General features: G+C 44.1%; 4 protein-coding genes and 1 long non-coding RNA gene across 7 annotated transcripts; all 5 read left to right on the forward strand.

Annotated features, from left to right (window-relative positions):
* Nucleotides 1–30,147: 30,147 nt before the first annotated feature.
* Nucleotides 30,148–204,050, forward strand: LOC115196684 (retinoic acid receptor alpha). 2 transcript variants are annotated; one of them, XM_029757519.1, is made up of 10 exons: nt 30,148–30,378; nt 77,672–77,762; nt 103,722–104,558; nt 182,033–182,181; nt 197,903–198,044; nt 199,597–199,757; nt 199,940–200,116; nt 200,486–200,690; nt 201,004–201,162; nt 201,639–204,050. In XM_029757519.1, exons 3-10 carry the CDS (start codon nt 104,372–104,374, stop codon nt 201,842–201,844), a joined length of 1,386 nt encoding a protein of 461 aa, XP_029613379.1. In that variant the 5' UTR covers nt 30,148–30,378; nt 77,672–77,762; nt 103,722–104,371; the 3' UTR covers nt 201,845–204,050. The 2 variants fall into 2 exon arrangements, with proteins under 2 accessions (XP_029613379.1, XP_029613386.1); XM_029757526.1 differs by lacking the exons at nt 30,148–30,378; nt 77,672–77,762; nt 103,722–104,558 and adding an exon at nt 148,736–150,106.
* Nucleotides 204,051–204,645: 595 nt separating this feature from the next.
* On the forward strand, nt 204,646–205,398 carry LOC115196741 (uncharacterized). The gene is made up of 2 exons (XR_003878900.1): nt 204,646–205,157; nt 205,232–205,398. It is a non-coding gene; the product is annotated as an uncharacterized LOC115196741 (long non-coding RNA).
* A 172-nt stretch (nt 205,399–205,570) lies between these two features.
* On the forward strand, nt 205,571–227,835 carry LOC115196705 (deleted in malignant brain tumors 1 protein). Of its 2 annotated transcripts, XM_029757550.1 has the most exons (10): nt 206,766–207,626; nt 207,806–207,841; nt 207,986–208,078; nt 216,536–216,565; nt 216,738–217,058; nt 217,200–217,511; nt 217,744–218,040; nt 225,786–226,106; nt 226,296–226,433; nt 226,565–227,835. In XM_029757550.1, the coding sequence occupies exons 4-10, from the start codon at nt 216,544–216,546 to the stop codon at nt 226,864–226,866; spliced, it is 1,713 nt and encodes a 570-aa protein (XP_029613410.1). In that variant the 5' UTR covers nt 206,766–207,626; nt 207,806–207,841; nt 207,986–208,078; nt 216,536–216,543; the 3' UTR covers nt 226,867–227,835. The 2 variants fall into 2 exon arrangements, with proteins under 2 accessions (XP_029613419.1, XP_029613410.1); XM_029757559.1 differs by lacking the exons at nt 206,766–207,626; nt 207,806–207,841 and adding an exon at nt 205,571–206,719.
* Nucleotides 227,836–252,142: 24,307 nt separating this feature from the next.
* LOC115196696 (deleted in malignant brain tumors 1 protein) lies at nt 252,143–264,615 on the forward strand. The gene is made up of 8 exons (XM_029757539.1): nt 252,143–252,486; nt 258,222–258,251; nt 259,912–260,232; nt 260,377–260,691; nt 262,592–262,888; nt 263,064–263,384; nt 263,589–263,717; nt 263,918–264,615. The coding sequence occupies exons 1-8, from the start codon at nt 252,456–252,458 to the stop codon at nt 264,250–264,252; spliced, it is 1,779 nt and encodes a 592-aa protein (XP_029613399.1). The 5' UTR covers nt 252,143–252,455; the 3' UTR covers nt 264,253–264,615.
* Nucleotides 264,616–279,170: 14,555 nt separating this feature from the next.
* LOC115196715 (leucine-rich repeat-containing protein 3B-like) lies at nt 279,171–286,737 on the forward strand. The gene is made up of 2 exons (XM_029757573.1): nt 279,171–279,641; nt 285,052–286,737. Exon 2 carries the CDS (start codon nt 285,099–285,101, stop codon nt 285,951–285,953), a length of 855 nt encoding a protein of 284 aa, XP_029613433.1. The 5' UTR covers nt 279,171–279,641; nt 285,052–285,098; the 3' UTR covers nt 285,954–286,737.
* Nucleotides 286,738–287,500: the final 763 nt, after the last annotated feature.

Here is a 287,500-nt window from a genome sequence, read left to right on the forward strand (position 1 = left end):
CACACACACACACACACACAGCATGTAGGATCGATGCGTTGTATTGATTGTGCGTGGTGTTGACAGACTCCCTGTCAGGCCTTGCCCACTCGGATCAATCCTGGCCTACTGTAGGCTGGCCCAGGTTAGGCACTGCTATCCAGGCCCACTACACAGCCCAGTGTGTGTTTTTGTATGTGTGTGTGTGTGTGTGTGCGTGTGTGTGTGTGTGTGTGTGTGTGTGTGTGTGTGTGTGTGTGTGTGTGTGCGCGCGTGTGTGTGTGCATGTGTACGTGTGTGCGTGTGAGTGCGCGTGTGTGTGTGTGTGCGCGTAGAATAGTGTGTACTTTCATACGCCTGTGTGCTTATGTGTATGTATGTATGTACTTTGTGTGAGGAAGAGAGACAGAAAGAAAGAAAGAGTAAGAGAGAGAAATCGTAGAGATAGTAAAGACTATGCACAAGTAAACCAGTCTCTGAGAGGTAGACTCTTGATCAAAATATAACATCCTGGCATCATCACGGGTTCCCCAGCAAGCTTGATTAATTCCTCATTGCTAATCAAAAGATCAAGAGGCAACTGATTAAGAAGAACTGTAATTACAACAGTTGTAGACAATAAAAAACAGATGTTTATCAAAGACACATACTAAATGAAAATTCTCAATCTGGTTACTTACACTCAAAAAAATGCGGTTAAAAACAACTTAATGTGGGTTATTTGGTAACCCAGCTGTGGGAAAATATTTTACGTTGTGAGTATAGCCTACAATCAGGGATGGGGAACTGGTGGACCAATTTCACACACAATTTAATTTAATTTTGTTCTCAGTCGGGGTCTATGGATGTGGGTACGCAGAACCACAAGCTACTGCAGCCCCTCATGATGAGTAAAACACTTTGGGGCCCCCAACCCCATCAAAGTTACCCATCCCTGGCCAAATGATGAGATTATTATGGACAAGAGTGAGATTATTTTTATTTGTCAAACGACAGCCAAGCATTGATCAACATGTCACCAGAACACAAAAAATATCCCACCTTGTCTAACGTATTTCGTTTTGTTGACATTTGGAAAGTTGACCCACACATTTGCTGTTCCCATCAGGCCTGTAGCAAAAAAAGGTTAAGTGGAAACCTGGTTAGTGTTCAACCTTTGCATGCGCTTACAATACCACAGAACAGATTAACAGGGATGACATTTACTCTTACTGGTGGCTACACCCTACTAAGCCAAGTCTCCAATCTTCTGATCTGACCTGATGGGTTATAGCTCAACAACCAAAATAAGTGACCAAATGCCTGCAACCCAGCAGTTGGGTTTCCCAAACAACCCACATATTTTTAGAGTGTAATGTCTTTGTTGTGTTTCACTGGAAAAATAGTTTCCTTGTGTTCACTGCTTCTTTGAGATCACTAACCTTTGTGAAGTGCATTAGAACTCAGGAGGTGATGGCGTGACAGTACTACAACATATGATGAGGAAAATATATCTCATAATACATCATGTGTATTATATTGCAACATGTTTCATTACAGTTTATTGCTAAGTTGTATGTTGTAGGAAACTGCTTATCAGTACTTTTTCAAAACATGTCAGGACAGATACTTGATTGTGAATTGCCAGTAATCAACACAAACTAAATTCAGAATTTGGAAGTCAACTGTATTGGTATTAATTGCTGTAATATAGGTACAGTGCCTTCAGAAAGTATTCATACCCGTTGACTTATTCCACATTTGGTTGTGTTACAGCCTGAATTTCAAATGGATTAAATAGATTTTGTTGTGTTAGAGCCTGAATTCAAAATTGCTTAGATAGATGTTTTTCTTACCCATCGACAAACAATACCCCATAATGACAAAGTGAAAACTTGTTTTACATCTTTTTAGCTAATTTATTTAAATTGAAATACAGAAATATCCAATTTACATAAGTATTCACACCCCTGAGTCAATACTTTGTAGAAGCACCTTTGGTGGCGATTAAAGCTTTGAATCGTCTTGGATATGTCTGTATCAGCTTTGCACATCTGGATTTGGGGATTTTCTCCCATTCTTCCTTGCAGACTTTCTCAAGCTCTGTGAAGTTAGATGGGGAGCGGTGGTGGACAACAATCTTCAAGTCTTTCAACATATTTTAATCAGGATTCAAGTCTGGGCTTTGCCTGGGCCACTCTGAAGCCATTCCAGTGTTGCTTTGGCTGTATTCTTAGGGTCATTGTCCTGTTGGAATGTAAATCTTCTCCCCAGTCTAAGGTCGTTTGCACTCTGAAGCAGGTTCTTATCAAGGATTTGCCTGTATTTGGCTCCATTCATTGTTCCGTCTATCCTTACCAGTCTTCCAGTCTCTGCCGCTGAAAAGTATCCTCATATCATGATGCTGACACCACCATGCTTCACGGTAGGGATGGTGTTAGACACATGTTTTCTCCAGTCATGGCACTTTCATTCAGGCCAAAGAGTTACATTTCTGTCTCATCAGACCACATAATATAAAAGTCTTTCACATGCCTTTTTGCAAATTCCAAACAGGCTGGCATGTGCCTATTTCTCAGGAGTGGCTTCCGTCTGGCTACTCTCCCATAAAGCCCAGATTGGTGATGTGCTGTAGAGACTGCTGTCCTTCTGGCTGGTTCTCCCATCTCAGCCAAGAAACTCTGTAGTTCTGTCAGAGGGGTAATTTGGTTCTTAGTCACCTCCCTGACCAAGGTTCTTCTTGCCCGGTTGCTCAGTTTAGTCGGATGGCCAGCTCTAGGCAGAGTCTGGTAATTCCATATTATAAAAATGTTTCAATGATGGAGACCATTGTGCTTTTGAAAACATTCAACGCTCTAGAAATAGTTTTATACCCTTCCCCAGATATAATGTATCTCAATTCCATCTCAGGGATCTACAGAAAGTTTCTTGGACTTCATGGTATAGTTTCTGACATTGGCGACTCCATTAAACTTAAAAATTAGCAGCCTTTTTTCATCTTTGTAACATTGCAAAAATCAGATACTTTTGGTCAAAATTTGAAGCAGAAAAGCTAATCCATGCTTTTGTCACTTCAAGACTTAACTACTGCAATGCTCTACTTTCCGGCTACCTAGATAAAGCACTAAACAATCTCCAGCTAGTGCTAAATACGGCTGCTAGAATCTTGACTAGAACCCAAAAATGTGATCATATTACACCAGTGGCTTCCTGTTAAGGCTAGGGCAGATTTCAATGTTTAACTGCTAACCTACAAAGCATTACATGGACTTGCTTCTACCTATCTTGCCGATTTGGTTCTGCTGTACATACCTACGTTCGTAAGGTCACAAGACCCAGGCCTCCTTATTGTTCCTAGAATTTCTAAGCAAACAGCTGAAGGCAGGGCTTTCTCCTATAGAGCTACATTTTTATGGAATGGTCTGCCGATCCATGTAAGAGACGCAGACTCGGTCTCAACCTTTAAGTCTTTACTGAAGACTCATCTATTCAGTAGGTCTTATGATTGAGTGTAGTCTGGCACTGGAGTGACGAAACACCCTTGCTGTCTCGGACTGGCCTGTTCCCCTATCTCCACTGGGATTCTCTGCCACTGACACTATTACGGGGAGTCACTGGCTTGCTCGCGCTCTTCCATCCTTCCTGTCCTCATGTTTCTGCGGTGGGGAGATCTTTGTGGGCTATACTCGGCCTTGTCTCAGGGTAGTAAGTTAGTGGCCTGTTGATATCCCTGTAGTGGTGTTGGGGCTGCGCTTTGCCAAAGTGAGTATAGTTATATCCTGCTTGGTTGTCCCTGTCCGGGGGTAACTTTGTACCCCCCCCCCCCCCCCCCGTCTCAGTCTCTAGTATCTACAGTATGCTGCAATAGTCTATGTGCCAGAGGGCTAGTGTCAGTCTGTTATACGTAGTGAAATTCTCCTGTCTTATCTGGTGTCCTGGGTGATCTTAGATATACTCCCATCTCTCTCTCTCTCTCTCTCTCTCTCTCTCTCTCTCTCTCTCTCTCTCTCTCTCTTTCTCTCTCCCCCCTCCCGGTGGACCTGAATCCTAGGACCATGCCTCAGGACTACCTGGCCTGATGACTTCTGGCTGTCACTGTCACTAGTCCACCTGGTTGTGCTGCTGACCCAGTTTCTGTGGTTCTGCCTGCGGCCATGGAACCCTGACCTGTTCACCAGATGCCCCCACCACACACATGCTGTCTCAACCTCTAAATGCTCTGCTATGAAAAGCCAACTGACATTAACTCCCGAAGTGCTGACTTCTTGCACCCTCTACAACCACTGTGATTATTATTTGACCCTGCTGGTCTTCTGTGAATGTTTGAACATTCTGGGCTTAATGACCATGTACTTTTTTTTCTTACATATACAGTATATATACAGTACAAATCAAAAGTTTGGACACACCTACTCATTCAAGGGTTTTTCTTTATTTTGACTATTTTCCACATTGTAGACTAATAGCGAATGCATCAAAACTATGAACTAAACAAATATATTTTATATTTTAGAATCTTCAAAACAGTCACCCTTTGCCTTGATGACAGCTTTGCACACTTTTGGCATTCCATTTTCTTGAAGGAGTTTCCACATATGCTGAGCACTTTCTGGCTGCTTTTTCTTCACTCTGCGGTCCAACTCATCCCAAACCATCTCAATTGGGTTGAGGTTGGGTGATTGTGGAGGCCAGATCATCTGATGCAGCACTCCATCACTCTCCTTCTTGGTCAAATAGCCCTTGCACAGCCTGGAGGTGTGTAGGGTCATGTCCTGTTGAAAAACAAATGATAGTCCCACTAAGCGCAAACCAGATGGGATGGTGTATCGCTGCAGAAAGCTGTGATAGCTATGCTGATTCAGTATGGCTTGAATTAAAAATAAATCACTGGCAGTGTCACCAGCAAAGCACCCCCGCACCATCACACCTCCTCCTCCATGCTTCACGGTGGGAATCACACATGCGGAGATCATCCGTTCACCTACTCTGTGTCTCACAAATACATGGCGGTTGGAACCAATCATTTCAAATTTGGACTCATCAGACCAAGGAGATTTCCACCGGTTTAATGTCCATGGGTCGTCTTTCTTGGAAGTCTCTTCTACTTATTGGTGTCCTTTGGTAGCGGTTTCTTTGCTGCAAATCGACCATGAAGGCCTGACTTACGCAGTCTCCTCTGAACAGTTGATGTTGAGATGTGTCTGTTATTTGAACTCCGTGAAGCATTTATTTGGGCTGCAATTTCTGAGGTGCAGTTAACTCTGATGAACTTATCCTCTGCAGCAGAGGTAACTCTAGGTCTTCCTTTCCTGTGGCAGTCCTCATGAAAGCCAGTTTCATCATAGCGCTTGTGTCACACCTGCTCCTGCTCTCCCTCTCTGGCGCTCGATGGCGCCAGGCTGCCCTTCATTACGCAAACCTGTCACCATCATTACGAGCATCAGTGCTCACTGGACTCACCTGGACTTTGTGGATTGCCCCATATATATCTCTCTGTTCCTCCGTTGGTTCCCCATGTCAGCATTGTTGTCATTTACATTTCCCCTGTCCAGACACTGTCCATGTTCTGTCTCATGTCCGTGTTCCATTAAATGTTCACTCACTGTACCTGCTTCTGTTTACAGTGTCTGTCCTTACAGCTTCATGGTTTTTGCAACTGCACTTGAAGAAACTTTCAAAGTTCTTGACATTTTCCGCATTTCAATCTTGTCGCATCGCTGCAATTCCCCAACGGGCTTGGGAGAGGTGAAGTCATGCGTCCTCCGAAACATGACCCACTCCTTAACACCCGCCAACTTAACCCGGAAGCCAGCCGCACCAACGTGTCAGAGGAAGCACTGTTCAACTGGCGACCGGGGCCAGCCTGCAGGCACCTGGCCCGCCATAAGGAGTCACTAGAGCGTGATAAGCCAAGTAAAGCCCCCCCGGCTAAACCCTCAACGCTGGGCTAATTGTGCGCCGTCCTACGGGACTCCTGGATACGGCCGGTTGTGGCCCAGCCCGGGAATGAATCCGGGTCTGTAGTAACAGCTCTAGCACTGCGATGCAGTGCCTTAGACCGCTGCGCCACTCGGGAGGCCTTTGCACATTTACTCTTATAATCTCCACTCGGCATAGCCAGTAGAGGACTGGCCACCCCTCAGAGCCTGGTTCCTCTATAGGTTTCTTCCTAGGTTCCTGCCTTTCTAGGGAGTTTTTCCTAGCCACCGTGCCTCTAGATCTGCATTGCTTGCTCTCTGGGGTTTTAGACTTGGTTTCTGTATAAGTACTTTGTGACAACTGCTGTTGTAAAATGAGGTCTATATATACATTTGATTGAATGATTGATTGATATGCACTGTCAATTGTGGGACCTTATATAGACAGGTGTGTTTCTTTCTAAATCATGTCCAAACAATTGAATTGGCTGCAGGTGATCAAGGATGAGCAAAGGAAATTGAATGGACCTGAGCTCAATTTGGAGTGTCATAGCAAAGGGGTGTGAATACTTAGATATTTCTGTATTTCATTTTCAATACATTTGCAAAAATGTCTAAAAACACATTTTCACTTTGTTATTACGGGTTACTGTGTGCAATTTTTGGGGGGATTTAATACATTTTGAATTCAGGCTGTAAGACAACAAAATTTGAATAAGTCAAGGGGTATAAATACTTTCTGAATGTACTGTAGCTGTGACACCATTTTTCCATTTATTCTAACACTAAACTTGTTACATTGTTAGTACACTACCGTCACACCCCTGTCATACCTCTATCATGTGAGACATCCAATCTTACATCTTTACTAAGTGAGATAATATGGCTTTTTAAGGGTGTAGCCTGTGTGTTTCCTCTGTGTAAGTTTCTAGCAGACAGAAGTTCTACCACTCCTCTTTTCAGTTGTTTTTGTCTAAATGAAAAACCACCCGTCTGTATCACATGATCTGAAGTCTGCACACACAGGCACACACACACACATACACACACGTACACACACCTGTACACTCTGAATACCACTGTCTGCCCCAAACCACCACCAGTCACATCACACACACACATTGGATATGTTGTTTTACGTCTGTTGTCGTTGCCCTGAAGTAACCATGTAGTGTTTCACTTCTATGTGGTGGCTGGTGGCTTCTGGGAAAGGGAGACAGGGAGACGGGGGCGATGAGGGGGTGTAAGAAGAGGGAATAAAGGTTATAGGTTGTAGATGGGTAATGGTAGCAATTAAACGCCATGCAGCGGGAGGAAGAGGAAGCCTTTGGTTTTTGGTTCAGCACACATTGCATACAAGGCAGAGAGAAGTGGACTAGGGATGTGTGTTAGTTTATATAAATGCGCATGTGGTTGTGAAAGGTATACTAGTTTAGTGGTACATTTTTGGAGGGAGGTTATGTAGTCACGCGTTTGATTTCTGTCACGGTTGTCTTCGTCTTCTGACGATAGTGCGAAATCGTCATCGGAAAAGGTAGACCAATACGCAGCAGGTACGTGTATGCTCATTTTGACTTTTATTTAAATTATCAAAAGAGCACTCCAAAACAACAAAACACGAAAACGAACGAACAACTAAACAGTCTGGCAAAGCCTAGGGCTGAACACAGAACAATCACCCACAAATCACAAACACACCCTTATATATGGGACTCTCAATCAAAGGCAGATAGACAACACCTGCCTTCAACTGAGAGTCCCAACCCCAATTAACCAACATAGAAACACACTCACCAGACTAGACATAGAAATACATACACATAGACTATAAACCAAAACCCCGGAAATACTAAATCAAACACCCTTAAACCAAACACTTCACCCTGAACCACATAAAACAAATACCCTCTGTCACGCCCTGACCAAACTACAAAACAATTAACCATATATACTGGCCAGGATGTGACAATTTCAAATCCATATGAATTACAGCCGTCAGAACTGCCATGGAAGACATTGTTCAAAATTGTCAAAAGATTATTCCGTTTTGTTTTGCCCTTGAAGACACTAGTTGCATAAGAAACTACCAAGCAGATGTGTTTGAGAATTCATTCCTTCTCATTTCAATTACAACATTACAGTTTCAGAGGCCTAGTGCTTATTAACTTTTCCGTGTCAATTTTTTCATTAACCCAGTTGTTTTGGCCAGGTCTAGTGTATTGCAACCGGAAATAGTTTCTCTCTTAGGGTATTTTGTTGAAACCATTTTTATGTTCGTAGGTTGAGAACCCTGAAGAGGAGGGCCAACTGGTGAACAATTTTTTTAAACAAATAAAATTAAATTGTATTTTACACATGCGCCGAATACAACAGGTACCTTACAGTGAAATGCTTACTTACAAGCCCTTAACCAACAATGCAGTTTTAAGAAAAATACCTAAAAACAAGAAATAAAAGTAACAAATAATTAAAGAGCAGCAATAAAATAACAATAGCGAGACTTTAAAGAGGGGGAACCGGTACAGAGTCAATGTGTGGGGGCACCAGTTAGTCAAGGTAATTGAGGTAATATGTACATGTAGGTAGAGTTATTAAAGTGACTATGCATAGATAATAACAGAGAGTAACAGCTGTGTAAAAGGGGGGGCAATGCAAATAGTCTGGGTAGCCATTTAATTAGATGTTCAAGAGTCTTATGTCTTGGGGATAGAACTGTTTAGAAGCATCTTGGACATAGACTTAGCACTCCGGTACAGCTTGCCGTGTGGTAGCAGAGAGAACAGTCTATGACTAGGGTTGCTGGAGTCTTAAACAATTATTAGGGCCTTCCTCTGACATCGCATGGTATAGAGGTCCTAGATAGCAGGAAGCTTGGCCCCAGTGATGTACTGGGCAGTACGCACTACCCTCTGTAGTGCCTTGCGGTCAGAGACCCAGCAGTTGCCATACCAGGCAGTGATGCAACCCGTCAGGATGCTCTCGATGGTGCATCTGTAGACCTTTTGAGGATCTGAGGACCCATGCCAAATCTTTTCAGTCTCCTGAGGGGGGATAGGTTTTGTCGTGCCCTCTTCACGAGTGTCTTGGTGTGCTTGGACCATGTTAGCTTGTTGGTGATATGGACAAGTGCATCTGACTTTGTAAACACATGCATATTGCCATCTCTTCTCAGCAGAGGTTGGCTGCAACTCTTTATTCATTTGTGAAGTTTTGAAGACAGTTTTACACTTGGAATTCCTAGTTGTTGTTGCACTCTAATGTCTGAAGTTTATTGTCCTGTGACTCCTTTGTAAGTTTCCAGTCCACCATTAGTTATTAATAACAACAAAGAATGCTTATTTTAGTATTAAGGAACATGGTAGAAGTACTGTATTCTGGCTTTAGATCTGCCTGCTGCTGATTTGCACTAAATTCAATGCCTTGTAGGCCTTGACATTATGTATATACACATTATTTCAACAGTTGCCATCTTGTGTGGTGGTTTGGTATCACCCCAGGGGGATGGAGACATGCAGCTCTACACTCTTTGAAAAAGGTGCTAAGTATAACCATACAGTGTAATTCTGTTTGTCCGTATTGGGGAAATCTTTTTGGTGCTGGGTAGAACACTTTGCAGAGGTTCTACCTAGAACCCTCTATGAAGGTTTCTGCCTAGAACCCTCTATGAAGGGTTCTAACAAGAACCATTTTATAATCTAACGGTTCTTCCTAAAACCGTCTCTGAAGGGTTCTACCGAGAAACCTTTTATCTTTGAAGGGTTCTTTCTAGAACCCTCTATGAACGGTTCCCCCAGCCTTATTAGCCTTTAACATTTTATTATTCATGACAATACATTACATATATCGTAAGGCCTTTCTTTGAGGGCCTAGTTATACCCTAACACAGGCCGTCATTGTAAATAAGAATTTGTTCTTAACTGACTTGCCTAGTTAAATAAAGGTAACATTTTTAAAAACATAACAAATAAAAACACAGTGGTGTTAGGAATCTCCTGGTTTACAGGCCACATCAGACCTGCAAATCACATTATAGCGCCTTGCAAAGTGATGTGTAATTCCCAGAGGTGTGGACTCGAGTCACATGACTTGGAATAGTCGGACTCCAGTCACAAATTTGATGATTTGAGACTCAACTTGAGACATGACTTCAGACTTGGAGCATCGTGACTCGAGACTCAGTTTAGACTTGAGACTGATGGCTTGAAATTATCTGGCCAGGTTTTGTAATATTTTGTCACAAATTTTGTGGCACAAAGTCTCTGTGGATTAGGCTACTCTTCATGCAGCCGGAGACCGTATCGCACTTGAAAAAAGACAGATTGGCTAGCGAAACATACACTCGGCCCTCTGATTGGACCAGCAAACTGTCAATCAACACAGGTCGGTTGAGGTACAGTAGCGTGGTGAGAAGGCTTTGGGGGGTCTTGAGTGTGAAACTGAATTGGGAAAATAAACACAAAACGCATACATATTTTAACAGGCTAGATATAGCCTACCATTTGTATTTTATATTCATACCTTTGCTTATTCGATCTGATCACTAACATAGGCCTACGGCATTGCACCAAATTCTTGTAATCTATGCTTCAGAACCAAAAAGTTGAGCTTCTTAGTGGCCAGAAAGCACTTGTTTAATTTTCTATGCTTTTGCTTGGCAAAAAGCCTTCCTACGTTAATATTATCTATATAAAATTCAGTTTAGCAATGCTATGGACGGATCGTTGCCAGAACAATAGGTTACCTGGTGATTTCATTGATCATTTTCATATTTCAGATAGGCCTAGTTTGGGTGGGTTATAATTATTTAGCCTAGTTTGGGTGGGTTATAATTATTTATCTCAGTGGTGGTACTGGCTATATGTCTAAAGATGTAACATCGCACTACCTTCAATGCTTATGGGATGAAGATGTAACATATTCTGGCAAATTAATTCCGATATTTGTGAGGAAGAAAAAGGCTAGTGGCAGATCCTGATTTCCATCCTATCCCGCAGCCCCCGCTGCATACAGGTCCTGTTTGCTCTGCACTCCAGAAAAGTGAAAACATGAATGACTTTCAGGTCAAAATGCAGGTGTAAAAGGCAGTTTATTTCTGTATCTTGCGTTTGGAAAATGCATTGTGTGCACGGAGTCACAAGCTTTCAACCACTGCTTTTTGGGGGTCGCGGGTCAAAAAGTTTGAGAACAACTGAGCTAGTGAACAGATTGACGATTTGCTGTACAGCTATAGGATCGGATGCAGTGCAACCGTCAAATTGTAGGGAGAGAGGATTGACATAAATAAATATGCAGCTCCAAAATGTGTTTGGTGATCAAGAATGTTAACTGTTAACTTTGCATGCTCACCAGCAATGGGTCATCAAACAACGATTACTAGCATAGGCCTACCAGTCTTTTGGTATGTCAAAATTGCTTGAAATGTAATAATATAATAGTAATTGAGTTATGGAGATTGCAATTCGAATTTGTTGTTAAAATTAATTATTACATAGTCAAAATGTGTTGTAGACAAAATAATGAAAAGAGCTGTGTGGTAGCCTCAATAAATAGAAAATATGTAGTGACCTTGGGACTATAAGGTTATAACCTTACAGTCACAAGGTCACAAAATATATTTTATTGCACAAAGAATAGTTCTGAGATATTTTCACATCCCAGATCTCAGAACTGTTTTGTAGTGAATAATTTTGTCATAACCCATTAAGGTCCTCACCTTAAAGTCACCTTAAACTGGCTGTAAGGGAGTTAGGCGCAGGAGAGCAGAATTTGGGTAGCAAACAGAGCCTTTTATTTAGGCGAACAAAAACACACGGCACTAAGAACACTAAACACAATACGGGTTGACATAACCCAGCGCAACCAGCCTAACGTGCGCATACACGAAACAATAAACAATTTCACACACAGACATGGGGGGAACAGAGGGTTAAATACACGACAAGTAATGAGGGAAATGTAAACCAGGTGTGTGGGAAAACAAGACAAAACAAATGGAAAATGAAAGGTGGATCGGCGATGGCTAGAAGACCGGTGACGCTGACCGTCGACCGTCGCCCGAACAAGGAGAGGAACTGACTTCGGCGGAAGTCGTGACAAAATCAAAACATATTATTTTTGTATTTTATTTAACCCTTATTTTACCAGGTAAATTCACTGAGAACACATTCTAATTTAATGACCTGGGGAATAGTTACACGGGAGAGGAGAAGGGATGAATGAGGCAATTGGGAGCTAGGGATGATTAGGTGGCCATGATGGTATGAGGGCTAGATTGAGAATTTAGCCAAGACCCCCGGGGTTAAAACCCCTATTCTTACGATAAGTGCCAGAATTTTATTGGCCCTCCAACACCACTTCCAGCAGCATCTGGTCTCCCATCCAGAGATCAATCAGGACCAACGCTGCTTAGCTTCAGAGGAAAGCCAGCAGTGGGATGCAGGATGGTATGCTGCTGACCTCGAGTCTTTGTCCTTATCCTTGACACCTGTGGGGGTAGGCATGGCGACACTCCAAACAATGATCCACTTCCATGTAAATGGCTTTACTAATGGTAATGCTCAATGAGAATGATAGAGTCTCAGTATGATAGGGACGTGGAGATGAAAGCTAGAGCCTCAAGGTAATGGTAATCCCCTTAATGGTATCTCCGCCGCCTTATATCATTTGTCCTGGCGCTCCTTAATGGAAGAGTGTCATTTTAATGGCATTGTCTCCTGTTAATGGTAATGTATTAGGTTAATTGAAGAGTCCATCATTAATGTCATTACCTCATGTCGATAACAACTCCTTGTTAATAATGTCAAGGCTTCAGGTTAAACAGCGAATTCATTTATTTTGAAAGGGTGGAGGGGTGGGGTGCGTGACAGAGACGGGGGGGCGTAAGAGAGAGAGAGAGAGACAGAGAGCGTGTGGGAGTGTGTACTTATGCTTGTGCAAATGTGTGTGATTGTGAGTGTGTACTGTATATACAGGTAACTGCCAAAATAAAGGAACCACTTAAGTAAATGAGGGATACAAAGTATATTGAAAGCAGGTGCTTCCACACAGGTGTGGTTCCTGAGTTAATTAAGCAATTAACATCCCATCATGCTTAGGGTCATGTATAAAAATGGCCAGTTGCTTTGTATTATTGCTAACATGGCTAGAAGAGATCTCAGTGACTTTGAAAGAGGGGTCTCAAAGCAGCATTTAAAGTGTGTGTGTGTGTGTGTGTGTGTGTGTGTGTGTGTGTGTGTGTGTGTGTGTGTGTGTGTGTGTGTGTGTGTGTGTGTGTGTGTGTGTGTGTATGTGTGTGTGTGTGTCTCAGTCACCAGATCTCACCCAATTGAACACTTATGGGAGATTCTGGAGTGACGCCTGAGACATCGTTTTCCACCACCATCAACAAAACAGCAAATTATGGAATTTCTCGGGGAGGAATGGTGTTGTATCCCTCCAATAGAGTTCCAGATGCTTGTAGAATCTATGCCAAGGCGCATTGAAGCTGTTCTGGTGGCTCATGGGTGCCCAACCCCCTATTAAAACACTTTATGTTGGTCTTTTCTTTTTTGGGACGTTTATCTGTATTTGTGTGTATGTGTGATGTGTCTGTCTGTGTGTGCGCTAGGGCATAGAGGTCACTCCGACCTTAATCTCCGAGCAGCAGAGAGCACAGCTGGCTACATCTGGAGCAGCAAAATCCTTCCTGTGTTCCTCTCCTCTCATTCAAGCATGGTTGCCCCACCAACCCAACGCTGCCAAAGATGCTCTCTCAATCCACTGCAAGTGGGTGCCTTGCAGGTTTCACTCCATTTTGGGCAGGTCTTTGCTGCAAGAGAAGAAAAGAGACAAAAAGAAAAGAGAGGAGAATACCCTCCACTCTGTCCTTCCCAAACTGGAATAATAATATACCTGTATATGCTACTTGTTTCTTAACCATGTGATGAGACTATATTCCAATATATTTCATTCCCCTACCCTCTTCCTATATCTCTTTCTCCCTTTTTACCCTCCTTTCTCTTCCCTCCTCCCTCTCCCCCTCTGTCCATATTGTTCCGATCACCCTGAACCTCTCTTCCCTCTCCTCTTTCCCTTACTCCCTCCCTCCATACCATTGTAATCAGAAACAAGCTTCACTCTCTCCCGTCTCTCCTTCTTCCCCTCTCTCTCACTCTCCTGCGCTGTCCTCCTTCCTTCCTCCATACAATTCCTCCCTCCCTCTCCTCTCTCCCTCTCCCGTATCTCCCCGTTCCTCCCTCCCCCCTCCCTCCCTCCCTCTCTCCCTCCCTCCCTCCCTCCATACCATTCCTCACCTCTCCCAGGACAGCTGACTGGTGTGTGGAAGTGGGCCAGATGGACAGGGGATTAAGTTCTGCAACCCTTGACCTTAAACCCTAATCCCTAACTCCATCCGAGCATACTACAGGGCCTCGGAGCGACACTAATGTGGTCAAACACCCAACCATGCAGCCGCACCGTGACACACACACACACACACACACACACACACACACACACACACACACACACACACACACACACACACACACACACACACACACACACACACACACACTGTTAGAACAGGCAGCGGTGATCTAAGGCAAATTGTTAATGTAATCATAGAGGTCCCTAGATGTGTTTGTTTATGTGTTGTATAACTATAATGCATACTTCCACTTGTTATGTCATCTAATCAGATTTAGGTTTAGTACAGTTTCTCAGCTTTTATAGGGTATGACATAATTATGTAATACTTTATACACTTTCTATGTCAAATGAAGGCAGCTATGCCGGCACATTGCTATCCTACAAATGATTTTGATACTGAATACAGTAGGAAAGCAAACCAAGTAGCCAAAGTTTATGACTGTGAAAATGACTGTGAGGGGATCAAATCAAATCCAATCAAAGTTTATTTGTCACGTGCGCCGAATACAACAGGTAGACCTTACAGTGAAATTGACACGTCCTGAGCAGTATAGAGGATATTTTGTTATTGTAGTTTGGTCAGGACATGGCAGAGGTTAGTTTATTTATGTATTACAGGTTTTTTTTGGTCACTGGTCTATGTTTGTATTTCTATGTGTATGTTCTAGGGTAGTTGTTCTATGTGTAGGTTGGGTGCTGGACTCTCAATTGGAGGCAGGTGTTTCTAGTTGCCTCTGATTGGGAGTCCTATAAATAGGTGTGTGTTTCGTTTGAGAGCACTGCTTTTGTTGAGCCTGCTTCTCTGTTCCTGTTGTTAGTTTGTTTATTGTTTTTCTGTGGTGTTTGCATTTTTTATAATAAATATGTTGAGCACGCAACCTGCTGCGTTTTGGTCCCATTCTCTTTCCGTGACAGAAATGCTTACTTACAGGCCCTAACCAACAGTGCAATTTGTAAGTAAAAAATAGGTATTAGGTGAACAATAGATAACTAAAGAAATAAAAAACAACAGTAAAAAGACAGTGAAAAATAACAGTAGGGAGGCTATAGACAGTAGCAAGGCTATAACAGTAGCGAGGCTATATACAGGCATAGGTTTGTCGGGCTAATTGAGGTAGGTATGGTTAAAGTGACTATGCATATATATACGTATTTGGCAGAAACATTATGTACAAAATGAGTTACAAATAACGCGAGAAAAAACCTGCATAATAATAATAATAATTGGTTAGGTGCCCGTAAAACTGCTGCCATTTCTTCCGGCGCCATTTTATTATGGGTGGTTGTTTGGGTTGTGTAGTCAATAAGAGGGTAATTTGTGCCCACAGTGAGGCTGTATTTGGAGCATCATTGTTAATACTGTACATACTATAGGTGGTTTAATCCCACACAAAACTGGGTGTATTATAGGCTAAAGGTATGATCAATTTGCCTATAAACTCCCAGCACACACACATAAACATAAGCCACCCCCTCTCCCCAACACACACTGCATCTAACTTTCACTCCTCTTCGTTTTACAAGCTGTAGTTTCCACCTAATTAGTGCCCAGGGTTTTAATTGTGGTTTACTGAGCTGTTGGCTTTTATAGGGCTTGTGAAAGGGATCTCTGAGGCTGCATTCCAAATAGCACCTTATAGGACCCTGGTCAGGCACTATATAGGGGATAGGTTGGCATTTTGGACAAAGCCAGAGTGTACTAACATGCCAAGTAGCTCCCACAGTCTCATGTCAGAATTAGACGTGTTTCTCCACATTTCTCAAACGTCAAATTTCAAAGTGTTTAAGGTTAAGTTTAGTCATTACCTCCGAATTTTTAAGATTAGGGTTAAGTTTAGGCATTAACTCTGAAATCTTAAGGTTAGGTATTAACTCCAAATGGTTAGCGTAAGGGTTAAGGTTTGGGATAGGCTTAAAACAAAAATCTCAAAAACAAATTTCTATCGCTGGATTCAAACTTGCAACCTTGGAATCAAAGGCAGATGCTTACGCCCATCCACAATACCCATCCACAACACCCTAGCAAAACCGAAACCTACTTGAAGGTAACAGCTCTGACAATTGACCCTGGTGGCTGCTTTCCACATCATCTCACATCATCTCCAGTCCTCAGACATGGATGGATGTCGAATACTGACTTGTATTACGGGTGACCTGGGTGGTCATGCAGCACAGCACACTGGCTTGTTGCTCATAGTTTACATACCCTGTGCAACTGTTGTGTTTCCCTTTGAGAATACTTTGGTGGTGCTCATCTGTCTGTGTGTCTGACTCCATATACTTGTTTGTTTTCCAGCTCCGTGTGGACACACACACACACACCACTCCAGTCACATAACCTAATACACACACACACACACACACACACACACACACACACACACACACACACACACACACACACACACACACACACACACACACACACACACACACACACACACACACACACACACACACACAGCTGAGTAAGCTCCCATCCCTGTTAGTAATGCTAAATCCAGCCAGGTACATCTCTTTAATGGTGTCCCATTGATCCACTATGCACTTGACCGTTAGATGCCAATCAGTCCTATTCAATGGCAGCAGAGCCTCCAGTATGTTTCCATGGAGTCTGAGTGATCAGGTTAGTCATTGTTATTGGTTCTTTCCACAATGTGGGTCAGCAGACAGCAAGCAGAGCAAGACAGAGAGATAAACGAAAGAAAGAATAAATGAAAGAGAGACACGAGGAAAACGAGGAAGAGCGGTGCCAGGTGTCCTCAATTATTCATCACTACCCCCTCTCCCCTCTACTTTCCTCTTTCTTCTATCCACCCCCTCGCTCCATCCCTCCATCCATCCACCTCTCCGTATTTCAGCACCCTCATTATCTCTGTCATCACCCTCCTCTCTGCTTCCTCTAATGGATGACGTGGTGCTTCTCTCTGTGACACGGCAATATACTCCATTCTAAGGGCTCCAGTTTCACCAGATTAGGTTCTCATCAGAGCAACTATGCAATGTGGGACAGAATGAAGGACGGAGGGGGAGCAGATAGACACAAGATGACAAAAGGGTTTTGTGTCTCGAATGGAGTTGTTTTCACTTGCTGGGGATGGTGCCAGAGGAGAGGGGTTCTGCTATACTTGACGGAAATATTCTTGCTGTGTAGGATAGTATTTTGTTATAAATACATAATCATTTATGCCATTTGGCAAACGCTTTTCTCCAAAACAACTTTTTATGAATGGGTGGTCCCTGGAATCAAACCCACAATTCTAACATTGCAAGCACCATGCTGTACCACCTGAGCTACAGAGGACCACACAAGATGTCAGTGACATCTCACGTCCTTCCTGTTAGATGGCTATTGTTTGATGTGCTGTCTTCTCATGATCGGGTGACGTGCCAACTGTGAGAATCTCATTTCTAAAGCAATAGTTTACTGCTATTTCAGCATTTCATAATCATTCATTGTGGTTAGTATTCCAAATACTGAAATAGAAGTACTTTATTCATCTTAGAAACCACATTCAGAGCATAAATGCTCTTAGGCGTGGCTCACCCTAGTCCCAGCCCCAGCCTCAGCCACAGCCCCAGCTCCAATCCACCACGTGAGTCCAGTCTGTCTGGATAGATGTCTGCTGTCTGGGCTGAGGTGTCTGGGATCTCAGGAGGCAGCGGGGTGGAGGTGTTACATTACACCACTATACTAAAGTACCGTACTGTACAGTTGGGTGCGTTAAATCTCTTTCTCCTCTCTCTCTCTAATTCAAGGGGCTTTATCGGCATGGGGAAACATACGTTAACATTGCCAAATCAAGTGATGTAGATAATATACAAAAGTGAAATAAGCAATAAAAATGAACAGTAAACATTACACTCACAGAAGTTCCACCCTTTCTCTCTTTGTTTTTATATATCTCTGTTTCTATGCCCCTTACACCAAATAGTGTTTATCTTTCTCCTGCTCCCTCTCACTTTCTCTCCCTCATTCTCCTTTGCTCCCCTCTCTACATCCCTCCCTCACACTCCTCCCCCCCTATCTTACTGCCTGAGCTCCCAAAAAACTCACTCAACCCTCCTACCCAGCAGCTCTCACTCCCTGCCCCTCTCTGATTCAGAGGGGTTGGGTTAAATGCGGAAGACACATTTCAGTTGAAGGCATTCAGTTGTACAACTGACTAGGTGTCCCCCCTTTCCCTTTCTTTTCTCTCTCTCTCTATCGCTCCGTCTCTCCATATCTCTTCCTCCCTCTCTCCATATCTCTCCCTCCCTCCCTCCATATCTCTTTCTCTCCCTGTCTTATTCTGTCATTCCCTCTTCCTCTTCTCCTCCTGCATACTTGTTTCTGTCCATTGTTATTAGGCAGGGTAATGGGCCTCGTTCCAGGGCTTTGTTCTGGCAGGCAGACCAGCGCTGCAGCTTCCAACTAGGACAGAGAGAGAAAGGGAGGGAGGGAGAGGAAGAGGAAGGACGGATAGAGAGGGAGAAGGAGGGGGACACAGAGAACGGGAAAGAGAGAGATTGAGATGAAATGAGTGAGTGAGTGAATGAGTGAGCACAAAAGAGCGAGAGTGCGATAGGAGCAGAGAGCGAGCGAGTGAGAGAGAGAGAGGGCACTTGAGTTCATAGCTCAAGGGGAAATCAATCAGCTCATTGTGTCCGCCCTCTGTGCAGTCGACTCACTCGCAAACTGCTCCCTCTTTCCCTCTCTCCCTCCTCTCCTTCCTCACTCCCTTTGGCGTCTCTTATGACTGTAATAAAACAGCATTGTGTGTGTTATTATGCCCATAAAAGAACAATACGTGTGTTATCATGCCACTAAATCATGCTAATAAAACCACCACAACAAAAAAGCTACAATGCCTACGGCAGTAAAGTTAGGTTAACTCTCAGGGATTTATAAGCTGCATTTATCCCACTTCAAATCCCTGCCAATATCTGCTACAGAGGGAAACCTTCCATTCGCAGGCTGTATTAGGTGACATTTCAGAGCAACCATACAATGTATATGCGCATTGAGCATGGGAAATGCGCTCTACAAATTAAATATTATTAGGGGTTCACTACAAAGCTCTTGCTTTTTTTCTGAATTCTTATATAAAAAAAATCCTTGACATGGTCAAATAACTCAAGCATATATTGGTCACTTTTTCCTGATTTGGCACACAGAAACTAGAGGCCATGAGTAACTTGGTCTAAAATAATGGCACCAGTTGGCCTATAGGGGGCGCTGTTATTTAAGCAGACACTCAAACCCTCATACCGTATCTGTCGCAGCGTTTGACCTAGAGACTTGAAACGTTATATGTATAAGACACACACTTGAAGTCAGTTGTTCACATGTATTCAATATAGATTTCTCGTGTTAACACCACCTTTTCACATGTGAGGAGAATAACATGCTTTCACCTCACGTGTGAAAATCGAACTCTCACATGTGGAATTGCATTTTCACATCTGAAAAACCTTCACGTGTAAAAATCGAATTTGCACGTTCACGTGACAGTTTCATGGTATCACATGTTGAAATTTTGCATCCACATGTTGTTACATTTATTTCACGTGAGATCATGTATTCACATGTGCTCAAATGTTTTCACGTGTAGTTTCATGTTATCACATGCTGCTTTTACATGTTTTCACAGGTAATCACATTAACTTCAAATAAGATCGCGAAATTGTTGCTGCATTCAAATATGGCCCCACTGTACCTATCGATGTACGTTACTACATGCTAATACTTGAAAATGCTTTAAAAATCTTCTTTTCATGAACCATACATTCGATTGACTCTAGATTTGGCATATACATTCAATGAATTAGCCTCTAATTAATTTGAGAATGATTAGTTGCTGCATCTAAAGTCGCCACGCTACACCACTATAGGAACTGGACCAATGGACATGAAATTTGGTATGTAAACCTTGTGTTTATATCATTAGCTGTGTAAACATAAAGTCACTGCAACCTTAGATGGCTGCACCAGGCTAGTTGGTGGCACTATAGATGTCATTGGCACCAGTGTCACAATAAATTGACATCCTATAAGAATTGAACCATAAAGTGTCTTATTTTCACCTTTGTCACACCTGCTCCCGCTCTCCCTCTCCGGCGCTCGAGGGCGCCAGGCTGCCCATCAATACGCACACCTGTCACCATCATTACGCGCATCAGCGCTTCATTGGACTCACCTGGACTCCATCACTGCCTCCTCTTTATCTGTCTATTCCTCAGTTTGATACCCGTGTCAGCATTAATGCTGTTATGTTTCACTTGTCCAGACGCCGTCTGTGTTTTGTTTCATGTCTGTTATTTATGAAATATTCACTCTCTGTACTTGCTTCTCGTCTCCTGGCGTCTGTCCTCACAACCTTGTTGTGTCTGGACATATTGGCTTGAGAAACTCTGGAGAATCCCAGTTGCCTTATTAACTAATGGTGTAGGTCTGTAGAGGCTGCTGAGGGGAGAACGGCTCATAATAATGGCCGGAACGGAGCAAATGGAACGGCATCAAACACCTGGAAACCATCTGTCACGTCCTGACCAGTGAAAAGGGTCATTTGCCATAGTAGAATGGTCAGGGCGTGGGGGGGTTGTTTGTGTGTTTGTTTTTTTTTGGTTCAAGGGGAATTTGTTCTAGTTTTCATTTTCTATGCTTTGTTTTCCATGTTTGGCCGAGTATGGTTTCCAATCAGAGGCAGGTGTCTTTGTTGTCTCTGATTGGAAGCCATACTTAGGCAGCCTGTTTTCCTTTGGGTTTTGTGGGTGGTAGTTTTCTGTTTAGTATGTTAGGATACCTGACAGAACTGTTTGGCTGTCGTTTGTTTTTTCTTTGAAGTGCTTTTTCATTCAAAAATAAAAGATGAGCACTCAACACACTGCACCTTGGTCTGTTCACTACGACGCCTGTGACACCATCTGTTTGATGTATTTGATACCCTTTCACCCATTCAGCTTCAGCCATTACCACGAGCCCGTCCTCCCCAATTAAGCTGCCACCAACCTCCTGTGGTGTACGTACTTAACTGTAGTGTATTTCAATTTGCATATTACAATCAATACAATTCCTAAACCTAACCAAATTCCCACCATAACACAGGTAACTACCCAATGGACACGCTCAAAAGGATTCACAAGGAGTCAAGAACAAAACAGTTAAGAGAACAATTCTAAAACCACAAATCATATTCAAACCATATTTTGTATGTAAACATAACAAATTCATCTCTAATGACGTTAACAAAGTACAGTCCAAGAATTCAAAGATGACCGCAATTCACCAATACACGAACGCTGAAATTATTTCACAAATATTAACATAAACCAAAAGTCAATTTGAGCTCAGAATTGCTATACCATTACGCTAAGTCATGACTTTAAAGATGATTACCGGCTGCGTTCAAAGATAACCAACATACAGCACTAGACAAAACTTCTCTTGTGTCATACTTAGTATTGAGAGATAAATGGTGATGCTTTTACTGATTGGACATAAAGGAAAATGGTTGTATCATGTAGAAACTATCTTTGTTTTGCTTTGTTATCCAACTGATCTTGTGTCTTTTCTGTCTTCTTGTGAACCCCCGTTAATCTCAGCTATATATGTTATTATTATTATTAGAATTTCCTCGCTTTACCAGCTATTTGCAGGTGCTTAATTCCTTACCTACTCCTGAAGAGACTGAGGGCTACAATTAGTCAGTTAATTTAGTTTCAGTAATTTCGCTCATAATGTTGCAGTATTTGCATAATTACCGTAATTGCAACATGTGACAACCAATGGCGACCAACGAGGGAGTATGTGAACCTACATGCTATGGTTAAGCCAAGCAAACAGAAATAATCCACAAGGTCAGTGAGGCTGAATAGAGAATACATGTTCCTGTTCAGGTTGTGGAAAGGTACAGTCTGTATCAAAAAACATTCCCCTTTTTCTCCCCCTCTCTCTCTCTCTCTCGCTCTCACTCTCACTCTTACTCTTTCTCCCCCTCCCTCTATCTCTCTCTCTCTCGCTCTCTCGCTCTCTCGCCTCCCTCCCTCCCTCCCTCCCTCCCTCCCTCCCTCCCTCTCTCTCTCTCTCTCTCTCTCACTCTCCCTCCCTCTCTCTCTCTCTCACTCTCCCTCCCTCTCTATCTCTCTCTTTCTTCAGGTCTGGTTCACTCTGCTGTATGATGCCCACTCAGGTAGAAAGAGACACAATTCCTCCATGGCCCTCCCTCTCTCTGAAGTGCACATGGAACACCACACACACACACGCACGCACGCACGCACGCACGCACACACACACACACACACACACACACACACACACACACACACACACACACACACACACACACATACACACCCACACCTCACCTTTTCTCGTTCAGCTGACAGGGGAGAGCGAGGGAGACAAAGAAATAAGGATAAAAACAATAAACAGAGGAAAAAGACCCACATGCTTCCCTCCAAATCTCCCACTAACTTCCCCTCTTCCCCTAACTGAAGCACCTTCTCTGGGCTGCGTCCCAAATAGCAACCTATTAAGTGCCCTACTTTTGATCAGGGCACATAGGGCTCTGATCAAAAGTACCATGGGTCCTGGTCAAAAGTAATGCACTAAATAGGGCATAGGGTGCCATTGACTTTGGAGCTAAGGGGTTAACTGTGTCAGCGCTAGCTTCCACATCTGGGAGTGATTTGAAACATTCCACATGGCTTACCACATGCTTTCAGATGGGCTCAACCCCACCAAGCGGCTTGCACTGCGCTGCGCTGTCCAGAAATGCTGGAAAAATGATGTATCTTTCCCAACGTGTGTTAAAGAAAATTAAATGGCATAATGGCCTCTGGCTTTTGTGTGTGTGTGTGTGTGTGTGTTAGTCTGTGAATGTTACTGCCAGGGCTAGAGTACCGCAGTAGTGTTAATGTTAAGAGTGTTGTAGTGGCAAAAAGGGGTAATTGGTGTGTTTTTGTGTGCATGCCTGTATATGTGTGTGTGTGTGTGTGTGTGTGTGTGTGTGTGTGTGTGTGTGTGTGTGTGTGTGTGTGTGTGTGTGTGTGTGTGTGTGTGTGTGTGTGTGTGTGTGTGTGTGTGTGTGTGTGTGTAAGAGAGAGAGAAGCAGTGAGAGAGGGGAAGATTTGCGAGCCTGTTTTCTTTTATGTGGATTCTCACTTCAGAGGGTGAGTCTAAGCTATGCCAGTTTTAATCCCCCAAAAGCAGATAGGAAATAACAGGCTGGTCGAGATCCTAAGGCCAAGTGGTGTGACCTTTCACAAACACACATGAATAGAGGCGCAACCGCACACACTCACACTCACACAAACACACACACATTTCTCATACAAACTCCACACAATACAGACAGTTCATGCACATACACTGAGTTTACGAAATGTCTCTTTCTATGACAGACTGACCGGGTGAATCCAGGTGAAAGATATGATCCCTTATTGATGTCACGTATTAAATCCACTTCATTCAATGTAGATGAAGGGGAGGAGACAGGTTAAAGAAAGATTTTTAAGCCTTGAGACAAGTAAGACGCGAATTGTGATATGTGTTCCATTCAGAGGGTGAATGGGTAAGACGAAAAATATTTAAGTGCCTTTGAATGGGGTATGGTAGTAGGTGCCAGGCGCACTGGTTTGAGTGTGTCAAGAACTTCAACACAGCTAGATTTTTTTTCGCTAAACTGTTTCCCGTGTGTATCAAGAATGGTCCACCACCCAAAGGACACCAAGCCAACTTGACACAACTGTGGGAATAATTGGAGTCAACATGGGCCAGCATCCCTGTGGAACGCTTTTGACACCTTGTAGAGTCTATGCCCTGACTTTTTGAGGCTGTTCTGATGGCAAAAGGGGGTGCAACTCAACATTAGGAAGTTGTTCCTAAGAATTTGTACACACAGTGTACACTGTGAAGAAAAAGGGCGCCAGAGGGGACGGCTGCTGTCTTATCGGCTCTTAACCAACCATGCTATTTTGTTTGTTTTTTCGCGTTGGTCGTAACTTGTTTTGTACATAATGTTGCTGCTACCGTCTCTTATGACCGAAAATACGAACTGTGATTACACACCTCAGATTAGACGAAGAGTTTTTCTTCAACGAGTCAGACGGGAGGGAGATACTACAGACGCCCGACCAGGCCCAGATCCCCGGCATTCGCTGGAGAAGGAAACTGAGATTTTGCGGAAAAAGATCAGGGTGCCTTGTGAGGATCAGGCGATGAGTGGCTAATCTGCGTTTGCCTTCCGTCCTGCTAGCTATGGTTCAATCGCTGGCAAATAAATGAGACGAACTGAAAGCACGTATATCCTATCAACGGGACATTAAAAACTGTAATATCTTACGTTTCACCGAGTCATGGCCATATACTCTTTCGGCAGGATAGAACAGCAGTCTCTGGTAAGACACAGGGCAAGGGCCTGTGCATATATGTAAACAACAGCTGGTGCACGATATCTAAGGAAGTCTCAAGGTTTTGCTCGTCTGAGGTAGAGTAGCTCATGATAAGCTTTAGACCGCACTATCTACCTAGAAAGTTTTCATCTGTATTTTTTGTTGCTGTCTACATACCACCACAGACTGATTCTGGCATTAAAATCGCACTCAATGAGCTGTATACCGCCATAAGCAAACCGGAAAATGCTCATGCAGAGGCGGTGCTCCTTGTGGCCGGGGACGTTAATGCAGGGAAACTTAAATCAGTTTAACCTAAATTCTATCAGCATGTTAAATGTGCAACCAGAGGGAAAAAAAATCTAGACCACCTTTACTCCACACACAGAGACGCATACAAAGCTCTCCCTCGCCCTCCATTTGGCAAATCTGACCATAATTATACCCTCCTGATTCCTGCTTTCAAGCTAAAATTAAAGCAGGAAGCACCAGTGACTCGGTCAATCAAAAAAGTGGTACGATGAAGCAGGTGCTACACTACAGGACTGTTTCGCTAGCACAGACTGGAATATGTACCGGGATTCCTCCGATGGCATTGAGGAGTACACCACATCAGTCACTTGCTTTAGCAATAAGTGAATCAAGGACGTGTATCCCACAGTGACAGTACGTACATACCCCAACCAGAAGCCATGGATTACAGGCAACATTCACACTGAGCTAAAGGGTAGAGCTGCCGCATTCAAGCTGCGGGACTCTAACCCGGAAGCTTATAAGAAATCCTGCTATGCCCTCCGACGAACCATCAGACAGGCAAAGCTTCAATACAGGACTAAGATCGAATCGTACTACACTGGCACCGATGCTTGTCGGATGTGGCAGGGCTTTCAAACTATTACAGACTACAAAGGAAGCACAACTGTACATATCAATATATTTCCAAATTATATACTGTCTATCAGAGGTGTGGACTCGAGTCACATGACTTGGACTCGAGTCAGACCCGAGTCACAAATATGATGACTTGCAACTCGACTTTGACTTTAACACCAATGACTCGTGACTTGACTTGGACTTGAGCTTTTTGACTCGACCTGACTTGATACCCTCCCCAAGCCCAAATATTAAAAATGATGCTATTAATCAAGAGTGCAGCTCAAGTCAAGAGTGCTACTCTTCATTTAACTGATTCAAGTTTGAATCGGACAGCAGCCAAATTGTGCCAGCTGAGAAAAAGTTGTGCGTGGCAGTGCAGAGGAACGTCGGCGGGTGAATTCAGATGGAGCCCTTGGAAAGATGATACCCCAAATTATTATTTTTGGATATAAAGACGACGCTGTATCAACAAAAAACAGATTGCAACTTGCAAAACATGCGGGAAGAAAATTACAGACGGAGGCGCAACAATTTACAACTTCGTTCAACATTTGAAGCTGCACAAAGAACGGTAAGTCGTGGCTAATATAGCCGACAGCAAAATATTTTATTACTTTACTAGTGTATCATGTAGGTTAACGCAACGTTAAATCAATGAGCCTCCACACAGTCAGTCAGTGCGGGAACGTGATCATTGCACCCAAGGTTGAGCTACAACTGGCTAGGCAGTTGGTAGCCTAAATCCTGCCTGATGTTACTGCTGTTCCTAAAACCATTGACATACGTTAGCCTACTGTAACCACACAGAGAGAGAGAGAGAGAGAGAGAGAGAGAGAGAGTGAGTGTGTGTGTGTGTGTGTGTGTGTGTGTGTGTGTGTGTGTGTGTGTGTGTGTGTGTGTGTGTGTGTGTGTTAAGGTTGGGCGATTGTGTACAAGCCTACATCGCCCGATTGCGCTTGGGGGGGGGGGTCTTTCTCATGGCTACCCATGTATTTCCATGGAAATATAAGGTTTATTTGGAAAGTAATAAATATATAGATATTTTTAAAAGCATTCATGATTTGAGTAAATGTAATATACTAACTATTACTCTTGTTAAAAATATGAAATGGTATTACATTTGGTGAAGAGCACATTATGACTTGTTAAGAACTCGAAACTCAAAGTTTAGGACTTGAGACTTGACTTGAGACTTGACAGTCTTGACTTGAGACTTGATTCAGACTTGCCTGTCTTGACTTGGGACTTGACTTGGGACTTGAGTGTTAAGACTTGAGACTTGTGACTTGTAAAACAATGACTTGGTCCCACCTCTGCTGTCTATACACACCATGTATTTATATTCTGGATTCTGACACATGCTCACTCTAACATATCTACTCTGGTTTGTTAATTGGACCCGTTCTGTCATTTCTTGATTTCTTGTTTAAGTTTCTTGTTTAGACTTTTAGATTATTTGTGTATTTGCGAGACATTCCACTGCACCGTTGGAGCTAGAAACAAGCATTTTGCTGCGCCTGCTATAACACTTGGATATCTGTGTATATGACCAATATACACTAGTTTGGGGTCACTTAGCAATGTCCTTGTTTTTGAAAGAAAAGCAAATTTTTGGTCTGTTATAATGACATCAAATTGATCAGAAATACAGCGTAGACATTTTTAATGTTGTAAATGACTATTGTAGCTGGAAACGGCTGATTTTGTATGGAATATCTACATAGGCCCATTATCAGCAACCATCACTCCTGTGTTCCAATGGCACGTTGTGTTAGCTAATCCAAGTTTATCATTTTAAAAAGCTAATTGATCACTAGAAAATCCTTTTGCAATTATGTTAGCACAGCTGAAAACTGTTGTGCTGATTAGAGAAGAAATTAAACTGTCCTTCTTTAGACTAGTTGAGTATCTGGAGCATCAGCATTTGTGGGTTCGATTACAGGCTCAAAATGGCCAGAAACAACGTCAACAGTGAAGAGGCAAGTCCTGGATGCCGGCTTACTAGGCAGAGTTGCAAAGAAAAAGCCATATCTCTGTCATGTGTCTATGTTCCTTTGCCCATCTTAATATTTTATTTTTATTGGCCAGTCTGAGATATGTTTTTTTCTTTGCAACTCTGCCTAGAAGGCCTGGATACCGAGGGTCGCCTCTTCACTGTTGACGTTGAGACTGGTGTTTTGCGGGTACTATTTAATGAAGCTGCCAGTTGTGAGGCATCTGTTTCTCAAACTAGACACTCTAATGTACTTGTCCTCTTGCTCAGTTGTGCACCGGGGCCTCCCACTCTTTCTATACTGGTTAGAGCCAGTTTGCGCTGTTCTGTGAAGGGAGTAGTAAACAGCATTGTATGAGATCTTCCGTTTCTTGGCAATTTCTTGCATGGAATAGGCTTAATTTCTCAGAACAAGAATAGACTGACGAGTTTCAGAAGAAAGTACTTTCTTTCTGGCCATTTTGAGCAGGGACTCGAACCCACAAATGCTGATGCTCCAGATACTCAACTAGTCTAAAGAAGGCCAGTTTTATTGCCTCTTTAATCAGTACAACAGTTTTTGATTTGATTTGATTTACTTGACACACACACACACACACACACACACACACACACACACACACACACATATATACACAAATACACATGCACTTGCTTACGGCCACATCTGTGCTCAAGCCTGTGCTTCTGCAGTTCCAGACAGACTAAGGAGAGGAAGGCTTAGACCAGGCAAAGACACCCATCTGCTAGTTCCATCTCCATGGCCCATAAACCTCCTGTCTTTCTGCCCTGGGATGCTCAGTTCCCTGTCCCAGGAGACAAAAACACACACTCTGGATCCACTAGACCTAGGTTGAAATACTATTTGAAAATCATTCCAAATACTAGTTGTGCTCGTTTGAGCTTGCCTGGCGTTTTTGAACCAATAGAAACGTCCCCAATGTGCAAATGACGCCCACCTGACACTCCAGGTTCAAAGTCTTTGACATTTCAAATAGTATTTGTACCCAGGTCTGCGGACACTCTCCCTGGAAACAGCGCCGGCCAGCCAGGCCATAGTGCTATATGGATAAAAGGTCCTGGCAGTCTCCAAGCAGCTGTCTCTCTCCTCATACATCTTGGCAAAGGGAGAAGAGAGGAGAGAAGGGAGAGATGAGAGAGGACACCCAGCCAGGGATGGCCCATGGCCATTTATGGCCCATGGCCCACCCTGTCCAGCAGTAACAAGTGTGGACTGGACGGACTCGTTGCGCTCACTTCCATCTCAGGAATAGTCCTGGATTGTAGCCCACTACAGTCTGCCATAAACAGAGGAGAGGGAGACCAGGCGAGGCCAGGAGAGGAGAGAGGAAGACACTAGCCAGGATGAGCGTCAGAGGAATCATCTTTGAAAGCCTCTGAAAGATTACATTGTGGGCGAAAGAAACAAGGAGAGAGAGACTTCTAGCAGGAATACTGTAGTGTAGTCCCTTAAAAGGGATGGCATCAGGGATTCCTGGGAGCATGTGCTGTATAAGCCCAGCCCTAGATGCATCAGGATCGGATCCCTTCACTAGAGTCTTGTCAGTCAAAGCGTTGGACTGGGAGAGAGAGTGCTGGATGAGAAGATGATAGCAGCATGACGACATGTTACCGACCCACCACGGGACGGTTCCCAGGAACCCCTCCTGCTTGGCAGCCAGGCCCAATAAAATATGCCTGTTTTCCATCCTTGTTAAGAAAAATAGATTTTACAGGCATGTTTGATCCGGGGGAATGTAGGGGGTGTTCCTCAGTGATACACATTAGTAGGCCTATATGCTTGAGGGCATGCTTAGACAAATGGAAGCCGATTACCCTACCGCAAAGTAACCAAATCATTAGCTATCATCACAATATACTTCTACTATCATCACCAAAATGAAGTTAGCGAGCTAGCTTGTTTACAACGGGCAAAAATGTTTTACGCGCCTCACGCTGGTTCGTCACAAAACCTGGTACTGCTGTTCTGCAGGATCTTGGACCAGCTACTCACGCAGATCCACGATTCGTTTCAGCCAGGGTTTGTTTGCGTTTCACCCGTGCATTATAGCGTGGATTAGGGTACAAACGCTCCAGGATCTGGATCATACAGTGACGTGTGAAAGCGCCCTTAGATTGTACACTAAGAATTTGGTTCATTGACAGTTGACACAGATAGGATTAATTCTTGATGCCCACATTACAAACAAAAAATGTAACTAATCTAATATACATAGTGACATTGATTCCACATTTAAATTCAAAACAGCATTACACGTAATGTATTAATTTGATTATGAAAGGAATATTATAAACATGGGATACATGTTGCACTTCCAAAGTCCTAGTTAGAAGAGCAATAGTAGGCTTCTCGGTAGGATGGAGTTTTGATGTACAGTACAGCTGATTCAAATGACCAACTCATCATCAAGCTTTGATTATTTGAATAGCTGCGTGGTGCTAGGGCATAAACCAAAAAATCTGCACCCAGGGGGGCCTCCAGGACCGACTTTGCGAAACCCTGCAGTAGATTACATAATTGACATTGTAGATATGAAAGGTGGGAGTGGACTTCTCTAGGCTGGCCAGTGTTTCGTTTCCGAAAATGCACGTGACCGCAATGGCTGCTGCTCTCTAAACCTTGCATCAATTTGCGCGGCTCCGTGAACACCAGTTTCTTTGCAGAAAACTCGGCAGAGCTCTTGTCAGACTCGCGCTGTCTGACAAAGCAGACCTTCCTATACCGGGCCACTCCTCGTCAAAGGACTTCGGAAAAGAAGGACAGGACAAAACATAATCGGCTCGGTTCGGACTTCCACCAACCAACACGTCGGTAGGAGGAGTCAACAGGTATTGACTGGCTATTTAATTTAGGCTACTGACAATGTGATTGTTCGGACGTGTGACAGGTAGACTAGATTCGGTAGAAGCAGATTATACCGACTAAAATCCGTCTGGTAGGCTATGAGTTCGAGGAGAGAGTTTAACGTGGTGTTTCAATCTGTGTGCTGTCATGACTCCGTTTTCCTTTTCTGTTGTGCAGAAATATCAAGCCACATCCCGCCATTGTGTAAACTGTTAAAATGTCATTTGTTGCGAGCCTTGACAGTTATATAGGTTGCCGCTACAATGTAACAAGCTTTGTCCATAGATGGAATCGTTGCATAGTGTGCTTGTTCAGCCAACACCTGTCTACAAGATTTTGTGCCATTTTGTTTCAAAATTGAACGATTTAAAGCTTGAAAGACATTTTTGAATGTTTTAGATGTCACATTTGATGGCTGTGCTGCCACTCGAAACAGTTCTAACAAACAATTCACTGATAACGGCTGTCTTGGGGTGACGTCCGCGTTTTCTCGGAGTCAGGTAAATTATGTCAGCTAAAAAAAACAAAGACAGCCCCGACGTCCAGTCACAAAGCTCTCACAGGTTGATCAGATTTGAAATATTTCCGTGTTGGTCATGATGTGACACTGGTCCAACCTACTCGACATCCTCCACAGCATAAAGCCCGCAACCCTAATTTGCATACACCCCGTCCAAATTATAATGGTCTGTGAGTTTTGCTGCTTTCGTAACAAAGTGGGAGATGGGAATTTACTACATTGTGAAGTGGTAAATACCAGTTGGATGCATTAATATGCTTTGTACTCATTGATAAGAGCAGATTGGCTCATGGCCAACAAACTGCATATACCATAAACTAAAAGTACAGCTAGTATGCTTGCAAAGTAATTATAGTGTTCAAATACCACATTAATAATTAAGAGAGAGCTTTTTATGAATAATGTTTTGTTGCAATTAACTGCAAAACATGATATCAAAGTCATTTCCTTAGTAGTTGACGTCAGAGCATGTGAGAGGAGTGAGCGCTCTGGATGACGAGTTTCCCACTAGTAATTACCAGTTGGAGGCTTTTCAAGTGGATTTTCCCCAGTCGTATGTGGTACATTTCCACTTCCCACTTGGTTATGAATGCAGCATAAAGAGTTTATCGTAGTCCTAAACTTATATGCATATGCACATCAGTGTTCTAGAATATTGGACCGTTGGCATTCATAATTTTCAGCGCAGCTCAAGCAATTTCTCCAACTGTCAGCACATTCAAATGAATGGAGGAGGTGGGGAGGTGCGCGTTCGTGCTGTGCGTCCACGGTGGATGGAGGTCTCGGAGACGCGTAGCTGTGTAACAATGGGACCCTGGACTATCGCGTCTCAGCGTCTGTGGACTATGATTTATGCTTTAGGCTGCCTGATACAGCCTACTTATGTGTCGGGTAGGTTTTTATCTGCCTTTCAATAAGCATGTCACGATGGGTTGACTTGATAGGTTGACTAGACTATGGGACTTGGCAGTAGTGCACTCCCCTTTTGACAAAAAAATGTTCAGCACCCCCACCTCCAAACATCTTCCTGCTGCTATGGGACTTGGGCCGTTTTACCTTTTTTATATTATGGAATTTAGCCTAATTCTTCTATACTCTCACTGTGAGTCAATCAATTCTGGGAAGTTACACTGCATGACACAACATTAAGTTTGTATGTTAACTACTGAGTGTGTAAAAGAGCTGACTTTTTGTGTTCATTCAACACTCTAAAAAGAAAAGGTTCCTGAAGGTACTTTTCAGGGTTCCTCACATTGCAACACTGGTGGAATCCCTATTTCCCTAAATAACTTTTTAAAAAGGTTCCTCAAATAACGTTCTAGGGATCGAATCCCTGAGATGACAAGGTAAAAATCTGTCGTTCTGTCCCTGAACAAGGCAGTTAACCAACTGTTCCTAGGCCGTCATTGTAAATAAGAATTTGTTCTTAAATGACTTGCCTAGTTAAATAAAGGTTTAATAAAACTCATAGGCATGTAGAGACACATCGAATAACAGCTTTGTATGTGGTTTCTAGTTTGAGTAATGTGGCTGTTACAACTGAACTCACATTGTCTCTTGTCTCCCCTGTCCTTCTCTGCAGCAAATAACTTTGCCATTCAACATTTGTTGGTCATTTACCCCCCTCAGCAATTCCCACAACATATTTCTGAATGCAAGCCATAGTGCTTTTCACTGATGCTGCATACTAAATATTAAAAAGGAAATGGACCCCCATTGCCACTCCCAATCCCAACTCACTAAAGATCCTCAGGCTCTTTAGTGAGTTGCTCCTCTCCGTCCAGGAAGACTTGGATGTGGCTCTCATCCGCAAAGGGATTCCCATCTATTCTTATGGTAGGCGATGGGAGCTTTACACAAAAAAATGTATACGATTTTAAGGTTACTCAAGTCCTATTTCAAACAGTAAGTTAACAACTGAGTACACCTTACACATGATTACTTCTAACTTTGCGTTTACCTTTAAATTGGAGGGTGTTTAATAAGACTGGATTAGAATGAATAGAACTAGAACAGCTGCATACTGTGAAGGGTACATGACAAATGTCATGATGGATTATTGGGACCGAGGTCAGAGGGAGCAGACTTAGTCAATTACATAACTAGCGATTGTCTCGTTATGCTGCTACAAATGTGATGGAATAAACCGCGCGAGAAGAAAATATCCAAGCCAGCACATGGTCTGGATAGGCACAATCTGGTGTAACATGGATGTCAATAACCATTATTTTTTCAGACTAACATGTAGGCTACAAGTACATATATTGATGTTCCCGTGTGCATGCGTGTCTGTGCGTGTGTTGTTGACTAAGCCTGTGTGTACAGAAGCTTTGATCAGTTATTAATTCGGTTTTAGTTGCTTGATTTCCATATAATAAATCTCGTCTAAATAAGGCCAAGCTTTTGTTTTGTTTGTTACAGAGCGCCCACATGCATTGCTGTACTGAATATTATAAACTCAGTGATCCAAATCCAAGCTACATAGCCTCTTGAAAACTGAGTGTGAATCATTTGAGGCTAATTTTAAAAGCAGTGGTGGAAAAAGTACCTAATTGTCATACATGAGTAAAAGTAAAGATACCTTAATAGAAAATGACTCCAGTAAAAGTGAAAGTCAGCAGGTAAAATACTTCTTAAGTAAAAGTCTGTGTTTAGTGAGTCCGTCAGATCAGATGCAGTAGGGATGACCGGGGATTTTCTCTTGATAAGTGAGTGAATTGGACAATTTTCCTGTCATGCTAAGCATTCAAAATGTAACGAGTACTTTTGGGTGTCACGCAAAATGTATGGAGTTAGTAAGTAAATTGTTTTCTTTAGGAATGTGGTGGAGTAAAGTGAAAGTTGTCAAAAATATAAAATCAAATCACAAATACCACAGAAAAGTACTTAAGTACTACTGTTTTAGTATTTTTACTTAAGTACTTTACACCACGGTTTTAAAGGCTTCTCAAAACATGTTGGCTAGGCTAATGAGACCACTAAACAAATTAAAATGGTGAATTGTATCAATCATAATCATAATGATGTAGTACACACAGCATCTTGCAATGATCAAAGAAATCCCTGTATTAGCAAACGAGAGAAAACAACTAAGTTTTGTATTGGTCCTTCTCTGTGAGCATCCCCAGGTCCCCCCCTGTCAATGTAATTTTATTCATTATGATCTAAAGGGGAAAACTGATCCTTGATCAGCACTCCTACTCTGTGACCCTTTGTGAATACTGGCCTGATTGATAGATAAACATGAGGCAAGCTTGTACTTGCACCGTTCTAAATGTGTTCCTGCCTGGCAGCAGAGAGCGTCAGCAAGAAGCTCTTCTCCTACTGTATGTGTGATGCTGACTGATGAGATGAGACCCAGGTGATGACAGGGACCCGTCTGTACTGTATGTGCACGTGGGAAGGCATGTGTACTCACAAGAAGACACTGTTGCGCACACACACCATCAATAGCATATTGTAGGCTACCGATACGTGTGCACGTGTACTGTCTGCAAAGAAACGTGGCGTTGATTCAAGCTGTACATAATTGTTTTCCTCGCTAACTTGCTCAAATCAAACTTTACTTGTCACATGCGTCGAATACAACCAGTGTAGACCTTACCGTGAAATGCTTACTTTACAAGCCCTTAACCAACAATGCAGTTTTAAGAAAATACCTAAAAAAAGTTAAAGATAAGAATAGCAAATAATTAAAGAGCAGCAGTAAAATAACAATAGCGGGGCTATATACAGGGGGTACTGGTACTGATTGAATGTGCGGGACAATGTTGTCGAAGTAATTGAGGTAATATGTACATGTATGTAGCGTTATTAAAGTGACTATGCATAGATAATAACAGAGAGTACCAGGAGTCATGGCTTGGAGGTAGAAGCTATTTAGAAGCCGCTTGGACCTTGACTTGGTGCTCCGGTACCGCTTGCCATGCGGTAGCAGAGAGAACAGTCTATGACTAGGATGGTTGGAGTCTTGGCCTTCCTCTGACACCGCCTGGTATAGAGGTCCTGGATGGCAGGAAACTTGGCCTCAGTGATGTACTGGGCCATACGCACTACCCTCTGTAGCGCCTTGGGGGCGGAGGCCGAACAGTTGCCATACCAGGCAGTGATGCAACCTGTCAGGATGCTCTCGATGGTGCATCTGTAGAACCTTTTGAGGATCTGAGGACCCATGCCAAATCTTTTCAGTCTCCTGAGGGGGAATAGGTTTTGTCGTGCCCTCTTCACAACTGTCTTAGTGTGCTTGGACCATGTTAGTTTGTTGGTGATGTGGACGCCAAGGAACTTGAACCTCTCAACCTGCTCCACTACAGCCCCGTCGATGAGAATGGGGGCGTGCTCGGTCCTCCTTTTCCTGTAGTCACCAGTCATCTCCTTGGTCTTGATCACGTTGAGGTAGAGGTTGTTGACCTTGCACCACACGGTCAGGTCTCTGACCTCCTCCCTATAGGATGTCTCATCGTTGTCGGTGTTCAGGCCTACCACTGTTGTGTCATCAGCAAACTTAATGATGGTGTTGGAGTCTTGCCTGGCCATGCAGTCATTAGTGAACAAGGAGTACAGGAGGGGACTGAGCACGCAACCTTGAGGGGCTCCCGTGTTTAAGATCAGTGTGGCGGATGTGTTGTTACCTACCCTTACCAGTCCAGGATCCAGTTGCAGAGGGAGGTGTTTAGTCCCAGGACATCTGTTTAGTCCCAGATGAAATTTGAGGGCGCTATTGTGTTGAATGCTGAGCTGTAGTCAATGAATAGCATTCTCACATAGGTGATCCTTTTGTCCAGGTCCAGGTGTGAAATGGCAGAATGGATCTGTTGGAGCGGTATGCAAATTTAATGGGTCTAGGGTTTCTGGGATAATGCTATTGATGTGAGCCATGACCAGCCTTTCTAAGCATTTAATGGCTACAGACGTGAGTGCTATGTGTAGTCATTTAGGCAGGTTACCTTAGTGTTCTTGGGCACAGGGACTATGATGGTCTGTTTTAAACATGTTGATATTACAGACTCAGACGGGGAGAGGTTGAAAATGTCAGTGAAGACACTTGCCAGTTGGTCCGCGCACGCTTTGAGTACACGTCCTGGTAATCCGTCTGGCCCCGCAGCTTTGTGAATGTTGACCTGTTTAAAGGTCTTGCTTAAATCGGCCACCGTGAGCGTTATCGCACAGTCATCCGGAACAGCTGGTGCTCTCCTGCATGCTTCAGTGTTGCTTGCCTCGAAGCGAGCATAAAAGGCATTTAGCTCATCTGGTATGCTTGCATCACTGGGTAGCTCGCATTTGGGTTTCCCTTTCTAGTCCGTAATAGTTTTCTAGCCCTGCCACATCCGACGAGCGTCAGAGCCTGTGTAGTAGGATTCAATCTTATTCCTGTATTGAAGCTTTGTCTGTTTGATGGTTCGTTTGAGTGCATAGCGGGATTTCTTATAAGCGCTCGGGTTAGTGTCCCGCTCCTCGAAAAGCGTCAGCTCTAGCCTTTAGCTCGATGCGGATGTTGCCTGTAATACATGGCTTCTGGTTGTATGTACGGTCAATGTGGGGACGTCGTCGTCGATGCACTTATTGATGAAGCCGATGACTAAGATGGTATACTCCTCAATGCCATTGGATGAATCCCGGAACATATTCCAGTCTGTGCTAGCAAAACAGTCCTGTAGTGTAGCATCCGCGTCATCTGACCACTTCCATATCGAGCTGTTACTTCCTGCTTTTAGTTTTTGATTGTAAGCAGGAATCAGGAGGATAGAATTACGGTCAGATTTGCCAAATGGAGGGCGAGGGAGAGCTTTGTATGCATCTCTGTCTGTGGAGTAAAGGTGGTCTAGAGTTTTTTTTTTCCCCCTCTGGTTGCACATGTGATATGCTGTTAAAAATGTGATAAATCTGATTTAAGTTTGCTTTAAATCAAATCAAATTTATTTATATAGCCCTTTGTATATCAGCTGAAATCTCAAAGTGCTGTACAGAAACCCAGCCTAAAACCCCAAACAGCAAGCAATGCATGTGAAAGAAGCACGGTGGCTAGGAAAAACTCCCTAGGAAAAACTCCCTAGAAAGGCCAAAAACCTAGGAAGAAACCTAGAGAGGAACCAGGCTATGAGGGGTGGCCAGTCCTCTTCTGGCTGTGCCGGGTGGATATTATAACAGAACATGGTCAAGATGTTAAAATGTTTATAAATGACCAGCATGGTCAAATAATAATAATCATTGTAGTTGTCGAGGGTGCAACAAGCACGTCCGGTGAACAGGTCAGGGTTCCGTAGCCGCAGGCAGAACAGTTGAAACTGGAGTAGCAGCATGGCCAGGTGGACTGGGGACAGCAAGGAGTCATCATGCCAGGTAGTCCCGAGGCATGGTCCTAGGGCTCAGGTCCTCCGAGAGAAAGAAAGAAAGAGAGAAAGAGAGAATTAGAGAGAGCATGTTTAAATTCACACAGGACACCGGATAAGACAAGAGAAATACTCCAGATGTAACAGACTGACCCTAGCCCCCCGGCACATAAACTACTGCAGCATAAATACTGGAGGCTGAGACAGGAGGGATCAGAAGACACTGTGGCCCCATCCGATGATACCCCTGGACAGGGCCAAACAGGCAGGATATAACCCCACCCACTTTGCCAAAGCACAGCCCCCACACCACTAGAGGGATGTCTACAACCACCAACTTACTGTCCGAAGACAAGGCCGAGTATAGTCCCCGGCCACAAGGAGCGCCGCTTCTGGATGAGCATTTTCTTGTTTCCTTATGGCCTTAGAGTTGGCTGAGTGCAGTCTTAGTGCCACCAAGGTCTGTGGTGGTCAGTAGATGGCTACGAATAATATAGATGTGAACTCTCTTGGTAGATAGTGTGGTCTACAGCTTATCATCTACTCTACCTCAGGCTAGCAAAACCTCGAGACTTCTTTAAAATTAGACATTGCGCACCAGCTATTATTGACAAATAGACACATCACCACCCCTCATATTACCATATGTAGCTTCTCTATGTTAAACAAATCAAAATATATTTTATATTTGAGATTCTTCAAAGTAGCCGCCCTTTGCCTTGATGACAGCTTTGCACACTCTTGGCATTCTCTCAACCAGCTTCATGGGGTGGAATGCATTTCAATTAACAGTTAAAAAATGTGTTTGAGCCAAGTTGTGTTGTGTTGTGACAAGGTAGGGGTGTTATACAGAAGATCGCCCTAGTTGGTAAAAGACCAAGTCCATATTATGGCAAGAACAGCTCAAATAAGTAAAGAGAAACAACAGTCCAACATTACTTTAAGACATGAAGGTCAGTCAATCTGGAACATTTCAAAAACGTTGAAAGTTTCTTGAAGTGCAGTCGCAAAAACCATCAAGCGCTATGATGAGACTCGCTCTCATGAGGAACACCACAGGAAAAGAAGACCCAGAGTTACCTCTGCTGCAGAGGATAAGTTCATTAGAGTTACCAGCCTCAGAAATTGCAGCTCAAATAAATGCTTCAAAGTTCAAGTAATAATCTCAACATCAGCTGTTCAGAGGAGACTGCGTGAATAAGGCCTTCATGGTCAAATTGCTGCAAAAAAAACACTACTAAAGGACGGCTATAAGATGAAGATACTTGCTTGGGCCAAGAAACACGATCAATGGACATTAGACCTGTGGAAATCCTTTTGAGATTTTTGGTTCCAACCGCCGTGTCTGTAAGACAGAGAGTAGGTGAACGGATGATCTCCGCATTTGTAGTTCCCATGATGAAGCATGGAGGAGGTGTGATGGTGTGGGGGTGCTTTGCTGGTGTCACTGATTTGTTTAGAATTCAAGGCACACTTAACCAGCATGGCTACCACAGCATTCTGCAGCGATATACCATCCCATCTGATTTGCGCTTAGTGGGACTATCATTTGTTTTTCAACAGGACAATGACCCAACCCACCTCCAGGCTGCAGAAGAGCTATTTGACCAAGAAGGAGAGTGATGGAGTGCTGCATCAGATAACCTGGCCTCCGCAATCACCCGACTTCAACCCGATTGAGATGGTTTGGGATGAGTTGGACTGCAGAGTGAAGGAAAAGCAGCCAACAAGTGCTCAGCATATGTGGGAACTCCAAGTCTGTTGAAAAATAATTCCAGGTGAAGCTGGTTGAGAGAATGCTAAGAGTGTGCAAAGCTGTCATCCAGGCTACTTTGAAGAATCTAAAATAAAATTTGTTCAACACCTTTTTTGGTTTCTATATGATTCCATATGTGTTATTTCATAGTTTTGATGTCTTCACTATTATTCTACAATATAGAAAATAGTCAAAATAAAGAAAAACCCTTGAATGAGTAGGTGTATCCAAACTTTTGACTGGTTCTGAATGTGTCATTTAACCTCATAGAAACCAAAGTGTCATTCGTTTTCAATTATTACATTATTACCGTTTAACAACTCATTTCTAATTGACTACCTGGTAAATAGCAGGCTGTTACCCCGTTGTTTTGACATTTCGTCTAGATTCTAGCCTTTAGATGTTTTGCTTATGGCTCCAGGTAGACTTGACACTTGGCCATTTCCATTTGTGCGCCACAATAGAGCAGTCACGAATGGAAATGGCCAAGTGGTAGGTAGTTTCGGTAAAATGTTATAAACGCTGACAGATAATTTGTTCGTTTGACATGGTGAGATCATTTTGTGCCGGTGAAGTTAATTATGTGAGAAATGGTGTTGGAAACATCTTTATGCTCAAATGTTGATATAATAACCATCATATCGAAGTAAACTTGGAGTCATGCGATGATATGGTGTGTGGTCCTCCCACTATGACTCGGAAAACCATGCAGTTTATTAGGTTACAGATTAAATACATTATGATTAACTTCACATGGTGGTGAAAGTGCATAGTGATCTTGACTTTCGTTTCCAACACACATTGAGGGTCTTATTCTGATGACAGGATGATTGATGCTTGACTGCCGTTTGATAAATAAAAATATTCTCGCTCTTATCCATAATAATCTCATCAAGTAGACTAGCCTACACTGTAGCCTATCTGCGAGCTGTTGGCTAGAGCGCACTTGCCAAAACCAGATTAGTCACATTTGCTATTTAGCGCAACAGTTTCTGTGTTGCACAACTATCTGTAGAGTTGAAAAGGCGATGGAAACACATTGAACTTTTAGAATTTTATTCTTAAGCAAAGAAGCACATTTCGTGTGCACTACGTCATCACGCACTGAATTTTATCTGTAACAAGTCCATTTGGTGGAAACACAACTGATGGGGAAAATGCACATTTTCTTTATCCAGATTTTTGTATATTTACTTGAAGATCTGTCACCAAATGGATGGAAACCTAGCTAGAGTGAGGGAAAAAGTATTTGATCCCCTGCTGATTTTGTACGTTTGCCCACTGACAAAGAAATGATCAGTCTATAATTTTAATGGTAGATTTATTTGAACAGTGAGAGACAGAATAACACCAAAAAATCCAGAAAAACACATGTCAAAAATGTTATAAATTGATTTGCATTTTAATGAGGGAAATAAGTATTTGACCCCCTCTCAATCAGAAAGATTTCTGGCTCCCAGGTGTCTTTTATACAGGTAACGAGCTGAGATTAGGAGCACACTCTAACAGAGAGTGCTCCTAATCTCAGTTTGTTACCTGTTTAAAAGACACCTGTCCACAGAAGCAATCAATCAATCAGATTCCAAACTCTCCACCATGGCCAAGACCAAAGAGCTCTCCAAGGATATCAGGGACAAGATTGTAGACCTACACAAGGCTGGAATGTGCTATAAGACCATCGCCAAGCAGCTTGGTGAGAAGGTGACAACAGTTGGTGCGATTATTCGCAAATGGAAGAAACACAAAATAACTGTCAATCTCCCTCGGCCTGGGGCTCCATGCAAGATCTCACCTCGTGAGGAATCAGCCCAGAACTACACGGGAGGATCTTGTCAATGATCTCAAGGCAGCTGGGACCATAGTCACCAAGAAAACAATTGGTAACACACTACGCCGTGAAGGACTGAAATCCTGCAGCGCCCGCAAGGTCCCCCTGCTCAATAAAGCACATATACATGCCCGTCTGAAGTTTGGCATCAACTCAACTCGCTGTGTTTGGAGGAGGAGGAATGCTGCCTATGACCCCAAGAACACCCTCCCCACCGTCAAACATGGAGGTGGAAACATTATGCTTTGGGGGTGTTTTTCTGCTAAGGGAACAGGACAACTTCACTGCATCAAAGGGACGATGGACGGGGCCATGTACCGTCAAATCTTGGGTGAGAACCTCCTTCCCTCAGCCAGGGCATTGAAAATGGGTCGTGGATGGGTATTCCAGCATGACAATGACCCAAAACACACGGCCAAGGCAAGAAAGGAGTGGCTCAAGAAGAAGCACATTAAGGTCCTGGAGTGGCCTAGCCAGTCTCCAGACCTTAATCCCATAGAAAATCTGTGGAGGGAGCTGAAGGTTCGAGTTGCCAAACGTCAGCCTCGAAACCTTAATGACTTGGAGAAGATCTGCAAAGAGGAGTGGGACAAAGTCCCTCCTGAGATGTGTGCAAACCTGGTGGCCAACTACAAGAAACGTCTGACCTCTGTGATTGCCACCAAGGGTTTTGCCACCAAGTACTAAGTCATGTTTTGCAGAGGGGTCAAATACTTATTTCCCTCATTAAAATGCAAATCAATTTATAAAGTTTTTGACATGTGTTTCTCTGGATTTTTTTATTGTTATTCTGTCTCTCACTGTTCAAATAAACCTACCATTAAAATTATAGACTGATCGTGTCTTTGTCAGTGGGCAAACGTACAAAATCAGCAGGGGATCAAATACTTTTTTCCCTCACTGTAGTGATCTCTCATCTGCTCTATGTGGTCCAGGTTAACAAATCCACTGCCCTCATCCAGTCGCTTTCGGTCTGCTATTGTCTGAATATCTGCCTTTCCATTTGATAGAATGCGTCCTTTGCTTAGCTGTCTGACTGAATGATTATTTGTCTATTGCCTGCTTCTGTTTATCCTTCTAGCCATTATTCTAGTTTGCTTGCCTATATTTCTACCAGACTTTTTTTCTCTACTTTTTTATTTTCTCATCTGATCCCTTTGTTGATATTCTCTGCGTGTGTTGGTTTCTCTGTCTGTTAGCTTGTCTGTCTATTTACCTCTTTCACCTGTCAGTTGGCACCTTTTGTCTTTAAGCTTCTTTGTCAGTTAGCTTATTTGTCAGTCAGCATCTTTGTCTTTGAGCTTCTTTTGTCAGTCTATTGTGTCCATGTTTTGGGACCAGATGTAGGTGGAGACGTTTCCTGTCACTTGAGACTTCATCACTTGACAACGGTTTCCCAGCCAAACAACTCATGAGCCAATATCAACTTTATCATCAATTGTCTTCATAATTTTTTGTTCCGGCACATGTAAAAACTTGAGAAGTTGGCATCTTACTTGATTTTCTTCAAGTCCATATGGAAAAACAGAGGCATGAAAACGGAGGGAAAAAATCGAATATAAATTGTGATGACTTGCTGCAAATAAAAACAGGAAGTGAACCACAGGAAATATATGTGGGTGTTAGGAACTAATGCCCGTGGTCGATGCCCACTACACACAAGGCACACTTTGTGCCATAGCATTGGCGTGACTGTAGGTGACGAGCTGAACTCATTGGAACGTAGGTATCTTCCTGTTCCTGTTTCAAATAACTAACACATCTCTTAGTGTTTAGGATTTAACAAACCTAGATTTGTAGAAGGGACTTCACAAAAGAACCCCAACTCTATACTGTAGGTCTATTTGCACATTACACAACGGTTGCGTCCTAATCCTGAATGGTGATTGGTTGAAACCGCATTCCAGCCAGTATCTATTCCACAAGTTACCACGGGCTAAATCTATTATGTTAAAATGCCTATTTACTCTGTTCCATCTGACTGCACAATCCACTGTTTCATCAGCCCAGGCTGGCAATTTATAAACTTGATCTCCACTATAAAAAAGCATCTAGACATTATCTCTCATTTCTTTTAGACTAACATTTAGTTTTCAACAGCGGAGATTTGAATAAACCTTGCTATCGGTCTCTCCGACATTTGCAACATTGTTTCAATATTCAAATTTGATCTCCAACTGTCCCATAGTAATGAACGTGTAGGGGTCTGGAGTCGGGACTAGACAGACAGGCAGGCAGTGTTTCTCAGCCAGTCGAAATCATGAATCAGCTGGCATCATTTTTATGGATATATACAAAGAAATGTCAATTGAAAGAAGGTAAAACAAAATGAAGTGCCGCTAGTTTGCAGTCTTTCCAGCTTTAGTTTGAAGTAATCGTGTTAGCTGTGTTGTTGGCTAGCTCCTCTGAACAACAGTGTCCTAACGAGAGAGCACATTTTCTATGCCAGGCGAAATCGCGCCTCATTAGCTCATTGTTATGGATGTATCCAAATAAATATCACTAGAAAACAGCTTAAACAAATGCAGCTACTGTTGTTATTCTGTCTGCACTGTTTGCCGTGACTGTAAATTATCCCTAGTTGGCTAGCTAGCAAGCAAGGGATAAGAACGTTGCCAGCCAGTATGGCAATGGAACATTTAGAACAAACGACTGGGTCGCATCTATGGCAGCCAAACCTATAGAATGAACGACCAGCCGGCTTTGGTAGCATCCCTAGATTTGTTTCGGAACTATATCTTGTGGAAGGATGAAATAGTATTAATGAATTCATCAAAATAACGTTTAAAGAAAATATGTCAATCATTATTTGAATATGTTGGTAACCCGTTGTTTAACCGCTTACATCTAGACGTTCCGCTAGCGGAACACCTGCTCCAATATCCAATGATAGGCGTGGCGCGAATTACAAATTCCTCAAAAATCCAAAAACTTCAATTTTTCAAACATATGACTATTTTACACCATTTTAAAGACAAGACTCTCCTTTATCTAACCACACTGTCCGATTTCAAAAAGGCTTTACAGCGAAAGCAAAACATTAGATTATGTCAGCAGAGTACCCAGCCAGAAATAATCAGACACCCATTTTTCAAGCTAGCATATAATGTCACAAAAAACAAAACCACAGCTAAATGCAGCACTAACCTTTGATGATCTTCATCAGATGACACTCCTAGGACATTATGTTATACAATACATGCATGTTTTGTTCAATCAAGTTCATATTTATATCAAAAAACAGCTTTTTACATTAGCATGTGACGTTCAGAACTAGCATTCCCACCGAACACTTCCGGTGAATTTACTAAATTACTCACGATAAACGTTCACAAAAAACATAACAATTATTTTAAGAATTATAGATACAGAACTCCTTTATGCAATCGCTATGTCCGATTTTAAAATAGCTTTTCGGTGAAAGCACATTTTGCAATATTCTGAGTAGATAGCCTGGCCATCATGGCTAGCTATTTTGACACCCACCAAGTTTGGTACTCACCAAACTCCGATTTACTATAAGAAAAATTGGATTACCTTCCCTGTTCTTCGTCAGAATGCACTCCCAGGACTTCTACTTCAATAACAAATGTTGGTTTGGTTCCAAATAATCCATAGTTATATCCAAATAGCGGCGTTTTGTTCGTGCGTTCAAGACACTATCCGAAGGGTAAAGAAGGGTGACGCGCCCGGTGCGTTTTGTGTCAAAAAAATTCAAAATATTCCATTACCGTATTTCGAAGCATGTCAAACGCTGTTTAAAATACATTTTTATGCGATTTTTCTCGTAAAAAGCGATAATATTCCAACCGGGAAACCCTGTTTTCGTTCAAAGACTAAAAAATAAAAACATGGAGTCTTCTCGTGCACGCGCCCCCAGTCTCATTGTTCTCAGATCGACCACTATCCAAATGCGCTACTGTTTTTCAGCCATGGCCTGCAAAGTCATCATTCAACGTTCTGGCGCCTTCTGAGAGCCTATGGGAGCGTTAGAAAATGTCACGTTACAGCAGAGATCCCCTGTTTTGGATAGAGATGATCAAGAAGGCCAAGAAATAGTCAGAGAGGGCGCTTCCTGTTTGGAATCTTCTCAGGTTTTGGCCTGCCAAATGAGTTCTGTTATACTCACAGACACCATTCAAACAGTTTTAGAAACTTTGGAGTGTTTTCTATCCAAAGCTAATAATTATATGCATATTCTAGTTTCTGGGCAGGAGTAATAATCAGATTAAATCGGGTTTGTTTTTTATCCGGCTGTGAAAATACTGCCCCCTATCCATAACAAGATAAAAGTGATAATGACCTCGTGTTTGGAGGATGTATTGGAACAGTTTGCCCTTTACATCTGTGCCAATACACCGCCATTTTGGGCACGATCACTTAGTTGTGAGAACTATCAAACATCCATTGGACATTCTATCTTATGTGAGACACGAAGTATTCATACCCCTAGACTTATTCCACATTTTGTTGTGTCAAAGCCAAAATTGTAAATTGAATTAAAATAAAAAATATTTTCTCTCCAATTTTGTGGTATCCAATTGGTAGTTGCAGTCTTGTCTCATTGATACAACTCCCGTACGGACTCGGGAGAGGCGAAGGTCGAGAGCCGTGCGTCCTCCGAAGCACGACCCAACCAAGCCGCACTGCTTCTTGACACAATGCCCACTTAACCCAGAAGCCAGCCACACCAATGTGTCTGAGGAAACACCGTACACCTGGCGATCGTATCAGCGCGCATGCGCCCGGCCCGCAACAGGAGTCACTAGAGCGCGATGAGACAAGGACATCCCTGCTGGCCAAACCCTCCCCTAACCCGGACGACGCTGGGCCAATTGTGCGCCGCCCCATGGGTCTCCCGGTCGGCTGCGACAGAGCCTGGACTCGAACCAGGATCTCTAGTGGCACAGCTAGCACTGTAATGCAGTGCTTTAGAGAACTGCGTCACTCGAGAGGCCCTTTTCTCACCCATTTACACACAATACCCTATAATGAAAGTGAAAATAATTTTTGGGACATTTTTGCAAATGTTATTGAAAATGAAATACATATCTAATTCACATAAGTATTCACACCCCTGTGTCAATACTTTGGCAGCAATTACAGCTAAGAGCTTTCCACAGCTGGATTGTGCAACATCTGACAATTATTCTTCAACCTCTGTCAAATTGGTTGATGATCATTGTTTGACCATTTTCAGGTCTTGCCATAGATTTTTAAGTAGATTTAAGTCAAAACTGTGACTCGCCTACTCAGGAACATTCATTGTCTTCTTGGTAAGCAACTCCAGTGTAGATTTGGCATTGTGTTTTAGTTCGTTGTCCTGCTGAAAGGTGAATTCCTCTCCCAGTGTCTGGTGGAAAGCAGACTGAACCAGGTTTTCCTCTATGATTTTGCACGTTCTTAACTCCATTCAGATTTTTTTCTAATCTGAAAAACTCCCCACTCCTTAACGATTACAAGCATACCTATAACACGATGCAGCCACCACTATGCTTGAACATTTGAAGAGTGGTACTCAGTAATGTATTGGATTTGCCCCAAACTTAACACTTTGTATTCAGGACAAAAAGTGAATTGCTTTGCCACATTTTTTGCAGTATTACTTTAGTGCCTTGTTGCAAACATGATGCATGTTTTAGAATATTTATATTCTGTACAGGCTTACTTCTTTTCACTCTGTTACTTCACAAAATGTTAGCCTAATTGGCAATGTTGTTGATCCATCCTCAGTTTTCTCCTGTCACAGCCATTCAACTCTGTAACCATTGGCTTCATGGTGAAATCCCTGAGTGGTTTCCATCCTCTCCGGAAACTGAGTTAGGAAGGACGCCTTTATCTTTGTAGTGACTGGGTGTATTGATACACCATCCAAAGTGTAACGAATAACGCCACCATGCTCAAAGGGATATTCAATGTCTACTTTTTTTTTTACCCATCTACCAATAGGTGCCCTTCGTTGCGAGGCATTGGAAAATTCTCTGGTCTTTGTGGTTGAATCTGTGTTTGAAATTCACTGCTCGACTGAGGGACCTTACAGACAATTGTATGTGTGGGGTACAGAATTGAGGTAGTCATTCAAAAATCATGTTAAACACAATTATTGCACATATTATGTGACTTGTTAAGCACATTTTTACTCCTGAACGTATTTAAGCATGCCATAACAAAGGGGTTGAATACCTATTGACCCCAGACATTTCAGCTCTTCATTTTTTATTAATTTGTAAACATTTCTAAAAACATAATTCCACTTTTTAACATTATGGGGAATTTTAAATTGAGGCTTTTACTACAATGTGTACAATGTCAAGGGGTGTCAATAGTTTCTGAAGGCACTGTAGCTCACACGACACTTTGGAGTACTCCATAGTGTTCAATACCGGCGGAGGTATTTGAAATTGAAGCCATGCAGGCCTGGCTTGCGTTTTAAAACGGCCAAGTAAATTGCATGTGAAATAGAGAAGCGTATCCATTCTACACATTCCATTACTATCGAACTAATGTCTCAGCCTGCTCACGTACATGCATACTAACGGGCAGGCGGAGCGGCGCAGGACAGGCTCCTGGGAGCTGCAGTGCGAGACAGATGGGCCGCAGTAAATTAAACAAGCCATTTCCTCCTCTCGTTCTCTTCGTCCTCCTCTCCGTGACGGAGCGGGAGCGCTGGGCGAGTTCTCGTCGTTATTTAACGGCGCTGTTAGTGGTGTCTTTGTGCCTGCTGGCGGGCGTGTAGTGTTTGTGTGTGTGTGTGTGTGTGTGTGCGTGCGTGTGTGTGTGTGTCTGTGTGCGCGCAGTAGATGTTTGGTGTTAATGCATGTGTCCTTGGTGCTAGTGTGTTTGTACTCCATTGTACTTAGTTAATGGGGCTCGAAGGAGACCAGAAAGAGTGTGTGTGTGTGTGGTGTAAATCTTTCCTCTACATGAGTCACATGTTAATGATGTTTATTTTAATTTTAAAAAAATTTACCCCTTTTTCTCCCCAATTTCGTGGTATCCAATTGGTAGTTAGTCTTGTCTCATTGCGGCAACTCCTGTACAGACTCGGGAGAGGCGAAGGTCGAGAGCCGTGCGTCCTCCGAAGCACAACCCAGCCAAGCCGCACTGCTTCTTGACACAATGCCCACTTGTCAGAGGAAACACCGTACACCTGGCGACCGTGTCAGCGTGCACTGCGCTTGGCCCGCCACAGGAGTCTCTAGTGCGTGATGGGACAAGGACATCCCTGCTGGCCAAACCCTCCCCTAACCCAGACGACGCTGGTCCAATTGTGCTTCGCCCCATGGGTCTCCCCGTCGCGGCCGGCTGCGCCAGAGCCTGGACTCGAACCCAGAATCTCTAGTGGCACAGCTAACACTTAGACCACTGCGACGCTCGGGAGGCCCTGCGTTAATGATGTTGACGTAGATATAGGAAACCTGGAGTGTTATGAAGATTCAAAATAAAAAGCTTGCTCTAATTTAGCGTACCATCACAATCACGTATATACACACACACACACACACACACACACACACACACACACACACACACACACGTTTTACTCATCGCCCCTTCTTCTAGCAGGACCAGTTTATCACGTTAGGTCCATGGTGTACAGCCGTGTGTGCTGAGTTCAACTTTTATGTCATCATTAATCTATGCGATCCCAATGCTGGATAAAGACATAGGGCCGTCCCAGAATAAAGCAGCACGGGGAGCAGAAAGGAGTGGGAGGTTAACAAGTCTATGAGAGGGATGGGAGAAGGAAGAGATTGAAGGTAACACAAATGAAGAAAGACATTGAGAGACCGAAATGAGAGTTGTAGGGCCATTGTCTTTCCCAAAACCTCGAAAGCTTGATGTCTGAGTAGAGACATTTTATTTCTCTCCTTTCTCTCTCTCTCTCTCTCTTTGATTTAGTGGTGTTAAGGCCTGCTGTATCAAAGATCCATTCCCCCTGGACACTTTTCAATGCCTGCTGGAACACAGACAGCTGTGAGAAACCCACTACCATGATCCTATTCAGACAGGGGGGGCAAGCGTTTGTTTATCTTATCTCAAATGATTTCTGATTTAAGATCGGAAGTATTGAGTTGTGTAGTGTGTCAATCAGCCTGACTAACCGGTGTCTGTATATAGCCTCGCTATTGTATATAGCCCCGCTACTGTATATAGCCCCGCTACTGTATATAGCCCCGCTACTGTATATAGCCTCACAACTGTTTATTTATTTACTTACCTATTGTTCACCTAATACAATTTTTGTAACTTTACTGTAGATCTTTTACTGTTTTGAATGAGTTTGTGTTGATGTGGGTGTTTGAGGGTACAGACTACAGTACGTGTGTGTGTGTGTGTGTGTGTGTGTGTGTGTGTGTGTAAGCACACCGGTGTGATTACTTACCTTTTTGAATTCGCTTCTTTGTTTAACAACGTCCTCAAAGGTGTGTATGTACAGTACGACGAGTACATACAATGTGAGTGTTTGCCAATGGAGTAGGGTAGCCATCATATTTAGGCTATGTACAAAGGTTTACATTGTGTGTGTGTGTGTGTGTGTGTGTGTGTGTGTGTGCGCGCGCGCGCCGCATAGGCTACACATCTTTGTGTGTGTTTCTGAGGGTAGACTGCAGCCAGGAACATACCGAGGCCACTTTAAAGGGAAAAATCTTCAGGATGGCTTCTCAGTGCGCCTCCTCCTTCTCATCTCCGCCCTGTGTCTCTGAACATGGACGAGGTGTTGCGTTTTAAAGGCTCCTCCACTTGCTCAACCTGGACATGACAACCTGGTTACTGCGTGTACATTTCCACCCTATAGCGACTCCGGTGGCCTCAAAACCTTCCAACGTGATTTACCTTTCGGAATTGTGGCGTGCAGCGTTTCTAACTTCTAACACACCAGGGACGGTATTTATCCCTTCCTCTTGCACCAAAGGCAATTTTTTTTAAACTTCTTGTCGTTTGAAAGAGATGAAATGCTTTATAGGTGTCATTCCTTTCCTAGGTTCATTCTTCTTGAAGGTCTTGTCATTATTGGAATGTTTATCCATTTTAGTCCCACTGCAGCAGCTTCTGACGAGCTCGTTCTCTCTCACGTCTCGTTCGTTTAGCTCGGAAACCATGGCTACGCTAGACACAATGCCGGGAAATCGATGGCAGACTGTAAAATGATACAGTTAAGAGATTCTTAATTCCATCAACACTTTTCCATTTCAAATCCTAGATAATAAGAAGTTAACTTTGACTCACAACCCTTCACTCTAACCCTGTGTTCCCATCCTCTTAATGAGATGCAATTTCTGCTGTCAATCAACCAGTCTGTAACATTCACCCTTTGCTGAGTCACCCATAGTGATCTTACTTCCCTTCCCCTTTAAACACCCACCTTCAGACAAGTCGCAGCGAGAGGAGAGTCTTAACCACAGTCGTAAAGCGCTGCTTCATTGTTGTGATTGGCAGGTGTTTAAACAGCTTGATGTGATCCAGACCTGAGTACTTAAAGTGAGCGTTGCCTGCGGACACAGTTTTTCCACACAGCCATCGGCTCATCCCTCACTCATTAGCGCCTGGCATACAGTACCACTGTGTGTATGTGCTAGCACCTTTTGTTACGTGCGTGCTTCTGATGGTTAGCGCTTGATATTGCAGCTTTCTGTGATAAAGTTGAAGCTGCACATTGTGGACGTGCATGGGCGCTTATTCACATGGGAAATCTACATTGTAGAAGGGCAATTCTACGGTAACGCTTTGACTCAGTTTTTCACCTTTTGAAATGAATGCCAAACAAAAACTATATTGATTTTAAAAGTCGACCAAAACTTACAAATCTATACACAAGGCCTACTTTGAAGAATTTCAACGGGAAAATGTACAAAAACTAATTTGGTGGAAGAACTGTGCAGGTGCTAACTCTGGTGTACTCAGTATTGTACTCTACTTACTGTACTGTATTCAGTACTACTGTATTGTACTGTACTCTACTTTGCTCTACTCACTGTACAGTGCTGTAGTTTAATGTACTGTACTCTACTGTTCTCTTCTAACTGTGCTATTTAAACTTGTAAAACATACGTCTATGATTGGTTCAGATTTGCTCCAGTCCGGTCCGTCTGTGGACGTTAACATCAAGGCCAAATTTCAACTACTTTTCAACATCTGCGGACGTCCGGTGTCAGTCGGTGCTCAGTGGGTGAGGTTGCTGGTTAAAGTAAATGGAAGGAGAGGGGGCTTATGGGTAGGTATCAGTAAGAGCTGGGAGAGGTGACATTAACTGGAGAGGGTGGGGTTGTCCAGTCTGACTGTTTTAACCATTGGAAGCTGCTGACGGGAGGCTCATAATGATGTCCGGAACGGCTCAAATGGAAGGGCATCAAACACCAGGAAACCATGTACTTTCAAAAACAAGGACATTTCTAAGTGACACCAAATTTTTGAACAGTAGTGTGTGTGTATGTGTATTTATTTAATGTATTTTTATTATCCATGTGACCTCTGCCCTGTTGCATCACTAGCGCTGTGTTTTGGGTCAATTCACAGGAAGTAGGTTTTATGGGAAACTATGAGACCTAGAGAGTAATCTGCTGTCTAAGCGTGGGAGGGGATAGAGAGGAAATGGGTTGGTTATAGGATAGGGCAGTGGAATGGTCTGATAGGTACTTCAAGCTCCAGAACAGATAATATGCTGTTTTTTCAGACTTTTCAAGGCTTAAAGCTGCAATCCGTAATGGTGAAACGGCTACGTCCATTTGCGATATTACAGCAACAAAAAGTGACGGAAAACAACACACTGTTTTCTTCTCCGATATACGTGCGTTAGAGCACAATATGTATTGTCATTTATTTATTTTTTTACCATGCTGCACGAAGCTCCTCTGCTCGGCTAACAGCGGTGGTGGGGTGGCCATGACACTCTTTCCCTCTACTGCGGATCTCTCCTTCTTTTTAAAAGGAATCACAATTCCAAGTATTCAAATCCCTCTTCATATGGTTTTAAACTCCCTATTTAGAGCTGTTCCTGGACCAGCTCTGTGTCTTTAAACTCTTATAGGCCAGCCTAGAACTAAGAAAGGAAATCCTCATCCTAGTACCTCATAAGCTTCGGGTTAAAGTTGGACTTCCCAAGCCTGCATGGGAATAGATTTGCAAAGTCATTGTCGTTGTTGTCATGATCATCATCACCATCACCATCACCTAGCAACGAGGTAGAGAGAGGAATGCCCTTAGTGGGCGAGTTCTCCAACAGGTGGCTGAGGGGGGGGACGGGAGGATGAATGTGTCCCATGATTTATGATTCCCCTCAACAACTAAAGATGAAGGGTACAATAGTTCTCCCCCTTCCTCTCCCATCTCCTCCCAAGCCTCACCAGCCCTGGGGGAACAGAGTCATTAGGGATATTATCATGACAATGGGGAGGACAGGGAGAAGAGCCATAGATAGAGGGAGTTTGACAAACTATCCACCATGATGGCACCAAATATATCTTAATAATAATAATAACAGTGAATTTTGCATTCTAACTTGAAATGTATTTGTTTTGGAAGTTTTTGGTGCCAACATAGTCTTTACATAGTGTCCATGGAGCCATGTCATAGTGCAACCACAAACAGAAGTATTTCAGCATTGTTTATGAGTGTACATGTTTATCTGTGTGTGTGTGTCAGATGCTGTTGAGGAATCTTGCTGGCTCTTGTAGTGTCCTGTTTGTCTTGGCTGCAGCCTGCAGTCTTCTCCTGCCGTATCTGTACTCAGTCACTGTTGTCATTCCAACTGGAGTAGCCTTGACTCACGTGCACCCGTCAACGCGGTGTGCGTGCGATGCTGACTGGCGCCGTCAAGGGCAGCGTGTACCATTTGAGCACTGCAGCGTCCACTGATATGAGAGGGTAACTAAGGACTCCTGAAGTTGCGTGTGTAATGTGTGGGTCACAGAGCTAGAGGGCTGAGGTTTGTGTGCATATTTCTAACTGTGCCACTCTCCTGTCTGATGTGTTATTAATGCATGTCTGAGTGTATGGTTGTATGCATGTCTGAGTGTATGGTATGTGTGTTAGTATGCATGCTTGATTGTGTGTGTGCGTGTCTGAGTGTGTCTACCTTTGTGTGTGTGTGTGTGTGTGTGTGCTCATGTACACTCGACTCGTGACTCGTATCCCACAGGGGATGCCTGATTTCCAGACGCAGGCCAGGGCCCGTATTCGCGCCTGACTACATCGCCCGCAGAACTCCGCCTCATTACCCGTACGTCCAGGCAGAGACGAATACAGCCACATAGCCAACGTGGGCTCCTTCCTTCCCTCTCTAGTCCTCAGTTGACTCACTTGACTCACCTCGTCTCGCTGCTCTTTCATCAAATCCATTTCCTCATGTCCTGTCACATCTCTATGGACTCGTGACTCCTACATACCAAAGAACATCACTGAAGGGAGATTGTGGGGTGGGTGATGATAAGTTTCTCTTCTCCTCACGTGTCCTCATCTCCTCCCTCTCTCCTTGCATTTCTATGTCTAATGGCACCCTCTCTGTACATCCAATCCTGGGCGACGTGCTGCTCGATGCTGTAGGTGGGTGAGAGACTCAGTGAGAGTGGGGGTCGGCTTGGGTCACATGAGCCCAGCCCACCGACCGCACATCCAGTCATTGTCAGCATGCTCGGTGCTCTACCTTTTTAGCTCGAGGTGGAGAAGAGATGAGCGAGAGGGTCCACTGGGATCTCCTTCTCACGGGAGTCCAGCCAAGCAAAACCGATCTATTCCGCCCATCTACCTTCTAATGGCACTTAGTACATACAGTCCACTGTGCTGTACTTGTGGAAGAAGTTGGTTTGTATACACGATGAGTGTGAGGGTCGGCCCCGGGGTTTATTTTCTTCACCTATCCCCAGCCAAGAGGAAGGAGAATGTAGCAGCAGAGGTACTTAAAGGACCGGAGACGCAGGATATCCTCGGAGGCGGAGCTGCCGGAGCGGTGACAGGAAGTCCCATGAGCTGAAGAGGCCTCTGGGAGTGTTCTGTTCTTAGGGACAATATCTTAGGAACTCCGCTGGACCGGGCGATCCCCTCCCCTCTTTGTTTAAACAGGGACTTCCCCAGTCAGACACTCAGGAAAGGAGAGGCTTCCCCCTCCCTCAGCAGGAACATCCCAGCCCTAACATACAGCTAAGATGATTTTAGCTCATTTAGTGCCACTTTTTGTAATATCTTTCATTAATTAGCCACTGTGTCTTACAGTACAAGACTCTTGTAAACGGAAGTTATTATAACGTGTTACCTCTTCTGAGCCTTCGCTCCTCTCTACTCGAGCCAGACACACACACACACACACACACACACACACACACACACACACACACACACAGTCACTGCCACCCCAGAAGGGGTTACACAGCAAAGTGATTCCACAACAACTGGTTCTCAGGGAACAAAAAATACTTCCTGGAGGTCAGAGTGAAGGTGACCCCTGCTGTGACGATTTCCTCTCTGAGCTGAGGAAGGCCTAATTACCAGGCACACGTTTAGAGTTATGGACGTCATTGGGGGCAACTGGGGGCAACTGGGGGCAACTGGGTACACACACACACACACACACACACACCGCGCGCATGAACAAATATTTTGGCTGCTACTTTGTTTTGGCTCTCTGTTCAGCGCCTGTCAGGAAAGGTGGAGCAGAGGAGGTTCTCGACAGTGGAGGATGCCATTTTATAAACACACAAATGTGTGTGTTGGGGGGGCTCACTCTGAGAAAACAGCATTCTTTGATGTGTGTTGTGTTACTGAGACTCTCTCTCACTGACTCACTCACACACACATTCAATTTAAGGGCTTTATTGGCAGCTAGTGAACTGGATAATAAACAATAAAAATGAACACTTAACATTTATACTCACAAAAGTTCCAAAAGAATAAAGACATTACAAATGTCATATGTGCAAATAGTTAAAGTACTCCATCTCTCTGTCTACCCTCTCTTTTCCACCCCCTCTCACATTCTCTCTCTCTTAAACCCCCTTTCTCTGTCTACCGTTTTGGCCACCCTCTTCCATCTCTTCTCCCTCTCTCTTACTTAGCTCTGTCATTTTGGGTAGACATACAGTAGGTCTAACAGTGGCAATACGATCCTATTGGCCGTTTAGAGTATTGTGTCAAGTATACCTTTCAGCATACCCTTTCGTATGCAGCTGTTGTGTTATGTCACAGTGCAGTAGTTAGCAGATACTCCGAGCTCTATAACACATTTATTCAAGTTTTGTAAACCACATTCTTGAATCACAATGTTTTTGTGCACCTAGTCTGCATCTGATCTGGTGTTGGCCTCGAAGGGTTAGATTAAGACGGTAGAAAACATGTCTAGAGGAACATCAAGTGTTGATAGACTCAGCAACGACTGCTGTTTCAGTGGCTCTTTTGTTGTTATGTCTGCCTGTGTGTTTTATCTTGGTGTATTGGAGATGAGTGGGTGTGCATTTGAATTGCAATTGTGTGCCTTTTTGTGTACTTTGTGTCCTTGTGTCCTTGGTTACATTTGCGATGCATTTGGATAAATTGATGAATAGAAGATACTGTCCGTGTGTGACAGTTGATACAGTACCAGGTATTCTGAGTCGTTAGCCTGCTTTAGCAATGATTTCCTAATTTTACATCTAATTACACACACACACACACACACACACACACACACACACACACACACACACACACAGTGGTTGGGAAAATACTAGACTTTCTGGTCAGACAGCCGTTGTCGTAATCCGTTGTGGGAGAGGGGCTCAGAGAGCAGAAAAGCTGGGAAACTCCTCAGACACACATGCGCACACACACCAGGCAGATCACTAAAAGTTGACTTCGATTTCGGACGTTTGAAAAGGTCCTGAAAACGTCCTCGGTGGTCACATAAACCCAAAAAACTATTGCCCAGCACTGGCGCGAACTGATGATGCTCGGAGGCGAAGCGTGCTGCTCAGACCACTGGCCAAAAGCAGTCCACAATGCTCTAGCAAGCCAGGAGAGTACTTGATGGAAACATCACATTTTTTATTACTTAGTTTTAAGTCTTCCCCTAACCTTAACCACTCGGGAATTAATACCTAAACTTAACCCGTTGAGTTGTTTCTGTTTGAGCCCTGTACCCAGGTGCAATTAATCTCTCAAAAATAGACGTTCATCCATAATAGGTCCAATTTTGAAGTGAAACGATGAGATCTTGGTGCAGGCCGCACACGCCCCACTCCACTTTCACCGAAGTGTGGAAAATCCAAGTTGGTGCCCGAGTATGAAAGGGACACAGCTTGGCTAGTTACCTTGGTGGAGAGGTTGTGATTTGAATCAGTGTGGCCACTAAAAGAGGAGGAAGGGGCTGCATGGTGTGTGTGTGTGTGTGTGTGTGTGTGGCCTGTTACAGCCTGGAGAGGACAGAGGACTCTGGTTTGGTTAAATAAACATTCCTCCCCTGCTCTGCTCTGCTCCCCTTGCCCCAGAGATTACACACAATGTTGAATTAGTGACACATCCTTCTGGAGAACACTTCACCACAATTTGGTGGTGTGTGTGCGTGTGCGTTTTTGTGTCTAGCACATCAATGTCCCTCACTACTCCTTGAACGCAATGGGGGTATCTTGTGACCATGAGCACAGCTTGCAGTGCGCGCTCGACATTCTTTGTCATGGTTTCAGGCATGATACAATACAGCTGCTGTAGCAACATCTGCCCGTCAGACTTGGCTTGGATCAGTCCTGCCTGCCAGTCGTGCTGCAGCAGTGAGAAGAGACCCATACAGATAGGTTAGATAACGATCAGTTAGTGAGGCTCTGCCCAGCGCTGAAAATCACTGACACACACACACACACACACACTAATGCCATCCTCTCACACTTCCTTTTTGTCTAGTTTCTGGGGTGACTTGGGGTCAGAGTGGGTGGACTTGGATCCTGGATCTTCCCAGTCCTACACCCTCCTCAGTCCTCGTCTGACTGACAAAATATTCCACATAACAATGGGGAAAGCGGGTGTGGTTATTTCAACGGTCGTTTTGCAGAAGTAAGTAGTCTGCAGTTCCTCTTTCTTCTGAGTCCGTCCCTCTCCCCGCGCGACTGGTTTTTGGCGCAGGGAAATTAAAACAAATTCCCACCCGTCCCTACCATCCTGTCCTCCCTCCTTCAAGTCTTCCCGCCAGTCTCAGCACAGCAACACAGCCCGGCCTGTCGCCAAGTATATGGTAACTGGGTCTCCCGGTAACTGCTTTGCTATGCCGTTGGTCTTAAAGGGCCAGTGTTCCAGGAAGATTAGCTGTTGTTGTGGCATCAGCTAATGGGTATCCTAATATACAACCTTAATTCCCGAGTCTCATAGCAAAGGGTCTGAATACTTATGTAAATAAGGTCAATCTAAAAAAAAAATGTTTAGGCTTTGTCATTATTGGGTGCTGTGTGTAGATTGCTGAATATTTTTATTGATTTAATCCATTTTAGAATAAGGCTGCAACGTAACACAATGTGGAAAAAGTCGAGGGCATCTGAATACTTTCCAAAGGCACTATATATACTGTATTTATATACCCCCCCCCCCCATTTATCCCTAAGGACTTGCCTCACTCTACGTTACACCCCCTCCCATTTCCCAAGACCAACTCATTGGCTCACAAACCAAACCCCTCTGACTCTAAATGTCTTGCAAGATCGCTTCTAGCACATTCTCCATGGTCAAGCAATCCCAGTTGAGCTAGAATGAAGCATTGTTTAACACCGTGTTGAAGAAAGCCATGTTGTGACTGCAACTCGATTAGGTTGGTCCTTGGAGCCAGACAGTTGGGACAGCTGGGTGGATGGCTGCCCTGTCCTGGCTAGGCCTGGCTAGTACTGAAGGTTCCAAATTGATTTGATTCGGCTGGTCTTAGATAGATGTCTTGTCTTCAGCTGCGTTGTTGTCATTTGCCAAAACGCATTCGCAGTCATGCTCCGTTTGCCAGTTGTATAATTGGAAAACACTCATTGCCAGTGGTGTTGAACAAAGGTGAGGTAATTGTCACTTTTGTAGAAATAAGTGGAAACCCAATCCTCTCTTGTTGGGTTGCCCTTTAGGAATACTGCATGCAATGGTGCCTGGGTTTAGAATGATTTCAAACCAATCAGTGTCAAGGAGCAGTAGTATGGAAAAGCTCCAGGAAATGTTTTACACGGACTAGCAATTCAGAGCTGCAACAGAGTGGTAATATTAAGCAGATGTATAGGGAGGTAGTATCTAGTCATTTTCTAATATTGAAACCAGTGTTGTGCAATGATATCTAGCAGAGTAGTTGTACGGAGCGAAAACACTCTGTGTCCTTGGCAATGATATAGTACATCTATGGTTGGCATCGGTACGTAGCACTAGCATCTAGAAAGGTATACAGAGTATTAGTGAAAGACGAGCTCTTACTTAATAAAATAACTGATCAGATACTTCACAACAGGCTGTGGGTGCTGCCTTTTGATCAGGCTGCAGGTTTGGAAGCTAACATGGAACCACCGCTCACCACAACGCCACTTTATTACCACTGCTAAATGCATTGGCCTTTTCCTTTTTAATAGGCCTGGCTTCTCCTGGCCCTAAACCTGGAATCCCCTACTCATCTGTCACTTAATGATGGAGAGAGCAGGTACTCCACTGCCAGGAACCTGAAACTTGATGACTCTGCATGGGCTTGAAGTTGTTCCAGGCCAACCACGCCTAGGCTTGCCTAGCCTGGCCTCTTCTCCTCTCCTCTCCCCCTTTTGGTAAGAAGCCCTGTGGTGTTTGTTCTGATGTGTTCTGGTCGGGATGAGTTGGTTGGATAACTGGTCTGGTTGTGGTTTGCAACGCAGCCAAACTCCTAATTGAGTGCTGTGTGGAAAAGAACTAGACTGGGTCTGTAGTTTGAAACCCGAATGACCCATTTGTAACCCGAATGACCCATTTTTATATAATATGATCATTTAGCAGACTTTTATCCAATGCCAGTTCGCTCATAACTCACAACATTTTCAGTATGTGGCCATTGCCAAAATACAACCATAAACATTGTGTGGCCAGCACAGTGCTCCAATCAGCCATGGAAATTAGTGTATCCGTGATGAACTTCTAAAGTTTTGCCCTTGGCATAAAGCAACTCTTACCTAAAGAATCTGCAGACACAATTTCCAATATTCCCAAGCTAAACTTGTGGAATTTTACAGAACATTTTGTGTCAATTTATCAGAAATCCCCCCCCCCCGCCCCCATAAATTTAACAGACCAAAACTCTGAAGACTATCACTTCCTTCCTGTGACTGTCATAACGTTGGTTGTGGGTAATCTCTTTCTGCTCTCCTATTAGTTGCAGTAATGTGCACAGACAGTCAAATGAGCCAGAAGCTCCATTTGTTCCATTCCATTCAGTTAATGTGACTTTTTGTAATTATTCCGATAATGCCCTACATTTACTGCTATTACTCCATCTCATCCATCAGCTACTCTCTAATGGAAAAGTGGATGTTACGGTCTGACAGGCCATGGTAGCCAGTCGTTTTCTTTTTTTTTGGGGGGGGGGGTGTTAACCTTGTGGGTTGTGTCAGTGTGAGCGAGCACTTGCTGTTCGGTTTCATCATGCGTGATTCTGGCACCCTGTGGAGAGAGACGGAGAGTTAGTTCCTGCTTCCGCTAGGAAGGATCTGCCCTGAATCCACAAAACCCTGGACACGCATGCATGCACACGTTCAGAATACCGAACCCATCTACCCTTCACCAGAGGCCATCACCTCCCCTCACCTTTAACACATTAGACCTGATAGCAGGGTTACATGAGATGTCTACATTGGTTGTGTGAGATCGACATCTCCTCCCTGCCTGTAGTACATAACAATCTGGGAAGGAGAGGAGAGGGATGTAGGGGAAGGGGGTTCTTCTCGATGAAGTCCTCAGTATTCATATTCCTGGGTGCCAGAGGGGGGCTTACATTTTTCATTGCGGTTGATTCAATCGCTGCCCCACTTTTAGGAGTTTAGACAATACAGTTTGAGCTAAAATGAGGAGATTAGTCATGCCTTCAGTTTGCTGCTTTGGTCTGTCTCTCTCTGGGTTCCCACATAATAATGACCTTAAGCAGATGGCAGCCGAACTGAACCAATGCTCAAGTTAATTTAGACGGAACCAAACTGGCTTGAGCTGTCTAAGAAATTATTACAACAACCACTATAATTGTTATTACATGTTGTTTACAATGTTTAACCTCTAGAGGATACAATCCCGCTAAAGGGATTGGTTGGACAACAACCAGTGAGAGAGCACGGCGCGAAATTCCCAAAAATTATAATCTCAAAATTAAAATTCAAGTATTATACGGCATTTTAAATATACTCTACTCGTTAATCCAATCACATTGTCCGATTTCAAAAAGGCTTTACGGTGAAAGCAAAACATTAGATTATTTTAGCATAGCACCTTAGCAACAAAAAAAAAGCAATTTTCCAAGCACGGATAGCCGTCCCAAAACCAGATATACAGCTAAAATTAAGCACTAACCTTTGACAATCTTCATCAGATGACACTCCTAGGACATCATGTTAGACAATACATGCATTTTTTGTTCGATCAAGTTTATATTTATATCCAAAAACCCAATTTTTACATTGGCGCGTGACGTTCAGAAAATGTTTTCTCCCCATATCTCCCGGTGAATAGGCACATACATTTACAGAAGAACTCATAAACGTTGCCAAAATTTATAACAATTATTTAAAGAATTAGAGATAATCTACTCCTTTATGCAACCACTTTGTCAGATTTCAAAATAACTTTACGGAAAAAGCACATTGTTCAATATTCTGAGTACAGAACTTAGCCTTCAATGCTAAGCTATACAGTTAGCCTACAACCACAACGTCGACAAATCTCTAAAAATATGTTCGAAATATTTACTTACCTTTGCTGATCTTCGGCGGAATGCACTCGGATGGGCACCCACTTCCACAAGAAATGTTCATTTGTTCTGCAAAGTCCATCATTTATGTCCAAATACGTCTGTTTTGTTGACCCATCCAGAACACTTTACAATGCCATGTGGCGTGGACGCAAATCCATAGACAATGTTCAAAGTTCCATTACCGTTTGTAGAAACACGTCAAACGATGTTTACAATCAATCCTTTAGGGTATTTTTTTACGTAAAATTGCGATAATTTTACAACCGGGCAATAGGTATTCATCCCAGAAGAAAAATAAAAAACAACAACGTCATGTGCATGCGCGTCATAAGACACCTGTCCTCAGACTGGCCAGTGATTGACTGAGCCACAATTTTCTGCCCAGTAACAGGTGACGGATGAAACCAGTTCCTAAAGATTGTTGACAGCCAATGGAAGAGTTAGGAGGTGCAACGTAAATCCTATGTCACTGTAGTTTTTCAAGGGATTCAAATGGAAAACTACATTTCTAATTTCTCCCACTTCCTGATTCAATTTTTCTCAGGTTTTTTGCCTGCCATATGAGTTCTGTTATACTCACAGACACCATTCAAACGGTTTTAGAAACTTCAGAGTGTTCTCTATCCAAATCTACTAATGATATGCATATTCTATTTTCTGGGCCAGAGTAGTAACCTGTTGAAATTGGGTATGTTTTTCATCCGGCCGTGAAAATACTACCCGCTAGCCCCAACAGGTAAGGGTGTTGTAGGTTATTGTCTACGCCTCCCTGACATATATTTTTTAAATTTATCCTTTAACTATGCAAGTCAGTTAAGAAAAAATTCTTATTTTCAATGACCGCCTAGGAACAGTGGGTTAACTGCCTTGTTGTTCAGATTTTTACCTTGTCAGCTCGGGGATTCGATCTAGCAACCTTTCGGTTACTGGCCCAACACTCTAACCACTAGGCTACCTGCCGCCCCATATCTTGTCAGATACTTATAAGGATTGTTGACACAAAATATAAAGCACACATCTCGCAGGAATAGCAACTTCCTACACACACATTTCGACACAAAATGGCACTTGGCACACCTATTCAAATACCAATAGACACACCAAATGTAAATGACAGTCCGTGTAAGCAGAGACACCTACCCTAACTCAGAAGTTAGCCAGTCTCCGGGGGCTGTTTGAGAGTGGGGGATCGATGAGTCAAGTGCATAGTGGATCAATGGGACACCATTAAAGAGATGTACCTGGCTGGATTTAGCACTACTAACAGGGATGGGAGCTTACTCAGCTGTGTGTGTGTGTGTGTGTGTGTGTGTGTGTGTGTGTGTGTGTGTGTGTGTGTGTGTGTGTGTGTGTGTGTGTGTGTGTGTGTGTGTGTGTGTGTGTTCTCTGTGAGCTACTTACTGCCTACCCACTTTGACTTTCTGTACACAAATGTTTCATATTTTCACAGATATGCATGGTAGAAGGAAAAATAAATGCATTTGGTTGTATTTTCATGTTTTGAGTTGAAGAATTTTAAACAGGAGCCCTGTATCATTTGTAGAGAGGTAGCATGCATTGAATGTACATATAGCAGCATGGTAGTATATTAGCTATAAGGGCTAGCTAGTGTATCAAGTATCCGCTGACAAATGGTGCCATTGCGTTTGGGTCAAGTAGGTGCTGAGGTGAGGGGTACTGTGTATTTGCTGAGTGGTACTGTGTTCGATCACCTTCACACAACAGATGGAGACACCGAGAGGAGAGAAGTAGTCAGACGAGCAAAGCAGACCACGCTTGACTCCACTCAAAATGCTTTGCCTCACAACTTGACACTTTGAAATGTCAACCGCTGTAGCCATTTTAGTTGATTGACTCGTGCAAGATATCTGTAAATGTTTTTCTCCTGGCTGACATGTTCTCCAGTCAACGCGCGCGCACACACACACACACACACACACACACACACACACACACCTCCCTCCACACACACACACAGCTCCTCCCTCCCCCCCACACACCTCCCTCTTTCCAACTGTCTCCCCTGCTTTTGTCTGTTCTCTTTCTCCGCCTGGGTCTGTTGATTAATGAACGGCCCAGACAAAGGCTCCAGTCAGTGCCAGATAAATACAAACACATGTTCCTCAACTACCACCCAGCTCAGCAGAGCGGAGCAGAGGGGGGAAAGGAAAGGAGCGATAGGGACAATGGAAGGTAGTGGGGGTGGGATTCCCCCATTCCATTCCTTAGTAAAGCACCACCCACATTGATGTGCTGTAGGTGATGGAGTGTGTATGGAAAACACACAGGCACAAGCTTGTGCACAGACACGCACACATTTGAAGCCGACACACACATTTGAAACTGGCACGCGCACACACTCACACAGAGACACACACACTTCAAGGTGCATGTGTCTTGTGACCCACCACCACAGAAACAAGAGGCATGTTTCCAGTCAGTAACCCATGACCCAGCAGGATTTGGCTCCGGCCCACCGTTTAGTACAAAACAAGTCTGAACAATGGAAAGCAGAGCTGTTTTTTTTTATTTGAAGGATTAGACTGATTTAGCAAGGTGTTATAATGCCTGGATAGGCCTTGCTTTATACTGGCAGATCATGGGTTCTGTCAATCATAGACCTTTCAACTATATGACCACTTATTCATGGGCTGGCTACTTGCAATGTTCATTTCCTCAGGCATACTGCAGATGCCTTTTTGAATGGCATGTGTACTTACATGAAGAAGGAAAATGATTGTTATACCCATTGCTTACTTCAGTCAGATGTTATACTTCATTTCTGGGCATCAAGTGGGAATCTTCCCAGATTTCACCTGACATTTTCTCACTCTTTAACATCTAGGATTGGTCTAAGTGTTAAATCTACAGCAGAGAAGATTCCATGACACTGACACTACTCAAATAGGTAAGGGAAACCAGATGTCAACTCGCCATGTTGCGCCCACATGTTCCCAAAACGCCACGGTGTTCCCGTACCCCAAGTATAGGAGGAGCTCCAGGATGCTCTGGACAAGCCTATAGTGGAGACTGGAGGAGGAGGCGATGGTGGAAACACTCTGAAGGACAGGTCGGTTGGTGGCATGGTGTCAGTACGTTCTCAGCAGTGATATGAGAAGCAGCCTTGGAGGAAGGCCTAGTCTCCCACATCAGTCAACAGGCTGTTGGCGAGGAGACGGAGTGGAACGCACACATGCACGTGCTCGCGGACACACACACACACACACACAGACACGCGCATTCTGGTGCGGATGTACGCACCAACTTATATTCATTTGCAAAAACACACACGCCAGCTAAAAGGCAAGAACATTGGGCATCGTACACACATGCGCACACATACAGTTGAAGTCGGAAGTTTACATACACCTTAGCCAAATTCATTTAAACTCAGTTTTTCACAATTCCTGACATTTAATCCTAGTAAAAATTCCCTGTCTTAGGTCAGTTAGGATCACCACTTTATTTTAAGAATGTGAAATGTCAGAATAATAGTAGAGAGAATGATTTATTTCAGCTTTTATTTCTTTCATCACATTCCCAGTGGGTCAGAAGTTTACATACACTCAAATAGTATTTGGTAGCATTGCCTTTACATTGTTTAACTTGGGTCAAACGTTTCGGGTAGCCTTCCACAAGCTTCCCACAATAAGTTGGGTGAATTTTGGCCCATTCCTCCTGACAGAGCTGGTGTAACTGAGTCAGGTTTTAGGCCTCCTTGCTCAGACACGCCTTTTCAGTTCTGCCCACAAATTTTCTATAGGGTTGAGGTCAGGGCTTTGTGATGGCCACTCCAATACCTTGACTTTGTTGTCCTTAAGGGATTTTGCCACAACTTTGGAAGTATGCTTGGGGTTATTGTCCATTTGGAACACCCTTTTGCGACCAAGCTTTAACTTCCTGACTGATGTCTTGAGATGTTGCTTCAATATATCCACATCATTTTCCAGACTCATGATGCCATCTATTTTGTTAAGTGCACCAGTCGCTCCTGCAGCAAAGCACCCCCACAACATGATGCTGCCACCCCTATGCTTCACGGTTGGGATGGTGTTCTTCGGCTTGCAAGCTTCCCCTTTTTACTCCAAACATAACGAATGTCATTATGGCCAAACAGTTCCATTTTTGTTTCACCAGACCAGAGGACATTTCTCCAAAAAGTACGATCTTTGTCCCCATGTGCAGTTGCAAACCGTAGTCTGGCTTTTTTATGGTGGTTTTGGAGCAGTGGCTTCTTCCTTGCTGAGCGGCCTTTCAGGTTATGTCGATATAGGACTCGTTTTACTGTGGATATAGATACTTTTGTACCTGTTTCCTCCAGCATCTTCACAAGGTCCTTTGCTGTTGTTCTGGGATTGATTATCACTTTTCGCACCAAAGTACGTTCATCTCTAGGAGACAGAACACGTTTTGACACTTCGACTATGAGGAGAGATGATGGGATGGAGAGGAATAAAGACATGGAGAGAAGGAGGGAGTGAGGAAATGTTGAGATGGAGGGAGCAGGTGTGTGTGTGTGTGTGTGTGTGTGGTTTTTATCACTCTATTCCCATCAATCGTGCTGTTCCCAAGGACGAAGTGTCCTGAGTGCCAGGTTCTCCCTCTAGGGGCCTGCCTTACCCATTCTACATCGCTCATCATCTTTCTATCGATACGTACTCCTCTCCTCTGAGCTCCTCCTCATCCTCAAATCCGTGACATCCCGTTTAGTTACCAACTCCGTCCCTCGTGCGCCACCCTTCCAACCCCTCCCTCCTCTTCACTCACTCCTTCCTCTATTCCCTCCCCCAAGGCATCTCTCTATCCCCCCGTCCTCGAGGGTTGCCCTGATCTGTTTAGGTCTGGTGTTGGTAGAGCATGGTGTTTGCAATGCCAGCATGGTGTTTGCAACGCCAGGGTTGTGGGTTCGATTCCCACGGGGGGCCAGTACGAAAAAAATAATAATAATGTATGGAATGTATGCATTCACTACTGTAAGTCGCTCTGGATAAGAGCGTCTGCTAAATGACTAAAATGTAAAAATGTAAATGCTTGTTTCCAACATTTAAGCCTTCCCTGTAGCTCAGTTGGTAGAGCATGGTGTTTGCAATGCATGGTGTTTGCAATGCCAGGGTTGTGGGTTCGATTCCCACGGGAGGCCAGTATGGGAAAGAAAGAAAAAAGAATAATAAATGTATGAAATGTATGAATTCACTACTGTAAGTCGCTCTGGATAAGAGCGTCTGCTAAATGACGCTCTTTCCCTAGATGCCATGCAGAGCATGACAGCCTTTTGTCAGTGCTTGTCTCATGTTGACAATGTTTGCACCCACAAACACACACTCGCACACAGACAGACAGTCACATACAGCTATAGACGTTAGACCGGTGGTCACCAACCTTTTCTGCATCAAGATCACTTTCTGCGTCAAGATCACTTTCTGCGTCAAGATCACTTTCTGCGTCAAGATCACTTTCTGCATCAAGATCACTTTCTGCATCAAGATCACTTTCTGCGTCAAGATCACTTTCTGCGTCAACATGCAAGCCGAGCTCTTAACTAATTAAACAGTACTTTAGCAATGAGTTTGTGCAGTAAGCTATAGGCCCAATACATTATCACTGCATATTGGCTTTGCTTGAATTGCCCTGCCAATGCACTGTTTGGACTCAGATAGCAAAATGATCACCCGACCACTCAAATTAAATTGGGAGATTTCTCACTTAACCAAAAAATATAAATTTGTCTTCACCCCGCTTCCCCCCTTTATTTGGGACTATACTCTGGAATCCTCCATAATCCCCTCCTTCACCCCCCCCTCCTCCATTCTACTGTGGGACCCCCATGGAGTCCAGACCGATAAGACAGGAATGTTCCTGGGGTGAGCTCTTCCATCTTGTGTCACGGGGGGGACAGGATGGTGGGGGTTGGAGGTCTGGGAGAGCTGTTTGGATAGGCTGGGGTTACAGAAGGAGTAGGCTGGGGGGGTTGGAGGTCTGGGAGAGCTGTTTGGATAGGCTGGAGTTACAGAGGGAGTAGGCTAGGGGGGGTTGGAGGTCTGGGAGAGCTGTTTGGATAGGCTGGAGTTACAGAGGGAGTAGGCTAGGGGAGGTTGGAGGTCTGGGAGAGCTGTTTGGATAGGCTGGTGTTACAGAGGGAGTAGGCTAGGGGGGGTTGGAGGTCTGGGAGAGCTGTTTGGATAGGCTGGTGTTACAGAGGGAGTAGGCTAGGGGGGGTTGGAGGTCTGGGAGAGCTGTTTGGATAGGCTGGTGTTACAGAGGGAGTAGGCTAGGGGGGGTTGGAGGTCTGGGAGAGCTGTTTGGATAGGCTGGAGTTACAGAGGGAGTAGGCTAGGGGGGGTTGGAGGTCTGGGAGAGCTGTTTGGATAGGCTGGTGTTACAGAGGGAGTAGGCTAGGGGGGGTTGGAGGTCTGGGAGAGCTGTTTGGATAGGCTGGTGTTACAGAGGGAGTAGGCTAGGGGGGGTTGGAGGTCTGGGAGAGCTGTTTGGATAGGCTGGAGTTACAGAGGGAGTAGGCTAGGCGGAACGGCCCACTGTCAGCCCCCCCCCCCCCCCCCCCAGGGCCTGGTTACCCCTGACCCCTGGGGGTCAATGCTCATTAGGGCCTTATGCATGAATGTCAGTGAGCGGCCCAACCGGCTGGATGGCCCTCCTGCTGCAACCATTAGTCTTCCCTAGTCCCGGCAGGGTCAACTGACCACAGGGACAACTGTCAACCCTCTACCCCCCCCCCCCCCCCACTACCCTCCTACACCCCCCACAACAACACACTGCCTCCACAATGGGGTTCAAGCCCTCCCTCCTAGTACAGGCATCAGAAAGTTTCCACGTGTATTTCTTTGTGGCATCTGTGTGTGTGTGTCTTTCTTTCTTTTCACTGTCTCCCTTCATTGAATTTTGTCTTTATACTTGGATGATATCATTAACCGCCCCCTCGTCTCTCAGCAGATGATGCCTCAGAGTGAGTGATGCACTCCCGACATCCCTCATAACCGAGGTTGGCATTTAGAGCTTTAAATGTTACCCTCTGCTTTCTTCTCATGCATCACCGTTATGAGCCCATAATACCAGCCGCTCCCCATCCCACATCATATTCCCAGCCCAATGTTACCGCACCGCTCAGGCTTCAAATGCCAACCAGGTCAGTCACGTACTGTATAACCCTCCTTCCTCTCCATAAAAAAAAAAATGTCTGCATTGCCTCAAAGCTGCATGGAGATGTGGTGAACTGATATAAGGGGCTTGCATAATGGTTGTGCGTGCGTGTGTAAACAAACAGCATGTTTTTCCAGGTAGCTTTACATTAGAGAGGATGAGTAAGCATGTCGTTAGGGAGAAATTCACATTGATTCTTCGAAACGCCATTACTTTGCAACATCAAGCAGCGCTCTTATGGGGAAACATATTTTAAAAGGCTTTGAAAGCGACGACTGCTGTGTTGCTGTCTTTGTCAGCGAATGGTGTTTATTATGTTGTCATCGTCCTCTTGGCCGTTAGTGGAACATAGCCTACAACATTTCCCCATGTTGCCCTTCCTCGCCTCAGTGAGGGTCACATGGGGGGCCTGATGGTGAATCTGACGGGCCTTAGGTGATCTGCTGACTGACACAAGCCTCTCCTTCGTGATCTGATCTTCCGCTGAGTAGAGAGAGAGAGAGAGAGACTCCACGGGTAGCCCACAGGACTGCTGGGACTAGCCCTGTAGATAGCCAATGAGAGGCCTGCTCAGAGTGGCACCAGCATGGTTCTGGGTGACCTCTCGTCTGGTCTCTGTTGCGTGGTGCACCGTCAGCAGGCGACACAGTGGGTTTCAGCGCTAACTGGCTGGCCATTTTGGGGTCATGACTTTATGACATTATAGAGGAGGGATTTTCTGAAAGAGAACAGCGTGTCCACACAGTGTCCAGAGGGGGCGTCATGTTCCATGGTTGCCTTTTACAATTTCTCATTGTTTTCATTGACGTACAGTTGAAGTCGGAAGTTTACATAAACGTACAGTTGAAGTCGGAAGTTTACATAAACGTACAGTTGAAGTCGGAAGTTTACATAAACTTACAGTTGAAGTCGGAAGTTTACATAAACTTACAGTTGAAGTCGGAAGTTTACGTACACTTAGGTTGGAGTCATTAAAACTCGTTTTTCAACCACTCCACAAATGTCTTGTTAACAAACTATAGTTTTGGCATGTCGGTTAGGACATCTACTTTGTGCATGACGCAAGTCATTTTTCCAACAATTGTTTACAGACAGATTTTTTCACTTATAATTCACGGTATCACAATTCCAGTGGGTCAAACGTTTACATACACTAAGTTGACTGTGCCTTTAAATAGCTTGGAAAATTCCAGAAAATTATGAAATGGCTTTAGAAGCTTCTGATAGGCTAATTGACATCATTTGAGTCAATTGTAGGTGTACCTGTGGATGTATTTCAAGGCCTAACTTCAAACTCAGTGCCTCTTTGCTTGACATCATGGGAAAATCAAAAGAAATCAGCCAAGACCTCTGAAAAGTGTAGACCTCCACAAGTCTGGTTCATCCTTGGGAGCAATTTCCAAACGCCTGAAGGTACCACGTTCATCTATACAAACAATAGTATGCAAGTATAAACACCATGGGACCCCGCAGCCGTCATACCGCTCTGGAAGGAGTCTCCTAGAGATGAACGTACTTTGGTGCGAAAAGTGATAATCAATCCCAGAACAACAGCAAAGGATCTTGTGAAGATGCTGGAGGAGACGGGTACAAAAGTATCTATATCCACAGTAAAACGAGTCCGATATCGACAACCTGAAAGGCCGCTCAGCAAGGAAGAAGCCAATGCTCCAAAACCGCCATAAAAATTCCAGACTACGGTTTGCAACTGCACATTGGGACAAAGATTGTACTTTTTGGAGAAATGTCCTCTGGTCTGGTGAAACAAAAATAGAACCGTTTGGCCATAATGACCATCGTTATGTTTGGATGAAAAAAGGGGGAGGCTTGCAAGCCGAAGAACACCATCCCAACCATGAAGCACAGGGGTGGCAGCATCATGTTGTGGGGATGCTTTGCTGCAGGAGGGACTTGTGCACTTCACAAAATAGATAACAGATTCCGACTTCAACTGTACATTTAAGGGCTATCTTGGGGATGTTTCACAGCCTCGGAGGCATGTGCTGTAATGTGGTTTAACAGGAGAGGTCCTAGCCTTCACCCCTCGGCGACCATGTGGAGACTTAACCTGTTGATAGCTTGAATTAACAATTAATTAATTGTTTTCCTAACGAGCTAATCGAATGTTTCTCTTGCCCCGAGGGGGGACATCATTTGGGATTCTGAGACGTCTCGGGGGGGACTGTGTGGTGAGGGGTGTTTTGTCTTCAATTTTTCTTCTCCTTCATCAATTTGTTTTAGGGAGATAGCCAAGAGGGGAGTTAGAAGTCAATGAATCGATGGCCAGTGGAACGGAGGTACAGCACACTCATTATCTGACTCAACGAGATCATCATTTACAACATGAAGTAGTGAGGGGAAGAGAGAGGGAAAATATAAATAGAGATATTGGAGAGGGCTTGGAAAAGGGGGACTATGAAAGGAGAAGAAGATTAAAACAGAGGGATGGGAAGAAGAGTGGCCTATCGGGGGGAGACAGAGGATTCTGACAGATAGCGAGGAAAAAACAGAGCGAAAAGAGTAGAGAGATGTATGGCAGGATAGAGGGGGAAGGGGGTGTTAGTTTGCCCATTCAGCAAATCAGGCTAGCGGTATCACACCGCTGAGGTTGAGGGTCTGTGTAGAGAACACCAGTGGGCTGATAACCCTGAGCTGTGGTGTGTGTGTGTGTTTTGTAGAAACACCAGCAGACTGATAACCCTTCATCCAGCTTGTGGGGAATGCACAGATAACAGGGAGAAGAGTCTACCTGGACACTCTGAAAGCAAACGAGGTCTTTCTCCTTTTTCTTTTGCCGTAGGCGTTGAAGCAACACTGACAGTTGATTTTTCTTCTTTTTTTCTCTTTCGTGGGAATTAGACAAATACAGAAGTCTCCAAGTGGTTCAGTTCATATAAATGTGTTGCGTTGTTCAGGTTTTATGGTTGGCAACCAAAGGTAGCCTTGCCAACTTGGCCTCTAGCTTTCAAGACTGGTGACAAATAGTTTATAAGATGTTCATTTGAGATGTTCAAATGTATTTGTCACCCAGGAAGCTCCATTTATACACTATATATACAAAAGTATGTGGACACCCCTTCAAATGAGTGGATTCGGCTATTTCAGCCACACCCGTTGCTGACGTGTGTATAACATTAAGCACACAGCCATGCAACCCCCATAGACTAACATTGGCAGTAGAATAGCCTTACTGAATAGGTCAGTGACTTTCAACGTGACACCGTCATAGGATGCCACCTTTCCAACAAGTTAGTTCTTCAAATTTCTGCCCTGCTAGAGCTGCCCCGGTCAACTGTAAGTGCTGTTATTGTGAAGTGAAAACGTCTAGGAGCAACAACCGCTCGGCCGCGAAGTGGTAGGCCACACAAGCACACCGAATGGGACCACCGAGTGCTGAAGCGTGTAAAAATCATCTGTCCTTGGTTGCAACACTCACTACCAAGTTACAAACTGCCTCTGGAAGCAACATCAGCACAAGAACTGTTCGTCTGGAGCTTAATGAAATGGGTTTCCATGGTCAAGCAGCCGCACACAAGCCTAAGATCACCGTGCGCAATGCCAAGCGTCAGCTGGAGTGGTGTAAAGCTCGCCGCCATTTGACTCTGGAGCAGTGGAAACATGTTCTCTGGAGTGATGAATCACGCTTCATCATCTGGCAGTCCGACGGGCAAATCTGGGTTTGGCGGATGCCAGGAGAACGCTACCTGCCCGACTGCACAGTGTCAACTTTAAAGTTTGGTGGAGGAGGAATAATGGTTTGGGGCTGTTTTTCATGGTTCGGGCTAGGCTCCTTAGTTTGAGTGAAGGGGAATCTTAATGCTACAGCATACAATGACATTCTAAACAATTTTGTGCTTACGATTTTGTGGCAACAGTGTGGGGAAAGCCCTTTCCTGTTTCAGCATAACAATTCCCCCGTGCACAAAGTGAGGTCCATACAGAAAATGTTTGACGAGATTAGTGTGGAAGAACTTGACTGGCCTGCACGGAGCCCTGTCCTCAAGTCCATCAAACACCTTTGGGACGAATTGGAATGCCGACTGTGAGTCTGGCCTAATCGCGCAATATCAGTCCCCGACCTCACTACTGCTCTTGTAGCAATGTTCCAACATTTAGTGGAAAGCCTTCCATGAAGAGTGGAGGCTGTTATAGCAGCAAATGGGGGACCGACTCTATATTAATGCCCATGAGTTTGTAATGAGATGTTCGACGAGCAGGTGTCCACATACTTTTGGCCATGTATTGTAAAAATACATGGCCACCTTTCAGATGTCCACTGGTCCTTGCGGACTCGAGAAATGGATGCTCTGTTAACTACATTCGCAGACAACAGACTGCTTTTTCACTTTTAACAGACTACAATCGGTGGCCTTGTCTCGTGTCACTCGCCTCTCTCCTCCTCTTCCTTTGATGTGTCATCATGCGCTCCACAGTCTGGCTAACTTCAAAGCCTCCATCGTTTCAAAGCAGCCAAAGCAAGAAACACTTAAGACACCAATCAGACACTTTTTAATCAAGCCCAATTTGACTGAATTTCCCCGACCAAAAATAAGTTCACGACACAGGTCATGTCTTTCATGTCTGTTGTTTAGCGAAATTAGCTGTTATGCTAAATTTAGCCTTTAGCAGCGATAGACAAGTAGTGTTTCTGAAACTTGGAGGTGAGTATGGCTCTAGAAAGACAGTTTATCGCTCTTGTGATTTTCCAAATTTCCAAATGTCTGTTGAGTGGACTATTGTTATGCTTTTTAAATATGTAGCTTTTCAAGATATATTCTTAGTAAAGTGGCTAAAGCATTAGCAAGGCTACGGAAAGGCTAAACTCTCAGTAAATGTATTTGGCGTGGTTGCAAACACATTTATTTGCTTACCTGGTCTACGACAAAACATTTGGCATCACTATGTCTGCAGGCTTAACCGTTGTATGTTGTGGTGGAGGCTAACGGGGCTAAATAGCTGGTCTGGCCAACACTGTGTTTCTTTCAAGTGGCTAACTCACTTTCTTGCCAATTGTCTGGCTGAGGAGAAATGAAAAGATAAGAGGGGCTGAAACCAGCCCTAGAGGCTATCCCTCCGTTTGTTGTCCCAGGACACTCCACAACATGACCATCTCTGAAAAAGAAAGAGGAGCACTCAGATGTCTGCAATGGTATTTGCGTTTAATCTCTGTGTATTTGTGTTATTGGACTGTACGTTTGTTCATCCCATGTGTAACTCTGTGTTGTTGTTTGTGTCGCACTGCTTTGCTTTATCTTGGCCAGGTCGCAGTTGTAAATGAGAACTTGTTCTCAACTGGCCTACCTGGTTAAATAAAGGTGAAATATATATATATATAATTTATTATTATTATTATTTTTTTTTACATTTTAGTCACATAGCTCTAGGGCGACAGGTAGCCTAACGGTTAAGGGTGTTGTGCCAGTAACAGAAAGGTCGCTGGTTTGAATCCCCGAGCCAACTAGGTGAAACTTCTTTTGATGTGCCCTTGAGTAAGGCACTTAACCCTAATTGCTCCTGTAAGTCGCTCTGGATAAGAGCATCTGCTAAATGACACAAATGTAAATGTAAGCGTGTGGGCCGGCAGTACTGTTTGTTAGCTATGGTCCGGCGGGCTGGACATTGACCTCGACCAGCGGCATCATTAGTCGTGGACGGGCCGTCGGCGGCTGTCATTGCCCACGTGACAGAATGACTCGCAGTAATTGCCCTGACCGCTGTGTGCTTGTTTGGGGGATTGGAAAGGGGGATGGATAGAGGGGGGAGGAGTAGGGATGTGCTTTTTTTTGGTGGATTGGACAGGGGGGAAATGGATGGATGAAGGGAGAGCCCCTAGGCCTGCTCGCGATGCCATGTATATGTGTTTCTTAGTGTATGAGGACTCCATGGCTCTGTATTGTGCCTATTCTGTGCTTGTCATGTAAGAGGCTTTTCATTTACCGGTACGTTCAACAACGAAAATGAATGCATTCATGTTCTTGTATAGGATATGATTATGTGTGTCAGTGTGTTCTTTGTATTTACTGCATATTTGTCCTCACTGAGTTTGTGTGTGTGTTTTACTTATCTGGCAGAGAGGACTATTTGGGGATTTACACAGTATATGAGTGAATGGATCATCTCAATTCATGTTCCTCCTGAGACTAACATTAGTCTGTAACACTGTGTGTGTGTCCTCTCTTGTGCTCCAGTGTTCTCTTGCTATCAGAGGCTCAGAACACCTCGCTGGGCTACAGCTGCAGTGTGTGTGTGTGTGTGTGTGTGTGTGCTTGAGAGCAGGATACATTTACAAATGACTGGAGGCTTCTAGGAGTATATAGTACATGGAGATGGCTAGAGATCACTACTTGGAAACCCGTTTTTGCGTGGACATTACCATTGAGGGCGTCCACCATTTTGAAGTAGTCAACTGTGTGTGACTTCCTATGGGTTAAGGAAGGATCACATGATTCCATCCGGGTCATCAGAAGGGATCAGCCAGTGAATTATGTTCGCGAGCAAACACCTCCTTTGGCCACCTTTATTTCAGTTCTCTACTGGCAGTTTCTGGAACGAATTGCAAAAATCGCTGAAGCTGGAGACTTACATTTCCCTCACTAACTTTGAACATCAGCTATCTGAGCAGCTAACCGATCGCTGCAGCTGTACATAGTCCATCTGTAAATAGCCCACCCAATCTACCTACCTCATCCCCATATTGTTTTTATTTACTTTGCTGCTCTTTTGCACACCAGTATCACTACTTGCGCATCATCATCTGCTCATCATCATCTGCTCATCTATCACTCCAGTGTTAATCTGCTAAATTGTAATAACTTTGCTACTATGGCCTATTTATTGCCATACCTCCTCATGCCATTTGCACACACTGTATATAGACTTTCTTTTTTTCTATTGTGTCGACTGTACTCTTGTTTATTCCATGTAACTCTGTGTTGTTGTTTCTGTCGCACTGCTTTGCTTTATCTTGACCAGGTCGCAGTTGTAAATGAGAACGTGTTCTCAACTGGCCTACCTGGTTAAATAAAGGTGAAATAAAACAATAAACATTTCATAACTCCAGGCGGCAGTAAATCACCAACCTTGGCTTTATACCTGTTCAAACAACACACTCCAGGTGGCAGTATGGACCCTTTCAGTTTGTTTACCAACTCATAGAAGTAGTAGATGAAGAAAATTGACTTCAAAATGGAGATGGCCTCAATGGTGCTGCCCGTGCTCTCACAGACGCCATAATGGCAGATACAAAGATGAGTGGTCTATCTAAGTCTATGGTGCACAAACATAATACAACTTAAACGCACGCTTTACATATACTGTCATTTCCTGAAAGGGCCAAACACACACACACACACACACATACACACACACAATGTTTCGGTGACGTTTGTAACACCAAATATACACACACCATCTCAGGTTTATGCAGGCAAACACATCTATATTTCCCTTTCTGTCCCACAATCACATTTTCTCCGTTCCAATTGCACTCTTCCACCTCCAGCCTTACTACCACATGAGGTGATACTCACTTACACTACTGCACTATGAACACACCCAGGTGACCGAAAGAAGTTGGCCTAGACGTGTCTGAGAGTGTAGCTAGTCGTCCGTGAGTGTAGTTTAGTTGTCTGAGAGAAGAGTGGGGTTCAATATCTCAGCCTGACTGAGTAGTTTGTTAGCTGGGGTCCACCCTAAATCTTTCCTAGCATTTATTTGACAGAGAAAACAATCCTACGGCATGACTACAGCCCAGGGAGAAGGGGAGAAAACCACACACAGTGTGGACTCAATTACGGTCAAGGGACAAAAACGCACACCTATATGATATTCATACTGTAGGCCTACACAGACAGTAACACACCGGTTATGATGAAAGGGCATGCAGCTAGCAAGTGTATTGGAGGACAGCATAATTTGCACTCGGACACACACACACACACACACACACACACACACACACACACACACACACACACACACACACACACCATCTCCCAGCCCCCTCCCATTCCTCTAACCCTCCTCTCAGATGCTATGGACATTTAGTGTGAGATGAGAGGGAAGGAGATTCAAGGAGATTCTCTCCCTACTCCCTTCTTTCTGTCTTTTTAACATTTCTCTGCCACCCTCGTATCTGCCTCATATAGTGCACTGAACTAAAGTATAAACACAACCCGTAAAGTGTTGGTTTCATGAGCTGAAATAAAAGATCCCAGAAGTGTTCCATACACTCAAAAAGCTTATTTCTCTCAAATTTTGTGCACATATTTATTTACATCCCTGTTAGTGAGCATTTCTACTTTGCCAAGATAATCCATCCACCTGACAAGTGTGGCATATCAAGAAGCCGATTAAGCAGCACAATCATTACACAGGTGCACCTTGTGCTGGGGACAATAGCAGGCCACTCTAAAGTGTGCAGTTGTGTCACACAACGCTGCAGAAGTCTCAAGTTTTGAGGGCGCATGCAATTGGCGTGCTGACTGCAGGAATGTCCACCAGAGCTAAAAATGGAATGTTAATTTCTCTACCAACCTCATTTTAGAGAATTTGGCAGTACGTCCAACCGGCCTCACAACCGCAGACCACGTGTAACTACGCCAATCCAAGACCTCCACATCTGGCTTCTTCACCTGCGGAATCGCCTGATGCCAACCAGCCGGACAGTAAATGAAACTGTGGGTTTGCCAGACCTAATAATTTCTGCATCAACTGTCAGAAACTGTCTCAGGGAAGCTCATCAGCGTGCTCGTCGTCCTTACCAGGGTCTTGACCTGACTGCAGTTTGGAGTCGTAACCAACTTCAGTGGGCAAATGCTCACCTTCGATGGCCACTGGCATGCTGGAGAAGTGTGCTCTTCACAGATGAATCCCGGTCTCAACTGTTCCGGGCAGATGGCAGACAGCGTGTATGGTGTCATGTGGGCGAGCAGTTTGCTGATGTCAACATTGTGAACAGAGTGCCCCATGGTGGAGTAATGGTATGGGAAGGCATAAGCTACGGATAATAAACACCATTGCATTTTATCGATGGCAATCTGAATGCACAGAGATACCGTGACGAGATCTTGAGGCCGATTGTCGTGCCATTCATCCAAAGCCATCACCTCATGTTTCAGCATGATGATGCACGGCCCCATGTCGCAAGGATCTGTACACAATTACTGGAAGCTGAAAATGTCCCAGTTCTTCCATAGCCTGCATACTCACCAGACATTTCACCCAATGAGCATGTTTGGGATGCTCTGGATCGATGTGTACGACAGCGTGTTCCAGTTCACGCCAATATCCAACAACTTCGCACAGCCATTGAGGAGTGAAACAACAGTCCATAGGCCACAATCAACAGCCTGATCAACTCTATGCGAAGGAGATGTGTTGCACTGCATGAGGCAAATGGTGGTCACCCCTACCTTTTTTTAAAAAAGGTTTCTGTGACCAACAGATGCATGTCTGGATTCCCAGTCATGTCAAATTCATAGATTGGGGCATAATGAATTTATTTCAATTGACTGATTTCCATATATGAACTGTTGACTCAGTAAAATCTTTGAAATGGTTGCATTTATATTTGTGTTCAGTATAGTTATGATATGAGAGAGAGAGACTCTTGTGGAGTCAGTCCCAGTAAGATAAGTGCCCGGATGGCTCGAACTCTGCTGAGAGGGAGAATCCCTGCCCAAGCTGAAGTGACCATGTGAGATTACGGCAAGGGATAGGACACTGAGACGAAGGAGCCCAGTAGCAGTTGAGCCATGCGTACTAAAGCTAATATCTTCTCTCTCTTTCTTATTATAGATGCCTATGTCACTTCCATGGCAGACCATTGCTTTGGAGGCCGATAGCAGCCTGACACGGCTGTATCTCCAGGGCTTCGCCACGGTGCAAGGTAAGCCTCTTGCATGGTGCTTGGCTGTATGCCAACAATATGCTCTAATCTATGCCAAATAATCAGTCCGCTTTCAGAGTCAGGTGTGGCATTGGGAATGGGTGTGTGTGTGTGTACACTATGTGAACAGGTGTGTGTTCTCATGCATGTAAAACATGTTTTTGTCTCTCTGTTTGTGGAAGGAGTGCATGAGTGAACTCCTATGTAGGTCTTGTTTGTGTGTGCAAGCATGTGTACTTGTGTGTGTTTCTCCTCAAATAATCTGTCTGGATGTCGTTTCGCCACGCCAAAATATGTTTAGGAGTGTAAACGGGGAATGACAAGACACTCGGTAGAAAAGTCCTCTCCTCTGCTGGAGAAAATCCCCCGTCCTGTCTGTCTCTGGAGTGAATTACATTATCACAGCCTGATAACATCTACTGCACCGGGCCACAGGAGAGGCTCTGTATCAGCAGTCAAGCAGAGTCTGGGGGGGGTGAGGAGAGCGGAGAAGAGGAAGAGGGGGAACGAGAAGAAAGCATGAAAAAGACAGTTGGAAAAGGAACGAGAGTGGGAGAAAAAGAGGGAGAAAGATAAAGAGGGAGTCCCTCTATCCCTTGGCGGTCGGGCTGTGTAGTCTAGCCTGATTTCCAGCCTGTTCTAATTTCAACTTTGTTCTAATTTCCACTCTCCCAGGAACACACGATCCCAATCATGGACTCACACAGACAAATCCAGACTCAAACGGACACGTGGATACAGGAACACACCAAAACACACTGTCACGCTGCACTCGCAAGGACAAAGTCGTACAGGCACGTCAATGTATTTTTCCAAACCCATTCAACCTACGGTGTAGTGTACCCACAGGCAACCAGACGTATTCATTCACATGTATCGGTCTTTCACTGGCCGACCTTGCACCAGCAGGAACAAAACTGACTAGAGCTGCAAGGCTTCTACAGCTACTGCCAGCGACGGCTGGCGCAGCCATTCTTTCATTCTCATGCCCCCCGTTGTATATAAAGGTGAGCTCAGCTCTCTCCCTCATTTCGCTGCCTGTGCAACAGGAAAGACTGTCCCCGTCCTATGTTTATCGCTACGCACACACACTGGCAAACGCTTGGTGTTATCATCTAGGCTTCCTCCCCAGTCCCAATGGGACACGTGCTCAGCTTTTGATGTTGCTCAGCTCAAAAAGAGCTCTCTCACACTGCCGACGACACACTGCCGCTAGACTTTAGGCCCTATTCCCTGCTACGAGAGGAGGGGAGTCCGAAGAGCGGAGTGGCGAAAGAGATCAACTTTTCAATTCATACTACATCCTTGCCTGACCTTTCGTCGTGGCCGGCAACGCGCCAACCTTGGTCCGCAGCTCCAATTTGACAAACTGTTAAACAATCGGAGTGACTTCTCTTCTGAAACATCTTAGCACTCTTGGATACTGCAACAATGCACAAGAATGTGCAGACAAAGGGTTTATTTTCCCGTCCGTACACGTTCAGTTAGCTGACAAAACACAGCCGACTCTCGCTAGCTAGCTAACGTCATGCTTCAGGATCAAGTAACGTTAGCATATCAATAATGACCGTTTACCCCTCCCATTCGGATACAAAAGTACAGTAACGTTATCGCACAGTGACATTCATGTTATAATATAGGCTACACAGCTAGGTAACTTGAGCTAGTGTAATCCTAAGAGTGTCTATCTAGCTAGCTGAAACACAATCTTAAAATGACACTAGCGTATTACAGTTACCTTAGAACAAACCAGGCGTCATTTGATGAAGTTGCTTCCTGCCTGGACGTCAGTGGCTCAGTGCAGTCAAGGCACAAAAAAAATTGCTGTTGAGACTTAAAGCTATGGCAACATTTTCAGAATGTCACAAGCTGTTACTACAATTACAGGTAAAAACTCAATAAGAACGAATAAGGAAAATGTCTGTACATTTCATTAAAAAGAAATTTGTCTGCTATTACAATTTTTACTGTAACAGTGTTGGCTCAACGAGGCAATTCTGTTTACACTGCCTTGCTTAGAGGGTGGCAGCTGTCGGGCGAGTGACGTACGCTACCTCTGGAGGTGGAGGAGGTGACAAGTTTGCAAGTTTACATTGCAGTAATATGTGTAGCCGAAAAGTCTAGTAAAGCCTCTTTCTCTCTTCAATTTACTCTCTCCATTCTCTCTTCACTTAGCCCTGCCTCTCTCTCTTTCTTTATCTCTATTTCTAACCCTTTCCCTCCACTCTTCTCTCTCTCTCTCTAACCCCTACCCTTTCCCTCCACTCTTCTCTCTCTCTCTCTAACCCCTACCCTTTCCCTCTACTCTTCTCTCTCTCTCTCTCTGTCTCTCTCTCTCTCTCTCTCTAACCCCTACCCTTTCCCTCTACTCTTCTCTCTCCCTCTCTCTCTCTCTCTCTCTCTCTCTCTCTCTTTCTCTCTCTCTAACCACTACCCTTTCCCTCCACTCTTCTCTCTCCCTCTCTCTCTCTCTCTCTCTCTCTCTCTTTCTCTCTCTCTAACCCCTACCCTTTCCCTCCACTCTTCTCTCTCTCTCTCTCTCTTTCCACCTGTCTTTCAGACAGATCAGATCTTTCCCAGAAAAACTCCTTGTCCTGACTATTATGTATGGAGTGCATTCTAATGGTACAGGATGCTAATGGTTCAGGATGCTAATGGTACAGGATGCTAATGGTACAGGATGCTAATGAATGGTCCAGGATGCTAATGGTCCAGGATGCTAATGGTACAGGATGCTAATGGTACAGGATGCTAATGGTCCAGGATGCTAATGAATGGTCCAGGATGCTAATGGTACAGGATGCTAATGGTACAGGACGCTAATGGTCCAGGATGCTAATGAATGGTCCAGGATGCTAATGGTACTCTTAAGGACAGTCTATTATGGTTTGTTCTAATTGGTATGCACTCAGTTGGAGTTTTCCTTTCGCGTGCGTATAGCCTGCTTTTACTGCCTACATATAGATGACATTTACATTAGTGCAGTGTTCATTTTGAAAGTGTTCCCAATGCATTAGCGTTCAAATACACTCACATATGGAAGGACGTGCCTGTTTGCATGGTAACGCAATGCCCAGAACAACGCCACGGGGCCCAGTGTAGTACCACACTTTGTTTGTTTACACACACGCACATGCATTTGGTACAGACAGACGGACAGACTGACTGCTTGCGCGAAGCTGTGGCCATTACATTACTGTAGGGTGTTGAAGGGGGTCTGTTTTAGTAAGACGGCTCTAATGACAGTGTAAACCCTCCAAGGCAGAGTCACTGCACTTCTCCCCCAGTCAGAACACACACACACACACACACACACACACACACACACACACACACACACACACACACACACACACACACCCACGTCGTACACACAGCAGTCCTCTCTCTGCAGGGCTTATCACACCACCCTTACCCTGTGTTTACTGCGTGTTTGAGGTATTTACTGTGTAAGCCAAGACAGTTTAACCTTGAGTTAGAATGTCACAGTGTATTGTAGTTCACTCACTGCTCCACGTGGCTTAGCTGGGCTGTGTTCAGGTGGGCCTTTTTTTTTGTGTCTGGTTCGGTCACGCACACACATTTCCACACGCACGTGCACACATACCACTTCAAAAACGATTATGTAGTGAGCTCCAGTATATTTGTCTGGTCCTTCTGTGCACACATTCACCATCAAGCCATATATGATGCTGTGTGAATTAGAGAGATACATTTTCCGGCCTGCTAGAGAGAGAGAGGAAGGTCCTGTCTTCTCCAGCCATCCCTCGAGGTGACAACCAGGAGTGGGATGGTTTAGGATGAGGTTTTCTTCACCCTCCCTCTCCCCCTTCCCTCTCCCCCTTCCCTCTCCCCCTTACCTCTCCCCCTTCCCTCCCTCCCTCCCTCCCTCCCTCCCTCTAATCTCTTATGTCTATCCAAGACTGATTGTTGTGTGGGAATCCCGGGGTTGTCGTGGAAACCGTGGTCACATGCTGCGGCGGTTGGTGACGAATGATCCAATAACCCCTCCTTACCCCCCCCCCCCCCCCCCGCCAAAAAGCGCCGCGGGCAATGCTCTGATTTAAACTTCATCCTTTCTATCTATCATCAACTCCCCCCCTTCCCTTTCTCTCCTTTTCCTCCCTTTCTCCATCTCACTTCCCCTCTCCTCTCCACGCCTCTCGTCCCTCCCTCTCTTCACATAATGGATACCATTTCCAAAATGCAATATCGAGAGCTGGGGGTGGAGGGGATGGAAGGAAAGGTGGAGGGAAAGGGGGAAGGATGGAGGGAAAGGGGGGAAGGATGGAGGGAAAGGGGGAAGGATGGAGGGAAAGGGGGAAGGATGGAGGGAAAGGGGGAAGGATGGGGAGAAAGCGGGATTTGCCTTTTGCCATCACCCTCCTTCAATGTCAGACAGAAGAGGCAGAAGGGTCTTCTCGCTCTTTCTCGCCCTTGCTTTCTCTTTATCTCTGTCTCTCTCCTCTCTTCTCTCTCTCTTTCTGTGTGTGTGTGTGTGTGTGTGTGTGTGTGTGTGTGTGTGTGTGTGTGTGTGTGTGTGTGTGTGTGTGTGTGAGAGACACTCGTGTCATAGCAAAGTGAGTTTGGGGCTCTGTTCAATTTCAGGTCCTCTCAACTCAATTAGACATGGCATTTCCAAAATGGGTGGCATTTCAATACCTGAATTGAAATGGAACGCAGCCCAGTGCTGAAACTGAATTTAGCTCAGTTCTGAAATGAAATGGGGCCGCAACTCCTATTATTTCCCTGGGCGAATGAGGTCTCGGTGGCTCTGCTAGCTTGGCTTCGTTTGGCTCGGCTTGGTGTGATTTGACAGGGTCCTAAAGATATGGGGGAGAGGAGCAGAGTAGACAGACCCTGTAACAGGATTATCTGTGTGTGAGCCGGGTGACACTCTAAAAGAGATGTCTGCACTCTGCACACTATGGTCTGATTTCTTTCTGGCTCTGCTCAGGCACTAACTGGAGGGGAGAGATTGCAGGAGAAAGATGTGAGGACGACACAGGCTTGTACATCACTCAGGTTATCACATACAGCGTCAGACACGCATGCTGCGTTTAGACAGGCGGCCCAATTCTGATCTTTTTTCCCCCCACGAACTGGTCTTTTGACCAATCAGATCAGCTCTGGAAAAGATCTGATGTGAAAAGATCTGATGTGATTGATCTGTGCAGTCACACACACACACGGTTTACTCACACAGACTCAAATGATAGATCACACACACACACACACACACACACACACACACACACACACACACACACACACACACACACACTGTGTCTCTATTCAGAACCAATAATTACATCTGAAGCCCAGTTATGTCTCGCCTCCCCCCCCTCTCCACTCCGCCCCCTTAACAAACAAATTGTGTAACAGGCTTTGAAGTGAAGGATGGCTTTTTTGTCCCTCTCCCCGATCCCGCATTCCCTTGTTATATAATGTTCCCAAATGCTTTATTTCATTGTGCTGCTCCTTGCCGCTTCTCTCTCTCTCGCTCATCTCTCTTCTCTTTCGCTCATCTCTCTTCTTTTTCGCTCATCTCTCTTCTCTCGCTCATCTCTCTTCTCTCTCGCTCATCTTCTCTCTCGCTCATCTCTCTTCTTTCTTCTCTCTCTCTCTCTCTCTCGCTCTCTCCTTGCTTCTCTGTCTCTTTCTTTCCATCTCTTCTCTCTCTTCTTTCTCTCTCCTTTCTCTTCTTTCTCTCTCTCTCTTCTGTCTCCTCTGTCTCTCCTCTCTCTCTTGTCTCCTTTCTTTCTGTCTCTCTCTGCCTAATTAGGTCAGAGACTGTTCTGTCTGCACAGCCCCTGTTCCGTTGTTGTTTTATTTGCCTGTTCTCTATCTCCCTTTCTTCTTTTTGGGACATTGGAAGGTTTTGCTTTTAACCCTTAGTCAGCCATTTTGTTGCTCAAAGGCAGCCAAAGACAGCCATATTATACTGTCTTTATAATACAATTCAAAACACTAAAACATTATTATCCCTTCAGGCGATATTCACCCATTTTTTTATACTGAGGTCTTCAATGGGCGCACACTGCAATAGTGAGTAACCCTGCAAGACATTTTCCCTCCATTTCCTATGTAATATGTACGGCATATTCACAACATAAACTTCTTCCCTATCTTTTGTTCACGGTTGTAATTCCTGGTTGAATATTCCTTGAGTAGGTTCAGTCTTGGCTGCTCCAGGTATTTTTAGGGATTGTTCGGCGTACCGTCGTCCACTGTTAATGATCCTTATTAGCAGCTTGGCACTTTCATAGTAAGCAGAAGAGGAGATGCCCTGTGGTGTCAATCACGTGAAGTGTAGGAATGTAGGTCATGTGAAGCTTTTTATGGGTTGTCCTCCTGTTCACTGTTTGTGCCATGAGGAGGATTGAAACCTCACTCCCGTGTTTCACGTCGTCTATTGCTTTTTAATACGTCACATTTATACGTTCTGGAATTGTCTCGAGACCTGTATGATTAAAGGCACACACACACACACGTGCATATTGCCTGCGTAGTACATGCATGATATTGTGCTCCGACAGTTTTTTTTTTAATTGCTCCCTGACTGAGTTATTATTAATCATATTGAATTCAATTCAATTGAAAACCCACTGCTGCAGTATGTTTGACTGTTGCTATTCATTCTCTGTCATTCACACCGATTGGATGTCTCCACATGTGGATGGTGCATATGTCCTCAGTCTGATCATCTACACTGAGTGTACAAAACATTAGGAACACCTTCCTAATGTAGAGTTGCGCCCCCTTCTGCTCTCAGAACAGCCTCAATGTGTCGGGCATGGACTCTACAAGGTGTCGAAAGTGTTCCACAGGGATGCTGGCCCATGTCGACTCCAATGCTTCCCACAGTTGTGTCAAATTGGCTGGTAGTGGATCTCTACTCTGCGTAGCTCATTCCATCTCATCCCAAAGATGCTCAATTGAATTAAGATCTGGTTACTGGGCAGCCCACTGTAGTACGCTGAATTTACTGTCATGTTCGTGGAACCATTCCTGGACAATCCTAGCCTTGTGGAATGGGGCATTATCCTGCTGAAAACAATCTATTTGCAGATGGATCCACTGCTGCCGTGAAGGGATGCACCTGACTGGCAATGATGTTCAGATATCCAGACGTTGCTCCACTTTTATCACGGGGCCCAATGTGTGCCACGAAAACACACCACCGCCAGCCTGCAATGTTGACACGCGCCATTTCTCCATCCGTCTTCCCATCAGCGTGAAACAGAAGGAACCGGGATTTCTTCAGGCCAGGCAATGTTTTCCCAATTCTCCGGTGTCCAGTCTTTCCGTTCCGTAGCCCACTGCAACCTCAGTTTCTTGTATTTTGCTGAAAGAAGTGAAACTCTGTTAGGTTGTCGTCTGTCATGCCCCTATTCAGGTCAAGGTACGAGGAGCTGTGCATTCGTTTATGGGTCTTTTGGCGCAAATTGTTGTACTGGACTGTCAGTTGACTAACTGTAGCCCGTCTGTTGATCTGCACACTTCGTGTCAGCCTCCTTTGTCCTCTTTCATCAATCACCTGTTTTTTGACCACTGGCCTGCCTTTGGCTGGATGTCCTTTGGGTGGTGGACCTTCTTGATACACATGGGAAACTGTTGCGCGTGGAAAAACCCAGCAGCGTTGCAGTTCTTGAGGCACTCAAACCGGTGCACCTGGCACCTACTATCATACACCGTTTAAATGCATATTTTGTCTTGCCCATTCACCCTCTGAATGGCCCACATCCATAATCCATGTCTCAATTGTCTCAAGGCTTAAAAATCCTTCTTTAACCTTTAATCTACACTGTTTGGATGTAGTGGGTTTAACAAGTGACATCAATAATGGGATCATAGCTTGCAGCTGGATTCACCTGGCCAGTTTCTCATGGAAAGAGCAGGTGTTCCTAATGTTTTGTACACTGTGTACATACAAAGCCTACAATACTGACTTACAATACATTTAAAACACTTCCCCTGTCGCGTTAACTGACCGTCCACAGCCATCACTGCGCTTGCCTACTATTCTCTAAATGATGTGGATGTGTCAAGTGAAATCACTGATCTCACTGTCAGGTAATGTGCTCCATGTAGAGATGAGTGGATAGTGAAGCCAGTGACAGAGACAATGCCCTATGGACGGCGTTCTATTCTGTGTTATTGGATCTGTGCAGCCAGTGACACATTGAGTGTGTCTTTATTGTGAGCGTGTGTGAGTAGTGTCCCCGTGATTTAGAAAGGGAGATACATACATACATACACACACACACACACACACACACACACACACACACACACACACACACACACACACACACACACACACACACACTAATCACGTATTATATTTCCATAGCGCTTTTCGTAGAATCTCAAAGCGCTTCGAAAGCAAAAAAACAAACAAGAAATATGTCATGACGGGTCGACCAATAGAGGCCAAGTCTTTGAAAGCTGCATCCTCCGAAGACAGAGAGGGCCAGTTCATGGATTGAGCGGAGGGAGCTGGACAGAGGATGGTGATGGAGTCTGCTGATGATCTTGTAGAGGGAAAGTCTGGGAACCAGCCTGAGTCATATAGCCACTTATAGCCTCTTCCAGTCTGTGTAACACCACTTGGCTGATGCCTCGGCAGCTCTGGACGCCAGAAAGCTCGCCACACAAAGTTCAGAATAGTAGCCAGTCGTCCTCACTACGAGCCCTCTGCCTCAGCACTGCGGTATTCCACTGTCTCTCGTTACTCTCAAGCTTCAGGCGACTCCTCAAATGATGTGAAATTGGCAACCCAGGTGAGACCACGGTACTGTGTCCAGATGGATTTTTCAAACAAAAGCTAGCTAGCCAAGCCAAAAGGTGTGAACCCGTCAGTCAATCTGCAAATCCGTGGCTTAGAAACACCAGATATATGAAATTAAAACTCAATGTTATCATAAACAAAGGAGCTGACACACACTCCGTTGCATACACATTCACATTACATGCATTGCCATTGACTCACTTTTGTGCTCACTCATCCACTTAATCCTCTCTCACTCTCGCTCTCTCACACGCTAGCGAGCACACGCGCACGCACACACTAGGGAACATGCTGTTCTTGAGCGACGGTACAGTGCAGTAGGGATCAGAGGTTTGCGGTGGGACCTGGTTTTAGGGGCGGAGGAGTCGTACTTCGGGGGCCATGTCAAATCACATCTGTGCCTAAATGAAGAGTAGCTCGTCCTTTATCTCCATCCCTCTCTTTCTCTCCCTCTTTTTAGGTCCCTTCCTTCCCCTCCCGTACACTAGCTCTCTCAACAACCAAGTTGTGAATGCGACTGCAGGGAGATGAGCTCCAGAGAGTCTTGTCGGTTTATGACATTGTGTGTGTGTGTGTGTGTGTGTGAAAGAGAGAGAGAGGCGGGAGTGTGTGAGAATGAGCAATATAGTAGTGTTTCCATATTTCCTTCTTCACCTCTCTCCATTGGTCACCCATGTCCATTTCTCATCCTTTCCTTTGCTGTCCTCCCCCACTCTCTCACTCGATCTATCCATTTCCCGGTCTTTCCGTTTACCTCTCCCTCTCCTTTTTTCTCCCCCTCTATTTTCCCCTGTTGTCTAGGCTCCACTCCATACAATAACCCTTTCTCTCTGGCATGCCTCTGTGTTCTGTGAGACACAGGGAAACACTGGGTTCAAACTAAATCACACTGGGACCCTAATCCTATCACAGACACACTGCATGACCAAAAGTCTGCTCGTCGAACATCTCATTCCAAAATCATGGCCGTTAATATGGAGTTGGTCCCCCCTTTGGTGCTATAACAGCCTCCACTCTTCTGGGAAGGCTTTCCAGTAGATGTTGGAACATTGCCTTCGGGGACTTGACTCATTCAGCCACAAGAGCATTAGTGAGGTTTGGCACTGATGTTGGGCGGTTAGGCCTGGCTCGCAGTCGGCGTTCCAATTCATCCCAAAGGTGTACAATGGGGTTGAGGTCAGGGCTTTGTGCAGGTCAGTCAAGTTCTTCCACACCGATCTCGGCAAACCATTTCTGTATGAACCTCGCTTTGTGCACGGGGGCATTGTCATGCTGAAACAGGCCCTTCTCCAAACTGTTTCCCTTCACTGGACCTAAGGGTAGCTAGAGTTTCACTTGGCATCCGTAAAATCCAGATTCGTCTGTCGGACTGCCAGATGGTGAAGCGTGATTCATCACTCCAGATAATGTGTTTCCACTGCTCCAGAGTCAAATGGCAGCGAGCTTTACACCCCTCCAGCCGTCGCTTGGCATTGCACATGGTGATCTTAGGCTTGTGTGTGGCTGCTTGGCCATGGAAACCCATTTCATGAAGCTCCCGACGAACAGTTATTGTGCTGACGAGGCTTCCAGGGGCAGTTTGGAACTCTGTGGGGAGTGTTGCAATCGAGGACAGAAGACTTTTACACGATACGCTTTCAGCACTCAGCGCTCCCGTTCTGTGAGCTTGTGTGGCTTATCACTTCGCGGCTGAGCCGTTGTTGCTTCTAGACTTTTCCACTTCACAATAACAGCACTTACAGTTGACCAGGGCAGACGTTTTATGAACTGCATCCTATGACGGTGCCACGTTGAAAGTCACTGAGCTCTAACGAATGGGCCATTCTTCTGCCAATGTTTGTCTATGGAGATGGCATGGCTGTGTGCTTGAGTTTATACACCTGTCAGCAGCGGGTGTGGCTGAAATAGCCGAATCCACTCATTTGAAAGGGTGTCCACATACTTTTGTGTGTGTATATTAAGGCAGTTAACCCACTGTTCCTAGGCCGTCATTGAAAATAAAAATGTGTTCTTAACTGACTTGCCTAGTTAAGTAAAGATGAAATAAAAAATGATCATACCACATATCTGGTTAGTGTGGGTGTGTGTGTATCCGTCCCTCTGCCTCTCAGTCACTATGCAGTAGTATGACGATGTTATAGAGTTTGATTATGACTGTGTGTTTATTTGTATGTCAATAGCTATGCGCTGGTGTATTTATATATAAAAAAAATAGGGCTTTGTCTGTGTGTGATTGTATACAATGCTTATTCTGTCTCTGTCTCTCTGTCTGTGTGTCCCTCTCTCTCTCTCTGTGTCTCTGTCTCTCTGTCTCTCTCTCCCTCTGTCTCTCTCTCTCTCTCTCTGTCTGTGTCTGTCCTCTCGCTCTCCTCAACCTATACGTGCAATGTCAGCTTCATCATCATCATCATTCATCTCCAGTGTGTATGGTGTTTGGTCCATACAGTCTCCTCCATGGTGGTGATCTCATAGCTTTATTACTGAGATTTATGGCCTCTTTATGGAGCAGACTCCCACTAGAAGTGCCCCTCCGCTCTTACACCAATGGCTCCTCATACTCGGTCTTTCCCACTGGAGGGGGAGTGTCTCTGTGTGTGTGTCTCTGTGTGTGTGTCTCTCTCTGTGTGTGTGTGTGTGTCTCTCTCTGTGTGTGTGTGTCTCTGTGTGTGTGTGTGTGTGTGTGTGTGTCTCTGTGTGTGTGTGTGTGTTGTGTGTCTCTGTGTGTGTGTGTCTCTGTGTGTGTGTGTCTCTGTGTGTGTGTGTGTGTGTGTGTGTCTCTGTGTGTGTGTGTCTCTGTGTGTGTGTGTCTCTGTGTGTGTGTCTCTCTCTGTGTGTGTGTGTGTCTCTGTGTGTGTGTCTCTGTGTGTGTGTGTCTCTGTGTGTGTGTGTGTCTCTGTGTGTGTGTGTGTGTCTCTGTGTGTGTGTGTGTGTGTGTGTCTCTGTGTGTGTGTGTGTGTCTCTGTGTGTGTGTGTGTGTCTCTGTGTGTGTGTGTGTGTCTCTCTCTGTGTGTGTGTGTGTCTCTGTGTGTGTGTGTGTGTCTCTGTGTGTGTGTGTGTGTGTCTCTCTCTGTGTGTGTGTCTCTGTGTGTGTGTGTGTGTGTGTGTGTCTCTGTGTGTGTGTGTGTGTGTGTCTCTGTGTGTGTGTGTGTGTGTGTGTGTGTGTCTCTGTGTGTGTGTGTGTGTGTCTCAGAAGCCTTTAGGGCCTCTTTCTCAGCCCCAGCCCTCCTGGCCTCACTTCATTCCATTTTATTTCATTTCCTCCTTTAATGGCTGCCGAGCTTGGGAATGGACCATTACCCTCCCTCTACCTCTCTCTACCTCCATCAACGCTACCTCTATCTCTCTCTCTCTGTCCATCGGCGAGGGTCGCTAATGAATCAAGCCGTATTTTTTTAATGGCGAAGTGTGGAGTCGAATGAGGGGGAGAGAGATTTTATTCCTAACACCCCCGCTCTCTTTCTTTCTCTCTCTTTCTCTTTTTCTCTCTTTTTTTCTATGGTTGAATGGTGTGTGTGTGTGTGTGTGTGTGTGTGTGTGTGTGTGTGTGTGTGTGTGTGTGTGTGTGTGTGTGTGTGTGTGTGTGTGTGTGTGTGTGTGTGTGTGTGTGTGTGTGTATTTTTTTATGCATGGGACTGCTTAAATGTGTCTATGTCACCTATAGGGCTGTTGCGGTGAACATATTTACCGCCACACCGGCAGGCATGAGTCATGACCAATTCCACGTGACCGTTGGGTCACGGTAATCTCCTTTTATGCACTCTGGACATGCGTTGGCAGTACCAACTCGCAAACGACCATCAGGTCGCTACTGGCCTGGTACTCAGGGCTCTGTTCTCCCTCTAACCGCTCTGGCGTCAATCCAAACGCAAAGGAAAAATCAAACACTTCTCATCATGACAGTGCTTTTAAAACTCACCTCACTGTGATTGATCCGTTTTAAACTGAGTGGAAAACATGTTACTTGTGGATGTTGTTTCAAAGCCTAACAGAATGGAGTGGACAGCGCTTGTCTCCAATTCCACAACTTTCTCAAATCATTAGTAGCCTATAGTCGCATCATGCAGCCCATATCTTTTGACCAGTTTTTAAGACATTCTAACTTTTGTATCATTCACAACTAAATCTAGTGTATAGAACCTGTTTCAAATGATAACTTTTACGCTCAACATAGCTACTTAATTTGCGCACTCGCTCTGGAAAGGGTAAAAATATCCTTTCTATTTTATTCAGCGAAGTTCAATTGGGCTCCCGAGTGGTGCAGCGGTCTAAGGCATTGCATCTCAGTACTAGAGGCATCACTACAGACCCTGGTTCGATTACAGGCTGTAACACAACCGGACGTGATCGGGAGTCCCATAGGGCGGCACACAATTGGCCCAGCGTCATCCGGGTTAGGGTTTGGCCGTGGTAGGCCGTCATTGTAAATAAGCATTTGTTCTTAACTGACTTGCCTAGTTAAATAACTTATAAGCATATCTTGTCTGCAAAATGAACAAGCCTTAGCCAGATAACATACAGTAGGCCAATTCATATTCTGTTGTTCTGAAATACATTTTTCTTCATATCATGTTTTTTAAGACCTGCTTAATATAAATAATGGATTTATTTTGATAGTGTATATTCAATTGATTTATTAGACTTTTTTAAATGTGGAGTCCTGGAGATGATAAATGTGTTTATGCTAATTAATGGTCAATTACTGCGAGACCAGCCGTCTTTTGCATGTCAATTTTATTTTATTTTATTTCACATTTATTTAACCAGGTAGGCAAGTTGAGAACAAGTTCTCATTTACAATTGCGACCTGGCCAAGATAAAGCAAAGCAGTTCGACAACATACAACATACAGTAGAAAAATAAGTCTATATACAATGTGAGCAAATGAGGTGAGATAAGGGAGGTAAAGGCAAAAAGGCCATGGTGGCAAAGTAAATGCAATATAGCAAGTAAAACACTGGAATGGTAGATTTGTAGTAGAAGAAAGTGCAAAGTAGAAATAGAAATAATGGGGTGCAAAGGAGCAAAATAAATAAATAAATAAATACAGTAGGGGAAGAGGTAGTTGTTTGGGCTAAATTATAGATGGGCTATACAGGTGCAGTGATCTGTGAGCTGCTCTGACAGCTGGTGCTTAAAGCTAGTGAGGGAGATATAATTGTTTTTGCATGTCAATAACCGGCTGACAAAATGTAATGGCTGCCACAGCCCTAGTCACCTACATAGGGTGGCTATCCATGCTCAAATGTACGCACTTGAGGGTTTATTGAGTTTGCGTGAATGATCCCTGCTGAAAAAAACTGCATAGACCAGCATCCATTTTAAGCTGGTATTTGCTGGTCCATGATGGTCGGATACTGGTCACGCTGGTCTGACCAGCATGGTCTAGCTGATTGACCAACATGTTCTAGCTGCTCAAGCTGGTCTGACTAGCATGGTCTAGCTGGTTATGCTGGTTTACCATAATGGTCTAGCTGGTTTTGTTTGGAGAACAGCCTTGTTGTGTTTTGGACACTGGCGACCAGCCTTCGCTGAGCTTCGGACACTAGTGACCAGCCTTACGCTGTGTTTTGGACACTGGTGACCAGCCTTTCGCTGTGTTTTGGACACTGGTGACCAGCCTTTCGCTGTGTTTTGGACACTGGTGACCAGCCTTTCGCTGTGTTTTGGACACTGGTGACCAGCCTTTCGCTGAGCTTTGGACACTGGTGACCAGCCGTTTGCTGTGTTTTGGACACTGATGACCAGCCTTTTGCTGTGTTTTGGACACTGGTGACCAGCCTTTTGCTGTGTTTTGGACACTGGTGACCAGCCTTTTGCTGTGTTTTGGACACTGGTGACCAGCCTTTCCCTGTATTTTGGACACTGGTGACCAGCCTTTCCCTGTGTTTTGGACACTGGTGACCAGCCTTTTTTGTGTTTTGGACACTGGTGACCAGCCTTTTTTGTGTTTTGGACACATATCAGCAAAGGCTGGGAATTGCCAGGGACCTAACAATACGATGTTATCACGACACTTTGCTGCCGATTTGATATGTATCGAGATTCTCACAATTCTACATGTTTTGCGATTCGATACTGTGATTTTATTGCGTGTCGGTGTTCCAAACATATTGCTCACCATATATCTGCTACAGAAAGACGAGAGAACAGTCAGGGGAATAAAAGTGTGAAAACAAATTGGCTTCCTATTTAAAAAGCAGAACAAGCTATGAAGGAAAAATACTGGAGTTTTGGTGCAGGTATAGCCAACAAGCCAAAAATATTGTCAAAACGACACGCTATATCGTAAAAAATATTATACTGATATGTAACTGAATCGATTGTTGTCTTCAATATCTTTTTTATTTGATGTTTGTGCATGTACTGTATATTGATTAATTAATTGTATGCTTTACAAACATGAATAACATACATTATTTTCAACTAATCCAATCTGTTAGTTGGACTTATTACTCCCATTACTGAAATGGTTGTTCCAGTTTAGATGGTTTGGGTAATGTCATTTATTCTTAATTCTAACCCATTCTGAATGGATATTGTGGGCGAAGAACAGTTCCAATTTGTGGATATCCCCACTTTGGCTGGATTCCAATAGAAACTGACATTATTTTGCAAGCCAGCATGATGTCACTTGATATTGGTTTTGTTGGTGACCAGCTTATGATGGTTACCAGTGTCCAAAACAGTGAATGCTGGTCCCTCATTAAAATGCAAATCAATTTATAACATTTTTGACATGCGTTTTTCTGGATTTTTTTGTTGTTATTCTGTCTCTCACTGTTCAAATAAACCTACCATTAAAATTATAGACTGATCATTCCTTTGTCAGTGGGTAAACATACAAAATCAGCAGGGGATCAAATACTTTTTTCCCTCACTGTATGTTCGGAACATCGATTTGCAATAAAATCATAGTATCAAATCGCAATAGATATTGTATCAAATCACAATACATATAGTATTGTGATAATATCTTAAGGTCCCCTGGCAATTCCCAGCCCTAGTATGTGTTAGCGTGCGTGTGAGCCTTGTGCACGGTTTTCTCATTTGCGGTCTGGCTCTGAGGAAACGGCTCCATGAAGACCAATTATGTCCCTCCGCCTTCCCCTCCCGCAGATGCCAATCAATCAATTAACCAATCGATACTCATCTGCTAAGCTCGTCTGGCCCACGAGCCAGCTCCACTGAGCACCGCAATCAATTACTTTTCACCTTGCAGTTCACTGGAGGGTTGCCAGATCGTCATCATTTATTCCCCTTTTCCCCTCCTCCTCTTCTCCTTCCATCAAGACCACTCCCTCCTGTGTATGATGACCACAAATGTTTATTTTCTTCCTCCCAAGGTTCTGGGCTTGGAATAGCTACACAATAGTGCAGCCAAGGCTAACTATAGCTGTGGGAATAGTGTGAGAGGGAAAGGAATAGCGTTTTCCCCCCCAGTTCCCTTTCGACTCCCTGGCTGAATTTACAATCTACAGTTAGGCCACCCACTTTGATGGAGTGTGTATTTATGTGTGTGTTTTTTCAGAGGTGGGGACAGGGAGGGTAAATGACAGCTTTCTTTATCGATGGTGGCAGGATTACCCGGTGTGTTTTACAGTCTTGCTGTTTCTCATCTTACACACTCACTCACACACAGACACACACACACACACACACACACACACACACACACACACACAATCACAAGTGGGAACGGGGCCATATGGGTCGTTTGTCATCAGAGTATCGATTGGCTCAGTTTGATATTATTCCGCTTTGTCACAGAAATGAGTGGACACTAGAACGGAAGGTGGAGGACGTGTGTGTGTGTGTGTGTTTTGGGGAGTCAGTGAGTTTGTCTGTGGGTGTCTTTGTTATGAGTTCAGGTAGTCCCCCGCGCTACAGCAAACAAAGAAAAGTACGAGGGGTTCTCGACAACGATGACAAAAATCCAACAGAAGGGCTTTACCAAGGATTTAAAAAAAATATATTTTTTGGTTTGTTGGTAAGCCCTCTTGTTGTCTGTGGTTATCTGAGTGTTAGCAGGGTCAGTAACAAAATCAGCGTATCATCGTCATCATCATCACCACCACCATTATCATTTCCTTTTCATTATCACTACCTCACACCACCTTGAAATTATCACAGCTAACTGCACTTTATGTTGTACCATCCGTCAGAAATGTACTACCAACGTTACTATCATCACCGTGTTCCCATCATCATCATCATCATCATCATCATCTCTCACAAAAGGCATAGATACTCATGCCCCTTTTTTTATTTCCCCCTTTTTTCTCCAGGAAAAAAAATATGCCTTTTACCCTCTACTGCAGAAACATATTCTCACTCTTTCAGGATATCAGAGCCCCTTCTAAAGCCTAAGATGTCTTTATCAAAGATGGAGCCTCAGGGAAGGGGGGATGATGAGAATATCAACACATCCTTAGTCTCACCTCTGCCTCCCTGTGATCTCACATCTGAGGGCCTAGCTAGCCCCCCCCCCCCCCCTTTTTACCCTTTTAGCACTACTGTTTCTTCCCTTTTCCCTGTCAGCACTAGCTAGCACATCTGGAGATTTTTTTCCCTGTTAGCACTAGCTAGCACATCTGGAGATTTTTTCCCTGTTTCTTGTTAGCCTCCATTAGCCTGCTAATATTGCTAGCACTGATGGCCCATTGTCAACCCCAACCAGGAGCGTTAGCCTTGTAATGTAAGCCCGCCATACGCCTAGCCTTGCTACATTAGCCAACGAAGCTCCTTCAGCCTGGTAGGCATTGAGGGGACATGGAGAGCCCTAGGCCACATTACCTTTAGAGCACTAGGCTACATTAGCAGGTAGCAGCAGCAGCAGGGATCCTCTCCATCTCACCCTCCACGAGTCCTGACTTTCAGGACCATTAGTGGGTTGTACTGTAGGTGATACCGCGACCAACCGCTGCATTGGCTTGTAGATTATAGTACAGCAATGGAGGAAGTGGGAGGACGACATACTGCATAGTGGATATTACAGGATAGTAATGGAGGGAAAGGGAGGTGGATGACTTACAGGGGGACGTACTGTACAGCAGGATAGGAATAGTGGTGTCAATGTGTCTGCGTACATATGCATGAGAGTATCTGTGTGCACATCCATGTGTATGTAATATAGGCATACTATATTATGTATATGTGAAAAAGGGTCTGTTTTTATGTGTGTTTGTGAGAGAGAGATTGTGTGTGTGTTAGCTGTTGATTGCTGCAGTGACTGATAGGAACAGCCAAGGGTGTGTCTGGCGGTCTGTGAGGGATCATGGGGGGTCAACGTCCTCTAACCTATGACCTCTAACCCTTATGACTTTGCCAGTCTCAGGGACAGATGGGGCCTCCCCACTCTCAAGCCCTATGAAGGGCCCCTACATAGTCACCTCATAAATCACAACTAACACTATAGGCCACTTCCTTTACACTGAAGCTTTGACTATGGCTTTTCTTCCAAACCAGGGGAGGGGGGGGAGAGGGAGAGGGAGAGGGAGAGGGGGAAGGAGAGGGGGAGAGGGAGAGGGAGATCCTTTGCTCTTCTACAGTGGTTCCCAAAACCAATGTTTCTAAGTATCAAATCTTACAATGGGTATCTGTGATCCATTGTAAGAAACACTGCTACTACGATTGGCACTAGATCAGTCGTTATCGGTGGGATATAACTGACCGGTAAAGACCTGGAATAATTCACCTCGTCATCACCATTCCTCTCCACTTCCTCGTTCCTCTAGAGGAGTTTTATGCTGGCAAACCCCATTTACGCTGGCCAACCCCAAAATGCGCACACGCAGACACGTTACTCAATGCACCATGCTTTAGGGAACACCGTGCTGACTCATTTCAGCTGACTCTAAAAACGCCGCTGTCTGTGTTTTCTCTTGATACCTCGGCTGATGAGTCCTATGCATGCTGACTGCCATGTACGTGTGTTCACGTGTGTTAAATCAGTGTGTTTGTGAGTGAGTTTATACTATTTACATGCGTCATCAATGTTTCATCCGTGCGAGTATGTTCTCTAAATGTGTATGACTGTTGAATGAATCTATGTTAATGTTTTGGGCTTTTGTATGTTAGGACGGTCATGTTTTATTTATGTGGGCCTAAAGGAAAATGTGTTTATGTAATGTTTGCATTGTTTGTGTGTGTAAACATGTTGGTGTTTGTGTGCGTATACATGGTAGATATCCAGCACTCATGGGGGGGGGGGGGGGGGGGGGGTAGTATACAGCCTACTGTAGCTAGAGAGGAGCACTAGCTAACCAGCCTAGCTATCCTTGGATATTAATAACCCACCACACACAAGCACACACACACGGTCACAATTACGCAAGCACACATACATACATTCGATGACCCCTCTCTTCCCATGGCTGACACAATTTCAGCACACCATACATTTCATACAGTGTAGGCACTTATGGAAGCCATGCCGATTGAGGGTAGAAGAGATGCTGCAGAGAGAGTCAGATATGCACTAGTTATATAAACTGAACAGAAATATGAACACAACATGTAAAGTGTTGGTCCCATGTTTCATGAGCTGAAATAAAAGATCCCAGAAATGTTCCATATGCACAAAAAGCTTATTTCTCTCAAATGCTGCGCAGCAAATTTAAATGTCCACCAGAGCTGTGCCAGAGAATTTAATGTTAATTTCTCTACCATAAGCCGCCTCCAACATCGTTTTAGAGAATTTGGCAGTACGTCCAACCCGGCCTCACAACCACAGGCCATGTGCATGGCGTTGTGTGGGTGTTGTGGGTTTGCTGATGTCAACGTTGTGAACAGTGGGCTTCATGGTGGTGGTGGGGTTATGGTATGGGCAGGCATAAGCTACGGACAACGAACACAATTGCATTTTATCGATGGCAATCTGAATGCACAGAGACGAGAGATCCTGAGACACATTGTCGTGCCATTCATCCACTGCCATCAACTCATGTTTCAGCATGATAATGCACGGCCCCATGCCGCAAGGATCTGTACACAATTCCTGGAAGCTGAAAATGTCCCAGTTCTTCCATAGCCTGCATACTCACCAGACATGTCACCCATTGAGCATGTTTGGGATGCTCTGGATTGACATGTATGCACTGGATCGACATCAGCGTGTTCCAGTTCTCGCAATATCCAGCAACTTCGCACAGCCATTGAAGAGGTGTGGGACAACAGTCCACAGGCCACAATCAACAGCCGATCAACTCTATGTGAAGGAGATGTGTTGCGCTGCATGAGGCAAATGGTGGTCACGCCAGATAAGGACTGGTTTTCTGATCCACGCCCCTAGCTTTTTTTTTTAAGATATCTGTGACCAACAGATGCATATCTGATTTCCTGTCATGTGAAATCCATAGATTAGGTCCTAATTAATTAATTTCAATTGACTGATTTCCTTATATGAACTGTAACTCAGTAAAATCTTTGAAATTGCTGCATGTTGGGCTTTATATTTTTGTCCAGTATACAGTATTATTCAGACATACACTGGGGCAGGCCGAATAGGTTAAAGAAACATTGGGTAAGAAAAGGTCAGAGATGCACAAGAACTTTGGTTCTGAGATACTGCGCAAACCTTGTCCTACCCCTGTAATTGCTTATTTATTATGGGTTGCTAGTCACATGCGTGAAATACAACAGGTGTAGACTTTACCGTGAAATGTTTACTTACGAGCCCTTTCCCAACAATGCAGAGTACATTAAAAAATTTTTTAAATAGAAACAAATGTGCAAAAAAGGAAATAGTAACACAATTAAATAACATTAAGGAGATTACATACAATGAGATGTGAATTAACGAGGACGCTGAACACACCTCAATTCAAACTGTTAGAATTTCTTTTGAAATTGACAAATTGAAACAGCCTATAGATAATTAGCGTATCTGACAAGTATAAAGAAATGCGTGTCGGAAACATAACTCTGTCATATTTTTTCCCCCCGTACTGTCCTGATCCCGCAACAGATCTATAACCCCAGAACTTTCCTGCTCATCCAGATAAAAATCACTCTGGTTCCATGCAAACTTTTAGCCGCAGAAATCAGAAATAACTTCCTGAGTTAACTTCTCCTCTGTCTGTCCCCACTCTGCGTGGGAGTAGCCATAGCAACTGCTCCGTTTGACTGCTGCTCAGCGCTCATGAGACAGCCGCCTGCATAGTGCACACCGCTGATAACAACCACATTACGACATTTTGGCAATGAAGGCAGCCTTTCTAGTTACCCAGAGTCAGATGAATTTATGGACATGTGCAAATGCGTATATCTCTGCGTGCATCTGCGGTAAAGTAGTGACTGGCTACAACTGGAGCAAGGAGCGAGAGTGCGCCGACGGAAGGGGGAGGGGATCATTTATTTGTATTAAGTAAACTATTTTAGGCCTACTGTCAGTTCCTGTGGAATGTCAATCCTGTCCTGTCCCGAATTTGACTCTGGAACTTCATTCCCATTCCTGCCGGAATCCAGCAGGCCCCGCTAGACCCGCAGGCGTCTTGTTCCTGTGTCAATCTCTAGTGTGTGCGTGTGTTTTGCGTGTGTGAGTGGTTTGCATATACAGTGGGGTCTGAAATTATTGACACCCTTGATAAAGATGTGCAGAAATGACTGTATAAAATACATCGTTCAAATACTGAGATATATTGTATGCTCAAAAAACAAGTAGAACTTTTTTTCTTAAAGATCAGGGTCAAATTGATTGACACCCCTGTTTTCAATACCATTCAGTACCTCACCTTGCGAGGATTTTGACACTGAGCCTTTTTCTAAAATGTTTTATGAGTTCATCCAAACAGAAGCCTTTCAGATCCTTTGTCTGCGCTTACTGTATGGACTTCAATTCAAAACACAGGCTTTTCAAAGGATTTTAAGTCCGGAGACCGAGATGGCCAAATAGCTCTATTTTCATGTCATCCAACAAATGTAAATGTAAACAGCATTGGCACTTGGATTGGAACCGGTGCTTTGGTTAGATAACATGAAAATAGAGCTCTTTGGTTACGCACACCAGTGGAGGGTTTGTCGTCGAAATGAGAATGCATGAGCAGAAAAGAACCCCCATACCTACTGTAAAATATGGTGGTGGTGGTGGGTCTTTGATATTATGGGACTGTTTTGCTTCCACTGGTCCTGGGGCCTTTATTAAGGTCAACAGCATTAAGAACTTTACCCAGTACTAGGACATTGTTTGTCTCTGTCAGGAGGCTGACACTTGGCAGCAAGTGGATCTTCCAGCAGGACGATAACCCCAAACACACATCAAAATCCACAAAGAAATGGTTAAATGGCCACAAAAATCAACATTTTGCAATGGCGTCTCGTTCTCCGGCCTTGATACCCATTGAAAATCTGTGGATTGAATTGAAGAAAAGGAAAGCAGGGCAGTCCATAAGCGCAGACAAAGGATTTCAAGGACCTAGAAGGATTTTGTATGGAGGAACGGTCTTTATTTATTTTTTTAAATGTTCACCTTTATTTAACCAGGTAGGCCAGTTGAGAACAAGTTCTCATTTACAACTGCGACCTGGCCAAGATAAAGCAAAGCAGTGCGACACAAACAACAACACAGAGTTACACATGGAATAAACAAGCGTACAGTCAATAACACAATAGAAAAGTCTATATACAGTGTGTGCAAATGAGGTAAGATTAGGGAGGTAAGGCAACAAATAGGCCGCAGTGTCAAAGTAATTACAATTTAGCAATAAACACTGGACTGATAGATGTGCAGAAGATGAATGTGCAAGTAGAGATACTGGTGTGCAAAGGAGAAAAAAAGAATAACAATATGGGGATGAGGTAGTTGAATGGGCTATTTACAGATGGGCTATGTACAGGTGCAATGATCTGTGAGCCGCTCTGACAGCTGATGCTTAAAGTTAGTGAGGGAGATATGAATCTCCAGGTTCAGTGATTTTTGCAATTCGTTCCAGTCATTGGCAGCAGAGAACTGGAAGGAAAGGCGGCCAAAGTAGGAATTAGCTTTGGGGGTGACCAGTGAAATATACCTGCTGGAGCACATACTAATATCCATCCCAATTTGTTTTCCAACTCATAAAACATTTTCAAAAAAAGCTCAGTGCCTTGCAAGGTGAGATACTGAAAACAGGGGTGTCACTAATTTTGACACCTACCTCTTTTGAAAAATACTTTTACTGTTTAAGCAAAATAAATTTCTCGCTGAGCAATTCTTAGTATAAAATAATCAAATTTCCTAACTTTGAACACACAAAATAGCTCAGTATTTGAATTATTTTAGACATATTTGCTCATCTTTATCAAGTGTGTCACCCCACTGTATGTGTGAGTAGGTGCCTGCGCATGCATGTGTCTGGGTCAACACATACAGTTGAAGTCGAAAGTTTACATACACCTTAGCCAAATACATTTAAACTCAGTTTTTCACAATTCCTGACATTTAATCCCAGTACAAATTCCCTGTCTTAGGTCAGTTAGGATCACCACTTTATTTTAAGAATGTGAAATGTCAGAATAATAGTAGAGAGAATGATTTATTTCAGCTTTTATTTCTTTCATCACATTCCCAGTGGGTCAGAAGTTTACATACACTCAATTAGTATTTGGTAGCATTGCCTTTAAATTGTTTAACTTGGGTCAAATGTTTCGGGTGGCCTTCCACACGCTTCCCACAATAAGTTGGGTGAATTGTGGCCCATTCCTCCTGACAGAGCTGGTGTAACTGAGTCAGGTTTGTCGGCCTCCTTGCTCGCACACGCCTTTTCAGTTCTGCCCACACATTTTCTATAGGATTGAGGTCAGGGCTTTGTGATAGCCACTCCAATACCTTGACTTTGTTGTCCTTAAGCCATTTTGCCACAACTTTGGAAGTATGCTTGGGGTAATGTCCATTTGGAAGACCCATTTGCATCCAAGCTTTTTGCAAGCCTTCCCCTTTTTCCTCCAAATATAACGATGGTCATTATGGCCAAGCAGTTCTATTTTTGTTTTATCAGACCAGAGGACGTTTCTCCAAAAAGTACGATCTTTGTCACCATGTGCAGTTACAAACCGTAGTCAGACTTTTTTATGGCGGTTTTGGAGCAGTGGCTTCTTCCTTGCTGAGCGGCCTTTCAAGTTAAGTCGATATAGGACTTGTTTTACTGTGGATATAGATACTTTTGTACCTATATCAAATAATTTTATAACATTTTTGTACCTAATGCAAATAATTTTATAACATTTTTGACATGCATTTTTCTGGATTATTTTGTTGTTAGTCTGTCTCTCACTGTTCAAATAAACCTACCATTAAAATTATAGACTGATCATTTCTTTGTCAGTGGGCAAACTTACAAAATCAGCAGGGGATCAAATACTTTTTCCCTCACTGTAGCTTTCTATGTTTGTCTCTCTCCTCTCTCACACACTGATACAAATCCACCGAGATACACACACACAGATGCACTGGTATACACACAAGCCCCATGATTCAATGAACGAGTGTATGGCTATGTAAAGGGGACCTATGGGGTGTAACCTACTTAGTAGGGCGTTTTTCATAATGTATGAGCGAGATGGAAAGCGGCGAGCATCGACGAGGCATCTTCATCCGCTTCCTCTCGCTTTGATCTAGCCCTCCCCCGCTCCCTGTCTCTCTTTCCTCCTTTCTCGCCGTCACTCTCTCTCTCTTTCTGTATCCTTTGAACGTGTTCTACCCAGTGCATTGTGCTAAAGCTCAGGGTAGAGCCCGCTGAAGCTCATATTCCCAGGTGGGATCTGTGAGCGGCAAGACGGATGTAGCCATGCCTTTATGCATGTTATTCCTTCTCAAGAAAGGACAGATGGGTGGGTTGGTATATGGATGGAGGGGTGAATGGATATATTTGAATAATTTGAGCATGACAGCCATATATACCAAATACAGGAGCTGCTGGAAAGTAATACGTGGTCTGAATCCACTTCATCTTGTTCTGGTTTCCTGTTTTGTGCCTGTAAGGGTACTTCATCATGTTTTAGAGGTTTGATAATAGTGCTCTGGTGCACTTATCACGGCAGTCTCGTTCTTGTCCCAGACCTTCACCAAGTATCTCTAAAAGGCCTCTTCATCTACCCCCCCCTCCCTTCCTCTCCTCTCCTCTCCTCGCCCTTCTAACACAAACATGTCTGAAAGCCCAGCGGTGTTTGGCTGTTTTACGACGGGGGCCTAGCGTGTGTGTGTGTGTGTGTGTGTGTGTGGGCCGACTTCACAAGGGGGGGTGGGGGCCTGACGGCGGTGGAGCACTATGCAGGAGATCACACATACGCACGCAAACACGCACGCGCACACACTCCTGTCGACGGAGGGCTTCACAAGGTGAGGCCTGACGGCAGAAGGAGCAGCACTATGCGGGAGATCTATAAAAGTCCCCTGACCCTGTAAAAACGGGCCCTCGTGCACCCAACGCCCCCCTCGCTGGGGCCAGGGCAGAACAAATGCCTCTCAGACGGCTACTGACAGACATGACAGACCGGGAGGGAGAAAAAGGCACTCAAATGATGTTTTCAACTTTCAGACAGCTCCGGTCCAGACTCCAAGAACAGTAAACGGTTCACTCCTTTGGCACGTCAATGTCAGATGGGTGAAAGAGATGGAAGCAAAGCTGTCAGTTGTGAACTACAATTACAGCGCATAGTAGTGGATGGCCTTACAGACACTGTAGCTAGTTGCTACGGTGTGTAGCAAAGCAAGGGGTTTTGGGTTTATATAAGACATGTTTTACAACATCAGCATTGAAAGGCAGAACTAGGTTACTCTTCCCACCCTCCCACCTCTCTTGGAAGGTTGCATAAGCTCGTCTCCGTCTCCTGTTTATTGAGGAGCGGAGAGAGAGGTTCAGACGGACGCCGTTAATGAGCCTCGGCATCTCTGATGATGATTCACCCCACAACGGGAGGAGGGAGGCGGGGGTAGAGAGCAGGAGGCTGGGGGGGGGGGAGCCGTGCTCCTAGTTGAAAACATTAGCGTTAACAAGTTAACTAGAGAGGACCCGGGCTCTGTTTTTCCCACGCTGTCTACGTAGAGATGAGCCCGGGCAAAAATCAACGCCACCCCACTGAATATGCATTTGTACCCCTGTGTCTCTGTCTCTGAATATGCAGCAGTGAGTGAATCTCTATCTAACCCTTGTCTCTGTCTCTCTCTGTCTGTCTGTCTGTCTCTGTTTCTGAAGGAGGAAGGTTGCCAGTCTGCTACAGGTGCGTTGCCGAGACTGAAAGTGAGTCCTCCTCGGCGACAGGGGTTGACCTGGGACAACCCGGGTTACGGTGAGAACTAAAACCAGCCGTCGTCATAACGATCCTCCTTCTCCTCCTCCACTCCGTCGTGTTGTTGTCTGAGCTCCGCTGAGTCACTGGAGAGAGAAAAGCTGTTATCATCCAATCCTCCCAAGGCCTGAGAAGTCTATCCAATCCTGAACAAGGGATCTGGAGTCCATTGGTGCCAGATGATTCTGCCTAGCGACCTCCCTTAGTATTTATGTAATTGGTGTTTCATTCATGGTATAAAGCTTAGTGGCCTACTCTAAGCTGTATCTATCTCAGTGGGACACTCTTCACAACAAGGCAGAGGACCAGCCTTTGGAAGAGAATAGCCTATACATTTCTCTGAAGCGTCCACCTGGAATATCAACGTAACCGAACAGCTCCATATCACACACCTACACAAATACGCACCGTTGTTGTCCACCGTCACCCACCACCACTTCTTAATTCATTGGATTACGTCGTCACCGGCGGTTGAGGTTGGGGGATGTAGACCGACATCACCACGGATACCTACAGGAGACTCTTTGGACTCGGCTCAAGGTCTGCCGAGCAGAACATGGCGGGCAAGGGTAACCCCTGCCACCCCCCGGGGGGGCCAGGGAGTGCGGGGGGCCCCACTGTCTCTGTGGGGGGATTCCCCATGCCTCACTACTCCTACTTCTTCCCCCACATGCTGGGGGGGCTGTCCCCTCCCACCCTCTCCGGGCTGCCTGTCAGCGGATACAGCACCCCGTCGCCAGCCAGTAAGTACCCAATCACGCTGCAGTATTCTGTTGGTGTATGTTGACATTAGTGATTGATTAGAAAGGTTGTCGGGTACTACTGATTGGCATTTGGTTGGTTGGTTGATGCTGTTGGCACAATGACTGACTTGATCCATCTTATATTTGTACCAAAAATCAGCATTTGAAGTTTGACAAAGTTGGATCAATTCGGGGGAAAACGCAGGAAGTAAAAAATGAGCTACACAAGTTTTAACTTGGCTGTGTACGTTGAGTACTTTCCAGCATCTCCTGTGTTACTGTCATGCTATATGACTTAATCAGATCAAAGTGGATTGGAGTCTATATAGAACTGGATTCCACATTAGAGGTTTTGTTGGTGTGGCACCATAGCCTTGACTAGTTGCTCCTGGCATTCTGGATCCGGGCCAGTTGCCATGCGGCGATGTGTCGAACTGAGCGAGCGGATTGGTCTGATCTCAATGAGGCAGCTCGAATAACCAACAGAATGTTCCTGGGCACAATGCCTGAGGAGTTGTGTGTCCTCGCTTGAACTGGCGGGTGGGCGCTCTCTCTGTGTGTACATGTGTGTTCATGCGTTAATGGAGGAAGTGTGATTTTGTGAAGAGTGAGAATAAGGTGTGGTTGTTGTAGCAGGACACTTGAAGCAGTTGTGATGGTAGTTTTTTAAATTGTTTTATTTTTATTTCACCTTTATTTAACAAGTCAGTTAAGAACAAATTCTTATTTTCAATGACAGCCTAGGAACAGTAACCGAAAGGTTGCTAGATCGAATCCCCGAGCTGACGAGGTAAAAATCTGTCGTTCTGCCCCTTAACTGCCTTGTTCAGGGGCAGAACGACAGATTTTTACCTCGTCAGCTCGGGGATTCGATCTAGCAACCTTTCGGTTACTGGCCCAACGCGCTAACCACTAGGCTACCTGCCGCCCCACCTGGAGTAAGGGAATATTGACAGGTAGGTGGATGTGATATGGGGCCACCCATCCATTCTACAAACATTATTTGATAAAGGTCTCATATATCAACGTTAACGTTAATATTAATTTCTACCAATAAACTGTCCAATCACAGCCAAGCTTACATCCGCTCTGTCCCAGCATGCCTTGCTGGGTGGCATCCTGGCCCCCTCTCCTTTCCTCTTCCTCTCCTAAATCTCTTCCCATGTCTGTATGGGGAAAAATTTCAAAGCAGCTAATGTCTCTGTCCCTCCACCCACCATGTCCCACCCCTTGTGGCTTCCATTCCCCAGATCCAGGCTGGAGCTCAGTCGACAGACAGACAGACAGACAGACAGACAGACAGACAGACAGACAGACAGACAGACAGACAGACAGACAGACAGCAGAGCCTAGAGTACAACAGCCTGTCAGAGCAGAGGGGCTCCCTGCTTTCCTGTGTGTGTGTGTGTGTGTGTGTGTGTGTGTGTGTGTGTGTGTGTGTGTGTGCAGAGATGGAGTGTGTTCTTCTGCCTGCCTGTCTGGCTGGCTGATGAGCGTGCTCCTCTCTTGGTGCTGAGAGACTAATCCACAGCTCCTGCATAGTGTTCGCTGACGAACAGCCCTCCCTCGCCGCCAGGGGCTAATTATTACACAGCCCCCCGCCACGTTTGGAGATGGCCTGGGTGAGCAGTCATGCGGGACGGGGACTCTCCGGAGATGAGAGGAGCTGGCGGGGGATGGAAGGGGACTGCGATATACACAGCCCACATGCTGTGTTTGAGGAAGCACTGTGGGGGGAGAGGGGATGAGAAGCAGCAGTCGCGTGTCCTACATAGAGACGTTCATTATCATTTGAAGATGTTTTGAAGATCATTTGAAGATGAGGCAAAGCTGTGTGTGTGTGTGTGTGTGTGTGTGTGTGTGTGTGTGTGTGTGTGTGTGTGTGTGTGTGAGAAGATGGAGTAAGTTTAAAAAATATATATATATATATATATATTTCACCGTTATTTAACCAGGTAGGCCAGTTCCGAACAAGTTCTCATTTACAACTGCGACCTGGCCAAGCTAAAGCAAAGCAGTGCGACACAAACAACAACAGAGTTACACATGGAATAAACAAACATACAGTCAATAACACAATAGAAAAAGTCTATATACAGTGTGTGCAAATGGCGTAAGGAGGCAAGGCAATAAATAGGCCGTAGTAGCGAAGTAACGACAATTTAGTAAATTAACACTGGAGTGATAGATGTGCAGATGATGATGTGCAAGTAGAAATACTGGTGTGCAAGAAAGTAAATTTAAAACAATATGGGGATGAGGTAGGTAGTTGGATGGGATATTTACAGGTGGGCTGTGTACAGATGCAGCAATCGGTAAGCTGCTCAGATAGCTGATGTTTAAAGTTAGTGAGGGAATAATATATCGCTAACTTCAGAGATTTTTGCAATTCGTTCCAGTCATTGGCAGCAGAGAACTGGAAGGAAAGGCGGCCAAAGGAGGTGTTGGCTTTGGGGATGACCAGTGAGATATACCTGCTGGAGCGCGTGCTATGGGTGGGTGTTGCTATGGTGACCAGTGAGCTGAGATAAGGCGGGGTTTTACCTAGCAAAGACTTATAGATGACCTGGAGCCAGTGGGTCTGGCGACGAATATGGAGCGAGGGCCAGCCAACGAGAGCATACAGGTCACAGTGGTGGGTAGTATATGGGGCTTTGGTGACAAAACGGATGGAACTGTGATAGACTGCATCCAGTTTGCTGAGTAGAGTGTTGGAGGCTATTTTGTAAATGACATCGCCGAAGTCGAGGATCGGTAGGATAGTCAGTTTTACGAGGGTATGTTTGGCAGCGTGAGTGAAGGAGGCTTTGTTGCAAAATAGGAAGCCGATTCTAGATTTAATTTTGGATTGGAGATGTTTAATATGAGTCTGGAAGGAGAGCTAAAGGCTATCAAACCTGGTCGTCTAGTGCGTTGGGGACAGAGAATAAAAGGAGCAGATTTCTGGGAGTGGTAGGATAGATTCAGGGCATAATGTATGGTAGGGTGCGGGTACAGTGGAGGTAAACCTAGGCATTGAGTGACGATAAGAGAGGTTGCATCTCTGGATGCACTAGTTATGCTGGGTGAGGTCACCGCGTGTGTGGGAGGTGGGACAAAAGAGGTATCTGAGGCATGTTGAGTGGGACTAGGGGGTCCTCAGTGAACTAAAGCAATGATAACTATCCTAAACAACAGTATACAAGGCATATTGACATTAGAGAGAGACATAAGGCGAGGCATAAAGCAATCACAGGTTGACAACAACGGGTAAGACAACAACAGCTAATCAGCTAAGACAACAACAACAGGTTAAAATGGCGATGAATGGGCAGAGAGGGTCAGTTAACTACACACAGGGCCTGAGTTCGAGGCTGGGGCCGACAGATAAATAAACAAAATGGAGTACCATGATTAATGACCAGTCCAGCAGGCATCAGCTATGTAGCCAAGTGATCATAGGGTCCAGTGAACAGCAATAGATGAAACAGGGAAGCCGCTAGGTAGTCGCTACTACACTAGCAAGCGGGAGACACGGCATTCCAATTATTAAAAAAAAATAATAATTAGCAGACCGGGGCTAGTAGAAGCGTCTGCTCCGACGTCCGGCAAAGGCCGGTAGAGGGCACAACTGATGGAATTACGTCGGCAGACCAGTCGTGATGGAACGGCGGGGCTCCATGTCGACAAAGGGTCCAGGCCAGTTGGCAAAAGAGGAATTGTAGCTGGAGAATTTTTGTTTGCGCCTGGCTCGCGGCTAACTGGTGCTAGCTTCGGGACAAGGGCATTAGCCACTATAGCCACTCGGTATCAGCTAGCTAGCAGCGATGATCCGATGCAAAGATCCAGAGCTTACGGCAAGAATCCGGTGATGTAGTGGGTTCTAGTCGTGTTAGTGAAGAGTCCGGGAGGCATCAGCTGTGTAGTCGAGTGATCATAGGGTCCACTGAGCAGGCCGGGAGATGGGCCTGGCTCAAGGCTAGCTTCGGGGCTGGGCCACTCTGTGGCAGCTAGCTAGATGCGATGATCAGGAGTAATTGTCCAGGGCTTACGGCAAGAATCCGGTGTTGTAGTGGATAAAACAGTCCGATATTCTCAGGGTTGATAACGCGCTGTTCAGGCTGGCAAGTATCTTCCAGGTTAAAAGCGGCTGGTGTCTGTGCTAAAGGTAACATCACATCTAACCCCCCCCCTAGCAGTGGCTAACAATGATTAAATAGCTAGTAGCTGGTTAGCTCCTAATGGCTAGCTTGTGATGGAGTTTCTGGCTATAAGGTCTAAAAATAGCAGATCTGTATCACATTGGGTGAGGCGGGTTGCTGGAAGGTATATTTAATTTAAAAATGGAAAAAGATATATATATAAAGAGGGAGTACCCTATATATATATATATATATATATATATATATATATATATATATATATATATATATATACATATATATACAAAAAAGATGAAAAAACTACATTTACACGGGAGAACGACAAACAACGTCTGCACTGCTACGCCATCTTGGAAAGTCTTGCCTCTTTTTGACATGTTGTTGAAAAGACCCTGTCAATCAAAGCCTCAACTGTGGCCATAGAAAGTTGGTTCCACGTGCTAATTGTATTTTCCATAGGTATGGAAATATCACAGGTTCACACCCTCTGCATAAACCACACCTAAAATGTATTACTCAAGAATGTGAAATTGTGGACTTGCCTCTCAAACCCTAGCCGCTCCTCCTCATCCTCTTCCTCCTGTCACACCACCCCATACTATCTATTCTAACCTTGACCCGAGTTATGTCATGTACATTGCGTTAAGGTATCCAATTTCCTGCCAGAATTATTGGTTAAAGCAGGGATTAAGGTCATATTTCCCAATAAACTGGGATAAAAATCTACAATTCCAGGTACATGCCAGTCGAGCGGAGTTCGTTTTCATCACATCTAACCCCCCCCCCTCTCTCTCCTGTTCTGTCTCCCCTCGTAACCGTGGAGATCATCCCCGATTCGCCTCGACAGGGCAAGGAGTGTTAACGCCACCCCGCAAAACACTCCATGACAAAAACCCACACCTCCTACCCCCCCCCCTTTAAAAAGAAAAAAAAACCTCACACCCTCTGTAGTCTGTATAACACCCTCAGCCTCGGAAATGTCAGACTGTTTCCCTCCTTTTTCTCAACTCCCGTTGCCTCCTCTTCCTCCTTTTCTCCTCCCCCCCCTCCCGCCATTGCCAGCCCTGCGGGTATGGCATGCACTTTAAAGTGGGCTAATTGAATGCAAGGGAAGGGCTGGCTGGCTGTGGAGGTTGTGTTCTCCAGGTCCAGACCCCAGTGGGACTGGGGAACGGTTAGCGTGCTAATTACCGATAAGGCCTAGCTGATGTGCCCAGGCTGGGATTAGTTGGAGCAGTAAGCAGTGGCAGAGCTGGATCAGCTAGCCCCAGGGTACTCCCTCTTTCCACACAGCTCATCTTCTCCTTCTCTCTCTCTCTTTCATCACTCCTTACCCTCTTCCTACCCTCTTCCACATGGCTCATCTTCTCTCTCTCTCGCTCTCTCTCTCTCTCTCTCTCTCTCATCACTTCTTTTTTTCTCTTCCCTCTACTTGCAAAGCAGCTGTATTCTCTCACACTTTCTCTCTCTATCCCTCTTTCTTTCTCTTTCTTTCATCACCTCTTTCCTTCGACTTGTTTTTTCCTCACTTGTTTCGTTCTACTCTGTAGTTCTCTGTGATCCCAGTGTAAGGCTCAGCCGAGGGCCAGGTGTAGCGAACGCCACGCAGCTGTGGTGGCGCCAAACGCCCTGTGGTTAGTACGGTGGTTCTGTGTTCTCTGAGTGATGTCAGGAGATATGAGTTGTGTGTGTGCGTGTGTGTGTGTGTGTCTGTCAGATAGGAAGCTGCTAGAGCAACAACAAACACTGCCTGATGCCTCCAGACAGCCCTGTGAGGTTAAACAGGCTTTGTTTTTGAGCCCGTGGTGCTGTTGCCCAACGTGTGATCCGCCTTCTAGTCTTTTACTGTCAGTGTCAATATGCTTTTGGAACTACACGCGTTTACGAGGGTGTTTCCCAGAAAGTTTGTTTGAACAAATCCAAGATCTGTTGCGGAGAGACTTTGATCGCGGCCATTAGACTTACCACTTAGTCATGCAGTGATGGTTCCGATGGTGGTGTGACGCCACTGCCCGTACAGCCGACCCCAGATGACAGCAGGCGTGAAGTCAGCCAGCTAGGCCTCCCGGAGGGATCTTCCACCACCGTGGTGGAACGGGACCCAGGGGAAGTTGGCTAAGGACATGGTGGGTGCATGTGTTGTGGGGGGGGCCCTATTTCATCAGCCCTATTTCATCATCTCCATCGTCACCACGACCAGCTTGGCACGGTTCACATGGATGACACTGCACCCCTCCCCCATCGGCGACTGCATACCAACCCCAGACGGAGCTTTCATCCCGAATCAGACAGGCAGGCGTTGCGGCTACGCTCCTTTCTGTACGCAGCTCTCGTTTTATGCTAATCAGCGCGCCCTCCAGTTTTCAAAGGAGGGAGTTGTCCCTGTAATCCGGGATGGCTCCATTTCGATTTCGTCACCCTTCCTCCCCCCATCGTCCCCCTCCAGAAATACCGGAGTTAAATATAGACCTCCACATTATTAAGCCACAAAGTGTCCCATGTTGAGTACTATAAACCCCCCCCCCCACACACACACACCCCCCCACACCCAACAGCTTCCTCTCCCCTCAAACACCGTCTCCTCTCGCCCTCCCTCCTTTCCTTCCTCCACTGCCACCACACATATGCCTGCAGCAATGCGGCAAAGAGTCGAAAGTACCGTTCACTTTCTTTGGGTTGGTTAATTTTGTTGTTGTCTCTTTCCTCACACATAAAACAACACAAAGCCTGATTTACTAACACAGACAAGCTTGTTGTTGATAGGCTGACCTGCCACATGATATGGTACATTAGAAATGTAAATATGAAAGAAGGCATATGACCACGATGCAAATGCAGGTGTGCCTTTTTTGTTTAGTGTGTTTTGCCATGTTTAAATTAGGTTTAATGTCTACTGCAAAAATGATATTAATAGTAATAATAATACTATATTTAAATGATCTCAAAGTGCTACAGTGAGTGTAAAATGAATAAAAAGTAAAGATGGAGACAAAATAATGACACAACTAGACTGACATAAAGAACACAGCTGACTCTACAAGTGTCCCATCTGTACAATGACCCGACTTTGTGAACTGTATCCTACCCACTTCCCAGCTACATTCGCTAACACTTTACATTAAGAAATGCTTATGTGCTGAATGCAGTTTGTATGGGTTAATGTAGAAATATGACTCTGATACAGTTGACCTTGCCATGTTTACCTCCGTCTCTTTGTCTCTCCTACCCTCCCTCTTCTCTCCTCCTCTCTGCTCACCCTGGTGTGAAGGGAGACGGTTTGTTATCGCTGTTAATGACTGTGCTGCCTCCACAGGTCCCGCTGATACAGACACCTACTTAACACACACGAATGAACGCGCCCGCACGCACGCACGCACGCGCGCGCACACACACACACACACACATTCAAACACACACACCCTGCCTCGGAGGTCCCGCTGATCCAAACACCTACTTAACGCAGCAAGCACTTCGTTAAACCCCCCCCCGGTCGTTCAATTCAACCTCCCTCTTCCATTCCCCTTTAATCTGCTCAGCGTTCAATGTATCGACGCTCCCGCGTGCAGCTAGATTACAGCACAACCCTATGGGCCCTGGTCAAAAGTAGTGTACGACATAGGAAAGAGGGTGCCATTTGGGCCGCTGTAACACAAGCCCCAACAGAGTGTCAAGCTAGGAGGATGCTTATTGGTTTTCAAATGATTAAAGGAATGTTATGATTTGACTTCTTTTGTAGTTTGTGCTAATGTGACCAATGGGGTTCAACCCTAGAACCACCTCCTGCAACAATAGCTATTGGCTTATGTGTTCATATCATTATCAAGATTGCTGGGAAGAAGATACAGACAGGTGTACAGCAACTCTTGGAGGACAATGAAAGTCAATTTAAAAAAAAGCGTCTTTATTGTTACAATTACAACCCAACGCTGGAATTGTTTTTACTTGTGACAATGACAACACTCCTCCAAGAGCTCCTGAATCTCCTCTCTACTTCAGTTTGCTCCTCAATGCATGCACCTTGGTTGACGGCAGCGGCGCGCTCCCTTCCCTTTACACGTACAAACAGACATTGTTGAAGGTAAGGAGCCAAGTGGACAAGGTCTGGTCCTTCGACCGGATAGCATGTTTTCAACCCTGTCCTCAGCCTCGCTCTCCGACAGGCCTGGTGTACGTCTGCAAACCGTTTTGGTCCTCACTTCTTCTGAAGGTGTGAGTTGGCTCTGGCATTGCAGCTCCACCCGAGCCCAGACAATGTCTGGCACAACAGAGGTGTTGGAGAGCTGTCGACACGCACGTACGGACTCACTCTCGATCTATCTCTTCTCTCTCTCTCGCTCTCTCTCGCTCTCTCAGTGGCTGTCTGCATGGCTGTACGTCTCATATCGCTATGGTGTTTTACATTGTTGCATTGCGTGTCGGGAGCTGCCAGTCCCTGTGTTCCTGTCCACGTCACCACAGTGATCGTCTCTGACCAAGCTCCATTTCGATTGGTCCACCTTTGGCAGGCACCGACCGGGACATGCCCAACCGGTGGTTTGTCTTCTGGAGGGTTGCTGTGACGTCTGTCGACTCGCAGACCGCTCACCTCTAATCGCTGCCAAGGGCTGCATGGCGCATGTTGAGGACAAAGAAAATTGTTTTAATTGGAGGGGAATAACTCTGACAAGTGAGATTGTGAAGTTTACCAAGTTTGGGGATTTTCTCCATCACAGTTTTAACAGTGTTAGTTATATATGCTAACCACACCGCTTGCGTTGCAAAACAGATTTACACACGCATGTTATTCAATCATTTCATCTAAACTGCTCGCGAGCATCTGCTTAGCCAGGTGCTAAAACAGAACTTAGTTAAATTTTTTACGCTTGATGCGCTGCAAGTCCCACCTCTCCTATCTCCTCATTGGTTTTTAGGAGCTTATACCCATGTGTGGGGATTGAAAGATGAACTGAGGTCCACACTCCAGTCCAGTTGGTGGTGGTAATGCACCTTAAAGTTGGTTGCCAAGCGACATATAAAGTCCACAGAAGAAGACTACTACTACTACTAATACTACTGGAGGAGAGATTACTAGAAACTAACTAGGTTTCCCCTTTTATCTGTGGATTAAATTTCAGAGTAGAGAACACACGATTTTGTGCGACTCAATATAGATCAAAATTCTACAAAGATCCAGAAAAAAGGACCTTGTTCATTTCCGGTAAAATAACAACCCAATGTTTTTATCCCAGGACAAATTAGCTAGCAACAGCAAGCTAGCTAGCTAAATGTCCATGAATGTTTCACGTGTTTCGACCTGTCCCCAAATGAATATAGTTGGTTCAGAGTTCGTTTTGATATTTCGACCGGCGTGTCTTGATCTCGCGTCTGGTACGGATGGACAAAATCAACATGTGCGCGATGGCGGACGCAAGCGCGTCCCCGGTCTAGACAGCATGTTAGTCGTTGTTCACTGTCTTAAAGGCATCGTCTCTTTTATAGACCCCGAGTTCTCGTAGCGTGAGCACATTTGATGATATTCGCTCTGTCGTTGTACGTAGCTCTGACAGAATCCACGGTCATCCTGAACGTGTCTGACAATATTCACTGTGCCATCGTTTGCTTAGGTCTGACCTTATCCCCTCTGTCATCTCTGTCACAGGTCTGACAATATCAGACCTGACATCTGTTAAACATGGCTGATGGTGTTAAAAAAAAAAATGGGCTTGTTGCTTATCACCCTATTCCCTAAATAGTGCACTACTTTTGACCATGCACTACTTTTGCACCGAAAGTGCACAAAATAGGGAATAGGGTGCCATTTGAGACACACACCTGTCTAGGGTGCAGTGTCTGCTTGTTGACGGGGCTGATATAGGTCGTTGTGACTCGCTGTTGCTCACTGGGTAGGGATGATAATGGTTGCTATGGAGCAGATAAAGGTTGTTATGGTTACTGTTTCATCACTGGTTAACTGATTCAGGTTATTGTGGCTGTTCTTGTGTTGTGACTGGTTTAGGTTAGTCATTGTGATGACTGCTCTTTCCATAGCGGTGGTGTTTACTTGACTTTGTTACTTGTTTTAGAGCTTGTGGAGGACCGTGTGAAACGTCACTTGGCAAACTTGACTGACATTTTGCGAAGGTGTGTGGGATGGAACTTCACCCATTAGGCCTATCTGAAATTAGATAGGACCCTATCATTTTATAATACTCAGCACAGTGATAATGACAGTAATTTGAGAGTAAGTAGTTCAGACTTCAAACCTCCGAGTACTGTAAACTTCAAACAGACTTAGTCATTGTGATGCTCGTCACATGACTGTCTGACTGAGACTTTAAAGCCAACCACGGCCAATGGTGGAACGACCGCAGCCGCTGACATAATACGTACCTATTGCCAACTGATATCTGGATCACACACACACACACACACACACACACACACACACACACACACACACACACACACACACACACACACACACACACACACACACACTGCCTTTGCATTGTGGCGGCAGCCTGCTGTCCTGGGGTGGGACTGTGGAGGGGTGCAGGAGAGGCCCCTGGAAGGAGACAAGGAGGCGACCTTGGAGCCCCGAGGCATCTTAAATCAACCAGGGTCAGGCGTGCCCTTCACACAAGAATCTTTCCTTTGGGTCTTAAATTTCGCCTCCTCTATGACTCTCTGCCTGCGCCTCCTTCCCCTCTATTCCTTTCAGCTTTTCTTGTTTGACTGTCTGCAGACAGACGGCTCGGTCCTCTTGCGTTGCAAGGCCCCAGATCTATCTGTCTGTGTAGGCCTACGTCCTGTGGCCCTGCCGTTTGTTCTGGACGGCCCTAGAAGGCGAGCGCTCTGTGCGACAACTCCGCACGTCAAGTTGACCTTTGTAGAAGTTCCGTTTGACAGTGGCGTCGCCACGCCTACAGCAACAACAACAACAAAATGCTTGCTCATAATTCCCCATATCCTGACAGAGATCTCTCTCGTCTGCGGAGGGATGGGCGGATGGTAGTTAAAGGGAGATGGGTGCTGGACACTGACAACAGGCCAGAAGGCAGGACAGCCACTTGGAAAGACCCCCAAAGCACATGGTGAAGAATCTAAACAGACAGCCGTGGTGTGGGTCATCATCTGGGCAGAATCTCTGTTGTCTCAGAGCTGGGTCACGCCCAAGGAAAAAGAGGAGGAGGGCCGTTAGTTCCCATCCACAACCCTCAGAGGGGTAGTGATGGAGAGAGAAGGGTGGTCTTGAAGGAGGAATGGAAGGACAGGGAGGGGGGGGTTGATGAAGAGAAAAAAGGTAGGGGGGTGTGTTGAAGGAGGGATGGAGGACATAGAGGGAGGGAGGGGGTAAATGGAACAAATGATGGGGAAGGCGGAGGGAGGGAGCGGGATCAGTGATGGAGAGAATGAAGGGAGTGATGGTTGTCTTGGAGGGACTGAGGGAGGGGGAAGGATGAGGTGATGAGGGTGAGCCTGTTAGTATGCTATAATGGTAGTGTGGCTGCACGGCGGGTGCTAAAAGCCTGTTAAAGGGACTTGACTGCTTTTACTGCCTGACTGCCTGTCCTCTGACCACTTAAACGCACGACCTTCAGGACTCTATCTGATGAGAAACGCTTAAGACCACTCTGCATTGGAGGTGTGTGTGGATTTTTGTGTGAGCGTCTTTGAAAAACTGTGTGTGTGTTTGAACCTTGGGGGAAGTGTGTGTGTGTGTGTGTGTGTGTGTGTGTGTGTGTGTGTGTGTGTGTGTGTGTGTAGGTTGCCTCTGTCTGTCTATACAGATACGGTCCAATATATTGTTACACTTGCATGATTCAAACTTTTTTTCCCACTATAATATAAGTTGAAATTGAAAAAACATTTGGTCTTTACACGTGTGTTCGTTTGATTTACAACTGCACAGGACCAATTATAAAAATGTTTTAATCAAAAGTGAAAGTAAGATTTTTCACTTCAAAGTAAAATAAATGGCCGGAACTAAATCCTTCAAAATTCGAATTAATTTGGTTGGATGCAGTGATTCTCGTTTACTGTGTAATTTCTCACCTACAGTGAGGGGAAAAAAGTATTTGATCCCCTGCTGATTTTGTACGTTTGCCCACTGACAAAGAAATGATCCGTCTGTAATTTTAGACATGCGTTTTTCTGGATTTTTTGGTTATTCTGTCTCTCACTGTTCAAATAAACCTACCATTAAAATTATAGACTGATCATTTCTTTGTCAGTGGGCAAACGTACAAAATCAGCAGGGGATCAAATACTTTTTTCCCCTCACTGTATGGTAAATTGCAGGTGCCTACAGGGTAAAAATAACAATTCTTCCAGTTTTTAAATAAAAAATGGAACACTACATTCTAAAGTGCAAGGTTGCCAATATATTTCACAGCATCTGTATAGTGTGTATGTGCGTATCTTTCAGTGCATGTATGTCTATGGAACAGTAGTGTGTGTGTGTGTGTGTGTGTGTGTGTGTGTGCGTGTCTTTCAGTGCATGTATGTCTATGGAACAGTAGTGTGTGTGTGTGCGTGTGTGTGTGCGTGTGTGTGTGTGTGTGCGTGCGTGCGCACCTTGCCAATGGAGAGACACCCTTCCAGTGTGACGGTGTGAAAAGCCCAGCTGTGTCATAGAGGGAGAGATGGATGAAGAAAGAGAAAGATGGAGAGACAGAGAGAGATCCCAAGGGATTTTGGGTGAGGGACAAACGCTGCTTTCCTTTCACAATGGCTTGTCAAGTCCAAGACCTCTAATTGGTCTGTTTAGAAGGCACGCGCCAGAAGGCTTGGATCTGATTGAACCATAATTGCCTTTGTTTGAATGTCGGACGACAAGGTTAGCCGTCAGTTTGTCTTTAAAACAGGCGAGGACAGGTGTGTATATCCAAGTCCAATTCCTCTTTGTCCTTCCCGTTGAGGTATCCATCGTGATGTCACATAGCGCTCTCTGTGTGTGAGTGCGTTTTTGTTCATTGCAAACTGGCTGGACAGTTGCTGTGATGTGGCTTCCTGCCATTAGCCTCTGGCTTTTTGGAATGTAGACGTTTGCTTTCAACCATTTACCAACCTATGAAACACTGAAGGGGGGGGGGGGAGAACATTCAACAAGCCCCCTCTCTACTTCTCTCCCTCTCTTGTGAAATACCAGTATTTTGTGTGTTGTATTTTTACTATCACCATGGTTATGGTTATTCATAACTCCTTGTTATTGGACCTCGTTAGTGCGTATTTAGTTTTTATATTGAAATATAACAACCTTCAAAGTGGTGCCTCGTTATTCAACGGCGGCATTGACACACTTTGGCGAGAATTATCGTTTTCCCCCGAACGTTGAACGATGATGGCGCTCCAGTTTTATATACCCTCTTCTGTCTGTTTACAAGGAGAGCCGCTTCGTAGAATTCTATCATATGAACGTCAAGGGGCCATGTTAATAAGGCCTAAGGGCTCTTCCTTCACTGTTTCATCCTCTCTCTAGAAATAGTTTTTTTTTGTATTGTTTTTATCTCGCAAGGCCACTTTGGGAATGCAGGGCTGAGTGTCCACTATTCATTTCCTCTGGCTCCCTCCTTCGGTCTGTCGTTCTTTCTGAAAGCTAATTACCGAGAGAGCTCTCTGAGTGGTGCTTGTCTGACTGTGGTGACGTGCTTCCTGGGCTTCTTTTAAGGTGTTGATTTGTCCCCTGTTTAGTGTGAGAACGTGTTTGTTTGCGTTGGTTGTGGTGTGTAGGGTTCCTTACGACAACCTGCGGGGTTGTTCAGTGCCCCTCCGTCCCATTCCAGACCATCCCGACTCTGCCGATCAGGCACACTCCTCCTCCCCCCTCCTCTCTCCGCTCTTTCAACCCCTCCAACCACCACCACACCTCTACCCCCCCCCCTTTTTTTATCAGTGGTGCAGGTAGTGGAAAAGAGGAGGACGGAGGGAGGAGGTGAAGGAATTGGAGAGAGAGAGAGAGAAGGAGGGGGGAGGAAGAGGGTGTCTGATCGGCATAGTCGGGATGGTCTGGAATGGGACGGAGGGGCACTAAACAATCCCCCATTTCCAAACACACACACACGCACGTACAACGCAAGAGTTAACGATCAGATCTGTTACAGTAGCAAACACACACCCCTCTATCTCCCTAAGTCAGGGCTCCTCAGGGAGGCTGGTCTGTTAACTCCCTAATGTGTTTTATAGTCATATTTATAGAATCATTTATTGAACACTGGGACTGCTAGATTTGTAACTATTGTTTGTCTATCATTTGAAGGTTCGGGGGAAGGTGATGTCCGTGACATGACTTTTCCAGGGTCGTCTATGGTTTAGGAAACATACACTGAACAAAAATTAGAAACGCAGCATGCAAAAATGTCAGTTCATATCAGGGAATCAGTCAATTGAAATAAATTCTATGGATTTCACAGATATGCATCTGTTGGTCACAGATACATTTAAAAAAAATGGACCTCACAATGGGCCTCAGGAGCTCGTCACGGTATCTCTGTGCATTCAAATTGCTATCGATAAAATGCAATTATGTTCATTGTCCGTAGCTTATGCCTGCCCATACCATAACCCCACCGCCACCATGGGGCACTCTGTTCGCAACGTTGACATCAGCAAACCGCTCGCCCACACAACGCCATACACGTGGTCTGCGGTTGTGAGGCCGGTTGGACGTACTGCTAAATTCTCTAAAACAACAATTTGGTAGAGAAATTAACATTCAATTCTCTGACAACAGCTCTGGTGGACGTTCCTGTAGTCACCATGACAATTGCACGCTCAACTTGAGACATCTGTGGCATTGTGTTGTGTGACAAAACTGCACATTTTAGAGTGTCCTTTTATTGTCCCCCAGCACAAGGTGCACCTGTGTAATGATCATGCTGTGTCATCAGCTTGATATGCCACACCTGTCAGGTGGATGGATTGTCTTGGCAAATGAGAAATGCTCACTAACAGGGATGTAAACACATTTGTGCACAAAACTTTTGAGAAATAAGCTTTTTGTGCGAATGGAACATTTCTGGGATCTTTTATTTTAGCTCATACTACACGGGACCAACACTTTACATGTTGGGCTTATATTTTTGTTCCGTGTATTTTGACTTGTTGCTTAATATGTTGCCAAGAACATTTCATTAAACTTTTGCAGCCAGAGATGTTGATAAGAAGTTATTGGTGGTTTCATCTTTGGTGTGTGACGAGGAGACTGGGTGTGGAGTTTGAGGGGGGAGCTAGCTAGCTAGCTGTCACATGGTCAGCTGCTGACTAGATGACTGACTGGCTGACTAGATGGCTGACTGGCCTCTTGCTATTCCTGTTCCAGAGACTTAAACATCCTGGATGTCCTGCTACAAACACAGGGACGCACACACAGAGCGAGAGAGACACACAGAGAAGCAAAGAATGCAAATTGGTGGTATGCACACACATATACAATGCACACGCGCACACAGTCCAATACATTCTTTGTAGTTAAATGCATGGGCGAACACACACACACACACACACACACACACACACACACACACACACACACACACACACACACACACACACACACACACACACACTCACTGTTTCCCAGCGGTGAGATTGAGAAAATTGTCTAGTCTTTTCTTCCAAAGCTCCAGACCAATAGCTCTCCCTCTCCTCCCACAGCCAACCTCAAATCTCTCAACCCCTCTCGCTCCTTCAGACTGTGGGCAGACGTGTCACAGCACACACACTCTCCTTTTCTCCCAGGTAATCACTTCTTTGATTGAAAAATGAGACCAAAAACCCAAATCATTTACCAGAGAACAGAAATTGCTACCAGGTGTGTTTTTACTAAGGCAGCCATCTCTCTTTTTTTTTCTCGCTCTCTCACTTTCTTTCCCTCTCTTTTAAGTCGTTAATTCTCCACAGTGGAGGAACTCGTGTGTGTGTGTGTGTGTGTGTGTGTGTGTGTGTGTGTGTGTGTGTGCGCGTGTGCGTGTGTCCGTGCACGCAAGTGCAGAAGTGTGTGTTGACAGCCAGTCTCAATCCAGATGTGACACTACCCCCTTCGTCCCTCCTCCCCCATCATCAATTCTCACTCCTCCTCCCATCTCTCTCTAAAGTCCTGGAGGAAAACAAAGATGGAGGTATAGAGGGAGGGAAAGAGAGATGGATAGCTGAGGTATGCTTTAGTTTTAAAGCCTCCACCTGTACACTCTTTTCATACATACATACATACATACATACATACTGCACAGTACACACACACACACACACACAGGCGACACTCTGCAGATGAGTCTGACTCCGTCTGGGTCTACTAGTGCTGCTGTCCTGTTGGAACGGATGTGTGAATGAGGAGAGGAGAGGAAAGGAGGAGAGGAGAGGAAAGGAAAGGAGGAGAGGAGACGGAAGGCCGGCTAGGTGTTTTTGAGGCTCTTAGCGCACGATAACTCACTGGAGCAGCTGTCAGTGGAGCGAGCGGCGACACGAGAAGGTGGGGGGGGGGGGGGGTGAGCGGTGAGGAGAGGCGCTAACACTAGCTAGCCCCATTAACGCTAGCTCACGCTGCTCAGTTGAGTGGGACTGGGGGGCTAGCGTAAAGCGAGGTGCCTCGTGTCACTCTTTTTAATTAAAGCAATGAAAGTGTCAGTCAGCCGAGGTTAAACGCTCAATTAGGGAGACAGAGCGAGGGAGGGAGGATTTAGATGAGATGGCAGGGGGAGGAGAGAGATGAGTTTGAGAGTACTCTTGAGTCTGAGATTATGCTGAACTGTGCTGGTGTGTGAGTGAATGTGTGTCTTTTTAAGAGCGATTTCTGTGTCGTGTGCGCGTGTGTGCATGCGTCTGTGTGTGTGTATACCCCGTGTGTGTGTGTTTGCATGATCTCACTTCCTATGGGCCTCCAGACCAAAGGCAGTGTCTGTGGAAGAGAGTGGAGTGTTTTATAGAGGGCCTGTCAGCCTGCCTCAGGCCCCAGCCTGGATTTACTGGCCACAGACAATGTTTATCACTCAACAGAGAGTAATGTGAGCAGGAGGGAAGGGAAGAGGGGGAGATGGCGGGAGAGAGAAAACGAGGGAAAGAATGAGAGGGGCAGAGAGAACTAGAGACAGAGAGTAAGGGAGACGGAGAAACAAGAGACAAGAGTCTGGTGAAAAGGAGGGGGAAAGAGAGAGGGTTATTGGCTTTTTTTCTCGGTCCATTTCTCGGTCCTCCCTATAAATCCTTGCAGAGATAGATGGGGGAGAGCGACAGACTTCAAAGATCTCCAAAAGCCCTGAAGTGATTTTCTTTCTGAAACTGAAGATGTTCAAGGTCCGTCCTCTGGTTGGTTTAGAGCAGAAGGGACTCTTCCCATGCGTCTCTCTGACTTCTGTGACGTCCATCACATATCCCTGCAGTATTTCTTAAGCATGCATCTTTGTCTTCAGTCTTCTATCATCTTCACACTGTCTTTACAGAGTCTTTGCTGCACTAACTTGGTAGCGAATAATATGTTTTGCAATTGCAATACCTTCACGGGTGTAGTATCTTTGTATAGTATCTTCACGGTATATTTGCAGTATCGTCACTGTGTCGTCACAGTATCTCCGTAGGATTTTCACAGTATCTTAGCTATGTGCCCATGGCGCTGGCTGGCACCTGGCATCTAGCAGAGAAGCCTCTCATTGGAGGTGTGAAACTCCCTGATCCAAACCCTCGCCTCTCTCACTTCTCCCTTTCACACGTTCACACACACCCCGTCACGGCACACACCATGCCCGCTGACATTTAGCCACAGCACATCGCTAAGTTCACTGAGGTTGGACGAGAGGGAAGGGACGGGCAATGTGTGTGTGGGGGGGGGATAGGGTTGACTGCCTCTGTATGCTCAACAGAGAGGGACCCATTTGGGTGGTTGGTTCAGAGAAAAGACCATAAGGGACAGCTTGTTCTCCCAGAAAGATCCATGTAGACGGGGAAGGTTACCTTGACAAGGAGAGATAGTTGACACTAGACCACTTTTACCCATGGAACTTTGTGCATGTTACCATCCACGTCTCTCCTTCCCTCTGTCCTTCTGTACTTCAGATAGCTGACATGATTGGATAAGCATAGGCAATAAGTACTGCCTATCCAGATCTTTGAAATCCAAAAGGTCAGCATAGGCAGAGGAAAGGAGGCCGAAGTATTGGATTGGAATCCATCCTTAACCGTCAGCAGCTGGACTGAGAGAGATGAGGGTTCCACAACTTACTCCTCAGCCCTACATGTGGGGTGCCCACTTGTCCTGCTTCCCACCTCTCCTCTTCCTCCCACACTCCCTCTTTCTTCTTGTACACCTCTCTCTACCTCCCACACTCCCTCTCTTTCTTCTTGTACACCTCTCTCTACCTCCCACACTCCCTCTTTCTTCTTGTACACCTCCTCTACCTCCTACACTCCCTCTTTCTTCTTGTACACCTCTCTCTACCTCCCACACTCCCTCTTTCTTCTTGTACACCTCTCCTCCTCCTCCTCTAGTTCATCTCGTACAACTCCTCAGCAGGCCCTCCCCTTCTTCCCCCGTCTCTTTTCCCTCTACCCCCCCCCCCCCCCCCCCCCCCCCCCCCCCAGGCGTTCCGTGTGCCAAGGTGTTGAATAATGAATGGAGGCAGGCTGGGTTGATTAAAACAACACTTCAGTCCAACCTCATTTAGTAAAGGCCTGACTCAGTGAGAGGGGCCAGCAGTGTCCTCACCAAGACTGATTACTCCCGACAGCAGTACGCACACGCATCATCGTTAGCATCCAAATAGGCACTCAACACATTACAGTACCAATAGAAAGGTACCTTGCCCCGCCCGTGCTTGCCCGACATGAGAGTAGACGTGTGTTCCTCCACACGCGTGCAGACACACACACACACACCTCCCTCGTTGGCGTCGGTTGCCGCTCCCGCCACCGTAAACAAAGCATCGATCCTGTCTTCTTTAACGTGCCCCAGCCCATTCCCTTACAATATGAACATCAATCACACTCCAGTGGGCAACTACTACTTCTACACTGCTGGAGAATGTTGGGGGGGTGGTGGCAAAAAAAAAATGCCTCCTTCATCTATTTCAGGGGGGAAAATCTAATTCGCTAATCGTTTGTGGCACATGGTGCGAGTTCCCTTTCGCTAATTATGTCTGTGAGATGCTATTAATGTCTGCTTTGATTCCTGCTCCACTCCGCCGTACCCACAGCAGCTGCCAGACAGGCTTTTTTAAGGTCCGCGTGAGAGTAGAGAAAGCCTGCTTTTGAAGAACAAAAGTGTGTGCGTGCGTGCGTGTGTGTGTGCGTGTGTGTGTGTGGTAAAATATGTCCAGTGTGTAGTAAAATATGTCCAGTGTGTAGTAAAATATGTCCAGTGTGTAGTAAAATATGTCCAGTGTGTTGAGGGTTGGCGTCTCATTAGAGGAGGGGAAATGGCCGTCACAGCTTGACAGACCGGCGTTAGCCTAGCGCTCCTTTGCTAGCACACAGCTCACCGCTTGCCTCTGCGGGGGCCTCCCCGAGACGGAGAGGTGGAGGGGGAGAGAGAGAGGTCATTTTCTTTGACATGACCTCTCTTGATGGGCCTGCCTGTGTGGGAGGGAAGAAGGGAGCGAAGGATGGGCAGACAGATGGAGGGAGTTCTGGTGTGTGTGCGCTAGAGTGTGTGACGGGGGTAAACGATGCCTCAGCGCCCTCCCAGACTGTAGTACCCTGCTCTCAGTGAGGTGGAGAAGCTAGCTGTTAGCGTATCACTTAGCATACTAAGAGAAGAGCGTATCTGGGCCTGGTGGTGAAGGAAGAGGAGGCCTACGGCAATAAGACTGGATGAAGTCTGTCAGGTAACCGACACGCCTTATGTCCTTTGACATGAGCAGTGCGGAGTGGCTAGAACGGTGCAACAGGTCAATGGCAGGTTAGGGTTAGGGCTCTGTGAACCTAGATTACTGCATTAGACAAGGTTATATCACACTGTCCCCAGTACTACCAATATACCTACACTCTGTCATACAATACCATGATACCAATACCACATTGACAACATAACACTCATAGCAACATTATGGGACGTGATCTGACGGTCTGCGTTATGTCCTCCATTGACGTCATCCATGCAACTTTGCCCAATAGACCAGATGCCTTATTTTGTCTGACCGAATCACAGGATGAACTGGTCTGGAAACTAAAGCAGCTGACTCAAGAGAGAATGTGGCTTACAGCACAGAAAGGCTGCCGCGCGTGACACACACACACACGCACGCACGCACGCACGCACGCACACGCACACACACACACAGACTGGTACATGACACACACACACACACACGCTCAGTTAGGAATGCAGCTGAGGCGGCCTCATTCTGCTCGCTAGTGCAATTTCTTAGCATGAAGTGGCTCCGCCGCCATAACAGGGCGGCTGTTTAATCAGCTGGACACACAAACAGTTTAGTGAAGTGTGCAGTGGAGGGTTACTGAGTGTTTAGTGCAGTCGGGAATGGAGCACAGTGCCACACGTTCTTGTGTGTGTGTGTTTACTGTTCACTGTTCAACTTCTCTGGCAGTGGGCATCGTCTCGGGGGACGGTAGGGATGCCAGATATTGGAGTGTAGCGCTTTAGGTCGTCTTGTTGTGTCGATGAGGTAGAGCTCTGAGACCGTTCGATCAGCCAGAGAGGAGTGATCAGCTTGATCAGCTCTGATGTCAGGGCTTAGTGGCAAACGGCTTCATGGACTGGCAGGATAAGTGCCGGGGTGAATGCTAGTCACGTTTACACCAGGTTAGACCAAGGCTGCGTCCCAAAGGGCGGTCTGTTCCCTTTTTATAGAGCGCTACTTTTGACCAGGGTCCATAGGTTTCTGGTCAAAAGCAGTGCACTATATAGGGAATGGGGTGCCAATTGGGACGCATCATTATACTAGAGGCTAAATAAAGATAAATACTATATATAACTTGTATTTGATTCTGTAAGAGGATAGACCTTGGTCATCCTTAGATCTAGAACCATAGGCAGTTTCTTTGTGATTATAAATGTGTAATAATTTGTATGAAAACAATTGTAATAATTTGGACATCTCGTGTGCCTTTCCATGTGCTTATTCAAAGAGCAGAAATGGCTCAGATTAGTGGGGGGGGGGGGGGGTTGTACAGGGCGGAAATAAAACTGCATGCCTTTTGTGTATATTTTGCTGAGCTCAGCTGCTCTGGTCCAGCGTTTTGGCTGCTGCCCTAAGCACTCTGGGCATTACTAACTGAATCATCTGGCCACTCTGCCATGTGTCTGTGTATGTACGGGTGTTGCTGAATGTCTATCTCGCTGATAGCTTTTATATTGAGAGGCGATAGTAATTCAACATGTAAATGCAGTACTTGAATGCATATTTTACAGTCATTTCATTGTGGCTGTGGTATCTCTGACGTTTTGTTGTGGAATATGTATGCCAACTCAGTGCCCTATCGGAGTGTGTGTGCGTGTGTGTGGTTGCGTCGGCCTGTGTGTGTATATTGGACATTTGTCTATTTGTCCTGTGTGTGTGTGTGTGTGTGTGTGTGTGTGTGTGTGTGTGTGTGTGTGTGTGTGTGTGTTGGCGTGTGCATTAATCTGAGCGTCGCAGCGATAAGTGACATAATCACCTATCAGATGGGGCTGTTGTCTGCCTCGTTGTTCCCATGAGCATTGTCAATATGTCGCTTCTTCTGTTTTACAAGACCTTGACTATCTTCCCCTTCTCTCTCTCTCTGGTTCTTTCTCTCTCTCTGTCACGGTTGTCGTCGGTGAAGGAGGACCAAAACGCAGCAGGCATGCGGTTGTTCATTTTGAACATTTATTAAATCAAAACGAACACTCCAAAACAACAAAACGAAACCACGAACAACAAAACAGTCTGGCTAGGCACAAGGCTAAGCTCAGAACAATCTCCCACAAATGACAAACACACCCCAATATATGGGACTCTCAATCAAAGGCAAAGAGAAAACACCTGCCTTCAATTGAGAGTCCCAACCCCAATTAATCAACCATAGAAACACAAACATAGACCATAAACCACAAACCCGGAAATACTAAATCAAACACCCTTTTAACAAACACACCACCCTGAACCACATAAAACAAATACCCTCTGCCACGTCCTGACCAAACTACAATAACAATTAACCCTTATACTGGCCAGGACGTGACACTCTCTCTCGCTCTCGCTCTCTCGCTCTCGCTCTCTCTTTCTCGCTCTCGCTCTCGCTCTCGCTCTCGCTCTCTCTTTCTCGCTCTCTCTTTCTCTCTCTCTGGTTCTTTCTCTCTCTCTGGTTTTCTCTCTCTCTCTCTCTCTCTCTCTCTCTCTCTGGTTCTTTCTCTCTCTGGTTTTCTTTCTCTCTCTCTCTCTTGTTCTCTCTGGTTCTCTCTCTCTCTCAATTCAAGGGGCTTTACTGGCATAGGAAACATATGTTAACATTGCCAAAGCAAGTGAAGTAGATAATAAACAATAAAAATGAACATTACACTTACAGAAGTTCAAGAAGAATAAAGACATTACAAATGTCATGTTATGTGTATATATAAAGTGTTGTAACAATGTGCCAAAACACTGGATCTCTCACTCTCTCTCACACACACACACACACACACACACACACACACACACACACACACACACACACACACGGCAGAGATGGTGCTGCGGCCTGATTTGCACACAGTGTTGGCAACATGCACTTGACCCCCTGACCTCCTAGATGTTGGTCTCTATTAAGGGATGTGACGGAGGGATGAATAGAGAGGGAGATGGCGAGGTAGGGAAGGATGGGGCCTTCTGTCTTTCCAAAGCCCAAACGCCTGCACCTCCATCGAAACAGCACTGGCAGTATTGGCACAGGAGGGAAAAGAGACTGCTTAAAAGGCTGTAGTAAAAGTCAATATTGGGTCAGGCTGGTAAACTGTCTGGTAAATAGTCAATATTATAGTCCAGACTCGGGTCAACTGATGTGAACCAACCAACAATGGTACTGTAATGCTTCAGTGTTGTGTCTATGGAGCAGTGTTGTAGTGTAGCTGGTTATTATTCCAATTTGAACAAGAAAGGGAGGTTTGCTATTGGTAGAGTGATCTGCACTTCAGTCTCTGGGCCCAGCTGGTCACAGGAGCTTTACCGCTGGTGAACTTTGGCGTAAATATGCACATTAAAAGCCCATTAAAAGAATGTGGAGCTGGTGCTCCAGCATGGCTCTTTCAGAGTGGTCAGTTGTCCACTCTGCTGTCCAGGCTGGTTCTAGGTCATTTTCTCCGTGTGGCTCAGAGCATGGTTATGCAACACTTAGGTTGTGGGTTCGATTCCCACGGGGGACCAGTACGAAAAAAAGTATCAACATGTATGAGCTCTGAATAAGAGCGTCTGCTAAATGACTAAAATGTAAATGCGAAATGAGGACGTGGATGGAAGGTAAACTATAGTGGCTCTCCTAGTGGGAAGAGACCCGGCGCGGAACGAGCCAAGTAGGCCGGGGATCACGCTGTTTGTTCCTGTCCTCCACAGACACGCGCACACGTATGCAAGAACACACACTCTTCTCCCCCCTGGTCTGCAGCTGCTAGGCTGATGGGAAGTGACCCGCCGGAGAGGTGACTGGACGTGTGTGCGTGTGCGTGTGCGTGTGTGTGTGTCGGGAACTGAAACAGGCAGGATGCCATGTGCTGTGGGGATTCCCCGTCCGGCACTAATACGTTTCTCAATACACACATATGTTACATGAGTCTGTCAAATGAAATTAGCCCTTTTGGCGAAACACCCACTGCATGCTTTTGCTACGAAATCCTTCCGTGCTGGACAACCTTAGTGTCTAGTTATTCCACCCACAATGACTTCATAGTTGGTATGGCAAGATAAGGACCTGCAGAACGTCGGTTTTCATTTCAATTTCTTGTCAACTTCACCTATAGGTGAGAATTGTTTCGAAGCAGCTGCCTTGAAGCGGCTGGCTGGCTGCGTGTGCGAGATTAGTGCAATCCGAAGGGAAGAGCTGATCGTGAGATTTTGATCTGAATGAACAATGCATGTGGCATTCAAAAGAGCCAGGAATGGAGATCTGTTAACAAATATGTTGGATGAGACACACCAACGCTTGGTTTACATAGGGAGAGTGTGTTTGTTGACGTGTAGACAGTGTGGTGTACAATTATAGAGTGGTTTGAGTCCGAGAGATTCTAGCTGGGTCTTACTCCACCTGTCGACGTATGTCCCCCTTAAGTCTTTGTGTTGCCTGTGAGGCCTACAGCCAGGGAACGTGGGGTAGTGTTGTTCTGACAGTAATATATGGCGTTGGAAGGAAGTCAACAGGAGAAAGATGGGGGAGCTGTGTGGGAGGGGAGTTCATGTAGACTCGAACAAAAGCCTAAAGTTGAAATATTGAATCGGGGAGGGGGTGAGCGAGTGAAAGGGTTGGAAAGCTACAATGGGCAGGCCCAGATGTGTATTGAGAGAAAGAGAGAGGGGGAGTGAAGGGAAGGAAAGAGATGGAGGGAAGGAGGGGAGTTTTGTGTTGTGTTTTTCAGATGGCCTGGTTAAACATTAGCAGGCTAGTGAATGTGTCAGGGTCCACCGCCACAGAGGCAGGACTAGTGAGGTATGGGATAGATGGTTTCCTCCCGTCTCTGGCCCTCTGTTTGTAATATAGGCCTACTAACACCGCTTCATCTTTAATCAACCTCTCTACCCTCTGTCATTACTCCTGTTCTGATCTCTCCCTCAGTCTTTGAAACACTTTGCCAACCTGAAAAGCCTCTAAAGTAAAATGAAATACACTAAGAAAAGTATTCACAGTATTTCACAATTATTCACCTCTTGCTGCTGTTACTGTTGCCTGAGCTGCTCATGTCTTATACTTTGCATTGAGGTAATTCACTATTAGGAGAGTTTCGTCTCAACCCAACAAAGTGGCGATAGTACAGTTTGTCCATTTTGAGACGCCGTTGCCTCAGAATAGTCAGAATTAATATAAATTAACTCACGAAATCTGTCATTAATTTTGACATTTTTGCAGAGGAAATCTCAGTCAAACAATTGTACATCTAACTAAGTTGTTTGGTGCAGTATTTCTCATCCAGGCTGTATGACATTTACATTTAAATTTTAGTCATTTAGCAGACGCTCTTATCCAGAGCGACTTACAGTAGTGAATGCATACATTTCATACAATTTCATACATTTTTTTTCTGTGCTGGTCCCCCGTGGGAATCGAACCCACAACCCTGGCGTTGCAAACACCATGCTCTACCAACTGAGCTACAGGGAAGACTACTGGCTGTGATTGGGAGTCCCATAGGGCGGCGCACAATTGGCCCAGCGTCGTCCGAGTTTGGCCGGGGTAGGCCGTCATTGTAAATAAGAATTTGTTCTTAACTGACTTGCCTAGTTAAATAAAGGTAAAATTAAAAAAATGTAAGACTTCGGCTGCTGACTCCTGCTTGTTTTTGTGCCCGGACAGTCGAAAAAAAACCTGTACCGAAGTCCAAAAACGTCACAGCGTCGTCATAATATAAACACAAACTCTTCCCAACGGTTTTGGCTGGGGAGCTTGCGGACGCCTTAAATCCACAGACTGTTGGGAGCTCGGTGAGAATCAATGAGATGATACCTTATGTATCTGAATGCAAATCGCTAGCTACTGAGCTCAGCTCCTATTGATATGCACGACTCTGAGGGATTAACCAGTGCTGCTGCTCACTTTCTCTCTTCTCTCACTGGCCCTGGCTGGGTTGTGTATTGTCCCTGAGATGTGCCCCGAGGCTCTGGGCCAGGGCCCCCCCGCTGATGCTGTTGTTGACAGAGATCAGGGGCTTTATGGGAAGTTGTTGTCCTTTTGATAAAGGATGACCTCTCAATCCCCTGGCCAGCGCCCTCTATTGACCCGTACTCAAAACCACCATTCCTATACCTCTATGAGAAATATAGGTATAGGAATATATTTACACTATGGAACATGCTGTAGTGTGTATCTGCGTAAAGAGGACGTCCTCTATAAATCTTGACACGCCAGGATTGTGGGTTCGATTCCCAGGACCACCCACATTCAAAATGTAGGCACGGGTGGCTGTAAATCGTTTTGGATAAAAGCGTCATCTTATTCTGTTCCATTTTGTGACAGGGTAACGAAAAAGCCTCTAGCAATGAAAAGCCTCTGGCAAGCTGTCATCTAATAGACCTAGAGCTCATAGTCCTACAGCACACATGTGTAACTAATGTATATCTTATACCAGAATCTGCACTGCTTTGCTAGTCACCAGAGAGCTGCAACAATTTCCTGGGTCAGTCTGGTACAGGGTATATGTGGAGTTGAGGTCTGTGTTTTTGTGGATGTGCCCCCCCCCCCCTAGTGTGATGTCCATAATGAGTGATTTAACGGTCTCTTCCTGCTCGGGCCCCCATTACAAAGCCTTCCCACAGGGCCTTTCTCTCCTCTCCGGGCCTGCTGGCCCAGCTCTAGGGGAGGAGGGTGAGGTGAGGTGGGGGGGGGGGGGGGGGGGGGGGGGGGCACTGTACTACTGACAGGGGTGAGGTGGGGGTCAGGCTAACAGGTCTGTTTGTGGATTTTTTTGGGGAAATCCCTCCTGGTTTCTCTCTCCTTGCTCACGTGATCTGTTTTCTTTTCTTGCGCTGTCTTTCCCTTGTCTCTCCTCCCTTGCCTCCCTCCCTCCCTCATCTTCTCTGTGTCTAGCGGGAGATGATGGGGTGGGTCGTTTTCATTTCCATCCACAGTTGTGGATTAGTCCAGTGGGGCCCTGGAGGTAGAGGAAGGGACGGGGAGAGAGAAAAGAGGGGAAAGGGAGTTAACCCCGTATACTCCTCCACCCCCCTCCACTCTAATCCCCCTCCCCAGCCCATATCAATATCTCCCTTCATGGGGTTGGGGTGGAGTTGTGTTGGGAGGGGGGGGGGGGGTTCCTCTGCCCCCCTGCCCTAGCGTTGGTCCCAGCAGCATTTGTCATGTTCAAGACCTGGAAGGCTGCAGCTCTATGGGGCTTTTGTTCCTCGACCTGCTGGCTAAGCAGGGGATTTCACATGTCCCATTACCATTTGAACTGGCTCGGCACATTTCCACATTTCTAAATCGCTTGCCGGGGCTATTACCAGTGAAAATGCACACCATCCATAACACCCGACGCAGGAGGTGGTCGTTTATAAAGTTTTGCTCTGTATATATATATATATATATATGTGTGTGGGCAATTCTACAGTAACAGGATTAGGCTTTTGACTCAGATGTTTCACTTTAAAATGTATTTGATTTATTTTACTTTTTTATTTAACTAGGCAAGTCAGTTAAGAACAAATTCTTATTTACAATGACGGCCTAGGAACAGTGGGTTAACTGCCTTGTTCAGGGGCAGAACGACAGACCTTGTCAGCTCGTGGATTCGATCTAGCAACCTTTCGGTTACTGGCCCAACACTCTAACCACTAGGCTACCCTGCCGCCCCATGTATGCCAAATAAAAACCATTGATTTCAAAATGTCATAAACCATACAACTCTATGCACAAGGACTGCTTTGAACAATTTACACAGAAAACACATTTATTGGAAGAACTGTGCAAATGCAAAGTTTGGGAACAGAATTACAGTAAAATATGCTTCAGATTCTTTCTCTCCCAAAATTGGCTCCGAATTAAGATTCAAAGATGTCGGCAGAAACAAATGGGGTGTCAGCTATGACATGACACCTTGAGTTAAAAAAAAATGTATTTAGGTTATTTTACTACAGTAGCTGAAGTGGATTCACATCCGGGAAAGGATTTACGGTAACGGAATTACATCACGGGAGTCTGATCTGTACTACACAGAAATGCGTAATTATACACAATTAATATCATTCTCTTCATGTTGATGTATCCTGAATAGGTACCCAAAGGTAGAAATATGCAGCATCCTTCTTTTGCATATTTGTGTATTATTCTACACACTGGCTATTATTGTAATAAGCTCCGTCCCCAAACAAGACCACATTTGGTTGGTCCGGACAGGACCACATCTGAACCAGTCATAGACATCTATGTTTCACAAGTTTGGACAGCACAGTAAAGTACAGTGCAGCACAGCACACTCGAGTTCAGTACAGTAAGTGTGCAGTAGATGTGTACTGTGCAGAAGAGTACAATAATGTACTGTCTCTTACTGTACTCTACTTTACTGTGCTGTCCAAACTTGTGAAACATTCATGTTTATGATTGGTTCAGATTTAGTCTGACCAGGGTGGACTGACCAAATTTCAAACTACTTTTCAACGTCCGTGGCTGCCCGGTGTCGGTCGGTGCTCAGTGGGTGAGGAAGCGTGCTAGAATAAATGGAAAGAGGGTAGGTGTCATGGTTGGTGTCAGTAAAATCCAGGAGAGGTGACATTAACTGGATAGAGTTTAATTTAGTTTATTAATTTGACCATTTTAAAAAACAAGCCCACATAAAACTTGAAAAAGCCATACATGCACATGAATAGAATCATGGAGGATAAAACACAATAAAGTCTGGGACTTATTTCCATTGTGGTCCTCATGAGACGAGATGGCTAGATAAGATCAAAAACCGTATGGCGGTGAAGTAATAAAACAAAAACAGAGAAGAACATCTATCTCATCATTCAAGTTACATCATAGGGGTTATTCATATGGGCACAGAGGACATCAAACATGTTTTTACTTTATTTTTAAAGATGTCCAGAGAGGACGTTGTATTTATAGGCAGAGGCAACTCATTCCATTCTGAGGCTCCAGTATACAAGAAAGTACCTTTCCCAGCATTACTCCTGAACCTGTAGAAGCACACATCAGCAACACCTGATCTGGTGCTGTGATTGTGTGCATCCCTAACACGAGGAAAGTAATCACTTAGATATCTGGGCGCAGGACCATAAATATTCCTGTAAACCAAACCTAGTCTAATCTGGGACACCCTAGCCTCAACAGGCAGCCAGTTTAGTTCCTGAAAGGAGCGAGAGAGAAGAGCGAGAAGGGAGTGAGAGAGGTTATCATTATCCTCTCTTCTCATGAGGAAGGGAAATTAGAACATATCTTAAAGTTATGTGGGTTTTTTGGTAACGGAATTACAAGGCACAAGGCAACGTTTCTTCAAATTTCAGAAGGTAAACAATTTCTCCAAAACGAAAGATATACGTGTTGATATTAGTTGGCAGGGGACTTTACGTTATTGTGTTTTTTATGTATTTTTGATGCGTTTCAATACTTTTTCTGGTAGATGTTGTCTAAGACCCCTTTGACATCTGTTTCATAAGAAATCAAAGCCTTTGCTTTGCTTATTTGTAATTTTTAGAATGGAAAAGGGCTTAAAAATGTATTGTCTTACTTTCTCAAAAATATAGACTCGTATCTGTGTATTGTGCCGTTACAGCACATTACTCCGACAGACACACAAGTACACATGCACACACACACTTATACACATACTCCTACACACCTGCTGGCATGTAGCAAGACTCATTGTAATCTGTCAGTACAAAGACTATTTGCAGACACACATAAACAAACACAATCCTACACGCATGCTCATATGTACAAAGGGTCATTGTGTGTGTAGCCTAATCCGGCAGCAAAAGCCCCCCCCCCCCCCCCCCCCCCCCCCCACACACACACACACACACAGGGGTATGATCAGGCTTTAAAGGCGTCAGGGCGGAGGATACATCTGGTGTTTGGGGTCAGTACTGTAGGTCATCAGGGTGTTATAAAGCCCTGGCCTTGGAGCACGTGGTGCACATCCACTTACACACACTGCACTCTATGCCCTCTCCCTCCCTCCATCCATCCCTCCATCTCTCTCTATCAATCTCTCTCCATCCATCCCTCCCTCCCCATCTCCCTCCACTTCTCTCTCCCACAATCGCTCTCCTGCAATCTCCCTCCTTTCATCCATCCTTCCCTCTAGCCCTCCCTCTATCCTTCCACAGCACTCTCTCTGGGCTCCATCAATCAATCAAATGTATTTATAAAGCCCTTTTTACATCAGCAGATATCACAAAGTGCTATTCAGAAACCCAGCCTAAAACCGCAAGCAATGCAGATGTAAAAGCACAGTGGGTAGGAAAAACTCCCTAGTAAGGCAGGAACCTAGGAAAAAACCTAGAGAGGAACCAGGCTCTGAGGGGTGGCCAGTCCTCTTCTGGCTGTGCCGGATGGAGATTATAAGAGTACATGGCCATTTAAGGCAAGACGTTCTCCACAACTCACATCAAACCAGAAACCAAATGCATATTTTATAATACTGTCACTACACTATTTTACGCCCTCTATACCCTCTCCCTCATCTCTCCCTTCCCTCCCTTTTTACCACACTCTCTCTGGGCTCCACAACAAGTATCAAATCGGAACCAAGGTAATATTTTGTTGAGATCTGTTTGAATTGCACACAGCGACGTGTATAGAAGAATATCCACCTCCAAACTATTCTTGAAAAATGAATCACTGAGAAACTGGAAACTCAGAGCTATTTTTATAGAGCTCTATCATCCAAAGACACACAAAAGTCCACATATAACACTCAGAAATGGGGAAAACCATTTGAATGAATTCAATAACTTTTTTGACAGCATCCCTTTTCATTTTAACAAAATGTTCATGATTGCCCATGGAAGAAGTGGTCAGAAAGTGACTTTTTGGACCTGAGTGCCAAAACATTCAGGAGATGGTGCTCAAATTTGACCCATTTTGCATACCCCAGTATACCATGAGACATGTTTTCACCACTGGAAAATAATATATATTAGGAACATTTAAATTTTTAAACATTTGACATCAATTAACAAAAAAAAATGTGTCAACTCGCTGATGATTTGCATAGCTTAGACCCTATTTCATATAATCTGAGATATTTGTGTTGTGCCCGCCATAGGTTGAGACACAGCATGCTCTTGAATACAGGGAAAAATAATCATAGAATAATAATTCATAGAATGGACCTCTCCCTTCAGACCACTGCAGTTTAAATACACCATTTACATTTTTATTGGATTTAAACTTCTAATTACTACCACAAAGATGACCGCAGGTCTACCCAACTATCAAATGTCAACTTAAAGGTCATGTCTATTCTATGATCTATATTTCTATGATTAAAATAGGTTTCACATGTAGGATTGACAGTATAATTTAAAACAACACATTGCCATTCAAGTCAATATTTTAGTTTTATTGTTAGTCTAATTTGTTTTTGTATTGTTTATATATTGTTGTATTTTAAATTTGTATGACTGTCCTTGTCTATCAGTATATCAGTGTTTTTGTTACTTTTGTAGACTTCCAGGAAGAATAGCTGCTGCTTCTGCAAAAGCTAATGGGGATCCAAATAAACAAATAAACATTCTCTGATGTATGGACCTCCAACCATCTTTGTGGTATCATTTGAAAGTTGGAATTTCAATGTTATTCCCATTTTAGTAAATTTATCAGCCAAAACATGACACCCACCCTGTATTCAAAACACATATATTTTGTGTCTCAACCGATGGCGGACACCACACAAAACCTTAGAGGATGTAAAATAGGATCTAAGCTACAACATGCAGTTAAAGTCAGAAGTTTACATACACATAGGTTGGAGTCATTAAAACTCGTTTTTCAACCACTCCACAAATGTCTTGTTAACAAACTATAGTTTTGGCAAGTCAGTTAGGACATCTACTTTGTGCATGACACAAGTCATTTTTCCAACAATTGTTTACAGACAGATTATTTCACTTATAATTCACTGTATCACAATTCCAGTGGGTCAGAAGTTTACATACACTAAGTTGACTGTGCCTAAACAGCTAGGAAAATTCCAGAAAATGATGTCCTGATAGGCTAATTGACATCATTTGAGTCAATTGGAGGTGTACCTGTGGATGTATTTCAAGGCCTACGTTCAAACTCAGTGCCTCTTTGCTTAACATCATGGGAAAATATAAAGAAATCAGCCAAGACCTCAGAAAAAAAATTGTAGACCTCCACAAATCTGGTTCATCCTTGGGAGCAATTTCCAAACGCCTGAAGGTACCACGTTCATCTGTACAAACAATAGTACGCAAGTATAAACACCATTGGACCACACAGCCGTCATACCGCTCAGGAAGGAGACACGTTCTGTCTCCTAGAGATGAACGTACTTTGTTGGGAAAGGTGCAAATCAATCCCAGAACAACAGCAAAGGACCTTGTGAAGATGCTGGAGGAAACAGGTACTAAAGTATCTATATCCACAGTAAAACGAGTCCTATATCGACATAACCTGAAAGGCCGCTCAGCAAGTAAGAAGCCACTGCTCCAAAACCGCCATAAAAAAGCCAGACTACGGTTTGCAACTGCACATGGGGAAAAAGATCGTACTTTTTGTAGAAATGTCCTTTGGTCAAATGAAACAGAAATATAACTGTTTGGCCATAATTACCATCGTTATGTTTGGAGGAAAAAAGGGGAGGCTTGCAAGCCGAAGAACACCATCCCAACCGTGAAGCACGGGGGTGGCAGCATCATGTTGTGGGGGTGCTTTGCTGCAGGAGGGACTGGTGCACTTCACAAAATAGATGGCATCATGAGGTAGGGAAATTATGTGGCTATATTGAAGCAACATCTCAGGTCATCAGTCAAAAAGTTAAAGCTTGGTCGCAAATGGGTCTTCCAAATGGACATGCATACTTCCAAAGTTGTGGCAAAATGGCTTAAGGACAACAAAGTCAAGGTATTGGAGTGGCCGTCACAAAGCCCTGACCTCAATCCCATAGAAAATTTGTGGGCAGAACTGAAAAGGCGTGTGCGAGCAAGGAGGCCTACAAACCTGACTTAGTTACACCAGCTCTGTCAGGAGGAATGGGCCAAAATTCACCCAACTTATTGTGGGAAGCTTGTGGAAGGCTACCAGAAACATTTGACCCAAGTTAAACAATTTAAAGGTAATGCTACCAAATGCTAATTGAGTGTATGTAAACGTCTGACCCACTGGGAATGTGATGAAAGAAATAAAAGCTGAAATAAATAATTCTCTCTACTATTATTCTGATATTTCACATTCTTAAAATAAAGTGGTGATCCTAACTGACCTAAGACAGGGAATTTGTACTAGGATTAAAAGTCAGGAATGATGAAAAACTGAGATTAAAAGTATTTGGCTAAGGTGTATGTAGACTTCCGACTTCAACTGTACAGTATGTGAATAAGAAATGTTTTCTTTTTTTCATATATGCCGCTAAAAAATAATTTAACAATTGTTTGACAGCCCTGTTTGTAAGCTTTTAAACAATATCAATCTCAACCGTTTCTCTTTCTCAATGATGGATCATGGTCTGGTGTGGTATGTAAAATGGGTCAACTTTGAGCACCTTTATCTCTTGAATGTTTTGGTATTCAGGCCCAAAACGTCACTTTTTGAGCGCTTCTGCAATGGACAAATACGTATGGAAGGTTTCGTTCAAATCAAAAGTGGTTCTATCAAAAAGTGATTGAATTCTAATGTTTTCACCCAAATACAACTTTGAGAAGAAAGAAAAATAAGAAAATACATTTTAACAACTTGGGCCACTTGACACAAACCAAGCATCTTGTCATTCAGAGATTTTTCTCTTTGAGGGTCAGTCATTTGCTCTCAGAAACAGTGGGCCATGACCTTGGCTTCCATCTGGGTGGGAAAGGCATGTTTTGGTGTGGAGGCTAGGATAAAAATAATAACAAATGAGCCTCTATTGAGCTAGAAAACCAAGCTATTTCCCTTCCAAAGAGAGCCTATTTGTAAAGCATTTCTCTCTCGCTCTTTCTCCTTGTAAGAATGACTTTTCAAGCAATTTACAATTGCTGAGGTTCATCTTTTTAACGGGTCATTTTAACAACCAGTTAATTATTTCTGTACATCCGGCTCTTTTTCTCAATTTCATAAGAGATGGCCAGGGTTATTCTAGCTAGGTTTCTTCTAAGTGCTATAGGAACAAGGTCATTTGATCTCTCGTATCACGGAAATAACCTGTACTTCAGCTGATATTTTAATCCCCTTTACTTTCACACAACACACTGACCCCAGTGCCCCCCGGTAAACGAGTCGAGCATGAAAGCGTGTGTAAAAACAAAGGTAAACAAACACGTACAGACGTTAAGATTACAAGACAGCTCTGGCCTCTTCCACACGTCCTCTGGCCCATTACGGAGATAACGAGACAGGCTTTCACAGGCTCAAACCTCCCAACGTAGTGTGTGCATGTACATGTGTGTGCTACCCTTCCCAGAACCATGCCTGCAGTTTATACTCAGAATACCCACATAGCAGCTGCCTGGCTCCTCCAGATGTGCAGAGGCTAACAGTAGCTAATCCACGCCATATGCTAACAGCTAACTCAAGCCATCACCATTACCCTTGGCCTAGCTCCAGAGTTCTCAGACGGAGATGTCATGTAACCACTTTCTCACAGGTAAAAGCTCCTGTTTTCAGTCGGAGTTGTTTGGACAAGGGGTTTTGGGGGATTTGCTCGTAAAAAAAAAATATTTAATGCAATGCAACCGCCATATGGTCACGGATTTAGAAATGTACACACGCACCCGATCCGTACATGAAAATATACTGAAGCCGTCTTTCCCATACAGTTATGTAGCTTATAACATGTCACACACACACCTTTTTCTTTCACCCTTGCCCTCAGCCACATGTACACAGACCGAGCGATGAGCAGGGTGATAAGGGAGGTGTGAGGCAAGCGATTGGGCAACGTGTCAAACCCACTCTGCTGTCAGATAGGGGAGGCTCTTGCTGCATCTCAAATGGCTCCCTATTCCCTATATAGTGCACTAATTTTGACCAGTGGCCTACCCCTAAATACAGAATAACATGCCATTTGGGACTAGGGCTGTGAGATATACTGTATTTTACGATATACCGGTATTGATGCATGGACCGGTTTGTGTTTTTACGTTACATTCTATAATGGTATTTGAATGTTTGGTTTGTTAAATGTTGTACGCTGTGTGTAACATCCATTTTGTTAGTGTACTTCGCTACTTGCCGGACGGTAGCAGAGTGATCTCTCACTCACTCACTCACTCACTCACTCACTCACTCACTCACTCACTCACACAGACCAAGCCCTGTCACTCAAGGAGCATGTTTGTGGTTCCTCAAACCAAGACACACTTGCGTTCAGTCTGCATGGTCAGTGCGGCACAAACAACAGTGTTGATGACGACAATGCTGTTTTCACTTTGCTTCTTCATATAAATCCACTAGCGTTCTACAATTACACTGAGTTTGTGTTTCTTACATCTGCAAATGACAAGTTGGGCCTGAATCGTGTTAGCCGCAAATGCTAATCGCTAGTTAGCTAGCCTATAAATGTACTGTCAGAGCAAGCGGAACTAACTACACAGCCTGATAATACCAGTGATGGTGTAGACCTTAATCGGTATGTTGTTTGCACAACAGTATCTTCTAAATCAAAGAGAAATACGTGAAGCATGAATATGTTAGCTACATGAAGTTGCTACGAGAAAACATTAAATGTAGCCAAATATTATAGGGTCCTCTAGGAAACACTTGTCAACAACACTCTGTTTCCTAACCTGTCACAATAACTCCTGGCATTTTCACTCTTGTCATGTCAAATAACACTGTATTCAAAGAGCCCGCTATTATATTCTAACTATAGAATTAGAATTGCCATAATGCCAACAGTTCACCCAAGTGTTTTGCTCTAACTCGCAAGTCAAATCCCAATTTCAACATTTGGTTTAAAATAAGGCCTAGATTGTTTGCCGATATCTTGCAGCCCTATGTGGCAGTGTGGAAATTACCCCAAATGAGTGCAGGAAATTGATGAAAATGATATTTGGTTGAATTGAACAGTATAAAACAATCAGAATGGAGAAGACCCATTGAAATCACTTAGAATGTATATGTTGCCACTGTAGGGTCATGTGCTACTCATGAAGCACATTTTGAACTTTTATTATTAAAAAAACATAAAATACTGTCATACCGTAATTGTTGTTTGAAATACCGTCATATGATGTTTTTGCCTTATCGCTCAGCCCTATTTGGGACACAGGCCAACTCTTCAAAGTTGAACTCTTTAATGGGTTCATTACACCATCGAGAGGAGTGTGTGGTGTAATGAACCCATAGCAGATCTGCAATGCATGCTGGGAGAAAAGAGGGCAATGTGTCCGACATCCTACATACCCATGTACATAACCATGATAAACGGCTAACCCTTTACTGCTGTTTGCAGCGACAGGGAGAGAAACACACAGGCACACAGGGACACGGTCCGTTCTTCTCTCAGCTAGTTGATGTTCTGAAGTGTATCATATTAATGGAAGTGACAGAAATGTCACAAGTCGACTCCTCCGACTGTCTTGTGTGAAAAACACGATACTGGGCAGCTTCTTCCTGTGGCTATCAATCTATGTCATTAGTGGTTAGGCTACGCTGCTAATGAGCTAGTGTCCCTGTTCGTGTGTGTGTGTGTGTGTGTGTGTGTGTGTGTGTGTTGTGCTGCAGCAGAGAGCTAGATAGCCCATCATCCATTTGTGGAGGAGGAGGTAATTACTGTAACGGAGTTGACACAACGCTAATGACTCCTTCCATTTTGTTTTCTGTCACCTCGAACCAACTGATCTCATAAAGGAAATAACGTAGCATAATGACGGCCGGTGTGAGATTCACAATGAGACTTAGTTGGTAGAAACACCATGAGGCCAATGTCTCTGGTAATCCTCAGTTAAAAAAGGGGGGGGGGGGGGCTGCTATGTCTATGTTGAAGTGGGAAGGGGGGGTCAGGGATGAAGGCGGAAATACATAGTTTAGTGCTTTGAAGTTACAGTCAGGTTTTCACACGCATTTCCTCCCATCACATCATAAACCTCTTCAATCCCCCCTAAAATCCCCCCATCCCATCTCCCTCCCTAACATCTCAACTCCCCCATTCCTCCCTGCACCACTTGGCCTCCAAAGACTAATGCTAATTGCTCTTATCAAGGACACCATGTAATCTACTCTAATTATCTCAAGTTCATCGGCCCGCAATTCATTTGAGGGTTGTAAAGCAGCTTAGAAGTAAATATCTTCAATATCTACTCAATTTGTTATCAGAACACTACAATTATCTCTTTGTATGCGAATGAAAAGGTGTATTGCCCTAAACATGCCACATCAATGTACAACTGCATTTCACTTGTACAAAATAGCCAATTCTTTCCCACTTCTCCTTAAAGCCATAGTGGTGAAACTACCATGTCCGTTTGCGATATTACAAAGACGTTACTTCAAACAATGAACACTTTTTTCCCCCCCTCGGACATCATTGCACACACGATAGCACAGTAGAGTATGTGCTACGATTTAATTTTTACCACGATGTGGGATGCTCATTTCCTCAAAACGAAGACAATATCAAATGTGCCTGGGGCGGCCAGCATTGCTGTTTCACCAATCGCGGATCTCATTTTTAACCAAAGCCAATTTGAGGGTTGACCTATAAGGTGGTTGAAAATGTGTAAGTGTTCCTAATTGGCATCATCAGGTCCAATATGTTCGGATATGTATCACTGTTTCCCCGACCATGCCCAGGAAGAGCCCGGGCCGATCGGCCGCTCTCAAAGTGGGCATCAGTTCAGAAGTTTTAGCTCCTAAGAGCAAGAAGAATTACCGCCTTGCAAAAAGCCCTCTTCCTTCACAGCCTTCTTTCACAGGTTCCAGAAAGTGATTAGTGGCGTTTTAATGTTTAAAAGTGTCAGTGCGTTTCTCAAAGTCAGATCCAGCCAGGACGTATTCGGCAAGATGAGAAATTAACAAGAATAATGGCTTCAGTTCCATGCAGAACTCCACGAGTCATTGGGGTGTCCAGGGCTTGTATTCAAAAAGTAGGAGTGCTAATCTAAAATCAGTTCCCCCTTTCCGTGTAATCTTATTCATTAGGATCAGTTTGGCCTTTTAGATCTTATCTGAGCTCTCCTACTAGGAGACTATTTGTGAATACAGGCCCTGGCTTCGTCATCTAGTTTTTGGAGTGCTGTTTCTTGCCAATTGACACACACTCCATGAAGGGTTATCTGAAAGAGTAAAGAGTGTTGGCCCATATGTTGAAATGTTCACTAAGGTTACTGAACCGATTTGACATTTTAGGTTGATAACAAGACATTTTAGAACTCCTGTGCACCTTATCCGTTGGAAAGCAATGTTTTTATGCTTATAATGCGAAACCTGTGAGACTGACTTGGAGCCAACAGTCGAAGGGCGCGTTCTCAAAGCAAGCGCAGGCCAGCTGGCAATGTCACGCCCTGACCATAGAGAGCCCTCGGGGTTCTCGATGGTGTTTTAGGTCAGGGCGTGACTGGGGGGGTTTCTAGGTATTGTGTTTCTATGTTGGTGTGTGTGTATGGTTCCCAATTGGAGGCAGCTGATAATCGTTACCTCTAATTGGGGATCATACTTAGTGTGTCCTTTTTCCCACCTGCGATGTGGGATATTGTTTTGTGTGAGTGCCTGTGTGTGGTACGTGTTTCACGATCGTTATATTTGTGTTGTTTTTTTTGGAAGTTTCACTATTATTAAAATGTGGCACTCTACTCACGCTGCGCCTTGGACTCTAGCTGTGATTGACCCTACGCAAACTCACTAGACCATATATACACACACCATATACACACACAACTACATTGACACTTCTGCAGAAAAACCACGCACGCACACACTCCAACATACACTTTCACACTCATCCTTTGCTGCGGCTACTCTGTCCTTTATTTTACTCTAATTATTATCTATCCTGATGTCTAGTCACTTTACCCTGCCTTCATGTACATATCTACCTCAAATACCTTATTATTATCTATCCTGATGCCTAGTCACTTTACCCTGCCTTCATGTACTTATCTACCTCAAATACCTTATTATTATCTATCCTGATGCCTAGTCACTTTACCCTGCCTTCATGTACATATCTACCTCAAATACCTTATTATTATCTATCCTGATGCCTAGTCACTTTACCCTGCCTTCATGTACATATCTACCTCAATACCTTACTATTATCTATCCTGATGCCTAGTCACTTTACCCTGCCTTCATGTACATATCTACCTCAAATACCTTATTATTATCTATCCTGATGCCTAGTCACTTTACCCTGCCTTCATGTACATATCTACCTCAATACCTTACTATTATCTATCCTGATGCCTAGTCACTTTACCCTGCCTTCATGTACATATCTACCTCAAATACCTTATTATTATCTATCCTGATGCCTAGTCACTTTACCCTGCCTTCATGTACATATCTACCTCAAATAACTTGTATGTCTGCACAGTGATCTGGTACTGGTACTCCCTGTATATAGCGCCACAGTGATCTGGTACTGCAACTCCCTGTATATAGCTCCACAGTGATTTGGTACTCCCTGTATATAGCTCCACAGTGATCTGGTACTGGTACTCCCTGTATATAGCTCCACAGTGATCTGGTACTGGTACTCCCTGTATATAGCTCCACAGTGATCTGGTACTGGTACTCCCTGTATATAGCTCCACAGTGATCTGGTACTGGTACTCCCTGTATATAGCTCCACAGTGATCTGGTACTGGTACTCCCTGTATATAGCTCCACAGTGATCTGGTACTGGTACTCCGTGTATATAGCTCCACATTGATCTGGTACTGGTACTCCCTGTATATAGCTCCACATTGATTTGGTACTGGTACTCCCTGTATATAGCTCCACATTGATCTGGTACTGGTACTCCCTGTATATAGCTCCACATTGATTTGGTACTGGTACTCCCTGTATATAGCTCCACATTGATTTGGTACTGGTACTCCCTGTATAAAGCTCCACATTGATCTGGTACTGGTACTCCCTGTATATAGCTCCACAGTGATCTGGTACTGGTACTCCCTGTATATAGCTCCACATTGATTTGGTACTGGTACTCCCTGTATATAGCTCCACATTGATTTGGTACTGGTACTCCCTGTATAAAGCTCCACATTGATCTGCTACTGGTACTCCCTGTATATAGCTCCACAGTGATCTGCTACTGGTACTCCCTGTATATAGCTCCACAGTGATCTGGTACTGGTACTCCCTGTATATAGCTCCACATTGATTTGGTACTGGTACTCCCTGTATAAAGCTCCACATTGATCTGCTACTGGTACTCCCTGTATATAGCTCCACAGTGATCTGGTACTGGTACTCCCTGTATATAGCTCCACATTGATCTGGTACTGGTACTCCCTGTATTTAGCGCCACAGGGATCTGGTACTGGTACTCCCTGTATATAGCTCCACATTGATTTGGTACTGGTACTCCCTGTATATAGCTCCACATTGATTTGGTACTGGTACTCCCTGTATATAGCTCCACATTGATTTGGTACTGGTACTCCCTGTATATAGCTCCACAGTAATCTGGTACTGGTACTCCCTGTATATAGCTCCACAGTGATCTGGTACTGGTACTCCCTGTATATAGCTCCACATTGATTTGGTACTGGTACTCCCTGTATATAGCTCCACATTGATTTGGTACTGGTACTCCCTGTATATAGCTCCACATTGATTTGGTACTGGTACTCCCTGTATATAGCTCCACATTGATTTGGTACTGGTACTCCCATATATAGCTCCATCCTTGTGTATTTTATTTTATTCCTCTTGTGTTACTAGTTTTATTTTTAAACATTGCATCATTGGGAAGGGCTCATAAAGCAAGCATTTCACGGTAAAGTCTACACCTGTTATATTCGGCGCGGGTGACACAACATTTGATTTGAATCAGTCAAAGGTCAGACAGATTGTGTGCACATGTGATTGTTTGGGTCGAGGTGAAGGCCTACAATGTATGAGAGCGCTGAGCAGTGCCTCAGAAACAAAGGCAATATTTGGCTGTTCCACTTTCCTGAATTGCTTGTTGTGCAAAACGTGTTTCGATATTTAATCAACTGACCTCGAAGAAAATGATGTTGTGAAACGGTAATAAGCAAACTGGGCTAAAGGCAATGATGTAAGCGTAAATAATAGCAAATTGCTTTGTGTCGTACATTTACAATGAAGTCAATTTTCATTACGCAACTTGCCAGGCACTGCTCGCTCGCTTACATACCCATCAGGAAATTGTAATATCCTATGAAAGGGCCCGTATCTGTCGCTAGTACCCCTGCCGCCACTCTCAATGGATTTAATGCCTCCTATCAATTAACAAATGTGTATTTATTTGATGTGTGGTCTTTTATCCCGAGCAGCTAATATTTTAAACAGATGAAAATCAATACCAAAGCGCTTTCGCGTCAAGGGAAAAAATGGGATCAGCCGAGGCATTAAAGAAGAGGCTGATACGTTGTTCTACTTATGGATGGGGCCATCTTTCACTCACTGAGAGCAACCTTGGTTTAGCTCGTTGACTGATGCACAGTGATGCCACGACTTGACTATTCATTGCCTTATGTGCACACTGCTCTACCCGCTAGGAAGTGTGTGTGCAACCTGCCCAGGGAAGTGAAACCAAGGAAGGGGGGGGGGGGTCCTACCGGATTACAGGAGAACTTTGGGGTGATTCCAGTTACAAGGTGCAGAGGAGCGAAGTGAGAAGTTGAGTGTGTGGTGGGTCAGCACAAGGTGAGGCTTTTGCCTGGTTTGTTGGGTTCACAGAGAGTTCAGCTGCACTGTGAAAGGTGTGTGTGTGTGTGTGTGTGTGTGTGTGTGTGTGTGTGTGTGTGTGTGTGTGTAATTGGTGGGCAGTCAATGGGCGTATTTACGGTACAGGGACAGGGATGGATGGAAAGGTTGAACAATATTGACAAGTGTCTTGTTTTGTCTCAGAACAACAGCCGCCACACTTGTTTTCAGTAAATACATTGTTCTGCATTCAGGCTTAACAATACTGATTTGTCACTCATATTTTAAACTGTTCAAACCTTTTTTTGTTTTTGAATAGAATACAACTTTATTAAAGCTGCAATATGATTTTTTTGGGGCGACCTGACCAAATTCACATAGAAATATAAGTTATAGCTCTAATTCTCATTGAAAGCAAGTCTAAGAAGCGGTAAATCTGTTCTCTGTGTGCTATTTCTATGCTTAGAGTTCTTACGTTTTGTTTTTGCGTCTCGGGGCCCCCGAGTGGCGCAGCGGTCTAAGGCACTGCATCTCAGTGTTTGAGGCGTCACTACAGACACCCTGGTTCGATTCCAGGCTGTATCACAACCGACCGTGATTGGGAAGCCCATAGGGCGGCACACAATTGGCCCAGCGTTGTCCGGGTTTGGCTGGTATAGGCCGTCATTTTAAATAAGATTTTGTTCTTAACTGACTTGCCTAGTTGAATTTAAAATAAAAAAATTAACCCCGGTTTTGTACACCAGCTTCAAACAGCTGAAAATATACAGAATAAAAATAGAAACGCAACATGCAACAATTTCAAAGTTTTTACTTAGTTACAGTTCATATAAGGAAATCAATCAATTAAAATAAATAAATTAGGCCCTAATCTATGGATCTCACATGACTGGGAATACAGATATTCATCTTTTGGCCACAGATACCTTAAAAAAAATAGAAGGGGCGTAAATCAGGAAACCAGTCACTATCTGGTGTGACCACAAATATTCTTTTTAAAATATTTTTTTATATATTTTTTCAAATAAATGTAACCTTTATTTATCTTGCCTCATACAGCGCGACACATCTCCTTCCCATAGGGTTTATCAGGTTGTTGATTGTGGCCTGTGGAATATTGACCCTCTCCTCTTCAATGGCTGTGCGAAGTTGCTGGATATTGGCGGCAAGTGGAACACGCTGTCGTACATGTCAATCCAGAGCATCCCAAACATGCTCAATGGGTGACATGTCTGGTGAGCATGCAGGCCATGGAAGAACTGGGACATTTTTAGCTTCCATGAATTGTGTACAGATCCTGACATGGGGCCGTGCATTATCATGCCGAAACATGAGGTCATGCAGCGGAGGAATGGCATGACAATGGGCCTCAGGATCTTGTCACTGTATCTCTGTGCATTCAAATTACCATTGATAAAATGCAATTGTGTTTGTTCTCCATAGCTTATGCCTGCTCATACCATAACCACAACTCCACCGTGGGGCACTCTGTTCACAACGTTGACATCAGCAAACAGCTCGCACACACGACGCCATATACGTGGTCAACTACATCAAATACCCCCCTATATTATATGTATGTACTCTTATTCCATTCCTTTACTTAGATTTATGTGCTTTAGGTAGTTGTTGTGGAATTGTTAGATTACATGTTAGATATTGCTGCACTGTCGGAACTAGAAGCACAAGCATTTCGCTACACTCGCAATAACATCTGCTAACCATGTGTATGTGACCAATAACATTTTATTTTATTTGGTCTGCGGTTGTAAGGCCAGTTGGACGTACTGCCAAATTCTCTAAAACGATGTTGGAGGCGGCTTATGGTAGAGAAATTAACATCAAATTATCTGGCAACAGCTCTGATGGACATTCCTGCAGCCACCATGCCAATTGCACGCTCCATGGAAACTTCTGTGGCATTGTGTTGTGTGACAAAACTGCACATTTTAGAGTGGTCTTTTATTGTCCCCAGCACAAGGTGCACCTGTGTAATGATCATGCTGTTTAATCAGCTTCTTGATATGCCACACCTGTCAGGTGGATGGATTATCTTGGCAAAGGAGAAATTATCTCGAACAGTGATGTAAACTAATTTGTGCCCAAAATATGAGAGAAACACGTTTTTTGAGTGTATGGAACATTTCTGGGATATTTTATTTCAACTCATGAAACATGGCACCAACACTTTTGCGTTTATATTTTTGTTCAGTGTACAATAGTTTTGGTTATGGAAAACATATTTCAAACCGGTTTAGATGGTACAATGATTCTCTACACTGTACTTGCATGTTTTGTCACATAAACAAACATTAGGCGAACTATTTGAATTTTAGCAACCTGGAAATGGCGGCGCGATTTCTGCATAGTGCACTTTTAAAGAGCCATTGGCCGAATTCAGTCATAAAAAAAATGACCACCCAGTTTCTGTCAAATCCCACTACAGTCATAGATCAATTAGGACTGTACTGTTAGTATCATGTAAATATCATGTTCCACTTCAAATCTCATGCAGAATAGATACTCCTCATCTGGTGAACACCTTAAACAACATCAAATATCCCCCTCTATGATTTACAAACTGAGAATGTTACATTTGGTCATAGCCAGGGGAAGGATAACCTGAGTCGGTTTACGAGCTTCTTCTCTTCTGCTATCCTTTTCTCCTAAACGGGATGCTTCCGGTTTGAGACACCCAGCTGAGGGTTTCAGGACGGAGAAGGTGGAGCTAATACGCAGCTGCTGATACTCGTCAAAAAAAATGTTGCAGGGCAGGATTTGGAAACTGAATGAACTGTGAGCAGAGGTCTCTTCACAAGACATGGACGCCGGCCGTCAAGTATCCTTATGTAACGCGGGGAATCACGAAAAACAACAGGATGCTCAACAGATTCGCGAGATTTTTCGGCGAATCGTAAGCCTGCTGTATTTGAGATGAACTAGTATAGCGCTCTCCGTCGTCTATCGAAGAGATCGGATATTACTCCTGGAACGTATTATCCGTTCTGGTGTTGTCATAATAGGAGCGATCTGGAATTAAAATACCTATTTCCACTTGATTCGGTTGTTGAGGCGACGTACAGTACTGTATCTGTAAATATGAGATTGGGTGGACACGTCACTGACGCTGGGAGCATGCTGGACAATAAGTTCTCATAGGCGACTTTTCTATAGGACTTGTATTCTACACATGCTTGCATTGGAAGGAAAAGGCAGATCGACGGGCGGGATAGCGTGGTCCACTTTAATCCCTGTGTCGCCCGAGTTGGTCAACAGCTTTGGAAACACCGTTTCAAAAACAGTGAATCGTGGACTCTATTTCCAAACGAGCCGAGCAAATAACAGACGGAATAATTTGTTAGAATTTTTTTTGTCTAGTTATTTTTCCTAATCACAACAGTTTGTGCCCACTGAATTAAACCACCATATAGGTGGGTTGCGTCACTTCATCGGACAGGTTGGAGAACAAGAAGTTGTTAAGCTGTTGTGTAATATTGTTCCGACTCTGTTGAGGAGGAAACCCTCTGGCGCGTTCTTTCCCCGCGACATGTGATGACATCCTTCGTTGCGCTCGGTGTTTTTGAAACGCTCTCTTGTCTTCTTTATTCGAACGGGAGGAGATCAAAGGACATTTGCTTTCTATTTCGGGCTGCAGTTAGTTTTGCATGATGTACGACAGCGAGGATGTGGTGGGACTCACCCCTAGTCCGAACCGGTTTTTAACTATGGATTACTACCACCCGAACCGAGGATGTCTAATCCCTGAAAAGAGCTTCGTACCTGCGGCACACCGTCCCTTCAGTTCGTCCATCAGAAATCAACACTGGAATGGATCAAACCACTGTATGTTGCTTTCCACTTTACTTGTTCTCGACTAACCAGTAATTGATTGTCGAAAGAAACATGCATGTACCAAGGCGCATACATATCCGTAGATATTGATTGTTGGGCGATATGAGCAAAGCATTACCGCAAGTTGTTATAATGTTTCGCTTTTCCGTAGGCTTCATGTTCTGTCTCTGTTTGAAGTTATTGCATGTAGACCAAACTTTTGTCGACAGTAAAATTAATTTAATTATCTGAACGAAAAACATACAGAATCTATTTGCAACATCGCAGTAACATTGTGGCAATCCATTCTCACCGCCGTATTACATTGCTTGCAAAAAATTAAACCATGCCATGCTTGAGGCGCCTTGTGACTCATTACTATGTGGCCATGTCTGTGTTGCTATACTAGTGTTTATATATACAACGATATAAAAAGCCTAGGCCTACTTTCTCACATGGGAGAAAATGTAGATCTAACTGTATCACGTAACTTTTCCAAACAAGTACCTTTTTAATGATCAGTATGACCAAATAGATACACAATCCTTGCAGTTCTTTGCTTGCAATTTTTTTTTTACAGCCTTCAGTGGAGTCTAATGTCCAAAGACCACATGTAGGATAGTAAAGTAATGTATTGGTAACTTGCTGACTCATTCGTCATTTTTTTATTTTTTTATCGTAGCCTACAAGTCAGTGTCTGTGACTTATGAGGAGAAACTAGGTTTATATTTAGAACATGTCTGCTCCAAATTCACAAGAAGTGTGATGCTGGAACAATTTTGACCAGATTCACACTTCAATGCTTAGAGGTCACCTATCACAAATTGGTGTCACACATCATTTTGTTTTGTTAGAAATGGTTGATAATGTTTTACCCCTGATACACTACTTTTCCATCCTAACATTCAATTAGATTGTCATTCAAAACAACATTAGGCTATCAATGGATAGATCGTTTTGTACCGGTCTCCTCCAGCATCTTCACAAGGTCCTTTGCTGTTGTTCTGGGATTGATTTGCACTTTTCGCACCAAAGTACGTTCATCTCAAGGAGACAGAACGCGTCTCCTTCCTGAGCGGTTTGACGGCTGTGTGGTCCCATGGTGTTTATACTTGCGTACTATTGTTTGTACAGATGAACGTGGTTTGTAAATTGCTTTCAAGGATGAACCAGACTTGTGAAGGTCTACAATTTTCTTTCTGAGGTCTTGGCTGATTTCTTTTGATTTTCCCATGATATCAAGCAAAGAAGCACTGAGTTTGAAGGTAGGCCTTGAAATACATCCACAGGTATACATCCACAGCCTTCCCTGTGGCTCAGTTGGTAGGGCATGGTGTTTGCAACACCAGCATGGTGTGTGCAACGGCAGGGTTGTGGGTTCGATTCCAACGGGGGGCCAGTACAACAACAACAAAAAATAATGCATGAAATGTATGCATTCACTACTGTAAGTCGCTCTGGATAAGAGCGTCTGCTAAATGACAAAAAAAAAAGGTACATCTCCAATTGACTGAAATTATGTCAATTAGCCTATCAGAAGCTTTTAAAGCCATGACATTTTCTGGAATTTTCCAAGCTGTTTAAAGGCACAGTCAACTTAGTGTATGTAAACTTCTGACCCACTGGAGTTGTGATACAGTGCATTATAAGTGAAATAATCTGTATGTAAACAATTGTTGGAAAAACGACTTGTCATGCACAAAGTAGATGTCCTAACTGACTTGCCAAAGCTATAGTTTGTTAACAAGAAATTTGTGGGGTGGTTGAAAAAACGAGTTTTAATGACTCCAACCTAAGTGTTTGTAAACTTCCGACTTCAACTGTATATATATTCTACAATCTGAAAAAAGCTTGTTCAAAACTTGGCTATCTTTCATTTAAACTCAGAGATATTTTGTAGCCTGCTCATCCCTACACTTTTAGCTATATGTTGATAGTTGCTTGCTGTGGTCATGGGGAGTGAAAGTCGACCAGAGCCCTCTCTCTGTTTCAGCTGAGTCAGTCAGACAGTCAGAGCCGCTCTTTGAAGGTCTCCCATAGCAATGTCCCCATGAGAGAACAACACTGCTGGGATCCCAACAGGGTGTTGCGTTGAGTCACAAACCAGGGTCCTGTTCAGTAGAGACAAAACGTTTTGGAACTGAATGGAACAGGGAAGTTCTTGCTTACCTGAACTTGTCCAACAAGTAGATGACTGATTTTCGTTGCAAAACGTTGGGCGATAAGGCCTAAAAGATAAGCCTTCCACAACATAACCACTGATCTGGCTTTCAAGTCTCTTTATGAAAATGCTCCTTTTTGTTTCAAATGTAACCAGAACCACTAACAATAACTTCTTGAAGCAGGCATTATAGAAAATGAACACAGGTCTCATGAACAATCTCTCAAGCACAAGCCCACATGCTAGTGAGTAGCCAGCTAATATTTGTGTTTATGCTTATTGCACATTTTATAAAACACAGACTAGACAGCTAGTATAAGTCTTTGGCTAAAATGCTGCTAGCGGTATTTGGTACTGCAGTGCCGCGTGCGACAAACTGAGCATACATTTTCCAGAATCAACGTTCATTGATACTCTTGTTTTAGTAGTGTCTGCTCTGCTTGAAATTTGAGGAGTTGAGATGTAAAAAATGGTATCTTTAGAAAGGATAACTCCTCTGCTATTACTGTAAAATAATGTTTCAATCTGTTTTGGTGTCCATATGAGCGACGATTCCGATGGACCAAACCTCAAATGCAAATAGTGAGTTGTATCCGTTTGTCAGAGAGGAAGAAGTGATCTTTAATCTTTGTTGTTGTGAGTGGCAGGTGGAGGGGCTTTGTGTGTGTGTGTGTGTGTGTGTGTGTGTGTGTGTGTGTGTAAATTGGAAGGTGCAAAGGAGATACCATACGTGTGCACTTCTGAACGAGACCCAGGGATAGCAGCCTCCCAGTCTTATAGTGGCAATATGTGACTTTTTGGGCGACCAGACCAAATTCACATATAATTTATTTATTTAACCTTTATTTAACTAGGCAAGTCAGTTAAGAACAAATTCTTATTTACAATGACGGCCAAACCCTAACCCGGACGACGCTGGGCCAATTGTGCGCCGCCCTATGGGACTCCCAATCACAGCCGGCTGTGATACAGCCTGGAATCGAACCAAGGTCTGTAGTGACGCCTCTAGCACTGAGATGCAGTGCCTTAGACTGTTGCGCCACTCAAAATGTGAGTTATAGATCTATCAAGCGTTAGATCTGTTGTATGTGCACTATTTCTTCCCGTTCTTAAGTTTTGTTTTTCTGTCTTTTATTTTGGTTTTGTACACCAGCTTCAAACAACTTAAACTATATTTTTGGTTATGGAAAATATATTTCATAACAGTTTATATGGTACAATGATTCTCTACACAATACTAGCTTATTTTGTCAAATTAACTGAAACTATTAGAGTGTTAGGAACCAGGAAGTCGCAGAGCGATTTCTGCGTAGTGCAACTTTAAAAACAGCTCAGAGATCCAGACAAACTTTGATGTGGACTGCAAAGTTGCTTTGCCCCCACCATCTCTCCCTCTTTTCTCTCTCTCGCTCTCTCATTGTGCTCTGTGTGAAGGCTGAGGATGACTAACTGTGTTGTTTTGTGCGCACAGCAACACTCACCAAATATGCAGCGGCCACCTTGCTAAATTGAACTATAGCCCCAGCTTTTGCCAGACTTTTTGAAAGGAAGAGAAGCCCCCATTCGATTCAGGAATGTTTGCCGGGCACCCTGCCGCCGACCATTTCATGCCAAAACAAACCTGTGGCAATCGCAGCTCACAAAGAGGTAGACAGCCATTCAGTCCCGGCAGTAAAGTGCTATTGAGTGAAGTGCCATTTACTTCAGCCCTCCTCGGGATAATCCCCCTGAGCACTCAAGTCAGAAAGCACGGTTATTTTGAGCTTAGACTCCCCTCCCGAAGCCGTTCTCACGTCAGTATAGGTCACTTTGACGTAGAATGGAAGACGTTGGGTTGCCAGAGACTTCAGTGTCTTTTATTTAAAACGACGTCTATTTGGGATGTGTTTTTATAAAAGCAAGCCTTAACTGTTATTATTGAATTGAGTGATATTGTTAGTCGTAGGATAGGACAGGAAATAAGCCACCAAGTCTGTCTGTTTTATCAGGGTTCTCCTTGAGGTAGTGACTGACAATAGTGATTGGATAGCCTTGATGCCTGAGCAAGCTCAGACACTTTCCCTGGCATGAAGGCGCTCCCATTAAAACATGTAAAATCCTTGTAGGAGTGTGTGAGCAACTCCTAGTAAAAGCAGGTACTCAACTCAAGCACCCTGCCTCACCGTTGGCAAAGTCCCCGCACCTCATCAGGGCAGCGAGAGGCACCACCCAGCACAACAGAACTCGGGGCACATCAATCACAGGTTGTTTGAAATGTCCTCCATCATGCCGACTGCTGCTGCTGCCCAGAGAAGAGGAATGAGTTGGCCCTTTAGAGCCTGGAGTATAACCACAGACCAGGACTTTGATAGCCTGGTCCCAGATCTGTTTGTGCTTTTGCGTACACCATTGGCATGGTAAACATTTTGTCATGACAATTCCATTAGGAGTTGAGCAGAAACAGACTGGCACCCAGGCTTCGATACTTATTATTACACTGTTATTATCCACTCTGTTGGCCAACGGAAATTCGTTTGTTCCAGGATTAGACTTTCAGCTCATCTCCTCAATTCCTGGACCAAGTCTACCTTTATGTCCATGTCTTCACCATAAGTTATATTTAGCTTTTACATTGCATTAGCAAGCATGCGTAAAGACAAATACAGTCAAGTCTGGTTTGGTGGCATGTCATTCATCTTTAAAAAGTCCTGGCATCCAAAGAGGAAACAGTGTCACTTTGAATTTCCCTCTTCAGCTGCCTGCCTAGATTCCTTCAGCTGCCTCTGGTCTAGTGGCTCTAGGTGTGTGTGTGTGTGTGTGTGTGTGTGTGTGTGTGTGTGTGTGTGTGTGTGTGTGTGTGTGTGTGTGTGTGTGTGTGTGTGTGTGTGTGTGTGTGTGTGGGTGGAACTGCTGTGAGCCTGACGGCCGTCACAGCACTCCTGTGGCGCCTCAGAAAGGAAGTCCTTACTAAGGAAGACCATGTGGCGTTTAATTGTTTCCCATGGACAGCGTTGCGCCGCGCCGGCAGGGAACGATCACCCGGCATGGAGGAAGTGGAGAAAAGGCAGCAGGAGAAGGAAAGACAGAGGGGGGGGGGGGAGCGTGGTAAGTAGAAGACGATGGAGGAGAGGAAGCAAGAGAGCGCTGGACGCAGAGTGGGAGGAAGGGAGAGGGAGAGCAAGGGACGGACATAAAACGAGGAAGCAGGGAGTGAGTAAGAAGAAAAGGAAGGGGTCGTTAAAGAACGTTCCGGTCTACTGGGCCTACTGTGGTTTTTCGGGGTTGCAGTTTGTGCTCCAGACAGCGTGGCAGAGACCGCTGTCAAATGCAGATCTCGCGGACAGGCAGGCGGGCGGCCTCTCTGACCCTGCCAACAGCCCAACATGGCTGGCAGCGTCTGCTCGGTGTTCCCGTGGTTTGGCCGACCAGTAGTAGGCTGGCTCTGCATTTTAAGAGACGCGAGGAATAAACAGTCTGGCAGCAGACACTCGGTGGAGTCAACAAAAGCGGTAGCGGCTGCTCTCCTCTTGGCCACAGTGTGTCAATAAAGCCGCCGTGTAGCCCTACTCCCCCTCCCACGTCTTTGCCATGCAGTGTGTGACGTCTTAGACAGGGGTGCAGTGCTTTCTTTAGGGACTGCCAGCTGGTATGAGATCTAGCTGTGGTTTTAAAGCGAGGGCCTCTACTGTTGCTGCTGCAGCTCTGCGTTTTGGGGCCTCCCCTCTTACCATGAGTAATAGCCTGTTGAGAAGGGAAATGTGTAGAGCTGGGCTCCAAACTCAGAAGTGGCTACTCAAACTACAACGGACTGTGTCCAGAACAAAGGAGATGCTGTTGCCTGAAGTGCCCGAGCGCGCAACTTTCTTGTGTTGCATGTGTTAGACGCGGAATGCGGTCGCTTGCACTTTCGAGGATTAGAAACGTTCTCGCGTTAAAGTGCGTTTTGGAAATGTAATTGATTTCCGTCTCGTTCACTTCCCTCTTGTGTTCATGGTTTTTACACCCTCACACATTTCAGCAAAAAAACGTATGATCCCATCTTTACTACGACTCAACTTTATTTACCCCACACACACACACACACACCTCTCACAGAGCACAGTTCCGTCTTTGGCGGCGACACTCACTCCCGTACCTGCAGGCAAACCATTAGCCTAGCTCCTCTGTAATCGGGGAAGGCTGACAGACACTAGCGGTCATTATCACGTCATATACCTCACCCGCACTGAGACGGAGAGCGAGAGAGGACCAGAGGGCAGGATTTCGCAACCCGTCGTGCGGCTTATCTTCCACCCTAGAGCCCAGGCCCTGTGCCAGTATGCTCCACAATCCCGCCTGCTTCTTTTAACATGCCACATCTTTTTTAAAGAGGAAAAAAAAACTAATTGCAGCGAAACCACAAACTCCCATTTAAACTCCCACTGAACAGGCTGTTCCTAGAGCTAGTGCTAAGTCTACTTACTAGCAAACGGGGTTGCACAACTTAATGATTTAATGGCCTGACAGCCCTGTTGTTGTGGTGCCTGGTACTGGATATGGTGTGGTGTGTTTGGTATTATAGAGTGGAGATTGTTCTCTGTCTGTTTAGTGAAGGGAGTTCGGGGAGTGTTGTGTCTGGTGCTTGGGCTGGTTGGCCCGTGATTCTGTTAGTCCTCAGCTGTGGGGTCTAGTGTTCAACTGGAACTATGGGGTTCCTTCACTTGAGATGAAATATTACAACACATTATCATTATTTCTGGTATACTTTAAGGATTTGTAAAGGGTTTATAAGTCGAGTTTTGGTTGTAGTCTATATGCAAAAGCATACCTACGTTTATTACATTTTTATGAAAGACTTGTGTAAGTGTACTTAATTTACATTTTGTCCATAAGTTTGTATTATAGGGTTCGTACGGTCATGAAAAGTCATGGAATTTAAAAATGTTTTTTTTCCAGGCATGGAAAAGTTTTGGAAAATGATCAAATCCAAAATGTTTTAGGAAAGTCATGGAAATGAATTTCTGGTAATGTAATATTTCATCAATCAAATAACAATCGACATATCAGCCAGGATCGGAATGACACTGGTGCATCTCTGTTTGTGCGCATCACCTGCGTGGTGCGAGACGAATGGGCCGTTGCTCAAGGAGAGAGACGCAGTCGGACGTTGCAGCAGCACGCAGGCCTAACCTATAAAATATGAGAGGGAACAGATTAACTAGGTATCTTGTACCCTCTAGTTAACTGTTTCGCTATCATTAGCATGTGTTAATGTTTTTCGGCGTGTCCCAAAAAAAACAACCTTCCATCGACCTTCACCTTGATAATCTGGCTCTGACATGTTTGAGCAGGGCTGTATCAAAAGCCTGCACACCCAGTAGCTCTCCAGACTGAGGGTTGACCACGTGTTTTATACAGTTGCCTAACAGGCGTTCTACTTTGTGGGAGGTTAAGTGTCTTGCTCACTGACAGGAGATGGTACATGGGATCAGAGAGCAGCCTCCCAGTGTCCATAACATACTACGCTTACGTTCTTTACGCGTACAATTGTTGGTCATGGAAATCTGGTTAAAAGTCACGGAGAAGTCATGAAGTTCCATCTGTCAAAATGTGTATGAACCCTGGTATTAGGATCGGTCCACTCCAAGTTAGTGTTTTGGGTTGCAACGAGCTTAGCTTGTGGTGGAATGTAGGCCTATAGCATTTGGCCTAGAATAAGCCCTAAAGAGACTGATGTCTGTTTTGGTCTGAGGGTTTGTTTTTCCTCTCAATAATCTACTCCTCTCTGTCCTCTGTCTCCTTTTCTTGATCGGGACTTTACTCAGAAGTGGGAGAGCTAAGGGAAGGGAGCTGGAGATAGATGGATGTCTATTTGTGCTGTGCTAAGGCGGATTTGAAGAACGCTGTGCCCAAGCTCACTGACAGTTTCTGGGCTAAGGATAAACCTGCCTAAGCCACTCTCAGCCTATGGGCTTGGTCTGCTCGCATACCCCTAAACCACTGATTTCCATTCTCTCTTTATCACTTCTGTGTGGGTCGCACTGAGGAAGGAAGGAAGGAAATATATGGTGTGAGCGATAGAATGAAGGAAGTGAAGGCAAATAAGGGTTATGCAACAGTCTTATAAGAAATGAATTCTCCAAAGAATGTAAACTATAGCTAGTCTATAGCAAAAAGTATAGCCAATGACAAATGTATAGGTTACAATAAATGTAGGTGCAGCCAAGACTGTACACTTAGCCAGCTATCAATCCATATGATATTCCTTCCCTCCCATGGAATTCCCCTGGCTGTACTTAGTGGCTTCCCTCAACACCACCACTAAGTAATATACATGTGTTGCTAATGCTAAGCGCTAACTAATGTGATTTGGACATGAGGCTTGAATTCCACACAGGCATAACTTGCGTAGTTGGAGCAGCACTTAGAAAGAGCAGACCAGACGGCTGGGGGGGTCTTCTCTTCTGTTACACGCCGTTAAAACACCAAGGAAAAGAGGGCAAGAAAGAGAAACCGAAGAGCACTTGTAAAATGCGGGCTGTAAAAATAGGGGAGGGAAGACAGCCTGCCGGCCAAAACCTGGACTTGCAGGAGGCCCAGAGGGGAACGAAGACAGCCTGCCGGCCAAAACCTGGACTGGCAGGAGGCCCAGAGGGGAACGAAGACAGCCTGCCGGCCAAAACCTGGACTGGCAGGCGGCCCAGAGGGGAACGAAGACAGCCTGCCGGCCAAAACCTGGACTGGCAGGAGGCCCAGAGGGGAACGAAGATGGGTGGTGTCTGCTCAGTAGGGCAGAGGGCATCAGGAGTGAGCGAAGGGGGATATATGGGAACAAAGGGGGGTGGAAAGGAAGGGTGGCTGCCCATCATAGATATCATTTCAAGCAGAAATCCCAGAGAGGGTCAGAGGATTCAGCCTGTAACCACTGCTTATCACCTCGACTAACCTGTACCCCCAGCACATTGACTCGGTACCGGTACCCGCTGTATATAGCCTCGGTATTCTTTTTTTAATAGTATTTTTACTTTATTTACTAAATATTTTCTTAACTCTTATTTCTTGAACTGCATTGTTGGTTAAGGGCTTGTAAGTAGGAATTGTATTCGGCGCATGTGACAAATACATTTTGATTTGATGTAGTCAAGTCACCAAACTTCTAGTCCCAAGTCCCTAGTGTTTGAGTCCGAGTGCTTTTTTACTTGAGTCACAAGTCCCTTGGTACTGCTAAAAGCGACGGTCCAACCATTTAAAAAAATCTAAATTCTGTTACGTTGTTGCACATTTTAAGGGATAACTAGATCACACAGCTCTATAACATTTTCTGCTGTATTTAGTATGTTAAATTATGCTACAAGCAGAGATTTCCTGATAAAGTCACTACTGGTCGATTCCAAGCCGGAGTCAAGTTCGAGTCCTGGACTCGAGTACTACAATACCACTGATTATCCACCCACACAAGCACACGTACACACACACCAAACTCCATTCCAAACTCACTAACACATGTAACCACACACACTCAATCACATACACACACGCACTCTGTGCCAACCCGATCCCATGAAAGCACCCATCGCCCTCTCACCTGCCAGTTAATTAATTATGCAGATGAGCTCCGTAGGGTACTTCAAATTAGCACATTAGCCTAATGAGCCGACAACCTCCATCGAGTTACCACAACGACCCGGGGAGTCGTTTGAACACCACTGTCTGAACCGATGCGGTAACGAACAGGAGACCGCGTGGCTCCGTTGGTAAGAGCACGGCTCTTGCAACGCCAAGGTCGTGGGTTCAGTTCACACAGGGATACCACGCACATACTAAAGTGTCTTCACGAACAGTAGCCTGTACACCGCTGACTGGAGTATCAGTCCGCAGTAGGAGGAAAGAGAACGTACTAATATATGTGAGTGTCCTTCTGTTCCTGTCTGTCAGGGGGATTCTGAATGGCATCGGTATCGAGATGTCTCTCTACCTGGCCCTTGCAGGAAAGAGGAGCTAGTGTAAACATGTAGCCTACTGTTATTGACCAGGGGGCGAACAGTGCCTTCGGAAAGTATTCAGACCCCTTGACTTTTTCCACATTTTGTTACATTACAGCCTTATTCTAAAATGTATTACATAAAAAGAAATCCCTAGCAATCTACACTCAATACCCCATAATGACAAACCAAAAACAGCTTTGTACAAATGTTAGCAAATTTATATATATATATAAAAAGATACCTTATTTACATAAGTATTCAAACCCTTTGCTACGAGACTCAAAATTGAGCTCAGGTGTATCCTGTTTCCATGTATCATTCTTGAGATGAGTCCACCAGTGGTCAATTCAATTGATTGGACATGATTTGGAAAGGCACACACCTGTCTATATAAGGTCCCACAGTTGGGAGTGCATGTTAGAGTAAAACCCAAGCCATGAGGTGGAAGGAATTGTCCGTAGAGTTCCGAGACAGGATTGCGTCGAGGAACACATCTGGGGAAGGGTACCAAAAAATGTCTACAGCATTGAATGTCCCCAAGAACACAGTAGCCTCCATTCTTAAATGGAAGAAGTTTGGAACCACCAAGACTCTTCCAAGAGCTGGCCGCCCAGCCAAACTGAGCAATCGGGGGAGAAGGGCCTTAGTCAGGGAGGTGACCAAAAACCTGATGGTCACTCTGACAGAGCTCCAGAGTTCCTCTGTGGAGATGGGATAACCTTCCAGAAGGACAACCATCTCTGCAGCACTCTACCAATCATGCCTTTATGGTAGAGTGGCCAGACGGAAGCCACTCCTCAGTAAAAGGCATATTAAAGCCGCTTGGAGTTTGCAAAAAGGCACCTAAAGACTCTCAGACCATGAAAAACAAGATTCTCTAGTCTGATGAAACCAAGATTGATGTCTTTGGCCTGAATGCCAAGCGTCACGTCTGGAGGAAACCTGGCCCGGTGGTGGCAGCATCATGCTGTGGGGATGTTTTTCAGGGACTGGGAGACCAGTCAGGATCGAGGCAAAGATGAACGGAGCAAAGTACAGAGAGATCCTTGATGAAAACCTGCTCCTGAGCGCTCAGGACCTCAGACTGGGGCGAAGGTTCCCCTTCCAACAGGACAATGACCCTAAACACACGGCCAAGACAACGCAGGAGTGGCGTCAGGACAAGTCTCTGAATGTCCTTGAGTGGCCCAGCCAGAGCTTGGACTTGAACCTGATCAAACGTCTCGGGAGAGACCAGAAAATAGCTGAGCAGCAACACTCCCAATCCAACCTGGCAGAGCTTGAGAGGATCTGCAGAGGAGAATGGGAGAAACTCCCCAAATACAGGTGTGCCAAGCTTGTGGCGTCATACCCAAGAAGACTCGAGGCTGTCATCGCTGCCAAAGGTTCTTCAACACAGTACTGAGTAAAGCGTCTGAATACTTATGTAAATGTTATATTTCAGTTGTTTATTTTTAATAAATTAGCAAAAATGTCTAAACCTGTTTTTCCTTTGTCATTATGGGGTTTCGTGTGTAGATGGATGGAAAAACCAAAACAATTTAATCCATGTTAGAAAAAGGCTGTAATCTAACAAAATGTGGAAAAAGTCAAGGGGTCTGAATACTTTCCGAAGTTACAGTAGGTCGGTATGGTCCCTATAACCACAACGCGCTATGAAGACGTACTTTTGGTTGAAAAGACGTTGTTCAACCAATTTAGCTCACTGGGGTGGTGCTACTTGTCCTGATCAAGTATAGACACAGGTTTGTGTTAAGGGGAAGAACATGGCCATTGGGTGAATCCATACATCTATGAAAGAAGTGAAATGTGTTTATTCCATCCATCCATCCATCCCATCATAGCATCCCTCCCTCCCTCCCTCTTTTTCTCTCATTCCATCTCACACAATCTCGCTCCCCGCCAAAACCCATCCTATATTTAATGTCAGTGCCAGAAGGGCATGTGCGTTTTGGTCAGATCTGCAAACACATGGAGAATGCCATTAGTCACCAGCGGAGATGAAAGCGCAGCGTCAGTTTGGCGCTCATTCGAGCGAGGACTCTGGAGAGAGAAGAGAAGGTGAGCGCTTTGTAAGCACTTAAAACTATGGATTACGGAGCCAGAGAAACAACTCGAGACAAATGTAATAATGGCTGGCGTCACCTCCCAAAGACAGAATAATACTATTTCTGTTATTATGATGAAGCTCAACTACACATACGCACGTTTTATTCTACTTATAAATCTCTCTCTCTTTCTCTCTCGCCCTCTCTCACACACACACACTACTTACCGTAAACTAACAGAGACACAGACACGTCACCTTGGGGTCGTGGTTGCCTTTGGGTAAAGCTGTGTGGCAGTTGTGCATACTGTGTCACCTTAAAATAATGCTCCGGTACTTTGGGGACTAAGAAAGTAGTTTCTTAACTTCCCGCTTTGGGATGGATGTGTTTTGTGTAGTTCATACATGCAGAATTATTGTCTGTTTTCTGTGCCGTGCTATTCCCCCCACGTGGTGCCATTCCCTAGCAATTTGAGTTCTAGCCAATGAGCTTCAGCCGCTCACATTTGAGTGACGGCTATCAAGAGGCCTGCCCAGCGTTATCCATTGAGGTTGCAGGGCGGGCCCAACGGCTCAGTGAACACAGCAGAGATCGAAAGGGAGAGAAGTGATGTGGTGCACATATCTGCACCAATGTGACGTAGTATGCAATTATCAGTGTAAACGGACCAAGCCGGTCGGCCTGCCAGCCGGACACCCAACCCCCCTGCTCTCCCCAGACCCGTCTCCCCACACTGAGGAAGTTAACCTTTGCGCCACTTTGATTCTATCCCTCTTTCTCCCTCCCCTCATCCTTCTTTTTTTCTTTTTTTTTCTCCAAATTTTTGGGAGCTTATGGCACCTGGTGTCGGAGGAAACGCCGTTCGACCGACGACCGGGGTCAGCTTGCAGGCTCCCGGCCCTGTCACCATCCCCTACCCCCAGGCTGTGTCACAACCATAGGACGGCGCCTAATTGGCCCAGCGCCGTCCTATGGTTGTGACACAGCCTGGGATCGAACACTGCGGTGCAGTGCTTTTGACCGCTGCTCCACCCAGGACCCCTTCTCTTTCTCTCCCTCTCTTTCATCCAACTCCCCTCGGTGTCTCCCATCTTCCTGGCCCCCTCGTCTCGCAGTCCCAACCCCTTTCTTCCCCCTTCTGTTCTGTCGCTCTCTCACTCACTCGTCCCCTCTTTCCTCCTTTCCTGTCATACCCCTGTCTTTCTCCCTTATCCTCTTCCTCCCTGTCATCTCTCTCTCTCTCCTTCTCCTCCCTCCCTCCCTGCCCTCCTCCTCTCCTTTATGCCCTGCAGAAAGCCACTGTCCCCGTTTGGTTTGGGTGTCAGGCTCAGTAGCCCCCCCCCCCCCCCCCACTGGGTTTTTGAATGTGATCATTCCCGTCTATCCCGGGGGGGGGGGGGGGTGAACGGTCGGTTCTCGTTCGTTATGACAAACCAACCAACACTTCTTCCTTCCAGCCCCACACGCTCAGATATATACACACACACACACACACACACACACACACACACACACACACACAAACTCTCTGTCTGTCCTTTTACTAATGAACACTCTCGCTCACATTTAGAGGCGTTTCAACATGCCCCTTTTAAACACAAGAATAACCAAGCCGTACCCTTGGGAGGGAGACGTTCGCAGACTTATTTACAGTTGATACACACACAGTGATGCACATGAATGTGTACACATGACACCGCGCTTGTAGGAGAGTCAAGCTGCGCTGAAGATGCTTCGGGGAATTTAAAGGGTGTTGATGTTGAAGCGGTTCTTAGTCTCACACGCATGCTTACTTATAGAGGCACAAACACACACACACACACACACACACCCCTACCTCTGGAGAAATCCCCCAGTGCTGCCTCCCTCTCTCAGCCACTGCAGCTGAATGTAGGTCAGTGGCTGTCGCTGGGAGATCACGGATCTCCTCAACTGTGACTGGGCTGTTTTAACATTTACTACTGGTCCTAGGTCAGTCGCCTCAGCCGTGACTGTACTGTTTCTTCATTAATACAAACTGTGAGACTGGCCCTAGGTCAGTTCTGTTAGTTGTGACTGGGCTGTTCTAACATTACTGCTGATCCTAGCTCAGTTATGTTAGTAGTGACTGAACTATCATTGCTGGTCTCTCAGACTTATCCAAGGTCAGTTCCCTCAGCCGTAACTGTATTGTTTCTTCATTACCACTCATTTTGGGCTCCCGAGTGGCTCAGCGGCCTAAGACACTGCATCTCAGTGCAAGAGGCGTCACTGCAGTACCTGGTTCGAATCCAGGCTGTATCACATCCGGCCGTGATCGGGACACAATTAGCCCAGCGTCGTCCGGGGTAGGCCGTCATTGTAAATAAGAATTTGTTCTTAACGGACTTGCCTAGTTAAATACACAAATTAAAAAAGAGACTGGCCCTAGTTCAGTACTGTTAGTCGTGACTGTGCTGTTTCCTCATAACTGTAAGACTGATTCTAGGTCAACTCCCTGAGCTGGGACTAAGCTCTTCCCTCATCACTAGAGCCCATTGCTCTGTTTCAGGGTCAGCCATCTAGAAACATGCAGAAAGCAAAGCAACGCTTGTATGTTAAGAGGTGCTGAAAATGCCTTCTCTGGATCAGTTCAGACTTGAACAGATTAGTGTTTGTTTATTAGTTTCCTCTGTGTATTTTAGGCTAAGATCTATATCATGATTTCACATTAATTCTATGAAGGGGACACTTCAGGGCCTTACCCTTGCACTCCAGGCCTTGGTCCCCGGGTCAGCCCTCGTGGTGGTTTTACCACACGCACGCTCTCACACTCACACTCGCTTGACTCACTGACTTGACACACATACTCAAAATACACACACACACACTCGACACAAGGCTAATCTCATTACTAATCTTGATCTAATTAAACCATTTCCCTGTTTGGCTCCTATTTCCTCCTCTCAGCTTGGTTGTGGAGGAAGAGGCAAAGACAATTTGTCTCTGTTTTTAGCAACAGTTCCGTTTGGTTCCAGCCTTTAATAGACAGACAGATATAGACTGATCCTCTCCCGCCACCTCACGTGTTCCTTCTCCACACTTGTTTGTTTTTCTTGTCTTGACTTCTCTTCTCTCCTCACTCCAAAAAACAAAAAATGTGCCTTAGTTGGGAACTTGGTGCTGGTCGGTTTGGCCGAGGAGTGGAGGATCCACTGGCAGTCACTTGAGTCTTACCCAGCTGAGCTTGGCCACGCGATGATACAGGCTATATCTGCCCACAGCGGCTGGCCAGCACATGCCTGAGTAAAAACCATTACACAGCCACACTGAGGCCTCCAAGGCTTCGCAGAAAATGAAGAAAAAGCATGACAGTTTTCCCCATTCACTTACTTTAGTCCCGGAATGATTTCAATATACTCTTGTATGTTCTAGACGTTTTGAAGTGGTTTGTTTTGCGAACACTGTTTTTGTTAAAGGTCTGTCCTGATTTGTTTTGGGAAATGGGAACGCTGTTTCTGTTGATTGTAAAAAGACTTCCAGCCTATTGCTCCAGGCCCTTCTTTTTGAAAAGTGTGGACACATTTTTCTGAAACAATTAGCAACGATCGCTACTATTCTTGTTTGAATATTCAACTTTTTGTGGTTACCATGCTTGTCTGTTGCAATCAGGGAATTCATTTCCCTACTTGTTCCATAGCTACCGAACATTGCTTTTTCTAGACAGCCGTAATGTACCAGAACACAAGTGGCCAGTCACAGTTCCCCCCTCAGAGAAGATGGCGTGTTAAAGACACAAGCCAGCGCTCTGTCCCATGGCGCACATTCCGCTCTGCAGTCATGCATGAAACGATGTGAGTGCTCTGGCATTTCGCCAAGCCTCGTGGGGGTCTCTTCTCCTCCAGTCAGACTCGGAGAAATGCCCTCTAGCCCAGCCCTGAGCCTAGCTCTGAGGCAGATGGTACGCTCACGGCTGGGAGGAAGGATGTCGATCTAGCCCAGCTTTGGGGTACACCACGCTGGTGGCTGGGAGAAGTTGGAACCCACCTCCTGAGGCACATGGCATGGTACACTGCTGGGTGGGTGGAAGTAAATCCGCACACTTGAGGGAGGTCGGGGGGGGGGGGGGTTGTTATCTCCCAGCGCCACGGCTCAGACGCTAACTTATGTCCCCAGGTCCAAAATCCCAACTGAGTCGTAGAAATGGGTTACAGTGTTAACGGAAATAAAACCGTTTCAAAAATGTAGTGTAACGCAAGATGTTGTTGATAGAGGTCGACCGATTAATCGGAATGGCCGATTTTAATTAGGGCCGAGTTCAAGTTTTCATAACAATCGGAAATCGGTAATTTTGGACGCTGATTTGGCCGAATTAAAAAAAAAAAAAAAAATTACTTTTTTAGACCTTTATTTAACTAGGCAAGTCAGTTAAGAACACATTCTTATTTTCAATGACAGCCTAGGAACAGTGGGTTAACTGCCTTGTTCAGGGGCAGAACGACAGATTTTTACCTTGTCAGCTCAGGGATTCAATCTTGCAACCTTACGGTTAACTAGTCCAACGCTCTAACCACCTGCTTTACATTGCACTCCACGAGGAGCCTGCCTGTTACGCGAATGCAGTAAGAAGCCAAGGTAAGTTGCTAGCTAGCATTAAACTTATCTTATAAAAAACAATCAATCATAATCACTAGTTAACTACACATGGTTGATGATATTACTAGTTTATCTAGCCTGTCCTGCGTTGCATATAATCGCTTAGGTACACGTTGCTCCAACCATAAACATCAATGCCTTTCTTAAAATCAGTACACAAGTATATATTTTTAAACCTGCATATTTAGTTAATATTGCCTGCTAACATTAATTTATTTTAACTAGAGAAAATGTGTCACTTCTCTTGCGAACAGAGTCAGGGTATATGCAGCAGTTTGGGCCGCCTGGCTCGTTGTGAACTGTGAAGACTATTTCTTCCTAACAAAGACAGCCGACTTCACCAAACGGGGGATGATTTAACAAAAGCGCATTTGCGAAAAAAGCACAATCGTTGCACGACTGTACCTAACCATAAACATCAATGCCTTTCTTAAAATCAATACACAGAAGTATATATTTTTAAACCTGCATATTTAGCTAAAAGAAATCCAGGTTAGCAGGCAATATTAACCAGGTGAAATTGTCATTTTGCGTTCATTGCACGCAGTCAGGGTATATGCAACAGTTTGGGCCTCCTGGCTCGTTGCGAACTAATTTGCCAGAATTTACGTAATTATGACATAACATTGAAGGTTGTGCAATGTAACAGGAATAACGTTTTGTTTTCGAGAGAGTTTCCGGATTCGGACATATTAATGACCTAAGGCTCGTATTTCTGTGTGTTATTATGTTATAATTAAGTCTGATTTGATAGAGCAGTCTGACTGAGCGATGGTAGGCAGCAGCAGGCTCATAAGCATTCATTCAAAATAGCACATTCGTGCGTTTTGCCAGCAGCCCTTCGCAATGCATTGCGCTGTTTATGACTTCAAGCCTGTCAACTCCCAAGATTAGGCTGGTGTAACCGATGTGAAATGGCTAGCTAGTTAGCGGAGTGCGCACTAATAGTGTTTCAAACGTCACTCGCTCTGAGACTTGGAGTAGTTGTTCCCCTTGCTCTACATGGGTAACGCTGCTTCGAGGGTGGCTTTTTGTCGATGTGTTCCTGGTTCAAGCCCAGGTAGGAGCGAGGAGAGGGACGGAAGCTATACTGTTACGCTGGCAATACTATAAGAACATCCAATAGTCAAAGGTATATGAAATACAAATCGTATAGAGAGAAATAGTCCTATAATAACTACAACCTAAAACATCTTACCTGGGAATATTGAAGACTCATGTTAAAAGGAACCACCAGCTTTCATATGTTCTCATGTTCTGAGCAAGGAACTTAAACATTAGCTTTTTTACATGGCACATATTGCACTTTTACATTCTTCTCCAACACTTTATTTTTGCATTATTTAAACCAAATTGAACATGTTTCATTATTTATTTGAGGCTAAATTGATTTTATTGATGTATTATATTAAGTTAAAATAAGTGTTCATTCAGTATTGTTGTAATTGTCATTATTACAAATAAATAAATGTAAAAAACGGCCGATTTAATCGGTATCGGCTTTTTTGTCCCTCCAATAATCGGAATCGGCGTTGAAAAATCATAATCGGTCGACCTCTAGTTGTTGATAGTCATTTTTTGCAGCAGAAGGAGCGTCTGTGCCGTTTGTGGTTACAGAACTGATGATTGTAATGACAGTTGTAGCTTAAGTATAGTAGTAAAAGCATAGGTTGTAATTACAATTGTTGTTGTGGTAGTAAGTAGATGTACCAAAAGAGAGAACAGCGCCGTTTATTCTCTTCTAAAACACAGGACAGTTTTTCTCTCTCATCCTCTCCCTATCTGCCTCTCCTTATCTCACACACAGGTGAGTCAGCCAGCCCCAATAGCCCCAAGCAACACCCCCACTCTCCTCCCCCCCTCCTCTTCTCTCCCTATATCTCTTAATTCTGGCTCTGAAGAGGGGCCCTGGAGAGGCTGGCTGGGGCGATCAGTGGAGGGGAAGAAAAGAAAGGCAAGGGGGAAGAGATTAAGACTTAAAGTGGAGATGGGAGAGACTAGAGAGCTGAGTAGGGCAGGTCTGAGGAAATCATTGAGCCCATTGTTCCCTGAGCTCCTCTAGGAGAGAGAGAGCGAGAGAGCGCACGCGAGAGGGAGATGCTAGCGTGTCACAGCAGCAGAAATGGGAGCATCACTGGGGTTTCCTTCTGCCCCCCTGAGGCTGGCTAGCTAGTGTAGCATCTGCTATACTTAGCGAGTATGGCTAGGCTTCCATAGCTTCAGTTTATGAACTCTGAACTCGATGACCAGGGTCAAATATGAAATTGTACAAATTTACAAAAACAACATTTTTAACAGTTTTTAAAAAATGAATCTAGATACATTGTTAAATGACTGAAACCCAGTATTTTGAAAAGTACAGGATGTCAACAGACTTGTTTTATTTCAGTTAAATATAACCCACCAATCCTTACTATGAAATTTAATTTATTCACAAAAACCAAGTAGGCTAATTGCCCCAAAACCTCTCTACTTTGGGATTCACAGAAACAGAGTTCCACTCTCTCATGCAAGGTGATTAACCCCTGATGACCTCTGCCAATATCCTACCACGCACCACAGATAACAGCTCAAGTGTTGCACAACAAACATTAAAAAAAACACACAAATATCCCAGAACGAGGTCCTAACCTCCCGGACCAACAGCCCGAATCAGCCCAGACTGACCCTAACCCAGCCTGGCCTAATGGACCAGAGTACTGACCCCTGGTATTCCCTTTGGTTGCTATGCTGGGCTCAGCTGGTCGGATTATCATGCCACTGTCTGCTGGGGCGCAAAGCCCAGAGATGACATGGTGGTTAACCACCTGGCTCCCCCCAGTGGACTATGGACTGGTGCAAGGCTTTAATCCTTGTCCCAATGGCTTCGCTGCCTGGCTTTAGCCCCGGTCCCTATTGTTTCGCTGCCAGGCTTTAGCCCCGGTCCCTATTGTTTTGCTGCCAGGCTTTAGCCCCGGTCCCTATTGTTTCGCTGCCAGGCTTTAGCCCCGGTCCCTATTGTTTCGCTGCCAGGCTTTAGCCCCGGTCCCTATTGTTTCGCTGCCAGGCTTTAGCCCCGGTCCCTATTGTTTCGCTGCCAGGCTTTAGCCCCGGTCCCTATTGTTTCGCTGCCAGGCTTTAGCCCCGGTCCCTATTGTTTCACTGCCACTCCTCTCCCCCACTGCTAGCACGAAAGGGGGAGGCACTGATTGCTCACTCTGGGGAGGGTCAAGGTGAGGAAGAAGGGAAGAGATGCCCAATGGGCAGAAAAAACTCCAGGTGCAGGACAGTGCAATTGTGCATTAAAACATTCCTACTGTTTTTTTCACTAGTCATTGCAGTCAACCCCTCTGGCATGTTTAAACTTTGAGCCATGACCTTGGTTGCATACTGTAACCCTTTTGGTCTGTTTACATACAGTGTAATGCTCTGCAAAACAAAAGGATGGCTCTCTCCCTGTTTTCCCTCCAACAGAAAGTGTTCTCTGCCAATAGTACGAGCCCTGGGGACTATTCAGGGTTATCTCATGTATTTCTTCTGCCATGTAAACAGTCCTCTGGCCCACCAATCAGAGGCCTGGGGGCCAGGGGCCGGAGCTTGGAGCGATGAGTCACCCTGTGTGTGTGTGTGTGTGTGTGTGTGTGTGTGTGTGTGTGTGTGTGTATCTATCTGTAGGCTGGGGTTTTGTTGGGTTGGATCCAGGCCTGTGACTCACACAGCACTGACAGTCTAGAGCTGGATCTGGAGTTGGCCTGGCTGCCTCATTGAATGACCTAAATCCTGACTGCCTGCCTGCCTTTTTTCTCTCCATCTCTCTTTCGCTCTCCCTCTGCCTCCCTCTGCCTCTCTCTCTTTCCCTCTGCCTCTCTCTCTTTCCCTCTGCCTCTCTCTCTTTCCCTCTGCCTCTCTCTCTTTCCCTCTGCCTCTCTCTCTTTCCCTCTGCCTCTCTCTCTTTCCCTCTGCCTCTCTCTCTTTCCCTCTGCCTCTCTCTCTCTTTCCCTCTGCCTCTCTCTCTCTTTCCCTCTGCCTCTCTCTCTCTTTCCCTCTGCCTCTCTCTCTCTTTCCCTCTGCCTCTCTCTCTCTTTCCCTCTGCCTCTCTCTCTCTTTCCCTCTGCCTCTCTCTCTCTTTCCCTCTGCCTCTCTCTCTCTTTCCCTCTGCCTCTCTCTCTCTTTCCCTCTGCCTCTCTCTCTCTTTCCCTCTGCCTCTCTCTCTCTTTCCCTCTGCCTCTCTCTCTCTTTCCCTCTGCCTCTCTCTCTCTTTCCCTCTGCCTCTCTCTCTCTTTCCCTCTGCCTCTCTCTCTCTTTCCCTCTGCCTCTCTCTCTCTTTCCCTCTGCCTCTCTCTCTCTTTCCCTCTGCCTCTCTCTCTCTTTCCCTCTGCCTCTCTCTCTCTTTCCCTCTGCCTCTCTCTCTCTTTCCTCTGCCTCTCTCTCTCTTTGCCTCTGCCTCTCTCTCTCTTTGCCTCTGCCTCTCTCTCTCCCTCCCTCTGCCTCTCTCTCTCCCTCCCTCTGCCTCTCTCCCTCTCTCTCTCTCTCTCTCCGCCTCTCTCTCTCTTTGCCTCTGCCTCTCTCTCTCTCTCTCCCTCCCTCTGCCTCTCTCTCTCTCTCTCTCTCCCTCTCTCTCTCTCTCTCTCTCTCTCTCTGCCTCTCTCTCTCCCTCTGCCTCTCTCCCTCTGCCTGTCTCTCTCTCCCCCGCCTCTCTCTGCCTCCCTGTGCCTCTCTGCCCCTCTGCCTCTCTCTCTCTCTCCCTCTGCCTCTCTCCCTCTGCCTCTGCCTCGCTCCCTCTGCCTCTCGCTCTCTCTCTCCCTCTGCCTCTCCCTCGCTCTCTCTGCCTGCCCATATGAGCTGCACTCTGTGCTGTAACCTCATTGACCCCCTTTCTCATTCTCTTTAGCTAGTTCTCTCTTTCCCTCTCACACTCTCACATACGATCACACGCGTTCTTATACACATAAGCAAGCACACATACGTCAATGTACACTCGCGCCTCTACCCAGGTCTAACATGATGAGGACAGTAATGAGGCACTCTGATGAGCGTTTCAACCGTACAAGACTGTTTAGATTCTGAAAGCCATCGCTGTCCAAAACAAACCTTTATCTTCCACACTAAGCTGAGATGTACAGTATATAGTGTTGTCACGATACCAGAATGTTGACTTCGATACCAGGTTCTGTATCACGATTCGCAATACCGTCACGATAGTAGTCAATTCCAAAACGATACCACTGCAACAAAAAAAAGGCATATTTGACAAAGTCACAGAATGGCACTTGATCCAGACAGATAAACTCAGCTACTGCTCTGTTCAATCATTGGGAATCTTTAGAGTTAAACATCATTACATTTGACATTTTTCAGAGACAGCCATTTATGCATTAATGAATCAGCTATACAGTCAGACACTCAATTTGTCATTACCAATCTATCTACGTGACAACATAATGGTAATAATGTATTTGAATTATAAATCTTTATTGATAAACTGGGTAAATCAATAGGCCTATTGACAATAGAGGTAAATGAATATGTGCATGACTTTTGTTATTGAGCTTATTTTGGCTGATTTTTATGGGGCTACAGATGATAAACAATCTCTTACCCTTCCATTTGGGACCTATTTTATTGTACCGATCAACAACATTTACGTCGAAGTAGCTTATTTTACAAACGTGCTCGCTGTCTCTTTAGGGGCGGCAGGTAGCCTAGTGTTTAGAGCGTTGTGCCAGTAACAGAAAGGTTGCTAGATCGAATCCCCCAGCTGACGAGGTAAAAATCTGTCGTTCTGCCTCTGAACAAGGCAGTTAACCCACTGTTCCTAGGCCCCCATTGTAAATAAGAATTTGTTCTTAACTGACTTGCCTAGTTAAATAAGGGTTTTTAAAAAATAACTGTTTTTTTAAACATTAATGACGTCGTTCACGAGGCAGGAAGGGGGCAGCCCGGAGTCAGTTCATGGAGCCAATAGAGATAAATAGTAATGGCGTCTTTTTGTAGGTATTAACTCCACCATGGTCCATTGGACATAGCCTACGGTGAAATGAATGGCCTACGGTGAAATGAATGAAGGTCTGTGGTAAACACAGGCTTAGGAGATAGTGTTTGTTTTGTTCTATGAGCTGATTTTCATCAGCTAACGTCACTTTTTGTGGATTTTGAAGCGTTTATGTAATCACAAAAAGCACAAAGTCTTCATAATTCATAAAGGTCATGTTAACTGACTGATATCATCTCATAGAACAAAACGTATTAGATCTCCTAAGCCTGTGTTAACCTCTGACCTTATTTCCGGCCTTTATCCCAAAACCCTATTCTTTCCCCATTCATTTTCGCCATAGGAATGGCTGAATGAACCAGAGGTAACTCATTTCCGGTTTTTAGGACTACAAGCGGGCGATCTCTATAGATAATCTTTGGGAGAGGCGTGAGAAAGAGACCAATTTTAAGTGAATAAAAAATCGTTTTGGTGGCTATCAGCTTTGAAATCAATTGATGATAGTTTCAGCTATACGCTAGAAGAACATTTAGCCTACAAAGCTGGAAGCGACCAGTATTTTCTTGCATTGTAAAGTGTTCTAGCCTGTATGGACATTGTTTTGCGAACAGTAATGAACAGTTTCAACATTCCTGCATGCGTTAAATATCGCATTATTCAAGTGTAGGGAGCTAACATGATGCAGTATCGAGAAAGTACCAAAGTTCCGGTGTACCGTGCAACACTAGGCGTTATGTTTTATAACATTTTGACTCGTCCTTGTTTTCAGTTTCCTCACTCCGTGAGTTAGTCTTGATATCTATCCCGTGTCTGTCCCTGGTTCCCCGCTTGCATGATAAAACCCGGGAGTTTTTTTTTTTTTCCTGTGAGAAGAGCCGAATGTTGTCTGCGAGAGAAGAAGAGTGTATAGTACAGTCACAGTGAGCCTTTTGAAGGGAGAGAAGAGAGGCTTAACAACTGTACCAGGATTCTCTTTCTCCCCCAGGGACTACCGCCAACGCTGCTGCTGCGAGGTATGCAGCCGCTTCCCTTTCATGCTCTGCCCTATTTTTTTCTCTCTTTATCTCACTCTCTCTTTCACACACACACACACACACACACACACACACACACACACACACACCCCTCTGATTGTCTCTCTGTCTAGTCCCCCCTCTCTTAGACACGTTCACTTGTACACACATACACACACACACACACACACACACACACACACACACACACACACACACACACACACTCACAGACAATCCCTCTTCTTCCTCTGCTTTTTTCCCACTTTCCCCTTCTCCTTTTCTACTCTATAACACAGACACCCCTGTCCCCTCACCAACTCCTCTGCTGGTCTCATACATTTACCTTGTAGCACTATAATGATTGGGGCATTTTAAATATTTCAGAGGGAAACAGCGGCCTCTATCCCATCCAGGCTATTCTCTGGCGAGAGGGTAAATGGCGGGAGTGTAGCACTGGGAGACGTACGTTCACTAATTCATAGCTCCCTCTTCGAAAGCCTTCTCAGGAGGAGCTGCTAAGCCTATAGTCTTCCTCGAATGATCTAATGGCCCATAGTCCCTCTCTGGCGATCTAATGGCCCATAGTCCCTCTCGGGCGATCTAATGGCCCATAGTCCCTCTCGGGCGATCTAATGGCCCATAGTCCCTCTCGGGCGATCTAATGGCCCATAGTCCCTCTCGGGCGATCTAATGGCCCATAGTCCCTCTCGGGCGATCTAATGGCCCATAGTCCCTCTCGGGCGATCTAATGGCCCATAGTCCCTCTCGGGCGATCTAATGGCCCATAGTCTCCCTCGGGCGATCTAACGGCCCATAGTCTCCCTCGGGCGATCTAATGGCCCAAATGGGTGTGTGGATATCAGTAGTATATGGTACTGTGGTTTAACTCCACAATGTATCAGTCAGTGTGTTTGCGATTTTCTTCAACTCTATTTCTGCCAATTGTGTATGCGTGTATTGTGTTTTTGTTGTGGTTTAGTCTGTGTGTACGTGGTTAAAAATACAGTTGAAGTCAGAAGTTTACAAACTCTTAGGTTGGAGTCATTAAAACTCGTTTTTCAACCACTCCACAAATTTCTTGTTAACAAACTATAGTTTTGGCAAGTTGGTTAGGACATCTACTTTGTGCATGACACAAGTAATTTTTCCAACAATTGTTTACAGACAGATTATTTCACTTATAATTCACTATCACAATTCCAGTGGGTCAGAAGTTTACATAAACTAAGTTGACTGTGCCTTTAAACAGGTTGGAAAATTCCAGAAAATGATGTCATGACTTTAGAAGCTTCTGATAGGCTAATTGACATCATTTCAGTAAATTGAAGGTGTACCTGTGGAAGTATTTCAAGGCCTACCTTCAAACTCAGTGCCTCTTTGCTTGACATCATGGGAAAATCAAAAGAAATCAGCCAAGAATTCAGAAAGAAAATTGTAGACCTCCACAAGTCTGGTTCATCCTTGGGAGCAATTTCCAAACGCCTGAAGGTACCACGTTCATCTGTACAAACAATAGTACGCAAGTATAAACACCATGGGGCAAAGGACCTTGTGAAGATGCTGGAGGAAACGGTTACAAAAGTATCTCTATCCATAGGAAAACGAGTCCTATATTGACATAACCTGAAAGGCCGCTCAGCAAGGAAGAAGCCACTGCTCCAAAACCACCATAAAAAAGCCAGACCACGCTTTGCAACTGCACATGGAGACAAAGATCGTACTTTTTGGAGAAATGTCCTCTAGTGTAATGAAACAAATTAGAACTGTTTGGCCATAATGACCATCATTATATTTGGAGGAAAAAGGGGGAGGCTTGCAAGCCGAAGAACACCATCCCAACCATGAAGCACTGGAGTGGCGGCATCATGTTGTGGGGGTGCTTTGCTGCAGGAGGGACTGGTGCACTTCACAAAATAGATGGCATCATGGGGTAGGAAAGTGATGTGGCTATATTGAAGCAACATCTCAAGACATCAGTCAGAAAGTTAAAGCATTGTCGCAAATGGGTCTTCCAAATGGACAATGACCCCAAGCATACTTCCAAAGTTGTGGCAAAATGGCTAAGGACAACAAAGTGAAGGTATTGGAGTGGCCATCACAAAGCCCTGACCTCAATCCTATAGAAAATTTGTGGTCATAACTGAAAAGGCGTGTGTGACCATGGAGGCCTACAAACCTGACTCAGTTACACCTATGTGAGGAGGAATGGGAAGCTTGTGGAAGGCTACCTGAAACGTTTGACCCAAGTTAAACAATGTAAAGGCAATGCTACGAAATACTAATTGAGTGTATGTAAACTTCTGACCCACTGGGAATGTGATGAAAGAAATAAAAGCTGAAAAAAATCATTCTCTCTAGTGTTATTCTGACATTTCACATTCTTGAAATAAAGTGGTGATCCTAACTGACCTAAGACATGGATTTTTTACTAGGATTAAATGTCAGGAATTGTGAAACTGAGTTCAAATGTACTTGGCTAAGGTGTATGTAAACTTCGGACTTCAACCTTATACGTGATTGTTTTTTGTCTGTGTCTCTGTGAAGCGACCCTCAGATCCGACACTAATGTCCCTCTCAGCCAGCCAAACAGGCCCATCTGTCAGCTAGGGGTCAAATGGTGCAAGCACAAGGTCACGCCAGGCAGACAGACAGGTCAACAGGGCCCAGGGGGGTTAAGGGAAATATGAGAGCCCTCTGACCCCTCCCCCTCTCCACCATGCAACCCCCACTCCGTCACAGTCTGGTCAGGTGATCAGCACTCCATGTGATCGGCTCTTACAATGAGCAGCTAAGGAAGCGCTTAATTTTTTTTCCTTTTACCTTTATTTAACTCTTAAATGCGCAATATGTAGAAATCGCTCTGCCATTACATGGTTGATAAAATTCTATCATGTTCGCCTAATTTCGGTTTACGTGGCAAAACAAGCAGTGTATAGTGTAGAGAGTCAATCTAAACTGCTGTGAAATATATTATCTATGTCCAAAGATATCATATTTTTAGCTGTTTTGAAGCCGGTGTACAAAAGTGAAACAAAACATATGCGAAAGCTAAACTTAGGAACGGGAAGCATAGAAATGGAGCACAAACAACAGATCTACTGCTTGTCAGACTTGCTTTCAAAGAGAATGAAAGATCTATAATATTTCTATGTGAAGTTGGTCCGGTCACCCGGAAAGCACCATACTGGATCTTTTTAACAATAGCTGTTTTGGTCAGGGTTGTGCTGACATCACCAGGGTTGTGGGTGATGTGCTGCATGGAACTGAAATTTTATGCTCGACGATCCAATAATTACGAATTAACAAGAACAGAAAACGTGAAGAGTAAGCCAGATTCAGAGAGGAAAGGCTTTGCTTTATTCAACAACAACAGAAACTCCTGGTCATGCTTTGACAATGGCTCGCCCACAGTTAGCATGCCTCCATGAAAACGCTTGTGTTTGGAATCGAGACTATGCAAAAAGCGAGGGAGGAAGTGGTGGCGAGAGAGGACATACATAATTTTGCCTGATGGGACTTCTGGAAAGAAAGAGGGAAGGAAAAAGTCCTATGTGATGCTGGTGTCTAATTGAGTCTGCCTTCCATGGGTCCTCAGATCCTCAAAAAGTTCTACAGCTGCACCCTCGAGAGCATCCTGAGTGGTTGCATCACCGCTTGGTATGGCAACTGCTCGGCATCCGACCACTAGGCACTACAGAGGGTAGTGCGTACTGCCCAGCGCATCACTGGGGCCAAGCTTCCTGCCATCCAGGACCTCTATACCAGGCAGTGTCAGAGGAAGGCCCTAAGGAGGAAGACTCCAGCCACCCTAGTCATAGACTGTTCTCTCTGCTACCGCACAGAAAGCGGTACCGGAGCGCCAAGTCTAGGTCCAAAAGGCTCCTTAACAGCTTCTATCCCCAAGTGATATGACTGCTAAACAGTCAATCAAATGCCTACCCGGACTATTTGCATTGACCCCCTTTTTTACACTACTGCTACTCACTGTTTATTATCTATGCATAGTCATTTTACCCATACCTACATGTTCATATTATCTCAATTACCTCGACTGGGTACCGCTACCCCCTGTATACCCCCTGTTTTATAGTTTTTATTGTTATGATTTTAGCAAATATTTGCGCACTTTAAAAAAATAAAAAATCCCCATTGTTGCTTAAGGGTTTGTAAGTCAGCATTTCACGGTAATGTCTACACCTACTGTATTCGGCGCTTGTGACAAATACAATTTGATATGATTTATTAAAGTACTGAGTGGGAACTCCCTTTTGAGATCCAAGTCAAGAAGCACTTTGGCGCCGTTCATTATAGTCCAGCCATGTCCTTGATCAGGGTGAACTGCCTTTTGGCATCTTGTTGGCTTCTTCTCAAATGTCCCCATTTTTAGCTGAGATGACAAGAAAGCTTGCGGAGGCTAGTCGTTAGCGAAGCTAGCTCACTATAGCAGGTGTCCATCGCCTACCTAGGGAGGTTTGATTAGTGATGAACTGATCAGTTTGGCTTTCATCTAATAAAATCCTGGTTTTGTTATTACACATGGTTTAGTTTAACACATGGTGTCTGGGACCAGTTTGGGTGGCGTAGCCCCAGGCGTGCAGGTAGAGTTCCATGTGAGGACGTCCCCATTTCACCCTCTAATGTGCCACTCATACAAGAGTCAGGACTCCTACAAGGAGAGCTTGGCAGAAAAGAGGTCAGACAGGGCTCCAGGGAGCAGGGGGCTGGCGCGCACACAAAAAGACTGAGTGCGAAGGCAGGAGAGGGAAGGAGAGAAAAGTGTGAGAGGAACAGCGATGGAGAGGGTGAGAGAGGGGTGAGAAAATGGATTGAGTGTCATGTGAAATAAGCAAGGGGAAAGAGGAGGAAAATGTCTTACTTACTTGTTTGAAATGTCTTACTTCCTGTGTTTTGTTTTTTTTACCTTGAAACGGGTTGGTTTGATACCGTATAGCAGCACAACATCAGTGTCCCTCTCTCACACACCCTTTTTCTTTTCACCTACAGCGTATCTCTCACCATCGCTCTCTTTCATCTTGTTTCTGAGCCCGCTTTCTCTGTCGCCCCTTTTTTCTGTGTGTCTACCTACCCAAAATACCTCCCTTAGCTGGCACAAAGACAGCACTGAAGCCTCAACCGTCACCGTCACTCGTTTCCTGTGTGTGTGTGTGTGTGTGTGTGTGTGTGTGTGTGTGTGTGTGTGTGTGTGTGTGTGTGTGTGTGTGTGTGTGTGTGTGTGTGTGTGTGTGTGTGTGTGTGCGCGCCTGGAGAGGAGATAAAGACTTCACATCCTCCTCTCTCTAGTCTTCTTTCTGTCTCTGTTAGGGCTGGTGTGTTTTCAGTGACACCCTGGCTTATTTTGAACACAGGAAACACCGGCTGGTTTAGGTAGTGGATATACTTGGAAAGATGCAGCTGAGTATAGACTGAAAAAGTAGATCAGGCTCAAATGGGAAATAGAACTGGTACCATTCATCATAGTGATCGACTAGTATCTATATATCTAGACATCTATAAAAAGTTTAGTACATCCCAGACAGTAATCCTCATAGTTGCTGCTGGAAAATCAATTGATAATTGACCTGCAAGGAAAACACATTCACTTCCCCCTCCACACACCTGAACCACTGTTCTCGGGTCCAAAACTGAATGGATCCTCCAGTTAGCATCGTAGAGACGCTCTCATTACCTCTGATTCGGGATCTGTACTAAATGACAAAGTGATGGGGCGATCTGGTAGCATTTGGGCTAGTCTGAATTCCAGCATCCCGAGACCCAGACAGCCAGACCTTTTCCATTGTGGATTTGTCTAGTTTTATTCCTTTTCTTGTTTTTCTATGTTTTGTGTTTGAGCTACTCAGAGCGACCGAGGACACTAGAGGAAGGGCCTTGGCAGGACAACAGGCAGTGAATACATTGTTTTCTCGTCTAGTTTTTTTTTCTTTCTCTCCCCTGTATTTATGCTCCTGAGTGGCTCAGTGGTCTAAGACACTGCATCTCAGTGCAAGAGGTGTCACTGCAGTACCTGGTTCGAATCCAGGCTGCATCACATCCGGCCGTGAGTCCCATAGGGTGGCGCACAATTGGCCCAGCGTCGTCCGTGTTTGGCCGGAGTAGGCCGTCATTGTAAATAAGAATTTGTTCTTAACTGACTTGCCTAGCTACTTTTTTTTTTTTTACATTTAATTAATGTTGAATAAATTGTCAGTAGGAAAAACGGAGCATGGCTTGGGCGTGCCATGTTTTTCTAGTGGTCCTGCTCATCATCTGTTCCAAACCCAGCGATCACTGGAGTGATCCTAGATGGTCTCTCTCGTTTTTCGTCATCCTCGGTTTCGCTCTCTTTCTCATGTTCTTCCGGACTCTCCGTGTCTCCCCCCCCCCCCCCATGTCTTCCTTCCTCAACTTTTTCCTCTCGTTTCATTCTCACACAGAGCGAAAACATTGTCTGTTTTGAAAATAATACTTTGTAGACCATAATGTATGCACACACTCCCCAACTCTCTCATCACACACATTCCCACACACACACACACACACACACACACACGCACGCACGCGCGCGCGCGCACACACACAAATGTAATGGTTTTGGAATTCCCCCAGACCCTATACGGTGTTATTGTTGGCACCTATCCAGCACTGATGGGAAGGTGGACTGAGCTTGCAGAAAAAAAGTGGGGGGGGGGGTGCAGACACCCCTGGAATGTGTGTTATGTCAGGAGATATAGAGGGGAAGCCGGTAAGGGCGGGGACCGGAGATGACTGGGGGTCAAAGGGGAAAGGGCAGAGGGGAACATGGCTGGGGATTGGAGGACAGAAGTACAGGGGGAATAGCAAATGTGGGGGGCAGGGTGTTAGCTATGTAGAGAGAGAATGGAAAGAATCTGGAGAGGGAGAGAGAAAAGGAGAGATGCAGGGGGAGGTAAATGCAGAGGGAGTGAAAGAGATGAGTGGAAGGTAGAAGAATGTGTGGGGGTTTAGTGTGGTAATGATGGAAACAAGTAAGATTGTACACTGAGAAGTCTCTCTCTCACACACACTAGAACATGTAGGACAGATTCATGCATCAACTTTCACATGGTGGGTTAGGGCCAGAGATATGTGTTCTTGGGTCAGGTGAAGGTTTGTTTGTGTGTGTGTTCCTTTCCCCGTTCGTTCTCTCATGCTGCCTTGCAGGTTCTTTTGAGTCCTGGGGTAAAACTAGAGCACTTACTAACACCAGTGTTCAGTCTGACCCCTAAACACACACACACACACACACTAGGAGAGCTCTGAAAGATTGAAGGTGTGTTGTGTGTACATGAATGTAACCTGTATGTGAGCCTGCGTGAGTGTGTGTGTGTGTGCGTGCGTTCAGGGTCTGCCTCTCACATCCTTCCACATGATGTAAGCCCCTCTTCCAAGTAGTGGAGGAGATTACATGATGGACTGTGATTACAAAGATGACTGTTTCTCATCACACTGAAGGCATGTCCCCTTTTTAGAACGCATACAGTCGCTGGTGAAAGTCTACACGCCGTACAGTCTTCACATTTTGCTGCCTTAAAATGTCATCTATAAAAGGGATTCATTTAGATTTTTCCTAATGATCTACGTGACCTACTCCACATTTTCAAAGGGAAAGAAAAACGATAGAAATATTTCCAAATTACAAAAACAAAAAAAACGAAATGAGGAAGTATTGATTGCCTTCCTACCCCAGAGTTAATATTTGATGGAAACACCTTTGGCAGCCATTACGTGAAAGTGAAGCGGCTCGTATTGTCATTCACTCGCTTTCATCCTAATTCTCTTTTGATCTATTTAAATCTCTCACTTAACCTCGGTCTCTCTCTTTCTTTCTTTCTTTCTTTCTTTCTCTCTCTCTCTCTCTCTCTCTCTCTCTCTCTCTCTCTCTCTCTCTCAACATGCAGTTACATCAGAAAGTGTGGTAATTATTTAAGTGAGCTGTGTTACAAGTTACCTACCCAATTACCAACTGTGGTTCCACTGAATCTTTCATACGGTCCACTTGTTGCAATGTGCCGTTGTCACTCATTTCCGCCATGTCTTAATCGGTGATTAGGCTAATTAATAGCATAGTTGTATGTCTTTAAGTTCATCCAGCCCTATAGATTCAGCTAACCTAATCTCTCGCTCCCCTTTCTCTCTCTCTCTCTCTCTCTCTCTCTCTCTCTCTCTGCAGCCATAGAGACCCAGAGCACCAGCTCGGAGGAGATAGTCCCCAGTCCCCCCTCGCCACCTCCTCCCCCGCGAATCTACAAACCCTGCTTCGTTTGTGCGGACAAGTCCTCGGGATACCACTATGGAGTCAGCGCCTGCGAGGGCTGCAAGGTGAGACACTTGGCCGTGCTCTTTTTCTCTCCATCCATCTCGCGTTGTATCTCTCCGTCTTCACCTCCCTCCCTTTTGCCGGCTCGCTCATTCTCACTCTTCCCTCGCCTGTCTGTCTGTCTGTCTGTCTGTCTGTCTGTCTGTCTGTCTGTCTGTCTGTCTGTCTGTCTGTCTGTCTGTCTGTCTGTGTGCCCCCCAGGACTCGGTGAACCTGAACTCTCAGGCCAGTGAATGACTTTAAATATCAGTCAAGTGCTGAGGAGAGATTAAAGCATGTACCAGAGTTATACACCATTGCCATAACTGTGTCGACTGCCTAATCTGACTATATTGCCTGGAAAAGCCTCCCGCTACCAGATTGAGCACCAGCTTGCTATCTGAAGTATCCTCAATAATTGAAGGCTGCCAGCATCTAAATGTATATTGGCCCTCCACTGGGACTGAGGTAAAGCACAGGTTAGTACTAGCCTAACTAGTGCGACTACACAGTTCCCCCCTCCCGTGTGCGTGTTCGATGGTTAGGTAGGCGCACAGTCCTCTCCTGTTCCCACGCAAACCCTTCTATCTCTCCTGGAAGAAAAACGCACGTCTTCATTAAATTTGCATGTTTTTTTTCTCCCTCCTTTTTTTTCTCTATGATTGTTTCTTTCTTTTGGGTCCCGGGAGGACGTGTATCTGTGGTCTACTTTTCATTTTTGTATTGTTTGTTGTTGTTGTTGCTGGAGGCTTCTCTCTATTTTTATTCGATTTTTTTGTTTGTTGCAAATTGGAACGCTCATTCCCCACACACACCCATCCCCAGATTTAGGGGAATTGGCTGTCTGCAAATGTGCAGTCGTTAGTTGTCATCCCTAATAACAGAGCTGTCGAAACGGCCGAGGAACACTAATCAACATACGCATCCAGTATAATCTAATGATGTATACAGGCATTCAAACCTGATGAGTGTGTTCACAGCTGCTCGTGTAGTGTGGTAATATTGATTGATCCCTTTTTGATAAAGATAAGCAATAATGACTGTGTAAAATAAATGATTAAAATACTGAGCTATATTGTATGCCACATTTTGGGGTGAATTATATATTTATACGAACACAACAGATTCTGTTTAACTGGTAGTCATTTTTCTTCTCAAAAAGGTAGGGGTGAAAATTATTGACACCCATGAAGATGGTTATAAATAAAATAGTCAAGTTTTTAGTATTTGGTCCCATATTCCTAACATGCAATGACTGCATCATCTTTGTGACTCTACAAACTTATTGGATGCATTTGCAGGTAGTTTTGGTTATGTTTCAGATTACTTTGTGCCCGATTAGAAATGAATGGTAAATAATGTTTTGTCATTTTGGAGTCACTTATTGTAAATAAGAATAGAATGTTTCTGAACACTTCTACATGAATGTGGATGCTACCGTAATTATGGATTATGAATAATGATGAGTAAGAAAGTTACAGAGGATCAAAGATCATACCCTCAGGACATGCCAATAACAGGGGAGGTTAGCATCTATAAAAGCCAATCCAAAATGACACTACATTATTTACCATTTATTTTGGATTCAAATTAATCCGAAACAAAACCAAAACGAACTGCAAATGCATCCAACAAGCATGAACAAAACGGACCCACTAGGCCATAGACTTTATTTTTTATTTGTTTTACTTAACCTTTATTTTACTAGGCAAGTCAGTTAAGAACAAATTCTTATTTGCAATGACGGCCTACCCCGGCCAAACCCTAACCCGGACGACGTTGGGCCAATTGTGCGCCGCCCTATGGGACTCCCAATCACAGCCGGCTATGATACAGCCTGGAATCGAACCAGGGTCTGTAGTGACGCCTCTAGCACTGAGGTGCAGTGCCTAAGACCGCTGCGCCACTCGGGAGTCCTAAAAGAGAGAAGCGTTTTCCTGAAACCCATTTGCATGCGCAGGAGAAGAGCAAACAACAGACCTTCATTCCATTTCTACCAGATCTGACTTGTTTGTATTCAAAATCAATTTTTGACCAAGCCACAGATTAGGTAATAAAACTAACATATCCAATCAGATGGAACCAGCCGACATCCTAAAGAAAGGGGGTCACCTCTATGTGTGAAGACTTGAGGTGGTGGGCTGGGTACAATAGAGATAAGACCGCATTCCTGAGACGGCACAAAGGAAACCCTTGCATACCGTGTCATCAGAGTTCACGCTGAACCACTACACATAACCAAAGAGATCATACATGCGTGTCGATGGCATCAGAGTTCTCTTCAGGGAACAAGTTTCGAATACAGATGCCAATCAATGCTGCGGTAGTATTATTCTCTCACACATTCCAATAGTCAGTCCGCTAGATACTGTGCGAGAGAGAGACCAAGATTTTGGCCCCTCAACAGGGGGAAGGGCTGACTGGCCCTTGAGTATTTTACTTGTGTTCCTTGGCCGTTTGCCATGCAGACCCAGAGGTGACAGAGAGCACATAGATTAGGGCAGAATATTTAGCCATGTTACATACACACGACATACTGTGACCCCTGTGCATATACACAATCTGTTTTGTACGCATGCATGTATACACACACACACACACACACACACACACACACACACACACACACACACACACACACACACCCCAGGCTGTTACCGGGGGCTAGGATTAGTGCTGCAGCTAAAGAGGCTTACAGGACGGGGAAGGCAGGACACGGTATGATGTATGGAGTGGAATGGTGTACGGGTGTTGACCCCCTCCCCCCACGGTAGAAGGTCACCGTAACGTGAGTAGATCCCCTGTCCCAGGTCGCACCAGGGTCAATCGCAGGCTCCCATGGGTCGGCCGGTGGCCAGGAAGAGATCAAGGATCCCATATCAGATATAGGTCCACAGAGTCATGTCAGGCTCTCCTCTCTTCTGTCTCATCCTTCTCTGCGTCTCTCTTTCTCTATCTCTCTCTGATAATCTTTCTCTCTATATTTTCATCTTTCTTTTGCTCTTTATCTACCTGAACACTTCCCCATGTCTCTCTTCATTCTATCTCGCTCGTGCTCGCTGCCTCTATCTCATGCTCTCTCTCTTGCTCTCTTCCTATCTCTCTCTCTTTCTGTCATCCCCTCTTTATTTATAGACCCTTAACCCATGGGTTCCACCGGGCATTCTGCCTGGTGTGTGTGTGTGTGTGTGTGTGTGTGTGTGTGTGTGTGTGTGTTTTCAGGTGTGTTTATGGGCAGTGTAGTTTGTGTTCCCGACATCTGTATGTGCACTTTTAACCCTCACCAAACCTAGACCTTCTCCCCCGTTTTGAAATTCGGAGCGTTCAGAGCGCACATTGGACGCTCTGGCAGAGTAGGGTTGATCCGAGCGTTCTGACCATCACAACGGTAGTCAAGCACCCAAGCTAACTGGCTAATGTTGGCTAGCTACTTCCAGACACAAATGAGAGAACACCTCACTCTGACCATTTTACACGCTGTAACAGAGCTGGTTATCCAGAGCGTTGGTAACTGTTCTGCTGGCAACAATTGAATTCCGTTTTTTTTTTTTTTGCCGATGTTTAACGGGTGTTGAGCGTTTTGTAAATGTAGTTATTCTGCTCTCTGGCACACTCAGACGAGAGTGCTCTGAAATCGGAGTAGATAGCCAGAATTAACAATGTCCATTGAGAACGCACAACGACTGTACAACTTAGCTATGAATGATGTGAATAATCAAGTCAATAAATGTTGGGTAGTTAGATGGCATATAGTTAAAATACTGCCTGGCAAGTTAGATGTCTTAGTAGCCAACTAACTTTAGGTAACTAGCTAACTTTTAATTTTTTTATATTTATATCTATCTATATATACACTGCTCAAAAAAATAAAGGGAACACTTAAACAACACAATGTAACTCCAAGTCAATCACACTTCTGTGAAATCAAACGGTCCACTTAGGAAGCAACACTGATTGACAATAAATTTCACATGCTGTTGTGCAAATGGAATAGACAACAGGTGGAAATTATAGGCAATTAGCAAGACACCCCCAATAAAGGAGTGGTTCGGCAGGTGGTGACCACAGACCACTTCTCAGTTCTTACACTTCCTGGCTGATGTTTTGGTCACTTTTGAATGCTGGCGGTGCTTTCACTCTAGTGGTAGCATGAGACGGAGTCTACAACCCACACAAGTGGCTCAGGTAGTGCAGCTCATCCAGGATGGCACATCAATGCGAGCTGTGGCAAGAAGATTTGCTGTGTCTGTCAGCGTAGTGTCCAGAGCATGGAGGCGCTACCAGGAGACAGGCCAGTACATCAGGAGACGTGGAGGAGGCCGTAGGAGGGCAACAACCCAGCAGCAGGACCGCTACCTCCGCCTTTTTGCAAGGAGGAGCAGGAGGAGCACTGCCAGAGCCCTGCAAAATGACCTCCAGCAGGCCACAATTGTGCATGTGTCTGCTCAAATGGTCAGAAACAGACTCCATGAGGGTGGTATGAGGGCCCGACGTCCACAGGTGGGGGTTGTGCTTACAGCCCAACACCGTGCAGGACGTTTGGCATTTGCCAGAGAACACCAAGATAGGCAAATTCGCCACTGGCGCCCTGTGTTCTTCACAGATGAAAGCAGGTTCACACTGAGCACGTGACAGACGTGACAGAGTCTGGAGACACCGTGGAGAACGTTCTGCTGCCTGCAACATCCTCCAGCATGACCGGTTTGGCGGTGGGTCAGTCATGGTGTGGGGTGGCATTTCTTTGGGGGGCCGCACAGCCCTCCATGTGCTCGCCAGAGGTAGCCTGACTGCCATTAGGTACCGAGATGAGAACCTCAGACCCCTTGTGAGACCATATGCTGGTGCGGTTGGCCCTGGGTTCCTCCTAATGCAAGACAATGCTAGACCTCATGTGGCTGGAGTGTGTCAGCAGTTACTGCAAGAGGAAGGCATTGATGCTATGGACTGGCCCGCCTGTTCCCCAGACCTGAATCCAATTAAGCACATCTGGGACATCATGTCTCGCTCCATCCACCAACGCCACGTTGCATCACAGACTGTCCAGGAGTTGGCGGATGCTTTAGTCCAGGTCTGGGAGGAGATCCCTCAGGAGACCATCCGCCACCTCATCAGGAGCATGCCCAGGCATTGTAGGGAGGTCATACAGGCACATGGAGGCCACACACACTACTGAGCCTCATTTTGACTTGTTTTAAGGACATTACATCAAAGTTGGATCAACCTGTAGTGTGGTTTTCCACTTTCATTTTGAGTGTGACTCCAAATCCAGACCTCCATGGGTTGATAAATTGGATTTCCATTGATTATTTTTGTGTGATTTTGTTGTCAGCACATTCAACTATGTAAAGAAAAAAGTATTTAATAAGATTATTTCTTTCATTCAGATCTAGGATGTGTTGTTTAAGTGTTCCCTTTATTTTTTTGAGCAGTATATATATATCATATACCTATACGACCTGGCCAAGATGAAGCAAAGCAGTGCGACACAAACAACACAGAGTTACACATGGAATAAACAAACGTACAGTCAATAACACAATAGAAAAGTCTATATACAGTGTGTGCAAATGAGGTAAGATTAGGGAGGTAAGGCAATAAATAGGCCGTAGTGGCGAAGTAATTACAATTTAGCAATTAAACACTGGAGTGATAGATGTGCAGAAGATGAATGTGCAAGTAGAGATACTGGGGTGCAAAGGAGCAAAAAATAAATAAAGAATATGGGGATCAGGTAGTTGGATGTGCTATTTACAGGTGGGCTATGTACAGGTGCAGTGATCTGTGAGCTGCTCTGACAGCTGATGCTTAAAGTTAGTGAAGGAGATAATGTGCCTCCAGCTTCAGTGATTTTTGCAATTCGTTCTAGTCATTGGCAGCAGAGAACTGGAAGGAAAGGCGGCCAAAGGAGGAATTGGCTTTGGGGGTAACCAGTGAAATGTACTTGCTGGAGCGCGTGCTAGATTTCATTTTGGATTGGAGATGCTTATTGTGAGTCTGGAAGGAGAGTTTGCAGTCTAACCAGACACCTAGGTATTTGTAGTTGTCCACATATTCTAAGTCAGAACCGTCCAGAGTAGTGATGCTGGACGGGCGGGCAGGTGCGGGCAGCGATCGGTTGATGAGCATGCATTTAGTTTTACTTGCATTTAGAGCAGTTGGAGGCCACGGAAGGAAAGTTGTACGGCATTGAAGCTCGTCTGGAGGTTAGTTAGCACAGTGTCCAAAGAAGGGCCAGATGTATACAGAATGGTGTCGTCTGTGTAGAGGTGGATCAGAGAATCACCAGCAGCAAGAGCGTCATCATTGATGTATACAGAGAAAAGAGTCAGCCCAAAAATTGAACCCTGTGGCACCCCCATAGAGACTGCCAGAGGTCCGGACAACAGACCCTCCGATTTGACACACTAAACTCTCTGAGAAATAGATGGTGTACCAGGCGGGGCAGTCATTTGAGAAACCAAGGCTGTTGAGTCTTCCGATAAGAATGTGGTGATTGACAGAGTCGAAAGCCTTGGCCAGGTCGATGAATATGGCTGCACAGTATTGTCTTTTATCGATGGCGGTAGTGATATCGTTTAGGACCTTGAGCGTGGCTGAGGTGCACCCATGACCAGCTCAGTACATACCGGTACATACTGCTGAAATGCTATGCAGCTCGTAAGGATAGCGTCGCTAACAAATTGTCAGCCAACATAACGTGTAATGTAACTTATTTGAAAAGTCATTACTTTATTACCATTGCTCAACATTTTATTAACATTTGTCATAATTAGCTAACGCAATGAATTTGTATCCGCTCTCGCCGGACTTCGGCAGCATATTTCCCACCGTTTTCTTAAAATCTGGAAACATTGTGAAGCCACGCCCGTTTTCTGAAGAGTAGCGTTATGGGCCCTAAAAGCACGGAAATAGTGTCAACTGCTTGTATACTTCGTATTTTGGCGAATTTAGTACGACATCCGGGAACCTTTGGCATACTAACTATATCCATACTATGACCAATAAGCATACTATAAACCCAATTTACTTCACAAATAGTGCGGTTAGTGTGAGTATTCGAACACAGCTTTAGTCCCTTTATTAGCATTAGCACTTCTCTTCTGTAAAGCGCTAATTCCCCCTCTTTTATATTGCTGTAGTTCCAGTATTGTAAAGTCTAGCTCCTGTAGTTTAGCCACAGTGTATCGTTTAATTCCAGAGCTGTAAGGTCTAGCTCCTGTAGTTGTTTAGCTGTGGTTGTACTTCCAGTGCTCTAGGCCAGTCTTCAACCATGGTACCAGCCCTCTGCTGCCAGAACATTCTTCACACTTTGTAATTACTGAACTTCAGTCCACGGGGATTTCAGGCCACTAACAGCTGTAGCTGTTAAACAAGAGCGAGGAAACATACTATTTAGTGGGTGCATGTGCATTTGTGTGTGTGCGTAGTACACCTCTCAACAGAGGTCCATATGTGTCGTAGGGACTCCCATGTGCACAGAAGTGCTCTCCACTCAACCTATCCCTCCCTTCTATACCATTTCGCCCCTTCTCCTCTTTCTCCTTTCACGTCTGCAAATGCACCCTCAGTGGCTTGGCGGCTAGGAGCCATCAGAGGTCGCTAAGAGGGCTTTTCCACTGAAGGGCCGTGCCGCGATTATCACGGTTCCTATTTCATTTCCATTTGCCCATGGCCCACTTGATTCCTGGAACCAAACGGGATACTCAGCCTCGTTTGATATCTGGTACTGTCCTCGAACCAAGTAGGCTGTTGGGTGGGGTTTACAAATGCCTGTATTCAACGATTGATGTCACGCAATGATGTCACAGTGTGTGTCGCGTATGTTGTTAATACTCATGCACGAATCAATGGTTCCATATTTAAAAGAGAAGGGAAATCTGACTACGAACGGTACAGCTACACTAACGAATAACACTAAAGCAAAAACAGAATAATGGACTTTTGAGCATCTGGGCAGAGCCTTTCGACGCATACGGTGGTCTTTCAACAGGCTGAAACTATCCTCTCTTCACATGTCGATACGTTGGGAATTTCTCAGGCTCTTTTCGGCTGTCTCTTCTATTCTGTTCACTCTCCATTGCTGGCCACAAACAAAAATGTAAAGGATGGCACAAAATAGCCGGGATAACGCCTCCACTACATCTCCCTCCTCCATACTTAAAAATGGCAGTTCCCAAGGATCACAACAATGTCGCTGTCGAATTGCGTCAACGGTCGCTCTCCTAAAATCGTCACTATCAGTTTTTCCCGCGAATGAAACCTAGTCCTGTTTCCAGTTCCACTGCAAATGTAAAACAACCATAAACGAACAAAGCTAGTTCTAGCTGGTTCCGGCACGGCCCGTCGCGGTCTGGTTCCTCTAGTGCAGGTATTCCCAAACTGGAAATACCTCAATGCCATCGGGGGTACGCTGAATAAAAATGTGATTCTCTTTATTTATATATATATATATGACTGCTTTGTGACATTAAATGGACTTTGGTGGTCAAGATGTGTTGGTATCTGCACTGATGGCGCAAAAGCCATGACAGGGAGACATAGTGGAGTGTTAACGCGCGTGCAAGCAGTTGCTCCCGATGCCACTTGGGTACACTGCAGCATCCACCGAGAGGCTCTTGCTGCCAAGGGAATGCCTGACAGCTTGAAATACATTATTTACACAACAGTGAAAATAGTTAACTTTGTTAAAGCAAGGCCCCTGAGCTCTCGTGTATTTTCTGCATTATGCAATGATATGGGCAGCGATCATGTAATGCTTTTACAACATACAGAAGTGCGCTGGTTATCAAGGGGCAAAGTATTGACACATTTTTTTTTTTTTTTAGAGAGACCAGCTTAAAGTTTTTACTGACCATAATTTTCACTTGTCTGACTGCTTGCATGATGATGAGTTTCTCACACGACTGGTCTATCTGGGTGATGTTTTTTCTCTGCTGAATGATCTTAATCTAGGATTACAGGGACACTCTCCAACTATATTCAATGCGTGGGACAAAATTGAGGGTATGATTAAGAAGTTGGAGCTCTTTTCTGTCTGCATTAACAAGGACGACAACACAGGTCTTTCCATCATTGTATGTTTTTTTGTGCGCAAATGAACTCAAGCTTACGGACGATGTCAAATGTGATATAGCGAAGCACCTGAGTGAGCTGGGTGTGCAATTACGCAGGTACTTTCCCAAAACAGGTGACACAAACAACTGGATTCATTATCCCTTTCATGCCCTGCCTCCAGTCCACTTACTGATATCTGAACAAGAGAGCCTCATCGAAATTGCAACAAGCGGTTCTGTGAAAATTAAATTTAATCAGAAGTCACTGCCAGATTTCTGGATAGGGCTGTGCTCTTTCCTTGGCAAGTCGTGCTGTTAAAACACTGATGCCCTTTGCAACCACGTACCCATGTGAGACTGTATTCTCGGGCTTCACAAGCATGAAAACGAACTAAATACAGGCACAGACTGTGTGGAAAATGATTTAAGACGGAAACTCTCTCCAATACAACCCAACATTGCAGAGTTATGTGCATCCATTCAAGTCTGTGGTGAGTTATTCACAATTTATGAACAAATAAGGTTTTATATGTAAGATGGCTAAATAAAGAGCAAAAACACCCATTCTTATGTTTAAATGTATCGTATAGTGTGTGTGTGGCAGGCTTACAATGATGGCAAAAAAAGTCATTTGAGGGTGCGCTGACCCTGGTGCTAGAGGGGGTATGCAGCTGGAGGTTTAATGTTTGAAGGGGTACGGGACTATAAAAAGTTTGAACCACTCTTCTAGTGGAATTGTGCCGTCGAGGTGTCCTTCCTCTCTGACCTCAAACCCAGGATCTCTCTAGTAAGAGTGTCAATAAGGCATCAGCAAACCACCCAGCTGAATGCGAGATGGCCACTTACAGGTTAGAACCCTCATTCTGGCCCATAGCAGAATAAGAGAGAAAGAGTTCCCCCCTGAGACTGCATCCCAAATTTCACCCTTTTGAGGTGCCTTTTCGGACGTACACTTAGGTGCCATAATAAAATCATAGCCCTGGACTGCATGAAGAGTGGTAGGAGAGTTTTACGATCACGGTGTTTGCAGCGTGGCGAAGTCACCTAGCTCACCTCTTTCTACCATGATTATTTAATGTCGGCTGTGGTATGTGTTGGACGGGCTGTGATATTGTGATGAATATTTGAGGGATTGAGAGGGTATCACTCTCGCACTCTCTTTGTAGGGAGTGTTGACCTGCGCTAGTCTTTCTAGATCAGTTCCTAGATAGAGTTGAAGTCAGAAGTTTACATACACCTTAGCCAAATACATTTTAAACTCAGTTTTTCACAATTCCTGACATTTAATCCTCATAAAAATTCCCTGTTTTAGGTCAGTTAGGATCACCACTTTACTTTAAGAATGTGAAATGTCAGAATAACAGTATAGTTATTTCTTTCATCACATTCCCAGTGGGTCAGATGTTTACATACTAATTGAGTGTATTTGGTAGCCGTTAAATTGTTTAACTTGGATCAAATGTTTCGGGTAGCCTTCCACAAGCTTCCCACAATAAGTTGGGTGAATTTTGGTCCATTCCTCCTGACAGAGCTGGTGTAACTGAGTCAGGTTTGTAGGCCTCCTTGCTCGCACACGCTTTTTCAGTTCTGCCCACGAATGTTCTATGGGATTGAGGTCAGGGCTTTGTGATGGCCACTCCAATATCTTGACTTTGTTGTCCTTAAGCCATTTTGCCACAACTTTGGAAGTATGCTTGGGGTCATTGTCCATTTGCAACCAAGCTTTAACTTCCTGACTGATGTCTTGAGATGTTGCTTCAATATATCCACATAATTTTCCTACCTCATGATGCCATCTATTGTGTGAAGTGCACCAGTCCCTCCTGCAGCAAAGCACCCCCACAACATGATGCTGCCACCCCCGTGCTTCATGGTTGGGATGGTGTTCTTCGGCTTGCAAGCCTCCCGCTTTTTCCTCCAAACATAACAATGGTCATTATGGCCAAACAGTTCTATGGGGAGGATATTTCTCCAAAAAGTACGATCTTTGTCCCCATGTGCAGTTGCAAAGCGTAGTCTGGCTTTTTTATGGCGGTTTTGGAGCAGTGGCTTCTTCCTTGCTGAGCGGCCTTTCAGGTTATGTCGATATAGGACTTGATTTACTGTGGATATAGATACTTTAGTACCTGTTTCCTCCAGCATCTTCACAAGCTCCTTTGCTGTTGTTCTGGGATTGATTTGCACTTTTCGAACCAAAGTACGTTCATCTCTAGGAGACAGAACGTGTCTCCTTCCTGAGCGGTATGACGGCTACGTGGTACCATGGTGTTAATACTTGCGTACTATTGTTTGTACAGATGAACGTGGTACCTTCAGGCGTTTGGAAATTGCTCCCAAGGATGAACCAGACTTGTGGAGTTCTACAATTTTCTTTGAGGTTTTGGCTGATTTTCTTTTGATTTTCCCATGATGTCAAGCAAAGAGGCACTGAGTTTGAAGGTAGGCCTTGAAATACATCCACAGGTACATCTCCAATTGACTCAAATTACGTCAATTAGCCTATCAGAAGCTTCTAAAGCCATGACATCATTTTCGGGAATTTTCCAAGCTGTTTAAAGGCACAGTCAACTTAGTGTATGTAAACTTCTGACCCACTGGAATTGTGATATAAGTGAATTGTATTATAAGTGAAATAATCTGTCTGTAAACAATTGTTGGAAAAATTACTTGTCATGCACAAAGTAGATGTCCTAACCAACTTGCCAAAACTATAGTTTGTGGAGGGGTTGAAAAACGAGTTTTAATGACTCCAACCTAAGTGTATGTAGTAAACTTCCGACTTCAACTCGAGGAGTAAGGTCTCGCTCTGTTGTATCTGTGCCTTGTGTTTGATGCTGATTGGCCTGTGTTTGATGCTGATTGGCCTGTGTTTTATGCTGATTGGCCTGTGTAGGGCAGCATGATCCCATAAAGCATCAAACACACACCACTAGCACAACAATAGAGACCTTTTTATTTTAGTTAGTGCTTACTACTAGTTTTCCATGGATTCCAAGTTGACCTGATACTAATGCCAGATGTTTTGAAGAATTTGCTGTTCGAATCAGTGGGAGTTGAGTCTATAAATGTGATAGCACGGAGGCTTACCCAGTAAAAGGGCTAAACTTGACTGGAGAGATTTTCATGGTTGTGCCACTGCCATGCCAAGCAGTGCTGTTGCCAAACTGGGCACAGGAATCTCCTCTGGCATGTGGAGAGGGCATCCCCCACCACATTGGCAGTGCCCCTGTCGTAACATGACTACCTTCTGCTGGGAGGGTAGGCTTACATACAGTATGTTCACTATGTGACCGCACCCAGTGGAACGGGGCTAGATTCACGCCCCATCATGTCCACACTGACTCCATCACCGGCTGCATTCAGTTGCATTTCCCTACCTTTACAAAGCCCACAAGTCGAGGAAACCAGGGCCATTTGGCACAAAATGGACGACATCAGATGTGCTATGTTTGCTAACGTATGGTACGTTTCAAGTCATCCATGTTGGCTCTGCTGATCCTGGTTGGGGGTTAGGGAGGGGCTTAACGGGTCACCTGACCTTCATACAGGGCTCAGAGCAGAGGAGTGTTTGACCTGGCCTGTGCACGCTGCCGAAGCCATACCAACTCTGCTCTGCCACCACACACACACACCCACACCAGCTCTGGTCTGCCGACATTAGGGGCTGTCGCCACTTAATCTCACCCACATTTGTGTGTGGGCGTGCGCGATGGAGTGGATTAGTGATATTGCTGGGCAAAGCGCAGCACCAGAGGGGCACACAAATCACCGCCACAAGCAATACTCTTAGTTGCTGCAGGGCATCAGTTCATCATCCTGTGCATCTGGCTGCACATCTGTTCATGTTTGCTCTACGTTTCTCTTTCTTTACAGCCTGTTTATTCGTCACTTTCTGTCTGTTTGTATTTTCCCTCTGTTTACGTTTTGATATGTTTGTTTGCTTGCCTGTCTGTCTGTACCCTCTACTCATCTTCTCTCTGTCTAATCTGTCCGTCCTTTTTAACTGTGTTTTTGTCCATCTGTATGTTTTTGTTCTTTACCTGTCTTTTCAAATATTCATCTGTCTTTCTGTAAAATCTGTTTTCCTATTTATTTCACATATACTCTGTGTACAAAACAATAGGACCACCTGCTCTTTCCATGACAGACTGACCAGTTGAATCCGGGTGAAAACTATGATCCCTTATTGATGTCACCTGTTAAATCCACTTCAATCAGTGTAGATGAAGGGCAGGAGGCAGGTTAAATTAGGGTTTTTAAGCCTTGAGACATGGATTGTGTATGTGTGCCATTCAGAGGGTGAATTGGCAAGACCAAATATTTAAGTGCCTTTGAACTGGTTATGGTAGTAGGTGCCAGGCGCACTGATTTGTGTCCAAAAGTGTTTTTTTTTTTCACGCTCAACATATTCCCGTGTGTATCAAGAATGGTCCACCACCCAAAGGACATCGAGCCAACTTGACACAACTGTGGGAAGCATTGGAGTCAACATGGGCCAGCATCCCTGTGGAACACTTTCAACACCCTGTAGAGTACATGGTGTTCTGAGGCTGTTCTGAGGGCAAAACGGGGTGCAGCTCAATATTAGGAAGGTGTTCCTAATGTTTTGTATACTCCGTGTGTTTCTGTCCAGCACCCTCTACCTTTCTGTATGCCATCACTCACTCGTCCCGTCACGATGACTGGTTCATAGGTCAGCAACAAAGGCTCTCCGCTTCTGTTGGTCTCTGTATGAATGACTCCGGCACACAAACGCTATTGAAGCTGCACTGTTCATTGTCAACGTTCTGATCGGTGAACAAGATCAAGACATTCACAAGATGACGGTGAAACTTGCGTTGTATTTAACGGACATGCAATGTATTTGCGAAACGTCTCTCGCACGCACGCATACCGCACTTCAACACGATAGGTTGAAAGCTTCCCACACTACTTGCCTGTCGGTCTCTCGCCGCCATCGTCTCTGTGGGCGAGGAGGGCAGCAGCTGGGGCTTCATCTTCCCTTTAGAGAGTAATTAAGAGGAATGGGAGTTAATGTGAAGCTCCCCCAATGCCACCAGGCCCTGCCTACCCATAAGCCCCTTAAGGGATTAACCAAGGGGAGCTCATTGGCGCTTAGACTGGTGAGTTAAATGCCCACCCGGTGTGGCACAACTAACCTAGCCCCTGGCCAAGCTAGGCCCACACAGCCACATAGACAGACAGACACACACACACACACACAGACACACGCGCAAACACACTTAATGGTCCCGTGTAGCTCAGTTGGTAGAGCACGGCGCTTGCAATGCCAGAGTCGTGGGTTCAATTTCCCACAGGGGACCAATACAACAAAAAGAAGGTACAAAAAGTCGCTCTGAATAGAAACATCTGTTAAATGACTAAAATGCCAACTGTTAATGCCCCGCGAACGTTCTCGTTCCCCCACACACACACACACTTTTCCACTTCAAATTGCGCTATTGGCACCTAAAGTGTGCACGTGCTGCCAAAGCTCGCACATTTCCCTCAGCTTAGTGGGTCGTAAAAGTCATGTCCTGAAATATGTTAACAGCCTCGTTTAAAATGCCCACATAGCAGAGTGTGATCGGGCATGATTCAGAGTAGAGCGTAGCACGTGTGGCGGTGGTGCCACGGTTAGTCACTGTGGAGAAACACGTGGTTGGACGATACGCTCCGTGACACAGACACACAGAAAGGGAAGTTGAACACTGTGTGGACACTCATTTTAAGGAAGTCGATGTGTCGTATTGAGTCATTGGGGTTGTGTGTGTGTGTGTGTGTGAAGACAGCTTGTTAGATATATGGGCTGGGAATTGCAAAGGACCTCTCTTTACGATATCACAATACTTTGGTGCCGATATGTATTAAGATTCTCACAATTCTATATGTATTGCGTTTTGACACTGTGATTTTTATTGAGACTCGGATGTTCCGAGCATACTGCCCATCGTATGTCTGCTGCAGAGGGACAAGCGAGAGCCATGAGAAAACAAGTTTTGATCAGTTGTGGAAATCAATGTACTGAAAACAAATTGGCTTCCTGTTTAAAAAGAAGATGGAGAACAAGCTATGTAGGAAAAATACTGGGTGCAGGTACAGCCGACCGGCGCACAAATAGTATTGTGGTATTGTTAAAACGATACGACATATTGTCAAAAATAATACCCTGATATGTAACTATCTATCCCCCCCCCAATCACTATTACCTATGTACTGATGTTGTTGTCACTCGCCCTCCATAGGTCAACATGAGTTTTGGGCAAATACACACCCACACGTTTGAACGTCACTCCCCAGCATGTTGAGTGTCATTGGACGTTAGAGCCTGTCGTCTATGCGGGTGTCCTTTGTCATGTGACTTGTTGACGCCATTGGTCATTCTATCCTCCACACATAGACTGGCCTATTCTAATTTTACTATCTCAATGATACCGCTGCTACCTAAAAACGAACCTTTTAGGTCAATAACCTTTTATTGTCCCGCTCTCTCTTTTTTTCAGTTCCGTGATGCTACGTTGGCATCAAAAGCATGTCATTCATAGGCGTATATTGTCATAGCAAAACCAGAACATAACAGCGATCTTTTTCCCCTTCTCTCCCGCTTATTTTTATATATTTTTTTACAATTATCCATTTTTTTATGAGCAAATAAAGCAAATGTAACACCCGACCTCTCTTCTCCTCTCAGGGTTTCTTCCGTCGAAGCATCCAGAAGAACATGGTGTACACCTGTCATCGCGAGAAGGGCTGCATCATCAACAAGGTCACCCGCAACCGCTGCCAGTACTGCCGCCTGCAGAAGTGTTTAGAAGTGGGCATGTCCAAGGAGTGTGAGTACTATTACCTGTCTCTGTCCGTCTTTCTCCCCCCCTCCCTCCTCCCAATTCAATTTAAGGGGCTTTATTAGCATGGGAAACATGTTTCTCGTGCTCTCTCTTTCTCTCTCGTGTGTGTCTGTCTCTTCTGAGTGAAATACTGTCTCCCAACAAATGGCTTCCCGAAGTAGATGTTCAAAGCACCACACACTGACATGACAAAAAGTGATGGTTCCAACACATTTCAAGACATTTTTATATCACGGAGCAATAATGCACAACCCTCCGTGATGGCTTCCCTCCCTTAGTCCATTGCCCTTCTACACTTCCACCACACACATGCTCACATGCACTGTATATCCCCCTATAGGTTTCCATGAGGCTAAGCGCCTAAACAATCTCCTAGCACTTCATCCTCTTTGCCCCCTGTAAGTGAGTTATCCTCCTCGGTGCGCCGAGCCGCTGGTTTATATCAACATTCATCCCAGTCAAGGCCGCTAGGGAAATCAACCACCGCCATCTAGTGGTGGAGAGCATGTTACTACACCTGGGAAGAAGCTCTGTGTTGTGGTGGTTTTTCTAAGCGTATTCATTTGACATAATCAGATGCGTGTGTTTGCTTTTAAATTGGGATCTATATTGAGTTGTGTAGCTGGGCTGTGCGTGTGTCCAGGGCTGCCTTAAATCCTCTTCATTGACCTTTGTGCCCTGACCTTGACATCTCGGTCAACCTGTCATCCTTTTTGACATAGAACCACTGACACGAAGACTCTTATCGCTGAAGGGGGTTGACACACTGATGCTATTTACTCAAATACCTTCACACACACCCCTCACCCCCCCACCCACCACACACACACACACTCACAACAAGCGGATGCACATGTCATTATCACATGTCATGTACAGCAGGGTTTCCCAAACTCCGTCCTGGCCACCCCACCTCCCCTGGGTGCATGTTAGGATTTAGGGGCTGGTGGCATCTCCATTTTCCAGTTTCTGTGTGTGTGTGTGTGTGTGTGTGTGTGTGTGTGTGTGTGTGTGTGTGTGTGTGTGTGTGTGTGTCAGGACTGATTGGAGCACCAGGCTAATAGTTCTTTAATGGCTTCATTAGGTTGTGTTTTCTGGGCCCACGCTGGCAGCTCTGTCTCTGGGGAACAACAGTATCACACACAACACACACATGGTGAACAGTGCTACGCTGCCCTGAGGAAAGAAAGCATCTTATTTATCATGGCTCCCTTCATCGTTCCAATCCTCACTCACTCACACACACACTTACACACTCACTCACTCACACACACTCTCACACACTTACACACACACACACACACACACACACACACACACACACACACTCACACACAATTCCATTTAGTGGTTGATGTGTGTATTCCCCCGCCATACAATGTCTGTTGTCTCTTTGGTTGGAGATGGCACGGCTATGTGACGTCGACCTGGCGGCATTAACGTTCACATATCCTCTGAAATTGTCATTTGAGCCTCGAGGATAACTCTCTCTCTCTCTCTCCCTCCATCTCTTCATCTCCTTCTCTCTCGCGCTCAGCGGTGAGGAACGACAGGAACAAGAAGAAGAAGGAGGAGAAGAAGCCCGAGTGTACTGAGATCTACGTGCTGAGTACCGAGACGGAGCAGATGATCGAACGCGTTCGCAAGGCCCACAAGGAGACTTTTCCCTCGCTCTGTCAGCTGGGCAAATACACCACGGTGAGTTACATATACACACACACTGACAAGTTACACGTACACAAACATTACCCTCACTCTGCCAATATGTTTTGGGTACACCAAACGCTGACAAACCCACACTCCTTGCACTCTCAACATGCCAACCGGTGTATTTGTAGAATCACAGAATAATATGCCTCTCACATTCTCCCTCCCTATAGAATAACAGTGCAGAGCACCGCGTGGCTCTAGACGTAAACCTGTGGGATAAGTTCAGTGAGCTGTCCACTAAGTGTATCATCAAGACAGTGGAGTTTGCCAAACACCTGCCAGGCTTCACCACCCTCACTATCGCTGACCAGATCACCCTGCTCAAGGCTGCCTGTCTGGACATACTGGTAAGGAGACGCATCAGGACATACACACACTAGGACATCCATGTATTTATTACAAACAGCAAAACATCTACAAAAAGTCAACACCAATATATTTGTGCTCCACCTCCCTTTCCAACTAACTCAGTCGCCTTGTGGTTAGTGTCCGTCCTGAGATTGGAAGGTTGGGAGTTTGATCCCCGGCCGAGTCGTTAAAAAAAAATGGGTGTAAGGCCCTGTGATAGTCTAGCATCCTGTCCAGGGGGTGTACTTGTACATCAAGCTTCCTCACGCCACGGAAACAGGAGATCTACTCCGAAGAGCCAAGGCTCGTGCAAGACTTACTTACTTCCTCCTTTTCCCTCCCTCTACATCTCAATCCCTCCATCTCAGATTCTGAGGATCTGCACACGCTACACTCCAGACCAGGACACCATGACCTTCTCAGACGGGCTGACCCTGAACAGGACCCAGATGCACAACGCAGGCTTCGGCCCACTCACAGACCTGGTGTTCGCCTTCGCCCAAACACTCCTCCCTCTGGAGATGGACGACGCAGAGACCGGCCTGCTCAGCGGCATCTGTCTGCTGTGTGGAGGTACTGCACCGCTGCTCAGATTCTAATCCAGCATTGCACTCCTGTCACGGCCCGGGAGTTGACATCAAAAGAGGCCAATTGTCATTGTGTTTCAGCAAATTAGTACAAACAAGTCTCAGCTGTAGCATGGCAACTAGTGTGTTTTGTCAGCTGTGTGTATTACTAGTGTGAAGACGTGAGTTTGCCTAATACTGCATGTGGATAATGCTACTGTTATCATGCCGCTGTGTGAATCATGCCACGGTTGGGCGTGCTCTTTGAGCGTAAAGATTGGGTATTAGGGATGTGTTTTTCATTGTTTGTGTGTGTGTAGACCGTCAGGATCTGGAGCAGGCAGACAAGGTGGACTTGCTACAGGAGCCCCTGCTGGAGGCTCTGAAGATCTACGTGAGGAAGAGGAGGCCTCACAAACCGCACATGTTCCCCAAGATGCTGATGAAGATCACGGACCTCAGGAGCATCAGCGCCAAGGGTGAGAGAGCACGCCTGTACACTGTTGTTTTGTGTGTTTTATAGGGTAGCTTTAGTGTAGCTTAAACTTCTTCCAGTGTGAAGTCATTGGTAGCTTGGTAAACTATTGTTTTACGTTGGTGTTGACTTTATTTTTGGCAGTTACCTGTATGTGCTTGTTATACAACTTAATCCACAGTAAATTCTTTAGAAACTATTGATCCTCTGTGGCTAAATTATGCTCTTTGGTCTATTTTAAATTTTGATAGTTGGCTCCTGTGATTGAATATTTGTTATTTTTTGCCTCTTGGGCACCCTACAGGGTTGGGCCCAGGGACTTCAGCCTCTGTAAACCAGTGCAGCAATACTGCCATTTATAGCTGTATCATGCGTCATTTATTTGAAGATAAATGTTTATGGTCTTACATACGACATTTTGCCGAACCTTGTGGAGCACATGACCCTCTCTCTCTTCTCCCTCCCTCCATCCCTCTCCAGGAGCGGAGAGAGTGATCACTCTGAAGATGGAGATCCCAGGCTCCATGCCCCCTCTCATCCAGGAGATGCTGGAGAACTCAGAGGGTCTGGAGGGCCAGGGGGCCAGCGGGGGCCGCTCCAGCGGAGGAGGGGCCCCACCAGGCAGCTGCAGCCCCAGCCTGTCCCCCAGTTCAGCTCGCAGCAGCCCCCCTGCACCCTCCCCTTAGACAGGGGTTCTCCACCACCCCCCAGGCAGGGACAGCCAAAAGGCATGACTACAGACTCCCACACTGTGACAAACCAGGCCAGAGTGGAGTGGGGTTAGGAAGAGGGCCAAGCCTGGGCCCAACCAGGACGGACTTTGACACTTTGAGGGCAAATGTAGGCCTCAATGGACAGACAGCCGTCCCCCCCACTCCCGCTATCCCAGACCGGGCACCGAAACGGGGCCGACCCGACCCCATCATACTTGACTGAACAATAGGGGGGGGGGGGCAAGCATCTCACCTGGATGGCACTATCCCCATCACCCCCTCACCGCAACCATAGACATGCCTCAGAACCAGCACCAGGGATCAGCTGCCGCTGCACAAGGAGTTTAATCTGAGATGTTCTGTTTACTCTCCTCAGTGACGACTCTCTGTTCCTCCTCTCTCCCCCTTAAGACATTGGACAGGAATTCAGGCTCGGTGCCCCGTCAGACCTGGGGTGAAGGGGTCGACAAGACACACGTCTTTCTGCAGGGAACTAGTCAGACAGACGGACAGCTGGACATTGGGCACGAGTCATCCTTAAATGTTGTCAGGGACAGCAAACGGGGGGGCTCTCCTATAAAACTTTGAGACTTTTTTTTTTTTCTTACAAAATATATATGGAAATATAAATATATATATTGAAAAAGTAATGATTGCAATTTGAATTGTCCTAGGTGGAATGATGCATAAAAGAAGAGTTGCTATCTTTTTTCCACTTTTTTTTCTCACTGTTCTTCGAACTTGTGATTTTCCCCCCCCCCCTCCCCCCAGACCTAGTGTTTTGTTCTCTTCATTTCACCCAGGAATATCGGCACACTAAGTAGTCACAATGGAATTTTTTTTTTTTTTTTTAAATAGATAAGTAGAACAAAAATGATTTTCAGATACAATTCACTTTATGCACTAGACCTCTTGCACTGTCACATTCACAGGTTGGATCAAATTGATACACAAATTGGACCAGGTTGGATTGGCATCTCTCTGTTTTGTTCCGTTTACAGTATTTCCTTTTTCGTGGGTGGAAAGTAAAACCTAGTGGCTCTATGATCGAGAATCAAGTCGTTGTGGAGTTATGAAGATGCTCTGTAAGAAAATAGCAGCCGTGACAAAATGTACATAAGATGTATTCCTTCTTTTCAAAGTACATGGAGTCTAGACGTTTTTGACATTGTCAAAGCCTTTTTATGTTCAGCTTTTTTGTTCTCGTTTTGGTATCTGAAGGCATTAATCGACTTTTTTAGACCACTTAAGAAAGGGGCTGACTTCTAGGACCACCACGGCCGTTGACAACCAGTCAAGAGTTACATTTCTACTTCACCTGAAATAAAAAGATACAATTTGTTGACCAACAACTCCGTGATCCCCTTCTCCCCCTTTCCCAAGGTGGTCCCTCCCTCATTCCACATCTGTATAGTGTATGTATTACCCCCCCCCCCCAACACCACTGCCTCTGTAATGCATTACCTATCTTCACAGTACCACTGCCTCTGTACTGTAGCACATTGTCAGTAGGATGTATCTATCTATGTCCACGTAAACTCTGTGACCCGATATCAGTAGGCTCACAACACCACTGCCTATGTATGTATACATGTTCCCCATCTCTCTCTAGTCCCCCCCCACCACACAACAGCACTGCCTCTCTAAGTCTGTTCCACAGTATCAGCACCTCTCTCTCTTTATCTATCACAACGCAACTGCCTCTGTTTACACACTATCAGTATTTATCTGTCTGTCATCCCCGGACTCTTGTGACACATCCGAGTACCTAGCTATTCCTTAGCCTGGCCTTAGATCAGTTTGTGCTGTCTTGCCGATGCATGACAATGAAATGGGAGTCGGCAAGACCGCACAAACTGATCTGGGATCAGGCTAGCTATTCCCCCCTCTCTAATCGCTGTTTACACACTAGTGTAACTTACCTACCAATCTCCTTTTCCCCACAACACCACTGCCATTCAGTAGCAGTGGATCTGTCCTTCACAACGGATCGAACGCTGCTCGTGGCCAACCTCACTGCAGCCAGTATGACAACGCACAACTGTTTCTCTCCCCCCCCCGCACTCTCACTTGTAATGCAATCGGATGCACAACCAGCATTTGCGGATAAAATAACTGTTTTGATTATGCCAGATCATTGGACGAAGAGAATAACGTTTAATAAAGAACCATGTCTGTGCGTGTTTTTAATGTTTCTTAACTGGGTGTGGGTCCACCATTATACGATTGCGGTAGGACTTTAAGAGCAGCATTTTAGTGGACCTGGGACTATAGCAGGTCACGTTGCAAAAACAAATACAAGATTCAGAGACCCTTTAATGGTTAGACTACAGTTTTTTTCCCCCTTATTGGCCCCTCAATTAAGTTTAGACAATACTGAGTGGACAAAACATTAGGAACAACTATTTCCATGAGACTGACCAGGTGAAAGTTAGGATCTCTTATTGTCACTTCTTCAATCAGTGTAGATGAGGGAGGAGACAGGTTAAAGAAGGATTTTTAAGCCTTGAAACCGGTGAGACATGGATTGTGTGTGTGCCATTTGAGGGTGAATGGGCAAGACAAAATATTTAAGTGCTGTTGGGTTATGAGAATATGAAATATACTTATTCATGTCACTGAGGGAGAGGGGGGAATGTATAACGTTTGCATTCTGTCCTGATATGTTATTGTTAGCTATCAGGGATCCTATGGGTGGAGAGAAGACGCAGTCTGGTACGAGTCACCATGACTGCCGTGAGTTGGGGAGGAGTGAGTACTTTGGGGCAGGGGTCAGGTCAGATGAAGTGAGGAAGAACAGATATCACTAAGGTTCTGTCTAGCAACAGAGATGCATTGGCTGTTGAGATGTGTAGGAGACTCGGCATATAAGAAAGGGTTAAATATCAGTGCTTGTGTGAATGTATTTTGTCTTACGCAGCTGTATTGACCCAATGGGTGAATTAACACCAGTTTCCACTCATTTTGACATCTTGGGGAGATGAGAATCGTAGGCTGAACAATTATAAGATACGGACCTAGAAAACCTGAGTTTATTCAGTAGGCCCATTGTGTAACGACCGGTCGTAAATATCTGGTGTAGGATAGGTCCCAAGTGGAGGTTTTCCTCTGCCAGATCCAGGTAAATATAAGGTGTAGGGTAGGTCCCGAGTGGAGGTTTTCCTCTGCCAGATCCAGGTAAATATAAGGTGTAGGATAGGTCCCAAGTGTAGGTTTTCCTCTGTGAGATCCATGAGCAACATTACAGTGTAGGGTAGGTTCCGTATAGGATAGGTCCCAAGTGTAGGTTTTCGTCTGTGAGATCCATGAGCAACATTACAGTGTAGGGTAGGTTCCGTATAGGATAGGTCCCAAGTGTAGGTTTTCCTCTGTGAGATCTGTAAAAGAGTTGAAAGTCCCAGCGGCAGTGGAGTGTTTGTGGATAATGATAAGAAGGTTGCCTATAATTTCTGAAGGTAAGCCACATTCATGGTTAAAAGAAAAGCAATAAGATATTCGAACGCTGTTTGATTTATGTGTAGTAGCAAGAAGGAGAGAGGTTGGTGTATGCCCTATTGGGAGGGGGAGCCGTGACAGATTATGTGGAACTAGGAAGACAACTGTGTATAATTTTGATAATGTGTGTTATCAACAACAGTGATATTTGAGGCGCAACACTGGAATAAGACGTTAGGTCAGCCGTATTCTCAAGTAATACATTTGCATACGCTTTAGTATTGGTTCTAATAGAAGGTATTAAGTGCCATGACCAATTAATAGGCACACATACTCTAACTATTCCCTGGGGAAGTGGTTAGCGCTACCTTGGAAAATAGTTAATAGGTGTTTTTTTAGAGACGGAAGTGAAGATGATCTAAACACTGGATACCGTCCGGGGAAGCGTCAGAATAATAACTATTGAAATGGCGACCGGCGGACCCAATGCTCCCGGTAAAGCGGGGGTAGAGGAAGAGAAGTTTAATAGAGCCATAAAGGCGCTGAAAAAGTCGCACGGGCATTATACCAATTCTCCTCGAATATGGGAGAGAAAAAAATTGCAAACTGGATCAAATTGGTCAGCATTTCCCGGCTAACGAAAAATTCCAATCTAATAGAGAATTCAGGGAGGCAACTGTGACTTGGCACAATGACAAAACCAGAATCAAAAACTCAATATACCATTGTTTTGATGTCTGCATTCTATCAACAAAAAATACAAACCGATAAACCCAGATTTAGTGGATGTACTCAGCTACAGAAGGACTGGGTACCTAAGTACATTGATAGAATTTGTACATTGGCTTTGATGTCAGGTTTGAAACCTGTGATCAAAACAGCAATTGCGGTGGTAGTGGATGGAATAGAGCAGAAAGCTAATTCCGCTTACTCCGCAGATGTATGAGTGGTTAATGCAGCCAGAGTGAAAGTCATTAACAGTGGTTTCAATGGCCCAAGTAAGACGAGGAAAGGGGAAATCAAGAGTCCTGTTTTAGGTGTGGGGCTTGTTGGTCATTGGAAAAGGGAGTGTAAGGTAGGAATGGAGCCCTGTGCATTCGGGAGGGATACTGCGATGCAAGCATTTGCATCTTTGTCAAAACAACAGCAACAAATCCTTTTTGAAAACAGCGGGACAGGAAGATGTTACATAGCAGTGAATGGCCTCGGTTGGATTGGTAGTAGTTCATAGACATTACAGTTTCTATGTGAAGTGAGACGTAGGAGCCCACGTCTCAAGCAACTTTTTAATAGATGCCAGGGATGAAATATCGCGGATTCCTTATGATGAGAAATTGGCTAACATTGCCATAGGAAAAAGTATTTTGGGTTGAAGAATCTATGCGAAATTCCAAGGGAATGGATTCTAAAGAGGTAAAAAATATTATCTGGCCAAACACTCCTTGCAAACTCAGAAAAGCTTGGGGGGGGGGGGTTTAATCTCGTGAGACGTTTTATTATTAAATAGATTTACATTTTATGTCGTCTTATTCTGAAATTGATTTATAGAAGGGACGAAAGGGAGGAGGGGGTCACCAAACCTAAAATGAACTTTTTTGTTGTTGTTCATGAACATTGTGGTGCTGTGGTTATGGAGAATCATGGGGAAAGGAGAGCAGTGACTCGTTAGACTCGGTGGCGGGATAATGTCGCAATGTCTAAGGGTAGTACATGCTAAATAAATTATAAATAAACGATGGGGTAGATTAAAACAAATGTAATGATTGGAGTAAGGACAGTGGATTTACCATTATCATGTTTGGTTTATTATTATTAATACTTTTGGATTGCTGATCAAGATGTAGCATAGTGAATGCTAACAAAACGTACACTTTCTTTTCCATGAAAAGGAGGGGGGTTCATTATCTCCCTTTGGAATGTTCCCCGAGACTGTGGTATTGGGGAGAGCAGTTAGTGATATTTGGCCGTTTTAAGTATAAAAGTATCTGGATTAGGCCATAAACGGAGTTGCCAGATAAGGTCTGACCATGTGTGTGTTTTTGACTTCCGGTTTACCACACACACACACACACACACACACACACACAACTTATCAGTTGTGAATATGGGTTAGTGGTGTTGATACCGTGGGATTTATTGTGAGGGGTCTTTACATCTTGGTTTTAAATTGGGTATGCAGAAGGATGGAAATGTTTGAAATGTTTTTAAATGGTTTCTGAAGGACAGGGAAAGAAAAGGGAAAGGAAATTCTTAATGGTGTTGAATGTGTCCTGACTTTCTGGTGAAGCCTGATCAACCTCACTAGAAATGATCGAGACAGGTGGGATTTAATTATAATATGAATGAGAGACACCATTCTCCAGTCTATTTTACTATTACCTTATGGCATTATCAAGAGTTGTAATTCTAAGTTGATTGGTTATTCAGATTTATTTATTTTTTTATTTAACATGCAGTGTTGTTTGTTTTTGAATCACGATGTGAATCATGTGTTCAAAGGGGAAATGACCAGTTCCCTGGGGCCCTGGTCCTTGGGTAAATATACAAATGTATTTTGTTCAGTCTGCATATAGAAGGAAAAATATATGTTTAATAAGGGTTGACCGTTACTTCAAATGGGTTGTGATATGTGAATTGCTGATTTCATTTTTGTCTTTGTTTCGACGCAAATTTCACCAGATTGGATCTGCTGGATTGTTGGGATTCCCCCCATGGGTTAGAGTGCTAACTCCCTGATCTGGTAACTCTTCTGAGAAGTCGGCAATAAAATAAGTGAGTTTGAACTAATTTTAAAAATGGTTTCAACAGTAACAGTATGTTATGCTCTTTGACATTTGTCTTACAGATAATGGTATTAAAAATGTTAGTGTATGTAATGAATGTAATAATTTATCATACAGTGAATGGATGGTCTGGATTTCCAGATTCAGAAATGTCTTAAACTGTTGTTTTGCAACTCAATATTAGGAAGGTGTTTTTTACATTTTGTACGCTTTATATATTAGTACCAGTCCAAAGTTTGGACACACCTACTCATTTCAGGGGTTCTCTTTATTTTTACTATTTTCTACATTTTAGAATAATAGTGAAGACATCAAAACTATGAAATAACACATATGGAATCATGTAGTAACCAAAAAAGTGTTAACCTCTCTGGGGTATGTGGGACGATTTCGTCCCACCTACGTAACAGCTACTGAAATTCCAGTGGCGCGATTTTTGAATCGTTAGAAATACTATTACTTCAATTTCTCAAACATATGACTATTTTACAGCTATTTAAAGACAAGAATCTCGTTAATCTAACCCCACTGTCCGATTTCAAAAAGGCTTTACAACGAAAGCAAAACATTAGATTATGTCAGCAGAGTGCCCAGCCAGAAAAAATCAGACAGCCATTTTTCAAGCTAGCATATAATGTCACACAAACCCAAACCACAGCTAAATGCAGCACTAACCTTTGATGATCTTCATCAGATGACACACCTAGGACATTGTGTTATACAATACATGCATGTCTGTTCAATCAAGTTCATATTTATATCAAAAAACAGCTTTTTGCATTAGCATGTGACGTTCAGAAAACGCATAACCCCCGGCAAACTTCCGTTGAATTTACTAACAGTTTGCTAAATTACTCACGATAAACGTTCACAAAAAGCATAACAATTATTTTAAGAATTATAGATACATTACTCCTCTATGCACTCGATATGTCCGATTTTAAAATAGCTTTTCGGATGAAGCACATTTTGCAATAATCTAAGTACATAGCCCGGCATTACAGGGCTAGCTATTTAGATACCCACCCAGGTCAGCATCCACCAAAATCACATTTCCTATAAGAAAAATGTTCTTACCTTGCTTGTTCTTCATCAGAATACACTGCCAGGACTTCTACTTCAATAACAAATGTTGGTTTGGTCCCAAATAATCCATCGTTATATCCAAACAGCGACGTTTTGTTCGTGAGTTCTAGAATGCTTCTTCACGGTCTCGCGCATGGCGCATTGGCGTGTCAAAAATGTCTAAATATTCCATTACCGTACTTCGAAGCATGTCAACCGCTGTTTAAAACCAATTTTTATGCCATTTATGTCGTAGAGAAGTGATAATATTCCGACCGGGAGTATGCATTGAGCCTAAACAGCCGAATAAAATTTCTCCTCGGGAGCGACTCATGCACGCGCATCATTCAAAGGTCCTCTGAGCATCCACTTACAAAAGGCGATAATCTGTTTCAACCTGAGGCTCCCTCGTAAACCTTCAGTTATTTCGCGGGCTCTGAGAGCCTATTGGAGCCCTGGGAATTGTCACGTTACAGCTAAGATCCTTACTTTTCAATAAAAAGATGCAAGACGCACGACTCCTTGTCAGACAGGGTACTTCCTGCTTGAAACCTTGTCAGGTTTTTGCCTGCCATAGGAGTTCTGTTATACTCACAGACACCATTCAAACAGTTTTAGAAAATTCAGAGTGTTTTCTATCCAAACCTGAACAATAATATGCATATTCTAGCTTCTGAGTTGGTGTAGGAGGCAGTTAAAAATGGGAACATATTTTTTCCAAAATTCTCAATACTGCCCCCTACCCCAAACAGGTTAAACAAATCAAAATATACTTTATATTTGAGATTCTTCAAAGTAGTCACCCATTGCCTTGATGACAGCTTTGCACACTCTTGGCATTCTCTCAACCAGCTCCATGAGGTAGTCACCTGGAATGCTTGTCAATTAACAGGTGTGCCTTGTTAAAAGTTAATTTGTGGAATTTCTTTCCTTCTTAATGCGTTTGAGACAATCAGTTGTGTTGTGACAAGGTAGGAGTGGTATACAGAAGATGGCCCTGTTTGGTAAAAGACCAAGTTGATATTATGGCAAGAACAGCTCAAATAAGCAAAGAGAAACGATAGTCCATCATTACTTTAAGACATGAATGTCAGTCAATCTGGAAAATGTCAAGAACTTTGAAGTTTCTTCAAGTGCAGTCGCAAAAACCATGAAGCAATATGATGAAACTGATCTCTGCATGTGTGGTTCCTACCATGAAGCATGGAGGAGGAAGTGTAATGGTGTGGGTGTGCTTTGCTGGTGACACTGACTGTGATTTATTTTTAATTCAAGGCACACAACTAGCATGGCTACCACAGCATTCTGCAGCGATACACCATCCTATCTGGTTTGCGCTCAGTGGGTCTATCATTTGTTTTTTAATAGGACAATGACCCAACACACCTCCAGGCTGTGTAAGGGCTATTTGACCAAGAAGGAGAGTGATGGAGTGCTGCATCAGATGACCTAGCCTCCACAATTACCTGACCTCAATCCAATTGATATGGTTTGGGATGAGGTGGACTGCAGAGAGAAGGAAAAGCAGCCAACAAGTGTTCAGCATATGTGGGAACTCCTTCAAAACTGTTGGAAAAGCATTCCAGGTGAAACTGGTTGAGAGAATACCAAGAGAGCAAAGCTGTCATCAAGGCAAAGAATGGCTACTTTGAAGAACCCAATATATAAAATATGATTTGATTTATTTAACTTTTTTGGTTACTACATGATTCCATATGTGTATTCCATAGTTTGTCTTCACTATTATTCTACAATGTAGAAAATAGTAAAAATGAAGAAAAACCCTTAAATGAGTAGGTGTGTCCAAACTTTTGACTGGTACTGTATAAATATGTGTATGTATAGCTCAATCGTCTTGTTTTAGGGGACTCATGTTCTTGGTTTAAAAAAATGAAACAAGTGGGGTTTGTGATGTTGAGCTCAGTGTTGTGTGCGGGGGCAGTTCAGTGGAATTAGTGACTTGACCAGAGACCAACCACATTTTCGCTCAGTTGGGTGGGATTTCCTGTTTTGTGACAGTTTACTTCTCTGTCATGGAAATGCTAATACCAGAAAGTGTCTAGAAGATCACACATTGACCTTTTGTACATAGCAGTATTATTGCCAGAAAATGGTAATTTAACTCAATTTTGGTTCATCAGAATTTTGTTTTGCTCATCCACCATAGTGTAACTTAAAAACAGTTAAATCTGGGGTAAATATTGCAACAATTTACTACCAAGTGTTGGTGAGAATCCTAGCTGATATTGGAGGACATTACAAGGATAAAGATGGTGACAATTCTACTCTTTATGGCATTAAGTGAGTATTACAGTAACTAAGTTTTCATAAAGGAAGGTCTTTCAAGTGCCTTACATGAACAACAATAGATTATATATTGAAAATATTAATATCTGCAATGCAATTTTAACAGGCTAATTTGTGCATTTGGGTCTCCATGAATATTGCTCACGAGCGATTGGTAGACAGTGGCAAATTCAAACTGACCTATAACAAATGACTTGTTTCCAGTTCTCATGTCTCCTTTCTAGTCTCACACAACTGTGACTTCAGAGTTAAAAGTTGATGTGGGTCCATCTACGTGAAAATTACAATGATAATTCTCTAGTGATATCGCGGTTTACATATTTATTCATGGTATAGAATCCTCTTTCAAGACACGCAAGAAAAAAAAATTCATTTTATTTGGAATAGCAAACCAGATAGGTAAATTGGCATATTTATATAACGAACATGAGTTTGGAGGGTTTCAACCAGGGTCGGAGTCCATTTAAATGATTGAATTCACTCATAAAGTGGAGTATTTAAGTTGAATTGAAATGTCTGGTCTGTTTTGAATAGGAATTCAATTAGAATTCAATATTTGTACATTTCCCAGTTAATGCACTTACAGTGCATTCCTAAACCCCTTTTCCACATTTTGTTACGTTAGTGTTATTCTAAAATTGTCAAAAATAAATAAAAAAAATACTCAATCTGCACACAATACCGTGCAAATGTATTAAAAGTTTAAAAAAAAAACAGATACCTTATTTACATCAGTATTCAGACCCTTTGCTATGAGACTTGAGCTCAGGTGCATCCTGTTTCCATTTCTATAACTTGATTGGAGTCCACCTATGATAAATTCAATTAATTGGACATGATTTGGAAAGGCACACACCAGTCTATATAAAGTCCCACAGTTAACAGTGCATGTCAGTGCAAAAATAAAGCCTAGACATGATTGTGTCGAGGCACAGATCTGGGAAAGGGTACCAAAACATTTCTGTAGCATTGAAAGTCCACAAGAACACAGTGGCCTCCATCATTCTTAAATGGAAGAAGTTTGGAACCACCAAGACTCTTCCAAGAGCTGACCGCCTGGCCAAAATGAGCAATCGGTGGAGAAGGGCCTTGGTCAGGGAGGTGACCAAGAACCCGATGGTCACTCTGACAGAACTCCTCTGTGGAGATGGGAGAACTTTCCAGAAGGACAACCATTTCTGCAGCACTCCACCAATCAGGCCTTTATGGTAGAGTGGCCAGATGGAAGGCACTCCTCAGTAAAAGGCACATGAAAGCCCACGTGGAGTTTGCCAAAAGGGATCTAAAGGACTCCCAGACCATGAGAAACAAGATTCTCTGGTCTGATGAAACAAAGATGTTTCATCGGGTGTTATCCACCCGGCACAGCCAGAAGAGGACTGGCCACCCCTCATAGCCTGGTTCCTCTCTAGGTTTCTTCCTAGGTTTTTGGCCTTTCTCAGGAGTTTTTCCTAGGGAGTTTTTCCCAGCCACCGTGCTTCTTTCACATGCATTGCTTGCTGTTTGGGGTTTTAGGCTGGGTTTCTGTACAGCACTTTGAGATTTCAGCTGATGTACGAAGGGCTATATAAATAAATTTGATTTGATTTGATTTTGATTTGAACTCTTTGGCCTGAATGCCAATCGTCATGTCTGGAGGAAAGCTGGCACGGTGGTGGCAGCATCATGCTGTGGGGATGTTTTTCAGGGACTGGGAGACCAGTCAGGATCGAGGCAAAGATGAACGGAGCAAAGTACAGAGAGATCCTTGATGAAAACCTGCTCCAGAGCGCTCAGGACCTCAGACTGGGGGGCGAAGGTTCACCTTCCAACCGGACAATGACCCTAAACACATAGCTAAGACAACGCAGGAGTGGCTTCAGGGCAAGTCTCTGAATGTCCTTCAGTGGTCCAGCCAGAGCCCGGACTTGAACCCAATCGATCATCTCTAGAAAGACCTGAAAATAGCTGTGCGGCAACCCTCCCCAACCAATTTGCAAACATTTCTAAAACCCTGTTTTTGCTTTATCTTTATGGGGTATTGTGTATAGATTGATGAGGGGAAAAAATGATTTAATCCATTTTAGAATAAGGCTGTAATCTAACAAAATGTGGAAAAAGTCAAGAGGTCTGAATACTTTCAGAATGTACTGTATGGTTCTATTTTAACAAACCTAACGCAATGGTATCTCTAATCACAGGTGGTAGCGCTATGGGTTCAGGGCTGTGTCAGACATATGGGTTGCTTTCACTATCACAATTATCGTGCGCTTCCTGGCGTCGGGACGAAAGGGCTGGGTTCTGATAAATGAACAAGTTGTGGCTGTGCCGAGGCTTGGCCCCTCACCGGCCAATCAGAACGTGCTCCATGCCGAAATGTGTGGTTGCTTCAAGTTGTGTATTTAAAGTATTTTATGAATTGCCTTGGAATCAACTCCAATTCCAATGTTAGTCCGTTATAGTTTGTTAAATGGCTTACAGAAACGAAATAACAAAATGTAGACCTAACTTTGCTAAATATGTTAACTTGAACCAATTTGCAGTCCACATTGTTCTAAGTACTTGCATGGCTTCAATACCATTCACACTGCTATAGGGGCTAGGCCTACTGTACATTTCATTATGGCTGAGCATAGACATGCCAAACATTGTCAATTAGCAACATGAAAGTAATTATTCATAAAAAGAGAGATAATAGCTAGAATCAAATACAAAACAACTTGTTTTAAATAGGCTTTGTCACACTTACAGGCACCATCATTTCTCCCCATGGGCATATAATATTAAAACGCAGACTATGGAGGGTTTTATGCACATCCACATTTTTCACAGTAGCTGGACATAGATCCATTGCATAACATTGATCTAAAATTGACCCTAGAAATAGTACTGTTGGGAGATCTGGAGACACCGGGTCCATCAATTACTAATATACTAATACTCTTAGTAAAAGTATTTATCTTCAACTTACAATCTGTGAGTTCCATTTGATTAGATAGATTGAAATTGTATGTTAAACATCACAGCATAGTTGAATGATATATGGTGCATAGACATCCGAAGGGGGTGGCCAGAAGAGATGGGTGGGATGGGCTGAGGGATGCTGAGGTTTGGGATGCAGAATTGGAGACAAGTGGGAGTGAAGTTGCTGGGCCAGGGATAGAATGACGGTCAAAGATAAAAGTAAAAATAAAAAAAGTAAAACAATGCAAAGTAAGTTTGAATGACACTGAGGGGCAGTGTTACAGTTAATGCCAGTTTGCCTGAGGCTGATGCCGTGCAGGTGTTTGTACACATGCAATATACACACACTGTGTATTGTGGTTTAGTAGTGGTTCCTTTGCAGCAATTTGACCATGAAGGCCTGATTCACGCGGTCTCCTCTGAACAGTTGATGTTGAGATGTGTCTGTTACGTGAACTCTGAAGCATTTATTTGGGCTGCAATTTCTGAGGCTGGTAACTCTAATGAACTTATCCTCTGCAGCAGAGGTAAATCCGGGTCTTCCTTTCCTGTGGCGGTCCTCATGAGAGCCAGTTTCATCATAGCGCTTGATGGTTCTTGCGACTGCACTTGAAGAAAGTTCTTGAAATTTTCTGCCTTGACTGACCTTCATGTCTTAAAGTAATGATGGACTGTCGTTTATCTTTGCTTATTTGAGCTGTTGACATAATATCGACTTGGTCTTTTACTAAATAGAGCCATCTTCTTTATACCACCCGTACCTTGTCACGACACAACTGATTGGCTCAAACGCATTAAGAAGGAAATATTTATTTTATTTATTCCACAAATGAAATTTTAACAAGGCATACCTGTTAATTGAAATGCATTCCAGGTGACTACCTCATGACATTGGTTAAGAGAATGCCAAGAGTGTGCAAAGCTGTCATCAAGACAAAGGGTGGCTAGTTTGAAGAATCTCAAATATAAAATCTATTTTGATTTGTCTAATGCTTTTTGATTACTACATGATTCTGTGTTTTTCATAGTTTTGATGTCTTCACTACTATTATACAAAATGTTGTATCAAGTCTTCCCAAATGTGCCTAATTGCTTTATTAATACATTTTCAAGTTCATAATTGTGCACTCTCCTCAGACAATAGCATGGCATTTTTTCACTGTAAAAGCTACTTTAAATTGGACAGAGCAGTTATATTAACTACAGTTTGCGTGGTAGTTTATCTGAATTCAAATCTTTTCAGTAGTTATTTACTCTTTTGCCATGTAGCTAACGGTGTAGTTAGCTACTAGAACCCACAATTCTTGTTTTATCTCCCGAACAACTGGGCTAGGCCGATGCACTCTCTCTCTCTGGTTGTCACACAGATCTCCCTACACTGTTAACATCTGACTCTAGAGTTATGTGTTCTTCCAGTCATCCATTTTATATCAGGAAATAACGTAAGTCAACATCAAGTGAGGAAACTTTTTCATAAAATAAAGTGTGGAGTCATTCATAGATTTTTGCAGAAAGCAGGATTAGCTGATTTTAGAAGAGCGCTATAATGTGAGATTTATTTTTATTTTTATTGAAGCTTAATCTGTATACTAAGCAGTTGGTCTGTGAAAGTCTGGTAAATGTTAACCACAACAAGTTAACTACAGTACATGACACACATCTCACAGGGCAGTTTCACAAAGGAAATCTTTGAGCTAAAAAAAGACAACCATCCGGCTTTACAAATGGTTTAAATACCACAACAGCATATGCAAATTATGTTTGCTTGCTGGGTTTACATTTAAAGTTGTTTATAAGTGTAAATAACTGTCTATATATATATATATAGCTTACTAACGTTTATAAATGTAACAATAACATTTATTAAATGGTGAGCAAACGTATATTTAAAAATGTATGATTTTTTTTTACTGGACATTATAGTAAGGTGTTATCCATTTAGAAATGGCAACCTCAGTAAATGTTTGTTTTAATTATGTTTTGGTTGTCTGTATTTATTTATATTTATTATTGATCCCCATTAGCTGCTGCCAAGGCTACTCTTCCTGGGGTCCAGCAAAATTAAGGCAGTTATAACTTTAAAACATTACAATACATTCATAACAGATTTCACTGTGTTTCTCCCCAACAGCTCATCAAATGGTGTTATCTTCATTGGCAGGTAAGTGTTCATTTACATGTGAACACAAGTCTCAAAAAACTTTTAAAATGCTGTTAAAGTCCTAAAAGGTTAAGCAACACATTTGTAACAACTTTTAATAGAACAGCTTTGACAATACTGAAGGTGTTAATTTGCTTATTGATCATTAATCATTTATTTTCCTCTTCTTGAGCTGATGAAGAGATCAGGCTGGTCAATGGCACTAATCGCTGCTCGGGGACAGTAGAGATTCTTTACAAGGGCCAGTGGGGACGAGTGTGTGGCCAGAGGTGGGACGTAAACGATGCCAATGTGGTGTGTGGCCAGCTGGGCTGTGGGAGGGCTGTGAGTGTCCAAGGTAGTGCCCACATAGGTCAGGTTAGTGGTGGCAGGCCTACTTGGCTGGATGATGTTGGGTGTAAAGGCACTGAGAGCTCCCTCACAGAATGTTCACATGGAGGATTGAAACACCATGACTGTTTACAGGCTCAAGATGCCAGTGTTTTCTGCTCAGGTAAGAAAAGTCCCTGTGTTGCTATTGCGGTTGATAAAAGTAGAAATACCTTGATTTTAGTTGTCAACTTGGCATCGATTTAGTTGAATATTATACTGTAAGGCTTCCATTTCCTCTTTAATTTTCTCATTTCATTCCTAGTTAAACCTAATATCAGACTGGTCAATGGGAGTGACCTCTGCTCTGGGAGGGTGGAGGTCTATCAAACTGGTCACTGGCGAACCGTGTGTGACGACGTGTGGGACTTGACTGACGCTGCTGTGGTTTGCAGACAGCTTGGCTGTGGGAGAGCTGATAGTGCCCCAGAGAGGGCCTACTTTGGTCAGGGCAGTGGGCCCATCTGGCAGGATGATGTTGGCTGCTCTGGCAGGGAGTGCTCCATCACACAGTGCCCACACACAGGAGGAACATATAACTGTAATCATGGTAACGACGCAGGTGTTATTTGTTCAGGTAAGGGAGTCTCTTTGCCTTGTCTAGACTTGAGTTTTATCAGCATTTGGTTTGAATTGTGCAAAGGTCTCGTCATAGAGAAAATCCTAAAAAGCATATTACTGCAGTATTATAGCCTGCTCTGCCACCTAGTGGAGAGTTGACCGTTGCACAAAAAAACTTAACTTAGTATGAAGACCAGATAGGTTGTGATTATTGTTTCCTCACTAAACTACATGTCTTTGACCAACAGGTGTTGTCCTGCAGAAGCCTTCACTCTCCACAGACCCGTCCTATTCTGCCTTCTTGCATGGAGAGGAGGTCCAACTCACCTGCACTCTTCCATCCCGTATCCGCTGTAATGCTGTGGAATTCATCTTCTATCTGAATGGAGACTCCGTCATGAATGTGACCGTTGGATCCTCACAGCCCAGGGCTACTTTAACAAAGTTTAAGATGGACGATTCACACCAGGGCAGTTACAGCTGTCTCTACAGAACCCTCTCCAACAGCCAAGCCATCAGCTCCCCTTACAGCAACGTTACTAAAGGTGAGGTGGTAGTTGGAAACAAGTGTTGCTTAATCTACAGTGAGCTCCAAAGATATTGAGACAGTGACAAATATTTTGTTTTGGCTCTGTACTCCAGCACTTTAAATTTGAAATTATACAATGACTGAGGTCAAAGTGCATACTGTCAGCTTTAATTTGAGGGTATGTTCATTCATATCGGGTGAACCGTTTAGAAATTACAGCACTTTTTGTATCTAGTCCCCCCATTTTAGGGGACCAAAAGTATTGGGCCAAATTCACTTATACAGTATGTGTAATAAACTAACCAAAAGTTTAGTATTTGGTCCCATATTCCTAGCATGCAATGATCACATCACGTTTGTGACTCTACGCACTTGGATGCATTTGCTGTTTGTTTTGGTTGTGTTTCAGATTATTTTGTGGGGTATGATATTTGTGCATTAACTTTCTCACTCATCATTATTCACGATATATTCAGGACTATCCATAATCATGGTAAAACATTCATGTAGAAGTTTTTAGAAACATATATTCTTATTTACAAAAAAAGTAAATCGAAAATGACACAATACATTATTTACCATTAGTTTCTATTGGGCACAAAATAATCTGAAGCATAACCAAAACAAACAGCAAATGCATCCAACAAATGTGTACAGCCAGAAGCTTGATGTAGTCATTGCGTGCTATGAAAATGGGACCAAATACTACACTTTTGACTACTTTAAAAAACACATACAGTACCAGTCAAAAGTTCGGACACACCTACTCATTCAAGGGTTTCTTTATTTTTCCTATTATCTATATTGTAGAATAATAGTGAAGATATCAAAACTATGAAATAACACATATGGAATCATGTAGTAACCAAAAAAGTGTTAAACAAATCAAAATATTTTTTTTTATTCTTTGCACACTCTTGGCATTCTCTCAACCAGCTTCATGAAGTAGTCACCTGGAATGCATTTCAATTAATATGTTTACCTTGTTAATTTGTGAAATGTATTTCCTTCTTAATGCGTATCAGCCAATCAGTTGTGTTGTGACAAGGTAGGGTTGGTATACAGAAGAAAGCCTATTTGGTAAAAGACCAAGTCCATATTATGGCAAGAATAGCTCAAATAAGCAAAAATAAATTACATTTCAAGAACTTTGAAAGTTTCTTCAAGTGTAGTCGCGAAAACCATCAAGCGCTATTGTCACGAGCGTCTAGGACCAGTGGATATATGAAATCAGGAGCAGGAGACAGAGGGCCGGAGCAACTGAGTTTTAATAGGCAATACCAGTCGCAATAGCCATTGGGCACAGGGCGAGTGGCGAAGTCCGCCAGGAGAAAACACTTTTCTAAAAAAAAAAGGAAATCAAAGAAGCGCACAAAAAAAAAAAACAGCGCGCGGGGCGCAGCCCGGCAATATAATGACTTCCTAAATCGGAGATAACACAACTGTCCTTCATGAACAAACGAACAATCCCGCACGAGAACCCCAACTGAAAATACACATTAAATAACCCCCCACTAATGAAAAACACAAAACAGGTGCGGGATCGACAGACAAAACCAACAGACACAGAAACAACGATCGGTGGCAGCTAATAGGCCGGCGACGACGACCGGCGAGCGCCGCCCGACCGAGGAGGGGCGCCACCTTCGTTAGATACTGTGACAGTACCCCTCCCCTGACAGCCGCGCGCCGACCCCGGCCTCGGGGACGGCCCGGAGGGCGAGGCGCCGGCCGATCCGGACGGCGACGGTGGAATTCTTGTAGCATCGGTGGATCTAGAATGTCCGCCGCCGGAACCCAGCACCTCTCCTCCGGACCGTACCCCTCCCAGTCCACGAGGTACTGCAGGCCCCCTACCCGACGTCGGGAGTCCAGGATGGTTCGGACTGTGTACGCCGGGGCCCCCCCGATGTCCAGGGGGGGCGGGGGGACCTCCAGCACCTCATCGTCCTGTAGTGGACCAGCTACCACCGGCCTGAGGAGAGACACATGAAACGAGGGGTTAATGCGGTAATATGTAGGGAGTTGTAACCTGTAACACACCTCGTTTATCCTCCTCAGGACTTTGAACGGCCCCACAAACCGCGGACCCAGCTTCCGGCAGGGCAGGCGGAGGGGCAGGTTCCGCGTCGAGAGCCAGACTCTGTCCCCCGGATTATACACGGGGGCGTCACTGCGGTGGCGGTCAGCGCTCTCCTTGTGGCGTTCAACAGCTCTCCTTAGGCACTCCTGGACACCATTCCAGGTCGCCTGAGAGCGCTCCACCCATGCCTCCACCGCAGGAGCCTCCGTCTGGCTCTGTTGCCATGGCACCAGGACCGGCTGATATCCCAAGACCACCTGGAAGGGTGACAGGTTGGTAGAGGAGTGGCGCTGAGAGTTCTGGGCCATCTCGGCCCATGGCACGAACTGCGCCCACTCCCCTGGCCGGTCCTGGCAATATGACCGCAGAAACCTGCCCACCTCCTGGTTGAGGCGTTCTACCTGCCCATTACTCTCGGGGTGGAAACCCGAGGTCAGGCTGACCGAGACCCCCAGCCTCTCCATAAACGATCTCCACACCCTGGACGTGAACTGGGGACCCCGATCAGATACGATGTCCTCGGGCACCCCATAGTGCCGGAAGACATGGGTGAACAGGGCCTCCGCGGTCTGCAGGGCCGTAGGAAGACCGGGCAAAGGGAGCAGACGGCAGGACTTAGAGAACCTGTCCACAACGACCAGGATCGCCGTATTCCCCTGGGACGGCGGGAGATCCGTGAGGAAATCCACCGAGAGGTGAGACCAAGGTCGCTGCGGAACAGGGAGGGGCTGTAATTTCCCTCGAGGCAGGTGCCTAGGAGCCTTGCACTGAGCGCACACCGAACAGGAAGAGACATAACGCCGAACATCCTCAGTCAAGGTGGGCCACCAGTACCTTCCCTTCAGGCCCCGCACTGTCCGTTCCACCCCAGGATGACCCGAGGAGGGTAGAGTGTGGGACCATCGGATCAGTCGATCGCGAACACCAAGCGGAACGTATTTCAGACCCACGGGACACTGCGGTGGAGTGGGTTCTGACCGACCTGCCCGCTCGATGTCCGCATCCACCTCCCATACCACCGGCGCCACCAGACAGGAGGCGGGAAGTATGGGAGTAGGATCGATGGTCCGCTCCTCGGTGTCGTAGAGACGCGACAGTGCGTCAGCCTTCCGGTTCCGGGAACCTGGAATGTACGAGAGAGTGAAGTTAAACCTCGTAAAAAACATGGCCCACCTTGCCTGACAGGGATTAAGCCTCCTCGCTGCCCGGATATACTCCAGGTTACGGTGGTCGGTCCAGATGAGAAAAGGGTGACGTGCCCCCTCAAGCCAATGTCTCCACACCGTCAAAGCCCTGACCACAGCTAACAGCTCCCGGTCCCCCACATCATAGTTGCGCTCCGCCGGGCTCAGCTTCTTAGAAAAGAAGGCACATGGGCGGAGCTTCGGAGGAACGCCCGAGCGCTGCGATAGCACAGCTCCTACCCCAGCCTCGGACGCGTCCACCTCCACTATGAATGGCAAAGAGGGGTCCGGGTGCGCCAGGACAGGTGCGTTGGTAAACAGAGCCTTCAGACGAAGGAAGGCTCTGTCCGCCTCTGCTGACCATCGTAGCCGCACCGGCCCCCCCTTCAACAGTGAGGTAATGGGAGCCGCCACCTGACCAAAACCCCGGATAAACCTCCGATAATAATTAGCGAACCCCAAGAACCGCTGTACCTCCTTCACAGTGGCTGGGGTTGGCCAATTACGCACAGCCGTCACGCGGTCACACTCCACCTCCACCCCCGAGGTGGAAATGCGATATCCTAGAAATGAGACGGCTCTTTTGAAGAACTCACATTTCTCCGCCTTGACGTATAGGTTATGCTCCAGCAGCCGCCCAAGCACTTTACGCACCAGGGACACATGCTCGGCGCGTGTGGCGGAGCAAATCAGGATGTCATCGATGTACACCACCACACCCTGCCCGAGCATGTCCCGAAGGACCTCGTCCACAAAGGATTGGAAGACAGCGGGAGCGTTCTTTAACCCATACGGCATGACGAGGTACTCATAATGGCCCGATGTGGTACTAAATGCGGTTTTCCACTCGTCTCCATCTCGGATACGCACCAGGTTATATGCGCTCCTGAGATCTAATTTCGTGAAGAAGCGCGCCCCGTGAAATGACTCCACTGCCGTAGCAATGAGAGGTAGTGGGTAACTGAAACCCACTGTGATAGCATTTAGACCTCTATAGTCAATGCACGGGCGCAGACCTCCCTCCTTCTTCTTCACGAAAAAGAAGCTCGAGGAGACGGGGGATTTAGAGGGCCGAATGTATCCCTGTCTCAAGGACTCAGTGACGTATGTATCCATAGCCACTGTCTCCTCCTGAGACAGAGGATACACGTGACTCCTAGGAAGAACCGCGTCGGCCTGGAGGTTTATCGCACAATCCCCTCGTCGATGGGGTGGTAATAGAGTCGCCTTCGTCTTACTGAAGGCGATAGCCAAATCGGCATACTCTGAGGGAATGTGCACGGTGGAGACTTGGTCTGGACTCTCCACCGTAGTCGCACCGATGGAAACTCCTATGCACCTACCTGAGCACTCCCTCGACCACCCCGTCAGAGCCCTCTGTCTCCACGAAATCTGAGGGTTGTGCGTAGCCAGCCAGGGGATTCCCAGTACCACCGGAAACGCTGGGGAGTCAATGAGGAACAGGCTGATACGCTCCTCATGACCCCCCCACGTCTGCATCACCAGTGGCACTGTGACCTCCCCTACCTGGCCTGACCCTAGCGGTCGACTATCTAAGGCGTGCACAGGGAAGGGGTGGTCCAGCTGAACCAGGGGAATCCCTAACCTCTTAGCTAACCCAAGGTCCATAAAACTCCCAGCTGCACCTGAATCGACTAGTGCCTTATACTGGAAGTGAGGGGAAAAATCTGGAAAACAAACCGAGGTGTACATGTGGTCGACAGGGGGCTCTGGGTGTGGCTGGTGCGGACTCACCTGGGGTTTCGAAGTAGTGCTCTGCCTGCCCTCCGAACTCCCGGGGGGATCACTCCAGCACCGGTCCACAGTGTGTCCTCTGCGTCCACATCGGGTGCAGGAGAGACCCCCCCCTCCGGTCCTCCTCGACGCAGCCCCCCCTATCTCCATGGGCTGTGGAGCGGGGGAACTGGGAGGCGGAACGAACAGGCCCCGACTGGAACGTCCCCGGGAAGCCAGCAGGTTGTCCAGTCTAATGGACAAGTCCACCAGTTGGTCGAGGGTGGAGGCGTTGTCCCTACAGGCCAGCTCCCGGCGGACGTCCTCGCGAAGGCTACACCTATAGTGGTCTATCAAGGCCCGCTCGTTCCACCCCGATCCAGCGGCGAGAGTCCGGAATTCTAGGGCGAAATCCTGAGCGCTCCTCGTCTCCTGTCTCAAATGGAATAACCGCTCACCCGCCGCCCTGCCCTCCGGGGGATGATCGAAAACCGCCCGGAAGCGGCGGGTGAACTCTGGGTAGTCGCCCCGAGCCGAGTCTGGGCCATCCCAGACCGCATTGGCCCATTCTAGGGCTCGACCCGTGAGACAGGAGACGAGGACGCTCACCCTCTCTTCGTCGGAGGGGGGGGGGGCGGACGGTCGCCAGGTAGAGTTCCAATTGGAGCAAGAACCCCTTGCACCCAGCGGCCGTCCCATCGAACTCCCGGGGAGGAGTAATCCGGATACCACCGGCGCCCGCTTCAGGGTGTGTGTGTAGGGGCGCAGGGTGAGGGACCGGAGCTGGTCCAGCTGGGGAAGCACCTCTCTCCCAATTCTCCAACCTGGCCAACACCTGGTCCATGGCCGAGCCTAGGCGGTGGAGGAGGCTGGCGTGTTGAGACACCTGCTCAGCCATGGACGGCGCTTCTGCTCCTGCTGATTCCATTTTATAGGTGCGGGATTCTGTCACGAGCGTCTAGGACCAGTGGATATATGAAATCAGGAGCAGGAGACAGAGGGCCGGAGCAACTGAGTTTTAATAGGCAATACCAGTCGCAATAGCCGTTGGGCACAGGGCGAGTGGCGAAGTCCGCCAGGAGAAAACACTTTTCTCAAAAAAAAAGGAAATCAAAGAAGCGCACAAAAAAAAAAAACAGCGCGCGGGGCGCAGCCCGGCAATATAATGACTTCCTAAATCGGAGATAACACAACTGTCCTTCATGAACAAACGAACAATCCCGCACGAGAACCCCAACTGAAAATACACATTAAATAACCCCCCACTAATGAAAAACACAAAACAGGTGCGGGATCGACAGACAAAACCAACAGACACAGAAACAACGATCGGTGGCAGCTAATAGGCCGGCGACGACGACCGGCGAGCGCCGCCCGACCGAGGAGGGGCGCCACCTTCGTTAGATACTGTGACAGCTATGATGAAACTGGCTCTCACGAGGACCACCGCAGGAAATGAAGTCCCAGAGTTACCTCTGCTGTAGAAGACACGTTCATTAGAGTTGATTGCAGCCCAAATAAATTCTTCAGAGTTCAAGTAACAGACACATCTCAACATCAATTGTTCAGATGAGAATGCGTGAATCAGGCCTTCATGGTCAAATTGCTGCAAAGAAAACACTACTAAAGGACATCAATAAGAAGAAGAGACTTGCTTGGGCCATGAAACACGAGCAATGTACATTAGACCATGGGAAATCTGTCCTTTGGTCTGATGAGTCCAAATTTGAGATTTTTGGTTCCAACCACCATGTCGTTGTGAGACGCAGAGGAGGTGAACGGATGATCTACGCATGTGTGGTTCCCACCGTGAAGCATGGAGCAGGTGGTGTGGGGGTGCTTTGCTGGTGACACTGTTGGTGATTTATTTAGAATTCAAGACACACTTAACCAGCATGGCTACCACAGCATTTTGCAGCGATACGCCATCCCAACTGGTTTGCGCTCAGTGGGACTATCATTTGTTTTTCAACAGGACAATGACCCAACACACCTCCAGGCTATTTGACCAAGAAGGAGAGTGATAGAGTGCTTGCATCAGATGGCCTGGCCTCCACAATCACCCGACCTCAACCCAATTGAGATGGTTTGGGATGAGTTGGACCGCAGAGTGAAGGAAAAGCATCCAACAAGTACTCAGCATATGTGGGAACTCCTTCAAGACTGTTGGAAAAGCATTCCAGGTGAAGCTGGTTGAGAGAATGCCAAGAGTGTGCAAAGCTGACATCAAGACAAAGGATGGCAACTTTGAAGAATCTCAAATATAAAATATATTTCGATTTGTTTAAAACTTTTTTGGTTACTACATGATTTCTTATGTTTTATAGTTTTGATGTCTTCACTATCATTCTTCAATGTAGAAAATAGTGAAAATAAAGAAAAACCCTTGAATGGTACAGTACGTGAATTTGTCCCAATACTTTTGGTCCCCTAAAATGGGACTATGTACAAAAAGTAGTGTAATTTCTAAACGGTTCACCCGATACGGATGAAAAGAACCCTCAAATTAAAGCAGATAGTCTGCACTTTAACCTCATTCATTGTGTCATTTCAAATCCGAAGTGTTGGAGTACAGAGCCAAAACAACAAAACATGTATCACTGTCCCATTACTTTTGGAGCTCACTGAACATATTTAAGATTCAGAGCCTTGATAGAGATGAGAGACTTATTACCTTGTCCATCACACACATATTTCTCAGTTACAAGGTGTGAATATGGAATCACATTACAGTCATATTGCTGTTTACTTTCTTCCAAGTGGTCCTGCTACAGCCCAACATCTCTCTCAGTCCTCCAAATGGAGGGATGTTTTGGGAACCTCATGGGCCAGAGGTGATCAGGGGCCACAGCTTCTCCATCATCTGCTCCATTCAGCCACAGTATCCTGGAGGCCTCTTCTATCTGGACTTCTCTGGGTCCAACAGAACAGCGACTACGCCAGCAGTCAACCACTCTGCCTCCTTCCACTTCCCTGTTGCGGAGTATACAGACCAGGGGAAATACAGCTGCAGCTATGGAGTCAACATCTCCACCCGGTCATTCAGGTCGGCTAAGAGTGAACTAGCTGTCACCATTAGAGGTAAAATAACACATGCTTTACATTTTTTTTTTTATTTAAAATAGCTTTTACGTGAGAGAAAAATCATAGTATTGTAAAATGATTCATTGTCCTTCATATCACTATTTTGTTTTTTTATATCATATGAATTTGCCATCTACAAGTCTTGATCTGTAGGTCTAAACCTTGAAATACCTACCTTTTCCTCAGCATTCATGGTCCCCATCATTATCTCTGGAGGGACTGGTGGGGTAGCACTCCTGTTTCTGCTTCTTCTAGTCATCTGTCTAGTCAGCAGGAGGACAAGGATGAGCAGCAAGCCATCTACAGAGACTGGCCAGAGAGAATGTAAGTGATATCATTATACTGTAAACTCATTTGTCCCAAAGACTTTTGTTGATATCATTTTGTTTGTAAAGCTTTTTTATTCCCTAGAGTTTGTTCTTGTGAATATTCATGAGCAAACGTTTATGCAACAGGTATTGACAACAGACACAACGAAGAGCGAGAGGACTATGTGAATTTTGAAAATGACTGTTACGAGAGAGGTCTGGAGCGAGGGAAGAGTAAAAAGAAGAATGAGGAGGAGAAAGAGCACAGCTCTGGGAAATCAGAGGATGTCTATGACAACGAGGAGGAAAACACTCAAAGAAAGGGTGTTTGTGGGGGGTCTCATGAAAAAATTAACAGTGAAGATGAAGAAGATTACGTTAATGTCTCCGCTCAGGAGAATGCTGTAACACAGGCATCAGCTGGGCATAGCTCAAGATCAAAAATGTAAAAGTAGGCTGCAAAAAAGTTGACTAAAATCATTCCAATCCCGCATTAAAATGCAACAGCTGTTTAGCGTATCGATTGGCTAGCTTTGGGAACATGCAGAAATTTGCTTGGAGAGAAGCTGCCAGCCTGTGTACCTTTCTCTCAGCATTGAGCAGAGACAGTACCCGACAGTTTGCTTGAGGTCAGCTATTTAGGCAGTGCGCTGATTGCTTTGAATTTGATGTTGTTATTTGAACTTGGCCTTGTAAGCCTCGCAGCCAGCTGTTTTATGCACCGGCTACTTATACATTGATGTTGGCATAGGTGGCACATCCAGTAGGCTAGAGATAAGCTTCCCCTAAAGTAAATTGAATGAAATTTGCCAAAATTAGCTATCTTTTTAAAATTTATTTAACCTTTATTTAACTAGGCAAGTCAGTTAAGAACAAATTCTTATTTACAATGACAGCCTAATAATTACTTGTGCCTTATACAGAAATAAGTAACATCATTACAAATACTACACCAGATAATATGATTTGACCAGAGGATCCTTAGCTTCTTTAAAAAATGAGCTGTTGATTGTTTTAACCTTTTCACACTTACCAACAAACGGGTGTGGTCATTCTAAAGTATGGTCCCTGGAGCTACGATCAAACCGGTTTGATTAGAACTCTTATTTAGGACGTCCAGTTTCGATTGACGCAACAGTCAGCATTTGAGCTAGCCACACTGTTTTTTTCACAGAAACATTTTTCAAAAGCACAGTCCTTACAAAGTTATGTCCTGAATGATCAAGTTCATTTTTGGATGCAACGTTCAGACTTTGAAAGAAGTAGCAACAGCATACACAATCATCCAACCTGGAAAATGTAAGCTACATTAGTCCTAGCGCTAACACCATGCCCAAACCGCGTGCGCCATCGTGTCCAAATTGATTTTGTCTCCCCACACCAAACGCGATCACGACACGCAGGTTGAAATATCAAAACAAACTCTGAACCATTATATTAATTTGGGGACAGCTCAAAAGCATTAAATATTTATGGCAATTTGGCAAGCTTGCAGTTGCTATTTAGATAACTAGCTTGCTGTTGCTAGCTAATTTGTCCTGGGATATACACGTTATTTTTCCTGAAATGCACAAGGTGCTCTACTCCGACAATGAATCCACACATAAAACGGTCAACCGAATTGTTTCTCGTCATCTCTCCTCTTTCCAGGCTTTTTCTTTTTTGGACTTTATATGGCGATTGGCAACTAACTTTCATAAGGTGTATTATCACAACCGACCTCCGTTAATCTTTCAATCACTAACGTTGGTATAACCAATGAGGAGATGGCACATGCTTCTAAAAGCCAATGAGGAAATGGGAGAGGCAGGACTTGCAGCGCGTTCTGCACCACAAATAGGAACAACTTCTATTTTAGTGCCTGGCAACACAGACGCTCGTTGGCGTGCGCGAGCAGTGTGGGTGCAATGATTGAATAACATGTATGTATACATTTATTTTGCAATGCTCGCGTCATCCGCATGTAACTGAGGAAATATTGACTCTACAAAATTGAGAACTCTCAGCTGACAAAAACCACAATATGTATTACCTAATAGCAATTACTATTTATAATTCATCACATCACGGGTCAGCTCCACATTGATTGAAATAATTGAGTAAAACACTTTCTAGAAATTGAAAGCAATCCGATGATGGGTAGTTTGTGTGCACCGCCACATTTGTTTTCGCATCAACCAAAGATAAGAGGAAACAAGATGTTTGGTCTGTTTGCTGCACGCATGTTGAAGAGGGTGTGTCATCTATGACCATTCACATCCCTTCATTCGCTTCCAGAAGTTTACCCAAAATATGAGTGAACCATTCCCTCACCTCATTATAACATCTTTGGTCTGTCAGACCAGAATGCATTGTATAATGTCAACAAGCATGGCGCCAAACATAGCTGGCAAATAGCTTAGCATTAGCTCATTATAATCAGTACAACCTTAAAAAGTATTCTACACACATCATAGGTGTCCATTACAATCTATACAATAATCAGAATGCATTATGTCAGCAGTACTTGAAAACATATGAATAAAACTGTAAATACATTATGCTCCATACATACAGTATGCTACAGTAGAAACGAAAAAACACGATATACAGAAAATATGGCACTTGCTTTGATAGGAACGTACACATGTCCAAAGTTATTATTCATAAGGAAAACAACAAGGAAGGCCATGCGAGTGTCAGCCAGAAAATGTGCCAATTCGTGCAAAACTGCACACATCTGCATACTTGATCTGCGGAAACATTGGTGAAGTGTGTGGGATCCTCGAAATGTCCAGCTAAGTAAAGCCTCAAACATAAATTGCCCGCAACGCTGAAAGGAGCTACTTCTATGCAAATTAAGGAGGAGGCGGATCACACCTCAATTCAAACTGTTGTTAGAAAATACAACTTGTTCGAAAATATTTTGAAATTGACAAGTTGAAACACAGCCTATAGATAATTAACAGGCAGCGCGCAATCACATTTTGAAACAGTGAGTGCATTCTGACATCACATGCATAAAACAATTCATGTTGGGTCGACGGTTAGAGATATTCAGAACTCATGTATGAAAAGGTTAAATGAGCAATTTTGGCAGTACGCAATTTGGCCAGGGGGCGGCAAATAGCTGATTGTTGAGTTGCAGCAGTCAGTGAAAATAAGTTTAATAGGTCTAGGTCTATATCAATATTTCAAAATACAATTATAGGAAAAACATGGTTTAGAAAGCAAATGGCTATTGCTGAAAAGAGAAGAATACTCTAATCTGTCTCCAGTTATCAAAATTCTCAACTCCCAATTGAGCAAACAGTATCTTATTGGCACCAGAGGAGAGCGCAGGGATGCAAACTGGTGAGGGCCCAAAAAGGTGACACTTTTTGTTGTTGTTGCACAAACATGCAAAAAATCCCTGCTCGGGGGAAATGCAGGTTTTAACTAATTAAACAACAAAGAATATGATCTACACGATCAGTCTGTGTGTAAAATAAAAAGTGGTTAATGTGAACCTAACTCTAAAAAAGAAACCAATCCAATGTTACAGTTGAAGTGGGAAGTTTACATACACCTTAGCCAAATAAATTTAAACTCAGTTTTTCACAATTCTTGACATGTAATCCTAGTAAAAATTCCCCGTCTTAGGTCAGTTAGGATCACCACTTTATTTTAAGAATGTGAAATGTCAGACTAATAGTAGAGAGAATTATTTTTTCAGCTTTTATTTCTTTCATCACATTCCCAGTGGGTCAGAAGTTTACATACACTCAATTAGTATTTGGTAGCATTGCCTTTAAATTGTTTAACTTGGGTCAAACGTTTCTGGTAGCCTTCCACAAGCTTCCCACAATAAGGTGGGTAAAATTTGGTCCATTCCTCCTGACAGAGCTGGTGTAACTGAGTCAGGTTTGTAGGCCTCCTTGCTCGCACACGCTTTTTCAGTTCTGCCCACACATTTTCTATAGGATTGAGGTCAGGGCTTTGTGATGGCAACTCCAATACCTTGACTTTTTTGTCCTTAGCCATTTTGCCACAACTTTGGAAGTATGCTTGGGGTCATTGTCCATTTGGAAGACCCATTTGCGACCAAGCTTTAACCTCCTGACTGATGTCTTGAGATGATAGGAAAAATATGTGGATATATTGAACTACCTCATGATGCCATCTATTTTGTGAAGTGCACCTGTCCCTCCTGCAGCAAAGCACCCCCACAACATGATGATGCCACCCCCGTGCTTGACGGTTGGGATGGTGTTCTTCGGCTTGCAAGCCTCCCCCTTTTTCCTCCAAACGTAACGATGGTCATTATGGCCAAACAGTTCTATTACTGTTTCATCAGACCTTTTGATCTCCAAAAAGTACAAATCTTTGTCCCCATGTGCAGTTGCAAACCGAAGTCTGGCTTTTTTATGGTGGTTTTGGAGCAGTGGCTTCTTCCTTGCCGAGCAGCCTTTCAGATTATGTCAATATAGGACTCGTTTTACAGTGGATATAGATACTTTTGTACCTGTTTCCTCCAGCATCTTCAGATGGTCCTTTGCTGTTGTTCTGGGATTGATTTGCACTTTCCGCACCAAAGTACGTTCATCTCTAGGAGACAGAACGCGTCTCCTTCCTGAGCGGTATGACGGCTGCGTGGTCCCATGGTGTTTATACTTGCGTACTATTGTTTGTAGAGATGAACGTGGTACCTTCAGGCATTTGGAAATTGCTTCCAAGGATGAACCAGACTTGTGAAGGTCTACAATTTTTTTTTATGAGGTCTTGGCTGATTTCTTTTGATTTTCCCATGATGTCAAGCAAAGAGGCACTGAGTTTGTAGGTAGGCCTTGAAATACATCCACAGGTACACCTACAATTGACTCAAAATGATGTCAATTAGCCTAAGCTTCTAAAGCCATGACATAATTTTTTGGAATTTTCCAAGCTGTTTTAAGGCACAGTCACCTTAGTGTATGTAAACTTCTGAACCACTGGAATTGTGATACCGTGAATTATAAGTAAAATAATCTGTCTGTAAACAATTGTTGTAAAATGACTTGTGTCGTGCACAAAGTAGATGTAAAATAATCTGTCTGTAAACAATTGTTGGAAAATGACTTGTGTCGTGCACAAAGTAGATGTCCTAACCGACTTGCCAAAACTATAGTTTGTTAAAACCTGTCTGGGCTAGGGGGCAGTATTTTCACGGCCGGATGAAAAACGTACCCAATTTAAACAGGTTACTACTCTGGCACAGAAACTAGAATATGCATATTATTAGTAGATTTGGATAGAAAACACTGACGTTTCTAAAACTGTTTGAATTGTGTCTGTGAGTATAACAGAACTCATATGGCAGGCAAAAACTTGAGAAAAATCCAAGCAAGAAGTGAAAAGTCTGAGAATTGTAGTTCTTCTTTTGATTCTCTATCGAAGCTCCAGTGTCTGTGGGGTGACGTTGCACAAACCACTTTCTAAAGCCTTCAGAAAGTGGTTTAAGCATTTTCCTGTCACTGGGCAGAGTATAGGAGCTCAGTTACTGAGTGGTCTGCCTGGCAACAAAGGGATTGGATATGCTCGGTCCCGCGAGTGCGCCCCTCCTTTTTCTTCTTGAATGAATATGCTATTGTCCGGTTGGAATATTATCGCAATTCTACATTAAAAATACGATAAAGATTGATTTTAAACAGCGTTTGACATGCTTCTAAGTACGGTAATGGAACATTTTGACTTTGTCTCTCGTTCCGCGCTCGCGCATTATGCCTTTGGATAAGTGATCTGTACGCACGAACAAAACGGAGGTATTTGTACATAAATATGGATTATTTTGAACAAAAACAACATTTCTTGTGGAAGTAGCAGTCCTGGGAGTGCATTCTGACGAAGATCAGCAAAGGTAAGAGGATATTTGTAATACTAATTCTGAGTTTAGGTTGCCCCGAACTTGGCAGGTGTCTGAATAGCTCACCGTGATGGCTGAACTATGTACTCAGAATATTGAAAAATGTGCTTTCTCCATAAAGCTATTTTAAAATCTGACACAGCGGTTGCATCCAGGGGTAGTCTTTCTATAATTCTTAAAATAATTGTTATATATTTTGTCAACGTTTATGATGAGTATTTTTGTAAATTGATGTGTACATTCACCGGACGTTTTGGTGGGAATGCATTTTCTGAACATCACGCGCCAATGTAAAATGCTGTTTTTGGATATAAATATGAACTTTATCGAACAAAACATACATGTATTGTGTAACATAATGTCCTAGGAGTGTCATCTGATGAAGATCGTCAAAGGTTAGTGCTTAATTTAGCTGTGTTTTGGGTTTTATTGACATGTCCTTGCTTGGAAAATGGCTGTGTGATTATTTTTGTCTATGTACTCTAACATAATCTAATGTTTTGCTTTCGCTGTAAAGCCTTTTTGAAATCGGACAATGTGGTTAGATTAACGAGAAGTTTATCTTTAAAATGGTGTAAAATAGTTATATGTTTGAGAAAGTTGAATTATGACATTTTGTTGTTTTTGAATTTTCCGCCCTGATATTTCACTGGCTGTGTCCCGCAGGTGGGACGCTAGCTTCCCACCTAGCCCATAGAAGTTAACAAGAAATTTGTGGAGGGTTTGGAAAAATGAGTTTTAATGACTACAACCCAAGTGTATGTAAATTTCCGACTTCAACTGTAAATATTGCACTTGGGAAAAAAACATGTTAAAGTAGAAATACAATGAAACAAACAGGCCTTCTATTTTTGCTCTATTATAGGGTCACTATTAACATTGATCAAGTGCACATGGCTACATGTGTGCAAAAATAACGTTCACTTGAGTAAAAAAATATATAATCCCCCTCACTCTATCACACACACACAAACACACACCTGTTACTGTCAAGTTCAACACAACAAAACCAATATCTTTGGGCTACACTGCACATTATTACCAGTGGCGGAACTAGAGTGTTATACATGGGGTGGCCAGGGAGTGGCCAAGGCTACTTCAGGGGATCCATGGACCATGACAGAAAGTTAGTGTGTAACCCTAACCTGGCATCTAAGGAGCATGAATGAATCCTATGATTGCTGATTATAGAGGTAGAAGTGATAATTCACTTAACCCAGAGTTCACTATGTGGCAGATAGTGTGGTCCAAAAGGGTTACTTCAATAGCATTCTTTAACATACTATGAATAGTTAGTGTCTCTATCTCAGAATTGCAGCTCAACTTCTTTCTCTCTCTCTCACACACACTGTAGTCACATACTGGAGAGACTTGGGTCACTCTGTTTTCATGAATATATAATCTGGGTCTATAAATGTTGAACATCCAAAATATTTTCAGAAAATAAAGCTCAAGCACCGAGGAGATAAGATAGCATTTGTGTGTTACATACATTTACAAAAAAACACACTGCAATTTGACATCCAAGCAGAAATGGACTTGAACATTTTTTATTTTTTTTGGTGCCCATCAATATTACAAACTTACAGTGTCATATTTATGCTCATATATATTATGTTAACTAATAGCAAAGAAAAGTTTTGGAATTGGCCTAATCAAGACCAAATTAAATCTGTGTGACATGATACCGTTTGGATTTATCATTTTGGAATGTCAGTGTACTAGCTAGTACACAGTGCAGGTTTAAATCATGACCAGAGGGACCACCTGAGGGCCAAATTATCCTAGGTAGATTTAAATAGCATAATTCTGCAGTTCTGGTGAGAACTGGCAAAATGTTTCACAAACTCATCCATGTTGTGCCCTTCTTAACTCAACAATGAGAATTCCGAGGTGACTTAACCTGTCCTAAGGTGGATTTCAATCAGTTTTAAAACTGAGAAGCTTCTCTCGCAAGAAGCACTGCTGACTGGTATAACAGAAATCGTACAAAGTCGAAATAGCTAATGGAAGACCTCTTTATAAGGTTCTAGAAACACAACAAAGTCAAGGAGAGTTGACGGTCTGTCCCTTTCACTTTTCTCTCTCTTATCAAGAAGCCGCTTGGTTTGACGAACCTCATGTTTGCCAAGGCAAACAGAGGCTCCCCATTCAAGAATGTTGTACTCTTTGGGTTGGGAGACTGGACCCCTCGCATTATCTTGCAATTCTTCTTTGAAAAACGCCTCTGCGGGTCAGCTGTGAGACTGTCAAGCACCTGATAAAAGATAGCTCTTTGGAAGCTCTCACCATCACTTTGGTCACTATTTTTCTGTCCTACAGTGCTCAATGAGTCGTGAAATCTTGAGCTTGTTTTAGGCTGTCTTTTACACACTGTTTGTACACTTATTTTGCAGTGCTCTACAATCTCTGACCTCTTTCCATAGTTTTCCAAAGTAACCCTCACTTCTGTAGTCCTGTAATGTGTCTGTAAGGGCACCTACTAGAGCCACAGCCCTTGAGGGATCTGAATACTTTCAGAATGCACTGTATATAGGTAAGAGTCTAGCTACATTTTCACATATTTTACATTTTGTCAGAAAGTCGTTTTCATTGCAAGTTAAAACATACCGTTCGCTGGCTAGCAAACATTAGCTTGCTGGCTCGCTAGCTAACATTACGTGTATGATCTGTGTAGTAATATTATTGGTATCTCAGAAATCCATTTGCATTGTTAGTTATAGGTTAATTTGAGCTAACCAGCTAACATTGAACCTAGTTGGTTAGCTTTAGCTACCTGCAGATTCCTACTAAGGCATTTCATGCATGTTGGCTAGCTATGACAATCTGTTTGTATTGCTAGTAGTATGGGTTGAAATTATGGTTTATTGTCATTGCTAGCTAGCTAGCTAGCTAGCTACATGTCTAAACAAAAGACTCCACTTCGCCAGATCATTACATGACCCATCAAGTTAGCCAGGTGTGTCTGGGGTGATTATGTCCATCTATTGTATTTCTTGAATATGTGTACATGTCTAGTGCGGGCGCTGGTGAGTATTTCGCTCTGTAATAAAGCAATTTGTGAGGAAACTCATTCTGATTGGCTGGGACTTCCCAGTGTGTGGGCCTGGCTTCCAAGTGGCTGGGTCTATGCCCTCCCAGACCCACCCATAGATTAGGGCCTAAATAATTCATTTCAATTAACTGATTTCCTTCTATAAACTGTAACTCAGTTAAATCTTTGAAATTCATGATGTTGTTTTTATATTTTTGTTCAGTATAGGTGTGGTTATAGCATTTCTTTCACATGACCAATCAACTTAGACAAGTGTGTCTGGGTAAGCATCATTTAATAATTATAAAATATTTGTACTGAACTTTCATCTGGACACTTTCTATTTTTGATATTGCCACTATGCAAATATCCACTTCACTGTACCACTTACACCTTCTTCTGTATCCTGTGCATGTGACAAATAAGCTTTAATTTTATTTGATATAGTGTGTGTTTACCAGAGATGGTAATGTGAAGAACAACATGACCTGCATCAAAGTCAGATTAGGATATAGGTCAAGGACTAGATAGTGTATTTTTACCTGGAGTTTTTCCTTATTGTAGGCTGCTCATTTCAGCTCTTTTAGTCTTGAACTCTTTGGTTGTTTACTACATTACCCTTCTCACTCTGTTTAGCACATGGCCTCACACGTGAATCCGTAAAGCAATGAGTGGGGCTAATAGGTGTAGACAGGGACGGACTGGGAGTAAAAAACAGCCCTGGACTTTGATCCAGACCGGCCCACCAGAACTGGCCCCCATATATTCCATTACGGCCGCCCTGCTAATGCACGCACACACACACACGACCAGCCCCTAATACAACCACCTAGCTGCATCACAACCATTGATCACTATTGCAGTACTACTTTAGAAAGGCTGCAGAACACACACACACACACACCCACACTGCACATTGTTATAAAACGTCTACAGAAAACACACGGAATTTGTCATGATTGAACTACTCACATCACATGAAGCCTAGAGTAAAATATAGATGCTAAAATTTCTACAATACTCACTGAAACTGAACTGTTTATCTACTGCTCAGTGTCAGCTGGCTGGCTTTGAGTCATGGGAGTACACCTTCCAAAAACAATGGTTGAACACCTCTCCAAACATAGAACGTAACCTGTAAGAGAGCAGCACAAGCCGTCATGATTCATCAACATCACCTGAAGCCTCGTGTAAAAAAGAGATGCTATAATATCCACAATACTCACTGAAACAGAGCTGTTTAACTGCTGCTCAGGGTTAGCTGGCTGGCTTCACTGTCAAACTATTGGACAGCAATATTACACACAGGAGAAAGAGACATTAGAAATGTATGAGTAAAATAATGGTAAGTAAGCAAGTTATAGGAAATGTCTCTACCTTATTGGAGGAGAAATTTTCTCAACAGCTCTCTTTTCTCTGGAACTCGATCACCATGTCTGTATCCAGGGCCATTAGGATGTCCTTCTCGGTGGCTATCAGCATGAAGGCCTCTAGGTGTTCTTCTGAGAGAGTGCTCCTGAGTCTGCTCTTGATATACTTTAAGGTAGAGAAACTTCACTCACAAGCTACCTGGGTAACAGAGAGGGTATGGTATGCAGGATATGGTATGCATCAGTCAGCAGGTTGTACCGTCTCAGCATCTGGTAACAACACTGTGGACATTCTTTGCAGGATGAGCAGCATTTATTATTCATTTCCACCAGGGCCATCCTCCACTGTCCTGGTCATGTATTCTTCATTTCCATCAGTGCCATCCTCCACTGTCCTGGTCATGTATTCTTCATTTCCCATCAGGGCCATCCTCCACTGTCCTGGTCATGTATTCTTCATTTCCACCAGTGCCATCCTCCACTGTCCTGGTCATGTATTCTTCATTTCCCATCAGGGCCATCCTCCACTGTCCTGGTCATGTATTCTTCATTTCCCATCAGGGCCATCCTCCACTGTCCTGGTCATGTATTCTTCATTTCCATCAGTGCCATCCTCCATTGTCCTGGTCATGTATTCTTCATTTCCCATCAGGGCCATCCTCCACTGTCCTGGTCATGTATTTTTCATTTCCATCGGGGCCATCCTCCACTGTCCTGGTCATGTATTCTTCATTTCCCATCAGGGCCATCCTCCACTGTCCTGGTCATGTATTCCTCCAAGCCTGAACTTTTCAGTCTTTTCCACTGTACAGCGAGGCTCCTCAGCTCACACTGCAAATTGTCAACAGTTGCTCGGCTATCAAATCCAAAGCAAACATTTGCTGATCTCTTGAAGGGCTGTCTGTGGAAGACCATTGGATGTTATTTGGGTGAAGTTTCTAGGATCCAGAAGGGCTAGGTCAGCATATAGAGTGCCATGAGAAAGAAATAACCTATGGATACTATCTGTGGCTGTATCCATCATTTGATTGTGGACTTCAACTTTATAGGCACTCTGCCTCTGTCAAAGCTTCATCTTGAGCCATCTGTCTTGCCCTTTTCTGTGGCAGAGGGGCTTCCTCCACCTCCAGCTCTGTGTCCTCATCCTGTTCTTTGATCTTCTGATTTGGAAACTGAACAAATGTGTCTGTAGCTGCCTTAATGGGGTTAAAGTCTCTTGACATGCCTTTCAGGGTTTCCTGTGTAGCCACAACCATTCGACCATTGTCTTAGCAGTGACCCACTTGCTAAGAAAATTTCAGTTGTGTCAGTTGTGTCTGAAAACTTAAATTCTTGTGAATATAACTGTACTGTCCAATTTACAGTTGCTATTACTCCACAAAATGCCATGCTATTGTTTGAGGAGAGCTCCTAACAACAAAACACTTTTTTCACCGTTATAGGTTTGATAAATTCACTTCTGAAGGTGAAATGTGTACTTCATAGCAAGATTTCAGAATGTATCATCCAAAGGGTCCCAGAGAAAACATGAAGTGTCGTTTTGTTAGATAAAATCCTTTTTCATATCCTGACAAGGTCCATATATCATGTACGATTGATATTGTATTTCCACTCGTTCAATTTGCAAAGAAAGGAATCTGTGAAAATCTAACCCTAAACATTGTTTCAACCAGTCAAATCACGTTCGTATGTATTCCTCAGAGATCCTAGAACGTAACCAGACTTCACTATATCATTAGGGGTGTAGTTTATCCCATAGGACACCAAATTTGGTCAGAGAGCGATGTCTTCGTGGCACGCAGATGACGCGGGTGGTCTTCACTTGATCGACTCTAACTTTGTCAAATAAGCACAAAGCTAGCTAGATAGCCAATGAGCTGGGCTTTACGGGAGTATACGGAAACCCTGTATCTGTCGCAAAATGTAACTGCTAACCTTTTGCGACAGCATGCCTTTTCCTTTTGGACAAAAAGTATAAGAATATTATAATAGTATGTGGAAGGCTTTATGGGAGTATACCCCGTATCTGTTGCTAACCTTGTGCAACAGCAAGCCTTTTCCTTTAGGACAAAAATTATATGAATATGGAGAGTTATGAAGTTATGATAACTGGGTGTTTTGCAAATGTTGAACTTATAATATGGCTACTAATACTGGAAAGCTAAATCAAAGTCCAAGTATACAGATTTGATGATATACTTGCAGAAAAATGTAATGTGAATGCAAATGTCTCCTTCACGATTTGCCCAAATGTACCTGGGTGACTTCACACTAAATGTCATGTAGTTTGCGCATACTTCAAGTTATCCATCTGAAACTTTGCACATACACTGGTGCCATCTTCTGGACACCATTGGAATTACAACCAGAGTGATGGCTAGAAGTGTGACCTTTCAAATCAAAGTTTGTCACGTACACTCAATACAACAGGTGTAGACCTTACAGTGAAATGCTTACTTACAGGCTCTAACCAATAGTGCAAAAAAGGTATTAAGTGAACAATAGGTAGGAAAAGAAATAAAACAGTAAAAAGACAGGCTATATACAGTAGTGAGGCTATAAAAGTAGCGATGCTACATACAGACACCAGTTAGTCAGGCTGATTGAGGTAGTATGTACATGTAGATATGGTTAAAGTGACTATGCATATATGATGAACAGAGAGTAGCAGTAGCGTAAAAGAGGGGTTGGCGGGTAGTAGGTGGGACACAATGCAGATAGCCCGGTTAGCCAATGTGCGGGAGCACTGGTTGGTCGGCCCAATTGAGGTAGTATGTACATGAATGTATAGTTAAAGTGACTATGCATATATGATAAACAGAGAGTAGCAGCAGCCTAAAACAGGGGTTGGGTGGGGCACAAAATGCAAATAGTCTGGGTAGCCATTTGATTACCTGTTCAAGAGTCTTATGGCTTGGGGGTAAAAAGTATCGAGAAGACTTTTTGTCCTAGACTTGGCACTCCGGTACCGCTTGCCATGGGGTAGTAGAGAGAACAGTCTATGACTGGGGTGGCTGGGGTCTTTGACAATTTTTAGGGCCTTCCTCTGACACCGCCTGGTGTAGAGGTCCTGGATGGCAGGCAGCTTAGCCCCAGTGATGTACTGGGCCATACGCACTACCCTCTGTACTGCCTTGCGGTCAGAGGCCGAGCAATTGCCGTACCAGGCAGTGATGCAACCAGTCAGGATGCTCTCGATGTTGCAGCTGTAGAACTTTTTGAGGATCTCAGGACCCATCCCAAATCTTTTTACTTTCCTGAGGGGGAATAGGCGTTGTTGTGCCCTCTTCACGACTGTCTTGGTGTGTTTGGACCATTCTAGTTTGTTGTTGATGTGGACACCAAGGAACTTGAAGCTCTCAACCTGCTCCACTGCAGCCACGTCGATGAGAATGGGGGCGTGCTCGGTCCTCCTTTTCCTGTAGTCCACAATCATCTCCTTAGTCTTGGTTACGTTGAGGGATAGGTTGTTATTTTGGTACCACACGGCCAGGTCTCTGACCTCCTCCCTATAGGCTGTCTCGTCATTGTCAGTGATCAGGCCTACCACTGTTGTGTCGTCTGCAAACTTAATGGTGTTGGAGTCGTGCCTGGCCATGCAGTCGTGAGTGAACAGGGAGTACAGGAGGGGACCGAGCACGCACCCCTGGGGAGCTCCAGTGTTGAGGATCAGGAGGATTCTGTTGCATTTCAAAGATGGTGGTAGAAGGAAAAAAAAAGTGTATTTTTTTTCTTTGTATTTTCTTCTACCAGATCTATTGTGTTATATTCTCCTACATGCAATTCCCATTTCCACAAACTTCAAAGTGTTTCCTTTCAAATGGTAAATTTCCAAAAACCCCTAAGCTAGTCTTACTTGCTTCAATAACCGCTAGCTAACTAACCAATGAAATACAGTGGGTGGTCCACCCAGTTCTAACTAAGGTTCTAAGACAAAGTTTTCCTACGGGTACTGTATGCCCATGGGCGACTTGTCTTGGTATCCCCTTTTCCCACCGACAAACAAACAGTCATGCACCACAACAATACATACTCACATAACAACGGACAAATGTGACATGTAGGTGCAAAAACAAAAGAGAGAGCTCCAGACATAACTGATTGTGATTCTTTTAAACCAAGGGAAAGGGGATGTGATTGGGTAAGGGAAAAGGAGCAGGTGTGTCTTCAGATTGGCGACTGATGACTGCCACCTGTGATTAGGGCAGAAGGAGAGAAAACAAATACACACAGGATACCTGTATCCGTAACAGAAGTCCTTACATTTGCCCTACATATTGGATGCTCCATCCGTAGCATTGCCAATGCACTTGCTCATGTCTAATTTTTGCTTATCCACGACATCTGTCAACAACTGGACAAATTACTGTCCAGTGGATGCCTCAGCCACAAGCCTCTCTTGTACAACGTCTGTCACATATCTCACAATGACAGAGCACTGGTCTTGAGAAGTTATGTCCTGAGTTGTGTCGTTCTGGACAGAGAACATTCCAGCTTACTCAATTCCACTCTTGGATAATGCTCTGAATTGTGTGAATGTTGTTGACAGTATTTTTTGAGAGGAGTGTGATTAGAGAACCTCTGCCTCTTGCCCCACACTGATGTAGGTTCTTGCTTTTCTCAATGCATTTGGTGAGATGTTCTTTCAAGCAGACGTCATACTTTCCCAGCAGTATTTTCATCTCCAAGAAATTACCGTGATTGATACTGGTGTCCTCTAATGTATACGCAGCCTCAGACTGCATCCCCCTGTTACTGAGCCCCCTCTTGCCAATGGCTTTCACTATATCTACGACACGTTCCAGCACCTGCCTTCTCCTGCGTACCTGCTTTATGTGGGCAGACACCTGACTGCCACTGAGCAGACTTTGAATGTTTGCTTTGGAGGACCTTAAAAAGTATGCCCCAGCGCTACTTCTGTGCATGTTTCTCTTCTCATGCTCTTCTACCCTTTGGTAAACATGTTTCCAATCTGTTATTCCACTAATAAAAATAATGTTGTCAGTAGGCTTCGCAAATGCCATACAAATTGAACAGTATAACGCATGGCTTTCTTCATTGTATGACAGCACCAATCGGAAATAGCTATCTTTAAAAAAAGAAAACTCTCTGTACCACAGAGTTTTTTTGATTCATGCATAAGGTGGAAACAAAAAAATTTTTTTTTGGTCATCTGGCTTGGGTCTCTTGAAATAAACAAAAGTTGGTCTGGCATCCTGGCCTTCCCTGACTCTCTCTTCCACTGAAACTGGACTGGGCCTGTCATCAACCCCAAAGATCCTCTCTTCCACTGAAACTGGACTGGGCCTGTCATCAACCTCAAAGATCCTCTCTTCCACTGAAACTGGACTGGGCCTGTCATCAACCCCAAAGATCCTCTCTTCCACTGAAACTGGACTGGGCCTGTCATCAACCTCAATGCTCACTTCCACTTTAACTGGACCTATCATCAACCTGGATATGAATAAAATAATATATAAGTTAACTAATAAAGGCCCAATTTTGGAAAAACTACAAAAACACAGTAGCAGCCCCACTATTTCATATCAACACAACCCATTTTTTTGTGTGGCTTTACTCGCCGTTCACGCCGGACTGTTGGTATGATGATTTCAATGCGTTGTCTAGTAAGAGGCGAAGTGGTAGGAACCGTGGCGATGAGGATCATAGCTAGCAAATCACTAGCCATATTCTCTCACACAAAATGTGAATTTGAGAGGGAACGGACTTGATTGGTTTTACAATATGTATACTATTTGCAACCAATGGCTGTCTAGACATGAAATAAAATTAGCTAATTAACATTTGTATACGGGTGACAGGGTAGCCTAGTGGTTAGAGCTATGGACTAGTAACCGAAAGGTTGCAAGTTCAAATCCCCGAGCTGACAAGATACAAATCTGTCGTTCTGCCCCTGAACAGGCAGTTAACCCACTGTTCCTAGGCCGTCATTGAAAATAAGAATTTATTCTTAACTGACTTGCCTAGTTAAATATGTCTAATGTAAGTTAGTGTTTAGAACGCTAAGCAAATCAGAATCAAACGAAAATGCTTCTTTTAACTAAGTAAAATTATACGACAGTAAATCACTGATTGCCATTTCCCACAAAATCCCCACAGGACCGTCGAAATCTAGGCATTCAGAGCTTTGCTAGGCGTCAAATGTGAGTTTTTCCCGCTAGCCAGTTTGAACACCCAATTCATTCTTTCTGGTACATTTACACAGCAGTAGCTGACCAATAGTATTTGCATTTCACTCATAAATTTGGATATAACATGTTGTATTTCTAACACATTTAGGCACATATCTACCGCTTCGCCTGGACTGTCTTTTGCTTCGCTGTCCTCTCCGTCTACTCTTTTACCCGCGAACCGGGTTGTGGCATCTTCCTCTTGCCGGTCTAGCACTTCGATGTTAGCGTCGGTGGCACTGGTACTACTACTACTACCGAATAAGTTCGTTTAGTGTTTTACATTTACTTGCATCTGAGTGGAGACTTTTCACTCTTTTGTCTCTTAACTCTTACATCTAGACGTTCCGCTAGCGGAACACCTGCTCCAATATCCAATGATAGGCGTGGCGCGAATTACAAATTCCTCAAAAATCCAAAAACTTCCATTTTTCAAACATATGACTATTTTACACCATTTTAAAGACAAGACTCTCCTTTATCTAACCACACTGTCCGATTTCAAAAAGGCTTTACAGCGAAAGCAAAACATTAGATTATGTCAGCAGAGTACCCAGCCAGAAATAATCAGACACCCATTTTTCAAGCTAGCATATAATGTCACAAAAAACAAAACCACAGCTAAATGCAGCACTAACCTTTGATGATATTCATCAGATGACATGCCTAGGACATTATGTTATACAATACATGCATGTTTTGTTCAATCAAGTTCATATTTATATCAAAAAACATATTTTTACATTAGCATGTGACGTTCAGAACTAGCATTCCCACCAAACACTTCCGGTGAATTTACTAAATTACTCACGATAAACGTTCACAAAAAACATAACAATTATTTTAAGAATTATAGATACAGAACTCCTTTATGCAATCGAGGTGTCCGATTTTAAAATAGCTTTTCGGTGAAAGCACATTTTGCAATATTCTGAGTAGATAGCCGCCATCACAGGCTAGCTATTTTGACAACCACCAAGTTTGACCCTCACCAAACTCAGATTTACTATAAGAAAAATTGGATTACCTTTGCTGTTCTTCGTCAGAATGCACTCCCGGGACTTCTACTTCAATAACAAATGTTGGTTTGGTTCCAAATAATCCATAGTTATATCCAAATAGTGGCGTTTTGTTGTGCGTTCAAGACACTATCCGAAGGGTTATGCGCCCGACGCGTTTCGTGACAAAAATTCTAAATATTCCATTACCGTACTTCGAAGCATGTCAACCGCTGTTTAAAATCAATTTTTATGCTATTTTTCTCGTAAAAAAAATGATAATATTCCGACCGGGAGTCGTTGTTTTTGTTCAAAGGCGAAAGAATAAAAACATGGTGTCGCCTCGTGCACACGCCTCAGTCTCATGGTTCTCAGATCGACCACTATCTAAATGCGCTACTGTTTTTCAGCCTGGGCCTGCAAAGACATCATTCAGCGGTTTGCCGCCTTCTGAGAGCCTATGGGAGCCGTGGGAAGTGTCACGTTACAGCAGAGATCCTCAGTTTTCAATAAAGAGAGTGTAGAAGGCCAAGAAATGGTCAGAGAGCGCACTTCCTGTAAGAAATCTTCTCAGGTTTTGGCCTGCCAAATGAGTTCTGTTATACTCACAGACACCATTCAAACAGTTTTAGAAACTTTGGAGTGTTTTCTATACAAAGCTAATAATTATATGCATATTCTAGTTTCTGGGCAGGAGTAATAATCAGATTAAATCGGGTACGTTTTTTTATCCGGCCGTGAAAATACTGCCCCCTATCCATAACAGGTTAATTTTTCAGCCCCACCCTTATGTTTTTTACTCTGCTTTTCCATTTTCTATTGTAGCTAGTTTTCAAGCTGTCAGTGTGAGTGAGACAAAGGGGGCGGGGCTAAGGGTTGCATAGACGTTTGTTTGGAATAGACCAACGGGCCTAGGGGAAAGGGGGGGCCACAAAGCACACAGTAAAACTCCACATGACGTTGGATGGGAATAAATACAGGATGGTATTTTCCTGTCGTAATGAAACTACTAAAACCCTGCCCCTTGACAGTGGTGTCTAGCCACAGTCGGACTGGACCTACTAAACCTACTGGAACCCTTGACAGTGGTGTCTAGCCACAGTCGGACTGGACCTACTAAAACTACTGGAACCCTTGACAGTGGTGTCTAGCCACAGTCGGACTGGACCTACTAAAACTACTGGAACCCTTGATAGTGTTCTCTAGCCACAGTCGGACTGGACCTACTAAAACTACTGGAACCCTTGACAGTGGTGTCTAGCCACAGTCGTACTGGACCTACTAAAACTACTGGAACCCTTGATAGTGTTCTCTAGCCACAGTCGTACTGGACCTACTAAAACTACTGGAACCCTTGACTGTGTTCTCTAGCCACAGTCGTACTGGACCTACTAAAACTACTGGAACCCTTGACAGTGGTATCTAGCCACTGTTGTACTGGAACTACTAAAACCCTGCCCCTTGACAATGGTATCTAGCCACTGTCGTACTGGAACTACTAAAACCCTGCCCCTTGACAGTGGTATCTAGCCACTGTCGTACTGGAACTACTAAAACTACTGGAACCCTTGACAGCAGTATCTATCCACAGTCGTACTGGAACTACTAAAACTACTGGAACCCTTGACAGCAGTATCTAGCCACAGTCTTACTGGAGCTAGTAAAACTACTAGAACTCTTGACAGCGGTTTCTAGCTTCTGTCGTACTGGAAGTACTAAAACTACTGGAAGCCTTGACAACGGGTTTTTTTTGCTGGGTTTTTCATGCTCAAAAGTTTCCCACTTGTATCAAGAATAGTCCACCACACAAAGGACATCCAGGCAACGTGAGAAATTGGTTGAATGGTTGAATTTAACTGGTGCTTTTGGGCCAGTTGCTCTAAAGGTCCACTCTATGGGTTGAGTGTTTGCATAAGAAAGCCTTCTGATGATTATTCTGGATAACTGTGTGTTAGGTGAGTCCAGAATTTGGTGTCTATTTTCTTAATTTGGAGTGCTAGGGGGAATCTCCTAAGTTTTGATCTACAGGCTAGGTTTGGGGCATTTTTACATACACCTAGAATACTTGTACAAAATTCCAGGTGTAAATTGTAAAGGAGGGGGCCCACATTAGGCCATATAGAAGGACTGGAGTTATGACAGTCTGTAGACAGACCAAGGTAAGTATAGTTGGGGGTGCGTTTCAGACTTGTTTCACATAGGGTGAATTGTTATCTACTTTCCTGAGATCTGGAATTTTTCCGAGAGATCATTACATTGGTATGGTCAATATTAAAATGGATAGTGCCCAGTCCTCACAATACAGTTCTAGCAAGGACAGGCTTTGTTGTAGCCGCTGTTCTGTTGGTGACAAGATTACTAAGTCATCGGCATATAAAATAAACCTTATGTCTTTGTCTTCTAAGGTGAGTCGCAGTGATGTAGATTGTTCTAATATGGTAGCCAATTAATTTATATAAATATTGAATAAGGTTGGACTAATATTGCAACCTTGCCTTACTCCTCTGTCCTGACCAAAGAATTGTGTTATTTTGTTGTCAACTAATACACATCTGTTTTCCTTATAAATCCCATGAATAATATCATAGACCTTGCCTCCTATACCAATTATAATTTTTAAGAATGATTCCATATGGCATGAAGATGTAAAGGCTATAAAACAGGCAAATACACTATATATACAAAAGGATGTGGACCCCCCCTTCAAATTAGTGGATTCAGCTATTTCAGCCACACCCGTTGCTGACAGGTGTATAATATCGAGCACACAGCCATGCAATCTCCATAGACAAACATTGACAGTAGACTTACTGAAGAGTTCAGTGACTTTCAACGTGGCACCGTCATAGGATGCCACCTACCAACAAGTCAGTTCGTCAAATTTCTGCCCTGCTAGAGCTGCCACGATCAACTATAAGTGCTGTTATTGTAAAGTGGAGACATCTAGGAGCAACAACGTCTCAGCCACGAAGTGGTAGGCCACACAAGCTCACAGAAAGGGACCACCGAGTACTGAAGCGCGCAGTGTGTAAAAATTGTCTGTCCTCTGTTGCAACACTCACTACCGAGTTTCAAACGGCCTCTGGAAGCATCGTCAGCACAAGAACTTTGTTTGTCGGGAGATTCATGAAATGGGTTTCTTTGGCAGAGCAGCCGCACACAAGCCTAAGATAACCATGCGCATTGCCAAGTGTCAGCCATTGGACTCTGGAGCAGTGCAAACGTGTTTTCTGGAGTCATGAATCAAGCTTCACCATCTGGCAGTCCAACGAACGAATCTGGGTTTGGCGGATGCCAGGAGAACGCTACATGCCCGAATGCATAGTGCCAACTGTAAATGGTCTGGGGCTGTTTTTCATGGTTCGGGCTAGGCCCCTTAGTTCCAGTGAAGGGAAATCTTAACGCTACAGCATACAATGAAAGTCTAGATGATTCTGTGCTTCCAAATGTGTGGCAATAGTATGGGGAAGGCCATTTCCTGTTTCAGCATGACAATGCCCCGTGCACAAAGCGAGGTCCATACAGAAATGGTTTGTCAAGATCGCTGTGGAACAACTTGACTGGCCTGCACAGAGTCCTGACCTCAACTCCATCAAACACCTTTGAGATTAATTGGAACACTGACTGTGAACCAGGCCTAATCGCTCAACATCAGTGCCTGACCTCACTAAGGGTATATACCTGTATATGATTTGTTGTTCAGTGTTTAGGGAAGAACCCCGTTGGACATTTACTTAAAATGTTGTGTCCACTTAAGAAGGCCTGAATTCTGGCATTTGTGCTGCTTCACCCTTCCTAAATGATTACTAACATAGTTATTAGGGTCAAAACTTGTCACCGTTGTTTTATATAGGTGTGATAAAGCCTTGGCTCCAGATCTCAGGAAAGTAGCCTACCCTCATCAGTAGGTTAAACAGCTTGAGAATAGCCTCTCAGCTTATAGCTGCTGTGTTTCAGCATCTCTGTTTGAATTCGGTCTGGGCCACAGGCTTTACCGCTCAAGAGCCTTTATTTTATCATTTAGTTTAGACAATGTAATAGGATTGTCCAGCTGGTTTTGTTGGTGTCTTACTGTTACTTCTAATTATTTTAATCGTTCTATTACTGATTTTTGTGTGGTGGATTTAAGTAATTTTTCTTGGAATTAATAGAGGTTTTAAAAATGCTGTTTCCAGATTATTCCCCTTTTTTGATAGGGAGATCTTTCTCTTTAACAGTGGTAGATATTCCTCCTTTATTCCCAAAATGATTGACTGCCACATACAAGAGGACAAAAACTAGGCCACAACTCTCGCCACAAACTCTAATTTGTCTGAAAAAAATCTGATAAACCACCCCTAAATTTAAAACCAGAACCTAAACTCTATCAAATGGATTAATTGCCCTTAGTATGCTCAACTAGCAGCAATTCCATAATGTTGTGCATGTTTGATGGACATGTCAAGGTCATTAAGACAGAGAGGAAGAGACGAAGGGAGAGGGATAAACTGGGCCAAAAATCTGTCTTCTCCAGCAGGTGGCGTTGTTTTGTTTCTTTTGTTCACTAATCGAGGAGTTTTTGTATGGAGGTCAATGAGAGTGTCGATTTGGTCAACAACAAAAATGTAATGGCTTATTTGGTACGTGAGATTTATTTGATCGAATAGAAGTTTGGTAACGCTTAGGTCGTTACAAGTGTACTGATATATGTAGGACACGTGACATCCCGACAACTTTGATCGGAGTTCCTGAGATGGCTATGCATATTAATGACCTGAGGACAGTAGCATAGTAGCTCTCTATTGAATACAGGCGGTTGACATCAACAACACTCATTGAATATTCAAAAAAGAGAGAAAAAGGCTGGAGCTCAACAGCCGTCCATTCCGCTCTGTGGAAAAGGAATCCCATTGTTACGGTGGAGACATAGGTTTCTCGTCATTATATCAAAATCTCTGATATTGAGAGATTTTTTCCCTTCATAATAACGTCTAATATTGGCTTAGGGCAAATTGCAACCACTGATGGCCGCAAAATTATCGTCAGCTAAATATTCATTCAATATTCTAGATTCTCTACTTCCGCCCCAATGACATATCAACCTATCAGGAGCATCAGAAACCAAGGCTGATGAATGTAAATAACTTAACTGTCTTTAAAAGAAAATGGTATGATATCAAGTGAAAATGTAGCTGTCTGGTATCATAATCACTTGACACGGTAACAACAAGTGATCAACTGATCTTCTGTTTTATCCTTTTGTTTTTTTCATTGCAATCAAGAAAGTTTAGCCCGACTTCCGGCAATGGCGACGCTCTAACAACACGCGTCTGCGTAGCGTCCTCGAACTTTCAAACAATTTTAAGGCATTTTGACACGTTTACTTGTTCGTTAATAGTGAGTTGGATGTTAAAAGATCTATTGTATCGCCAAAGCAAAGGATGCCCAATATGTCAAAGCCTCAGACGAGGCATGTAAAAATGCCCCTCTCTGACAGCCCTTCTTCGGCCTCGGCGGATGCTAGCTCGGAAGAAGCACCAGCATGGTTCAGAATGAAGATGGACAAGGGTATAACAAAAATCCAAGAGACACTTTCTGAACGCCTCAGCAAAATTGATGTACTGGTCGATTAACTCCACGAAGACCACAAAGTCACAAAGGGGCGAGTGACAAAGTTAGAAAAAGACCATGCTGACCACCAGGCTGCCATCCTGGACGTCCGTGAGGAAGTGGACCAAAAATACAAGAAGTTGGAAGATGCCATCTCTAAACTTGAGGAGAAATTTGATTATTACGAACATTTCCAAAGGCGCTCGAATTTGAGACTGTAGTGGCAGAACATTTTGGAACACAACACATGGCCTGTCTTGATCCTCTCTCTCTCTTTCTCCCATCAATCAATCAATCAATCAATCAATCAATCAAACGTATTTATAAAGCCCTTTTTACATCAGCCGATGTCACAAAGTGCTATCCCTTCTTCCTTCTCCTCCTCCAGGAGTGGAGTGAGTGATCACTCTCTGAAGATGGATATCCCAGGCTCCGTGCCTCCTCTCATCCTGGAGATGGTGGAAAACTCATAGGGTCTGGAGAGCCAGGGGGCCGATTCCAGCGGAGGAGGGGCCCCACCAGGCAGCTGCGCAGCCTGTCCCGCTGCTCAGCCCGCGGCAGCCCCCCTGCACCCTCCCCTTAGACGGGGGTCCACTGCCACCCCTCAGGCATGGACAGCCAGAAGTCATGACTACAGATGGAGCCAGCACAGAATAGAATAACATTTTATAAAGAATCTTGTCTGTGCGTGTTTTTAAATGTTTCTTAACTGGGTGTGGGTCCACCATTAGGCTGAAAATAAGATTGTGGTGGGACTTTAAGAGCAGCATTTCAGTGGACCTGGGACTATAGCAGGTCATGTTTCAAAAACGTTTTTTTTTGTTATTGAGAGACCCTTTCATTTTTATTTTGTTTTAATTTTATTTCACCTTTATTTAACCAGGTAGGCCAGTTGAGAACAAGTTCTCATTTACAACTATGACCTGGCCAAGATAAAGCAAAGCAGTGCGACAAAAACAACACAGAGTTACACATAAACAAATGTACGGTCAATAACACAATAGAAAAATCGATGTACAGTGTGTGCAAATGTAGAAGAGTATGGAGGTAGGCAATAAATAGGCCATAGAGGTGAAATTATTACAATTTAGCATTAACACTGGAGTGATGGATGTGCAGATGATGATGTGCATGTAGAGATACTGGGGTGCAAGAGGGTAAGTAGTTATATGGGGGTGAGGTAGTTGGGTGTGCTATTTACAGATTTGCTATGTACAGTAATCGGTAAACTGCTCTGACTGCTGATGCTTAAAGTTAGAGAGGGAGATATAAGACTCCAGCTTCAGTGATTTTTGCAGTTCGTTCCAGTCATTGGCAGCAGAGAACTGAAAAGAAAGGCGGCCAAAGGAAGTGTTGGCTTTGGGGATGACCAGTGAAATATACCTGCTGGAGCGTGTGCTACGGGTGGGTGTTGTTATGGTGACCAGTGAGCTGAGATAAGGCGGCACATTACCTAGCATAGACTTATAGATGACCTGGAGCCAGTGGGTTTGGTGACAAATATGTAGTGAGGGCCAGCCAACGAGAGCGTACAGGTCGCAGTGGTAGGTGGTATATTGGGCTTTAGTGACAAAATGGCACTGTGATAGACTACATCCAATTTGCTGAGTAGAGTGTTGGAGGCTATTTTGTAAATGACATCGCCGAAGTCAAGGATCGGTAGGATAGTCAGTTTTATGAGGGTATGTTTGGCAGCATGAGTGAAGGAGGCTTTGTTTTGCAAAATAGGAAGCCGATTCTAGATTGAATTTTGGATTGGAGATGTTTAATTTGAGTCTGGAAGGAGAGTTTACAGTCTAACCAGACACCTAGGTATTTGTAGTTGTCCACATATTCTAAGTCAGAACCGTCCAGAAATGTGATGCTAGTCGGGCGGGAGGGTGAGGGCAGCAATCGGTTGAAGAGCATGCACTTAGTTTTACTTCCATTTAAAAGCAGTTGGAGGCTTCGGAAGGAGTGTTGTATGGCATTGAAGCTCGTTCGAAGGTTTGTTAGCACAGTGACCAAAGAAGGGCCAGATTTATACAGAATGGTGTCGTCTGCGTAGAGGTGGATCAGAGAATCACCAGCAGCAAGAGCGACATCATTGATGTATACAGAGAAAAGAGTTGGCCCAAAAATCTAACCCTGTGGCACCCCCGTAGACTGCCAGAGGTCCAGACAACAGGCCCTCCGATTTGACACACTGAACTCTATCTGATAAGTAGTTGGTGAACCAGGCAAGGCAGTCATTTGAGAAGCTGTGGCAATTGAGTCTGCCGATAAGAATGTGGTGATTGCTACAGGGGGTGCTGAGTCTGCCGAGGGGCTATTGAGTCTGCCGATAAGAGTGTGGTGATTGCTACAGGGGGTGCTGAGATGTTGGCTGGGGTAGGTGTAGCTAGGTGGAAAGCATGGCCAGCCGTAGAAAATGTTTTATTGAAATGATCGATTATCGTAGATTTATCGGTGGTGACAACGTTTTAAGGGTTATACTCAAAAAACTTTGGGGGGGGGGGGGTGTTCTGTACATTTTTTTGGGCCCCTCAGTCTAGTTTAAAACACACATATATGTATATATATATATATATATGTCAATCATCGTGCTTTATGCGTCTCATATTCTTGGTTTAAAAAATCCAACAAATGGGGTAAATGCCGGTGAGCTCAGTGTTGTGTGCAGGTGGGCGTTGGGTGGAATCGGTGACCAGACCAGAGAATAACCACATTAATGGACCAGGATTTCCTGTTTTGTGACAGTATATGCTCTTCTCTGTCATTGTAACTCTAACACCGGAAACTTGTAGAAGATCACGCATTGATCTCTTGTACATGGAGGTAGCATTGCCAGAGCCTGGTAATTTAACTCTCAATTTTGGTTCATCAGAATTTTAGTTTTGCTCATCATTTGTATTGTAACTTGAAAACAGTTAAATCTGGGGTAAATATTGCAATAATTTACTGCCAAGTGTTGGCGATAATCATACCTGATATTGGAGGACATTACAAGGATCAAGATGGTGACAATTCTACTCTTTATGGCATTAGGTGAGCATTACAGTAACTAAGTTTTCATAAAGGTCTTTCAAGTGCCTTACATGAACAACAATATACTATATATAGATTGGTATCTGTGACTTCTGCTTTATCCAAGTACAGTATGATATTGTCTCTGTCCAGCCTAGCCTTGTTTCAATAGCTTAGGATGTATATATTGGATATTAATGTCTGCAACGCAATTTTAAACAGGCTAATTTGTGGATTCTGGTATCCATGAACGTTGCTAACGAATGACTTGTTTCAGAGAGTCACAAAATCAAACCAACCTAGAACAAAGGACTCATTCCTATTTCCAGTTCTCATTACCGCTTTCTAGTCTCACACAGCTGGGACTTACAAGTTAGAAGTTGATGTGCTTGGTGTACATATCCCAGAAAGGTTGTGCAATCTTGCAATTATTAACTTTGATAGAAAACCTATCAAAATAGATAGGATCTTGAAACCGTGGAGAGGGAAACACCTGTCCATCCACGGGAAAATTACACTGATTAATTCTCTAGTGATATCCCAGTTTACATATTTATTCATGGCTGTACTGACTCGAGGAGTCTGTTTTTCCAGCAGGCTACTAAAAGAGGCACATCCAATGTTCTAAAGGGGGCTTTTTGGTGTTATACAGATTAAAACCAATCATTTTCGGTGGATTAACAATGGAACCCTGTTTAAAGTATCCTCCTTTTAAATGAAGAGGCAGAACAAATATTACAGAAAACAATATGGCTAAACTCCAATGTACTGAAAACAATTTATTTGAACAAATGTACAAGAAAGGTATCATGTTTATGAATCAGATTGTGAATAATGGTAAAAATTGTCACACAAGCAATTAACATACGTATACTGATACAAAAGCGCATGTAACGATGTGTGCTGAGAGTCGGGAAGCGAGTTCAGTGAGTGAGTGTTTAAATAAACACAACATAATACAAAAATAAGAAACACGAACAATGCACAGAACTGACACAGAAACACCTGGGGAAGGAACCAAAGGAAGTGACTAACAGTTGAAGTCAGAAGTTTACATACACCTTAGACAAATACATTTAAACTCAGTTTTCACAATTCCTGACTAATCCTAGTAAAAATTCCCTGTCTTAGGTCAGTTAGGATCACCACTGACATACAAAACAACAATTGACGCATGAATCCGTACTTTTCAACTTAAACTATACAATTCCGCCACAGAAGTAATGCTACAAATAATGCTACCAAGAAGGAGAGTGATGGAGTGCTGCATCAGATGACCTGGCCTCCACAACCACCCAATCTCAACCCAATTGAGATGGTTTGGGATGGAGTTGGACTGCTGTGAAGGAAAAGCAGCCAACAAGTGCTAAGCATATGTGGGAATTCCTTCAAGACTGTTGGAAAAGCATTCCAGTTGAAGCTGGTTGAGAAAATGCCAAGAGTGTGCAAATCTGTCATCAAGGCAAAGGATGGCTACTTTGAAGAATCTCAAATTTAAAATATATTTAGATTGGTTTACACTTTTTTGGTTACTACATGATCCCATCCCATGTTTTTTTCATAGTTTTGATGTCTTCACTATTATTCTACAATATAGAAAATAGTAAAAATAAAGAAAAACCCTGGAATGAATAGTTGTGTCCAAACTTTTGACTGGTACTGTATATATACAGTGCCTTGCTAAAGTATTCACCCCTTGGCATTTTTCCTATGTTGTTGCCTTACAACCTGGAATTAAAATATTTTTTGGGGGGGGGTTGTATCATTTGATTTACACAACATGCCTACCACTTCGAAGATGCAAAATATTTTTTGTGAAAAAAACAAGAAATAAGACAAAAAAACTGAACTTGAGCGTGCCTAACTGTTCACCCCCCCAAAGTAAATACTTTGTAGAGCCACCTTTTGCAACAATTACAGCTGCAAGTCTCTTGGGATATGTCTCTATAAGCTTGGCACATCTAGCCACTGGGATTTTTGACCATTCTTCAAGGCAAAACTGCTCCAGCTCCTTCAAGTTGGATGGGTTCCTGCTGGTGTACAGCAATCTTTAAGTCATACCACAGATTCTCAATTGGATTGAGGTCTGGGCTTTGACTAGGCCATCCCAAGACATTTAAATGTTCCCCCTTAAACCGCTTGAGTGTTGCTTTAGCAGTATGCTTAGGGTCATTTTCCTGCTGGAAGATGAACCTCTGTCCCAGTCTCAAATCTCTGGAAGACTGAAAAAGGTTCCCTCAAGAATTTCCCTGTATTTTGCCCCATCCATCATTCCTTCAATTATGACCAGTTTCCCAGTCCCTGACGATGAAAAACATCCCCATGGTGTTCTCAGGGTGATGAGAGGTGTTGGGTTTGTGCCAGACATAGCGTTTTCCTTGATGGCCAAAAAGCTCAATTTTAGTCAGAGTACCTTCTCTTATGTTTTGGGAGTCTCCCACATGCCTTTTGGCAAACACCAAACGTGTTTGCTTATTTTTTTCTTTAAGCAATGGCTTTTTTCTGGCCCCTCTTCCATAAAGCCCAGCACTGTGGAGTGTACGGCTTAAAGTGGTCCTATGGACAGATACTCCAATCTCTGCTATGGAGCTTTGCAGCTCCTTCAGGGTTATCTTTCGTCTCTTTGTTGCCTCTCTGATTAATGCCCTCCTTACCTGATCTGTGATTTTTAGTTGGCGGCCCTGTCTTGGCAGGTTTGTTGTGGTGCCATATTCTTTCCATTTTTTAATAATGGATTATATGGTGCTCCGTGGGATGTTCAAAGATTCTGATATCTTTTTTATAACCCTACCCTGATCTGTACTTCTCCACAACTTTGTCCCTGACCTGTTTGGAGAGCTCCTTGGTCTTCATCATGGTGCTGCTTGCTTGGTGGCGCCCCTTGCTTGGTGGCGCCCCTTGCTTGGTGGCGCCCCTTGCTTGGTGGCGCCCCTTGCTTGGTGGTGTTGCAGACTCTGGGGCCTTTCAGAACAGGTGTATATATACTGAGATCATGTGACAGATCATGTGACACTTAGATTGCACACAGGTGGACTTTATTTAATTAATTATGTGACTTCTGAAGGTAATTGGTTGCACCAGATCTTATTTAGGGGCTTCATAGCAAATGGGGTTAATACATATGCACACATCACTTTTCTGTTTTTATTTTGTTGAATTTTGTAAAAAGTATTTTTTTTTCATTTCACTTCACCAATTTGGACTATTATGTGTATGTCCATTACATGAAATCCAAATAAAAATCCATTTAAATTACAGGTTGTAATGCAACAAAATAGGGGGTGAATTGTTTTGCAAGGCACTGTATATCATTTTTTATATTTTCCACCAAGTCCTCCAACTAGAATCTAGAACTAGAAACTAGAATCTCAGTAAATGTAACACAAGCTATATCTGACATACGTTTTGCATTAGCTTGGTGGTAGTTTATCCAAATTAAAATCTTATTTTCAGTAGTTATTTACTCTTTTGATATGTAGCGGTGTAGCTAACTCCTGAAACTACTCACTGTATTTTTTTCTGTCCTGAACCACTGGGCTAAGCCGATGCACTCTCCTATCTGGCTCACATAGATCTCCCTACACTGTTAACATCTGACTCTAGAGTTAAGTATTCTTCCAGTCATGTTTTTTTTTTTTTACATTTTGTGTTATATGACATTTCAGATTTACATATGATAATTTTTCAGGAGGACGTTTTGATGTAGTGAATTACTTTTTCAAAGTAACTTTAGTTACGCAAACTGTATTTCTCTCAACGGCAGCTTTACAGTAGCTCAACTTCTTCCTCCAGTGTAACATAATTGGTAGCTTCGTAAACTATATTTTCAGAATAGTTCCCCAACACTGCTGACATATTATATAAGGAAATAACATTAGTCAACATCAAGTGGAGAAACTTTTTCACAAAGTAAAGTGTTGAGAGTCATTTAATAGCATTTTGCAGAAAGCAGGATTAGCCAATTTTAAACAAAGGAAGAGTGCCATATTGTGTGAAACTGATTCTAAAAATGTAAAAGTTTCATTTGTATACCAAACTGTTGGTGTGTGACTCTGGCAAGTGTTAACCACAACAAGTCAACTGCTCTACATGAGAAGTACATCTCTAACAGGGCAGTTTCACAAAGGAAATGATTGAGCTTGACAGACAGTGCATTCAGAAAGTATTCAGACCACTTCACTTTTTCCACATTTTCCAAGCTTGGCACACCTGTATTTGGGGAGTTTCTCCCGTTCTTCTCTCCAGATCGTTTCAAGCTGTGTCAGGATAAATGGACGCTGCACAGCTATTTTCAGGTCTCTCCAGAGATACTCGATTGGGTTCAAGTCCGAGCTCTGGCTGGGCCACTCAAGGACATTCAGAGAAATGTCCCGAAGTAGCTCCTGCGTTGTCTTGGTTGTGGTCCTGAGCTCTCTGGAGCAGGTTTTCATCAAGGATCTCTCTGTACTTTGCTTCGTTCATCTTTCCCTCGATCCTGACTAGTCTCCCAGTCCCTGCCGCTGAAAAACATCCTCACAGCATGATGCTGCCACCACCATGATTCACCATAGAGATTGTATTGGCCAGGTGATGATCGGTGCCTGGTTTCCTCCACACGTGACACTTGGCATTCAGGCCAAAGAGTTCCATCTTGGTTTCATCAGACCAGAGAATCTTGTTTCTCATGGTCTCAGAGTCCTTTAGGTGCCTTTTGGCAGACTCCAAGCGGGCTGTAATGTACCTTTTACTGAGGAGCGGCTTCCGTCTGGCCACTCTACCATAAAGGCCTTATTGGTGGACTGCTGCAGAGATTGATGTCCTTCTGGAAGGTTCTCCCATCTCCGAAGAGGAACTCTGGAGCTCTGTCAGAGTGACCATCGGGTTCTTGGTCACCGCCCTGACCAAGGCCCTTCACCCCCATTTGCTAAGGTTAGGCCAGGTGGCCAGCTATAGGAAGAGTCTTGGTGCTTCAAAACATAATTTAAGAATGATGGAGGCCACTGTGTTCTTGGGGACCTTCAATGCTGCAGACATTTTTTGGTACCCTTACCTAGATCTGTGCCTCGACACAATCCTGTCTCGGAGGTCTACGGACAATTCCTTCAACCTCATGTCTTCGTTTTTGCTCTGACATGCAATGTCAACTGTGGGACCTTTATATAGACAGTTGTGTGTCTTTCCAAATCATGTCCAATGAATTTAGTTTACCACCGCTGGACTCCAATCAAGTTGTAGAAAAATCTCAAGGATGATCAATTGAAACATGATGCACCTGAGCTCAATTTCGAGTCTCGTAGGAGAGGGTCTGAATACTTATGTAAATAAGGTATGTCTGTTTTTATTTTGAATAAATTAGCAAAAATGTCTAAAAACCTGTTTTCGATTTCGTTATTATGGGGTATTGTGTGTAGATTGATTAGGAAGACAAATTATTTAATCAATTTTAGAATAAATGAAGGGGTGTGAATACTTTCCGAATGCACTGTATAACCATCTGGCTTTACAAATGGTGTAAATACCACAACAGCACATGGAAACATTGTTTGTTTGCTTGGTTTACATTTAAAGTTGTTTATGAATGTGTCAATAACGATCTACATAAAGCGTTATAACATTTACAAATGTAGCAAACAGTTCATGAGTTAATGGGCAAACATAAAAACCTTGTGATTTTTTTACTGGATGTTATAGTAAGGCGTTATCCATTTAGAAATGGCAACCTCGGGAAATGTGTATTCAATTGTAATGTTTTGGTCGTCTGTGTTTCTCCCCAACAGCTCATCAAATGGTGTTGTGTTCATTGGCAGGTAAGTGTTTATTTACACTGAACGAAAATATAAAACACAACATTCAACGATTTTATTGAGTTGCAGTTCATACAAGGAAATCAGTCAATTGAAATACATTCATTAGCCCCTAATCTATGGGTTTCACATGACTGGGAATACAAATATGCATCAGTTGGTCACAGATACCTTAAAAATAAAAGGTAGGGGTGTGGATCAGAAAACCAGTCAGTATCTGGTGTGACCACCACTTGCCTCATGCAGCGTGACACATTTCTTTCAGGCTGTTGATTGTGGCCTATGGAATGTTGTCTGACTCTTCAGTGAATGTGCAAAGTTGCTGCATATTGGCAGGCACTGGAACATGCTGCCGTACACATAGATCCAGAGCATCCCAAACATGCTCAATGGGTGACATGTCTGGTGAGTATGCAGACCATGGAAGAACTGTGAAAATTTCAACTTCCAGGAATTGTGTACAGAGCCTTGCGACATGGGGCCGTGCAATATCATGCTGAAAGATGAGTTGATGGCGGCGGATGAATGGAACAACAATGAGGATCTCGTCACGGTATCTCTGTGCATTCAAATTGCCATTGATAAAATTATATTGCGTTCGTTGTCCGTAGCTTATGCCTGCTCATACCATAACCCCACCGCCACCATGGGGCACTCTGTTCACAACGTTGACATCAGCAAACCGCTCGCCCATACAATGCCATAAACGCTGTCTGCCATCTTCCTGGTACAGTTGAAACCGGGATTCATCCGTGAAGAGCACACTTCTCCCATGTGCCAGCAGCCAGGGAAGGTGAGCATTTGCCCACTGAAGACGGTTACGACACCGAACTGCAGTCAGGTCAAGACCCTGGGGAGGACGACGAACACTCAGATAAGCTTCCCTGTGATGGTTTCTGACAAACCTAGTTTCATCAGCTGTCTGGGAGGCTGGTCTCAGATGATCCCACTGGTGAAGAAGCCAGATGTGGGGTTCCTGGACTGGTGTAGTTACACGTGTTCTACGGTTGTGAAGCCGGTTGGCCGTACTGCCAAATTCTCTAAAACGAAGTTGGAGACTGCTTATGGCAGAGAAGTTAACATTTAAATCTCTGGCAACAGCTCTGGTGGACATTCATGCAGTCAGCATGACAATTGCACGCTCCCTCAAAACTTGAGGCGTCTGTGGCATTGTGTTTTGTGACAAAACTACATATTTTAGAGTGGCCTTTTACTGTCTCCAGCACAAGGGGCACTTGTGTAATGATCATGCTGTTTAATCAGCTGCTTGATATGACACACCTGTCATGTGGATGGATTATCTTGGTGAAGGAGAAATGCTCATTAAGAAGGATGTTAACAAATTTGTGTACAAAAATTTGAAAGAAAAGGCTTTTTGTGCATATGGAACATTTCTGGGATGTTTTATTGCAGCTCATGAAACATGGGACCAAAACATTACATTTTTGTTCAGCGTACATGTGAACACAAGTCCCCAAAAGGTTTTAAGTAGCATGTTTGAATATCATTTAAAAGTACACATAAGTCCAAAAAGATTAAGTAGCACGTTTGTAACAAAACTTTGAATAGATCATCTTTGGCCATACCGACAGTTTTAATTTGCTTATTTGCTTATTGATCATTATTAATCATTTTTCCTATCATTTCTTTTCCTCTTTGTGAGCTGGTGAAGAGATCAGGCTGGTCAATGGCACTAATCGCTGCTCGGGGACAGTAGAGATTCTTTACAAGGGCCAGTGGGGACGAGTGTGTGGCCAGAGGTGGGACGTAAACGATGCCAATGTGGTGTGTGGCCAGCTGGGCTGTGGGAGGGCTGTGAGTGTCCAAGGTAGTGCCCACATAGGTCAGGGTAGTGGTGGCAGGCCTACTTGGCTGGATGATGTTGGGTGTAAAGGCACTGAGAGCTCCCTCACAGAATGTTCACATGGAGGATTGAAACACCATGACTGTTTACAGGCTCAAGATGCCAGTGTTATCTGCTCAGGTAAGATAAGTCCCTGTGCTGCTATTGTGGTTGATAAAAGTAGAAATACCTTGATTTTAGTTGTGTCAACTTGGCATCGATTTAGTTGAATATTATACTGTAAGGCTTCCATTTCCTCTTTTAATTTTCTAATTTCATTCCTAGTTAAACCTAATATCAGACTGGTCAATGGGAGTGGCCTCTGCTCTGGGAGGGTGGAGGTCTATCAAACTGGTCACTGGCGAACCGTGTGTGACGACGTGTGGGACTTGACTGACGCTGCTGTGGTTTGCAGACAGCTTGGCTGTGGGAGAGCTGATAGTGCCCCAGAGAGGGCCTACTTTGGTCAGGGCAGTGGGCCCATCTGGCAGGATGATGTTGGCTGCTCTGGCAGGGAGTGCTCCATCACACAGTGCCCACACACAGGAGGAGGAACATATAACTGTAATCATGGTAACGACGCAGGTGTTATTTGTTCAGGTAAGGAAGTCTCTTTGCCTTGTCTAGACTTGAGTTTTATCAGCATTTGGTTTGAATGGTTTGAATTGTGCAGAAAGGTCTCGTCATAGAGAAAATCCTAAAAAGCATATTATTGCAGTATTGTAGCCTGCTCTGCCACCTAGTGGAGAGTTGACCGTTGCACAAAGAAACTTAACCCAGGCCTGACTTGGTGCTATATGACCAGATGGGGGCAGCCTAGAACAGAGCATGTGTCTAAGACAGTGTGAAGATGAGCAGATACAGTGCCTTCAGAATGTATTCATACCCCTTGAGTTATACCACATTGTTGTGTTACAGCCTCAATTAAACATTTATTAAATAGATTATTTCTCTCACTCATCTACACACAATAGCCCGTAATGATTAAGGGAAAACATGTTTTTAGAAATGTTTCAAATATATTGAAAATGAAATACAGAAATATCTCATTTACATTAGTATTCACACCCCTGGGTCAATACATGTTAGAATTGCCTTTGGCAGTGATTACAGCTGTAAGTTTTTCTGGGTAAATCTCGAAGAGCTTTGCACACCTGGATGGTACAATTTTTGCATATTACATTCAATGTCGGCTTGGTAAGCAACTCCTGTGTATATTTGGCTTTGTGTTTTAAGTTATTGTTCTGTTGAAAGATTAATTTGTCTCCCAGTGTTTGTTGGAAAGCAGACTGAACCAGGTTTCCTCTAGGATTTTCCCATTGCTTAACTCTATTTCGTTTATTTTTCTTCCCTAAAAAACTCCCTAGTCCTTACCGATGACAAGCATACCCATAACACACTGGAGGTTGGTGGCACCTTAATTGGGGAGGATGGGTTCATGGTAATGGCAGGAGCGGAATGGTATCAAATACATCAAACACATGGTTTCAATGTGTTTGATGCCATTCCATTCGCTCGGTTCCAGCCATTATAATGAGCCGTCCTCCCCTCCATTAGCCTCCACTGCCATAACATGAGGCAGCCAGTTGTACTCAGTGATGTGTTATGTTGGATTAGCCCCAAACATAACACTTTGTATTCAAGAAATGCAGTTTTACTTTAGTGCCTTATTGCAAACAAGATGCATGATTTGGAATATTTGTATTCCATACAGGCTTCATTCTTTTCACTCTGTCATTTAGATTATTATTGTGGAGTAACTACAATGTTGTTGTTCCATCCTCAGTTTTCTCCTATTACAGCCATTAAACAATGTATCTGTTTTAAAGTCACACTTGGTTGGCCTCATGGTGAAATCCTTGAGCGGTTTCCTTCCTCTCCAGCAACTGAGTTAGGAAGGTCGCTTGTATCTTTTTAGTGACTGGGTGTATTGATACACCATCCAAAGTGTAATTAATAACTGCATCATGCTCAAAGGGATATTCAGTGCCTTCTTTCTTTTATTTTTACCCATCTAACAATAGGTGCCCTTCTTTGCGAGGCGTTGGAAAACCTCCCTGGAATTTGTGGTTGAATCTGTGTATGAAGTTCACTGCTCGACTGAGGGACCTTACAGATAGTTTTATGTGCAGGGTACAGAGATCAAGTAGTCATTCAAAAATCATGTTGAACACAATTATTCCACACAGAATGCAACTTTTGTGACTTAAGCAAATTTTTACTAATGAACTTATTTAGGCTTGCCAAAACAAAGGGGTTGAATACTTATTGACTCAAGACACTTCAGCTTTTCATTTTATATTCATTTGTTTAAAAAACTCAGAAAACATAATTACACAGTATTGTTTGTAGTCCAGTGACACAAAATGTCAATTTTAATCTATTTTAAAATCAGGCTGAAACACAACAAAATGTGGAAAAAGGAGTGTAAATACTTTCTGAAGGCACCCCAGGTTGTGGTTACTGTTGCCTGACTAAACTACATCTCTTTGACCAACAGGTGTTGTCTTGCAGAAGCCTTCACTCTACACAGACCCGTCCTATTCTGCCTTCTTGCATGGAGAGGAGGTCCAACTCACCTGCACTCTTCCATCCCGTATCCTCTGTAATGCTGTGGAATTCATCTTCTATCTGAATGGAGACTCCGTCATGAATGTGACCGTTGGATCCTCACAGCCCAGGGCTACTTTAACAAAGTTTAAGATGGACGATTCACACCAGGGCAGTTACAGCTGTCTCTACAGAACCCTCTCCAACAGCCAAGCCATCAGCTCCCCTTACAGCAACGTTACTAAAGGTGAGGTGGTAGTTGGAAAACAAGTGCTGCCTAATCTATATCTATATATTTAAGATTCATAGCCTTGATAGAGATGAGAGATGGACTACCTTGTCCATCATACACACCTTTCTCAGTTTCAAGGTGTGAATATGGAATCACATTACTGTCATATTGCTGTTTACTTCCTTTCCAGTGGTCCTGCTACAGCCCAACATCTCTCTCAGTCCTCCAAATGGAGGGATGTTTTGGGAACCTCATGGGCCAGAGGTGATCAGGGGCCACAGCTTCTCCATCACCTGCTCCATTCAGTCACAGTATCCTGGAGGCCTCTTCTATCTGGACTTCTCTGGGTCCAACAGAACAGCGACTACGCCAGCAGTCAACCACTCTGCCTCCTTCCACTTCCCTGTTGCGGAGTATACAGACCAGGGGAAATACAGCTGCAGCTATGGAGTCAACATCTCCACCCGGTCATTCAGGTCGGCTAAGAGTGAACTAGCTGTCACCATTAGAGGTAAAATATAACACATGCTTTAAAAAAAAGTTTTTCAAAATGGCTTTTACGTGATATTCACCCCTAAGAGAGAAATATCACAGCATTGTAACATGAATTATCATCCTTCATATCACATTTTTTTTGTTTTTATATCATATGAATTTGCCATCTACAAGTCTTGATCTGTAGGTCTAAACCTTGAAATACCTACCTTTTCCTCAGCATTCATGGTGCCCATCATTGTCTCTGGAGGGACTGGTGGGGTAGCACTCCTGTTTCTGCTTCTTCTAGTCATCTGTCTAGTCAGAAGGAAGAGCAGAAAGCCATCTACAGAGATTGACCAGAGTGAATGTAAGTGATATGACTATACTGTAAATAAAGGCTGGATCTGAACTTATTTAACACCTTGAGCTTGAAAAGTTGCATTAAGCAGAATCTCAAAATTGACTTAGACTTTTGTCAACATAATTTTGTCCGGATGTTTTTTATTTATTTTTTTATCCCCAGAGTTTCCTGTTGCGAATATTAATGAGCCAATTGTTACGCAACAGGTATTGACAACAGACACAACAGAGGCGAGGACAACAAAGTAGAAGAGGAGGAGGACTATGTGAATGTTGACAACGTCTGTGACGAGAGAAGTCTGGAGCGGGGGAAGGGTGAAAAGAAGAATGGGAAGGAAAAAGGGCACAGCTATGGGAAAACGGAGGATGTCCGTTTCAATGAGGAGGGTGAAAGGGAGGGAAACGTTGGAAGAAAGCGTGTTTGGGGTGGGTCTCATGAGAAAGTGAATAGTGCAGACGACGAGGAAGATTATACTAACGTCCCTGTCTATGACAATGTTGTAGCGCATGACGTGAATGAAGACATTTATCAAAACTATTAGGAGAAGTAACAGTGTATGTCACTAAAGTAACACTAAAGTAACTCATTGGCATCAACACATTGATTTGTAAATAAAGTTAAGTAATAATAATTCAGATGCAATAGTATAGCAACTACGGTTGCTATAGTTGACACTTAAATTAGACATATGACATAATGGTATTGCTCCATTTTATTTAGCTTTTTGTAACCAATCGAAATGTTCAGCATATTTGATCCATTGGGTCAAATTCCGAACTGTCGTTTTTTTGTATGCGTTGGTGGGGTGTCACTTTCTGTGTCTTTGATCAGTTCCAGTGCTGTTGAGGAACTAGCATTATGTATAAACTGTTGGTTGTTTGCACTAAACTGAACAGGATTCTCATTGCATGCTTTTGAGTTGAACTTTTATGTCTCCACTTCTTCTTTGAAGAGGAGTAGAAGGTGTTCAACCAAGTGAGAAAAGGTCCAACCATAAAAATCATATGAGCACTGGGAAGTAAAAGGTGTGACTCGACTCACTATTTTGGGCCTTTGCCTTCCTAATCCACTTCCGTAGGTCAAGATCAAGCTCTCGCTTTTCACTTCCTGGTTTATCTATCAATCGTACAGGGCACATGGGCTTTACTGAGAACAAAACTGTCTACCCAAATGCAACAGTACAAATGAGGGAGTGACAGAGGAGCTGTGCACAGGAAATGCGTCCTCGTATAAGAGTAAAATCTTACATTCACCAGACAGTCTGCGACAGAGACTGGTCATCACACGTTTTACCAGAAAGATTGTTCGGTTCTACAAGAGAAAATACCTTCCTTTATTTCTGACATGAAGATCAATATATTGAGAAGTCTCCTCTATCTGACAATGGGTGAGTTTAACTTGCAAAACGTGCAATTCAATTTCATATCTGTCAACAAAGGGAGAACACTGCTTTGCTTGAAATTAATGTTTTTAAAACCTGATATGGATAGGGGGCAGTATTTTCACGGCCGGATGAAAAAACGTACCCGATTTTAAACTGGTTACTACTCTTGCCCAGAAACGAGAATATGCATATTATTAGTAGATTTGGATAGAAAACACTCTGAAGTTTCTAAAACTGTTTGAATGGTGTCTGTGAGTATAACAGAACTCATATGGCAGGCAAAAACCTGAGAAAAAGTCAACCAGGAAGTGTAGGATCTGAGAAATGTAGTTCTTATTTCTAGTCCCTTTCGAAACTACAGTATCTGTGCTGATACGTTGCACTTTCTAAGGCTTTTATTGGCTGTCTAAAGCCTTCAGAAAGTGGATTGAGCCTTCTCCTGTCTCTGGGCAGAGTATAGGAGCTCAGTTACTGAGTGGTCTGCCTGAGGACAAAGAGATTGGATATGCGCATTCCCGCGAGCACGCTGTTTTTTCTTTTCCTCCTTGAATGAATACACTATTGTCCGGTTGGAAAATTAACGCAATTTTACGTTAAAAATACCATAAAAATAGATTTTAAACAGCGTTTGACATGCTTCTAAGTACGGTAATGGAACATTTTGACTTTTTGTGTCTCGAATTGCGCTCGCGCGTTACCCTTTGGATAGTGACCTGAACGCACGGACAAAACGGAGGTATTTGGACATAACTATGGATTATTTCAAACAAAAACAACATTTATTGTGGAAGTAGCAGTCCTGGGAGTGCATTCTGACGAAGATCAGCAAAGGTAATACAATATTTCTAATACTAATTCTGAGTTTAGGTTGCCCCGAACTTGGCGGGTGTCTGGTGAGGTATGTACTCAGAATATTGAAAAATGTGCTTTTGCCGAATAGCTATTTTAAAATCTGACACAGCGATTGCATAAAGGAGTTCTGTATCTATAATTCTTAAAATAATTATGTATTTTGTCAACGTTTGAGTATTTTTGTAAATTCACCGACAGTTTTTGGTGGGAATACATTTTCTGAACATCACGTGCCAATGTAAAAAGCTGTTTTTGGATATAAATATGAACTTGATTGAACAAAACATACATGTATTGTATAACATAATGTCCTAGGAGTGTCATCTGATGAAGATCATCAAAGGTTAGTGCTTCATTTAGCTGTGTTTTGGGTTTTATTGACATATATGCTTGCTTGGAAAATGGCTGTGTGGTTATTTTGGTCTATGTACTCTCCTAACATAATCTAATGTTTTGCTTTAGCTGTAAAGCCTTTTTGAAATCGGACAACGTGGTTGGATTCAGGAGAGGTTTATCTTTCAAATGGTGTAAAATAGTCGTATGTTTGAGAAGATTGAATTGTGGTATTTTAGTTGTTTTTGTATTTCGCGCCATGCGATCCCATTGGCTGTTGGCTAGGGGTTCCGCCAGCGGAACGCCTAGATGTAAGAGGTTACAGCTGCTTATTGGATAAAAGTACTCAGGGATGAATCCTACATTCAGTTGAGAAATCTGTATCAAATGTTCATGTCACCTTTAAAGTTTCAAAACTTAGTCAATAGTCAAATTACCTTACTTCAGTAAAGGGGTGGATTTTCTCAATCAATAACATTATAACATAGAGCAGCTATTTCAATAGTTATTTCCATGATACAGCCTTCAGCAGCAGCCAATGTGTTTAGCCACTTGTCCTTCAGACAAGGATGTGACTGAAAATGTTGTTGCATTGTCTTGTTTGATGTTCAATGCAAAATAAAATGCATTATTATTCCCATACCATTATTATTATTACAGCAAATCAGACAAAAAGTTATGCAACCCTCTGCTTATTGGCTACTTAGCTTATTCAAGCCTGTCTCAAAATACAACACTGTTCCTTTAAGACATCAAAAAAGCAATTTACCTGACTCGCTTTTCAAAGATGGCTAGAAATATAAACGTTTTGTGCACTTGTAGGAAGCAATCACTCCCCCATTGCTGACCAGAAATGAACTATAACTGCGCAATAACTCACTAATTAGCAAAGAATAGTCCTATGAACAAACGTGCATGCGGTTCTTCGCTTTGATCTCAACACATGGGTGAGTGAGACCGCGAACACACTTACAGTTGAGGGCACTAAAACATTTTCAGAAAACAGGTTTTGCAGAACAGGTTTTTGTAACAAACTATCAATAGTAGATGCTAGAGCAACTTGTTGTACACGCATTGCAGCAATTTTTCTGCCCAAAACTGTTCAATGCCCGCTTCTGTAAGGTTACATAAGCAGTGCCTTCAGAAAGTAATCACATCCCTTGACTTTTTCCATATTTTCTTGTGTCACAAAGTGGGATTAAAATGTAATTAATTGTTATTTTTTTGTCAACAATCTACACAAAATACTCTAATGTCAAAGTGGAAGAAAAATTAAATAATTTCTCAAAAACAATCATGAAAAATAAAGTTTTATATCTTGATTAGATAAGTATTCAACCCCCTGAGTCAATACATGTTAAAAATCAACATTTTTGGCGAGGAGATCTTAGTTGCGCAATTTTACATTTGTAATAAATATATTTGATAAGCTGGTCTATTGCGCAACACTTATCTGCTGAAACAAAAGACACATTCTGTGTTGAACTGATACTAGCTATACACGCACACCCAGAAACAGATTGGCCGAATTAGACCTTACACAGCACTGATAAAACAGGAAATGCCCTGATCACAGGGGCCAACGTCCAGTCTCGCAATAACATCTTGTGACTACAGAGATACACAGACAAGGACTCAGCACAAAATACACACGTACACACACACACAAACCCATCCCAGAGGGCTGGGTCAGCGGAACAAAGAACACACTCATGGACCAATGGGGAGTCGACACCGACCCGAGACCAGATCGTCACTCCACTCATCGACCAGTCAGGAGGACGAATCTACAAGACTCAACATACGTCATTACAATCATGTTGTATAAAACAGATGCACAATATGTTTACGGGGCTCGCTTCCGCTAGTTCCCTAAGAACTAAACGAACGAGTCCGTGCACGTTTTGCCAAATATCTTTGTCTCTTAATAAAGCTGCCTTACTATAATTGAATCCACCCGGTCCAGCGTCTTGACTTGGTCTCCTTCTCAAGTAACTGATCATCAACACATCTAACTAAGACGTTTGGTGCAGTATTTCTCAAGTGAAAAAATGTGCATGAAAACAATTTATTCTCTCGTTGAATGACAACAAACACTTAATTGGAGAATTCCTACTGTTGACCGGTCAACGACGAAGGGGCGTTGACTTCTGCCACCGACTTTGGTTTGCTTCAAGAAAACGAACAGCGGGAAAAAAACTTGCAGAATACCAAAAAACAAACAAAAACATCACAAAATGTCATTATATATGCACAACCCGTTCTGAACTATCTCGAATGTGAATCTTGCGGACGCCTTAACTCTCAACAGTAATTTGAGACCCAGACTGAGTCCCGTTTCCAGGTTCAGGCAGCATTCCAGAGGAAAAAAAGAGAGCCTGAAGCTAACAAAATAAAGTTTATGCTTTAGTCTACATGAAGACTGAGTTATCCACGTTTTTAAAGTCAAATGTTAGCTGAAGAAGCTTAAAATATATATTTTTTAGGTGGGGGGGGGGGTTCTGTGTAGTTGTAAATCAAACATATACATTGTAAACGGCAAAAAAAAATTCAATTGAAGCTTATTTTAGAAGAAATAGTGAATCGTGCAAGGGTGCCAATACAATTGACCATGTCTGTACATTCATCGCAACCCGTGCTGCTGTTTTCGCCTACCTCCACCCCAGCCCCTAACAGCTTATTGTTCTGCTTTTCTTTTGATAGGGGGGGGCAACCTCTGCCACAGAGGTTGCCTGGTGTGACGGTGTTGACATCATCTGCTCCATCACAACACAGCACTTGGGTGGAACATTGAGATTGAAGAAGACTTTAGGCTCATTCAGAATGGACAAAAACACAAGTAGCAACTCTGTCATCTTCAACATTCCTAAAGTGGACTTTAGCCATGAGGGGTCATACCGATGTCAGTATGAGACTAGGGTATCCAGTCGAGACTTCAGCTCACCTCAAAGTGACTCTGTTGAATCCTCTGTTATAGGTGAGCAGCTAAACATTAATGGGTGAACACAATCAGCAAGAGGAACACTGGGTCCCGAGAGTATATGTTCTTTAATGCAAGAGTTTCTAGCATGGCGTTTTCTTGCAGAGAAATATTATTGTTCTGCTGCAGTCACAGGTTACACATTAACAACCTGCTCTTGTCTTTTCCTAGTTGTCTTGCTACAGCCCAATATCTCTCTCAGTGTTCCAAATAGAGGGATGTTCTGGGGACTTCAGGGGCCACAGCTTCTCCATCACCTGCTCCATTCAGCCACAGTATCCTGGAGGCCTCTTCTATCTGGACTTCTCTGGGTCCAACAGGACTGAAACTACGCCAGCAGTCAACCACTCTGCCTCCTTTTACTTCCCTGTTGCAGAGTATACAGATGAGGGCAACTACAGTTGTGTTTGAGGTTAATGTCTCCACCCTGTCATTCCATTCTACCAACAGAGTTGCTGACAGTCAGCATTCAAGGTAAAATACGTTTTAGTTTCATGTTTCTCAAGTGAAAAAAAATATAGATATTATCAGTCCTTTCAGTCATGCAATATTTTTTAAAGACCAATGTTTTACATTGCAGAAGAATTTGATAGCTATACGAATTCTGAAATGTAGTCTTCTGAAAGATGTTGAATATGGTGTTGTTTCTCTCCATAGCATCCATAGTCCCCATTATTGCCTCTGGTGCAATAGGTGGGCTACTGCTCCTCCTGCTGCTGCGCGTTCCTTGTCTAGTCTGGAGGAAGATAAGCAACAGAGAGCAGACTATGATAAACCCAAGAGAAAGTAAGTTCTAGCTCCTCTTATCAGGATTTAGATTAGGGTTGCAAAATACCCAGGTTTTTAAGAACCTGGAAAATCTGGAATCAATTTTACATATCTTGAAAACCTGGACATTTTGATTACCGTAATTTTCCCACCCTCATTTTGTTATGATTTTGTACTGTTTATGATATCTATTCCTGCTTATATTCACTGATGTCATTTATATGAATTAAACTGATAAATCCCTCAGCTGCAATTAACATGAACACACATGGAAACACCGTGGGTGCAGCGAGTGAGGAAAATGATGAAGAGGACGATGTCAACGCAGAAGCCTTTGTCAACAAGAGCAAAGATGAAGACTTGAAAAAAGGATGCCGTGCAGGAATGTATGTGAAAAGGGAGTTTACCACGAAAAATAATGATTCAAAAAATGTCTGCAGTTATGAAAGGAAAACCTGTGCCAAGATCCTGACTTGAAGTCCAGGCATGTAACTCAAATGTTTGTATTCATCCTCAGGAATGCTCCAGGAGCCATGAACAAGTGTGGAAACAACCAGAGGAAGGACCAGAGGCAGGTGAGGAAGATGAGGACGTCTATGAAAATCCAGATACCTTCACATGGATGGATGGATGATGCTGAAGACATGTACGATGAAGACAACTTACTCTTTGGACCTGGAGCAGAAGATGACAACATATATGTAAACTATGAGTGAAGGCCTTATAATAGGCATGTTGATGCAGAGATATTGATAACAGGAGAGGCTTGAAAGGTTAGCTTTGTACGTTGAATTATAAGGGCCTAAAAGAACAACTTTTTCATTAGTAGATAAGAGAAAAAGGCTTTGTTAAGATTTGAATTTCAATGTGCATTTTTTGTGTGTGTGATTTCCAGTTGTATTCTTGCCGGTAATTATGAGTTTTCTGACTTGACTAACACATCCATGTATCTTTTTTTGTTATCTTTTTTAATACATATTATTTACTTGAGATTCAAAAGAGTGATTTTTCTTGATGCATTGGCTGAACTCATTGAACATAATGTTTGTTTTTAAAATGTTCCACCTAAAAAAAATAAAAGATATTAATGCTTTAGACTAATTCTTCTATAATATTCAGTGTGCTGTCAAATAATAATCCAGGTAGAACTCTTTTGGGTTCCTTGTAGAATCATCTGTGTAAAGGGTTCTACATGGAACCAAAAAAGGGTTCTTCAAAGGGTTCTCCTATGGGGATATAGGAGAACTCTTTAAGGTTCTAGATAGCAATTTTTTTTCTGGTAAAATGAAAATACATTTGTACTGTATGTATAAAATCTATTTCAGTGTACATTTTTGATTACTGTGTGTGTGGCTTTAAAGAACATGAAATCCAAGCTTCAAAGTTCTATTGTTGTTGTTGATGTGAGACTTCACAAGATGAACGGAAATGGTTTTGAAAATATGTGGAGATTTAAAATACTGTACAACTGTATGGTCAACATTTAGAAATAGATCTCTGGATGCAAGAGGCCCAAACCGACCCTGACCAACAACTCTAATTTTGAAGAAACCTATAAAGCAGAGGATGTGATTAATGCAGGTCTTACTATATCCACTAGGGAGAAATGTTGTCACATCGTTCATTATGTCAAACACACTGCAATATCTCACTTTCACTCTCACACGGGTCCTCCAAATTAGCAACCAAGTCATCGGTGCGGTGCCCGACATGCAGCAGCGAGACAGCCTCCGAGCGAAACCCATTCTTGACTCGTGTTGACATTTATTCACTTATTGATGCTTTACTTCTCCAGCCTGGCTGACACACTGTCTGGAGCACAAGCTGCTTTACTAGGTCGAGAGAGAACAGCAGACATGAAGAAAAGAAGGCTGCCTAAAGACAAGAATCCCAACTGGAGCCACTACAGAGAGACAACCATATTGCTCTTCCATACTGTTTGCCAGGGACAAGAATTCGTCCTTGGCATTTTATCCACACCAGCCCCGACTGCTGTTCGCGCCGCCAACTCACCCCGGAGTGGTGCCCAAACCCTATCAGCCACTGCCCAGACAAAATCACAAACCTACATCTACACCAGGTTTGAGCCTTCTGTCTGACATTCAGCATCCACTCTAAGATAGACTTAGACACAGTCAGAAGTGCTGACACATAACATTGGCAGCACAGTACAGCGTTTGTCAACCATTTCTGTACCAGTGACTGGCGAGACATGGTTCTCCTCTTTTTTAACAAGCTCATATTTAAAGCAAATACAATATGTAAAAGCCCCACTGGAGATACAACTCACAACTATAACTGTGCCTCTGCACTAGCCGTTTTGTTTGCCTCCTTGTTATGCTGTCTGTCTCAGCATCTTGTCTGCTGTCACTCGGTGCCATTTCTTGTTCTGTGTCTGCTTAAACCTTATAAAAGCCAAGCTAATGATTTAGAGCTCTATTCAATCAGATCCGCTTTAGCCAACATCCTCATAGCTGTTGTTTTGGCGGTGTTGGGGGTGGTACTGTGTTAGAGCTGTCAAATCCACAAACGGCTCCTGGTATTATACCTAAAGTGGACATTGCCATTGGCTGCACAGAGTCGCATTAAGAGAAATCCCATGTGTACAATTTAGAACACTGGAATCTGAGATGTAAATTTACACCTTGAAAAAGCTGATACATTATTTTGCTGAATGATTTTGTATTTGAGCAAATTTATTTATATATAAGCCTACACTTTCTCGTTCTGAACTTCAAATGCGAGTGGGAAGGGTGTGGCTTTGTGACAGTAATCAAGAGCAGCTGCTCCCCGATTTGACAGCTGCAGCGCTTACACCTCCGACACCGACAAAACATCAGCTATGAGGCCATCACCAGTTAACACTATCTGATTGAATCTGGACCTTAGGCTATATTGCAAATGAGTGCACATCATATGTGTTCACCTGAATCAACACCTATCCTAAGTGTTAATTACTATTACAGGCCTCCAGACTATCATTTTCCACTGATGTCACTGGTGCAACTTACTTTTACAGTTGGTGGCACCAGCCCATGATTTGGTTGGACCCAAATCACAAGTAATTCTCTTATAAGGTAATTCATAGACCACTGAGGTATTCATGAAATAAGTGGTTTCATCTAACACATCCAAGTAGGAATGCAAGTTAAGATATTTTGATGTGCAACATAACCCAGTGATTGCCATTATTTGTGAGTTCACAATTAGACTATAGTTGCTATATTTTACTGTCAAAATAGGACTCCAGAATTTCCTGATTTATTTTTATTCAATAGAGATCAATTACATTTTTATATATGCACAGTACATTCGGAAAGTATTCAGACCCCTTCACTTTTTCCACATTTTGTTATGTTACAGCCTTATTCTAAAATGAATGACATTAAAAAATGTTCTCATCAATCTACACACAGTACCCCATAATGACAAAGCGAAACAGTCTTCTGGATTTTTTTGCAAATGTATTCAAAATAAATATTAAACAGACAAAGTTTGGAACCACCCAGACTCTTCCTAGAGCTGGCTGCTCAGCCAAAATTAGCAAACGGGGGTGAAGGGCCTTGGTCAGGGAGATGACCAAGAACCCGATGGTCACTCTGACAGAGCTCCAGAGTTCCTCTTCGGAGATGGGAGAACCTTCCAGAAGGACAACAATCTCTGCAGCAGTCCACCAATCAGGCCTTTATGGTAGAGTGGCCAGACAGAAGCCACTCCTCAGTAAAAGGCACATGACAGCCCGCTTGGAGTTTGCCAAAAGGCACCTAAATGACTCTCAGACCATGAGAAACAAGATTCTCTGGTCTGATAAAACCAAGATGGAACTCTTTGGCCTGAAAGCCAAGTGTCACGTCTGGAGGAAATCTGGCGCCATCCCTATGGTGAAACATGTTGGCAGCATCATGCTACAGCAATGTTTTTCAGCAGCAGGGACTGGGAGACTAGTCAGGATCGAGGGTAAGATGAACAGAGCAAAGTACAGACAGATCCTTGATAAAAACCTGCTCCAGAGTGCTCAGGACCTCAGACTTGAGCGAATGTTCAACTTCCAACCGGACAAAGAACCTAAGCACACAGCCAAGACAATGCAGGAGCGGCTTTGGGACAAGTCTCTGAATATCCTTGAGTGGCCCAGCCAGAGCCCAGATTTGAACCCGATCGAACATCTCTGGAGAGGGTTGAAAATAGCTGTGCAGCAACGCTCTCCATCCAACCTGACAGAGCTTGAGAGGATCTGCAGAGAAGAATGGGAGAAACTCACCAAATACAGGTGTGCCAAACTTGCAGCGTCATACTCAAGAAGACTCGAGGCTGTAATCGCTGCCAAAGATGCTTCAACAAAGTACTGAGTAAAGGGTCTGAAATCTTAGTTAAATGTGATATTTCAGTTTTTAAACCTGTTTTTGCTTTGTCGTTATGGGGTATTGTGTGTAGATTGATGAGGATAAAAAGCATTTAATCAATTTTAGAATAAGGCTGTAAAGTAACACAATGTGGAACAAGTCAAGGGCTCTGAATACTTTCCAAATGCAATGCAATTAAGCAGCATACCACCCTGCATCTCACTGCTGGCTTCCCTCTGAAGGTTCCCTCTGGTCCTGGTCAGTCCTCAGATGGGAGACCAGATGCTACTGGAAGTGGTGTTGGAGGGCCAGTAGGAGGCACTCTTTCCTCTGGTCTAAAATTAAAATATCCCAGGGCAGTTATTGGGGATATTTTCCTGTGTAGAGTGCCATCTTTCGGATGGGACATTGAACGGGTGTCCTGACTCTCTGAGGTCACTAAACATCCCATGGCACTTATTGTAAGAGTAGCGGTGTTAACCCCGGTGTCCTCGCTAAATTCCCAATCTGGCCCTCACGCCATCTAATCATCCCCAGCTTCCAATTGGCTCATTCATCCCCCCTACTCTCCCATGCAACTATTCCCCAGGTCGTTGCTGTAAATGAGAATGTGTTCTCAGTCAACTTACCTTGTAAAATAAGGTTGAAATAAAACAAGATTATGTGCACTAACTAATATCATAGGCTAATTCATTTGGGTTTCAACATCTGAAGAACTAAAAACACATCGCTGCATTGCTGTCTCTAAGTATAATAGCCACTGCTAGTAGTCATGTATTCATCCAACAGTAAATTGAATGTCCTAAAAAATGTTGCAGTTGTAGGCTACTACCCATGACTTCAATATCTCAGATATCTTGGTTGTAAAATAGATGCTACTGAGATGAATATGGAGAGTTGAGAAATACATAATTATACCTACAGAAAACTGAGGCCCTCAGCTCTTCGACAAGGGGACGAAGCTTGTTGTATGTTTAGAATATATTTTTTTCTCTCTCGAGCACATGGGGGGAGAGGAGAGTGGCTCACTCATTGCAGCAGCAGGCCCCAGTGAGGGCACAGGCACATGGGGAGAGCAGACACTTTCGTTACAGGACTCATGAAGATAATGCACTTTACTGTTTGACCAAATCATGGTTTTAGACAAAACATAGAAAGTTTTGAGTGAGGTGACAATGTAGAATATGCTCTTCCTACGTTTATAGGCACCCGTTCCGTTTTTTACGACCCATGATCTTGGCTGTCTAACTGATGACAGAGTAGGAGCCGTTCTCTTTGCTGATGTAGAATTTTACTTTGAATGCGAGTTGCGTGACCTCAGACTGTCAGAAAACCCGGCCGGCCCATCTTGGTCCACTGAACATCCAAAAGATCATTATAGATTAGTATAACAGAGAAATTGCATAAATGTCTTTTAAAAATACATTTTCTAAGGCCCGTGGGCCGCCGGCCATGTCATCTTTTTCATTATTACATTTTTATATATAAAACATTTCTGTGTGTGTCAATTTTGATTGGAAATCAATTGTTTGGTCCCCACAAGGATAGTAAAACAAATGTGTGTGTGTGCGCGCGCGTCCGTGCCTGCTGTCTCCTGAGTGTCATTGATTATACCTGAGTGTGTGTATGTGTGAGCCTGGCAACAGGTGTGTGGAACCTTTATGTGTGAGGGTACCTGTCAGCCAGCAGCACCGAGTAAAACTAGCTGTGCCTGGCTTAGAAGCTAACCAGGGCTGACAAGGGACAGGGGGCAAGGCATCAGGGCTGAATACACACACACACACACACACACACACACACACACACACACACACACACACACACACCAGGTGTGGAGACACCATGCAGCTTTAATGAGCTGCCTTTAAAAACCATCACACTCCTCCTGTAGTCAGAGGCCTGACGAGGCATACTGAACACTGACTAGACACACACTAGTTAGGGAAAGTTGGGCAGAGATGGAAAATGTAAACTGCAGCCTGGTCTGGTGTCTACTGTATATAGACAGACATGTACACACAAAGCCTCAGCCAAAATATAACGAACTTTACTTCAGAACCTTTTCTCTTACTGCCTTGAACTTTCCTTTCCCAAGCATGAAAAATACATACGATTATTGAGTACTGCATTCCATGCTGGCACTCTAGCACAATGAACAGTACATTACAAGATTACTTGCTGGCAATCTAGCACAATGACAGAAAGAAATTGACTGCTTTTGAGGAGTGTTGTGAGGACAATCAGAGAGTTGTGCCAATGTGTTCATCTGTGTCCTCTCCTTCACCAGCCCTGAAGCAAAGCAAACTTCCATCCTGACATCCTCGGTGACACTAGTTTCAAGGATCTGGAAAACGTTACTAGCTATCATGTCCTTGCATTAGGGAAGAGGAGTTAAGGTCCCTCCCCCAGGCCTCCTCCTCCAACGAGCTTTGAAAGGAATTGAGGAAACGAGGCTTGAGGAAGTAAGAATTTGACAGCTCTCTCCATCCCCCCTCCCCTCTCTCTTGGTCCATTTCCCTCAACACGCTCCTCTCTCTCCCGCTTTCCCTTCCTCCCCCCTCTCTCCCTCCTTCCCTGCCTTTCACCCCCTCTCTTCTGACGTTGTTTTCAACCCTTTTAAATATATTATTTCTTGCTACTCTGTACATGTGCACTAATTTAATTATATTGTCCCTAACCTTCCTTTAGTCACGCTTCTATCTCTTTTATCAGTAAGTAAGCAGAGCTACATTAAATATCCCCATCCTCTTTTTTTCCTGTTTAATGAGACGGGTGAAAGTGAGTCTTCTCTCTCTATCCATCTCTCTTCTCCACTATACTTAATGGATATCCTCCATAAACACCTTTTCAATTCTTCTCCATTTTGGAGAGTCCTCCTTCTATTTCAGCTATATCAGATATCAAGCAGGGTGCTCTTTCCTAGAGATGATAGCCTTTGAGTCTTTGCTTAGCCTACAATTGGACTCTTTAGGCCTATTTTACGATGGCTGACAGACAGTGTAGCTGAAGGTCGACTTATTCTCATGGCCGTAACTCCATATATTTTTGTCAGTCTGGGTCTCAAATTACTGTTGAGTAAGAATAGTAGAATACACAAAGGTGCAATTTCAAAACTTAGTTGTACATCAGCAGTTATCTTCTAGTTATACTGCATGTCACTCACTGACAGTCACTCAATTAGCCCATGCCAGTTAACATGTTTAAGATTGGTAAATTAGTCTAGCCAGCTATCTCAACTCGTAGCAATCATGGCCGAATTACCGACCCAGCACACAGGGCACGAGCCCAGGGGCCCTGACCTCCAGGGAGCCTCCATTGATTTTGCTAGTCGCTCTCACTCAGATATCATATTAACATTGCATAAGTTATGCCAGAATATGTAGAATTGCAGGAAATTAGCTGTAAAATTTAAAAACGAATTTGTTTACTTGTTGTTAATAAAATACTTTTCCCACTAACAGATCCCTCTGTACGTATAACATCATAATATAATTTGTAATCCCGGTTTTAGCAGATATCTGTAGACTTCGAGTCATTGTGCTGATTGCCAGTTAGCATTGGCTTGCAAAACTCCCTTTAACTTCTTTCAAACTGGACACAGACGTAAAAATGGTATCCACAAGTTCATCTGACTCTGGGGAAGTAGATAAATGGCCTCCCTCTTATAGTGGCTAATTATATAGCTAATAGACTATGTGTTTATAGATTGACTGAGGTGAATGAAGCTACAGGAACCAATGTGATAATGGCTGGGGTAATTTCTGCTTGTTTTTGCTGTTCTCCAAAAATCATTTTAGAGTTATTAAATTGTATAGAAATACAGCAAATGAGGGGGAAATGTCACCTTGTCAGCATAGCATCACGACTCTCCCCCTCCTTTACTATTAGCAAGCCTGTGAAATGTTCACCTATTAACTTCAGCCTATGAGCATGGCACACTAAAGCAATTCCACCACACTTGTTGAATAACCTATTGGCTCACTCCTGCAATAATCCCTTTCCCTTCTTCCAACCAATGGGCATATGTCTAGGGGAGTATTTATGTCAACTCAACCCTTGTGTCTCTCACTTGCTGTTTTGCAGCAACAGTCTTTCAACGACCTTCCACATTCCCACCACCACCAACTGAAGTCCCCATCATCTGAACCCCATTCTCCCTGCGGGGGGTTTCGATGCCAGCGGCCCAGCAACCTGTCATCAGCATCTGGCTACAAGAAACATTCCTTGGAGATGAGGCCTACCCAAAACTATTCAATACAATTCCATATTGCATTTTGTCTCTGTTGTCATTCAGTTAAGCCTGTACTCAATTGAACTGGAGTTAGTGTCAAGAGACAGAAGAAGCACTCATTGCGTATAGACATAGGCCTACACTCAGAAAAAAGTGTTCAGAAACGTTTTTTCGGCTGTCCCCATGGGAGAACCCTTTTTGGTTCCAGGTAGAACCCTTTTTGATTCCAGGTAGAACTCTTTTGTGTTCCATGTAGAACCCTCTGTGGAATGGGTTCTAACTGGAACTATGGGACAACCGAATAACCCTTTTAGGTTCTAGATAGCACCGTTTTTCTACTTGGAAGCACTCAGAGATGGTCTATAATTTGGATGGTCAGCATTTTGTACATTATTGTTATCTCTGAGATGGACAGCTAGCAATCCCACCATTAGCGATTACTAATTAGTCATGAGTAGCCTACTTCCCGTGTGACCATAGGCTATTGTATTGCTCGGATAATTGTTCGGAAAACGTAAGTTCTGCGCAGGTCATTCTAGCATTCTCAGCCTTTACACACGTCCCTTGAAGGCTGCACATGACATTAATCATGGAAAGGTTTCCCGCCTCACAGAAGTCACGATGTGGGTTGACGCGCACAGCAGAGCGCACAGCGCAGCAGTAACAAATAACCGTCTACTGTATGTGCGGTGAGGAGATGTTATGCTTCAACGCTCCTGTGCCTGCGTATGATGGCTGATATTACAATTTTAAGACAAGAATAGGTTACGGTTTGGTGTGGGATCCTCTTGTCCCCCTTGATATTTACAGTCGTGTTAATTTCTTCAACAACTAGATAGCGGGGAGCGGTGAGAGGCAACAACCATCGGTATTGAATGCTGGTAAGCAGGCTCCTCCAATCCATGGGGTTGTGACGCGGATTCTCGGGCTGTGCTGAATTGAAAGCGGGTACTGTAATCGCAGTTGAGATATGGACGCTGTTCTGTGAAGCATGCTGTACTGACAAATGTTCTTCTCCCAGACAACAAAAGCTGAAGTGGTAAGAAAGCTCTTATGTTTGCCAGCCTTGCATTTGCATCTGATTATAGAATGAATACATATGTCCTTTATACATAAGAGGCAAAAGGTTAATGGAGGAGTAACATTATATTGCATTGAGAAATATTGAATGTTGTCGTCTGAAACATTGTATTACATTATTGTTGGGAACCTTTTCATTTTCATTGTCATGTTGGAATTTTGAGGTGCAGCTTACAAAAGCATATCTCAGAGGGATATGAAATGCTTTCGTAAACTCCACCTCAATATTCCATCATTAATAAGTCATTGAAAATAAGAATTTGTTCTTAACTGACTTGCCTAGTTAAATAAAGGTCAAATGTAGGGTATCCCTAAAACACCTCCAATTTAGGTCAGTGGCCCAATGAATTCATAATAGCCTACTGTATGTGCCAAAGGTTCATTCCTTGCAGAGGATTGTTGACATCCTGCACTTTCCAGAATGCATCAATTTAGCCTGAATGTTGTGCAGTTGGAGAGTAATGGCATATTCGTGTCGGCCTACCTTTGTGTACATTAATATCTGATTATGTACATTAATATTTGCCAAATCAATATTTGATGTATTCAGTTCCCACATTTTGAATGTTTGAATGTATTAGAATTGTGTCTGCAAGGGGTTTTTGTGTGATGTCTGGCAGTCCGGCTGAAAGGAACTGTATATAAGAAATGATCCAGAGAAACTAATTCACATGCAAAACAGAAGTTTAGAGTTACTTTAGCCAAAGTTGCTAACATCATGTACTAGGAACAAGCTAAATACAGTTTTTCCCCCAGTATTCCTGCAATAACACTTCTGTGCCGTGTCCACTGTGGAAAAGGGTTTTCTGTCTGTGTAAACCCTGCTCGCAGTTGCAAACCTCGAGAGCCAGTTTCTTCTATTGCGTCAAACCGATGACTAGAGAACATCCATCACTGAGGAGGAGGAGGAGGGAGGAATCAATAGAGGATAACAGCATGAGGCCTTTCTTCACTTGATAATTGCAAGTTCCCCCATATCACTTACTGGGAGGATAGTCTAATCTAATGCATTCAAATGTTATTCTTGTAGTCAGACAGTGAGTGCACACTGTACTCCAGGATCTGTGGTATTTTTAATATACTTTAACAGTTTATACAGTGGAACATCAGTGTCTTATTACAGGATTCATAAGTAACTGAGAGAGTTTATATACAATGCTATCTTAGCCTATATAATACTAAGTCGTTGGGAGAAAAACTAATGTAACTGAGAAAATGAAGTACTGAGCCTACTCTCGCTCACACACATGCACACTGTCGCACACTGTAGTACACACTCTATAGTACAGTCACACAGTATGTCAATCCATTCCGCTTAGCAGGGGCGAAAATCTGATATCAACTTTGGAGGGGACAATTACATGAAATTTTCTCAAGAGCAATTCCTGAGGGGGACACCAAAAGTAGTGCTGTAACACGTAGCCTACATTGTAATATGGTAAATGTATATTGAGGAACCAAAGAAATAAGGTGTTTGCCGTACTCCTAACTACCGGTACCCAAAACTACACAACTGATCACAACAGCAATACCATTGCCTTTAACAAATCTTAGTTCAGTCACCAGTTTAAGTTGAGAGTGGGGGTATCCATGGCATTTTCCAATTATGTTCCTATTTTACAAGTCAAAAAAATTGAGAACCTTTCATAATGTTGCCAAACAAAGACTCAACAAACTTACCTGAGACTCCCTGTCTCTGCCAGTCTGTCCCTGCATATCTGTCCCCAACTCTGCTGTCTGTGTGCCATCTGTTGCCTGCTCTGCCTAATGACATCATTGTGAAACATTTCCATTAGAATTTAATTTCTTTCTTATGAACATTTTATCAACTAGTCTTTGAGATATTAGGCTACTAGGGTTCTTACTATGCGTTTTGGTGTATTGAAAAATACTCTGATGTCCATCTTTTATTTTTCTGCCATTTTTCTACCTGGCTGGCTGGCTGGTTTACACACACACACACAATGTGTAGGTTATTTACAGTAGGAGATGGGCTTCTATCATCTTCAATCATTCTATTTGGGCTTCGATCTAAAAGGTAGCTAGCAAATGTGAAACGGATTAAAATGACAAGAGTTGACAGCTGTATGAGTTCACCATTTACACAACATATGCTGCAACCTTTTGTAATTTTAATAGTTTGTTTCATATTGGCTGGCTTCCAACAACAGCTGAATTTGCAAAGCTAGCGAGCACCAATTCAGTTTCAGTGGTGTTTGCTATAATCTTTGCTACCCGGGTTAAATAAAGGTGAAATAAAATAAATAATTAAAAGTTCCCTTGCGACAATTTAGCTTTTGCAACGAGACCATTAAATATATTTAAGACAATGGTAGAAGAGAGTGTAGTTCTGTTCAGTTTGGACTTCAGTTTATCGCTAACCTTATCACAGGGACTTTGAAGCACTAACTTACATCATCTGCATGCTGAACTTGGAATAAATTGACAATAGCAAAGATTCCATCTTTGACGACGCCACATAAATGGAATAGGTACTAGCTAGCTTAATAGTTAATATTTGCGCGCTAGCTCTGCATATTCAGCTAGTGTGTGTGCGCGATTGACTGGATTAACCTCACGTCAGTTACGTGCATTGAGTGCCTTTCAGACAGTAGATACGACCTCTCTGTTACCTAGCAAGCTAAGGAACTGGCAGTGGATCAAACCATTGTGAGGCAAAGGGTGGGGGGGGTCGCAATCTTTTGAAACTTAAAAACGCGCTATTAAGTGTCTATAATCAGCACAATTGCTTTCATTGCGTATTATTAATATTATTTAAATTACATAGTTATGTTTCAGTGATATATTGGGGGGGACAAATCATATTTTTCCCAGGATGGGGGGGGGGGTCGTGTCCCCCCCGGGATTTCCGCCCCTGCCGCTTAGATAATGGGGTTCTGTATTGTTTGGAATTAGTGGTTGTCAAGTTAATGATGCTATGTTTAGCCTCTCCTCATTTTCTTTATTAGATTGTACCCCTCTCCTCCTTACGCATTCAGCAGAACCCCAATAAACCAGACTTTTCTGCTCAACTCAGACAGGAACACTACTGTATCACGATGACATGTTGTGACAGGTACCACTAATGCGGTTGTTATATGGTCCACTCAGGCCTCCCAGACACTCGGCCATCCCTCACCCTGGCTCTGAGGAGACGGTGTCCGAGACGCAGTCCTTCTTATGGAGCCGCGCTGCCTTTCGTAATGTGACTTTAAGAGCCACTCTTAAGATTATGTCATTTGTAAACCAGCCTAAGTGGAGTCTGTCTGGTCAGATAGAGCTGATTTCCCAGAAGCTGAATGAACGGCCAGATAGAGTACAGTTTCAGTACATTATGTCTGTATGCAACAGGTAGATCTGATGGGAGCCATGTTGGATATAAAGATGCTAGTTACTGTTTTATTTATTTTCAGTTATTATTTTTTTAACATTTTTGTAAACTGGTGAATACTTTAGGAAGAATATATGTTTAAATTTTTATGTGCAAGATGTACAATAATGAAAAGCATGAATCCATAAAACCAACCTAGCCTTCGACCAAAAAAGCTCTCCTAAGATTCTTAGACCTTTAGGCCAGGGTTTTCCAAACTGGCATCTTTATATCCAACATGGCTCCCATCCCATCCGATCTTCCTGTTGCATACAGGCATAATGTACTGTAACTGTACTCATCAAGCTTTGATTATTTGAATCAGTTGTGTAGTGCTAGGGCAAAAACCAAAACGTGCACCCAGGGAGTCCTCAGCACCGAGCTTGTGAAACCCTGCTCTAGGCTACAGTTGTGTTGCGGTGAAACTGTGAGCGTCCCGTCCAACTCATACACTTTCTCCGGGGCTTTGTGTCAGTGGAGAAACATATTCTATGCGGTTTAGAGAGGATTAGTAAAACGATACTGAACTGTGGCATTTACTGCGCCTCAGCCTGCCTCAGACAGCGCTGCACAAGAGTCTATTACCCGAGTCGGGTCTCAGTGAAAAGTGGGTTTACAGAACTGATATGCCCGGAAACATTACATTGAGTGACCCAAAATGTACTTACACTAAATGACCCAAAGATGACCTACTTACCGCTGCAGACATAGCCAACATCCAAACAGACTCAGCCCTAGATTCAATTAGTTCCAGCGTTAGGGCTCTATTACAGCGTGACTGAAATGTTCCAGTGTTAGCAGAGGCTGCATTCACGGTAGATGTGCATATGTCGACTCAAACGGAAATGACCTTGACTTTTCTATCGCACAATCAGGAACGCTTCAACGATACAGATTGAATAGAACCCTTAACCCGCAATAACCGCCGACTGCATTGCAGTTTTATTCCTTTTATTTAGGCGACATCGGAGGTGTAACTGGGTTCGGAGCGGTCAAATCGGTGAGCGGCTGCTCTTGTCGTCATTGTCACGAAACCACACCTGTCCCTAAATCCCACCCGTGTTAGAAAGTTCAGAACGAGAAAGTGTAGGCTCTGTAGAAATGACACTCAAGTTTAAAATTATTAAATGAAATAAGTGTTGATATCAGCTTAATCGAGTTGTAGATTACAACACATGTTCCAGTGTTGGAACTTGTAGCAAGGCTGCATAGGATTTCTACTAATGCAACTCGGTGCATCCAATGGCAATGTCCGCTACAAGAATAACGCAAGGAGCCGCTTGCTGATTTGACAGCTCCAACGCAGTTCCACCTCCGACATCGCCCAAATAAAACAATAATGCTGCTATGCAGTTGTCGGTTATCGCGGGTTAAGACAGATCTGATTGAATCTAGCCCATAGCCTACATCCTACATCCAAACCGGTTAGTGCTGTACTGTAGGTTCCTAGAGGCCCTAAGACTGAGTTTCAGAGATATTCCCTCTGAATCCATTAGAGGCTGAAAGTACTTTGCAATCTAAAATAACCATGACCATATATATTTTGAGCGTCTGTCTCCCTAGTTACACTGAATCAGAGCAGGATTATGGTAATGCGAAGTCACTCCACGGCAACGTTGAAGTGGGACAAGAGAGAAAAAAACATGCCAATCAATGAGAGTTCCATCACAGCACTGGCAGGAAGCACATTATCTGTCATCTGTACGCACGGATGACGCTGTCGCTGATCTCTATCCCACTCCTCCTCTACACTACAGCTGGGTTTTGTCATTTTCTGTTCGTCATGTCACAAGTGCCAATTCATTACAATTAGCCCAGTCAGGATCAAAGTGGGCTAAAAATAACACCTGGCACTTCTATGGCTCTTCGGATTACTCACACAGAGATGGTTCTGTGTTGCTTCTGCCACACTGATATTAGTGTCATTTGCAATCACTTGTTGTCCTCGTGCCTTTTCTTCATTATTTTCACTCTGACATTTTTTCTCATTGTCTCTCAGGCCGGCTGGTTGGTGAAGCTGTGACCTATGCAGGGTTGTCTTGGCTGATGGTCCAGGGGCTGTGTCCTTCCAGGAGGGTATGCCTGTATTCCACCATGCCGCTGCTGGCAGAATGGCTGCTGTGCCACTCCTTGGTGGCATGCCTGTTGCTGCACAGCCTGGCGCTCAGCGCCACCACCGCGGGCCTCCACGGGGCAAACACCGGCTGCTCCGAGAGCTGCTACTGCTCCGAGATGGCCGACGGCGGGAGGGTGGTGCGCTGCAGCAACATGCACCTGGCGGAGGTGCCGCATGACCTGCCCAATGACACCCGCCGACTTTACCTGGACGGTAACCTCCTTACCACCATCCCCGCCGACGCCTTTGCAGGGCTTCCTTTACTCAACGAGCTGGACCTCTCCCACAATGAACTAACTCAGATGGAGCCGGGGGCCTTCCGTGGTCTGGTCCCCTCTCTCAGGAGCCTGGACCTGTCCTCTAACAGACTGACCACCCTGGAGCCAGAGGTCCTGGGGGGCCTCAGGGCCCAGGCCAACCTCACCCACAACCCCTGGCACTGTGACTGCCGCCTCCAGGTGGCTATGCCCCGGCTGGACCTGGAACCGGCGTCACTGGCTGGCGTGGTGTGCCACACTTCGGAGCCCAAGGACGTTGGCGTAGATACAGGGGTGCCCTTCATCATGGTGGCGGCCGACCTGGACCTGTGCGCAGGGCTCAAGAGGACCACGGACGTGGCCATGCTAGTGACCATGTTCGGCTGGTTCGCCATGGTCATCTCCTACCTGGTGTATTATGTCAGGCACAACCAGGAGGACGCACGGAGACACCTGGAGTACCTCAAGTCCCTTCCCAGCATACTGGACAGGCCAGAGGAGTCCTCTAAACTCAGCACAGCGGTGTGAGAAGTAAATGACCAGACCTGGGTCAAATGCATTTTGTCAAGTACTTTCAAATTCTGGAGAAGTGCTTGATTTAGCTTGATTGATGTGCAAGGAGGTAGAGTTTGCACTTTTGGGACTATTCTTATGTAGTAGGTAAGCTAAATCAAGCGCACCTGTAGTATTTGACATATATTTACCTAGGTCAGGTAGAGACACAGGAAATAACAGCCAAAAACCTCAAAGGGATCAAAAAAGGAAATGCCCAAACTTGGAAATAGACCGGGATACTACTGTACTGTACAGGTTTTCAAATTGTTCATCACCAGTAATCCATTGGAAACGCAATACCTCACGGTAACATTTCATTCAAACAAATTCACATTCTTTGATGAATCAATGTCATTAAATTACTCTTTTTTCACATAGCTGTTTGTTATATGAATTAAGGAATTATTTTACACATACATTTGTGAATATTCTAAATGTATTTGCAAATCAGTCTCAGTCTTTTATGTAAGATACTCTGTATTTGAAAATGATTTAATTCCAACGAGGTATTGAAAGATTGTCAAATGCATAACTATTTCACAATGGACTGCCGAGGGCACCGTTTTGTTATTAATCAGGAATGCACGATGTCATCAAATGTCCCCATATTAGTCATAATACTGTGCTTGGCAGTATAACAGAGACTGCGTTGTTCTTCCAGCAGCTGCATTCGTTGAATGTTGGATCTTTATTTTCTGGATGAGAACCCCATGTAATCATCAAACATTTTACCAGAAAGAATAAAATCATGAAATGCTCCTTCATTTTTATTTTGGCCACAATACCATATTTATTCACAGTTGTATTGCATGTAATAATTCATTTCACACAAACTCCGCCTGAACATATCACCTTTTTATTTATTTTAAATGAACAATGTGTTCATTATATTGAAGTATGACATTTGACAGACCGTAGTGCACGATGGCAAAACTAGTTTAGAAATTTGAATTGCGCAACTTTAATCACTGGGTCCAACAAGTAATTGTAAAAAAATAAAAAATAAAAAAAAAGTTTAAAAGAGTTCACTGTCTGAAGTCTTATTTTAATTTCCTCCAAGCCTCATGAATTCCTTTGATCTCACTAACAGGTGAGAGTTAGAACTATGAATCTGCTTTAGGGACAGACTGCACTGAATATGACTTCTGTCACACACACACATGACAGCCACAATGCACACAGTAAAACTCCACACCCTCAGGCTGAAATAAAAATGATAGATTTGACCCTTGCTCAACGTTTGGGAATTGGGCCTGCCGATAGGATCACCCCGGCCTCCCCCATCATGACATAGGATGGGAATAAATACAGAATGGTGTTTTCCTACTGACCTACTGGAGCTATTAAAACCCTGCCCCTTGACCGTGGTACAGTATCTAGCCACAGTCTGTCCTCTTTCTGTCTGTCTTAAGTGCTCATTCGTGGAGGATGGGAAAATGGGGTTAACCTTACTCTCTCTTTCTCTCTCTCCCTTGCATTTATCTGTCATCGTGGAAATTGCAGCTGAGCTCTAATGGCCA

The sequence above is a fragment of the Salmo trutta genome, chromosome 1, assembly GCF_901001165.1.
Source record: "Salmo trutta chromosome 1, fSalTru1.1, whole genome shotgun sequence".
Taxonomy (NCBI): domain Eukaryota; kingdom Metazoa; phylum Chordata; class Actinopteri; order Salmoniformes; family Salmonidae; genus Salmo; species Salmo trutta.

Excerpts from the sequence above, each read along its gene's own strand:
- LOC115196684 (XM_029757519.1), top strand. The coding sequence starts at position 104,372 with ATGGCGGGCAAGGGTAACCCCTGCCACCCCCCGGGGGGGCCAGGGAGT. Across the intron at positions 182,182-197,902 it reads GCGCCTGCGAGGGCTGCAAG|GGTTTCTTCCGTCGAAGCAT; the intron begins GTGAGACACTTG and ends TTCTCCTCTCAG. Across the intron at positions 200,117-200,485 it reads CTGCCTGTCTGGACATACTG|ATTCTGAGGATCTGCACACG; the intron begins GTAAGGAGACGC and ends CCTCCATCTCAG.
- LOC115196705 (XM_029757559.1), top strand. The coding sequence starts at position 216,544 with ATGGTGTTATCTTCATTGGCAG. Across the intron at positions 217,059-217,199 it reads TGCCAGTGTTTTCTGCTCAG|TTAAACCTAATATCAGACTG; the intron begins GTAAGAAAAGTC and ends TTTCATTCCTAG. Across the intron at positions 226,434-226,564 it reads AGAGACTGGCCAGAGAGAAT|GTATTGACAACAGACACAAC; the intron begins GTAAGTGATATC and ends TTTATGCAACAG.
- LOC115196696 (XM_029757539.1), top strand. The coding sequence starts at position 252,456 with ATGGTGACAATTCTACTCTTTATGGCATTAG. Across the intron at positions 252,487-258,221 it reads TCTACTCTTTATGGCATTAG|CTCATCAAATGGTGTTGTGT; the intron begins GTGAGCATTACA and ends TCTCCCCAACAG. Across the intron at positions 263,718-263,917 it reads AGAGATTGACCAGAGTGAAT|GTATTGACAACAGACACAAC; the intron begins GTAAGTGATATG and ends GTTACGCAACAG.
- LOC115196715 (XM_029757573.1), top strand. The coding sequence starts at position 285,099 with ATGGTCCAGGGGCTGTGTCCTTCCAGGAGGGTATGCCTGTATTCCACC.